Below are 213,420 nucleotides of genomic sequence, written 5' to 3'. Positions count from 1 at the left end.
AGACCAACGAGGATCCCCGGGTGGCTCAGCAGTTTGGTGCCTGCCTTTGGCCCAGGGTGTGATCCTGGGGTCTCGGCATCAAGTCCTGCGTCAGGCTCCCAGCGTGGAGCCTGCTTCTCCTTTTGCCTGTGTCTCTGCCTCTCTCTCTTTGTCTATCATGAATAAATAAATAAATAAATCATAAAAAAAAAAAAAAAAAAAGACCGATCAGGCCAAGGTTGGAGCCTGGTCAGAAAGGTTGGAGCCTGAGTCCTCAGAAAGAGGACTCAGAGGAGCCAATTTAAGTTTGGCCAAGGACAGAGTCTTTGTCAGAATCTGATGGGTTCCTTTTCTGAGTGAGAGCCTCTTGCCACACTGTGTCCCTGGCCTCAGGCATGTCATTGTCTTGGTAGGAATCTTCCTTTCATTCCACTAGCCGGCAAGATCTTTTGTGTTTTGCCCTAACAAGAGAGCTAGGGCCAAAGTTCTGGGTGAATCATAGTTCTTTTCTCTCTGAAAAAGTGGCTGTAGGTCCCAGGTGTATGGAGATTTTCCAGTGTCTTTAGATACTGAACATAAATTCAGAAGGAGCTAAGGGAGCATTTCATAGTGAGAGTGGGGACACATATCTGGCAGGAAAGGATCCAAGCAAGGAGAGTTGCTGGAATTATTTTTGCTTTTGACAGGAGCTGTTTCTCCCACTGCTTAGTGGAGGCAAGTGGGTTTTCAACAATAAATCATAAACTACAATATCAGAGGTGTCAAGGACAGAGGCTTGCCTCTTTATTTTATAAATGAGGAGCCCACCATCCAGAGAGGTTAGTTCATTTGCTGAATATCACAGAACCTGAAAATGCCAAAATACAAGACCTTGACTTATGTCTTCTGCCTTCTGTCATCACAGACAGCTTATTTTTCCCTGGACTGCCACAGCATGGAACTCTGAGAAGGTAAAGGAAACAAGTCGCAGGAACTCTTAAGTGACTGTAACATTAACGCCGATGTATCACTTAAAAATGGTAATAATGACCAACATTTATTGGGAGCCCTTTAAGAGCTGTCAAATTAACTCAGTTCAGGTAATCTTCATAAGAAAACCTTCGCACTTCACTTGTTCTTATGGTTCAACTTGATTTCCCTTGTCTAATTGCACTGGCCTGTATCTCTAGTACAGTGTCAAAGAGTAGTGGAGATAGTGAACATCCTTGCTTTGTTCCTGATCTTAGAGGAAATGCCTCCAATGCTTTCCTATTAAATATTAGCTTTAGGATGATTCCATCATGTTAAGAAAGTACCACAAGTTCTCTAAGTTCTTGGGTGTTTTTTCTTCTTCTTTTTCTTCTTCTGTGAAGAGATATTGAATTATCCTCAGCATTTATGGAGATAATCATGATTTTTTTGGCCATAGGTTTATTAATGTGGACTATGGTTTTAATGGATTTGTAAAAGTGACCCAACACTGCATTCTTGAACAAATACCACTTATTCTTGATGTATTATTTTCTTAATGTGATGTTAGACTCATTGTTGCTAACATTTAGAAATTTTACAGGGATACTTATGAATGATACTGGTCTATATATTTATCTGTATTGCTTCTTGTTTAGCTATCAGTGTTATATCTGTGTCATAGAACAAGAAGTTTTCCTTTCTTTTCAATGCTGTGGAATATTTTAAGAGCATTGAATTATCTGATCTTTGAAGGTGTGGTAGATTTTGTTGTGGAAAGTCTGGTGCTTCTGTGTAGGCTGGTTCCTTAATAAATTTCTCCATTTCTTAAATGGAATTGGTCCATTAAAATTTTCTAACTCTAATGGTGGTCAATTTGGGTAATTTTAATTTTCCTTGGAAATCATCCATTTGACATGTTTTTCCAGATTTATTTGCAAGGGGATCCCTGGGTGGCGCAGTGGTTTGGCGCCTGCCTTTGGCCCAGGGCGCGATCCTGGAGACCCGGGATCGAATCCCACGTCGGGCTCCCGGTGCATGGAGCCTGCTTCTCCCTCTGCCTATGTCTCTGCCTCTCTCTCTCTCTGTGACTATCATAAATAATAAATAAATAAAAATTTAAAAAAAAAAAAAAAAAAAAAAAAAAAAAAAAAAAAAAAAAAAAGAAGTCTTGTGAAGTTGTCTCTTACACTTGTAAATTTTCCTTCTGTTGCAATAGTTATTTCCCTCTTGACATCTTTTATTTTGTGGTATTTGTGTTCTCTCCTATTTATCTTGATCAAGTTAGCTAATGATTTGTTAAGTTTGTTAAGTTTTTTAAAAAACAGAATTTTGCTTGTTAGTTACGTCTATTGTTTCTCTATTCTCTCATTTCTGCTTTTATCTTTATTATTTTTTATGCTTTCTTTTGGTTTACTTTGTTCTTTTTAAAGTGCTTTGAGCTGGAAATTGAATTCATTTTATTATTTTTATTGAGAAATGTATTTAGTACAATGATTTTTCTTTTAAAGATTTTTATTGATTTATTTGGGAGAGAGAGAGAGCACAAGCAAGGGGAGAGACAGAGGGAGAGGGAGAAGCAGACTCCCCACTGAGTGGGGAGCCTGATGCGGGGCTCCATCTCAGGATCCTCAGACCATGACTGGAGCTGAAGGCAGATGCCCACCAACTGAGCCACCCAGGCACCCCTGATTTTTCTTATTTACTACTTTACTTGCATTCTATAGAGTGTGATATATTTTTATTGTGATTAGAGACCTCTCTTAAGGGAAAAGAATACAAAATTAAGAATATGAAACTAGGTACAAGGCCTTGAAAGGGGTACATGTAAGTGAGGGGCCATCACACTTGAATTTTACTACCATCACAGTAAATCCACCTGTTTAAAAATAAGGCTTGAGGGACACCAAAGTGGCTCAGTGGGATAAGCATCTGCCTTCAGCTCAGGTCATGATCCCAGGGTCCTGGGATCAAGTCTCACATCGGGCTCCCTGCTCCATGGGGTTTGCTTCTCCCTCTCCCTCTATTCTCTCTCTCACAAATAAATAAATGAAATCTTTTTATTTTTTTAAAAGATTCTCTCTCTTCCTCTGCCCCTCCCCCACCTCCCTCTCTAAAAGAATAAGTAAATAATAAAAAAATAAAAATAAGGCTTGAGATTCATGAATGATTTTTGTAGTTGGAATTTTGAGATGAGTTAGTAGTCAGGGAAGACTTGCCACGTGAGTAGCAAGAAAAAAGAACGGCAAAGAGAATGAGCTGTAGCAGTATGCAGAGCTTGTGCTGAGCAGTGGGCGGAATTAATCTCTGTAATCTTTACCACATGCCTGATTGCTTTACTGTTACCATTTTATAAGTGATTAAAAGGAGTTTCTGAAATGTTAAAATACTTGCTTCGGATCACACAGTCGGTGAGATTAAATCTCGCCGAGTCCAGCCCAGAAGCCTATATCTCACTACACACACCAACCACATTGTTGGTGCCCAGAAGGGACTGGCCATGTGCTCTTCCCACCTGCTCCAACAGCAGCCAGTTTAGGAACTGGTATCACAGCCACCAATGATACAGCATTACCTATGGCATGGGACTGAGCAAAGCACGCTGACGGACTGTATCAGTCATCTCTTGCTGTGGAACAAATGACCCTCAAACAATACGTAGTAGGGCAGCCCCAGTGGCGCAGCAGTTTAGCGCCACCTGCAGCCCAGGGCGTGATTCTGGAGACCGAGGATCAAGTCCCGCATCGGGCTTCTTGCATGGGGCTTGCTTCTCCCTCTGCCTGTGTCTCTGCCTCTCTCTCTCTCTCTCTCTGAATGAATAAATAAATAAATCTTTAAAAACAAAAACGAAAACAAAAAAACAATACATAGTTACTACATCATAGGCACTGAGCATCAGGAACCTGGGAGCAGCTTGGCTGGATGGTTCCGGCTTTGGGTTGGTCATGAGGTTGCTGTCAAACAGTCAGCTAGAGCGGCAGACTCATCCAGGACCGCAGGATCTGCTTCCAGGCCCACTCACGTGGCTGTGGACAGGCTTCTATTCATCATTGGCTATCACCTGGAGACTTTAGTTGCTTACTGTGTAGACCCATCCATGGGGATGCTCACGGCATGGCAGCCAGCTTCCCCCATAGAGTGTGATCTGAGAGATGGAGAAAAACTACACAGAGACCCCTCAGAGGGAAGCCACAGGCTTCTTCTATCATACCTTGGAGGTGCCATTCCACCACTTCCGTTTGTTAGAAGCCAGTAAGTCCAGCCTGCACCCTCAGGAGGGGAAGTAAGCTGCACCTATTGAAGGGAGGCGTACCCCAAAATATGTGGATGTGTTTTTAAAACCACCACAGTACTGTTGTGTGTATAGGAAGCCTTCAGACTTTAGCTCTGCCACGGGACTTCTCCCAGGGTTATTTTTTCTTTAAATATTATATTTATTCATGAGAGACACACAGAAGCAGAGTCACCGGCAGAGGGACAAGCAGGCTCCCTGTTGGGAGCCCGATGCAGGCCTCAATCCCAGGACCCTGGGATCATGACCTGAGCCATAGGCAGAAGCTCAACCACTGAGCCACCCAGGGCCCCCCTGGGGTTTTTGCTTAGACTGAGATCCTCCTCCAGAATCCACTCCTTGCTCTCCCTGGAGATCTAAGCCTCTCCTCATCCTGTGGGATAGAGAGAAAAGCTCACCTTCATTGATGCATCATTCACTCACTCAGCAAATACTAACCAATGACAACTAGATATTGGGTGCAGCTCCGGGACCTGGGATGGAGCAGTGACCAAACACATGCCATCCTTGTGCTACTGGGGCTTATATTTGAGTGTGAGGAGCCAGATAATAAAGAAATGACTAAAATAACAGCAACAGTAATAAGAACTATGAAGAGAAATAAAGCACAATGAAAGGACAGGAGGTGACAGGTGTTGCTGCTCCAAGCAGAATGAACAGACGAGGCCATGCTGCATTGTATCAGATGTGCTCAGAGAAATCCTCTCTGCTGAGGTGACATTTCAACAGAGACCTGACTGAGAGGAGATGAGCCACGTGGCCACTAGGAGAGGACACAGCAAGGGCAAAGGCCCTGGGGCCAGAGTGGTCTTGGCATGTGTTCCTGAAATATTCTGGCTGCTGGGTGGTGGAGGAGGAAGAGAGAAGAGAGAACAGAGGGCAGGAGGCTGCTGTAGTTACCCACAGAGTGGAAACGGTGGTGGCTTGTTCTAAGGAGGACGCAGGAGAAGTCCTGAGACACGGTCAGATTCAGATGCAGCTCAAGAGGCGGTGTCGCTGACTGAACACAACGGAGCCAACTGGTGACCACTCTGAGCACACTGTGTGCTGTATACCGTGTGCCAGGCCCCATGCTGGGCATGCTGGGTAGACAAGTGAGCAAGCCGGACGCAGTTCCCGCCCACATGGCACGGCCTGCCGGGCAACATGGGTGACAAGTACTGGAGGCCTCACAGGGCAGTGAGCCAGTCATGCGGGGTAGGGCCGCGGAGGACCGTGCGGGATCTGCATGGGCAGGAATGGGGTGGCCGGCGTTACAGGCAGACGACGAAGTCCTGCTGCGGGGCGGGGGGGAGGCTGTGTTTTGAAGGCCGTTGGTTCCAGAAGCAGGGAGGAGCTGCAGGAGATGAGGCAGGATGAGAGTTAGAAGCAGGCTTGTAGAGACCCTGCAATGCCAGGCTGGGTGGTTGGATTTGATGGAAAAAGCCCCGGGAAGAGCCCACAGGCCCCATCCAGCATGGGTTGCAGTGGAAAAAAACTGAAAATGCGGATCCCCCCACCCCGTTGAGATGTTTTTGCTAATACTATCAGGGTAGGAGTTAATAATAAAGATAATGGGACGCCTGGGTGGCTCAGGGTTGAGTGTCTGCCTTTGGCTCAGGTCGTGATTCCCGGTCCGGGGATCGAGTCCCACATCGGGCTCCCCATGGGGAGCCTGCTTCTCCCTCTGCCTGTGTTTCTGCCTCTCTCTCATGAATAAGTAAATAAATCTTAAAAAATAAAACAAAAATTAATGATCGCAGTACAATAGAAAAACAGCGAGGAAAAGTTGAAAGAAGCCTCATGCCCAGCAAACAGAGGAGTTAAATTTTATGTTAAAAGGTTTTCAGGTGGTGTGTGTGATAGAACAATGTGTAGCCAGTAAAGAATGTCTTCAAAGGCATTCTGAATGACACGAGGAGGAGTTTACAATATAATGTCAAGTAAAACAGAAACAAAAAGGATCTAGGAACTATAGCGCAGCACACAATGCACAATGGGCGGAAACGCAGCAAAATGTTCATGATTCTCTCTAGGCACTGAGAATATCTGTGATTGCCCTTTCCCTTTTCCTACTTTTCTAAATTTTTTTGAAAAACCTCACAGGAATATGCAACCCTTTTGTAATCAGAAAAATGGCTTACGTATAAAGATTAAACATGGATTTTTAAAATTTATTTAATTTTTTAAAGATTTTATTTATTTATTCATGAGAGACACCGAGGCAGAGGGAGAAGCAGGCTCCCTGCAGGGAGCCTGATGTGGGACTCGATCCCAGGACCGTGGGATCACACCCTGAGCCGAAGGCAGACACTCAACCACTGAGCCACCCTCCCTAAATATGGATTTTAAATACAGGCTCGCCTAGCACGATTGAGAAGGGCAGCCCTGAGAACCTGCTCTGGAGGACTAAGTTCTTTGGAGACAGGATTGTCAAAACTCTGGGGCTACCTGGATGTGGAAGAGAGAGGCAAGAGTCAAAGATGTGTATTGCTTCCTTGCTCGCTTCTCCTTGGCAGCAGCCAGAGCAATCCTATTAAAACATAAATCGGATCAGTTTCCTCCTCTGCTCAAAACCTTTCGATGGCTGCCACCTGGCTCAGAATAAAAGCCAGAATCCTTTGAGTACCTTACAGCACCCCCATGTACCTACCCTAGGATTACCTCTGACTTGGTGGTCTTACCCTCTCCCTTCCTCCCACCCTCTCCTCCGGCTGCCTCATTGTTTCTGAACATGCCCCAGGGCCTTTGCACCTGCCATCTCCTTGCTTGGAATGCTTTTTGAAATCTCTGTGTTTTGCCCACTCACATGTTTCCTTCTCCGTGAGGCCTTTTCTGGCCATGCTCCCCAAAACTGCAATCCTCTGGCACTCCCATCCTTTCATTGCTTAATATTTATCCCTAGCACACATCCTAACTTAGTGTAACTATGTATTTTTACTTATGTAAGTTGTTTGGTTTTTGTCTCTTCCATTGGACTATAAATTGCAGGAGGGCAGAGGTTTTGTTTTGTTCACTGTGGCCTCCCCGGCCCCTGGCACAGGATTAATACTAAGTGAATGCTTGCTGACTGAATCACCGTAATCTAAATAAAGAACCCAGAAGTTCCACTTACTCTACAAAGATCATCAGATTTGCCATTGTGTAGTCAGAGGCACCGGATGGCTGGACCTCTGACAATGGTAAATTCTCTTGGTTCATTTAACGTCTCCATTTCCACGTGATGTATTTGTTGGTTGGTTTCTTTGTTTTTAGGAACAATGTCACTCTTCGTGGCTTGGAGATTGGGGTGGCAGTGGGTTCCAGAAGCAGGGACTCTGAGAAAGGGGAGGATGGATGGGGTCACCGGTGCTCTGTGGACCGAGGGTGCATGGAAGTATCGTCCACGGAGCGCCTGCTCCAGGGCCGTGCCCTGGCCGCTCCTTCTGGTTGGGGAACTGCAGGCACTGGCCGTGGAGGTTCAGGCGTCAGGATCCAGCATCCACTGAGAAGCTGCCCTTGGGCTGATGTCACCACCTCGCTGGGGTGAGCTGCTCTTGGGGCTCCCTGGGCATCCAGAGCTGTGGAGCAGAGCTGTGGAGTCCCTGAGACATACCACCTCCTGGCCAGATTGGTGGGGACCCCTGGAATCCAGGCCAGTGAGCGCTTCTACACAGGATGGAAGGTTCTGGAATTGGGGTGGCATCAGTGGAGATCCTCTTTCACCTCCAGGCCCCAACTCAATACCTTTTCTCCACCTAATCCACCTTTTTCTGAAAGTCACTTGAGCCAAGCCTCAGAATGGGAAGGGTTTGGTCTCCCCCGACCCTCCCTTACCTACTATACGTAAGCCAAGGTAACATCAACGGGCTATTTTCTTTTTTACTAAAGAGAAATTTGGGGGCTCCGTCGGTGAGGCGTCTGCCTTTGGCTCAGGTCATGATCCTGGGGTCCTGGGATCGAGTCCCGTCTCCGTGGGGAGCGTGCTTCTCCCTCTCCCTCTGCCTGCCGCTCCCCCTGCTTGTGCTCTCTTTCTCTCTCTGTGTCAAATAAATAAACAAAATCTTAAAAAAAAATCTGCGTAACAGAGGCCCTGAACAATCCGTGGGGAGTGACCCTACCCCGGGCCAAGTGCTCAGACGCATTTCCCTGGAAGAGCAGAAACCAGTTTTAAGGCCTTTAAGGCGGAGTCGCTCGGTTCCCATCCCGCCCAGCAGGTGGCTGCACAACATCACACGTGGGCGCACCCGTCAGGCTGGGGAGGCCCCGCGGAGACACACGGTCCCCTTGAGGCAGGGCCTCAGGGTGTCACTCGGGGCCCCCTCAGTGTCCGTTGCTGAGACAACGGCCGCGGCCGTCCCCCACGGAAGCTTCGGCGGCCAGGAGCTGAGCTGAGCACTTCGGCTGCTTTCTCTCCCTCTTCGGAGCACCACCCCCCCCCCCCCCCCCCCCCCCCCCCCGCCCCCCCGCCAAGCTCAGCTAGCGTCGGCGCCTCCACTTTCCAGGTGAGGACAACCAGGAGATGAAGCCGCTTCCCGAACGCCTGGGTGCGGGAGGGGAGTCCGGTGGGGAGGGAGCCGGGGCCCGCGGCAGAGGGCGGCCTGGGCACCCTCGGTCTCCGCACCCCCTCCCCCGCAGGCTGGAGCCAGCAGCTCGGGCGGGGGGCACTGGGGCAGTCCCTAGGGTCCTTCTTCCCGGAAAAGTGAGACGCAGGACAGATGGCCCACTCCTGTGGGCCCCGCGTGCAGCTGACCTTTCCCGGCCAAGGCCAACGGCGCCCCTCGCATCCTGCTCCTGGGCCCCACTCCCAGGTGGCTGCACCCCCCCCCCCCGACCCCCGCAGGTGACATCTTGTGACGAGCATCCTGTTTGGCGTTCCAGGTACCTGGGTGCCTGCGGCCACGCTGCTCCTCCGGGGCCGAGGGAAGGCGCTGCGTCTGCGGGGCAAGCGCCAGGCGGGACCACGGGGACATCACGCTTCTGGTACTTTGGGCAAACTGCTGACGCCTGGGGGCAGTTTGCTTCTCAGTAAAACACAGGTGACCCCCGCCCTGTGACGAACTGTCCAACGTGCCCACAGAACGTCAGTCCCAGGGGGACGGCCAGTGGGCCTGGCTGGTGCCCCCCAGCCCTGGTGAGTGGGGAGGGCCTTGCCTCGGAAAGTCACTAGGAGATGCGGGCTGTGGGGGGCTTCCGGGGGCCACGTCGGGCAGGGCGGTGGATAGAAAGATGGGCCTTGTTGACCGTGAACCGCGTCTGTCCTGGGGTTGCAGGCCTCGGGGAGCCGCGGGAGCCTGATCTGAGCCCCCAGCCCCCCGGGCCAGCGCCGGAGGGACCCTCAGCTGTTGCCCAGATGCATCCCTCCCCTCACCAGAGCCCCCTGTGCCACGACACATACCCCACAAGACTCGTTGACACTTTGACGTGTCTGCTCCCAAATGGGCCACGAGAACACTCTTAATTTTTTAAATAAAGATTTGCAGGCCGGGTCCCCACAAGTGAGCCTGGGGACGGCCCAAGCCGCCTGAAGAACTGGCCCAGAGCAGTGACGCTGGGCAGGGGTCAACCACCAGCTCTCGGGGGGAAGAATGAACCCCCTCCGCACCCCACAAGTACAGTATAAATTAACTTGCATGAGGGATGCGTAGCCCACGATGTGCAGATAATAAATGGCTTGCTCCCACGGACCCCCCCACGCAGGGCCGCCCCTGCAGCCGCAGCGGGGCTCGGTTTCCTGCCAGCTCCCCTCGCCAGGGCTCCCGACTGGGCACCCAGAGCGGGTCGGGCCGAGGCAGGTACGGCCACTGCGCAGTGGGCGGGCGGCCCTCACCTCCGGGCCCGCAGTGCAGCGCTGGCTTCAGTTCGGCTGCCGTTTTCATGTCAAGACAAAAGCGAAATGACCAGAGTGTGTGTCGCAGCGGCCTTGTTGGTGGAAGAGGAGAGTGACTTCTTGGCCAGATCGGCCGCCGGCTGGTTGGCTGTGGCGCTTTCCTCGGTTTCCCTGCGAGGCGCTGGGCAGTGGCTGCAGTCCCCGAAACGTTTCAGGTTTAATTTAGAGTCACGTTTGCTCCGCCACTTGCAGATAATTGACGGGACGAGGAGTCACGTTTGCTCTGGTCCGGGGTGTCAGGTGCTCCCGCCACGGCGCGGGCAGGGGGCAGGCTGGCAGCGCCAGGTCCCCGGGGCCACCGCGGGGACGGGGAGCTGCGGGTCCTCGGGGCGCGGGCGCGGCCGGGTGGACGCAGCGAGGTGGTGGCCGAGGCTCGGGTTACTGGTCACCTTTGTATGGGAGTGAGGCCGTTCATTTTACCCATGACCCTGTGTAACGACAAAAGTCCGAAACTCGGGCCGCGGGTTCTGGAGGGTGAAGGCGAGCTGGCTGCGGCAGGCCCGGCCTGGGGGGCCCCCACCCCGCCCCCGCCGGGAGCCGGGCGCCCCATGTCCTCTGAAGCCCTGCGGCATCCGGGGTCCGATGGAGGTTGGGGACCCTGGAAGTCAGGAGCACCCACGGCTTCCTCGGCAACCCTGTTCCTGACAGGCGAGGAGCTCCAGCCAGTCTGGAGGCAGGGAGGGAGTTTGGGGGTCGTGGGGTGGTCGCCCTATTGGCCCACCCCGGCGGGTGAGGGCGCCCACGTTCCTTCTGGTTTCCTCTTGTGATGAGGCCAGGGCCGGGACACCCCCTGCTATTTCGCCGCTGTGTGTCCTGGGGCCGCGTCTCCACCTGCGCCTCTGAGCCTCACTTGCCCTGGCCGATGGCTGTGAGGACCAGGTGTGTCCGGGGTGGAGGGCGGGAGGTTCACGGCCGTGCCCTCCACGGACCCGGGGCTGGAGCAGCGTGTCTGCGCCCCAGCTCTTCCCGAGAGCAAACTCGTCGTGGAGCTGGACACGCTCTCGTCTACAGACTCCAGGAGTGGGGGTGCACCAGGGGCTGGAGGGGGCTGCAGGGGAAGAGTCGAAGCTGTTTAGCAGGCCTTCCAGAATGTTCTGCAATCAGCCCCAGACGGAGCTGCTTCACTCTTATGTTTCCTTCTCCGTCTGTTCGGGTTTGGTCACCACGAGTGATGTGCCCCAGACACTGTGGGGACCGGACGGCGTGTGGCTTGGGAGCTGCGGAGGGAGCCCAGGGAGGCCTGCGCCTCTGGCTCTGCGGGGCTGCCTGCTGTAAAGGAGAGTGGATGTGAACGGGGGCTGGGGCGGGCAGGGGTGGACGCAGAGTGGCACTGAGTGTGTCACCTGCACTTCCCAGCTCAGTGACGTGGTGACTTGTCAGAGGAGCTGCTGCACACGTACCTGGTCCAGGTCTCAGAAATGGAGATGCTGCTGGATGGTCTGTGCCCCCAGCAGCGCCCAGCTGCTGACTGACCCTCAGCAGGTCTTGGCTGATGTTTCTGTCTGCCGTCCAGATGTCACTCAAACTTCCCTTGTGAACGACCCGAATGTAGAATCTTACAGGAAAGTGAATCTGGAAAACCAGGTTCCGGCTTAGCTAAGTGGACATGGTGGAGAGCCAGCACTCGATGCTTCCGGAGGACCAAGTGCTATTCGATCCTCTCGTCATATTTTTTCAGGTTCCTATTCCTCGGCCTGGAATATGCTTCCCCTGCTGTGGGACCTGGAAAACTCCTACGCTATCTTCAAAACCCCCCAGAGACATCCCTTCCTCTGAGAAGAGTTCCCTAACACTCCAGGACTAGTTCTGGACTTTGCACATCACGACCGCCTCTGTTGTACATGTGAGATGCTTCAAGGGCACGTCTTTCCTCTTAAGGGGGACGAGCTGTGCCTGTGACAGCTGGAGAAGTAGTTGCCCAGGTTGGTTAATTAACTTGCCCAGGATGGCACAGAGAGACTATAACCAATATAATACCTGGTTATACTTTGAATCCCTGTCCGTGACTTTTCTAATTATGAGCTGCCCTGACTAGAAAGCTGAGAAAAATTTGGCCCTTGCTCATCAGAGACTATGAATTGGAGGAGAAAGAGGGCTGCGATGTGGTCAGGCGGCTGGTTAAGATTACCCACAGGAGCAGATCGGGCAGTGGGCTCCGGGTGAGGAGCTCCAGGCGGCAGCAAGGCTGTGCGTCCCACCCGGCGCAGGGCTGCCCTCAGCCCTGCAGCCTAGCAGAAGGCATGGGGAACCAGCAGCTGGCTGTGCTCTTCGGCCCTCGCCAAGACTCTGCAGGTGGCCCAAGGCCAAGGTCACAGCACTCTGCTCCCCAGTGTCTCCAGGCAATCCAGTCCTGGCCAGGGGGGAGACGAGGCCCCCCGTCCCTCCCCCAGCAGCTCCCAGGGAGTGACGACTCACTGTGTGGCTTCTAGCAAGTCCCACTCCTGGTCTGGAGAAGGGCCTGGGAAGTGGCTGAGATTCCTCACTCGCTCACCCGTGTGGTAGCGCAGGTGGTCGCGGGGATTAGTTCGCATGTGATGCCACCAGATGGCGCCAGATGCCAGCCCCTGCCAAGTTGGTTCCCTATTGAAAAGGGGTGGTTTCAGGGAATGAGCGTGAGCTGGGCGTGTGTGTGTGTGTGTGTGTGTGTGTGTGTGTGTGTGTGTGTTTGCAGGGAGCGCCAGAGTGCTAACAACACCCTACATCTGCCGGCGTCACCCTACCTGGCGGAGTTCATCTCCAGCTCGTCGCTAGCCACGCTGGCCTCCTACCCTGCCTCCCGCGCTCCCTGCAAGATCTGGCCTCAGGGCCTTTGTGTGTGCTGTCCCTTCAGCTTGGGACGCTCACCCCTTACACATCCGCCGGGACCTCCCACATTCCCTCGCAGTGAGGCCTTTCCTAGCCATCCCATATAAAAAAAACTCCCATACCCATCCCATGCTTTATTTTTAATAGAAACACTGTGGTAAAATATGCCTAACAAAATTTTACTGCTTTAACCACCTTTCAGTTTAAAGTCCTGTGGCATTAAGTACATTCACGCTGTTGTACAACCCTGTCCACCATCCATCCCCAGGGCTTTTTCCGTCTTCCCAAACTGAAATCATGGATCCACTGAATGATGGATCCCTCTTCTCCCCTCCCCCGGCCCTGGCAGCCAGCGTTCTTTTTTCTCTCTCTGTGATCTGACTGCTCTAGCTTTCTCATTAAAGTCACACAGTAGATGTCCTTTCGAGACTGGTTTATGTCACTTAGCATAACGTCTTCAAACTCCATCCATGTTGTAGCCTGTGACAATTTGCTTCCTTTTCAAGGCTGCATAATATTCCCCCTCTCTCCTATTTTGATTATTCATTCGTCTGTTGGTAGATGCTTGGGTTGCTCCCACTCCTGTGAGGAGGAAAGCTGGTATGAATGTGGGTGCTCTTTTCAAACACACTTTACTTCTCTGACAGCTCTGATCACCATCCAGCTACCCACCCTCTTGCCCCCAGCTAGACAGACGAATGGTTGCCGCTTGGTAGACAAGATAACCCAAGGATTATGGTTGTGGTGCCTTAAAGGACACGGGCCACTTAGAGTCGCTCGCCTGGCCATTTTATTCTAACATTCCTTTTTAAATGTCTGTAGACACTTGGTACCTCAAAATGCTCTTTGGAGCAGCTTTATTATTATTCTCACTTTGTCATAATGAGTTAATAAATCTTTGCTATGTGTTCATTCTGTATTTGTAGGGGAGTCGTATTTTTAACTTTTAAAAATTTATGCATTGACATTCCAGAAGGTTTTTTTTTTGTTGTTGTTGTTGTTTTTTACCAGGAAGTAAAATATGCATTTGTGGGATGAAATAAAATACATCAATTTATAATGCTCTGCCAGCCAAGCTGGAGCTTCAGGGGTCCTCGGGCCACCTGAACTGAGCAGAGACACTGCCAGCATCTCTGGGGAACCTCCTGAGCTGCGGCTGCTGCTCGTGCAGTCCGGGGGTGCATGTTTTTTTTTTCCTAAAGCAAATAACTTTATTTCTATCATTCCTTTTTCAAGAACCAAGGAAATATAGAAAATATAAAACAACACAAACAGCTGCAATTTAATTTGGGGGTCGGGGGAGGCAGGTAAAGAAGGAATGGCACAGCCCTTTAAAGCAACTTCCAGGACAGCCTGAGCCGCATCAGGTGTGTGTGTGGGGGTGGGGGCCTGAGAAGACAGGCTCCTATGTCCCAGCTTAGGCCCCAATACATCAGAATCCTCAGAGGGTGGGACCCTGGAATCTGCCTTTTTAAAACAAGTTTTCCCACTCACGTTCACTTAGCAAGGTCTCGCCCTAAAGCCCAAGGGAACTTTGGTAACATTTCCTCTCTTCCAAAATCCAGGCTGAAACCCAACTAATCCTGAACTAAAACTCAAGAACAGCACACCAGATGCCACCTGTTGTTTTTCAGGGTCTCAAACTCTGGAGGAAATACATCCCGCCTGCCACATCTTTTCCTCTCTAGGGCACCTGTCTGCATTTGGAACTGTGGCTCCACTAGTGTTTCATCAGGCCCAGCCTTATTCTCCACCTGGAGTCCTGCTTTTCTCTGTATGACAACGGGCAGGGAGTAACTCCAAGAAGGTGGCAAGAGGATCCTACGCAACGAGGTGTGCTGGTTCCTGGCAGGTGTCTTCTGCAGGGCCCCAGAGGGCTGGCGATGCCGTGGCAGCACCAGGACAGAGGGATGTATCAGTGGGGGCATTCAGGTGATGGCTGGCAAACAGCCCTCCACAGTGCAACAGAGACAGCCAGTCCCTACACCCTTTGCTGAGCAGCTGTTGGTGCTTGGAAGTCAAACATCTGTACAAACTCCGTGCTCGCAGAAAATGATTTGTACTGGTCCAATGGCTTCACTTTTCCCCTGTCTGGAGTTGCCTTCGTGGGGAAAGGGGACAGGGCACACATGTGGGCAGGCTGCAGGTCAGCATCTCCAGGGCTGCCAAGTCTTAGGTTCACTTGGGGCCGAGGCATTCCACAATCCCATTCCCCTTCATGCCATCAAAAAAGAAGAAGTTGTGAGGAGGGTCCCTTTGAGACAGGGCCTTAAAAGGCGACAGGGGCCAGTACTCCCGTGCCCTGCGTGAGCCGTGCTCGTCCCGAAAGGCTTTGGAGCCTTAGCTGACCCTCACACAGTCCCCGCGAGATGGATGGCAAGCTCGGAGGGGCTCAGTAAGCAGGAGCTCGCCGTGTAAGGGGGAGTTAGAGGACTAGAATGGAGCTGTGTGTGTGGCGGGGTGGGTGCGTGGATTTCTCTAATTCTGCAGTTGCAGGGGCGCTCAAGCAGAGAGGGGATGGCCTGGGGTGCCACCTGGGGGGGCACACACCACCCACAGCACACCCCCGGGGGGTTGCTGAGAGGTGCACGCCCGCCCGCCCACCGCTCCCACCTGGTGCTGGTGACAACAGGGGACCGCTGGGACCTTCCTCCTCGTGTGCTGCAGTATCAGCGGTCACAGGGGACCCAGCCGGTGGGGGTCACGGGACGCACCCCTTCAGAAGACGCCTGGGCTCCAGGCAGCAAGCAGGCCCTAGAGAAGGACCAGGAGGTGGCTTGCGCATGGTTAGGAGTGGGGGGGACAGGTGAGGGACACAATCTTTCCCCTACCCACGGTCCCTCCCGTCCCTTCCCTGAAACGACAGGACACCTGGCCGGGGCCAAGAGGTGATGTTTTTGTTTATTGTGCAGCAACTCTTACAGACATTAGCGTTCAATTAAAGGAAGAAAACAGACCGAATACATCACAACCCCCAAAACAGTACAGCGGGGGGGAGGGGGGACGGGCCGGGGACTCGCAGAGGAGCTACATTCAGTGGGTGTGTGGCGCCAACATTCCAGGCTCACGTGTATATATATTTTATTTATATAATTTATATTTATATAGAGAGATCATTGAGTTTTGTGTATACAAAGAACGATATTGTTACAAATACAATACTCTACTTGTCCCAAGCTTTACAATAAGCTCTATTTCACCCTCTTTACAGAACAATAGTACAAGTTCATACTCTAGGGACTGTGCTGAATATGTACAAGAAATTTCCTTCCCACGTGGTCCTCACGCACTGCCTTGATGGAGGGGGTCGGGGGAGGGTGCCAGGAGTCAGGTCGTGTGCTCCAGTTGGCCCGAACCAGGGAAGGAGCAAATGGACACGAAACTCAAAACCAGCAAGCGGCCTTGGACGTGGGAGAGTAAACATATCTAAAAGGAGGTGGCCCTTGGTTGTAAACATTGGTAACAGCCACACCACTGGGCCGCGGGACCCGAGAAGGGCTCGTGGGTGGGTTTTCAGGGTGCGGATGGTGGGGGGTGTTGAGTGCGAACGGGGGGCGGGGGCCTTGGGGGCGGCAGGGGCGATGGGGGAGGTAGTAGGTTACTCTGGGACTCTCCGAGGCCGGTGTTGGTGGGCAATGTCCAGACGCAGGCCTGCGCGCAGAGGCTCGGAGGCCGGGGTCCCGTGGGGGGCGGGGGGGCGGGTGCTCCAAGCCCCGTGGGGACAGCTCAGGGGAGGGAGCGGACTCCAGGTCTTGGTCTCTGGGGGGCGGGCCTCCTCCTCTCGTGAACCCAAGGCTGATGGTGGCTCCCTGAAATGCTCCCAGGTGAGAAGGCAGAGACAGGATGCGCTCTGGAGCATCCCGGCTGGACCAGGACGGGTAGGCGCACCTGAGAATCTGTCCCCAAAGCTGAGTCACCAGCATGTCCCAGCCAAGCAGCAAGAGTGGCTTTTTGCCTGGGCCCCGTTTGGGAAGGCTGCTCTGTACATGGTCTTCCCCGTTATCGGGGGTATTCAGATATTTACATATATAACTATATATATCGGGGTGTCAGAGGGAAGGAGGCCACCACGTCCCACGGGATTTTCCAAAACGGAGTTACTGACACTTAAGATCCTGCCTCCTTGGTTCACCAAAGGGGGGGGTCACTCCCTCCATCAGATGGGAGCAGGGCAACGAACAGACTCCACAGCCAGGCAAACCTGTAGGAGCTCCGGGCACACGCGCTGTCTGGGTGTGCGCAGCCGCGTTCATTCACAGAAGGTGCGCGGTGGGTAAACCACCTCACTGTGACGCTAAAGGATGCTGGTCTTCGGGGGTGGGGGGAGCTTACACACTGGCTTTTCCGGGACTTGTCAAACGTTCCAAAGTTTTTGTGCCACCTGTGCTCTCTCTCCCGTCCTTTGGGTGAAGATGCTTCATTGCAACGACGTTGGGGGGCGGGGGGCTGCACAGGGACGTGCCAGCGGAGCTCCCGTCTGCTGGACCGTCGTGGACAGGCCTCCGTCCAGGCGCTGGGCAGGCGGCGTGAGCGGCCCCCCGACAGCAGACAGGCCTGCGCCCCCCTCCCATGATTTTCCAAGGCTCCTGATGCCGAAAATACACCAATAATGCTTTGTTCCCACTCTTTTACCCGTTCTTTTTGGCAGAGGAAGGACCGGGGCCTGACTCTTTAGTTCTTTATATTGTCAGACACCCTGTGGTTTGGTAACTGAGATCCAGAGGCCGTGATTCTGGCTGCTGCGGTGGGCTGGCCGTGGGGCTGAGCATCCTTGAAAAGAAAGTCCAGGGGTCCCGGACTGTCCACGCCCCCGCCGCCCCCGAGAGGACATTCGTTCGGGGAGCAGCAACCCCCGTCCCTTAGGGCTTGTTTGGAACATGCGGCTCTCCTGACTCTCAGCGGCAAACAGGAGGCACAGGGATCCCAGGGAGGTGGCCGCAGGCACGGTGCTCGGGCGCGGCCTCCGCTTCCCATCTTCCTACGCTCCCTTTCCTTCTCCCCGGAGTCCCTCCATTCCACACCTACAGACACACTAGCCAACATGTGCTCGCCGAATGCCTATTTCCACAGACACACAACATAAATATCCCCGGTGCAGAGAGCAGGGACTATATTAATATCACAAAATATATTAGTTTCTCTTGCCCCGTCTCTGCTGAGGTCATGAAACGAAACAAAACAAACCAAACCAACCCGTCCCCGCCCACACGAAAACAAAATGCTCTTTGGACCCAGGAGAAGTGAAAAGTGGCTCAGAATAATATCACGAAAACACCTGTGCTGAACCAAGACACAACCTGTGACATGAGGCACCTGATGGAAACACGTAAGGCGCCACGCCACCCAAGCCAGAGCTCGCCCAGACCCGCGAGGCAGCAAGATGACGTCTCCAGGACGCACTCGGGGATTCTTAGGCATAGTGTGAGGTCATTCCTGCCGGCTTAGTTTCGTGGCTTACTCTTCTGGCCTCTCAGATGTCACATCCTGCCTCAGTGACCCTGAGCAGAGAAGAAAGCTGGGCCTGCCTGGGGCCGGGAAGCCCTGACAGCACCTGCACCCTCTTCCTCAAAGGGCACCAGTCCGGCCTTCCCAGACTCCCAGCACGTATGCGGAGTGGGGGGCACGAGGGGAGGCCCCCTGCGCTCCCTGAGCCGCGGCTGCGGTGGTGCCCGCGGAGCCAGGCCTCAGCCCCCGAGGGGGGCATCTCTCTCGGGACGGGGCAGCCCCTGCAGGCCTCACCTGCCGGGGGAGGGCCTCACGGAGAGGCCATGTGGGGTTTCCAGGGGCTCTGTGTGCCTCACCGGTGGTGGGAGGAGGCGAGGGTGAGCTACACGCACAGGAGAGACCGTGTACGTACGTGTGCGGCGGGCAGGGAGGGAGGGAGGACCTGCCCCTGTTTATCTGATGGTGGGTAACCTGGGGGCGGCGGCCCGGGGAGGCCGCCCCGGGAGGCGCTGAGCTCTCTGCCGTGAGACGCTGCCCGGGCCCAGGCAGCTCCCCTTCGACCCATGGGGGAGAAGGCTCACGTTAAAAAACACAATCGTGTCGAAACTAAAACTAGCTATAGAAGAGGCAAAAGGTTGGCTCAGAAATTCTGGGCGGAGATGTGTGGCGCCCCAAGTCGGTGGGCAGGGTAACCCTTAAAGACGCAGCGGGTGTCACCTGCGGAGACACCACCTTCCCACACGGTGACCGAAGGAGCAGCGCCAGGACCAGGGTCGGCACCACTGAGGCAGCTCTGTCCCTGCCCCAAGGGGTGCTTCCTAAGAGGCCGGCTCCTCTTGGGAAGGGGGGGCTCCCTGGGAGCAGTGACGGCCCCCCTGGGGACCCCCGAGGGCCCTTCAGGATGGTCCTGGGCTGGGCAGATACCTAGTGGGGGTGGCTGCTGCCTATCCTCAGGGCACTGCGTAGGAAACTTCCCTGGCATTACAGAAAAAAAAAAAAAAAGCAAACTGGAGAGAGAAAGAGCAAAGAGGTCTGTGGATTCTCTTTCTGTGTCGAACCGGTGCTGGGCGTGAGAGGGAAATGTCTCAGTGGGCACACAGATGCAGCACGAGAAACACACCACGAGTGAGGACAGTCCTCCATGCAAGCCGCCAGGCGGGTCGCGGCCTCAGATGTAAACGGGCTGCTCCTGGGCCGTCAGCAGTCTGTACATGGCAGCCGGCATCGTCTTCATGTGGATCTGAGGGCAGGAGGGCACGTCAGTGGGCCTGGGGCTGGGGTGGGGGCCGTGTGGGCGCTGAGCCCATGGCCCTGGGGGGGCACCGCTTCTAACCAACAGGGGGAGGCCCCCGGTTTGAAGACTTTCCCCACCGGCCACCACCAGGGACCTGACCCCGGTGGCCCCCAGGGACAGAGGAATCCACGGCTTCCTAAAATGTTTGGGGCGGCACAAGGTTTGCAGTGAAAACCAGAGGAGGCTGTTTTCCCAGTCGATGCAATATTCTTGCTCTCACCGGGGCGGGGTGTTTATTTATTTATTTATTTATTTATTTATTTATTTATTTATTTATTTTTTATTTTTTAGGGAGCAAACCCTTTCAAACCTAAGGAGAATGACAGTGGGTTGTGACTGCTCCTGCCTCCTCCGCCCCCTGCAGCTCAGCGGCCCAGGCAGCGGCCCTGGACCAGCCGTCCCGACCGCAGGAGCCCCTGCTGTCCGGGGAGCTGCCCCTGGAGGCCCCTCTGTCGGTTCGATTCCATCTCAGACTGCGGCCTCCTCAGCACGTTAACTGGGAAAACGAGACGGAACTCTGGGCAGCCCCGGAGGGAAGCCGCGCCAAAGAACCCGAGTCCCAAGGAGAAGGAGAGCAAATGATGCCGAAGACACCCGCTCCTGTTTCCCGGAGCTGCCCTCGGACGCGGCTCCCACTGGGGTAAGCCTGGCGGTCCAGTGTTTGGGACCAGACGGGACGCTCCCTGGAAGGCCTGTGCGGGGCTGCCCGAGCACGAGGTGGGGACCCCCCCACCCCAGCCCCGGCCCCGCTCCTACCTCCCCCACGGCATTGGAGAGGATGTGGACGATCTTCTCGTGTGGGGTGGCCACCACGCTCTGCCCGTTGATTTCAATGATCCGATGTCCCACGCGGACGCCGCCTCTCTCGGCTATCCCCCCTCGCATGAGGCTGCAGATCTGTCAAAGCCAGAGGTCACGTCACCCCTCACGGCAGCAGCACACGGTGGGGAGAGGGGCGGGGACGGACCTGTCCTTTCTGGACGCCCCCTCCCCGCCTTCTCATCTCTAAGAAGCTGCCGTGGTGACTCTGGGGACTTGAATCTCTTGGTTTCTTTTCACAACAAATGGGGCTTCGTGGGCCCACAGGGCCTCGCGCCCATCCTGTGCACTTTGCACGGGGTGCTGAGCTCATCCCCGGGTGTCATGGCACAGAGTTCTGACAGCTGTCACCCCGGCTGGGGCTCGGGAGAAAGAGCTGTTTGGGCCTGTCACCAGGCCGCCAGCAGTTTCAGACTCGCAGAATATTATTTCCCACATTCATCCGAGACTCAAACAGCCAACTCCATCGCCTTCGAAGCCTGCCTGCTTTTCCGGGTCACAGTGACACGGGCCAAAGTGGGGCCAGCTGGCCGGGACGCACTCCTTCCTACTTTCTCCATCCAGCAGCCCGTGTTCAAACTCACTCCTCACAGAAAGGACACTGTGGCTGGTGTCCGCTGTGGGACAGCCGGGCACTGTGCACGCGGAGGCTGTGGGCCGCTGGAAATGATCTCCCCAGGGGTGGAGGGCTCTGGGCTCAGCCTTGTAGGGCCTAGCCACCCCTTCCCCCCAAATATATTTTGAACTTACAAAGTTGACTTTTCCCTCCAGATCATGCACCTTTTCAGCCTGTGTTAGACAAGACCTGAGCGTCCTGTGACCATGCGCTGCCTGTTGTCAGAGTGTGTGGACTCTGCGGCCCTTTGGGTGCCCTGGGGTCACACTCCTCGGGTGCTTCCCACACTTCAGACAAAGCTGAGGGACCCGCTGCTGTTATACAACATCCCTTTGTTCACATCCGAACAACTTCTAAAATTATTTGAATATGAACAAAGTGAATAAGGAAAATCAGCAGATAAAAACAGACATGTGCCCCAAACTGTAAGGAGGAAGGCTGGCTCCCGTCCTAGGAGGCGGCCGAGGCCACTGAGATACAAGGGAACAGATGAAGGGGCTGCATGTTTCCACTCCAGCTGGGAGCCTCCAGGATGCCTCTATACCTTGAAACATACGTGAGATAACATTTGAACAACCTACAACTCTTAACGGACACTGATGGGGTAAAAAAATAGGGTTCTTCAGTCCAGAAAGATGAAGGAGACAGAGGGAAGGCACATGCAAAATCAAAAAGTCAAGGTCACAGACCTGAGACCCGGACTGTCATCAAAGCCCAGACTCACTGTGGTGGGTCCAGAACAAGGCAAACCAGGACAAAGAGGGAGTGGTCCTGAATATGGAATTTCTGTTTGGGACGAAGAAAAGGTTCTGGAAAGAAGAGCTAGTGGTGATGATGGTTCGCCAGTCTGTGAAGGTACTCAATGCCACCGAACTGCATGCCTAAGAATGGTTTAGATGGTAAGTTTAATGCTGTGCGTGTTTTACCACAATGAAGAAAAAGAGGAAATATGGTTTCAAGGCAGATATCCAAGGGATGAAAATTCTCTGTATCTCTAAAGTGCTATTTCAGGTTAAAAAGGCAAGGTAGAGACTCTTTGTGCATCAAAGCCCTGGGGCCGGGGCTGCCGCCTGGGCCGTGCCCTGGAATCATAGGGGAGCCCCCCACCCCTGTCCTCAGAGCTGCACAGCCCAGGGGGCAGACAGGTGGAGAGAGGATGGCAGCCCGCCCAGCCTGGGGCCAGAGGGGGACAAAGCCCTACCAGGAGCACATCCCAGACTACCTCAAGGTGGCAGCTGGGAGGGCCATGTGCACTGTCACCGAGACTCCGGGCCCAGGCTGCCTGAAGCACCTTCTCCTCTGGGGGACAGGCACGGAATTCTCCGCCCGGAGGGCATGTGTCCATGGGGGAAGCAGAGCCGGCCTTCACCACTCACCCCTCCCCTCGCTGGCGTCTTTCGGGGGCCTGCCTGGCTCTAACAAAGTTTAAGAACACACACGGGACTTCTAGAAGAACAGGTGGAGCCGTACTTACGATTCCATTCTGGACGCTGAAACCCAGCTGGTAGCGAAGGTCCGGTCTCCGGATCAGCACGGTGGTCACTGGAGGACACCTCACGATGTTCAGCTTCACCCGGGGCTGGTTCTTCAGGCCCTGAAACGGGAATGGAGCACGGTAGACACGGCCAGCAGCGGGGGGCAGCAGACATCAAAGCACAGAGGAGGAGCCCCCAGGAGTCTGCTGTGGGTGCGGGGGGGCTCGCGAAGCAGCCGATGCGGCCCGAGCAGGGACGGTCCACTGCTGACTCTACCTCCCAGGCTCCAGGGAGGTCGTTCACCCCTCACACCTGTGGCTGGTGTGTGCTGAGAGCGGGTCAGCACTGGTCAGCCAGTGGGGGAGCTGCGGCATGATGACCAGCCGGCCACCTCCATGTCGCACCCCACCGTCACCGTCCGTCAGAACCCATCCTGGAGATGAAACCAGCCGAACCGCCTGTCACTGAGCACCGACCCTTGCCCCCCACAGGAGCCGCCTCCCTCAAATCTCCTTGGCAAACTGCGAGGGTAACTATGCCCATTTTACAAAAGGCAAAACTGAGGCTCAGAGATACTAAGCAACTCACCCCTGTGTTCACCGGCAGTGGGGTCCAACCCCACTGCTGTTCTGTTTCCAAATCCAACACCTGTTTCCAAATCCAATCCAATTCGCCTGCACCACCATCCCCCAGACAGACGACGGGAGGGTGTGTGTCATTCTTGATGACGAGGGTTTGCTCAACCAAGAAGCCAGGGTGAGGATCAGAAGGATGAATCTGTGCCACGGAATCTGGGACTCTGGCCTGGCACCAGGGCCCTGGTTTCGGCTGACTTTCCCGCCCGCCGGGAGTCCAGGCCTCCTGCCCTCTGACTTCCCCACTGCCTTGGACGGACGCACGGCACTGTCCTCTCCATGTGCGAGCTCTGGCGGGGCCTGGTTTAACTTCCCACCTGTGGCACCTCTGCCCCTCTCCTGGGTGCTCGGAGCTGCTCTGGGTTCTGCACGACTGAGCCTCTGGGGGCCGCAGTTTGGCTGACGAGGACTTGGTGGGCACGCACCTGCTGGCAGCCTCGCCCGCCGCCCTCTCTGGTCTCTGCAACGTCTCCAGGAAACTTCTCTGGTTCATGAGTGATGATGTCACAGCGGAGCAGCTCTCCCCAGGCAGAGTCCACTGTCTGCACCCACCGTGTGGCCACGGGGCTCGGTGCAGGGACCCTGCTGCTCACAGGGCCTGCGCTCAAGCTGCGTGTCTGCCTCGGCAGTAGGGGGTCCTCGACGCTCTGCCCCAGCCTCCGTCCATCGCAGGCTCCTTGGGGCCCCAACAAGCGGAGGGTGACACCCTGGGGTCCCTTCCAGTTCTAGTTTTGACTTTACTACTTCCTATGCTTTTCCCGTCCTTAGCGTATTTGCCGACAATACCACCTCTTCACTTTTATGCTTAAAATTCACCCCTTTCTACAATGAAAAACAGGCTTCTTTTGGGGGGTGGCACTCAGATATTAATGCACACACGTCTGACCCCTGAACAATGCAGGGGTCAGGGCGCCAACCCCCGGGTGTAGTAGAAAATTCACATATCTAGATGTATCTGGAAACAGCCCACTGCGATCGGAAGCCTCACTGATAGCATTAACGGTTAGCATAGATTTTGTGTATGGATTCTATACTGGGTTCTTACAGGAAAGTCAGCAAGAGGGAACAAAAGGTTGCTAGGAAAATCACAGGGAAGAGAAGAAATGTGTATGGTTCTGTGCTTTCTTCAAAAACACCTGTGAAAGGGCCCCTGGGCAGCTCAGTGGTTGAGCATCTGCCTTGGGCTCAGGGCTTGATCCCAGGGTCCTGAAATCGAGTCCTGCATGGGGCTCCCCACAGGGAGCCTGCTTCTCCCTCTGCCTGTATCTCTGCCTCTCTCTCTGTCTCTCTCTCTGTGTCTCTCATGAATAAATAAATAAAATCTCTCTTTTTTTTTTAAGATAAGAAAACCCCACCTGTGATAAATGAGCCCATGCTACTCATATTTCTTTCTCCCTTGAGGGGCTCCTCCTTCTCAGGCACTGGATTCGTGAGTACTGGCCACTCACAATGTGCCAAGGTGTGTGTCAGGTGCTGGGGAGGGGGCTGCAGGCACACTCGGGGCAACCCCAACCTCCATCCCTCCATGGTCACCCGGAGGCAAACAAGAGGGAAGTATGCCCAAGAAACAAGCAAGCCTCAGACAGAGACACCAGCGAATGTTTACACCTATTAACCACTGGGGTCAGGTAGGTACATTTGTGAGTTATGGGGAAGCCTTCAGAGCACCCTGAAAAGCCAGAGAACGACTCTGTTTTCTCAACTACCTAAAAAAAGTTCACATGGCTCTGGCGGGTTCCTTTTTGAGTGCATGTGTGTGTGTGTGTGTGTGTATTGATTTAAGAGGCCTGATTTGTCCCTCAGTGAAGGAATGTCTGGATTGGGGAAATGTGCTGCAGGATGAGGCTTAAAGACATGGCCATTTGGAAGAGCCCGACCGTGCACTTGCTCTGCCCTTCCTCATCAGCGCTTCGAGCTGGGTCCCATTATGCTGGATTTCTGAGCTGCCATTTTATAGGAGATGACAATTAAGTAAGCGGTCATTCTGTCCCCAGGACAGCAGCAGAATGGTGTAGCAAATTAAGAAATACAGAGGGAGGGGAGGGGAGGGAAGCCGGGAGAAGCCAGAATGGTCTCTATAGTAACAGGGAAGCCAGACCATGATGATCCTGTGGAAGGAAGGGGAAGCAGTGCTCTAGTTTAGAAAAGAAAAAAGAAATCAGAAGGGCAGGACCATGGAGGCAATGAGCAGGCCAACTGCTCACATGCTTTGCCTACCAGTACTTGTGCCTGAGGAATTATGACAAGAGAAATAAGCTCTAGGAAAGAAAGCAATTAAAATGATTCAGTACCTGTAACTATTCTAGAAATGTATTCTATTTACACAGTTTACGCCCTCATTTTTCAAGGCGCATTGGAAGATTGGTGACATCATCACCTGGGAGCTTGTGGACAAAGACTCCCACAGAGGACCTGTGGCATCTGCAGGTCAATGGCCCCAGGAGGTGTTTGTTTTTTCTTTTCTTCTTCTTCTTCTTCTTCTTCTTTTTTTTAAAGACAGAATGAGAGCATGAGCGGGGAGGAACAGAGGGAGACTCCCCATGAGCAGGGAGCCAGATGTGGGGCTTGATCCCAGGACCCCAGGATTATGACCTGAGCCAAAGGCAAACGCTTCACCGACTGAGCCACCCAGGCACCCATCCCCAGGTATTTCAAATCAAAGTTTTTGAAGCAGCGATTTATCAGGATGAGAGGTGTTTGCTAAATTCATTGCAAGGGGCACCAGCACAGCGCTGAAATATGTGATGCTACCCAGAAGCCCCGAGGATGCCCAGCACATTCCCTGGCACTGGCCCAGAGGTGGGGCGGTGTGAATATCTGCTGAGGGTGGGGCGGGGGGCAGGAGGCAAAAGAGAGGTATGTTGTCCAGGGAATTTTAAAATGATATTACAACCCACTGAGAGTCTTCACCTGGTGCTGGCAATTCTGGCTGAAATCTGTGGTCAAATTCTCCCAGCCAGGGAGGGCCAGTCACATGGCTCCCAGGGCACCTCGGACGCTGGGCTGTGTCCTAGCGGGGGCTGCCAGCTCCGTCCTCTGCTGAGGGCGGCCACGGAGGCCGTTGTTCTTGCTCTCCATCTTCAGCAGTCATATCTCTTTCATCACCACATGGCCTTTTAATTCTCTGATTCTACATAGACTCCATTTAGAGACATCAAAGATCAGTTTCTGGCACAAACAAATTTGTTTCTCCTTAAGAAATTGCTTAGATGGTGCTCTGCTCACAGAGCAAGCTGTGTGTCCACCCTGATGCATGGTCCAACAGAGAGAAGATGAGTCCCCGAGTGGCCCTGGGCCTGGCACTGCCAATGTGCTCTCAGCCTCCCACATCTGGTCCGCCTCCTTGGACCTGGATGCGCTTGTCTTCTGGAGAAACCCAAGCAGGTCATCTGCACCCCTGGGGTCTCTGATGGCTCATCTGTAAACCAGGGGCCCATGAGGGATGGGGCTGACTGTTGTGAGAGGGGAGGGAGGTGACCGAGGTGGCCTACAGCTGCCTAGCAGGTGCATGTTGAGCATGGGCATGAGGCCTCTGGAAGCCTTTTTGGGCTCCTCTTCTCCAAACCTTTCTGGCCCGAGATCTGCTCCCTACATGACCTCACTGACCTCCTGCTCTCGGCTCTCTGGATGGATCTCTCTCCCCCACCTTTGAACTTCCGTGCTCCCAAGGTCACCTTTCTCAGCCTCAGCACTTGGGATGGTTCTCTGCTGTGGGGCTGGGCTGCTCCCTGCAGGATGTCTGGCAGCCTCCTCCCATGAGATGCTGGAGCACCCCTCCTCTCTGGCTGTCTCCACCTAAACCATCTCCAGACGTTGCCAAGCATCTCCTGGGGAAGGGGGTGCGAGATCCCTCGGCTGAGCAGCATGGCCTCAGGGGCTGACCACATACCTGAGTGGCATCAGGGTGGCCGAGTGACCTGGCTCCGCTGACAGCTGTGTGACCTTGAACCATCACATCACCTTTCAGTGCCTCAGTTTCATTACTTGTACAGCAGACACAACAATAGTACCTCCCCTCAAAAGGCTGCCAGGAGCAAACATGCACATTCTCAGAATGGTGCCGGGGTACGGCACTCAGCAGCTGTGAGCTGCCCTTCTAAGCGTCCCGTCTCCCCAGAGGGATCAGGCTCCTCCTGAGTGCAGACTGTATGTAACGTGTGTCTGGTCCCCACAGCCCCTCAGGGATTCTTTCGCACACACAGCATTTCATAAGTGACCTGCTCACTAGAATGGATGGGCATCTGGGAACCCTGGCCAATGTGAGCACATGGCCAAATGAGGATGGGATGGTCCTGTGTCCCCAGTCTCAGCCCCCAACCCCCGGCCTCTCAGCATTATCACCAGATCAGCCTTCCCTGGCTGGGCTCCGAGCTGTCTCTGGCGCCTGCAAAGCCAGTGCACTGCCCATCAGTTCGGAAGATGAGTCCCTGTGTGGTCCTGGGCCTGGCACAGAAGGCCACCTTCCTCTGTTTTATCTGTTCACCTATGTCTTACTTCTCTTTCCAAGCCCACCTTAAAAATCAGGTAAAATTCTCCTCCATGCTTGTAGCACTTCACCTCTATGTTGCCTCTGAGGGTTCACTGAACCCTTTTATCTTATTTTTTAAAAAAATTTTATTTATTTGAGAGAGAGAGACTGAGTGAGCATGAGCAGGGGGAGGGGCAGAGGGAGAAGCAGACTCCCCACTGAGCAGGGAGCCCAATGCGGGGCTCGATCCCAGGACCTTGGGATCATGACCTGAGCTGATGGCAGATGCTTCACCCACTGAGCCACCCAGGCCCCAACATGGAACCCCTTTAATTATGAATCATCTTCCTGACATTCTGGCTTCACCATAGTTCAGCTCAGCCTAACAGAGGCCCAACACATGCCTGAATGAATATGAATGTTCAAAGTGGATTCTTCAATCTTTTTTTTTAAGTAACCTCTATACCTGATGTGGGGTTTGAACTCACAACCCCAAGATCAGGAGTCACAACTGACTCTCCCAACTGAGCCTCTAGGTTCTTTAATCTTTAATGTCTATTAAGAAAGGGTAGAAATTATTTCAGTGTAAGATGTAACAAGAAGAAATTAAGTGAAGCCAAAGAGGACTGTTTTTTCTCTGGGTAAGATAATCTTTTGAGGAATCAGAATGTATCTGTTTCATTAAAAACGAAGAGGCACCCAGCCCTGCATCCTCCACACTCACTTTGACTACCCCCCACCCCTTGAACTGCTCAGCCACGGATGTCAGCTTTTGTGACTTTCCTGAGTTTGGGATAACTATTATATGAATCCATTCATTCCCTGTGCTCCCTACACACACACACACCACACACACACACACACACACACACACACACACACACACACAGCTACGTTCTAGCTCATAGGCCTCCAGGAAACCCCAGGGGATGAAAGTGAGTCATGGAACCTGTTTTCCTGTGGGGTCATGGTGCGTGGCACGGAGCTGGGGTCGACAGATCCTGTGGTGAAGGAGCAATGCTCCTACTGGCCATGCAGTCAGCAAGTCCCAATGTGCTCGACAAACTACACATGGGTGCTTTGTTTCTAAGAAGAAAATCTAATTTCTTCCTCACAGATATTCACATTTTAGTTTCACGTGAGGAGCTATTCTCAGCCTTACACAAGAATGTCCGTTCAGGTGGAACGAGAATTAATTATGCTCAGGTGTGAGAGGAAGCATGCAGCCTGTACCAGAAGATTCCCCCTTTCGCACGGCACCCGGCACGTGTGGACTGCATTACGCACGTTCTGGGGAGGACGTGCTCCCTTGGATCACAGCCACGGATGCTGCCAAGGAAACCGTGCTCTCAGACTGGAAGCATTTCCACTATTTGTGTAACAGGAGTGGCCAAGCACCTCGAGTACATCTAGCTGACTGTAGGTGACTGTCTGGGTTACTGAGCGGCAGGAAATTTGATTGAGGCAGAGTCTAGGCTTAGGAAGAGTGCTGCGATTGATTAGTGATGCCTACAAAAGGCGCAGTATAGAGAGTGGTGGTATGTGCGCCAAATATACTACTGTCTGTGATCTAGAGATGATATCCGGGAGGAGTCTGTCTTAGTAACTTGGGGGTTCAGAGCCTGAGTGCAAGCCCATGCCTTTTGTATCCATGTCCTCCTCAGCCCGACACCTGGTGCATGTTCCTAATTTGAATGACTGAAAAGCAGTCACGTGTCAGTCACGGATTCATCCATCTAGGTCAACACCATTAGTCACCTTTTCCCACTTTGCAGGTACCTTAATGATGCTCTGGCAGGTGGACAGAGGCAAGCCCACCAGGCTGGTGCCGTTTATGGACATGATCTGGTCCCCGATATTCAGCTTCCCTGATTTCTCAGCAGGGCCCCCATGCATCATGTTGGCTATGATCACGGTTGGCAGGATGGAACCCCAGCCAGACTCCACGATCACCACGCCTAGGATCTCTCCTTTCTGCTTCTCTATAAATACCTGAAAGGAAAAGACAAAGCCAAAAACCCGAATCAGCATCCTCCCAGGGTACATAAATCGAAGCTTTCCCCCACGTCCTGTCCCACCTAAAGAAGAAAGGCATTGCCTTGATGGCTCTGACCCAGACCAGTGCTGTCTTCTCTCGATTCCATGGCATTTGGTAAGAAATGATGTAACAATAGGTTTCTTATAATTCTTGTTTCACATAAGCAGTCATGCCTTGGCTGTATGAACACAAAGGGCGCGGGGTGCCTTTTTGTATAGTCCCCGGGGAGCAGGGAGAGAGGCTGAGTGGGTGGGGACTTCGCGGGTGTGTTAAGGTTTCTGGAAATAGCTTTTGGATTCTATGCACAGGCTGCCCTACTGCACAGCGCTTCACAAATTCTCTCCAACATTTAAGATTCTGGAGTTAAAAATAAACAAATAGATGTTACAGAAACATTTCTTTGCAGGGAGTAAGCTGAAGAAAAATGAAAAAAAAAAAAAAAAAAAGGATGCTAGGGTTAGTGCAACCAAAAAGGTTGGAAGTGCAAGTAGCAAGACCACGTTCTAGATGGGCTTACTTCTGTGTGGCTTCCTCGGCAGGGCAGAGAAGACAGGAGTCAGTTTTGGCTACTGGCAGTGTGGGAAGGTTTGCAGGGACACCACCAAGGGGCAGGACACCTTTTGAAAGCCTCTGACAAAGAGTGTGTATATGTATTTATTTATTCATATTCACCAATACACGTACACTCAAACACACACCGTGGTGGCGGCTGCTGGGGCCTGACACGGCCCCTCACAGGCTGGTGGCCCTTCTCTCACAGCCAGCCACTCCGCGGGGGAGCTGCCCAGTGGGAGACACTCCCATTATGGGTGGTGGAATTATGTTCCCCTTGAAATTCATACGTTGGAGGCCAAACTCCCAGGACCTCAGGATGGGACCTTGTTTGGATACAGAGTCTTTACAGAGGCAGTGAAAGTAAAGTGAGGTCATTATGGTGGGCCACCACTCAGGTGGCGGGTGTCCTCACAGGAAGGGGGGGGGGTTGGCTGCAGACACATGCACAGAGGGAAGCCCATGTGAAGACACAGGGAGAAGGCCGTTCTCTCCCAGCCAGGGTAAGGGCCTGGAATACACCCTTCCCCCCACAGCCCTCCGAAGGAACCGACCCCTCAGTCTGCAGGACTGTGCTAAGGCAGCCCGAGCACACTGCCCCTGCCCCGTGTAGGTGGTGTCCATGACTGCCTGGCATGGGTTCGAAGGCCTACCGACTCCTCTGCCCAACAGAGGACATTCGTGAGCCAAGAGATCACTTTCTCCTAAAGGTCCTTTTGTCTACTGGATAAAACCCAAGCCCCTCGGCTAGACTTCCAAGCCCCTGGTTCTGACCTGAGCCCTGTGTTGGCCTCTCTGCACCCTCTCCCGCATCCCCAGTGCTCCACTGTGCATGGCTCCCCAGACAGTTCCTGAGCTTTCTGACCTTCAACGCTTCTGTTACTTTGGCCCAGCCCTCTCGAATCCTTCCTGCTTTCTGAAGACTACCTGGACCCCCAGACCACCTTAGATGGCTGCGTTCTCCTCCAAAGTTCTGTCTGAAGCCACAGGGCCACCCCAGGAGCAGCGCAGCACCTGTCACCCGAGCCCTGACACCTGCTCCACTCTGTTCTAACAGCTGTCTCTGACTCGTGCTCATGCCTGGCACTGTCACTTAACTTTTCTGTGCCCTTTCCTAGATAGTGGGCTTGGAAAGGGCGGGCTTTAGGTCCTGTTCACCTCTGGAAGCCACCCCAAACTTAGCTCACGGCTGCTGGGAGCAGAGGATGTTCCATCCTGGGGACGGCCCTCCACAGTGGTGTTTAATGACAGGCCCTTAGGAGAGGGGAGCCAGAGATGAGCCTGAGACCTCACCCAAGTCCTGCCACCTCCCCCCGTTCCCTAGCTGTTCCACCTTCCTTCCATGGTGGGGCTCCCCCGGGGCCTCTGCTCGGCTAACTGAGCTTGAGGTACATACATCTTTGCAGTTCTCCGACTTAGAGAAGTGGATCAGGTCATCGTTGTACATGTCCTGGGTGTTGAGCAGGTCACTATATTCCTTTTGGCTGAGATCTTCAGGATTGATCCCGTTGGCCCTGAGGAATTCCTGGTAGGCCACGCTGAATGCCTGCCCAATGGACTGTGCGATCAGCTGGGCCTGGACAGGAGTCGAAGAGGGAAGACAGAGGTCAATTGGGCGGCCCCGCTGGTGTGCTGCCTGGGTCTCGGCAGGACTGGGAGCCCCAGGAGTTAGCTAGGCCAGTGGGTCTAATCCCTGCCAGAGGCTGCTCTCAGAATTACTAAGGACATGTTATATTATGACAATAAGCACAAGGCAGCACTGGCATTCAGCGGAGTCAGAGACGCCCGTACACATGAGCACCCAGAGCAAACCATCAGAGTCCAGGACTCAACTTCAATTTATATAAAACACGAAGGCATTCATTGCATGGCTCTACTTCACATGGAACATTTCTAGAGTATAGCTTCTGTGTCAAGTGAGAGAAAATAATGATTTGCTTTGTCCAGCACTTTACCAGAAGTAAGCTTCATGACTTTGGAAAATGATTACCATCAATGCTGTTCATGGTGTCTGGGTGGCCAGTAAATCACATCACCATCAACCTACACATTTGCTGCACAGAGAGGCATACTGCATGAGTGTGTGGTCTACATATCTATTTTCTTTTCCTTTAAAAAAGATTTTTATTTATTCATGAAAGACACACAGAGAGAGGCAGAGACACAGGCAGAGGGAGAAGCAGGCACCTTGTGGGTAGCCTGATGTGGGACTTGATCCCAGGACCCCAGGATCACGACCTGAGCCAAAGGCAGACGCTCAACCACTGAGCCACCCAGGTGTCCCTACTTATCTATTTTCTTACTGAGTCCTCAGTTCAAAATGTCAAATACAAGTGTTAATAATATTCAGGTAAATACTATGTTCTCACAACCAAACCTGTTCCTCGAGTCTGTATAAGCACCTGACAGCTCCACTATTCCTTCCAGAATGGCCGGGCCCAAGCATTTACATCCTGTAGTAAGTACAACTTTATTTTAGCTTTCTTTCCTTTTACTTCTCTTCTCTGTTACATTTATGGCCATACATTAGCTTGTGAACAACTTTTGAAAAGGGGAGACTATATAATCTCCAAATTTTATTTCAGAGCAGTAACGGAGCATCATGAAACATCTGTTGTATAAAGTGGGCTTTGGGGCTTCCTTGAGAACCCTGATTGGGTCCAGCCCCACATTTTCCAGGTGAGGAGACTGAGCCCCAGAGACATAAAGGTACCTGCTTGAGGTCACACAGCTCACAGCGAGGCACACTGGTGGTTCTGTGGTTCTTTCTCCAGCACTGGGCTTTGCTAGCCTCTCCCTGCACTAACTCATCCACACTATGGGCGTGGCCAACCAGCAGCCACCTGGTACTTCTCACATGCCTGTGCTGTATTAAACACTATCCGAGGATGGTCACAGAGATCCCGACATCAAGCCTATGGCTGATGCAAGCCAGACAGTGCCACTGGCCCTCTTCCTAGGCTCCTGAGGCCATGTTTCAGAATTTAGAAATTTTTAGGATTTTAGAAAGGTAAAAGATGCATATATCATATATTGTCTAAAAAAACAAAACAAAACATTAGAACCTGGGGAAGTGTCCTATAGACAAACTAATATTCCTGCAAAAAAATGTGTAAGATTCATGGTAAGCTGGACAGATTCTGTAAATTGTCTCAAGGCAGTTCTGGGCAGGTTTATCAGCCAACTGACCACAAAATCCCCTTTGCTTTTCAAAGTTTTTTCTTTTCTTTTTTTTTTTTTTATTTGAGAGAGAGAGAGAGAGAGAGAGCAAGCATGAGCCAGGAGGGGCAGAGGGACAGGGAGAGAGAGACTCTCAAGCAGACTTCATGCTGAGCATAGAGTCCAGTGTGGGGCTTGATCCCACAATCTTGAGATCATGATCTGAGCCAAAATCAAGAGTCGGCTACTTAGCCAATTGTGCCACTGGGGGCCCCTCCCAGAGCTCTTTAGACTTTGGAATTCTAGGTCTGTTTTATGGTCCCCATTGCACAGACAGGAACAGCAGGTGACAGTGAAGGTGTTCACTCCCTGGGAAGGGGGTGACTCCGGGCGCTGAATCCTGGCCGACTGATTCCAGAGCCCACCCCTGCACCATGTGGGATTGCCTCTCCGCAGGAAAACAATAAAAGCCTCCAGAGCCATGTTTTACACACACACACACACACACACACACACACGCACGCACAATGCTAACCTCCACGTCCCTTCCTTCCCTCGCCTTCACTGCGTTTGGCTGAAAGCAGCTAACAGACAGTGAAATCAGAACTTGCTGCATGGCCGTGCTTTACTTTTCCCACTTGGTGACTGGGGATGTCACCAGCCACCACGAAGACCCATCGCCCTGTGTCCTAAGACGCTGCAGGTGTGTGAGGGACATGGATGGAGACAGATGAGGAGCAGTGCGTGGGCTGGGATCACGGAGGAGACACATGCTGGCGTCACTGATGGACACGCGTGAGCAAAATTAGCCAGCAAGGGAGGCGCTGTCATGTCATGCAAGCTCAGTGGCCTCACAGCCTGTACATGGAAGCAGGATCCAGCTCCAGCTCCCCTGGCTCTGGAGCCAATGATCTTCTCTCGTTCTTTGCCTCAGAAGCATAGGGGTAAGAGTCCCAGGCCCACTCTCTCTTGTCCTAACTCAGGCTCCCCGTTCCTCCTTTCTGCCGGGGACTCTGAGGTCAGGCATCCCCTCCTTACAAGCTGCAAGCCAAGTGCAGATGGCAAAGGGTCACAGAGGTGTCTGCGTGCCCGGGGAGCGGAGCTAACTCCACCTTTTTTCATCAGCTTGCAGGACACAGGAGTCTTAAGCTTCTACATTTAATTTTCAAAGCTTCTTGAGAAACTTCTGAAACTCATTCTCTCCCCGTCTGCGAGGCTGGCCTCAAGTTTTAAAGCAAGAGCAGGGGAATGGCTGGGAGAGGCTCTCTGCCTACAAGCTCTCCACCTTCTCAGTGATCTGGTCCCCAGGGGCCTGTGTTCCAGAGAACCGGACCAGGAAAGGATGGTGCAAAAAGTGGGAGCATCTCCACGTCCCCGTGGCTGCAGCCGTGACAGCTCGAATCCCTGGGGAAGAGCAGCTGGCCTCTGCCTCTTGACTTCCTGCAGGCAGGCAATTCACCGCAGCTAGGTGAACACTCCCCTGCAGAAAAACGGCCTCTTGTAAGGAGCCAAGGCACCCACGGGCAATTCTCTTTAAGTAGCGAGGGGCTCTCTGCTCATTATGGGAAACAGAGCTCAGGGTACTGTGGCAGGATAGAAATCAGCATGATCAACGGCACAGACATGGCCCTCTTGTGAGGGAGGGCTCTGTGGCTCCAGACCTTCGTGGGGCTGTGGCCCTGGCCCTTGAGGGAGCTTCCAAGGCCTGCCCTGCTTTAGGGGAAGTTGGCCGCTGATACAGCTTGAAGACTGGAGACCTCTCTGGCCGTTCCAGGGATGAATGGGAAAGAAGCCAAATAGAAGAACGGGCCCTGTCTCTGTTATAAATGAGTTTTCTCTGTTGACCACGTCACCTGGAAAGACGGGGGTCAGGAATCACAGGTTTTGTGACAAGAGCAGCAGCTGGTCTTCATAAGGACAGGAAGTAGGCAGGTGGTGCTCCTGCCACTGGGAGGTAGGAGCAGGAATCCTAACTTTCCTGTGGTCTAGAGGGCAATCCTACATAACCAAGAATTGTCCTCCCCAAATGCCCTCATGCCCAGGTGAGATGAGCTTGGGGCCCCCATGGGTCTGGCCATCTGACCACATTCTGTCTACACTTCTCTCCTTCTAAGCTATCCTCAAACTATACCAGCAGGCTCCTGCCTCAGTGCCTTTGCACTTGCTCTTTCCTCTCTCTCAGTTGATACAGGTCTCTCTTCAAGTATCATCTCCTCAGAGAAGACTGTTGATTACCCCATCTGAAATAGCTCCTATCCCAGTTTTATTTTTCCTTATAGAACTCCTCACTATCCCATTTTATATTAAGTATATTTACCTATTTTATATTCTGTCTCCCTTTAAGCTTCGTGATGAATACCTCATCTATCTATTCAGCCTTGTATCCCCAAAACAGTGCTTGACACATAGCGGGTGCTCAATAAATACTTGTTTCATGTATGACTGATGAGACTGATTCAGGTTCTGAGAAAAAGAAAGAATCTGGCCCACCCGGGGGTCAGCCAAGGCCACCCAGAGGGAGATGAGAGGAGGCACCCTTACATCCTCAGACTCAAAGACGTGGCAAATCATCTTATACTGCCTTTTTCCATCCTGGGATGGGTGGGAGGCTTCCACGTTCTCCTGGGAGTTGGAGCGCGGCATTCGCCTGCGTGCCATCAGGACGACGATGTTCCCGATGTCTGCTATATAGGAGATGGTCCTCAGAGGGTGGTCCATCATCGTCTCCTGGAGGGCACAAGGGAGAGGATGCTAAGTCCAGCACAGCAGCTAATGGCCCACAGGAGAGCCTGCCACCCTACAGCCCAGTCAAGTGCAGTCCACATGCGGGGGGCTCTGGGGTTCCCCGCAAAGACTCAGGCCTGGGGGCAGCTCCCTCGACTGATGATAAATCAGAGCAGAAAGTGGTCTGTGGTACATGGGGGGAAAAATTCAGTCATTTTTACAGCCGGGAGAATCTCTGGTGGAGAAGTTAAAAAAAAAAAAAAAAGATAAAAGGATGCCTGTGCGATGGCTGCATTTTGAGTGTGTGGATGCGTGATTTTAAACAAAATTTCTTAAAAGGCTAATCTGTTCCAGTTAATGAACCTTCTCATAAAAGCTTACAAGATTATTAGCAAACGAGATCCACGGTGTATTTGTTCTTTGATCTTTAAGGGAACAGTCCCAAGAGCAGCACCACCCCCTCTCCGGCAGCAAGTACTGCAGACATGACCTTCCAGCGTGTTCGGGAGCCAGTAGCTGAGTGAGGACAGCTGCTCTCGGGACGAGGGCACAGACGCTGGGCTGCCATGCTGGGCTGGGCACGCCACCCCCGGGGAAGGTGGCAGGCCGGCTAATACCTGTGTGTCGGCATTCAATACTTTGATTCTCTGGGTAGAAATGAAGAGATCCACCTCGGTCATTGGCTGAGATTCACCTTCAGGAGCCTGAGAAGAAAAATGCACCAAGGGGAAGCTTAACACCCTGCCCCGACTCAAGTGCACGGGAGCAAGGTTAGCTCACACACAGAAGCACGGAGACACAGTCACCAGAACAGCCATGCTGACTCCAGATTAGGACTGCCACAGCTGAGGGGACTCACAGACGAGAGTTAGCATCGCCAGGTTATAGGGAGAGGTGGAGTCCCCTCTGCTTCTCCACCTATAGAAGCAGTGGCTCCCTACAGATTTGGCTCTACGAACGATGATCGTGAATGGCCCTTTCTGCAAGGCTTTCAGAGCCCAGCAGGTTGAGGAACAAGGGCAAATGATCCATACCGCAAGGCCTTGGAAAAGTTACTTAGAATCTGCTCCGGATCAAGTGATGCGGGGGAGGGGCGGACATGACAATGTTTATAGCAGGTGCAAACAAAGTCATCTGGATGCAGTTCTGGTAAGAGGGTCTTCATGTTCACACACCACCACGGCAACACAGAAGCAGTCCTCACTCCTAAAGCCACCCCAATACGAAGGAACCCGGAATGCCTCAATGCCCCCTGGAATAGCCCATAAGCACCTAGAAGCTCCATAACCAAAAAAGCCCATCCGTCTGGTTCGTTTGGGGTTTAACTCCGCACAGGGTGGTTATTAGCGAGTTTTCTTTTTTGCATCCAGCAATCTGACAAAATCCACAAGTCAAACATGACTATAATTGAAAAGACCCAAGTCCTTGCCGCATTAATGCTCCTGAAAGGTGGGATTCTCACTACTGTGGGAATCATTTAGCATCTCCAATCTGCTCCCTGTTGTTTCTCTGATGTGAAATGACTCATGAGCAACAGAAAAACAGCCACTTTAGGCAACTCAGTTTTGAGAAACGTTGGCTAATGGGGCGGTTCAAAAAGAAATCTGAACGAAAACTTGCTGGATGCAGAAAACAAAAACACAAAATAATAAAAAGGCAAAACATAAATAAACGAAAAGAACAGGCATAACACCAAGCTGATGAAGTTGTTTGTACTGCACCTTCTTTCTGCTTTTGGCTAATTTCTGGGCCATCTGCTTAGCATGGAACAAACAGAGACAGGAGAACAGTTAGAAAAGAATTTGCAGAGACTCGAAGTCGAAAAGGGAATTGACAAACTAGTATCAATAGTGGCATAAAGCATTTCTGCGTGAGGAAGACTGGCTTTAAAAAATCCTACTCTATAGACAATTTCCTCACTCAAAATTTAGTAGGTGGCAAGGGGACGTAGGAAGAAGGAAATGTAGTGAGGTGCTTCGTATACTCAACTGCAATCGATGCTTTCAAAGAACCAACTTGGATCTGTTGATTTTCTTTACTGTATGCCTGTTTGCTATTTCGTTGATTTCATTATACATCTTAATTTCCTTCTACTTTCTTTGGGTTGAATTTGCTGATTTTCCCCCCCTAGCTTCCGGAGATGAAAATTTAAATTGCAAATATTTAAACTTTTTAAAATAAATAAACTGATGTATTTATTTAAAGCCGTGAATCTCCCTCTAAGCACTGTTAGCTGTATCTGACAAATTTTGATATGTTGAGATTTAATTATCACTTCAAAACATTTTCTAATTTCCAGTGATTTCTCCTTCAAACTTTGGATTATTTAGGATTGTGCTATTAATTTCAATACATTGGGGGATTTTCTAGTAATCTTTTTTTTCCTGATTTCTGAATTAATTGCACTGTGGTCAGAAAAGATATCCTGATTCCAGACCTTTGAATTGTGCTGAGCCTTAGCCCTATGGGATAGAACATGACCAACTGTGGTGAATGTCTGGTGGGCTTCAGAAGATGCATTCTTCAGTTGTTGTGAATAGTATTTTATCAGCTGTTGACAAGGTCAATTAGGTTGGTTAAGGGCACTGGTCAAATCTATGTACTTACTGATTTTTTCTTGCCTGCTTGTTCTAAAATTTACTAAGAGGGCTGTGTTAAAATCTCCTACTGTTACTGCAGATTTTGGTTCTGTCAATCTTTTATTTATTTATATCTATGTTATAAGGTACATATGTATTTAAGGTACTTATGTCTTCCTGTTGATCTTTTAATTTTTCATCTTTAGTAATAATTCTTGCCTTAAATATTAATATGGCCTAGTCCTAACCTGAAATAGATGTAATATTCCTTTTGCTCATAAGTAGAAGCTAGCAGTGTTGATTAAAACAAGAGAGAGAGAGAGACTGCAGCCGGATTGTCTAAAACTGAATCCTCACTCTGCTATCTACTAGTTGTGTGACTTGGAGCCAGCCACTTACTGTCTCTGTGCCTCAATTTCCTCATCTGTAAAATGAGGATAAACACCGTATCTACCTCATAGGGCTATTCTGAAGATAAAATAAATACATGCAAAGCTCTTAGAACAGTGCCTGGTGCATTATAAATAAGCACTATATTTGTGTTTGTTGTTATATGACTATAATTCACCTATGTCAGAATACAATTCTTGGCTTTTGGTAAGGCTTTCTAGGCACACACAGATCTTGTACAAATAACAGTAAATCAATGGCCAAACCATGAACCCTGTTGTGGTGATGGGGGTGGATGGAAGATCGTCTGCTCTCTCACACTACTTGGTACTCACCTGTGGAAAAGCCCTTTTGCTCCCAGCAGCACACCTCTATTTCATTAATGAGTCAAATGTGTTGTCTATCCTAACTCATTGTGGAGAAACTGGATGAGTCAGAGATCCAAACACCAAGTACCTAATCTCTGGGAAACTAGGGCAGCCTTTGCTCCCGCAGAGCCACCCCACAGCTCTTCCTGGTGGTCATGAACTCATGGTGAACAGTCTGCCCTGGAAAAAGTCAGATGGCAGGAAGTGTACAGAGTGTCCTAACTGCTGCATGTGATGGTGGAAATGTGTCTGCGTCCAAAGAGTGACCTGGTGCCAACGCTATGTCACACCACATAGATTCCTGTGTGGGATTCAAGAGTCCTGCTGGGGGCTGTTCTCATCTGCACCAGCTATAATTCTCATGATGAATGACTGCTGCGAGATCCTAATGTGTGTGTGTGTGTGTGTGTGTGTGTGTGTGTTTTCTACCACTGCCCCTGAAATTATCTTCCAGGAATATAAGAATTTCTATTATTTTTGATACCAAAACCTAATAGCTATTAGTCAAAATTCTTCACTCTAAGGAACAGTGATCTGAAAGGGTCCTGTCAAAGGAAAATAAGTCCACTACAATGGAATAACTAAATTTTTTTTTTCTGGAATGGGTGATGAGGAAAGAGAATCCAAAGGGCAATCTGCATTTCATAATGGGCATTCTAAAGTAATTTTTATGAAGTGAAAAGTATTTTACCCACTTCAAGTAATACCATCTTTTCAACCACACAGGATATTCAGGGTGCCCTGAAATAAATTATAATTTAAAATTTACACATGACATCGGGAGGGGGTGGGATCTAGAATGAGAAATTGCAGTAGCAGAGGAGCCAAAGAGAACCATACGGCTAGCATGTGTCATAAAGCAGGGAATGACATTATCCGTTTAAGTCCTCTCGTTTCATGGGATCGATTACGGCTTGTCTCCCCAGCAGGCTGTGGTGTAAAGGACACAGACTGTGGCACTTGTCCACCCACTCACTCCACAATATGTCCTGAACATTCCCTGTTAAGACTCTCTAGGTTACTCATGCTGGGGAAACTCCCGATGGCTCTAGCTTTTCCTTTCCCCGGTTGACATTAGCTGAGCGCTTGCTATATGCCAGTATCCTTCCAAGCAGTTCATGTGTATAGCACTGTGAAAGCTTACAGTAACCCTGTGAGGTAGGCACTACAGTATTCTCGTTTTGCAGAAGTGGAAACTGAGGCACAGAGAGACAAATCAACTTGCTCAAGCTACTGAAGAGAAAGAATAGAGATTCAAACCCTGGATATCTCACTCCAAACCACTGGTTGCGCAATGTAGGCAAGTTTCTCATCTATAAGGTTCTCAGTTTGTCTGTAAATAGAATTAATAATACCTACCTCACAGGATTCCCCAGCCCCTCCACTCTGAGGAATCAATGAGATCATGTATGTGCAGGACCTGCTGTAAGTGTTAATAACCTCTTTATTAATCACAGACTTCTCCGAGTCAGATGGGAAATCATGTGGCTTACACAAAGCTTCAATGACAGAGATTTTAATTCTAGAATTAAGTCCTGATTTTTTGACATTTCAAGAAAGCCTTTCCATGAAAGAAAACTCTGATTTTTTGAGACAAGCTAGTAAAGACAAATATGAGAATGTTTGATAATGGATGCTCCTTACAAAAATGCATAGACCAAAAAACATCCAACACCATTTGTGAGCTAATCACACGAGCTTCACAAATGTAGAAAGAATGGAAGACACATATGCCACACTCTGCGTGGACATGAAGCTGGTTCTGTGGCTCAGGTAGCGCTCAGTAGGTGAGCCCATCTTCGGGCCAAAGAGCAGAAAATGCAGTGGGCATGAGGGTGGAATGAAGCATGGAGGTGCGGTGGAGAGAAAGGAAGACAAGGGATTTAGCTGCCCTGGCTTCAGGTTTGGTACTCCAGGTAGGGTGAAGGCATGGTTCCTCCACTGTAGGAGGAGTGGGGCATCTCTACCTACAGTGTGTAGGTACTGATACCACGTAGGGCAGAAGTTCCTCCCAAAACGTGTTCCAGAGAATCTTAGCAGCAAGACTTTAACAGGCATCACACAGTGACCATGTATTCCGTGTTCAAATAATGATGGGAGTTTCTGGCCAAAGTGAATTGGATCTCTTTAGTACAGGACTCTCAAAACCTTTAATAGGAAAACCTATATGCCAAATATCCAAAAAAGAGATATATTTTGCAGTGTTTCTTGAGTTAATATGCCAATACAATGTCATCAGCAGGAAGCACTAGCTTGACCAGGATGCCCCAGGGTGCGGTGGGAGAAAAGATATCATATCCCATAAGGCTTGCATGGTCTACCCTTCCCTAAATTATAGTGCATACCAGAACTTCTTGGAGGGCTTATGAAAACACAGATTCCTGGGCCCTCACCCCACCATGAGTTTCTGACTGGGGTGGGCCTGAGAATCTGCATTTCTAGCAAGTTCCCAGGTGGTGCTGATGCCGCCAGTGAAAGGGTCTCATTCTGAGAACCATCTCTTTGATGCATTCCTTAGTTGGATGAGGGGCTTTCTAAAAGGGATGGGGGGCTTATTTCTTCTCAGAAATGATGGATAACAAAGGCAGAAAGGGTACATTAGGGAGGGTCCAAAAATGGAAAAAAAAAACTTAAGAAAAATGGCAGATGTCTCCTAATTCTGCTATTGCATTTAGATCCACCTTGTTATATTTTGGTAGATGGAGAAAACTTTAAATTTCTGATTCCTCAACCTGTCTTTTGCTATTGTTAAACTCTCTTCTTGGTTTCCTTTTAGACTGCATGCTTCTCAAGGTCAAGGACTGGGTCTTGGGTAGCATTTATCTCCTGAGATGCCTATCACAAGGGTCTGCAGAGGAACACTTTGCTTTCTGAGCTAAATTCTTTTATTTTCCTCTCATGTTATGTACAAAATTTCTGGTCAAACCACAACTCCAAATTCTCTCTCCATTTGCAAATAAGTCTACAAATCCTTTAAGTTAAGAAAATATGAATTCTTCAGACTCCAAGTGTAAGTCCAATAAGCACCATAACCGACCAACGGAAGAAAAATCAGATATGATTTTGAAACCCAAGCTTCAGGTGCTTGCTGGGAGATAGAGCTGCACAAACAGCCCCGGCCACGCGGGACCCCCGGTGAGAGGGGCCGCTCACCTGCATCCGTCCCCTAGGTCAACTGAACAGTGTCGGCAGAGGAGAGAACAAGGGGTAAGACAGGGATCCCCATGGGGGAGAGAGGAAGCAGGAGGAATTCAAACAGGGGGAGGACACCCTTCTTTCCATCTTTGTTCAGATGAGAGCACCAGGGCGGAAATTACTAATCAGTCTGGGCTGAGGATACTGCTAAACGGATTTCCAAGTAAATCCATAAAGCTTTTTCTGCTTTCCTTCCTTCCTGGACAGACACTGTGAAATCTGTAGCTTCCTTCCTCTCTGCGTCTTTATAGAGGTGGCCTAGAATAACTCATTCCTGAAAGGCCAGCCTCTCTTAGGAGAAAGCCTGGCATCACCTCCCTCAGAGAGAGGTTGTCTTCCAGGTAAGTGCAAGCACCACATGCTCCCAGGAGACCATCCCGACTGATGGGGGGTGGTGGTGTGTGTAAATGCCCCAGGCCCCCTGGGGCCCTCTTCAGGAGGTGAAATGTCAGTGCACATCCGGACACAGTAACACTTTAGGGGGTGCGGAAATACACGGTGGATCTGGACACAGTCTCCACCTAGAATTTGAATATGCGCCAGGCTGGGTGTAAAGTCAAGCAAGCTGACGGGCATTTAAATGGATGTAAAAGGAACAGGAGGCAGGAAATACTTAATGACAGGCAGCAGTTCCTTCAGATGCACAGAAGCACATTGCAAAATGATACTTATAAATGAAACGCAACCGTTTAACTTTACCACTCCATAATGAATTCCTCGCACTACCATAATTTGCTGTAAAAATAAATATATGTTTTCCAGATGCCTACTCTGCTCTAGGCAGGTCTAAAATGGATTTATAATCAGACAGCCTCATCTTGCTGGTTCTGATCAACAAAAGCATCTAATGTTTTGTTGTTGTTGTTGTTCAGATCAACTGTGGAACTTCCAGAGACCAATCCTTTGATGCTTCAAAGTGAACCTTCTGGTTTCTTATCAGGGAAGCTGGACTTGAAGATGAGAAAACTGTGCTCTCAGACCTCACCGTGGAACTCGGAAGCTGTCATTCCCAGCATGCTTGGTCCTGGGTGCCCAGCATGCTTGACACTGGGTGCCACAGCCTACTCTGTGCTGCTTCACGTTCCGGGGATGCACCTGCTCCCTCCTTCGAGGTCACGTGGTGCCATAAACATGCCCAAGGGCAGTGGGAAGACAAACTATCTATGTGCAAGTAAAGGGCTACCACTCAGGAGGTCCATAAACAAAGTGCCTCGAATGAAATCCAAACCTGAACGTGTTTGAAACTCTGACGAACGGAAGCAGAGAGAACTCCTCTTCCAGCCATGCAGTGTTCTGTCTTGGGGATCTTCAGTGCTCCTGTGGGGGCGGACTACTGCTTTGTTCTGGGGGATTCACCTCAATGGACTCTGGCAGTGCCTCTTGACAGGGGCAGAGGGAAGCTCTAGCATTCTGTGGGAGTTAAATCTGCATCCTGTGCCTCATCCTGGACATTACAGGGTGCCAAGCATCCCTGGCCCTGGTTCACTAATGCCATTAAAAATACCCCCAGATACCATGGCACCCCAAAGTGCCCCCGCTTGTTCCTAAAGCCCCTTCCTGAGGGGGTTCCTGTCTATCAGAAAACCACTGAGTGAGGCATGCCAGGTCCTTGCACTCCTGCTGACCCCGGGGAAGTGAGCAGCACCATGAGCCTGCGTCCAGAGGTGAAGCTGCTTTGTGGTGTTGCTGTCTTGGCATCCAAGTGGCCTGCAGCTGACGCTGGCCCCTCATGAGAGTGCAAGCCCTGGACAACAGCCTGCAGAGTCACAGGCAAATTTAAGGTCTCGATATAAATTCCCAACAGCCCGTGCAACAAATAATCTTTGTCCAGTGCCTTCCCCTTGGGTGCCCCCCTTAGATAAGACCCCCATGAAGCTTACCAAAACTTGCTCTTTTTGGTATGAATCGGCCATTTCAAACCCAGGAACCCCAAAGTATTCTACTCTCAGACCCAAATAAAGGCATCGCCCCATGTCCTGCTGCCTGCATTTGCTTGGCCTTGACCCCCACCCTATGGCCCCCGCCCCCAAGGCGTGCTGGCTCCTTCCTTGAGAACCTGTGAGTAATAAACTTCCCTCTTTCAATTTCTCTCGTGCTCTTTTGCTCAACCATCTGGCACCCCAGGGCTCTGTTGAACAAATATTAACTTAACAAAATCATAACATGCTATGTTTGGTAACTGTGGGACAGAAGGAGTCAAATTTATGTCCCTAAAGACTTTGTTTTCAAAAGTTATTTGCCTGAAAAGCACCTTCTTCTCACCTACAGATCTGCGTGTTGTTTTGAACGCAGCACCTAGGACACCCTAAATTCAGGAAGATGCTGGGGAGATCCAGAGGTTTTCATGCCACCTCTTTACAATAAGGGGAGATAGTCAGAAGGAATTAGGTCAACATTGGATGGGCAGCTTGACGAGAACCTGATATTCCATCAGTAACCTTAGAGAGTCTGAAAGACCCAGAAGGTACTCAGGTCAGTTTGATACACTGCCATGGAATCATCCTGCTGGGTGCCACGGGTCTCTGTGGGTAGGGGTGGGACTTCCTGCGAGAGAAGTGCATCTTCCCACTGGCGATCTAATGGACATAGGCTAATTCTGGGAGAAGACATGACCACCACAGCAGTGGGCCTTGTGGCAGCAGGGCCTGTGAGGCACAGAGGGGGTTCGTGTGACCTGAATGAAGTGGTAGAGTGGATCCTAGATACACAGAAGACACGGGCAGGCCCCTGTCAGCAATCATGCCATTGGTCTGGCCTGTCACTGTCGTGATAGTAGCCACCCTAGATGCAGTGGTGAACTGCTCTCTAGTTTATACCTCCTAAGTCCTGATATGCCAGCAAGAGTCACCGCATCAAATACTGCAGTGTGGGCTTGCTGTGCTACGACGGCTAAGGGAAGAACAAGTTCTGAGCTCAGGAGAGAAGTGCCTCTTCCAAGCTGGGAGAGGGGGTAAGAGCAGCCAGCAACTGGTGACCCTCAAAGCCATGGATGGAAGTTTGATGCAGAAGCAATGGCCGGAGACCCGGGGACCTGCGCCAGCACTGGACAGCATGGACTTGGTCATTACGGTTAGGCCATCTTGCTTAAATCTCCAGTGGGTGAATAACATAGGGGAGTCAGCTGGGGCAGGAGGCCAGAAACTCCACCTCTGTGCATCCTCACTCCCTGTTCCCATCAGCCCTGGGGTGCCCCACACTACTGGGCACCTTCCACCTCACACCTGTTCTTCCTGCCCAGTTGCACCCTGCACATTCACTGGCTTGATCCGTCTCTCCCTGGTGCTGTGCAGCTCGAGGGTAAGGCTCTCACCTTATAACTGGCTATTTTCTTTTCATCCCAAGACCCTGAACAGCCTTGCACGTGTATGTGCTCCAGAAATACTTTTTCCCAGATTAAGGACCCTAAGTGACCATCTTGAACTTGTGCCTCTTCCTCCTTCCACACTGCCATACAACACCAGGGAGTACCTGGGGAATAAGTGCACGTAAGACGATATGGAAAAGGAATGGGTCCTTGAGAAGGAATGCGATTATGACCAGCTGAAGCTGGATACATCCACATCTGGTGAGTCTTGACCTGTTCCACCTGTTGCTTGAAATATCTGGTTCTGGGTTTCAGTGGTGCTGCTATGCCTGGGGCTCGGGTGGACTGGCCTTGTGGCCCTAGTAGGGCTACCCAGTGCTTCTGGGTGCTGGTGGCACTTGAATGGCAGGTGATGTGTCCCTGTAGCCCTGTGTCTGTCCCTGATTCCAGGTGGTACTGGCATCGTGGTGGATATTCTAGAGCTCTGCATTTCACTAGGGTCAAACCATTTCTGGCTGGCTCAAACTAATTGTGAATGGTTTACACCAGGCAAAAGTAGTTCTTCTCGGATCAAACAGGCTTGTTCCTTTTAAATCTTGATAAAACAGATTCCAAACAGTTACAACCGGCTCAGACCAGTTTAAGGTGCATTAGCCTTATACTGACTCATTCTGGTTAGATTTGATCCAATAGTTCCTTGTGCCTGGAACAAACCAGTTTGATCTAGCTTGTGCAGGATCAACTAGTTCAAAAGTACGAGACTGAGATGGCATCATGCGGTACCTAGAATGTTCACGTCACTCATCACCATATCCGTGGAAATACAGGGGTAAAGCTCTCCCACTAGAGATGTGATGCTCAGAATGACATCCTTCCTCATCATATCAGCTTTCCAAAGTTTATGTTCACATGTGCTATTTCTTAAGACTGGCTATTAAGAATACCCCAAATATGCAGTTTGATACATAAGGACTCTGCACACTTTTTTTCTGTTTGGAACTGTTGACAGGTGCATCATGCCAGTCCCACACTCCCCTAAACTTGGCACTAGATGCATGAGGTGTGGGGAGACCACTGTGAATGGCTCAGGCCCCGGCATCCATCCCTTGCACCCCCTCACCTTGATCCTGCTCACGGCTTCCTGGGCCTGCATCATGCGCACGTTTTTGGAGGGAGTTTTGTCTGACAGCAGCTGGGTGGAGCCAAGGTAATTGGCAGCAAAAATGATCCCATCGATCAAGTCCTCGGGGTCACAGGGTCCGGGAACTGTAACACACAGAGCCACAGCGGTGAGTGAAGCCACCCTGGGGTGTGTGCCTAACACGGCCCTGACGCGCTGCGCCCTCCCCGCTGTTCGGCACCAGCATAGGTGGCCCGGTGCCCGAGACCCTGCCAGGCTCAGGCTTCTCTCCTTCTGTGTCTGCCTCACTCACCCCTTGCTTTCAAAGGGAAGAAACATTTTCTTCTTAATTCACTTCACCCAGGCCACTGACTGTGAGAAATGATATGTTTATTTAAATATGAAACATAAAATGAGTGACAAAGGATGTTGTTTCTCCTGTTAGACTGTGAGCTCTTTGGGGCAAAGTCCACGTCATGTTCGTCTCGGGCGCTCGTGTCTAATCAGTGTCTGTTGCCTGGTGGGTATCAAATTAATGTGTGGCCAGACAAATGGCTAGGTGACCAGGGAGGCTGCTTTATCAGGAATCCTCATTGTATAACATTTCTTTCACCTGCCACCATCCACATTTTATCCGTAATTCGGGAAAACAAACTATAATTCAGAAAAATGGGTATTTGCTTCAGAATGTCCAGATTCCCGTAACGACCTTTGACCCCAATTCTGTGTAGCAGATGACATTACACCAAAGCCGGAGTCTCTGGCTGCCAACCTCGCTGACTTACAGGCTCTTGTGTCCCCTGGCTGGCATCCACATACAGATCAATTCCAAGGAAAGTCTGAATTTTCTGTTCTCACTGACCGGCCTTTGAAATCAAACCTTAGCTTTAAAATATTTAAGGTGGGGGCAGTGGATTCTAACCATAATCATCTGTAAACCCTACCTGAAATTAAAACATGTCTGGGATTAATATATAACTTCATAACAAAGGCACTAAGAAAGGCTTCTCATTCTGCAATGAAAACATATGTATTTTCTTTGGCTCAAATGCCGTATTTTGGGAGATTAAAATATACGTTTTAACCTACTGTTCAAACCTCAGGCTCTTAAATTAGATAGCTGGAAATGGAAACAATTTGCTTTTTCCTTTTGGAAAGCTAATCTAGAATGATTTTTATTTTTATCCACCAACATCGGGCTCATCTTAAGCTTAACCAGCTGCTTCCCGTGATAAGCTTCTTATCAGGGTACCATCTTAAAATAATCTGATCATTTCTCTAAAGCCAAGGGGGTGGTCGAAACAAAGAAATTAACAGTGTTTTAGGAAAGTTCTTCACAAAGCATCTGTGTAGTAAATAAATAAGGAAACTTCTTATTTGCCTTATTCTAGATCTTTCTGAGAAGGGCTTCTGGACAATGAGGGGTACACAGCCAATCTGCCTCCACTATGGGTCAGTAATTCACCTTCTCAACAGTCACACGCTTCCTGCCTGGAACTTTCCTAGATGTGAGAAGGATTCAGGGTATTTCCAATATACAGTTTTAGTTGTAGGGCAAGGAAGCGCTACTCCAACTAACATGGACAAGTTTGTACCCGCATTATACTTTGTAAAAAATAAAGATTATCAGTTTCCTATCATAAACGCCTGTGATGGGTTTACAGTGTTACTTAAACATAATTGCTTTTGCCCAACCAGGCACTGAGGAAAAAGATCTCATCTGGGTAGTAACTTTTAAAAACCTTCCATTTTTTTTTTTGTAAAAATAATGAATATTAAAAGAAAAATAAGAATGAACTATATACTTCTCTACAGGACTTCCAATATCATATATTCATTTCTGAGCTAGCTCTATTCCTTGAAAAGGGTCTCTCTTCAACCATAATAAGTGTGGATATGCAGATAGGTTTAAAATAAATCCAAATAATATTTAAAGGACTATATAAATGTCAACCAGGGATCCCTGGGTGGCGCAGCGGTTTGGCGCCTGCCTTTGGCCCAGGGCGCGATCCTGGAGACCCGGGATCGAGTTCCACGTCAGGCTCCCGGTGCATAGAGCCTGCTTCTCCCTCTGCCTGTGTCTCTGCGTCATTCTCTCTCTCTCTCTGTGACTATCACAAATAAATAAAAATTAAAAAAAAAATGTCAACCAATCAAGAGACAGAAATATTGGACCCAAATAAATTATACATTTGAGATGCAATCTTACACCATTTATCCTCCAGGGAAATTGATTATCATCAAACGTCACTGCTGCTAGATCATATCTGGAGGAAAAAATCCTAAATTCATAATTTGATTTTAGTGTATTTTTGAAAAGTTCTAAGTCAAAAAACTACAGGTTTCATTTTGGCCTTTTAGAACGTGTTTCTCCTTTTAGTGAGGCCTCTGTGTTGCTCTGTGGGTGAACAAGCACACATGTGACATCGTCACACATGAATGCTGGGCCTGGTGGAAAGATTATGAAGAATGGAGTTTCCAAACTCCCGAAAACTCTGCCAGGAGTACTTGTGGAATTTTGGAACCTTGCAAAAATGGCACAAATAATTTACAGTTCACTCAAGAAAGAAGCCTGAGTTAACTGAATGAAACCTATGAGCTTGGCATGAACTTCAGGACTGTGGTGTCAGGAAGGTCTATGGATCCATTCTTAGGTGGTAGGGACACACCAACTGTTCATTCACAGGACCTAAGGGCCAGACAGAGCCTCAAAGTGGTGTCTGGGTATTCTCGTGTTCCCAGAAAATCCTCTTTCAAGGGAATGACAGTCTAACCTACCTGAAAAAGTATCTACCATCCACCCTGGTAGAGGATCACTGGCACCTCTAGCTAAAGAGTGCCTTTGTGTGGGTGAAAAATAGTCACTCCATTTGTGTGGCCTGATCTCAAGTTAGGGTGTCTCACTTGTGCCAAGTTCTGGCCCTGCTAGACCTCCTGACTGGGTACCCTTGAACAGTGAAAAACCTGCACAACTGTATGTGGCTGCCTTGCACAGGATACCATTTACCAGAGAGCTGTGGAATCAAACTGCCAGCTCACAGTTTGGCTCTGAAACTTGCCAACTGTGTCATCTCAGGAAAGTTACTCGTCTTGCCTTGAGGAAGAATGCCTCAGTTCTCTCCTGTGTAACATGGGGGTAGTAAGCCCATTTCACAAGGCAGATGTGAGGATTCAGTTAGTTATTAAATGGAAAGTGTGTATCTGGCACAGAGTAAAAGCTTGATAAATGTTATTATGCTTAACTCATCTAAGCAAGAGATGGGAATTACTGGGAAAGTCTCTCCCTGCCCCCAAATTAAGAGGACCAAAACATCTTCCTTAAAGTTCATTCCCACTTGAATGGTCCTTTGTGGGTGTAAGAGGTGTCATGGACTGGAGATAAGGAGTCTGGGTTCAGATATAATATGACCGTCTTTAAGCTGGGAATAGCCCTCAGCCTCCTTGCATGCTCAGGTCCTCATGGGCAGCATCAGCAAAGGTGGCAGGAGGATCTTTGACAGGTTCACAGCTATTGCTCTTTTAGTCTAAGATTCTAAGACTGTCAAGACTGTGATTGAGTGACTATGTGGCCTTTCTTCCCCACTAGGGTCGTAGAGCCCCAGGGCTTCAAATACCCCAAATGCTAGGAGATTCATGCATGACTCAATACTCAATTACTTCCTTTTCAGCTCTTACCTTCAACGTAGGTGGGGAATGAAGCCAAGCTTTTTCTTGACTGTAATCAAGACAGAGAGGTTTCAAAAAGGGCAAAGCGTGATAAAAAATGCATTAACACAACTTTATCCATGAAACACGAAAAGTAAATAGATCATCAGTAACAGATATGAACCAGGTGTCAACCATTTCTGGATACAGGAAGAAAAGTGTGAATAAACATACACATTTCTTAATAAAGGTTACCCAAAGCCCAGAACATTTATTCATATTTTAGATAATCTGAAAACCTTACATTCCACCACCAGAGAGATGTCCATCAGCTTAAAAAATATCCCACAAACAAAATCCATAATCAATACAAAGCAATAATACAAAGGGCTCAATTTGTATTCTTAAGAATCTGGGTTTCTGAGTGAAACACTGCTGGATTAGTAAAAGCATCAACAATGTGATTATATGTTGAAATCAAGAATTCCCTTGGAGAATTTTATTTCCCTCGAGGTCTTTGCTTTGTGCTATAAAAATGTTTGCCAGAGATTTCTTCTCCTCCGTTCACTCACCTCTTACTGGTTTAAAAACTCCCTTATGTAAGTAATTGTTAATGTGCTATCTTAAAATAACAAAGAATACAATAAACAAAGGAGTGAACTGAAAACCGTGGAATTTCTTGTACTAAGTAACACCTCATGGCAAGGGTCAGTCTTCCAACAGCACTGTTGGAAGTGGGCATGATCGGCTAGAGACCTTCTAGAACATGACTGGATGGTGGTTTAAATGCTAGCTCTTAGGGGAACAATACTTACCATTTGGTTCCTTCCATAAGTGAATGGCCTAGACATAACTCTGAGAGGTGTCAGAGTAGGGAATTCATTCCTACTTTAGCCAGTCATAGAATTTGTAGTGGGTATGTCCGGAGCAAGGTGGTGTGAACACTGCAGGAGGGTGGAGAGCTAATGCCAAAGACAAGAGTCCTTCAAATGAGCAAAAAGGAAGGGTCTGCGTGGCCAAGGGTTATCCTCAGAAAGCTTACAGATTTTCATTGCTAAGAATCTAGTAGGTTATGTTATCATTTAAGTATACATCTTTTAGGAAAAGGGTATCTAATACAGCACAGCTACTCAATAGGTTGACCTGGGTTGATGGTAAACTCTGGGGCACCTGGCGGCTGGGAGAATTAGGGCCTAAGAGAGGGTTGGAACATCACAGGAACAGTTCCATCTCGCGATATTTTGTACAATGCTCTTCACTTGGAAGATGGGATAGCAAAGGGAGAACCAATCACTTAATCCTTGCGTAATATTCTAAAAATAGTGTTAACCATTATATATATATATATATATATATATATATATATATATATATATATATAAAACTGGAAGCAAAGACACCCCCATTTAAGAATATAATTCAATTTAGGACAATGACAAGAATTCAACACTAATCACACAATATACCATGCTAGGCAACTGTCCGTAAAGCTGCCAGAATGTGCTCGCTGGTATGCAATGGTTTCTTACACCAAGGATGGCGGGTTTCTTATTTCAGAATGGATTACCTTTAAGGAAATGAAAGACACAAGTCCACTGGGAATGAAAGGTCATTGGCTGCTAATGCGTTTATGGAAAAATGCACAATAACTCAAGGCTAAGTTGCATGCCCGGGAGGAAACAGAACTCTAACTTCCATAGGTGCTTTACATTCGTCTTATTTTCCAAGACGGAAGACAGGCCCAGGTGAGTGCTGATGGCCAGGTCTGCCTAATTCTGGTTAAACACCAAACCAAACAAAATCCGTAACTTCATGGTGTGTGAATGGAAGCTAAGTTTCTTCATCAAGATCGGAGGCTTTAAAATGATGATTCCTCAACCACCGATCTTCCTTTTGCATCAAAGGGCCTGGGGAAGTTAAGGTTGTACTGTGTTTCATCAAGATGGGTCAGCCTCCAGGTACACCCAAGAAGCCAGTTCAGATTTTCTTGGGCTATTAGGATACTTTTCTGAATGCTGGTCTCAAAGACAGTCCCCAGATTTTAGCAGAAGCTACAAAATATTACTTTAGTCTATAGTTCTAAAAGCTGCTGTTTTTATTTAGAGCCACAACGGAGGGCATTTGGTACATTTACTTATTCTCTATTGATAAGCTCATGACTGGCTTTCTTTAGTCTCTGGGGTAGTAAGTTTTTTTTAAAAAAGAGTTTGAGAAATGAAAGAATCTCTAATTATTGCACACAAAGAGGATTTTCATCATTATTTCTAAGGATATGCAGAAACATGTGCCAAGTCCGGTAGGAACTGAGAAACCAACAAATTTGCCTTGCTTATTATGTCTGATGAATAATCAAATGCTGAATATTCAGATGTCTGATTAGCCCTTTGTTTTTTTCACATGTGGACAGAGATGAACATCAGTTGATTCTCAACATTCAAGAATTAATAAAGCCACAGTCAAGAAGATGGATGAAAGGCCAAAATCTTTGAGATTTTCTAGGAGGTCACACTAAAGCATGTGCAAGCGTGGAGGTCTGACAATTGGAATAAAGACAAGTTAGCTTGTCTATACAGGGTGTGGCCTGCAGGCACTTTATATCCCGAGGGGAACAGATCCTAGTATGAAAAGCCTGTTTCACTCAGGAGCTCTGGTTTCAAATCCTGGCCTTCCCACTTATGGGCCGTGGACCTTATGTAAGTTACTGAACCTCTCTGCTTCCTCAACAAAAAAGGAACACAGTGATTCCTATCTTACAGAGAAGTATTTAAAGGATTAAATGAGATACTACCTGTGATTTGCTTGGACCACTGCCTAAACACTGTAAATGCTCAAGAAATGGTAACCCTCACTGCTGTTATTATCACTGTGGCCTTGATTCTGCTCTTTTTGGTTCTCACCGATCCCTGTGCTCTGGATAAAGTATGAGGCAAAGCTGTGGGATCTGGGGTCAGCCGAGACAGCGACCTTGTTACTCCTGTTCCCATGACCTAGGGTCTGAGGACAAGACCAGAGGAGGACAAAGTATCTGTCAAATTTAAATTCCAATGTTGGTGTCACTTCAGGGAAGGACTCTGTACGTTTGTTTGGTTTAATATAAACAGATTATTAAAAAATATACTTCCCCCTGCATGAATACTCAATGGCAAATGTACATGTATTCAATGATACTTTAAGGGTATGTTTTAATGAAGACTCTCCCTTCAGAAGTCATCTGCCACTTAGGGTAAAATGCAGATTGCTTTCTTCTGCTGCATTTGATGCAATACTATTACCAAAAGAAATGAGACAATCGTTGTTGGTACAAAGTTTACCTCTTTCACGCACACCCTCAGCATTTATTAGGCAGCTTTATATTTAGACGTAGCTGAACCCACATGTAGACTATGGCACATGCCACAATATGCCTGACACTGGTTCATAAATACGTGGTGGGTGGCATTCGGCTGGGTGTAAAAGGACAACAGTGTGGGAGAAGGCAATGGCTCCCCTGTGGGAAGAACACCTGTCCTCTTACAGCCCCAGAAACCTCAGCAGGAGCAAGCAGCGTTTTCTCACTTAAGTGTTCTCTGCTGGGGTTCAGTCTGGCCTCCATTAGTAGAGTGACCATATGACTTATTGTCCAAGAGGGACACTTCAGGGCTGCACTGTTTAGTAGTCCTTAGCCGTACATGACTATTTATTAAAATGGAGTAAAATGCAAAATTCAGTTCCTTAAGCCCACTAGCCACATTTCCAGATTGTGAGGCACGTGTGGCTGGTGACCACCATATAGGACAGCACAGAAGCAGAACATTTTCATCACTGCAGCTAAGTTCTCTGGGACAGCACTGCTCTAGAAGGGATGTTCTCTAAGTGTACTGTTTGCACAACAGGAGTGAACTGGAACCACCCCCAGTAAACCAGGACAAGTGGTTGCCCTGGTGTCATGAAAGATATTTCACTTGGGCCTGAAATGAATGGATATTTAAGACACCAGCCCGTTTCCCAAAACACACGGCAACTTCATGTCAGAGGCTTGTAATGCCATGAGAAAGGATGTTGCCACACAGAGTTGTTAATATTCAATTTCCAGCACTGTCAGAATTTTCTGGAAAGACTGGAAATGCTCTTGTCATCTCCCCTGTCCAATACAACAGCCACTAGTAACATGTGGCTACTGAGCACCTGGACTGTGGCTCGTGTGAATTTCCATTATACGTATTAATCAAAGTAGACACCTGTGGCCAGTGGCCGTCAGACGGAACAGCGTGGCTTCAGTCATTGAACTCCATGCTCGAGAGGAAAAATTAGAATTTCTCTCCCCAGGTGGTGGTGGTGGTGGGGAGTATGGGGGATTTGAGTGGGAAGTGGAAGAAAGCTGCACGCCAGGAGAACAAAAAAAACAACATAAGCAGGTGGCTTCTGAAACAAAACGGCACCCTACCTCTTTATTTGAGGAGGCCTCCGCGGGGTCGCTGGGGTGGAGGGGTGTGCTTGAAGACTCTGCACCCAGGGGGGAGGAGCTGCCAGGAGACGGAGACTGGAACACAGCAAGGGAAGGACACAGTGAGTGTCTGAGGGCTCGTGAACAGGTGGCAGGGGTGGGAGCAGGAATGAGGCAGGGTGGAGGGGTAGGGGCAGGGGCAGGGGTAGGGCAGGCGCGAGAGGAGAAAGCCCAATACAACTGACAAAACACTTCTATGGTAAGAAAACTTCCTTGCAAGAGGAGCCACCAACAGCACAGGAAAGTCCTGGGTTTTTCAAGTTTTCTTTTAAATTCCCACCATGTTTTCAAAGGAATCCTTGGAAGCTCAGCTGTTCTTTTCCTCCTTAGGCCAAGAGTTTAAATATAGCAAAAGCTGAGTATCAAACTTAAAGCCCTGAATGAATAAAGTGAAGGGGATCACACAGGTGTGTGGTTTGAAAATTTTTTCTCATTGACAAAGACTCTGGGTACTAACTGTCTTATAAAATCACCTGCCTGAGATGACCTGAATGGGAACGTAAAAATGGAAACAGGTATTTTCAGAGAGGTAGCTGGGATTGATGACCAGAAACCACACCATCTGTATTTCTCTAGTCTAGATTTCAAGTATTTTTCCTGATTTAATCCACAGGCCACTGAAACTTCAGAGATATTCTAACATCCAAACAATCTGACCGTGGCTGCTCTTGAAACAGTTCAAAAGTCCCTTATTCAATGATATGTTTGAAGATAAGGGTGAGAGGAACACCCATCGGGTGTGTTCCCGCCTCCGGAGGTGGCCCAGGCAGGCCTGGCTGCAAGAGAGCAGGAAGCCCCAGAGCAAGCCCGACATGGCACGCGGGCCCTGTAAATACCCGCTGCTGAGTGGCCAAAGCAAGCGAGCAGGCAGAGGATGGGTGGGACTCAGCGGGACGCAGGAAACCCTACCAAGTTGCTACCCAAACATTTCTGGATGCTCCTGAAATCCTGAAGATGAAGGGCATCTTTAGGCGAGCCACAGGGATGCTTAAGCACTCTGTAGGGATGGTCCCGAAAGCAAGAGTGCACGGTGAAGTCTGATGGAAGGCCCCAAACCACCTGCAGTAAGGATCTGTTCTCTGAGCAAGTGTGGTGACATGAGGGGAGCTCCGTCCTGGGCAAAGGAAGAGTAACACTGGTGATTGATGAATCTGTTTTTCTTTCTTTTTTTTTTTTAATAGAATTTATTTATTTATTCATGAGAGACACACAGAGAGAGGCAGAGACACAGGCAGAGGGAGAAGCAGGCTCCTCGCAGGGACCCTGACATAAGACTCAATCTTAGGGGGATCCCTGGGTGGCGCAGCAGGTTTGGCGCCTGCCTTTGGTCCAGGGCGCGATCCGGGAGACCCTGGATCAAATCCCACGTCGGGCTCCCAGTGCATGGAGCCTGTTTCTCCCTCTGCCTGTGTCTCTGCCTCTCTCTCTCTCTGTGACTATCATAAATAAATAAAAATTAAAAAAAGAAAAAATAAATAAAGATTAAAAAGAAAAAAGACTCAATCCTAGGACCCCCGGGATCACGACTCGAGCCGAAGGCAGATGCTCAACCGCTGAGCTACCCAGGTGCCCCTGAATCTGTTTCTGAGGCCTTGCAGGTGGTCCCCGTGGGGAGGCTGAGGTAGAAACTTCAGCAGAGCACCTCTGCATGGAAAGGTAGGATGTTCCATGAAGTTAGTCGTGCTGAGTGGGGGTGGGGGCACATTGAATATACAATGGGGCTTCAGTGAGCAGTATGTGAAATCATAAAACAATAATTCTTTTCAGAAAGTCCGAATTACACACAGGAAACAAAGTGCCAAATGGATTGAACGATGAGGTGGTGACATGCAGTTTTACTCACTTTAGATGTTGTACGGTCCCAACCTAATCCTGTTGGGCCTGGAATTGTTTTCCATGAACCCACAGATCTGATCCTGGGCAGGGAGGTGAGGACCAATGAGCTTCTTAATCATTCACATGCAGAAATTGGCCCCTCCACAGAAAAGCCAAGATGATGGGTGCAGGGGTAAGAGCAGATATAAAGGACTCCTGCCTCAAGCCCCACAGCCCCTGGATGCAACAAAACAGCCCTGCATGCCTTTATTTTTTTTAAAAGATTTTATTTTATTTAAGACCTTATTTATTCATGAGAGACACAGACATAGGTAGAGGGAGAAGCAGGCTCCCTGTGGGGAACCCAATGCAAGACTCAATGCCAGAATCCCAGGATCATGACCTGAGCCGAAGGCAGATGCTCAACCCTGAGCCACTCAGGTGCTCCCCAACCCCTTATGCCTTAAAAAAAAAAAATCACACACAGAATTTTTTATTTGGCACTCAAGAGAGCTGGGGGGTACTGGCTGAGTTAGCTTTGTTTGGACTACTCAAAATTAATTTAATGAAGTCCCATGAGATTTCAGTGCCTTTGAATTTTCCTAGTTTTTCAAATTTGAAGAGCTTCCTCAGATATTTTACATCTATCTTTCTCCAAGTAATTTTCTGTGTCAAAAAGATTTTAAAGGTCTGGTCCCAGGGAAGCTAGGACAGCTGTTTTTTTCTTTAATTGTTTGACTTGAGGGCCATGTAAGAAAAAGAAAAGAAAAGAAAAAAAAAACCTTCAAAAGTGTTCCAAAGTTCCTATTTCCTTATCTGACCATTTTCTGTTGCAAATCTTCTAAAAATTGATTCTCTCCAACACTGCAAACATCAGCTCATCTCTCCAGGTGATGTGAGAAGGCAGGTTATCCAGCCAGCAGGCCGTGATGTGGAAGAGGTAGGTCAGACCCCACAGTGAGGCTAAGTGAGCAGTGCTGGGTGCCAGCCAGGGAGCCTGGAGAAGAGAGACGCACATTGCCTTCATCGGGGCCACGTGCCCTCAATGCTCTCTCTGCTTTAGCATTCTGCATGCGCATGAAGCTCATTCACTTTTCCTTCTATTTGCATGTACAGCTGATGACCTCCATCTAGAGAGTTCTCCCGCATTCTTTCTCACCTTCAGTGCTAACTTCGAAAACAGTGCAACTTGCTGAAGCTTTCTCAGACTCTATTCGCAGTACTGTTCTACCCTGATGGCTTGTATTAGGTTTTGTAATGATCTGTTTACGTGTGTATCTCCCCTCCCCCTGGAACTCTTGGACAGGATCTCAACTTAATCAGCTTGGGATCCAAGTGCCTGGCAGTGGATCTTGCCAACAGTAGGCGCCCAGTAAATCTTTGCTGAATAAATGGTATCAGTGTCGTCTCTGGCTTTACCGTGTTTCCCAGCCTGTGAAAGGCAGATCAACCACTGATCTCTTTCGTTAGTGTCTCGTGGTCAGTGGTAAGCCCTTTTCTGATCGCACACTCTATGTGTGCAATGTTCAATCTACATTTTGAATCAGAGAACAGGGTCTTTGCCTGTAAAGATCTAACCTGAGCTCCAGCAAAGCTCTTTGGAAGCTGACAGCTGTCTCCATGTGAGAGGGGACCCTGTCTGGTGGAGGCCTACCACTCCCGACAACGTCGAGGTGGACAAACCTCTTCAGAGCAGACACCAGTCGCCTAAACAAAGTTCTTAGTATCGAATCCTCTCCAATGTCTGCTTTAATGGCCCTTTGTCCCTCTTCTCCAGCATCTGCTCTGCTATATTCTCAAAAGTGGAGAGAAAACCAGAAATTAGAGAACGCATCCTACCTTCAAAGAATGTACTGGAGGCCAAGTCTAACCAATAAAATGATACAAACATTAAGTGATTACCATGTATTTCTCTGGCTGAGGTCCCATGCCTGCTGGATCACTGGCTGGATATTCAATTTTAAGCAAATGAGACTAAGGACAGGAAGCGAATGTACGCTTGGAAATTCCTCAGGTGACACACAGGGTAGCGAGAAGGAGGCATCTAAAATGTCCAAAGATGATGCAGTTATTAACCAGTCCCTGGTCTGGTTAATTACGGGAGGTCTTCTTAAGCTGCCTGTCCTCTGCAGACTGTGTTCTAGCAAATTCTCCACAACTATGGTCTATAATTACTGCCTAAGCTCTGGGGCTCCACAGAGTAGAGTCCTCAGCTATTAAGATGTCAGCTCTTTAACGCCAGGACAAGAGATGGATCGTCCTGTTGTGAGGTGGGAGATAGCCTCAAGATGCCAAAGCATCCAGAGGGAAAGCTAATCACTCATTTTATTTTCAGTTGAACCTCTCCTGGGGCAAATGCTGTACTGCTGGTGGTAGAGGTGAAGCAAACAGCTCAAAGGACTTTTAGGCCATACTTGCAGGGCAGAAAAGCAGTGCAGAAATACCTATCATTCATTTATTCCTTTAACAGACATTTCAGTGACTACCTCTGCTCTTAATATTGGGCTAAGAAATAAAGAGGATATAAAGGACTCCCCCCTCTGATGCTGTGGTCCTGTCCTATCTCCCCTTCCAGATGATGGGAGTAGGCAGGCATGTGGACACAGGGCTGTGGCAGGTGGCAGGGATATGCATCCATATGTGGGATGCAGGGGGGGGGAAGGAGTAGTTTTGCAGGAGGGAAGAGGTGTGTCAGCAATGCTCTGTAGGGAAGGTGATGCTTCTGCTGAACCCTGAAGACTGTAGTATTTATGGAGCAGGATGGAATGGAGAGAAGGAGGAAGGTTCTGTAAACAGAGGCAGGGAGCTGGAGCAGCATAGCTCTGCCAGGAAGCAGGAGATGAGCTGGGAGGCAAGGACAAGGCACTGGAGCTGCACTTGATGACAAGCAGCCAGTGCCTAGTCTCCGCCCAGAAAGTGGGGTTTTCTTGGTGAGTCGTTGGCCTGTTTTCTGTCAGTGGGGAAGCTCTATCTGGGCACTCAGTAACAATTTCCTCAGCTGAAATGAAGATCTAAAGGATGGAGAGGATGAGTTATCACTTCCCCCTCTTCCCTTTCCTTAGTCCTTTCACCCCTGACATCTGCATGAAGAGAAGATTCCATCCTGGAAAAGCTGACCAGATGACAGTGAGAATACCTCAAATTAAAGCCAAATTACTGGCTCTTTCCAAATGAACAGTGTTGCTTTCAGAAAGGCCTAAGCAGTGATCTGGAGAGATGTACAGATATCTTGAAAGACTCCTGGAGAAATGCTGGCCAAAAGACATAAAAAGGGTAGTTCCACCAGGATTGTTCACTCATTTATTTACCATAGAAATTCTGACAGCATCTGAGGAGGCCCAGACTCCCTGCCTGAGCCCCAGGAGCCCCTGGCTTAGCAGGGAGGACAGACATACAAACAAACGCAGGCTGTTCTGTGAAAGTGGTGGCCACTGAGTCCTTGAGGAGAACAGAAGTCACGATGACACAAAAGCAGTCACTACTGAGCTGACCTCTCACGATGCTAGTGTCCACCTTGACAGTCCTACCATTTCAAACCCCAGCATCTTTCAGGACCACATCTCTGTCAGCTGCTCTCTTTGACCACTGAGGACCATCTGGTGTTTCAAGGCCAGAAACGAAATGGAAAACCAGAAATCTGCAAATGCATTAAAGAGTACAAGTGCAAATATTGCAGAAATAAAGAGAAAGCAGGATTTTAGAAAGGTGATGTAGGCCCAGTTGGGAGGACTGCTTGACGCAGCCACAGATAATTGAAGAGTTGGTGGAGTTACGTCAGTTCACAGTTAACCAGACGATGCGATAGAAAGAATGATGATAGTAGAGGTGCTTCGAACAAGTGTGATTAGAATATAAAATCAATGAAGAGAGGCCCTTGAGAAAATTGCATCAGCCCTCCAATGTTCTTGCTCAAACTGTCCTCCTCCTGATTGGAAGGACCCCTTCTGATCAGGCTGCAGAAGTCACAGTGTGAACTGAAGAAGGCTATTCTAGTGTGTGATGTGACAGTTCTTTCTGAAAGAAGTTACGACTCCTCAAATCAATACTTCTCTGTTTTAAGAATTCACATATAGGTGAACTTACAACCTACGTTATTAGCCAAAAGGTAAAACAATTAAGCTTATGTTTATAATTTTTAATATTGTCTTTTAAGATAAGGTTCTAACCAATTCCCCACCCTCCTCTCCATACTTTGAAATTTTGGTCCTCGTTTTAAGCCGATTAATTTGAGGAGGTACACTTCTGCAGGACCCCTTAGAACAGCCCTGCCCGCATGATTAAAACGAGACGTGACAGTTGCCCTAACAGGCATGAGCAGGAGCCCACGAGCACCAGGGAGGAGAGGTGACCTGCAAGGGGTGGTCATGGAACCCTCCAGTGGAGCTAACCCAGATGCCATTCCTGTCACAGTGCTGAGGACTTGGGAGGCCCTGGGGCAAAGCCTGTTAGTCAGTGGAAATAAAAACTGAGTCAATTCCCAAGATACAGAATCTGGTCTTCACACCCAGCGTGATCTGGCCTTTCCAACACTAGGGTATTTCCTAAAGTGCAATGTGATTCCAGGACTACAAGTTACATTGCTCCTTTGAAAAGGGCGGGGATGTTTTCATTTTATAACATTGCAGAACAAGTAAAGCTCCTAAGGTCTCAGGACAGTGAGATGCTCGAGTCTCCAGCCCCACCATCTGGCGGGTGAGCATCTGAAATCTGCTCTTCCGTTCACAGCTCTGCCTCTGGGTTGCTCATCTTCTCTGATCCTCCTGAGAATGGAGGAAAACAGTTACTACCCACCTCCTGGGGCTGACGCGAGGATTAATCGGTGACGATGCACACGGGGCGTCGGCTCAGCGCCTGTGTATGCACAAAGCATTCCACCAGCATCTGACGAGTCTCTTAAGATTCCAACAGTAACAATAATTCTTTCACCCCATGGGGGAGTGTTCACAAGGACAACACATACCCATGGGGATGCTTTCCTTATCTCATCTTCTTGCTTCCTTATTAAAAATTTTACTCAGGGATAAAATTAAACAGCACACAGAAGGCTCTCTAAAAATCATACTAGAAAGACTCTAAATTAATTTATAAGCCCCGAGACTCTTACTGGTATATTGGTAAGAACAGCTCATTCCTGGCTAGGGCTGAGGGGTGCATAAATGACCGTGTACAATTTCTGGCACACTCCCTGTCTCCCATTCAAGACAGCATTTTGCAGTATGGGGGCTGAGAGTGATGCTCCTCTGGTGATAGTTACTAAAGAGAATCAGGTGCATATGCAAGTGTTAATTTACAACATAGCTCACATACAATCATGACACATCAAGATTCTCAACTGTGAAGACCTTGGTTAAAGACTCCGGCTGGCTCAGGCTAACCTTGACAAGTTACAGGCACATGTCGGTCCTTCCCTCCAAAGAAACTCAGTGACACAAATTTCACTGCAATGAAGGGCAGGAAAAAAATAGTACCTTAAAAATGACATTGTTTTAGGGTCACCTGGGTGGCTCAGTCAGGTAAGCGTCCAACGCTTGATTTGGGCTCAGGTCATGATCTCAGGGTTGTGAGATCAAGCCTCGTGTTAGGCTCCGTGCCGGGTGTAGAGCCTGCCTCTTCCCCCTGCACTCTCTCACTCTATAAATAAATAAATAAATTTAAAAAATGACAGTTTTACCGAGTCTATCTTGGACTGGATTATTTAGTAATTTCACCTATGTGGAGTGACTCACAGAACCTGAGAATAAAGTTGTTTAAAAAGCCAACATACTACATGAGACCCAAGCATGAAGTGCTCATGGACTTTCTTCACCAGTGAACTGTGTCTACCTCAACTACATACATCAAAACCCTAGCCTCCAGTGGGACAGTATGAGGCCATGGGGCCTTTGGGTGTTAATGTGGTCAGGAGGGTAGAGCTCTCATGATGTGATTAGTGCCCTTATAAGAAAAGGCATAAGGGAGGCTGCTTCCTCTCTCTGCTCTCCACTGTGTGAGAACATGGCAAGAAGACGGCCATCTGCACCAGGAAGGGCATCTACACCACAAGGTGGTGGTGCTGACACCCTGCTCTCAGACTTCCCAGACTCCAATGTGAGAAGTACATTTCTGTTGTGTAAACCACCCAGTCTCTGTATGGTATCTTTATTACGCAGCAGCCCAAACTGACTAAGAGAACCAGACACCTTTCCCTAAGTTCCTATTGGCTCTCATTTTATTTTTTTGGACTGAAATGACTCTCATTTGAAAATACAATTTTAACAAGCTCTGCACAAGTCACTCTTTAATTCAAAAACTTTAGTGGTTCCTGCTTTGTGTTTAGAATAAATCCTAGGTGCTCCTGGGTGGCTCAGTTGACTAAATGTCCGACTCTTGATTTCAGCTCAGTCATGATCTCAGGGTTGTGGGATCCAGCCCTGCATCAGGCTCTGTACCCAGTATGGAGTCTGCTTGAGATTCTCTCTCTCTCTCCTTCCCTCCTCTTGCTTATGCATGCTCTGTCTCTCTCTAGACCAACAAAATCTTAAAAAAAAAAAAAAAAAGAAGAAATCCTTGGCACTCTTTCTTTACCTTGGCACTTAAGGCATTCCAAGGTTGGCCTTAATTTCTTCACTATTTCCCCCCTCCCAGTTATTCTCTACCATTAAGCCAAACTGAGGTATCTTCTGCTTTGTGTATACAACCTGAGTGTTTGGGGGCAATGCCTTTGTTCATGCTCTTGTCTGAATCACACATGTCCACGAGTCTGCAAAGGCTCATTTTCAATGTTACTTCTTTTGTGAAATCTTTTCTATTCTCTTAGATAAGCAGAAGCCCTCTCCTTTGAGAACTGCTTGTGCTTTATTGGTGCCATTCTTCTGTATGTCATTTTCTCCCTTATTTTTATTGAAATATAAATATAGGATAGTTTAATCACAATACTTTCTTTTAAAAGATTTATTTACTTATTTGAGAGAGAGAGAGAACACAAACTAGGGGGTGAGGCAGAGGGAGAGGGAGAGAGAGAAGCAGACTCCTCACTCAGCGGGGATCCCTAGGACACAGCGCTTGATCCCAGGATCCTGAGACCTTGACCTGAGGCAAAGGCAGATGCTTCACCCACTGAGCCACCCAGGTGTCCCCTACAATACTTCAATAAGCACTATGAAGGCAGGATGTGTGATTCATTAACTTTTTCTTCTCCAAGTGCTTAATACACATTCTCCATAAAATATACAACAAAAGTTCAATAAATGTGTTGAACATATGGAAGGATGTATGGACATCAATCTTTTTGTACCAGAGAACAAAGGAAACACAAAATACGTTTATACTCAAAGTCAGCCTGAACCCATGTAGCATTGCCCTGATGTGCTCACATGGATATTGGTACCCATGTACAGATCACTACCTCAGGGTCAGGGTCTGACTCGTCCCTTGTCAGACACTGCTTGCAAATCAGTGCATCCTCATGTGATTAGAACAGTAATGTGGACACAGCGAGAACAAGTGCTCTCACAGGTAGCATATCCTATAGACTATAATCAAGCCATTGGTCATTCCATTCTTTACCAGCCTGAACATTCTGGTTCTATATGGAATTTCAAAGGTGTGGTTACCTGCAGCCAGGCTATGGCACACATTCTACTTCTTTTGGTAAACTGCTGTTTCAGGAACTGTGTGGGCCTTCTCTATTTCCAGCATCCCTGAATAGGTTTTTTACTATGCATCTTGGTTTTATCCTGCTTTATCCCTTTTCTCAAATAAATGTATGTTGTTTTCCTTACTGATTTAAGTTGTTTTAAATTAACCTTATTCCATGTTAGAGTTATAAAAAAGAAACAAATATATGACTAGGTTTTTCTTGCTCCAAGATATGTCTGTGCTTTTGAAAATTGAAACTGGCTAAGAAATCCATAATTATTCACTCTCAATTCAAACTATATTATCAATGCACATTTCTGTTTCCTTAATGTGGTGAAGTAGGAAAGTTAGCATAGGCATTGTAGGGGCATAATTATGTCATTAAAATGATAATAGCCTGTGCCTAATGAGGTGTTTTATATACACATTTATAATGGATTCAATTAATACCAATGAAACGTTTTGAGATAACTGTCGGTTAAAATATTCTAACCATTTTCACTCTGTTTTCCCACAGGGGATGGAGGTGCTCCCAGCCCCAAGTCCCCAACTTATAGCCACAGTAATGGGAAGATCTGGACCACCGTGGACCTCAGAGAGCCCTGGACTGGAGCAGTCTCCTCAAACAGAGGTGCTTTCACTGTCCCAAATAATTTATTTTATTACTATCAAAAGAACCCTAAGCTTCTGAAGCCAGATCTCAGGGGATTAAAAAAAAGGCCAAGTTAATTATTAACCAGTCACTGCTGTAAGTTGAGATCTCTTACCAGCTAATAAAGTCGGATCTGGAAACACAGGTTATCTGTGTGTTCTCTTTGAAAGGGCCTCACTGTAAGTGTCCGGAATGCACTACACTATGTGATGGACAAATGAGGGACAAGTTTCCCCACCAGTGTCCTGCACCATCCTTCCCAGACCTCCAAACCTGAGTTCCCTAAGAGGACAAACCACAATCACTTTTAGTTGATAATAAGAGATGCAGCTAAGAACACATCATTTGCTATTAATGACACATCACTTACTAAGGACGACCCAGCAGCCGTTTATGGGAGCCTCACTATGTGCCAGGCCCCACACAGGGTACGTGATGCCCATTACCTCATCTAGCAAAGCAGTTCCTCATGTGCAAGACTTTAAGTTCACTCATTGTCATCAGCATAGTGGAAGCAAAAGACACAGCGCAGAGGACAGGACTGGAGGCTACAGAGCCCAAAGTAACTCGTTCATTAGAACCCAGTGCTGACGGAGAGAAAGCAGAGAGCAACATCTTTCCACGTGATCAAACGGCCTTCTCCCTCTACAGCTCATCTTGAACTTCCAAGCAACAGGCCAACCTGACAACATTTCCTCCCACCCTGGGCAATGCCCACTCTCCTCACCTCTCCTGCTCTGCGCCGGTATGCTTAGTATGGGGGGGGGGGGGGGGAAGCGCAGAGGATTTACAGTCTGGCAGCCCTGGGAGAGGAAAATCCGAGAGCCGCGAGCCAAACATTATTCCAAAGCCCTGGGATCCACCTACCTCTTCTTCGTGACACTCAAATTGGTACATCCAAAAATTCTCCATCTTCCCAGGCGCTATCTGGGCGGCAAGGCCAGCTCGGGCACAGCCACTTGTGAGCTGAGGGCTAACTCCTGACCTGAATCCCGTCTGGTGGATTGTTTCCAGTGGTGTTAGATGCCCCAGTCAATAATGCAACTTGTAACGGGAGATGGGAGATGTGCCCACCTCCCAGGGTGTCAGCCACATCCACATTAACCCCTTGGTGCCTGAAGGGCCCCGGCAGTCGGCAGTCGTGCGTCACTGGTGGAGCGGCATCACCTGATGTTTGTGAGAAGGGGCCGGCCTACCCCTTCTGCCAGCAACGCCTACTATTTCTGGGGAAAATAAGACTCGGTTCTGAGGTGCAACCAGAAACTTTCACACACTCCAAACTCTGCTACAGTTTATAGAACCTGTGAAAAAGCATCCAGTTCATGTGCAAGGAAAGGGTGGATGCTGGGAAGAGGAGGCTCTCTCCATGCCTGTGTCAGAACACACCTGGGTGTGTGTGATGAGTTTAGAGGACACGGTGGCCATGTGGGTTGTGCACCTCTGGGGGCTGGGGTGCTGGAGGGCGACCCTCACCACTCTTTATGTTTGCTGCATGCTTCCAACAGCCTTGCACTGCAATCTAGTGAGGGGGGATATGGCAGGCTAGCTGCACAGATACAAAAAAGCAAGCTGGTTTTTTTGAAACCCCAGGGCCAGCATGGTTTCACCCAAACCAACAGGTACTCCCAGACCGGGCTCAAGAGCTGGATCATATCTGCTGGACCTTGGGAGAGGAAGGTCAAGACAAATGCAGGTGGAACAGAACGGGAGGAAGCTCCTATAAACAGGTGGGCAGGGTGGCTCAGAGGGCCAATGACTGGAGACAGACCTCCCAGTGCCAATCTACCTCTGGACAAGCCATGGCAATGGGGATGGACATGGGTGCAAGAGAACTGAAAGGTGCAGAACACCTGAGAGGCTCACCAAAGAGATGGCTTCAGCCTTCCTTCACATCAAACCCTTCATCGCACATGCTTCCAGGTCTCTCACTCTGAGTGCACCTGTTTAGTGAGTGAGTGGTGACGGGGTCAGAAGGTGGAAAACAGAAACAAAGGTCATGAACAATTCACAGCTGAAAACTGCACCCACGCTAGTCGACAGTTTCCTATGCTGAAGACAACCCCGCAGGGCACAGTGGGAAACAAGTATCCCCCTCACTCCCTCTCGCCTGTCCTCGTATTCCTGCCCACTCTTGTGGGCAGTTGGACTGCCACCAGGGTCAGGGGGATGCATTTCCACTACCTCTTGGTCCTCATTCGAGAAAGCCCTTTCCAAAAAAGGGTGAGCCGCTCTCATCTATAGCACTGGGTGTCTCTCAAACACTTTCTTCTTTCTGTTGACTATTAACAAGATAGAAAACCCTTGGGTGTTGATTCTTAAGTCCAGACTGAACCTTCCCTACTTTAGGGCTCTTCCCCAACTCCTGGGAGAAGTCATTCTCTCTACTATCACTCTCAGGAATGGCTTTGATTTGGATCCGTGAATCACTGCGGGCAGGCTGGAGCCATTAGAACCTTCACCGCTGCTGTGGAAAGCTTCTATTATGTTCGGTTATTAACCAGAGGACCACCATCACACATGAGACTCCAAGCCAGACAAACCACGAAGAAATCTGCTGGGCCTTCTGGAAAGTTACAGAGTGTCTACACCTAGTGTCCTGCGGACACCGCAGAATTCAGAATTCTTTCCTTCCCTCAAGGTTCAATCAGCACCTGAGACCTGCTTAATTATTCACCATGGCCTTCTCCATACCTCATCAATAATGGATAACATCTGCCATGGAAAACCACCCGCAGCAAGGTGGGGGTTGAGATGGGGCGCATCAGGAATCGGATCCGCACCTGACAGAGAAGTTGGGGCACCAAGGAGGAGAGCCGTACTCAAGGGCTGATCTCTCCTGTGTGGGTCTCTCAGCCTAACGAGACCTTTCAACTCTGTGCCTCTCAGCCTTTCTTCATCACGGCATACAGAGAGATGATACGTTCATACAACACACCGGCTCAACTGGAGAGGATGCAGAGCCCCCGATGAGGCTGCTGAGATGGAAGGCAACACGCCTGATGGCACCGGTCACCCCCTACCCCAAAGTCCAGTGGGATCATCAGGACACTGGTTGAAAGCTCTGCCCTGACTTATTATATTTTTAAAAGATGTTATTGATTTATTCATGAGAGACAGAGAGATGCAGAGACACAAGCAGAGGGAGAAGCAGCTTGTGGAGAGCCCAATGCAGGACTACATTCCAGGACCCCAGGATCACGCCCTGAGACGAAGGGAGATGCTCAACCACTGAGCCACCCAGGTGCCCCCCTGCCCTAACTTATGAAGAGTCTTTATAGCAAATTCTTTGGACATTAGCAGACCCTCAAGAATAAAGTTAAAGTCCTCTCTGCTTCTGAAGAATCCATATGGGTACACTTGTTCCTTTAGGACAGTCCTTCCAGTGCCTGGTTTCCATAGCACCTCCCCCCCCCCCCCCAAGAATCCCCGCTTCCTCTGACACGGCTGCAGGCCTTGCCTGCGTGCTGGCCTGCACACCCATGCCCTTCTACACCACTTCGGCTTCATGCTCTGTTGGTACTTCAGGATTGATGATATATCTGCCTATTCTCGGCCAGACAACAAAACAGATAGAGCCGAAGAGGTGGGAATGGCCGCTCAGGTCAGTTGAGGGCAGAAAAGCCAGCAATGCTGTGTCCTCATGTGTGAAGCCCACTGTCTCTTTGCTGGCACATAACAGGCAGAAAATCTGGTGAGCAGACTTCTCAGATAGACCTGTGATCCTTGTCTCCTGGTGTTCAGACCCTGTGTGATCCCCTCTCCAGGTAGGGCTGTCACTCTGTGACTGCCTTATAGAAGACTGTGATATCCATCTGCCCTGCTACCAGCCTCTATGGCCTTCTTATCTTGCTTGCTTTCTCAGGCAAGTGCCTGTAGGGCACTGCCAATGGGACAAAGGATCAAGATACCTCTGGCCAGTGGTCAGCTGGGAACTGGGGCCTTCGGTCCCATAGCCCTTGAGGAGCTGAATCCTGCCAATAAGCAATGACCTTGGGAATGGTCTCTCCCCAGTAGAGCCTGGAGGTTACCACAGGCCAGTGACACTTGAGTGCATGTCTGAGAGGCCCAGCAGCAGAGGCCCAGCTAAGCCATGCCAGGTTCCTGACACAGACACTGTGAGATAATTACCATGGTTTGTTTTATGTCACTGCTTTGGGGCGATCTGTGATTTAGCCGTAGATCTAGCTAAGATGCTCCAGAGGTTTTCAGAGGAAAGCCTCAGGAGCTGAGGAGGCTTGGAGGTCTGGCTGAAGGCTCATCAGAGGACAATCCCTGAGTAGATCATACACTCTACACAAGCAGGGTCTGTGTCTATTTCAGGCAGAGTCCATATTTCAGTTGCTGCTATATCCCTGGTGTCTTGCACAGTGCCTGACCCATAGGAGGAACCTGAAAATATTTACTGAATGAGCGGACGAGAAATAATGAGACAGACTTTCTGTCTGTGACCAGGGCCAGCAGTCACAGCTCATTCTGGTTCTCTAACAAAATGAGAACAGTGTAGCTTTGTGGCCAGGCCCTATTTCTTATTGACAGATGATGTCCTGTATGTAGCTGGTGCTTAATTAAACCCAAAGGGGTTAGCAGGGGAACAACTGTAAGAGTTCAACCCAATCCTTTTACGGGACTTTGCATGGCAGATGGTTGGGAACACATTTATTCCTTTGACATCACTCACTGAGAGGAAAGTTTCCTATTGGTGTCTGGGGTCTGGTTGGTGAAACCCACTGGGGCCTCGTTTTGCTCTCCTGGCAGCAGATCCTTTGTTCTAAGGTTTCTATACTGCTGTGTAAGTTTCTGGGATGCTGATGTTTGGGGTCCGCCAGCCCTTTATTGAACATATACAAGAACAAAGCTGGTTTTAACAGCCAGCACTGGGATGTATACTCTTCCACAGGTCAGGAGGACACTCTGAGATAAGGCTTCAAGTCTAGTCCTTTCCAGGCCACAAATGGGGACAGAATAGAGCTACTATTTCAGTACAGTGGTGTTCCCCCACCCCCACCCCCAATTCCTTCCCATCAACCCTCCTTTCTTCCAGTCAGGGACTGATCCACTTGGGGGGGAATCAGACCATCGAAGAACATAAATTCATCCTAAAGTCTGTCTACTTGACTTTGGATCCCATTTCAGCTCCATCCCTTGCTATTCAGATCCTGGAAAACTATCGCTGCCCAGAACTCCCTGAGGAGGTGAGGATCGGCAAGAGGGAACCTCTCAGTTCAAAATACCATACGAAGAACCATACGAGGAACGCTTCAAAAAACAGACTCCCTCAGTAGTGCACCAGTCTTTCCACTTGCCCTTGTTAAGCTAGACTACACAACTGCAAGGTCAACAGGACAAGATGCTAACACGTCTTAATGAATTAGCATGCGCGCTTGACCTTGGTCAATAGTTTCCTAGCAACAGTCAAAAAAAAAAATCCATGAAGGCTGATACTGGTTTCAAGGCAAGGCGAGAGGGAGGGAGGACAAGGAGGAGGCAAAGGCAGTATGCCTCTGCACCCTCATGTCATCTTTCTCAAAATTAAAGAAAAAAAAAAAGGAGCTCAAAAGTGCATATGATCAGGGGAGGTGTTAGTGTCGAGCCCTCACTTCCCAGGGTTTGGGTATTATTTCCTTCTTGGCAGGAGAGTGGCTGGTTTCTTTTTTCTTTTTTTAAAGGTTTATTTATTTATTTATTCAGAGAGAGAGTGAGACACACAGACACAGGCAGATGGAGAAGCAGTCTCTGTGCAGGGAGCCCGACGTGGGACTCGATCCGGGGTCTCCATGATCCCACCCCGGGCTGCAGGCGGCGCTAAACCGCTGCACCACGGGAGTTGCCCAGTGGCTGGTTTCTAAGAAGAGTTAGTGTTCAAATGCCTTCCTGCCTCGAAATACTCCCTAATCGGTCTCTGGAACAGAGGACGCCAAGATGAGGCAAATGTTACTTGAAGGGGGTGGTGAACGCTGCCATCATCATCAATTAGCAGTCTAGTCTGACTTAATCAGCCAGCCCTGGAGAACAAGGCTGAGGCTACCACGACGTGGGTGGAAGCGGAGATCATGGGTCACGGGAGATGCCTGACCAGGGTGAGTGGCCAGCAAGGGCTCTTGTAGGGCTGAACGCTGTGGGAAAGCACAGGGAAGACCAGCCCAGGGAAGGTGAAGAAGGGGTGCTACAGCCAACTCTAACTCACAGTCTGCCAATGGTCAACCCTGAATGGCTAGTGGGTTCTGACCTACTAAGGCAACAAATGCACCATACTTGTGATTCCTTTTTTTTTTTTTAAAGATGTTATTTATTTATTCATGAGAGACACAGAGAGAGGCAGAGACATAGGCAGAGGCAGAAGCAGGCTCCCTGCAGGGAGCCCAACGTGGGACTCGATCCCAGGACCCCAGGATCACGACCTGAGCCAAAGACAGACGCTCAACCACTGAGCCACCCAGGTGTTCCCACACTTGTGATTCTTGTTTCCCATTTCTGTAGAGGACTCCGTGTCCGAGAAACCATGTTTTCTCAGGGGTACTCTGAGGAATAAAACTAACTCGTGCTGATGAGGAAGAAAGCAGATGGCCAACTCAAGGTAACCGTAGCAGGCCAACAGCAGGACAGAGATTTACACATAACGAACACGTACTGGGCATCCACTTTGTGTGACAGGCTGTGATACCAGACAAGGATGCAACACTGGGCCTTCGGTAGGCTGACAGCGATTTAGAGAGACAACGGGCTAATTCGAACAAGACAAGGAGAAAACAAAACAGTCAAGAATTAAGTGTTGGACACCTGGGTAGCTCAGTGGTTGAGCATCTACCTTTGGCTCAGGGCATGATCCTGGGGTCCTGGGATCGAGTTCTGCATCAGGCTCCCCTTAGGGAGCCTGCTTCTCCCTCTGCCTGTATCTCTCATGAATAAATAAAATCTTAAGAAGAAAAAAAAAATAGTGTTAAACTGTAGTCTGCAATTCAAGTTGGTGGTTACCAATTTTGACCGGGCCTCAGAAACACTGATGCCAAGACCCAACCCCCAGAAATTCTCATGAGAAAGCATGGAATCTTGGGAATCATTTGTTTAGAGAATGGTACCTTGGTTCTACTGAACGGGACAGTGATCTGGACAGAAGTGAGAGCCTAAGTAGTAAGGTGTGTGGTGCGGGGGCAAATTTGGGTAAATCAATTTGGAATTTGTAAATATGAGGCTGAGTAAGGTAAGCCCAAGTGATGGGGGTGGGATGGGGATCTCTACATGCCAAAGAAGCCATCTGGTCTCCATTCAGTGGGGTCTGTCCAGTGTGGTCATGCCTGGAATTTACACTAAGAAATTACTTCCTGGAGAGAGGGGGGATCTTTCTGTCTTTACCCAAGATAAAGGGAATCAGATGTGCAGGCTGATTTATCCCCTAAAGCTCTGTGGAATGTGTCAAAGACAGTGTCAGGCTGAGGCTCTTGAGTCACATAACCCAGATATATTCACCTATTCTATCTAGAAAACTGAGGCCAAAAGGTTGAGGCCAGCTCTGAATCTCCTTTGATCCATTACCAGCCTTCTTTAGTTTTTGGTGTCCTAAAGTTGTCAGCTAAGCACGCCAGGCAGGCAGCCCAAGTGGCTACTTTCCCAACATCCTCTCTATGGCAATGCTCAAGCAATTGTGTTTCAAAGAAAGTGGGTTGAGAGACTCCATTCTGTATTAAGAACATGTAGCCAGTTACCCTTGTAATGGGAGAAGGTCTCATTTTGAAGATGATCACGTCTATAGATAAATCACATTTCATAATTCCCCAGGACTACATGGGCCCAGGGTTTAATTGGGTTACAACAGAATTCAATTATCCATGATATACCTGTTTCTCTCCCTGCACCTTCCCTTCCTCCCCTATACAGCCCCAATCCGCTTATCAGAAATTATTGAGAGTGCACAGTTGGGGGAGCGACAATTTTTCTAAAGACTCCTGGGAAGTTTCCCAAGCCCTAATTCATTAAGCCCTGGTGTCAGACACACACAAGCTGTGGCCCTGTACACTGTGTTTCTATCTGGAAAGCGATAGCCAATTTCTCTCTGGCTAAGGCATTCATTCCCTTCCCCAGTGCTCTTCCCTATTTCTCTGCACAGCTTCACATACGCATTGACGAGTGAGACAATCCATTAAGAAGCTGAGAAAGATCCCTCCTGGGAATGGGGTCAGGTGAAGAGAAACAATTGGAGCCTGTGGGTTAAAAAAAAAATCAGTCCTGCCATTACTTACTTCAATTCCACAGGGTACAAAGTTCAACTGGAGACCTTGCCTTCTGCTGTGGGAATCATCAGGCAAGTTTGCCCGGGTGACTCCAACACGGCCGAGGTCTGTGGTCAGCGGGGAGACACCTGCTCAGCCCTGTAAAGAGAGCCTCCCCGTGGCAGGCGAAACTCTAAAGGTGAGTTAAATAATCAGAGGTAATACTTCAAATCCAGGGGGAGAGTGCTGAAGCACACTTTCTTCTACCTCCTTTTGAAAGGGATTTCAGGGTCAATTCGAAGTTATCACAAGACCATTACATTTTTCCAAATAATAATAATAATAATAATAGTAATAATAACAACCTTGGTCAAATCAGGTCCTCACATGCGATGCCTGGGTGGCTCAGCGGTCAGGCACCTGCCTTCGGCTCAGGTCGTGATCTTGGGATCTGGGATCGAGTCCCACATCAGGCTCTTGCGAGGAGTCTGCTTCTCCCTCTGCCTATGTCTCTGCCTCTCTCTCTCAGTCTGTCTCTCATGAATAAATAAGTAAATAAATATTTTTTTGCCTATGTCTCTGCCTCTCTCTCTCAGTCTGTGTCTCTCATGAATAAATAAGTAAATATTTTTTAAAAATTTTTATTTATGATAGTGAGAGAGAGAGAGAGAGAGAGAGAGGCAGAGACACAGGCAGAGGGAGAAGCAGGCTCCATGCACCGGGAGCCCGACGTGGGATTCGATCCCGGGTCTCCAGGATCGCGCCCTGGGCCAAAGGCAGGCGCCAAACTGCTGCACCACCCAGGGATCCCCAATAAATATTAAAAAAAAAATCAGGTCCTCACAGTTCATGGAAAAATGACTCCCTTTCTTGTTACTGACAACTAAGTACTATTACTTAGGGCAATTACTCCCCATCGGCAGGGATAGGACAATATGCCTTCATCTTATAATGCAGGATGGGCCATGGAATGTAGTCTGGTAAAGGAAGGCACCTTGAACACATTTCACTTTTAAGGTAAAAACCATTAACCTAGAGACTCCTGGGTGGTTCCGTCGGTTAAGCGCCTGACTCTTGATTTCAGCTCAGGTCATGATCTCAGGGTCCTGAGATCCGGCATTGTGCTTTGTGCTCAGTGCTCGCAATCGGCTTGGGATTCTCTCTCCCTCAGTTTCTGCTCCTGCCCCCAATAAATAAGTAAAATCTATTAAAAAAAAAAAAAACCCACTAACCTCACTAAGAATACAAACCTGTGGAGGAGTCAGCCCATCCACATTTGACCTCAGCAAGCAGCCTTCCCCCTGCGCCTCTGCTTCCCATATACAATCAGTGGTTTCCAGACTCCAAGCCCACTGCCAAGCCCACAGCTCATGAATTCTTCAGGTTTTTCATTGTCGAGGTGCAAATCCACTTATCAATTAGGGTTCTTCAACCTTAAGTAGTACAGCCTCCGCCTTGACCTACTTTTTCCTTCTTTTACTCTTCTGTGTGTGATGTAAGCCGAATGGAAGTGTGCAAGCTTAATACACACACAGACACAGCATGGAAGTAAAGTGAGAAACTTACAACATGTATCTTACCATACAACCCAGTCATTTTCTGTAAATTGTGCATGTAAGATGTAGAGGTGTTGGCTTTTCTTAAGAAAACAGTAATAATGAGTGAATGATTTCTGAGTGACTCATCTTTTATCATTTTAATTGAAGGCAAAGAAATACATGAATATAGTTTGAAAAGTCAAGCTTTTAGCAAAAACTGAAGTCCATTTCTCTCCTCCTCCTCACTCCATGGTCTCATTGCCAAATCTCTTAGCATTCCTTCTGGTATTTACTTCCACATTCATAAATCATGTATTCACGCTGCCTCACCTTGACTCTTCAACTTTAGCCATTATTTCTTGGTTTCTATAGAAGACTAGGATTTAGGGGCACCTGGGTGGCACAGTTGGTTAAGCATCCAACTCTTGGTTGGGGCTCAGGTTATGATCTCAGGGTCCTGAGACTGAGCCCCACACTGGGCTCTGCACTGTGTGTGAAGTCTGCTTGAGATTCTCTCTCTCTCCCTCTGCTACCCCCACCCCTGGAGCACTCTCTCTTTCAAATAAATTTTTAAAATCCTAAAAAAAGACTAGGATTTACCTCTTTTACATTATACCTTTCTTTATCCTTTCAATATTATATTTTTTGGTTAATCAACGTTCAATGTTTGTGTTCTGAAGACTATGCATATGCTCTTCCCTGCTGAGACACGTCCATTATGTGATTGCATTTCCTGCCCGTGTAACAATTATTTCAGTGAGGCAAATAACTGCACTGTTTTTCTATTTGCTTAGTCTTCTGTGTACTGATCAATAATTTATGTCAAACTCTGCTAAAAACAATCAAAGATTGCTCTTGGTACAAATATATGAGGAGATTTCTCACTCCCACACTTTCTAGAAACCCTCCAGGCTCTGATCCACACTGGATTGACTGATGCCTTGTTCCTCCTTCCACACAGCTGTCATCAGGGATCTCCTTCCTCATCACCCTGGGAGTCCCTCTGTCTCTCTCCCGTGTGGGATTCCCCTGTTTCCTGGAGCTCTCATCTACTTTCTTGATTTATGCTCTCATTTTGGGGAAGCAATCCTCTAGGAGCCGCCTGAGGAAAGGTGCATGGGAGGTAAGTTTTCTGGGCCACTGTGTACTGGAAACATCTTTATTCCACTGGAAGCCAGACCAGTGTAGATGTACCAGTTTCCAGGGATGCTTTTGAGAAGACCAACACCACTCTGATTTCTGATCATTTGTAAACTGTTTCTACCTCTGTGGGCAAGTGAGTGGGCTCCTCTCTTCCTCCCGTCTGTTCTGAAATTTCTTTGGGCCTTTTTATTTCATTGTACTAGGTACCGAGGGGAATCTTTGCACCAGGTAATTCTCCTGTCTTTTGGTTCTAGGAAACCATCTTTCATCATTTCTCCATTTTATCTGGGTTCCTGTTTCCTTTTCATTCTTTTGCCTTCATTGTTCTACTTTCTTAAAGATTCCCTCAACTTGTTTTCTTCCTATGGAAAGATTTAAAACATTTTAAATTTCTGCTGTCATATTTCCTAGTTAAAAAATTGGAAGTGGTGGGGGAGTGCCTGGGTGGCTCAGCAGTTGAGCATCTTGCCTTTGGCTCAGGACGTGAATCCTGGGGTCCTGGGATCGAGTCCTGCATCAGGCTCCCTCTGCCTGTGTCTCTGCTTCTCTCTATATATCTCTCATGAATAAATAAATAAAATATTTTTTAAAAAACGGGGGGTAGGATGTGTTCTTTCCTTTTCTTTTTTTTTAAGATGGTAGCCTATTCTAATTTGATGGCTCCTTCATCTTCTTTCTGAGGATACTGTTTTATAGTTTTCTCTTGCTCTGAGCACTGCCTTTAGTTCTTGAAGTTCGTTTTCCTATTTGCTTTCTTGTGTCTGTATCTTTCATGTTAAGGATGTTCTTCAGATGTCTGGTGATCTGTGGATGTCCAGTCATATTTAACAGCAGGTCCCCAGAAAGCCCATGGAAGCTTCATGAGAGGCAGTAACCTTCACTGAGATGTGATCAGGTGGGGGACCCAGATGTTGGGCTGGGACACCCCCTAACATTGAGTATGCGTGTCTGCTCTTGGGCCTGTTTCCTCAGAAAAGAATCCTCTAACCTTCCGCCAGGAGCCAGGGGGCAGGTGGGTTCTAAGCCTGTCAAGCTCCTCAAAGCCTCACTGCCAAGTAGACCCCGTGTTCCATAAGGCACCTCGTTCCTATTTTCCGCTGTGGCTAGGGTCCCCAGTCCCCAGTTTCAGTCCTTCCTTGCTTTACTCCTTCTTTACAGTAAACCCACTACCTTCTGTGGGGCTAAGGGGGACTGGTAACCTGGGGCCCAGGCTGGGGAAGGAATCAAATGTCTCTGGTGTCAGACTTTCAGATAATCTTTTTTTTTTTTTTTTTCAGCCATACTCCTGCCATCTGAGGTATGCAGTGTCTCAAATTCCTGTACCTTTCTCGGGGATCCACAGCAGAAATCTTCACATACACTTGGCAGGGTAAACAGAAACCTCATCAGTGTTATTGGTCAGCACTGAGCAGGCCAGGCTGTGGTAACAACCACTCCGAATCCCCAAGGCTGAAAACAGCAGACGTAGATTTCTCTCTCACGCTACATGTCTCCAGGGTCATCAGGGAGCCCTGCTCATCATGGGCCCCTTGGGACTTGTGCTGGTAGAGGCCCTGAAGTCTTACTACAGGCTTCAGGGGAAGAAGCTGCCCCCCAAACCCCAAGCAGCATGGCCCATCACTGCTCTCCTTTCAGTGGCCATGGTGATGGGGGAGTGTGGTGTCATCCTTCCCATACGTGAAGGAAGAGGACAAGTGGACATATGGGGAAGCACCGACCTCTACTGCAGCCAATCAGCACTTTGGTGTTCTACAATTGTGGTGTTCCCTTCTGCTGCTGTCTCCTGCTGTCTCTTGGTGCCTGTGGCATTACACACTTTTATTATTTTATTGTCATTTTAGTGTAGCTTTAAGAGGGAGCAGAGATAAACACCACTTCAAGCTGCACAACACACTGCTCGAAAGAGCCCAAACCCTCCAAAACTGACACCGTATGCTCGCTACTACCCATCTCTCTGATTCTACCCTGCGTCTGTTCTCCACTCAGAATGATTTTTGTTGCCTACGGAGAGGCTAGTAGGCTGTGAACTTTTCAGAACTAGTTATTCCTTAACAATATTTTTTACAAAAGTGGGTAGGGAGGTAGTTTGCAAATATATTCGGAATAGTGAAATCTTAAATTTTTTTAATTTTTTATTTATTTATGATAGTCACAGAGAGAGAAAGAGAGAGGGGCAGAGACATAGGCAGAGGGAGAAGCAGGCTCCATGCACCGGAAGCCCGATGTGGGATTCGATCCCAGGTCTCCAGGATCGCGCCCTGGGCCAAAGGCAGGCGCCAAACCGCTGCGCCACCCAGGGATCCCCGGAATAGTGAAATCTTTAGTAGGAGCAAAGCCCTTACAGGCTGTTAGAATTTTCAAAAACCAATTATTTTCAATCAGTGCTGAGCCTCCAGCACATGTTCAAGTTCTGGCTAACGAGCAGTCCTATCTTCACACGCACCCATAAACAAATGCCAGTTTCTTCCAAGTGAAGAGCAAAACACTATAGTTCTAAGGGAATGAAAACGGGCATTAAAAGCAGATTTAACGATCAGCAGTTATCGTCGGCAAGTGGAACTGCAGGTGTTTTTTATTTCCTTCTATGTGCTCACTGTAGCTTCTGATCATGCCATTTGGGTTTTTTTTTTTTTGTTTTGTTTTGTTTTTGGTTTTTTTTGCTTTTCTGTTTTGTTTTTGTTTTTGAGACTGAGAGGAGAGAAAGCTTGCGGGGAGGGAGGAGGGGCAGAGGGAGAGGATCTTAAGCTGACTACATGCTAAGTATGGAGTTCAATGCGGGGCTCCATCTCACGACCCTGAGATCAGCACCTGAGCTGAAATCAAGAGTCAGACGCTTAACTGACGGAGCCACGCAGGCTCTCCGATTATGCCATTTGAAAATGCATTGCTACTGCACCAAGAATTCCAAGGCTGCTTCTCCAGGTCTGCTGACCACAATCATGGGAAGACAGTCCCCTTTGCTAAAACCATACCTGTGCTACTAAAAGATGTAGAGAAGCCTCAAATCCACAGATCGTAGGGCGGGGAAACTGCCCTGATGCATTTTTTCCCCTTTGACTCAGTGGTTCTTAATCTTTTATATGCTGAAGAGTCACAGGGAGAATTTGCAAAATGAAATAAACCAAAGCAAACAAAACAAAAACAGATCGTTGGGCCCCACCTTAGGTATTCTAATTTGGAAAGGAAAGGCAGAAATTTGTATTTTTGACAAGAACCTTCCAGGCAGACCTCAGACCACACTTTAGCAGTCTTTTTTCATTTTCTACAACAGCATACGCAGAAAGGGCATTCAAAAAAATATTTTCTGATGCTAAGATGGAAATCAAGAGAATGTACAGACTTCTATTTTCCCCTCATAATACCATCAAAGAGACAGGAAGTAAAGGTCTTTACTATGAATATGGCAGGACAGATGAAATACAATTCACAGATTCAAAGAGCTTCAAAATGGAATATTTTAAAGCACAGGTTTTGGGTTTTGCTTTGTATTAACTCTATCTAACTTAGTAAACCCCACTCACTAATCTCTCAGCATCAAGCTGAAATTTCTGCCAGCATCATCCAATATCCTATTATCAATTCTGCCTTTTGAATGAAACATCGTGCAAGAACTTTAAGTTGGTCTCCTAGTTCAAATGCATCAAAGCAAGCCTGGGCCCTTATAGTGGCTGCTATACTGTGGGCTCATCGCAAGGCTTCAGGGACAACGGGGTTAAGTCGGCTACGTCAAGGAGCTGGTGCACAGAAGAAAGCTGAAGGAAGGAGCCAGCATCTGGACCTAATACTCTCACAACTTTTTCTCTGATGGCTTTCCAAGTTTCTAAAAAGGATGTAGAACACGGCCTCTTGCCAGCTCCTTACTTTTGAAAACCTGCTCCATTTCCACTGTATTTGCAAAATGTTGCAATACTTCCCTTCTTGCCAGGAGGAACCTAGAGGCAGCTGGAGGTCAGGAAGACGTCTACATGTGAGTGCACCTGTCTTTCCCTGTTCATATGTGAAGCCTGAACAGCAGAGGAGAGACATCACTGAGCTAACTGACCCAATGCTGCCCCCTTGCTGGGGCGGACGCAGATCCTTTCCCCAAGGGTTTTCCACCTTTCCTTAGGGGAGCCAGCGATTTCATTAGCTACCACCAAATGTTGACTGTTACTTAAAGAGGAGGTGAATGATACCTCTGACCTGCGTGGCCCTTCAGGGATAAGTAGGATGAACAAAGAGCTTCCAATAATGGCTTCGCACTCCAAAAGATATACTGAGAGGTAACCTGGTGCAATCACAGAATGCAGAATTAAATGAAATTGAATTGAACCTTCTAACCCTTCGTCTATTCCAAGCTCTCATTTTAAATGAAAGTGCTTAAAAATTATTCAAGAGAATGGGAAAGCGAGAGAGAGCAGAGAGAGAATCTTTAGTGCCAGGTAGTGGGGGCAAAGGTTAGTCTTCTTGATTTATTTTCAATGGACTGTGACACTCAAGCTTGCCACGTTATCAAATTTCTTAGGTATTCCAAGAATGGAAAATAAAATGTTGGCAGAGACAGCAATAGCTTTCTGTACCTCATCCCGAGGAAGCACAATGCAGCTTGACACCGCGAGCAGGTCTTTTGCAGAGAAGGGTGCCCCGGCTCCATCAGAAGTGAAAATTGAGCATTTACTAAAAGCCACAGTGAGATACAGGGTGGATGAAAAGTGCAGAAACTCCTGGCAGAAAAGAGCTCAGGAGGATTTCCTTGATGTCCTCCAAAGATGCCACGATGGTGGATCCAAATTGTTAAGGGATTACTGTAAGGCAGTGGTTCTCAAACTGTAATCCTGCGATCAGCAGCAACAGCACCACCACCTGGGAACCTGTGTTCACAGTGTTGAACTTCACCTGAGCCCTGGGACTCCGGAAAAACAGCGAGAGTTAAGGAAACCTCCTCCTACCCTTTTGTGCTCCGGAAATGGCTTCCTGCAAAGACCACCCCCTCCGCATGTGACTTACAGAAGATTCGTCCCTTTGTTCATCTATGCCAAGGTCAGACACAGGCCCTCCAAATTCACATTCTTTGCCTGACAATGATCAGCCGAACTGCCAATCAGTCGGAACAAAAGGTCTGCTAACCAGCCTTCGCCTAAGTTCTTTCCCCTTCTTTCAGGTCCCTGAACTTTTAACCCTCCTCAACAGTCCTCTGGAGAACAGGCTGACCTCAGGTTTTAAAGCATACTCTCCTCTGCAAGGCATTCAAGCCAGGCTTACGCCCCACTTCCCCACACCTCCTTCTTTCTAGTCCTGTTTACTCCTCCCTAGAAAAGAGACTCTCTTTTTTGCCCAGCCTGAGACCCCTGCAGATTGTATGGGCCGCGGTTCTCCCACGGCGATAGGCAGCGCCCCCTGTTACGAGAGCACCTTCCTACCCTCTGCAGAAAGCCTTCCGGATGACGTAAGTCTCCCCTCGCTCAATCGAGACTTGGTTTTTACTTGGCACGAAAAGGACAGATGCCCAGGCCCCACCCCAGACCTTCTCCGCGAGAAACCAGAGGGTGGCAGGGCGGGTCGTGGTGATGCGCCCCGGAAACCGGTTTCTGAACAGGCGCCCCGGGGAACAGTTTGAGAACCGCTGATTCACAGGCGTCCCTCCAATGGGTGTGATGAACGCGTGTGCCCCACTTGAACCCCGTGCTCCCGCGGGGGCGCTGAGCGCAAGCTACCTCCGAGGCCGGCGCTCGGCATGCGCTCGGCATGCGCTCGGCGGCCCCGGCCAGGGCATTTCCCGGTGTCCCTCCCGCAAGGCCGCGCGTGCAGCCGGGCCCCCCCCCGCCCCCCCCCGCCCCACCCCGCGCGTACTTACATCTCCGTCCACCGGCCTCTGGTCATCGCAGTCCCTGGTGGGACTAATGTCCTGGCGCATGACCCAGATGGGCTCTTTGGGCTCGTCGGGGGTGTAAGGCGAACGGATGGTCCTGGTTTTCACCTCCTCGATGGCCTCTTTGATGTCCTTGATGGCCAGCGAGATGGCGTCCCTCTTCTCCTTGCTGTAGCGCTGCCCCGCCTCGCCCCCCGGGCCCGCCGCGCGCTGCTGCCCGGCCGGAGGCACCTGCGGCTGCCCGGGGCTGTCGGGGCGGCCGCCGCCCGGGCCCGGGGTGGGGGCGCGCTCCAGGTCCTGCTCGGCCTCGGGCATGTCCTCGGCCGCCTTGTCGAGGCTCTGCGAGCTCATGCTCTGCTTGACTTCGGCCACGATCTGGTCGATGTCCTCCTCCTGCTCGTAGCTGTCCATGCGCGGGTAGGGCGCGAACTCGGCCTCCTTCTCGGGGCTGTCGGACTCGCCGTCCGAGCGCTCGTCGTAGTGGTGCAGCCGCGCGCCCAGGGCCTCCTGGCGGTAGGCGGCGGCCGCGGCGCGCTCCTGCTCCAACAGCCGCAGCCCGTCGCGCGCCTCCAGCTCGGGCGCGTCCCCGATCTCCTCGTACACGTGCTCCTGGAGGCCCCCGTAGTCGGCGTAGGGCTCGGCGTAGGGCTCGTCCTCGCCGCGGTGGAACAGCCGGTGCGTGTACACGTAGCCCGAGTAGGCCGCGTTCACCGCCTCCTCGTGCTCCAGCGAGTGGAAGTGCAGGTGGTTGGGCAGCGCGCGGCGGTGCGCGGCCTCGGCGTGCTCGGCCTCCGCCTGCTCCGTGTACTCCTCGGCCTCGGGCCGGTACTGCACGGCGTAGGCGCTCTCGTCCTCGGGGTCCTGGGCGCGCTCGGGGTCGTAGCCGTCGCGGGCCGCGGCGATCACGTCGCCCTCGGCCGTGTCCGTGTGGTTGTGGAAGCCGCTCTCCGTGCTGGCCGAGCGCGCCAGGCACTCCCCGCGCTCCTCCTCCTCCGGCGGGCCCGGCGGGGCGCGGGGGTCCTCGGCGGCGGCGGCGACAGGGCGCCCGCGCACGGGGCGGCCCGCATGGCGCTGCTGCTGCTGCTGCTGCTGCTGCTGCTGCTGCTGCTGCTGCTGGGGCGGCGGGGGGTGCTGCTGCTGCTGCTGCTCCTGCTGCTGCTGCTGCTCCTGCTGCTGCTCCTCCTCCACCTCGGGGTGCTCCAGGTCAGCCTCCACCGACTCGTTCACCTCCCCGCCTGCCGCCTCGTCGGGGACCTCCACCTCCGCGGAGCCCTCCAAGTGGTTCATGGTGGGCGTCGGGCCGGCTGGGAGACAGGCTGGGCCGCCTCACTGCGCTGCTCTCATTTTGCTCCACCCGTCTGGGAAGACAAGAAGGGGAGGGGCTGTTAACGTGGTTCCGAGCTGAGCACCCGGAGAAGCCATAAAAACAGCTGCTATTGAGCCCTCCTGAATCCGGGTCAATCAAAAACATGATCGCAAATTTAAACTCGATCTGACGGCACGTAGTGCATTTTCCTGCGTTGCATGTGTCGTAATTTGTAATTACATATCTGCTTGTCTAATTGCTTGCTGGCTCTTTCCTTCCCCACCCCACCCCTCAGACTGAGGGCCTCATGAGCGTTTTTGTTTTCGCTCCCACCATGCTTACTATTCAGGTTCCATTTCTGATGCACATGAATAAAGAGTAGTACTCAATTGAATGGGCCAATTGACACATTTTCCATCTGCTAAGGGATAAATCTCTCCAAATTAAACTAGGATCCTAGATACTTTAGAAATGGTTCTTTAAATAAATTTCAAGGGAAAAATAGTCTCGACGTGTTTTGAGCTCTCGCAGTCAATATAAACATGCGGCCTTTCGGAGGCAGGCTCTCTACCATCAGAGGGTAGAGATGGCACCTGTCATTACTGGCTCTGTTGCTTTGGACAAGTGGCTTAATTTTCTGGACCTCCACTTTGATATCGGACTCATTTACTAAGGGCTGTTACACAGGGAAAAAGGCTCTGTGGTCAAGTTAATTTTGGGAAATGCTTACTTAGAGTTGACTTTTCATTGTGAGTATTCAAGAGGGAAGGGACAAGAAGTGGGGTTTCCCAAACTTGCGTGGCGAGGAAACCCTTTTCTTCCTTGAGGCCAGTGTTCTGACAGATATACTTAAAACACTGACTACTGTACTTCCCCATACGCCCTGAACCTAGAATTCTCTAGGTCTATGAATTATCATTATAGCTGGTACTACATATATGGAAATCATGGGCTACTTTTTAAAAAATATGGTTATGTCTCTTATTTCCAGAGAAACTAGTAGCTAGAGACACATTTGGTTTCAACCTCTGTCAATTGTTCTTATCACAAAATAGCTTAGAGCATAACGTATCCAGTGGATGGAAATAAATACAAAGGATGTATGGAACAACAAAAACAGGCAGGATCCCTACGATTTCAGGATACCTATGGTATATGGGTTCAACAATAAGCGTAGGTTTTTCTCATGGTGTTCTTTTGGAGAACCCCCATTACGACTGGACAAAATGGATAGGAAGTGAACTCTTTTATGTACTAGCAGAAAGCTCCAAGAGGACCAGGGACACTTGACTCTCTAATATTGCAATAGACTATATTCTACTCAGCTCCCCACAACCACAGCAATTTCCTTCAAGCACAATGACAATCCCAGTAGTAAAGGAGGGCCTTTTGGAGCTACCAAGTCCACCTTCAATCAGAAAGATTATCTTTCCCCCATTCTTTGGTGGATCCACCCCCATCCCCCCACTGCCGACTGACACACTGACACGATTATGGTTTACTAGAGATGGACAATCCTATGGCTTTCCTCCTTGACAAGAGTCCCACTTCATACAAATGAGACCTCGTCTCCTTTGAAAAATTGTGGCCTCCTCTCATTAACCCTTGAGAACAATGACTCTTACTATGCATAAGAAAGTTTTCCAAAAGCAAGTAATGAGGCTCCATTCAGACTTTGATGAATAGTTGATGGTTTGAACAGAAGAGGCAAGTATTGGTGCCAAGGTCCCCCTGGCTAAGTGGCCTCCAGTGGATCATGGAACAAATATTCAATTCAATATAGCACATGGAAGAGAACGGTCTACCCACATTTCCTTTATGAGGCCTCTCTGGAAAAGACAACAAATTAAAAACTAATGTACACATCTCAGTCTGATGGACACAAATCAAATGTTCACAGAGAGGGATACTGAACATACCAAACACTTTTCTGGATACCATTACCCTGAGATACCTCAGCTGTGTGTGGTCAGTGCTAGCAATACAACAATAAGCATCCAAAGCATGGGAATGGCTGACAATTCATGATAAGCATGTGCAGAATTGACCAAAACACTATCTACAGTGAAGGTAGATTTTATTGATGACAATCTCCCAACACATCTAGGAAAAAGTTTTCGTTTAGGGGTGCCTGTGTGGCTCAGTCAGTTAAGTATCTGTTTCTTGATTTCGGTTCAGGTCATGATTTCAGGGGTATGGAGCCTGCTTAACATTCTCTCTCTGCCCCTTCCCCTCACCCCTACCCTCACTCCCTTGCACAGTGGTGCTGGCGTGCACTCTCTCTCTAAAAAAGTTTTATTTATTCTGGGTTAAAATTGCTGTTTGACCAAGAGACAGTGCCCTCTCATCGAATGCCTATTGATTCAAAGGAGATGGGATTTCCGAGCATGTACATACACTTAATCATGGTAAAGGAAGTTATAAGAAGCCCATGAGGACACCTGTGTGCCTCAGTGGTTGAGCATCTGCCTTTGGCTCAGGTTGTGATCCCGGGGTCCTGGGATCAAGTCCCACATCAGGCTCCCTGCAGAGGGAGCCTGCTTCTCCCTCTGCCTGTGTCGCTGCCTCTCTTTCTGTGTGTCTCATGAATAAATAAATAAAATCTTAAAAAAAGAAATCTAAAGGGAAAAACTCAAAATACAAACAAAGACATTTCTTACGGAATTTGCTTTAAAAGCAAAGATTATGAACATGAACTATTAAGCACTGATATTTGTTAAGGACCAGATGTTAAGCGTCTTAGCATCGTATTTGGATGCAGGAGGATGTAGGGGTTTTCTTTCAGGGTGGCTCCACCTGGAGTCAGAGTTCACCCAGCACTCAAACTCAACCTGCCACAAGGGAACAAACCATGCCACCCCGCCCGCCCTCCCCACCCAGCTCCCAAACCTGGCCCCCTCCTGTATTCCCTGTATGGGTCAAGGCATCCCCAGCACCCAGTTGCTTGAGCTCAGACCCAGGAATCATCACTGACTGGTCTCTTTTCCTCACCTCCTTGCCCAAACTGATGACCAAGTCCATTGTCTTAATACCTCCTACATCTCCCTCCTTGCCATTGCCTTGTTTTGGTCTGTCTTGCCTACACAATTGTTTCCTTGACTAATTTCTCAGTCCTCACAAATCCATCCTTCCCACTTCTAGCCAGATAATCTTTCCAAAATACAAATCTGAAGCTGATAGCCCTATTTCTTAAACTCTTCAATGATTCCCCTCTCGTGCATAGTATAAATGCTTAGCTAACCATACCAGACACTACTAGGCATTTTCGACACAGCAATGCATTAAATCCTCATGCTAGCTGATGAAGAGAGTACTCTTCTACTCTCTTCCTGGAGAGAATTATCAGCTCCTTTAAAACTGAGGAAATGGAGGCACAGTTGAGCTGGGTGATCGCGCTGGTCTCACAGGCAATGGAGTTGGTGGGACTCACATCTGACACCTGCTATCCAGCTCTATCTGGGTTCCTAAGTCCTACTCCCTGCAAACAGAGCCCAGGAGCCACATCACTCCACCAGCCCCACTGCCACACTTCCCCTGCACCCCATGTTCTAACACCTCCAGCGCTGACCCAAACTGCCTTCCCTATTCTCAGCATATTTTTCACCTACATTTTGGTGACTCTTTCTTTTCTCCCCCAGAGGAAGTTCACACTTGAGGACTGTCTTACGTGCCAGCCTCCAGGCAATGTTCTATGCACTGCAGCAGAGCAGTGACCAAGGAAGATGGGCTTCTCTGATTCTTGAAGCCTCCATTCTGGTCCATGAGGTGGGGGGAAGGAAAGGGAGGTGAAAAGAAAGGACAGGTGAACAGACAGTGACCAGGTTAATAGACAAACAAGACAGATTCAAATAGTGAAATGTCTTATGAAGAAAATCCAATGGTAAAGGCACAGCAAGTGACCAAGAAGAGGGGATTATGCAGATAGTGGCCAGAGGAGGTGATGTTTGAGCTGGGGTCTGAAGGATAAGGAGTGGCCGCATAAAAATCTGAAGGCAGGCCCATAATGCAATAAGGTACTTGCTCTGCTCAAGGGCAGAAGCCATGTTTGTTAGTGAGAAAGGGATGGTGCGGAGGGAGATATGGATGAGGAAATGGGAAGCACTGGCAAGGCTGGGCCTGGTACATCATGGTGGAATTTGGATTTTATCTCAAGTGCATTGGTAGGCTACTAGGTGGTTTTAATCAGGGGAGTTACAAGGCTTAATTGACTTCTTACTTTGTCCCTACTTCATTATTATATATATATGTATATGTATTAAATATGCATAATTTATATTATAGCACCTGTCACACAAAGCCACAGTTTTTTATAAATATGAAGTACCCAGGAAAAGAGGACCTGTCATTTATCTATGATTCTCCAGTGCCAAAAACAGAGCATGCCCAGTTGGTAGTCAATGAATTTTTAGTAATTAAAAAGGAAAAGAGTCTATTTACCCCTCAACATTTGGGGCCTCCTAGCTGTTCACATGCTCAGCCTTTGGAGAACTCATTTCTTCTTTCCATCTCAAATTTTTGCCACCCTCATCCATCCATGCACCTCCTCCACCTTCTGATGTTTCAAATGCCCAAAGAATGCTAGTGATTCAATATTTTCCTATGTTTGGGTGTATCAATCCAGGTGGCATTTATGAGACATGTACCAGGTACCATGCAAAGGCAAGGGGCATTCAAGAGTGTCTGAAGCATGTTCCCAGCCTTCAAGGGCAGGGCTTGATTATAATACCTGCTGATACATTCAAAATAGAAATAGGTTCAAACTACAAAAGGAGCTTAGAGTTAAACCAGCAACCACAACTGCATCCTCTTTGTGAACCATATGAGTGCTGCTGTTCTAGATTTCATGAGCTCATAAGCATCCTAGGAACTAAGGCCTGGGAGAAGAGGGCCTTCATCCAATCAGTGGCCTTCATTTGGACCTCTGCGCCTCTGGAGTCTGGGGCAAAGGGAGGAGGAGTAGCTGGTTGAAGAAGAAAATCCCTCCCCCTCTACAAAAGTGTTGTGTGAGCTGGAAGACAGAGGCAAGACAGCTTCCACTGCAGGAACTCCTACACGACATGAGGAGCAGGCACTGTGGTGTCCTGGCTGCAGGAGTGAGGGAATCTGGGCTGCCGATAGTGAAGCACAGGTACCTTTCTGGCCCCTAGTTCTAGAATGTTCTACAGCCGGCTGGAAAAGGAACTCCACTGGAATGCACCATGTATAAATAGAGCATCTTACAAATCAGCAGCTGAATCCAGGGATCTCATAATGTTAGCTGAGACTCATGATGGTTTGGGATTAATGGAAGGGGAGGCTGTAAATGACTTTTTGTAAATGACAGAAGCCCCAGCTTCTGTCCTGAAGTAGTCATTGATAAGAAATTCCAATAGATTGTTCCTTTTAACATGTGCAAAAGTAGTCTTAGAAAACAGGTCTAACTGAAGACACAAGGCAATGTGAAAAAGAACAAAAGAAATCTTATCAGGTTGTTAACATGGAAGGTATTTGGGGAGTGATGCTGGTGTGGGGAAAACACATGAAGGTGGAGGGCAGAAAAGTGGCAACAAAATAAGACCGACTGTGCTAGCCATCCGCTCCCCTGAAAACACTAGAAAGAACAATACAATTCCATACATATGTTTTTATATTTATGTGTATATTTAAGAAGTACAAGTAACTCCTGTGGACTTAAGAAATGTTCATTGTCTCCTGCCAAAGTTGGAAGGAAAGTCCTATTTCTTTGGACTATAGCTTGTCCTAATTCATCTGCACACATATATTTCCAGTCAACATGATGTCTGCTGCCAAGCTACTGGAAGGGCTGCCAAAGAGGCATTGGGGTTGCCAAACTGGATTGTGCCCTCAATGCTGCATGCACACACATTTGTGCATGCACATAGACATGCCATCTACACAGGCTGGGAGATTAATGGTTCTCATTTTAAAAAAAAGGTCGCAGAATAAGAATGCCCAGGTATTCTTATCCATCATCCTTACTCTATAAATATGTTTTCTCCTATGAGTGAGAATCCAAAGGACATCAAGGACCCCATGCAAATCATCAGCTTTCTAAACTCAATGTGTCTATCCACAAGGGTAGCAGAAGACAGAAATTAAAAAAAAAAAAAGAGTCCATTTAAGCTCAATTTCCTTTGATTCGCTTGGAAATTAAACATAATGATACTAGGAGCTAAGATGGATATAGAACACACATTTCTCCTTCCTAAAATCATTTCCAGTTTAAATAGGCTCAAATGGTCAGGAAAAGCCTCCTTACACAGAGTGTCTTTCTTCAGTGAAATATTTTATTTCCCTTGTTATCCTTGTGAAATTGTGAATCTGGCCTTGACAGCATTGGTAATGATTTCAGAGTGAGTTGCGTACTTGAACCCAAGGAGTGTTGCTGAATGGCCGGATGTCAGCCACAGTGAGGTCTCTGTGGCTGGAACTCAGGGCTGTGTCCTTGACCCTGTCCTACTTTGAGGAAGACATGTGGGCTGGACATCTTCAGTTTCCCTTGCAGGTCGCCCGACCCAAATGGCTTCCCAAGTTGGCTCCCTTCCTCTTCCCTTTATACTTATGGGTTGTAGGGGTGGCGGGGTCCCTCTATTCAACTCTGCCTCTCTGCATTTATCTAATTTGAGTGCCTATCTATTTCCTGCTGGGACTCTGATACCAAACATGTGATATCCATGTTGGTAGCCGACAAAAAAGAAATTATTTAAAGACTGATGTACAACAATAAATTGTATGGTGATAGTAAACATCATGAAGGTGGTACCCTAATGGGAAATTCTATACCAGGCTCTGCTATGTTTTCTCAGCCCCACTGCATTCCTTCTCCAAAGTCTACATGGGATCAGGGAATTGACATGGGAAATACACAGAGGAAGCAGAAAGGGCATAAAATCCTGCTTGTCTGCCTGCATGCCCATCTGGGTCTTGGCCTCCACCTCTCTCCTTTCCCAAGGACAGAGGCCACTTGACCTTCCCCTATTGCCCTAGTCTGTCAACTGGAGGCTCTGCTTGCTCCCAGTCTCTATCCAATCCTAATTTTAGATCTAGCTTTGCCCCTCACTCAAGAATTAGGATCTGGCCTTGGATATTCCATCCAGTGATTTGGTTTCTTCCCCTGTATATAGACTATCCTAATGTTGGCAGTGGATACCCCATTTTCTAGGTCAAGAATGCCAATGGTGTTATTTAGATGGCCACTTGTTAATGGTTGCTGAGCCCCTTAGGGATGGTGGAATGCCTGCCAGACTAAACTTTCATCCACACATGGAGCTGAACTTGCCTTCCAGCACCTGCCCAACTTACATGGGTGGGTTCTGGTCCTTGGTAGGCTGTATACTTACATGTCTCAAGGCCACTGCCTTTGCTCAAAATACTTTAGCCAACTCCTTTGTTGGAACAGCTTTCAAAGTTAATTTCTGAGATTTGAAACTACCAGCAAATTGTTCGCAATATTCTATTCTAATATTAAGTCATATTTGATTTTTGCAATCAAAGGATTATCCCTCACTTTATTTACAAGAGTTGGCTATGAATGGTTACTTGATATTCTTCAAATATCAAAGTTATCTCTAAGGGATCATTTCATCATCCATACACTTAAGGAGATATTACAGTGGTTAATGGGACAGGTGTGGGTGACAGGCTGCCTCAATGCATCTTGGTTACATCATTTACTAGGGATACATCATGACTTTTTTGGACTTTGGATGATGTACAGCAAATGCTCCAGTTTTATCATTTTTAAATTGGGGATAGTAATAGTACCTACATCACAGGGTTATTGGATGATACAAGTTAATATATATAAAACACAAAAGTGTCTGATACATTGTAAGAGCTACTTGATCTTCATCAGTGCATTTTCTGCACACACCATAATGAGTATTTAAGAGATCAATACATAGTTTTTAAAAAGAAAAGATTAAAACAACTAATGCTGCTATAAATGCCTTGAGCACACGGTACATTTCTTATTACTCTTTCCCAAATAAGTCCACGTAGGAATGGGAAATAAGCATGTAGGCCACTTTTAATCATCTTGAAATAAGGCTGAGCATAAATAAATCCACCAAATAATCACAAACCCTATAGTGTGTAGGCCAATATATGTGGTGCTTTACACACTATGCTTTAATCCTCACAACAGTCCCAGTGGGAATTACTGTCTCCGATTGCTAATTTTTTTTTTTTTTTTTTTTATGATAGTCACAGAGAGAGAGAGAGAGGCAGAGACACAGGCAGAGGGAGAAGCAGGCTCCATGCACCGGGAGCCCGATGTGGGATTCGATCCCGGGTCTCCAGGATCGCGCCCTGGGCCAAAGGCGCCCTGGCGCCAAACCGCTGCGCCACCCAGGGATCCCTCCAATTGCTAATTTTGAAACAGAAACACAGAGAGCTTAAGTAACTTGTCCAAGGTCACTCAGATCTGAAAGGGTTGGAGGGAGATTCATCTGGATCTCACCATTCATGTTTTCCTTATTACATTTCACAGAGCCTATAAAGTGATGTGATTGATTTTTTTAAACAAACATCTAAATTGGTGTAATCCCTTTTAGAACAGTCACCTTGGCAGACTCTATACTTACATGTTCCAAGGGCACTCACTGCCTTTGTTCAAAACACTTTGGCCAGTCCTATATTGGAATTGATTTCAAAGTTAATTTAAGGGTTTTGAAGCTACCAGCAAATCATTTTCAATATTCTATAGTCATATTTAGTTATATTTGATTTCTGACCTCAAAGGGTATCATCCAGATTTATCATCCACCTTATTTACCAGATTTGGCTGTGAATGTCATTTGATGTTCTCCAGACATCAAATCTATCCCTAAAGGATGAAGATATGAAGCAGCCAAGATTATTAAAAAGACTCTGGTTCAAGCTCTGAAGTCAATTCCAAAAGAGGGCTTTAAAAACCGTTTGGCCAATGGCCACACCTTTACCATAAGCTTTTAACTTTGCAGATAACCAGAGGGACAGAGGCTATTTGAATGAATGCATTCTTGTGTGATTACTGCAAAATCAGTTTCATTACTTTCATCTACCTTGAAATCTGTGTAATTGTGGCTAACACTAACTGGGCAGGAAAATTAATTCATCTACTTGGATTGATTCAGTAGTGCCAACCTCAAAGCTCTGATCACAACCCAGCCTTGGATTGAAGAGAAAATTTGGAATTTATGCAGACTTCCTATTGTCTGGCTCTTTGTCTAGCATTTTAACAATCAAATTATAAATTTATCATTCTTATTTCAATAAAAACACATGAACTAAGCTTAAGGCAATCACAGAAATTCAGAGGGGAAATCTAGCAAATTTTATAGAAAACTCAAGGAACATTCTCTGGAAATCAAAGCCAATTAAAAGTCTATCTGAATTTTCGTGAAATGTACCTGGTACAAAATCAAACATATCTGCATAATCCATATGAATTGAAGGCTTAACAGACTTAGAATTTTTTCTGTTACAATCTCCTTTTTTATGCACCAATATAACTTCCTTTCTTTACCTCCCCCCCACTCCATTTATTATCTCTGTCGCAACAATACTTAGTTCAGGGGTATTAAATCACCAGTTATAACCCAATCTGGATCACTGTCCTGATACTTCTGTTATTATACAGAAAGCCATGCATACTCAGCACTATGGTTTTAAAGATAGTAAGTCTCTAAAATCAGTTCAGCTATGTTAGTTTTCAGAGGCCCATTACTTCATACTGCAAAAGGACATGGAAACAGGAATATCAGTCTAAGGATGAACTGAACAGTCATTCAGTAGAATGGAGTCTTCCCTTTGAGATCACATCACCTCAAATGTACTGCAACTTTTACAATTATTTGGCTCATTAGAAAGTCAGTTAACTTGCTTCTCTCTATTCCCTCAAGTTTTCTGTAGCTTCCTCTAGCATTTTCCTTTCCCAAATTCACAACAGAAACGTCAACCATGACCCTAATTATGAAGCTTTGGATTAAGTTATTGTTTCCAAGCTTCTTTTTTATTTTGTTCACAGGTCACAAAAGCAGCCTAGGGTGTGCTGGCCATAGTCTTCAAATATTTTTCTTCAGCTATACCTGAAATCTGATATGCTTGGGCTACAGTAGATGATTAAAAACAGTGTATCCAGAAAGGTTTGCTCTCTGACACTCAGCTTCACAACTCCCAAAGCACAAAATCCATTAAGCAACTATTAGGTAGTAATGCTGGTAATGACTTGAATTTGGATTTGATGAGCCAGAAATTCCATATTGATTCAAAGCCTCCCATGACAATCAACTCTCTCAATCAGTCACGTTAGCAAAAAGTTAACAGGGAAAGAAACAACGTAGGAAAAGAAGAAAGCTATTTTCTCTTCAGGATGATTCATGGATTACCTAGAAACTCTTTGAGTTCATTGGACAAGTTGACTAGAATGTGAAGAGGTAAGGTACCCATTTCCTATACTCTTCTTCTAATCAACTAATTTCATTTAGGCCCCAAATACAGACAGTGAAATTCAAACATGGTTTTCTGGTATCCAGAGCCTTCTGGTCACCTTGAGGGAAGACATGAGCTTCTCCAAAGGAAATTATTTTTTAATTTCCTTTATTAGAAAATGGTGTTGGGGGGCACCTGGGTGGTTCAGTTGGTTAAGCGTCTGACTCGATTTTGGCTTAGGTCATGATCTCAGGGTCATGAGATCAAGCACCACATCAGGCTCCATGTTGAGCATGGAGCCTGCTTAGGATTCTCTCTCCTTCTCTCTCTTTGCTCCTGCCTACCCTTCGTGTGCACACACTCTCTCTCTAAAATAAATAAATAAATAAATAAATAAATAAATAAATAAATAAATAAATAAATAAATAAAAGTATTGATTTTACTGAAGATTTTATAAAGAGGATGGAGGTAAAAGATTATATCACATACTCCACTCCTCACCCTTTCCTCAGAAACTTATTGTTTAACATTCCCACATCTTCCTTTTCAGCCATCAACCTCAGGGCTTCCCTCTTTCACAAACCTTCCTCTGTAGTCCTGAGTCTTTATGGTTCTTGTCCCTGGATCATCAAAGTCCAGTAGAAATATAATGTGAACCACACATGTAATTTAAAAATGTCTACAGTCACATTGAAAAAGGTAAAGAAAGTAAAATTAACTTTAATAATATATCTTATTTTACCTAGCAAACCTGAAATATTATCATTTCAACATATGATCAATATAAACAATTACTACTGAGACATTCTACCTTCTTTTTTCCTACTAAGTCATCAAAATCCAAGGTGAATTCTACACTCACAGCACATCTCGATTAGGACTAGCCACATTTCCATAACCACATGTGGCTGGTGGCTACCGTATTGGGATTCGATCCCGGGTCTCCAGGATCGCGCCCTGGGCCAAAGGCAGGCGCCAAACCGCTGCGCCACCCAGGGATCCCTGATATTGGATAGTATAGTTCTACATTTAACTTCTGAGCTTCCCAAACTCACTCCTTTTCTTTTGCAGAACAATTTAGCCACATTCAAACTCTTCCAAAAGTGTAGACCATCAGTCTCCTCCATCACTCTGTTCTCCAGTTATCAGAATTTTCCTTCCAAAAAACAGGAGGTTATGAGTAACAAATAAATGAATGAGTGAAAAGGCTACTTGTTGCTGTGACCCAGAACTGTGTTCTAGAGTGCCTGGTCATCAGTGTCCCATACTCTTCTCTCTTAATCTTTACCACTGTCCTTTAATCTGAGATTTTTTTTGGCTGCAGGTCCAGTGTGGCTGCACCTGCTCCTTTTCCATCTTCATCACTCCCAGCCTTGCCCTCCCTTGCCCCACTCAGGCTCATGGCCACACTAACCCACTGGCTCCTGCTTTTTAGCACGTGGGGCCCCTGCTTACAGAGAATAGCATAAGTTGCTCAAAGATTCCACAAACAGGCAATGAGGCTCTGGAGAAGCCAGGCAAGGTAAGAACAAAGAGAATCCTTTTCTCTCACCTGGCGGGGGCAGGTGAGAAGGGGAAAGAGAATCCCAGGAGCTGGGGAATCGAGTCAGAGGCAGCAGGGCATACTGGTTAAGAACATACCTTGAGTGAGACAGCCTAGGTTCAAATTCAGTTCCAGCACTCACTAGTTATATGACCTTGAGCAAGTCACTTAACCTTACTCTGCCTCAGTTTCCTCTTCTCTAAATGGGGGGATTAGTAGCATCTACTTCATAAAGTCATTGGAGGATTAAATGAGTTAAGGTAGCATGAAGAATGGAATAAAATACATACTTGTCAATTATGGACTCGGGATGACAATGGTGTGTTGATGTAGCTTCACTGGCTGTAATAAGTGAACCAATCTGGTGTGGAGTATTGAAAGCTGGGGAGACTATGTATGTTTGAAACAGGGGCTATAGGGAAAAATATCTGTACTTTCCACTAAATTTTGCTGGGAACCTAAAACTGCTCTAAAATATACATGAAAAAAAATATATATTCCATTATTTATAAAAATATATATCATATAGGTAAAAGTATCACATAATAAAAAGTATAGATCTATAAATATGTAAATATAATATAAACATATATTACATAAAATATAGAAATATAATGTAAATATATAAAAATAATCTATCAGATATGAATATATAAATATTTCATGACTTAAAATTATCCAGCAGGGCTGCTCCACTTTAACAAAACTAACCCATCACCCCTCACTGAAGCTTAAGTGACATGTGGGTTGGCCACATCTCTGCCACTGTCCCATCACTGTCCTGATTCTAAGACCCAAGAGTCCAGGTGTGGGTGGCAGGAACCTGACTGGCACAAGGAATCACTTCCTGCCTCAAAAGCCACCCTGCGATGTGTGTGTATGGGCTGTTTCTGGAGCCTCTAACCAAGCCTGTATCGCACCCCAGGCTCCTGGCTTGCAAAGTGCCTGCTCAGATGTTGTAGCACTCAGCTCACATCTGCCCTGGTGACTTCCCAGCACCACAGCTAAGCCCCATTCTTTCAGCTTGCACTCCAGTGAGCTGTTGAGTTGTTCTGCTCGCCTACCTCACAGCAGCCCGCTTTAGCTTACAAAACGAAATCTCCCTGACCTTGTGCTACTCACAGCCATCCAGCTCCAACTCAGGAAGAGCACACCTGTGGGCAGGCAAGCTGTTGACAGTCTGTAATCATAAATTCTCACCACCCTTCCTCTTCTATACAGTGGGTCAACGAAGGGTAATTTGAAAGCATCTATCAAAATCACCCCTCTGAGAAATTTACACATTGCATTCATGCACAAGTATGTGAAATGACTTACGTACAATTCTATTTCAATTGCTAAAGCATAGTTTGTGTTCATAAAAGACTGGAAACAACTAAAATGTCCATCATTAGAAAGTTGGTAGAAGAGGGAGGGAATGTCTGGGTGGCTCAGAGGTTGAGCATCTGTCTCTGGCTTATGGCGTGATCTCAAGGTTCTGGGATCGAGTCCTGCATCGGGCTGCACACAGGGAGCCTGCTTCTCCCTCTGCCTGTATCTCTGCCTCTCTCTCTCTGTCTCTCATGAATAAATAAAAAAAATCTTTAAAAAAAAGTTATAGAGAGAATTCTACAAAACACAAAGAGGGCGATCTTTATGCACAGATAATAGAAAGAACCCCCTGATGTTAAATTAAAGCAAGCTCAGAAAGGTGTATGATGAATATCATCATCTATGTAGAGGAGGAAGGAAAAGAATACATATAAAAAAATCTCTGTAATGACAAAAAGGTAGTATCATTAGCTATTTCTTTTGGAGGGAGTAGGGGTGAGGAATGAGAACAGGGCGGATGGGGACTGGGATAGAATAGAAACTTCTCATTGTGTGCCTCTTCATACTTTTTGATGTTTGGACCATGAACCTATTTTTTTTTAATTTTTATTTATTTATGATAGTCACACACACACACACACACAGAGAGAGAGAGAGAGAGGCAGAGACACAGGCAGAGGGAGAAGAAGGCTCCATGCACCGGGAGCCCGACATGGGATTCGATCCCGGGTCTCCAGGATCGCGCCCTGGACCAAAGGCAGGCGCTAAACTGCTGTGCCACCCAGGGATCCCTCATGAACCTATTTTTAAAAGACCTACACATGTAAAGAAAATAACCCGTTTTTCCTACCTTATGGGATGGTGACTGCTTTCTGAACTGTAAGGGCCTGGGAAAACTCATCTCTCTTCCTTGTTGGGGAGGGCTTTGAGGTAGGGCTGGTGAGCTGAGTCCCATAAAACCTTTCTCTTCTGTTACTGATGGAAATTTCTCACCACGTGTCAGGTTTCTTGCTGCCATGCTGGCACTCAACCTCTGTTTTTCTTTGAGCCTCACTATTGTGAGTGATGTCTTTGTGGGTAGATTGCAGGGGTGGGAGTGGTAAAGGGAACTTCCAGAGGTACTATACTTATATGAGAACTTTCAGTGCGGGTCATTGAAGCCTGCATTCCAGAAATCCCACATTATCAGCTCATGGATGAACAGAATTACAAAGTAGCAAAAATTCTGAACTGACAGAATTGGCAAAGCCCAAGCTCCTTATTTTATAGTTCGGGATACCAGGGAGTAGAGAGGTTACATGGCTCCTTCGACGTCACGCGTGTTAAGCTAGCCCTGGAGAGAAGCCCCTTGCTTAGTTTCTCTTCACATGCCATCCAGTTACAAGAGACAGATCTACTAAGTGAAAGAAAATAATTACAAAAAGATGCTTGGCTAAACAGTGTCGGAGCAAGGGAAAAGGATTAAAAATATTCCAACAGCCCAAAGCAAATGTACTCAACACACCATCCTTTCTACCCTCCAATACACTTGGCTTTCCAGTGTCCAGAATCCGCATGTCCTTTCTGAGAGAGCAAGTGGTACCTGCCATTTATACATGGCCACTGAATACCAAGTGTGGCAGAAATGGTGTGTTGCCACCAAAAACTCAAGCTCACTCTCCATCGTGTTGAACTATCGCCAAGAGCCACATTGGTAAGCCCTCCATATAATCTAGATGGGGCCATGACTAGATATATGGAGGTTCTCTCTGAGAGAATGAAGGTGGAAGTGTGGAGGACCTTTCTGGGCCAGCTCACCAAAGACATGAGATTGCCTTTTTCTTTCTTTTTGTTTTTGCCTTAAAGATTTTTTAAATTTATTTGACAGAGAGGGAGAGTGTGAGCACAAGCAGGGGGAAAGGCAGAGGGAGAGGAAGGAGCAGGCTCCCTGCTCAGCAGGGAGCTGAGGGACTCCATCCTAGGACCTGGGATCATGAACTGAGCCAAAGGCAGATGCTTAACCGACCGAGCCACCCAGGTGCCCTGTGAGATTGCCTTTTTCATGCACTCCTTCTTCATCAACTGGTTAAATACAGAAAAGTCTGAGACCTGTTAGGTAACAGAATCACAAGAAGGAAGTGGTCTGAATTCCTGAACTGAGTAGGAAGACACCTGCCTACTGCCCAGAAACAACCTGCATTGGATCGCCACTGTTAGTAAACTAACTTCCAATGTGTTACTACAGTAAAATTTTGGAATTTGCTTATGTTATTCTAATCAACCAGTGCACAGGGCTATTTCAGTGGGGCCTCAAAACAAGTCATTAAATCTCAACTTTAAAAAAGAATTACTGAGTAATGGGAGAAAAAAAATACTATTTCCGGTTTTAGTTCTGTGGGTTACCTCCAGAACTCTGCCTAATATGTCACAATTTACTGACTTAATTTAGGCGATATCTATTGACATCCTGCCATGAAAGATGATGAAAGGGTGAGAATTTAGCTTACTTAATATTTTTTCCTTCTGCTTCCCAACGTTTAATAATTATATTTTTCTTGATTATATTTGTAATTTTAAATATTAGCCTCTTAAAGAAAAGGCCTTTTAAGAGTAGTTTTAGCTCTACAATAAAATTGAGAATGAGGTAATGAGATTCCCCCAAAACTCCCTGCCCCCACATATGACAGCCTCCCTCATTATCCATATCACTCACCAGAATATGGTAAAGTTTTTATATTTTGTATTTTGCCTTGAAGTGCTTTATTTCTGCTCTTTACACTCAACTGATCATTGGACATAGAATTCTAGGGTCCTAATAATTTTTTTCCCTCATATTATGAAGTCATCACCCTTTGCATTCTAGCCTGTTCATGAGATCTTGTTAAAATGCAGATTCTGGGAGCACCTGGGTGGTGCAGTCAGGTAAGCATCTTACCCTTGATTTCAGCTCAGGTCGTGATCTCCGGGTCATGAGATCGGGGCCCTACCTCAGGCTCCATGCTGAGGGGGAGACTGCTTGAGATTGTCTTTCTCCTTTTCCCTTGTTCTCTCAAATAAGTAAATCTTTAAAAAATGCAGATTCTGATTCATGGGTCTCACTGGGATCTGAGGTTCTGCATTTCTAATAAACCCTTGGATGATGATCCTGCTACTAGCCTGAGGACCATGCTCAGCAGTGAGTTTCCAGCATTCAGTGATGCTGATGAGCAGTCTGGTTGGCCTAACTGATACCCTCTTGTCATTTTTTTCCTCTCTGGTATCTTTCAACATATTGTTCTTATTCTTAGTGTTTGGAAATTTTTGGAGGATGAGGCTTTACATTTTTTAAAAAATCACTGTCCTTGGCTCTTAATAGCCCATTTTAATCTGAAGATCTGTGTCTTTCTGAAGCTTTGGGGGAATGCTCTATTATTTCCTTGATAATTTCTTCCCCGTTGCCCCTGCCATTTTCTCTGGTTTTACTTTCTATTGGTCAGATGTTGGTTTTTTTTTTTTTTTTCATTTTCCCAGCTTTATTGATATATAATCAACATATAACGACGTGTAAGTTTAAGGTATGGGATGCGTGATTTGTTACACTTCCACCATTGCAAAATGATCCCGACCATGGTGTTGGTTAATACCTCCATCACATCACATAGTTACTATTTCCGTTTTGTGGTGATAAGATTTCAGATCTACTCCTTTGGTAACTTTCAAGTATATCATGTAGTGTTATGAACTATAATCACTATGCTACACATTAGATCCTCAGAACTTATTCATCTTATAACTGCAAGTTTGTTCCTTCTGAACAACACCTCTCCCCAACACCCCCCACCAGCATCTGGTAACCACTGTTCATTTCTAGGAGTTCAGGTTTTTGTTTTTAGATTCTACATACAAGTGATACCATACAGTATTCGTCTTTCTCTGACTTATTTTACTGAGCATAGTGTCCTCATGGTCCAGCCATGTTGTCACAAATGACTGGATTTCTTTCTTACTCATGGCTGAATAATACTCCACTGTGTGTGTGTGTGTGTGTGTGTGTGTGTGTGTGTGTGTGTGAGACACCTTCTTGATCCATTCATCCACTGACAGACATTAGGTTGTTCCTATGTCTTGGCTACTGTGAATAATGCTGCAATAAGCACGGGGGTGCAGGTGTCTCTACAAGAGCCTGTTTTCATTTCCTTTGGAGAAATACCCAGAAGAGGAATTTTTGAACCGTATGATATTTATATTTTTGATTTTTTGAGGCACCTCCATATTATTTTTTAGAGTGGCTCTATTAGAGTTTTTGGATTGGTCCTCTACTTCTCTTTTTTTTTCCTCTACTATTTCCATTTCTCCTTTTGCTCTATGTTCTATTAATCATCCTCATCAAATTTTTCCCCAGGCCCTTCTACTGAAATTTTGGACAGCCTGTTGTTAATCTCTAAAAGCTTTTTCCTTTTATATTATCTGGTTTTTTAATATTATCTGATTTAATATTTTAAAATGGATATAATGAGCTCTTGGATCTCTCTGAGCATACTAATGAGAGCTGTTTTGTGTTTGAAGTTTTTTGGATTATCTTTGCTTCCTCTACAGTCAGTTTTTCTGTTTATTTTGGCCATCTTTTCTTTTATGCTGCTAGTCCCTCCCCACCCCCCACCCTTCCTCAACTTTTGGTGATTTCTATCTGTTCATATATAAGAATAAAGGATTAGGTAGATGGTGTGAGTTTTCCTTGATGTTGCTTATAATGGTTTCCCTAATTTACTCTGTTTAATAATGTCAACATATACTAATAGTTTACACAACTCACTTCTTATTGATGGCCATTAGGTTATTTCCATATTTTTTCTACACCATGTATTAATAAATAGTCTCATAAATATATATCCATATGGCCTGATACTGTTATTTCTATGGAATAAATTCCCAAAAGTAGATTGCTAGTTGAAAGTAATGCACATTATAAAACAACTTTTTACTATGGAAAATTTTGAACATATGGAAAACTAGAGAGAAGAGCATACTTATTCTCTTAATTTGATAGAGAGGGGGCAAAAACTTGCAGACATAGTAAAGGCCAGTCTTGATGCATTCATACCCCTACCCACTTGTACCTTCTTGGATTATGTTGAAGCAAATGCCAGACACCAAATCATCCAAACTAATACATGTTCAAATTTTAACAGATACTGCCAGGTATCTTCCCCCAAATCTTAGTAATTCCCTTTCAACTCCAAGGAGTTCCTATTTTTTCCACATGCAGCCATGGATTGACTTATTTCTCCTTCCCTTCCTACCTTCCTTCCTTCCTTCTTTCTTTTTTCAGAGGAAGAGAGCAGGCAGGAAACAGTAAACATTCCTCCCTTCCCAAGTTTTGAACCAACAGGAATGTATACATAAGCCACACAAATGGAGATTTAAAAATACCATCTGAAAAGCTGGATTGGATGATCTGCCTTTATATTTTTAGCCCAATTGTCTAATGCTTTACCTCTGCATTAGATATACGGACCCCTCCTAGTCACTAGAACATTGGCAAACCACAGGTGTCCTTCACAGGTGTCAAGCCTACCCAGGAAGCCAACCATAAGACTAGGAGCACAAAGGAATGAATGTTCAGTGCAGGCAGGCAGAGCTGGAAAAGAGGACCAAGAAGATGGTACCAATCCAACATACTCAGATTCCTTTCCCAAATTCATGCAATAGTTCTTCTGGAGAGGAGGGAATGAAGGGTAAGGAGAGCTCCACAGGTGTTGCTCCACAATGAATCATGACACAGGTGAGCTCTCCCAACAGATGTTTTATTTTATTATTTTTTTAAAAGATTTTATTTATTCATGAGAGAGAGAGAGAGAGAGAGAGTGAGAGAGAGGCAGAGACATAGGCAGAGGGAGAAGCAGGCTCCACGCAGGGAGCCCAACGCGTGACTCGATCCCGGGGCCTCCAGGATCACACCCTGGGCTGAAGGCAGTGCTAAACCGCTGAGCCACCCGGGCTGCCCCACAGATGTTTTAATAATATAATAATATATCCCATTTTCACCAATCTCAGGTGATGCTTTGAGTTACCCTGACAACTAATGAGGCGGCCTCTTTTTCATAAGCTTATTAGCCACTACATTTTCTTTTCGGTGAACTGCCCATTTTTCTACCAAATCTTGTTCTTATTCAGAGGAGGTTTTTAAAATATTAATGTTTTGACTGTCACACTGTTGCAAATATTTTCTCCTAGTGTATCACTTGTCTTTTGATTGGATTTATAGTTTCTCTTTCCATAAAGAAACTTCAAAATTTTATTTAGTAATACCACCTAGCAAAGAGGAGGACTGCCTTGTCATGATGAAATACAACAGAAGAATCTTGGGCATTCTAGGTTTATTGAAAATACTGTGAAAGCCCATTGAGAAGGGATGAAGCCTATTATTATTATTATTATTATTATTATTATTATTGCAGTAAAAGGCTATGCTATAATAGTTTTTGCCTTTTTGCCTTGGTTGACAAGGGTAATTTCATTAAAATCTACTAGTAGTTCCCCAGCTATGCGTATGTCATCTGGCCACTTACATGAGCAAAAAATTGAAAAATCAATTTAAATACTTTGGGAAGTGAATGAGGTCACTTCAAAATGATTTTAATCTACTGCACTAATTGCACCTGAAGTGCCTGCACACATTTCTCCAAATTTAAAATTCTAATTAGGGATTGACATCTTTAAAATATCTTGGTGATACACCCTGGAGGAGGTGGGAAATCTGTGCTGACTTTGCCTTCCTCATCAGGAGGTGAAAGGATTTGCTCATATCCCAATTCCTGGAATTTAAGGATAAGAAAGGTGCTTAGAGCTTTCCTGATCCAACCTCCCCCAATTGTTGAAGAGAGCAGACAAACTGAAATAGCTCTTCCACTGCTCTCTGGAGATCACCCCTAACTTCCTGTCCCACCTGCTTGTCTGGGTCAGGGCTCTGTGTTCTTCATCTCCAGAGTCCTTACATAAAATTCAGCAGTCACTTGGTATATTTCATCAAATCCTCCTTTTTTTTAAAAAAGATTTTATGGGGACGCCTGCATGGCTCAGCAGTTAACTATGTGCCTTCGGCTCAGAGCATGATCCTGGAGTCCCAGTATTGAGTCCCACATTGGGTTCCCTGCAGGGAGCCTGCTTCTTCCTCTGCTTATGTCTGTGCCCCTCTCTCTCTCTCTCTCTGTATCTTTCACGAATAAATTAAAGATATTATGTATTTATTCATGAGAGAAAGGCAGAGACATAGGCAGAGGGAGAGGTAGGCTCCCTATGGGGAGCCCGATGCAGGACTCAATCCTAGGATCTCGGGATCACGCCCTGAGCCAAAGGCAGACACTCAACCACTGAGCCACCCAAGTGCCCTGACACTCCACCTCTTTGACCTCTCCCCATGGATAATCTGACAGGCATCTCGAAAGTATGTCTAAAAACAGGTTTCTGATTTCTCCTTTTAGACCTGTTCCTTCCAGTCTTCCTGACTGCCTTTCTTTAAGCTTCTCAGGCAAAACTTTGGTGTCATCCTTGAATACCTTCTCTCTTATCTGATATCAAACTTGTCGGCAACCTTTGTTCTCTCTACCTTCAAAACAGATCAGCAACCAACCAGTGCTTCTTACTCCCGTCACTCCAACTAGCTTCTTTAACTTAGTAATATGCATTGAATTTCCTCCATAGCTTTTCATGGCTTGATAGCTCTTAATTTCTTTTTAAGCACTCAATCATATCCCATGGTCTGGATGTACCAGTTCATTTATTTATTCACCTACTGAAGGATGTCTTGGTTGCTTCCAAGTTTTGGCAATTCTGAATAAAGCTGCTGTAAACATCCATGCTCATGTTTTTGTGTGGACCTAATCTCTTAACTCCTTTTGGTAAATACAAAAAACACCAAAATTGCTGGATCATATGTATGGGAAGAATAGGTTTAGTTTTGTCAAGAAATTGCTAAGCTGCCTTCCAAGAAAATTTACATAATTTTAATTATGCTTAGTGCTTCCTTTCATTCTCAAAAATGTCTAGGTTTGGGTGATAAATTGAACGGTCACTCTACTTATAACAGATAATCTCTCCTGAATTACAGAAAAAAACCATTTCACTCCAGCATTTCTGTAGTTGCATTTCTTTGAACCAAACCAAAAGCAATCACGGATAGCAATTAATCTTCTGAGGACTACCCGGGAGGAGAGAGAGAGAGGGCAAGCAGAGTGGCTCTCATTTTCCTTGCAGGGAAAATAAGCACAGCGAGGGGAAGAAGCATCTGCGGGCCCCAGGCAGAGCAGGAGTGCAACCGGAATCTCTGCAAACTCCATTAAATGCGCCACCCTCTCTACACCAAGCTCTTCTTTTATTGTCCAATTAGTTAGGGTTCCTTAGTTTCTAAGAATGGCACTTGGGGGATTTAAAATGGAAGTGTGTCAGTCCTGAGAGGGGCAGTGGCCCGTAATTGGAGGGAGGTCCCTGACAGTTTTCCCAGCCTGGTTTGGGGGTGTCACTGGGATTTCCCTCGCTGGCCTGTCCTCCACAGCTTGCACCGTGCTCGGGGTTCTGATTTCTGTGTTGGCTCCCCACTCATAGGCAGAGCATATGGAGGTCTGGTAACCCTGAGAAAGTGGAGAATTATGGATCTGAGGAAGTACTTGATGTTGTACCCTGGTGCCTATCCAGGCTGCTCCACTGACTCGGCCAATGGGCTTCCAGAAGTAGCACTGTGCTAACACACACAGGCTCCCATCCAAAGTACCCAGATGGCATTTCCTATGTTCCGGGGGTTCTCCTATGCACTTCATTATTACTTAATTCTCATACTGACTCTATTAAATAGTTGTTATTCATCTTCATTTTATTATTTTTTAAAGATTTTATTTATTTACTTATGAGAGGCACAGAGAGAGAGAGAGGCAGAAACAGGCAGAGGGAGAAGCAGGCTCCTTATAGGGAGCCCAATGTGGACTCAATCCCAAGACCCTGGGGTCACAACCTGACCAAAGGCAGACACTCAACCACTGAGCCACCCAGGCATCCCTCATCTTCATTTTAATTTGCAGAGTCTGTGTTATTTCAGGATCTGGTCTTCATGAGCATTGCTTCAATGCGCCAGCAAGGTCTGACTTTCCCTTATTTAACCTAATGGGTTAATTGAATCTCTGTATTATTTCTTCCATTTGAGGGAGTATTTTACAAACAGTAAAAAAAGCCCATTAGTTTGGAGCCAAATAATTTGACATAAATTGCAGGCCTCTCAAACTCAATTTCCTTCTCTACAAAACAGGGGTAGATACAGTATTGGTATTTGTTGCAACAATAATACCAAAAGATGTTTACAAAGTGTAGAATCCTTGTATTTAGAAACTGCCATAGTGATACTAGCTTCTACTACTATTATTTTATTGTTACTGTTATTTTAAGGCTGAAATGGAACTTTCCCTTTGCGGTATCTATGAAAAGAATTTGTAAAATGGTACAAACAGTAGTGTTAGTATTTAAAGAACCTTTAAGGGTTCTTTTAAAATGCTGTAAAAGCATTTGCTCACATGTCAACAGTCACCATGCAAATTACAAGTCATGCTTAAATATTCCTTATGGCACATTTACAAAGGATCTTTTCTTATCAACCCTTTGTTGGCCAAGTTCCTGTTACTATACAGAATGAAAAGTAATACAGAGTCAGTTAATTTAAATATTTTCTGTCCTTAGAAAAGGCTTTTTACCAGTTTATTATATTTATGTATATAACATACTTCCATGTGGTTAGGTTAAGGTAAATTTGTCTATGACAAATTTTATAAAAGAGGAGACTAATAAAATTAAATTCATGTGGAGAGTTTCCTGTTGAACATCCTGGCCAACACTCCCAGCTCCTGGCCAACCTTCCCAGCCTCCACTATAATTAGTAACCCTCAGGGCACCTTTTATAATGTACATGTGTAGGGAGTTCTCTATAATTTTGCATTTATGAAGATGATTTTTCCATGTCTCGAATCTTACCATTTTAACCCAGATGTGAAATTATTTTCAATGCTTAGAGAAAAAGAATTTGAAAACAGGATATTTAAATCAATTAATGTACCAATAAATGATCTCCACTATAGGGGCTTTTAAATGTCACAGAAGAGCCAGGTCAAAGTCATCACCTCTTCAAGGAAAAGAAAGGTATTTCAAAACTACCTCTGCTCTGGCTGGTGGGAGCCTATTCTTCTTTATTCCTCTTTAGTTAGTGACATTTCTCAAGTATTATGATCTTTGAAATTACACAAGAGCAGTTTACTCCTCAAAATTTACAATTTGGATCAAGAACTCTTCAGTTCTTCAGCTGGAGGAAGCGAGGGTGGCATTTGGATTTGGGGCTCTCATTTGTACTTTATGGCCTTGATTCCATTCATTATCATAAAAATCAGCATTTTTGCCTTTCAGGTTAACCCAGGAGACTTAGAAAATCCAAACTGTCTCTGACAGAGAGTTCACTACTGCAGCAGAGTGAGTTCTTACTCAGGGGTCATTCTCCTTGAGTGCTGTGAAATCACTACTAAAGACAGGTTGTGGGTTGCCTTTCCTGCCAACAATTCTGTTTCTCTAGGAATTGTTCCCACCCAGGGACTCTGGCAAAGGGATGGCCCAAGCTGCCATGGTTGAATGACAGGAGACCAGGAGAGCTGGAGTGAGTCAGAGGACCCAGAGAAGGATGCTCCCCAGTGGCTTCCAAGGTCACAGATCCATTCCCAGGGCCTGGTTGTCCTCATTCTGAGAGGTCTCTCTCTCTCTCTCTCTTTCTCTCTCTCTGGACATGACCAACTCCTCCCTAATCAGAATGAGCTTGGGTGGGTTGCTCATTCCTGGGGGTGGGGGGTGGGGGGGTGGGGGGGTGGGGGGGTGGGTGGGAGGTTTGAAGCCTTGTGAAGGATAATCTTATATAGTTTTTCCATGTTCAAAACACATCATAGGCAAAGAAAAAAACATTTGTACTTTTTTTCATATTATAAATCAGTGGTTCTTTTAAAATATGACATTAAGAAATAAACTGTAAGGAGCAAGAAAGAGCAAATGGCTTCAAATCAAAAACCATAAATCAGGACTTCGGATCTGTAAGGGGCTGCAAATGAAAGCAATCCAGTGTCCACCCACATGCTTTATAGCGTTATTCTGATAATAAAATGAGATAATGTATGTGGAAAAGCTTTTGTGATTTAAAAGTTTTGGACATACATTTATAATTACTTTTTTAAAAAACTACTTATTTTTCAATTCATTTGGTCGTTAAATTTATTATTTAAAAAAGTGATTTTTCACTGCTCATTTCCCACTGCTAGAAGACATTTTGGAATCTTGTGATAGTCTTTAGGTTAAGAACCAATTATTAGAGCACAGAAACCAGTTGAGAAGCTAAATTCAGCTGCTTAGGAGCAGAGGACCCTTCTTCCTCCCCTCTCCAACTCCATCATTGGCATGTTTTTCTCTTGAATAAAAGAAATCCCCAAGTGGGCTGTCCAGGGCAAGTATAAGGATTCTATAATATCTACATTATTGGGGACTTGGCTCTTTCTACCCTCTCAAGCTGCCATCTTTATGCCTTGATTCTCATCCTCATACTTTCAAGATGGCAGTCAAGAGTACCTGCCACCATGTCTATAGTTTGGACAGGCATATGGGGCAAGGCAAGAAGGGGTATATATCAGCCGAGTCAGCTCCTTTTCGAGAGTTTTTCTGAAATTCCTATCCAGTAATTTCCATTTATAGCTCCCTCACTTAAAATGCCTAACAATGACCACCTCTAGCTGTAAGGAAGGCTCAGAACCATAGACTTTGTTGCTATTGCTTGGTTTTTGTGGTGGTTGTTTCTAAGCTAGACATCTTAGCAATATCCTGAGAGAAACAAAGCTCCACAGCCTTGGTCAGGGTCATGATTGCAGGGCTGGAGTGAGATCCAAGTTTTCTTCATCCCTGGTTAAGTGATTTACTCATAGGCTGCCCCGTGGTTTGGTTTCAAATGCAATCACTATGTGAGGTTCCTACCAACCCAAGAGCTGGGATTAGTCATGTGGTTGGCAGAATAATGGCCCCCAAACGTGTCCATGCCCTCCTAATCCCTGGAACTTGTACAGATGCTCCCTTGCATGAAGAGACGTTGCAGATGTGATCAAAGGGGTGGAACTGGAGATGGGAAGATTATCTTGGGTTATTTAGGTGGGCTCAGCCTAATCACATGAGGTCTTAAAAGCAGACCATCTTTCCTAGTTGTGTCACAGAGATGAGATTGAAGAAGGATGAGAGATTTGGAGCATGAGAAGGACTTGACTCTCCTCCCTGTTGCTGACCTAAAAGCTGGTGATGGGGGGTGGACATGAGCCAAGGAATGCAAGTGGCCTCTAAAAGCCAGAATGGCCAGCATGGAAAGTGGGACCTCAGTCCAACAACCCTGATAACTGAATTCTGCTACAACCTGAATAAGCAAAGAAATGGATCCTCCTCTAGGCTGCTAGAAGGGAGCAGAGCCCTGTAGACACCTTGGTTCCAGCTCCGTGGGACCTGCATCTGCTTCTGACTTACTGAATTGTAAGGTGATACATTCTATTGTTTTAAGTCACTAAATTTGTGATAATGTTATGGCAGCAAGAGAAAACTAATGCAAGTGGATGGATAGAGGCTGCGAACTCTTTTATACTATTTTTCATATTTTATAGTGAGCTCAAAAATGACACGTCTCCTTCCCTGCACAGGACAATGTCTGACACATGAGCAGGTGGAAACTATCACAAGGTGAAAGGTGGTTAGGATGCCTGAGATCCCAGGCATTGGAAAAGCCATGTTTTATCAATAATATGGACATAAGATGCAATCTTCCCTTTGCATAACCTCTGAAGTTCATGGGTGGGATCAGGGCTGGGGCTTGGGGGGTTAAATTAAATGAATGCAGCTGTTGGTGTGTGACGGGGGAGGACTGTTGGGGCTGTGGCACGAACTGGACCATGCAAGTCATGTGCAGAGATCTTCAAATGCAACTGGAGTCACAACACACAGCACCAGCCCAGTGATACCTGCCTAACAGGGCCACATTCCACCCCTGCGTGACCACAAGTTTCTGCTAAAGGCCACCAGAGAGAGAAGGAAGCAATGAGAACATGAGGGAAGAAAGGGATAAAATGAGTAAGTCCATGGAATGAGGTAAGAAATAGGGAGAAGGAAGGTATGAGGTAAGAAATCAAACCCCGAGGAGAAAGCACAAGGTCATGTGCTGTTGGAGGCCGCCAAGTGCCACCAGCCTTTGGCCGTCAGTGCCTTCAGGGCCACATAGAACATCCCGCCGGGCATTGGTGCCTCCCCTCCTCCCCTGAAAGCCATTTGGTTCTTCTCTTTGAGGCAAACAAGGTCATTTGCCTTCAGATCTCATCCAGAGTAGAAGTAGCTGACATCTCTTTTTTTACAGCAGCTGCTGAAGCAGCAAGACAGCTGAAGGCCCGGAATGCCCAGGGCGTTGGTAAGCAGACCTCTCACAAGCAGAGCACAGACGGAGACAGGGCTTGTCTTCACAGTGGGCAAGGTGAAAGAGCAGACAGGGAAATCACAGGGACAAAACTCAGATGTCTACAGAAGCCAGCCAGATGGAGGGGAAAGCAAACCCTAACAGTTCCGGGGGCACCAGGGTGGCTCAGCGGTTGAGCATCTGCCTTCAGCTCAGGTCGTGATCCCAGGGTCCTGGGATGGAGTCCCACATCAGGCTCCCCACAGGGAGCCTGCTTCTCCCTCTGCCTATGTCTCTGCCTCTCTCTGTCTCTCATGAATAAATAAATAAAATCTTAAAAATAATAATTATATATTAAAAATAATAATTATATATTAAAAAACCCCTAAGAGTTCTGGAGCAGAGTGAGGACCCACACCCAGGGGTGGCTTTAAACCTCATCTTTAAAGCAACGCGCAGGGGCAGCCCGTTGGCCCAGCAGTTTAGCGCCACCTTCAGCCTGGAGTGTGGTCCTGGAGACTCGGGATCGAGTCCCACGTCGGGCTCCCTGCATGGAGCCTGCTTCTCCCTCTGCCTGTGTCTCTGCCTCTGTGTGTGTGTGTGTGTGTCTGTCTGTCTGTCTGTCATGAATAAATAAATAAAATCTTTAAAAAAAAATAAAGCAATGCGCAGATAAGATTAGTGGGAGCAGGCTGCTGGTCACCCTGCTAGGCAGCGGGGTTCGGGGAGGCCCATGTCTTTCCTGTCATTGTCCAAACACTCAGTGCAGTGCCTGGGACACGGTAGGTGCTTACAATTGTGTTGGCTTAGTTAAGGAAACAATACTGTCAAGGGTAATTGGAACCCAAAGTGGGTCTGCACCTTTTGCCCTCCTGAATCCTGCAATTCCCTCACCTAAGGGTGTCTAAACCCCGCACGATTTCACTTTCTGCCACCTTGGTCCAGTGAGTCATCAACCTCACACCCTGTCAGCGGTCACGACGTCGTCTACAAATCTGAATTCCTGAGTTCTTTTTACAACTTTTCATAAACCTGTTCAGTGCTCTGGGGCCTCACTGGCCTGTAAGTGACCTCTCGTGGTAAAAGAGGGTAACTGCACAGCTAAGTCCCTTTTAAATCCAAACCAAGTCCATTCACATCAAGTCAGCCCATAGTTATAAAGTGAGTGGAAGGAGAGAAAGTCAGGGTAGAGGATTTTTGAAATAAGGCTCTAAGTTTAAAAAAACAAAACAAAAAAAGAATACCTGGAAGTAGTCCAGATGTCAACATGGAAAGGAGACTTAGATTAAGATGTAAAGGATATAATTTTCTATAACTTTCTATATAATTTTTTAAATAACTTGATTCCCAGGATTGCTGCAAAAATTGGAACTGAGTTTTTCCATCACATATTAGGCTTTAGATTCTAAATATCTGGCATCAGATCAGGAATCTGCTATGCGTAAGATGAACTTAAGGCATATCATTTATAAGTCTCTGAGACTCAGTCTCCACATCCAAAAAAATGGGAATAATAATAGTTATACCTGCTGCACTGATTTGGTTGTTATTAAGTTCCAATTAGGTGAGGCATGTACAGTGTTTTCTCTATGGACCTTGGGATCTTCGGTTTATGATATACTCTCATCATTAATCTTCAAATGGTCTGCTTTTATTTATTTAGCCACTTATTTTTAAATGTCATAAGCTGTACCTGTAACCATAAAGTGTCACACAGATATTAATTTCTCAGGGATTAAGGAATAAAAATAAACTCTGTGACCAATGATGGAGCTTTGTCCACCAGCCATCTGTCGATAATATTAAATGGTTCAGATTGATTTCTTCTTCCTTTCCTTTTGAGCACTCTCTGAAATTCTCTTTCTTTTCATGTTTCTCGATTCAACTTGGGATATTCATTTGTTTTATCTTATTTTTATCTTTCTATAGCTGGCTTATTCCCACATTGTTTTATAAACGGCCTTCAATTAATTTATGACTGTAGGTTCTTATTGGGAATTCACGTGCATGGTGGTCAGTCAGATAACCTTTAAGTCATTTGTTGTGCAAATTATGTACTGAGGTCCTGTTATATGTGTGTCATTGTGCTAAACACTAGGAATATAAAGTGAATAAAACAGACAAGATACTTGCCCTTGTGGATTTTATATTGGGGAGTAATTAAATGTATGCTGTGAGCTCTGAGACAGTTGTAAGGGGAAAAAACAAGAGCGAAGATACAGAGAGGATGGGAGAGTGAGCATGCAGTTAGTTACCTAAAGGAAAAACATTCCAGAGTGAGTAGCATATTCAAAGGTCCTGAGGCAGGAGCAAGGAGGTGCATTTTACTGCCCTTCACCGTGTATAAATAATTTATTGGCCATCTCACAGATCTGTAAATATACTCCATCACAATGTATACATATACATTCAGAAATATACAATATAGATATTACATATACATCTATAAATATATATGTGAATATCTTAAAACTTTATTAAGAGTAATGTTAAATCCTTAGCTATGAGAAAAACTAGGATCGATGCATAACATGCAGATAATGTTCATTAAACGTGCTTTTGTGAAAAGAAAAATATTTGAAAAAATAATTCAAAAGACATCTTAGGGATCTGTAACAGCTATTAGGCCTTGGTGACAGATTTCAGGAGGTGAGGTCACAGCTCCTCATAATGCAGCTACATGCTGTGGCTCTCAGCAGATTGTGGGGCTTTTAAACTTAACATTAATATTTTTTTCCCTGAAACTGTTAAACTATTTTGCTCCATAAGGGTCTAGGTGAGCTTTTTCATCCCTGGAACAAATATCTTAATACTCTGTATTATGAGGTTTTGAAGTCAGGAAGAAACCTTTTGAAAGGTTCCATGAAATCTTTATTAGCACGAAACCTGTGTACCATGAAATGGAAAATCATTTTTTCCTTTTAATCTTCACTGTTCAGACAGATGCTGGCATGCTCTTTTTCTACTCCCCTTCATCCTGTAAACTTTCCATGTCTACTCTGTGTGAGGTGCAGTGTTTGTGGTTAATGCAGAGAGAGATGGACAAGCACATGGCAGGGTGGACATGACTTGTGCTGAGAAGCTGAAATGGAGTCGTTCATGGAGTTTTTAAGAAATCACATCATTCATTGCAGGTAGGAAGCTGGGGGGTGGGGGTTCCTGTGGGAAACCAGGGAAACATGTCTAGAAAGATTAACAAAAAAAATCACAAAAGGCTTTGAATGCTATAGTAGAAAAGGGTGTTTACAATTTTTTCATCCATCGTGAAGGTTTTGAAGGAAAAAAGTGAAGGAGTAGAATCAATATTTGCCTTCCAGTTGATCTTCATAAACTAGGTGTTTGTTATATTGAGGCTATGCCTACATAGGTTCCCCCACTTGCTTGATTATTGTGTTTTTCTCTTCAAGTCTTAGAAGAAAGCACACCACAGAGCAAGTGAAGAGTAATCAACTAATGGTTCATTCTTTATGCAGAAAATGAAGATGTCCTGCATGAAAATCAATTTACATTGAGTTGAAACACACACTCACACTTAACTGAGTAATTTATCCTCCTGATGCTCCCGCAGAGGAGTTTAACAAACCCAAGATGGGAGATGAATTTACAACATAACATTTATTTTTTGCTGGACTGAAATATTGATGCATCCATCTAAAGAGGCAGTTAAAATCAACGTAGTTTCTTATATTATTCTGTGTCTGAGCTGAAACTTTCCTTTAAAAAGTTGGGAGCTACTCTGACAAGTTTTATTTAGTTTAAAAATCAGAGTTCAATGGTAAATTCATTTTTATAAAAATAAAACTTATAAAAATGTAAATCTCTAGAAAAATTGATAAATCTTAAGTTAACTCTTTATGCTCTTACCTTCCTCACTTACCCCAAACACAACAGTGCCCTATCTTGGACAGTTTTTTTAAGAATGGAGGTATAACTCACCTACTATACACACACAAATCTCAAGGGTAGAGCTTGATGAATGTGTGTATGTGTGTGTATACATACCTTGTATCTATAGGATAGAAGACACTCCTATTATCCCAGAAAATTCCTTTTTGCCCCTTCCCAGTCAATATTCCCAGAGATAACTGCTATTCTGACTTCTATCATCATAGGCTAGATTTGCCTCTTCTTGAACTTCTCCAAAATGAAATTCTTATAGAATACACTCTTATGTATCTGGTTTCTTTGGCTCCACATAATGTTCCTGAAATTTAACTATGTTGTTGCATCTTTCAATAGCTCAGAAATTTTTTAATAACTCAAAAATGTTTTTTAAAAGATTTTATTTTTTCATGATAGACATAAAGAGGCAGAGGGAGAAGCAAGCTCCCTGCAGGGAGCCCAATGTGGGACTTGATTCCAGGCCCCTGGGATCACAACCTGAGTCAAAGGCAGATGCTCAACCACTGAGCCACTCAGGTGCCCTTAATAACTCAAAATTTTTTATTGTCGAGTAGTATTCCATCATATGTCTATACTGCAGTTTATTCATCTTTTCCTCACTGATGGAAATTTGGGTAGTTACCAGTGTGGACACTGTTTTTTGACAGACCTTGATGGGGTTGAAGACTGGGTCAGAGAGGCACAAGAAATGAACTGAGAATTCCAAGTTATAAGTGCAGTTTTTTTTAAAATTTTTCTGGATACTTTACATTACAAGTTCCCGGCAGAAATAGAATCTATCTTTCTCACACCCTATAAAGTGTCTGAATCAGAATTATTAAGTATCTAGTTAAATATATTTGGTTCAGCCCGGTGCTAATGAATATAAAAGTGTGGACTGAATCTTCTATGAGCTTGCTGGTTTTTCTGGCAATAATTTCTGGCATTCCCAAGTCTCAGAAAAGTGCTTGCCAGTGGGGCATGAAGTCAGTGGAAAGAGTCTGTGTGCATCACCTGGAAAAACCTCTCATCCTGAGCAGAAATGTAACCCAAAGTGTACTGTGGTCAATTTGGGTCAATCATACAGTCATCTGAAAAGCAACTTATTTAAATATCTACTTAGACAAGGTTAATAAGATGCTAAGGAAGTACTAATTAAGACATGTTGATCCTTATTTTTCTTTTAAAGATTTTATTTATTTACTTGACAGAGAGACAATGAGTGCACAAGCAGGGGGAGTTACAGAGGGAGAAAGCTCCCAGTCAGTGGGGAGCCCGATGCGGAGCTCGATCCCAGGACTCTGGGATTGTGACCTGAGCCAAAGGCAGTTGCTCAACTGACTGAGCCACCCAGGTGCCCCACATGTTGATTCTTATATATTACCTATGTTATCTTCAATTTTTACAACTCTACCAAATGAGTGTCATTATTCCTACATTCTGAGTGAAGAAACAAATTCAGAGGCATTAAGTAAATTAAGATCCTGTGGTTAGTATCCAGCAGAGCCAGAACTTGAGCCCACAGTGTCACATTACAAAGCCCACCCATTCTCTTTACACTAAGACATTTTTATAAAATTAGTGGGCACCATAAATTTCATACTTATTGAAGTTAGATATGGATACAACTGGCTCACTTGCAATCTACCCATGGTTCTAATGAGGAGGAATTTAAGCCTCTAATATCTTTGTGCCGAAAGAATTGGCCCCTGGGATGCCTGGCTGACTCAGTTGGTAGACCATGCAACTCTTGATCTTGGAGTTGTGAGTTTGAGCCCCATGTTAGTTGTAGATATTACTTAAAATAAATAAAATGTTAAAAAAAATAGGCTCCCAAGCTTCTACCAGTTGTAAGCTTCCCAAGCTTCCCAGCACTTGTAAGGGGCTTAAATATTATATGTCAAAGACTTCTATCTGATGTGCTTATAAGAACAGCTATCATCACTGCTTCAGTGCCACACCAGTCAAAACATCTCATCATTTCTAATTTTCTTCTACCTTGAAAATAAAATTATTTTGATTGTGAGATTCTGGTACTGCCTCTCAAATAAGGTGCACCCTTTAAAAATAGCAAAGAATGGCAGATATTTTTAGGTTAAAAAACACACAAGGAGATATCTCATATTCCAAAGATACGTCTTCCTGTGAGAGCTTTCTCTGTTCATTTTGATTCAGGAGTAAGGCCACCTACAGAAAGATCGACTCTCTTCACAACACAGTTCCTTAAGAGCCGCCACAGACACAAACAGAAGATAGTAAGCCGAGAGTGCTGAGAATAATGGCTGTTTTACGTGTGCCCTGTGAAGACGACTTCCCCATAATGTTAAGCGTGCAAAACAAAGTGAGATGAGGCATGGCAGACAAGAACATTTCACCATCAGAAGTTCATTTTGCTTGGAGACAATCCAGGACTGTTCTTCCAAACAGTTGTGGATAATTTAACCACAGCAACAAGTTTTGATGTTTGCACAATCATTTTCCAATGTATGGGAGGAAAGGCGCTATACTATAGGATATTTCATTTGAATTTTAAACACTCCTTAGGTTATATTAAGTGGGATAAAGGGAGTGGATAACCACCCTGGTGATGAGCAGGTGCTGGATATCATACACCCTTCATTCTCCCTTAGACGCTGTTTGACTATGTGAAGTGTAGAGGCTGGGGCTGCCCCAAATGTCATTTGACCTTTTCATAAGTGTCTCTTCTGAATTCTAGAAAATCTTCAAAAATATACATTTGATAATGAAAGTATTATATCATACAGTAATTTGTTTATTTGGCAGCATTTTAAAAATGGATCATCTCAGAGGACACGACAGTGCAGAGAGACAGGAATCTTTATACACTGGCCTATTTGGGAGTATAGTTAGCTCAACAATTTAGTAAACATCTTGGGCATATATATAGAAATTTATCAATTCAACACGGTAATGTTAAAGTCTTTGATGCCTTTTTTATAAGAGAAATGTTTAGAAATAGCTTAAGTAACTTACTCTAGTCGAATTTCAAAGATGAGAAATGAGGCTTCATGGTTGTTTTGACATTCCTATAATTACTAGTGAGTTGAACAGTTTTTTAAATGCCTACTGGCCATCTGGATTTTTTCTTTAGTGAATTGTTCATGTCCTCTGCTCACTTATCTATTGTGGCCTTAGTGTGATTCATACAAATTATATAAACTATTTAATGAGGCTACTGTCCATTTAACTATCCAATCTGATTATTCAGGTGCCTGTTTGTTTTAATCTAATCCTAAATGAGGAGCCCAAAATAAGGAAGCAGTTAAGTAGAAAAGCATAAAAAAAAACAAAAACAAAAACAAAAACAAAAAACAAACAAAAAAACCAAAACCAAACAAAAAACAAAAACACAAAACCAAACAAAAAACAAAAACAAAAAAACCCCAAACAAAAAACAAAAAACCCAAACCAAATCACGTTCATATTTATAGCTCAACATGAATTGCTACTTGAGCCTAAATCAGAAAAGCAATTAGATAATTCTCCAAATAGAAACTCACATGCAGTGAATGAAGTCTTTCATAGGAATCTTTATTTTTTATTTTATTTTTTTTTCATAGGAGTCTTTAAAGCAGTGGACAAAGATATAATTCAGAGAAATCTGTCTCTATCACATTGACATGTCCTCCCACTTTATATTGAGAGGCAAATATTGAATCAGTTTAAGTATATCTGGATCTGCACAAAACCAGGTTTTCTTTGTTCAGTAATAACAAACCAATGCATTTTACATCTTTATTGAGTCCACACACTAAAGACTGAAATCTTTGGGGTCGATACGGGAAACCAGAGACATGCTGGATGTGAACACCAAGATGGGAAGCTTGTAGGCACAACTATGCTGGGCAGCCTGTCACATCTGATGCAAATGCAGCCAATGACAACTTCCACTGTGGCAAGAATTCTGATACCCAGGGTGAGCGTGTAACCAGGCACAGTTGCGGTTTATTACTCTTTGCAAAGGGACCAAGAGCTAGTACTTACTTTCTTTTTTCCTCCCCCACTCTTTCTTTTTTAAAAAAAATATTTATTTATTCAAAAGGGGCACAGAGAGAGAGGCAGAGACATAGGCAGAGGGAGAAGCAGGCTCCCTGTGGGGAGCGTGATGCAGGACTTGATCTCAGGATCCGGGGTTCATGCCCTGAGCCGAAGGCAGACACTCAATCACTGAGTCACCCAGGTGCCCCAAAAGCTAGCACTTTCAAAAAAAAAAAAATACAAATCCGAGCAATATTTATTCCTTAGAGGTAGGGAAAATGCCCATCCTCAATAACTACTTTAGTTTTTCAATTACACTGTAAAATTAACTGTAATGTGTTCTTTTATCAACCAAAAACACCCATGAGATACAGAATTTAGTGATCAATTCCTTCACTTAAAAAAAAGTGAAAGATTTTAGGAGATAGACTGATACCCAGTGTGGGAAGGCCGAGCAGAGAAGGAAATTAGCAAACATTCAGCTACAATGTTCTCAAGGGCAGGGATTCATGGTAATAAATGGAATCATTTCAAGCTTGAAGGAGGTCTCCGGTGGGACACTGCACAGATAGTTTCAGGGATCACTGCATTTCATCAGCCTAAAAGTGGAGCTGTCTGTAGAATTTCCAGGTCAACAAAAGATATAGGAGAGCTACTAAAATCTAACAAAATGAGAGGCTGCCAAGATCATTTATAAAGGATTAAAAATGTTCTAGATTAACAAATTAGGAAGACACACACCAAATCTAGTATATTATCACCATGATGCTGAAAAAATGTTATTTGCAAACCATGGAAACAGAAGGTGAGACAATTAGATGTCTAAGTGAAGTCCTACAGTGTGGCTGGTAAATCCTGTGTTTGCCAAATTGACAAAGAGAATCAATGTCCATGTATTCTCAGGTTCACATTGTTCTTCCCACCATGAAAATAGGTGCCTATTGAATGTGTTCAACACATAAAGCCTTAACTGTATCCAGGAAGAAAGTTATTTGACCAATTCTTCAACATCTTCAAGAGAAAGATTCCATACAACCTCTCCTAGGGATGAAATTCAGGGGACCAGAGAGTGGCAACCAATGAGTAACACCCAATTCATTACAGAATCCTTAAACCTAATTTAAGACAGTGGCCCTTCCTCTCCACACACCCCCTCCCCCCTTCTGATGTCCTGTCACCTCATATCAGAAGTGTTTATAACTCCAAAGACAACTGATGGGATTGGGGGGGAGAGGTCCTATCCACTGGCCACACCTTTCTCTTCTTTGAATACAGCTGAGTTGTCTCAAGATCAGAGAGCAAGGAAGAAGACAGAAAGGCAGAAGCAGATGTTGGATGGGCTTAGATAATTTCACAGAAGTGCAGTCACTTAGAAATTTCAAATCGGAGGCTATCCACTGCAGAGTATTTTTGTTTTATTATTGGCTTTGCCTTTAGAAGGCATATTCTCTGCTGCTTGCTGCAAGCCTAGATGCTCCCAGTTGTCCTAGACCTTGTCTGATTTACTCTTTACGGATACTTCTTTTGTGGCTTGATGCATGTTTAACTTTGTAAACGATGTATGTTGTGCCTGGAATGTATATTGCCAAACGGCTGCGGCAGGGGTCTTTCTATGTTCAAAGGATCAAGTTCATTAATAATGCTGTTCAACTTTTCCACATCTTTAGTCATTATTTGCCCGTTTAAGGTAAATTCTGAGGAATGTGTGTTTAAAACCCCCATTATAAGTAGGAATTTGTTTTCTCCTTGTCATTCTATCAAATTTTGCTTTATTTACTTGGAGGGTTCAGGCTCAGGATTTTTATATCTTTTGGATGAATTACTGCAAAAAAATGTGCCTTAGAGTCTGTTTTGCATGATATTTATGTACTTATATCAGCTCTTATTTTAAAAAAATATCTTTCTGGTTTATCATTTTCTCTCTTTGGCATTATGTCATTTGGTTTGGGAGTCAGTCATACAAATACTATGTTAGAATCTGTCTTCTAATATGTTAAAAGTTATATCTGTTAAGAAGTTACATTTATATTATAATTGTTAATATACTTAGACCTATTGCTTCCATTATTTGTTCTTTGCTTCTGTTTTTCTCCTTTTCCCTCTTACCATTAGAGTGAATTTTAATTCTTATTAAAGCTCTTAATTCTTATTTTACAATCAATCAATATGACAGGTATTCTGTTGCTACTGTTTTTGTGACTACCTTAAATTTTAAACATTGAGTCAAAGTTCATCAACATTTCTATCCTCCTGCAGAAAGACAGAAGGATCTTAGCATACTTTCACTCCAATTACCATCTATCATATACACTGGTTGTTACCTAGTGTTTTAATTCCATCTTGGGTTTAACCCTCACATCCCAAAGACCTTATTATTGTTCTTAATCAATGTTTGTTTAAATGAAACCTCTTATTTACCACTTTCTTTTGTCACTGTTCATTATTACAACCCACTCTGATCCTCCGGGTTCTATCTTATTCTTACAAGAAATAAATCTTTAGCAATTCTTTAGCGAGCATTTATAAAAGCAACCTTAAAAAATATTTATTATGCCTTCTCACTTAAAAAAATATGTTTCTTTTTGGAGGGGTGGAGTCAAAATACATAAAGTGAGGTATGTGATGTGCATGCATGCAAAGGTCTTAAAGGCTCAATGAATTTTTGCATCTACACTCAAGCTCACACTCCCCAGATCAAGATTTGGGATATTTTCATCATACCAGAGGCCTCTCTTGGCCCCTTCTTTGTCAGTACTCACTCCTGTTATGCAGACATTTCTCTCCTGATTAAATTAGCCTATTTCTTGAATTTCATATAAATGGAATCATAGAGTAGGTACTCTTTTGTGTCTGGCTTCTTTCACTCAACATAATATTTGTGAGATTATCGTTTTTACCACTGGTTTTCCCTGTCATTGTGGATTCCATGTCATTATCCCTATTAAATGATGGTTTACAGGTATAGAATTCCAGACTGGTACTTATTTTCCCAGCTTTTTGAAGATGTCAATTCACTGTCTTTAAGTCTTTAGTGTTGCTGAAAAAGAAGTTGGTGCCAGCTGAATTGTCTTTCCTTTGATGGCAGTTTGTCCTCTTTCTCAGTTACTTATTTTTTCCCCCTTCTGGTTATGTTTAAAATGTTCCTTTCATCTTTGGTGTTCTAAAATGTCCATGTGTTATGTCAAGAGTGTTTTTGGCAATGCTGAAAGAATGAAAAGAAGTCACAGCGCTTCATCAAGGTGACAGCTTATAACTCTTCAGGTATAGGTAATCTCTCCAGACTTCTGCATTGCTGGGGTAGATCCACACCCCACACCAGGATGTGGAATGAACTTGGCAGATGGGATTTTTCAAGTCCCCTCTTGAAAAAAGGTTAACCTTTGAGGAGCTCAGCCTTGTATGGGGTTTAAGTTTTAGCTTCCTGCATGCACCGGGTCAGTCACATCTGCTGTCCTTGCGTACATGGGAGTTAACACAAGGGTCTATTTCCAGACCCCGATCCCAGGACCCTAACAGCAACTTTCTCATCTGGCTCCTAGGAGCTCCTGCTTCCTTTCTTGCACCTGCTGACTCTTTATCTTTTCTTTTCTTTTCTTTTCTTTTCTTTTCTTTTCTTTTCTTTTCTTTTTTCTTTTCTTTCTTCTGATCTCAATTGTTAGGACATGTTTAAAAAGTGTGCTTTAACCAACTTTTCTACTTATTTGTAGCTAAAGGAGATGATATGAACTCTGCCCCCCATGTTGCCAGAATCAGAAACTCATTCACTCTTTTGTCAGTTATCCGGCTGGCCCTTGGGGGCTTGTGAATGGCTAAGAGCAAGGGCCCTGAGCAAAGCCGACCTACTTTTGAATCACTGCTATAACTACTGATGAGCTGTTTGGTACTAGGTAGGTTATTAATCTCAGTCTCAGTTTCCTTAACTCTAAAAAGAAGATGATAAAAATTCTTACCACAGAGGGTCATAGGGAGGACAAGATATACCAATGAATGCAAAGCACTGGGCATAACACTGTAGTAAGGATTCATCAATAACTATTAATATAAGAAACATTGCAGAATGATATTATTAAATTTATTAATATGCCTAGGAATCAAGTTTATTTATTTATTTTTAAAAGATTTTATTTATTCATGAGAGACACAGAGAAAGGCAGAGACATAGGCAGAGGGAGAAGGCTTCCTGTGGGGAGCTCCATGCAGGACTTGATCCCAGGACCCAGGATCATGACCTGAGCTGAAGGCAGATACTCAACCACTGAGCCACCCAGGTGCCCTAGGAAATCAAGTTTATATACAAGTTCATGCAACACAGAAACATAAAGGTATCTTTCATGAAAAAGAAGTAAACTGAATAATAACTGTGATACTATAAACTCTGTATATGTGGAATATATCATGTTGCTCTTTATAAATAGTGCTCTACAAAAATCCTATGTTCTCTTATTTTATGCATTCTGAGCAGAACTTTCCAAAGTATAGAGAAAATCTGTGCAAGTCAGAAAGAGAACATTAAGACAGAGAACACTGGCACTTTGCTTCCCCCAGAATATAAATCAATGCACTTGCTTTCTTCATTAAGGAAGCTGTTATGATCAACAGATGAGCTGAATTGTGTGTTTAGTGATGTGGTTGGTTTATACTGTAGTGTGAACTCCTTTAATTCACTGCAGATCGGTTATAAAGAGTTCATTGATGGGTCTAAGGATCACTCTTTGAATAGCATGGCTCTGGGGAACATCTTAGCATGACTATAAAAGTGATGTTACTGTTATACAGGAAGGAAAGTACCCTTTCCTCAGAAAAGGATGCTTGGGACTTGGGTAAGCAGAAACCTCAGGTGGAGAACTAATTATGCTACATAATCAAGGAGAGTTCACTACTAGTCTATAATGAATGAATCTACATATGTTATGGAGTCCAGAGTCAGCTGGAGTCTTGACTAAAGCTGGTTTTGGGATCTAGTTGGATCTACCAGTCCTACAACTTATGATTTATGGGTCCAGGGGATCTTTTAAGGTGATTATGATTAGCACGATATCCATTTCTATTATGTCCCCTCTAAGATTTTTTTTTTGGTAGGTGATAATTATCTCAATTAGTGTTTTGATTATTTTTTTTAAAACCAGCATTTGGACTGGCTTGTACTTCCAAAGTAGATCGAATAATATTTCCATGTACGTTAAGAAGGAATTGGATTGCTACTGTAAGGTCAAATCAAACATTAAATGCAATTCAGAGGCAATTTTTATCAAGTCTTGTACTGGGAGAGAAAGAAAATTAAACTTTATAGTGTAAATATTACCGACACTTTCAAAATATCCCAGATTTTGTTGATTCTATTTTGAATTTCTGCTGTTAGTCAAAACTTTTAAAGATCGAGTTAAGGACTACAAAAACTAAACCAAGCCAACCCAAAAAAAAAACAAACAAAACATTGGGAGTCTTTAGTCCATTGCAAGGAGGATATACTAGATTTGTCTAAATAGAAAATTTAATTCTGGGCTTAAAACTATAATGATTTTTTAAAACATTGAGTTACAAATAATGAAGTTAAAAGCAGTCTGATAAAACAGTATTGGTAGACTTGATCATCACACAAAACAATTACTGTAAAATTCATTATCAATGTCAATTCCCAAAGGTGTGGTTTACAAAACTTTCACGGCTATTTTGGAAATAACAGTCTTCTAAGTCTTGCACAGAATTTAAAGTCACCTCATTGTCCTTAAAAGCCTCCAGTGAATCTTTGCTCTAAGCATCTGCAGGTTCCATAGTCTGAGCCAGTCTGCTTACTAACAACACTTTCCACACATACACAAGTCTCAAGTCTATCTTATTCTATACACATAAAGTCACCCGAATTTGGCAAGATAATTAAAATCTGAATTACGTTCTCTGTATTTGTGGTTACATGGCAGGCTTAAATTTATCCAACTTGTCATTTTTTCAGTTAAAAATGATTTGTTTTCCCCATCCACTCAAAATGGACTTTGAAATTAAAAAGATTTTACTATTAAATTTCTCCTCTACTATCACCAGCAAAGGAGATACTGTCAAAATGCCTCTTCTAAAATGATTACAAGTGAAAAGCTGTTTCAGCATTAAAAGAATTTTCATCAAGATCCAATTTAAGGTCTATATTCTATTTTCTGAAATAAAAAACATTCCTGGGGCACCTGGATGGCTCAGTGGTTGAGCATCTGCCTTTGGCTCAGGGAGTGATCCTGGGGACCTGGGATCGAGTCCTCCATAGGGCTCCCCATAGGGTGACTGCTTCTTCCTCTGCCTATGTCTCTGCCCCTCTCTGTATGTGTCTCACGAATAAATAAATAAAATCTTCTAAAAATTCTTAAATTCAAAAGTAGAAAAGGCTATCTGAGTTATGAGTCATGTGATTACAAAATGAGGCACCCAAACAACTCACCTTATCAACTCATATCAACAGAGAATATATTGGCTCATATCATTCCAAGTTTACTGATTATTTGGTTTTTATTTAAAAAAAATATTAGACTTGTCTGTCCATACAATCCATCAAGATGCAGATCACTCTGCAGAAACCAAATCCCTCTAAATGAACCAACTGGGCTTCTGTGGTTCCTGAAGCTCCTATGGACAGCTTTCTCCAAGGTGTTTTGAGAGAAAAGGAAGTCTTGAGTTTTGCCAAAGACGATTCTTTCTATAGCACCCATTGACTTTTGTTAATGTGAAAGTCACTGGGATCAAATGTCAAAAAATACAAACTACCCACTTGGAAAACAAACAGTGTAGCCTCTCCTCAATACCAATTCCCAATAAGGTGTGTATGGTAGCGTTCATGTGGCAGCAAGTTGACAGTTTTCTGGTGGCGGCGTTCTATTCTCAGTAACATTAGCCTCATAAAGTGCACAGAAAATGCACCTCCCTAAACTGAATTCCAAGCATTCGACACTCCTTCTAAGCATTCTTTCCTGACTTCTGTACTTCTAATCACTACCTCTTGGTTTCAGGAGCACAGGTCTGCAAACGAACGATAGAACTCAAACCCGAATGCAGTTAATCTGAAGAGTAGTGGAAGCACAGGGGCAATTGCATCTCTGTGGCAACCCTTTGAAACCCAGTGACAGCGGTAATGGCTTTAATACCTAATGACAGTCTCCTTTCAAGAGCTTTATGAATATTAATACCCTGATCAAAGAGCAATATTTAAAAACAAGGAGTGTGTCTTCAGTTTTGACCGCAATGTCTCCAAGGTGTAAAAGGCTCATAATTTTTACAGTTTACAGGTGTGCATTTCAATGAGGTGGGCTTGACACTGCTACTGCTGCTGGGATAGGAGGTCATGAAATGTTATAATTTTTATGCTCTTTTCCAACTGACAACGGTAAAACTAGTGATTTCAATCTGCCAGTTTTTAGATGAATACAAGCAGGTAACTACCATGTGCTCAGAACAGGGCTAGCATTTTGGTAAGTAAAGAAGCAGGCAACACCATTCCTGTCTTTAAGAAGCTTACACTCCAACTGGGAAAATATAACTAATATAATCAGCCAACTAGAAATCAATATAAAAGACTTTATTTCTACCCTGTGTCAAGGACTCTGCTAGTCCCAAGGATATAAAATAATCAAGATCCTTAACTTAGTCCCTGTCTGGAAGGGGCAAAGAAACATTCAAGTACAATAAAGTAATAGTAGCAAAACAACAATAATAACAGTAAGATTCCATGAGGACTTAGTATAGGGTAGTGTGCCTGGCATTGCATGGACTGTCATGTGAGTTTATACAGACCTCTGCAGGATTAGGAAGGGCCAGTGAAGTCAATTCTTTTTTTTAAATTTTTAAATATTTAATTAATTTATTAATTAGAGACATACAGAGAGAGGCAGAGACATAGGCAGAGGGAGAAGCAGTGGGGATCCTGATGCAGGACTCAATCCCAGGACTCCAGGACCACAACCTGAGCCAAAGGAAGACACTCAACCACTGAGCCACCCAAGTGCCCCTAATATTGTATGAGTTTAAGGTATACAGTGTACTGATGTAATATGTGTCTATCTTGTGAAATGATTACCACCATAAAGTTAGTTAACACATCCATCACCTCCCAAAGTTACAACTTGTGTGTATATGTGTGTGTGTGGTGGGGGGAGGGTGAGCACTTTTAAGATCTACTCTCTTAACTTTCAAATATACAATATTGTTAATTATTGTCACCATGCTATACATTACATCTCTAGAACTTATCCATCTTATAACTGGAAGTTTGTACCCTTTGACCACCTTCCCCCACTCTTCTCACAGCCCTTTCCTCCTTGAAATGCTGCTAGTATAAATTTAGTGGAATGGCTGTAGCTCAAGTCTGTAAGAAAAAAAAAGGCACATCTTCCTTTGTTGCTCCTCATACAGCATGGGCATAAAGCCAAGAGAAGAAAACATTCTAAAATACTCCTTCTAATCCTGAAGTAAGAAACAGAAAACAAGACTATTCACCCGCAGAAGTCTCCAAACAAATGAAATGTGAAAGTGATTGGAAGCACTTGTCAGGTAGAGACCTAAGCTCATTTATTATCTGGGAGGCTCCCATTATAAGGATCCCCTGTTGGCAGGGGTGCCTCACAATGCACACTGGTGCTCAGCATCTCCGGTGCCCATGGTTGATGCTGCCCTAAGACCACGAGAGGTCTGAGATTTAAATACACATCTGATGGGCGTCCTTAGGTGGTCTTATTTTTTTTTTTTAGGTGGTCTTAAATATGGATGTTCCTCGGTTATTTCTCTCTGCATACTGTCTCCCGGCAACCCATCCATTCCCATGACCTTAATTATGGGCACATTAATTCTCCCTTCTTCACGCTTCTCCATGGGGCTCTGGGCCAGAACATGCATGCCTCCTGGATATCTCCCTACAGCTGTCTCACCTGCCCAAAGACCAACTGACCATCTCAGTACTTCCTCCCTAATTTATCAGTTAGCTCAACAGTTCAGACACCTGCCATTTCCACAGCTGTTCATCTGCCGTCCTTCCCCCCCAACTCCCCACAACTCTGCACCCACTGCCAGGTTCTGCTCCATCTCTTACACTGCTTAGACCCTCCAGTTTGCCCCATACCCACAACACTCTTTCTCATCTAGCCTACAGCTTGGCACCTTACTGTCCTCCTCCCTCCAGAACATTCTCAATAGGCAGCCAGACTGCCTTCCTGAAATGTAACTCTAATCATGTCCCTCCTTTCTTTAACATTTTTTTTCCCACCATGGTTCTCCAGGTAATGACCCCAGTGGTGGCTTCAAGGCCTGAGTGCTCAGACCCTACTAACCCATCCGGCTTCCTCTCTCATCATGCTCCTGCCCCTATGCTGGGCATTTATCAGGACTCTACCTTGCCTCTCAGCCTGATTAGCTACTGCTCATCCTTCAGAACTCAGTCTAAAAAAATCCTTTCCACCAAGGTTCTCCCCCTTCCTCCCCCACACTAGGGTAGGTCTTCCTGTTACATATCCCCATAGCAACACAAACTCCTGCTTTTATAGCACAGGTTAGGATGGTCATTAACCAAATTGTCATCTGCAAAATCTCCTCCCCTGCCCTCGTCCTAAGGCTCTTCGCCCTGGGTCCTTAGCCCTCCACCATCCTGACCACACTAACCCAGTGCCCTGTCATCATCCAATTGCATAGTGGTTTCCATACCACACCACATGCTTCTTAAAGTGACCAACTTTGTCTTTTACCTGCCACTCCTCAGGATCTAGGGCAGTGCTAAATGCTAGTGATGAATGCCAGTTGAATGAAGGGTGAAGAAATTGCTCTGAAAGCAACTCCTCAGTACAGAAATCTGATCCTGACACTTTCCTGATCAATGGCTTCCCATCTCACTCAGAATAAAATTCAAGATCCTTTTCACCACCAGTCAAGTTTTGCATGATTTTGCCCTTGTCGACCTATCTGATCTCATGTCCTACACTGTCCTTTTAATTTCTCTCTTTCCCTCTCTCTCTTTTTTAAAGATTTTATTTATTTATTCATGAGAGACACAGAGAGAGGCAGAGACATAGGCAGAGGGAGAAGCAGGGTCCCTGCGGGGAGCCTGATGTGGGACTCAATCCCAGGATTCCAGGATCACACTGTGAGCTGAAAGTAGACACTGAACCACTGAGCCACCCAGGTGCCCCAAGTTTCTCGAACACACCCCACTCATTGTCACATCAGGGCCTTTGCACCTGCTGTTTCCTCTACATGGAGCATCTTCCCCGAAATCCCTGTTGCTGGCTCTCCACCTTCTTCCAGCCCCTGCTCAGCTGTCTGCTCAAACAGTGCCAGGCTTCCCTCATCCATTAGCTTGAATCCCTCCTGCCCTGCTTTATATTGCTTCTTGGTGTGTTATCATCTGATGTTAGATATTTGCTGTTCATTTACTGTCTGCCTTGCTCTATGTGAGTGTCAGGTTTGAGAAGGCTGAAACTCTGTTCCTGTCATTCTACCTGTATTCCCAGCTATCAGAACAATGTCTGGTAACTCAGTAGGTATGCGAGAAATATTTGCTGAGTGAACGATGAATGAATAAAGGCCCCCAAACAAATGGATTATGTACTTCAGTACTGTTTCAATTGTTTTACCATGATTATTTATAATAATAATAAAAAGCATACGTGCTAGTGTGGAATTATTATTATTCATTCATTCACCAAATATTTACTGGATACTGCATACAGCAGGAGAGCACAGAGGGACATGAGCCATTCTACATGGAAGAAACAATACTGCAGTGAGCTCTTGGAAGATGAGCAGACACCTGCCAGATACAGAAGAGTGTTCTCCACAGAGAAAATCGCACTCACAGAGGGGAAGGCCAGGCATATGAAAGCTGCCTCCAATGCTAAGGAAATTCCCGCCAGCCCCATGGACACCCAACATGTAGTCATTCACTTAATTCAAACTGTTCATCTTTGACTTTTTTACATTCCTCATTAACTTTGAACCTTAGGTTTGGACCACATCCTCTTGTGTCTATCTGACTAATGCAGAGATTCCTGGAAGATAGGCCAATCAAGATGAACTGTGGGGCTTTTTCAAATGATGCTAGGGTCCTGGACATCCTGTGTGTGGGATACCCCCACTGCTGACTCTCCACCTTCAGCTTCTTCATCCCACACACCTGAGCACTTGAGGAAGAGAGCTGTCTTCCTCAGTTAGGAGGAGGCAGGAGAATTAATGGAGACCCTGGGGCTTGTGCCGAGAATCCTGGGAAGGGCTGGCCTGCCCTGGCTGTGCCTTGCACTCCTTTCCAGACTTCACCTTCATCAGAAAATCCATCCTCCTGCTTCCCCCACAAAAGACATATCTTTTGCCAAAAGATATGTACTCCACTACACTAAGTAAGAGAACAAGATGTCCAGGCTACTCCACCCATGGGGCGGGCAACCCCGCTGTCCAGCTGGAAGATGATGGAGGAAATGTGTTTCACTAACAGGAGGCAGTGGGAGTCACTGGGATCCCCTGGGAATGTCTCACATGCCCTAAGTGGAAGTTCTCATTTCTCAAAGCTCCTGATCAGAGTCAGCTTGTGATAACACTTCCACAAAGGGAGAAAAAAAACAAAATGAAACTCATAGGAGGTCCTAGGCTTTGGGAGAATCACTCATTTGAAAACTTAAATTTGGGGAGAAATAATCTAGCCACTCTGCAGTTTAGAGTTTTCATGTGTTATTTGAAATTGGAAAAAACCAATTACATCTTCCACTTAATTAATATAAAACCATAGCCGGAATGTATGCATCATATCACATGTAGCCAGCAGGCAAAGGACTGGCCTTCCCCAACCATATTTCTGATCACCTCTAAGAGAATTTTAAGCCTGTTCTCCTCTCTTCTAGCCTCTCTCATTTTCAACCTGCAGTGGATGATATCCTATCAAAAATGTAGAAGTCATTCATCTAAATAGTTCATACTGTAGTCATAGGAGGTTCTTGATAAGCCAGTTCACCAATACTTTGGAAAGTAAGACAGTATAATGGTCAAGAGAGCTCTGCCACTTAACAGCTGTGTGTGTACAATGTTCTGTTTCCTCACAGATGCCTACATTACAGAATTATTGATAAAGGACTAAAGGAAGTAACATGGGCCTGGGGTTTCCCACAGAGTCTGTCATGCAGTAAGCAATACAAGAACTGTACCTCTACTACTTCTAGCTAAGCAAGTTAGAGGTATCTGTGAGGCAGTGGATATGGGCCAGACTTTCCAGGAAGGTCCCATCTCCAATCTGACATATCCCCAAATCTAGCTACAGAAAAGGATGCTGAATCCAAAAGATGGGAAACTGAAAAGAACAAATATTGAACCACTGCCTCACTATAAGTAGCACTTAGCTATGAAACATTCTGTAGTATTTCCATTTCACATCCTGGGGTATCTTCCCTTGGAAAAGGAAAGTTAACTTGGTCACCTTTCCTTGGAGACTAGGTTTTTCATTCAGGTGTGGCTTTTTTTTTTTTTTTAAGATTTTATTTATTCATGAAAGAGAGGCAGAGGCAGAGATATAGGCAGAGGGAGACGTAGGCTCTCTGAAGGGAGCCTGATGTGGGACTTGATCCCAGGACTCCGGGATCATGACCTGAGCCAAAAGCTGATGTTCAACCACTGAGCCACCCAGGTGATCCAAGGTGTCGTTTAATACGCTCCTCCCCACCACACCACATAACACCTCTAAACTGAGAAATATCTCTAAAAGAAGTGATTTTCATATAAGAAATACAAGCCAAGCAGAATATGCCAAGCATTAAGGCTATATGAGAGAGATTATAATAAAGTATTACATGCACGTATTTCTATATATTAGTGTGTGTGTGTGTGTGTGTGTGTGTATCTGTGGCTCTCAACTAGGAATGATTTTGTCGTCCTCCCTTCCCCCATTATATCTCTTATATAAATGTCTCATCTGGAGACATTTTTGATTACAAGTGTGTGCTGGGGTGTGGCTGGCATCTGGTGGATGGAGTTCAGGGATGTTACTAAACATTGGACAATGCACAGGACAGCCTTGCACACAGAGTTAGCCAGCCCAAAGTGTCAATAGTGCTGAGACTGAGAAACCCTAATATATATATGTATTATATATATATATATATTATATATATATTTACATATATTTCTATCATTATGAGGGTGATTGAGATGACCCTATGAATTTTCTACTAAGATGAAGAAACAGAAAGCTTTCTCTGTAAGACTTAACATATAAATAAAACCCTGCTGTAGAGGTGAACGCTAGGTTTTAACTTGAGGAAAAAAGCACAATTATTCTGTTTTCTTCTGGGATAAAACTGAGTCAAATATGGCCAAGAAACCTACTAGAGACTTTTTTCTTCCTAGGCAGATAAGAGCAGCCTGAACCAAGCTCCAGAAATACTTAAATCAACTTGCCAGGCACGCAATCCTCACCTGGATAACATTGTGAATTTCTGTTCCCTTGCTGGGTAGGTTAGACTAGAGGGAGAGGTTTCAGTGTATTTTAAGCTGGAGAATCAGAGAGTATTAATCAGCATTTTTTGAGAAGCTTGAGAAGGCCCTTACCTCATCCCCTTTCCTTCTAGCAAGAAGGGGGCGGTGCAGGTGTCGTTCAGATGAACGGGAGCCCACTCAGGCTTTGGGACTCAAGGCTCCTTTGCACTCCTTTGCACACTTTAATAAGAGAACCTTGTGTTATGAAATGGAAGCACTTGCTTTCATATAAATGTACTGAGTGTCTACTATGTGCCAGGCGGTTAAGGAAATGGTGAGACCCAGCCCCTGAGCTCCAGCGGCTCAGGAGGGGAAAATGCATGATGAATGAATGACAGGGTTTTGCTACAAGAGCAACAGCTCAATGTTCAAAACTCTCAGAGAAATAGAGAATCATTATTTAGGGCAGTCAAAGGAAGGTATCCTGGAAAGGGGGCTATCTTCTTGGGTTTTAAAGGAGGAAGAATGTTTTCCAGATGTAGTGTCAGGGCTGGAGGAAGGGTGTGGCCGTGCAAAGACCACACCCTAAGGTATCAAACGGCCTTGCGTGGTCAGGGGGCTTGGCACACTGGGTTTCTGGAGCTGAGTGCATGGCTATGAGGGGAGGAGACAGGCTGGGGGATGTTGCTGAAACTATGGGCTGGGGCCTGGCAAATTAATACAGCTTTGATGGTATCAAGTAAAGTGTCCTCATCGTCATATAGGATTATTTTTAAGACAGAGTGTAATTTTATAATCTATCCTATTACAGATGCAAAGTGACTTCTGGAAGACATTTTAGTTTCCTCTAAGCATCTCTGTTTTCCTAACATCTAGAGCTTTCTTTACAAATAGATCTATGACGGAACCATTTCCTAAAAGAGGGCTAAGTAAATTCGTTTGGAGTAGGAAAAAAACTACTTTCCAACCAATTTTGGAGCTCTTTCAAGGAACTTTTGGATCTGCTTTAATAGAGCAGTGACCCCTGACCTTTCTCCATCACCTCTCAGCCAATTAACAAATTAAATCCTTGCTGGCACAGGCTGGCTTCTGTATTTCTCTCCCTATATCATGTTGGAGGTGCCACATACAAACCTGAGCAGATTATAAATTAAATGACACTCTACTTGGGACAGTGGAGTGGCTCAGTGGTTGAGTGTCTGCCTTCAGCTCAGAGTGTGATCCTGGGGTTCTGGGATCGAATCCCACATCAGGCTCCCCACAGGGAGCCTGCTTCTCCCTCTGCCTGTATCTCTGCCTCTCTCTGTGTGTCTCTCATGAATAAATAAATAAAATCTTTTTTAAAAAAATAAATGACACTCCACTTTCTGAGGCATGAATCACCAAAGCCTCTGATTAGAATCTCAATTTTCCCTCTTGGCTTGTGACTATGATCTAAAGAAAAAAAATTAGAGTTAATAAATCAACATGAAACAACATCAGCCTCATAAAACAAGTCCCTCCTGGTCTTTATTACTTTTTACATTGACAAAGCAATTCTCCAACTCTCAAGTGGGAGTGGGGTGGTGGGTGCTATCAGAGGCCATCTGCTGGCACCACACACCGCTGGATTTCCCTCCTTCTTGGTCACTGGGTATTTCCTCCAAACCCAGACGCAGGAGTGGATGTCAAACTGAAGCACAATTTTTATCATTCACTGGTAATTCTGTCAGTTGGAAAATGATAAAAAAAATTTTATTGTTGAGTGAACTTACGCCACGGGTTGAAGATTTTTTACAAAGTGACGTCATGAAAGTAACCACATTAGAGAAAAATTGCCCATGACCCTAGCATTATTAATCTGTCTCTTATGCAATTTTACATAGCTATAATCAAAGTCCATTCAACTTTGTGTTCTTATCTTTTATTAATTTAGGTAATTATTTGTCTGTAAAATGGATTGTACCAGCATTAAAATGTATGTTTTCTGAGAATACTTAATGGCATGCATGGGAAAATGCTTTTATTTATTTATTTATTTATAAAAATATTTAATTGATTTATGTATTTGAGAGACACAGAGAGCACATGAGTGGGGGGAGGGGTAGAGACAGGGGGAGAAGCAGACTTCCTACTGAGCAGGGAGTCCGATGTGTGACTTGAATCTAGGACCCTGGGATCATGACCTGAGCCAAAGTCAGACACTTAACTGACTGAGCCACCCAGGAAAAATGCTTAGCATAGTGTCAATTAATAAATACAAAATACAAAACTATATAATTTACAAGCTTAATTTTTGTGTGTATACACACACACACACACACACACACACACACACATATATATAGCCCCACACAGAAAGAAGTACACAAAAATATTAATGGTGGTTATTTTTGGATGGTAGGATTATTTTTTAAAATTGTTTTTCTGAAATTTTCAAAGTTTCTGCAATGGAAATTTAGCATTTTACATTGGAAAAAAGTTCCAAATATTACATTAAAATTTTCCCATGCTTCTCATGTCAATAACTGTCACTTTAATGCTTGCACAAGATGCCATTGGATGGACATAACTTTTTTACTTAATTCTCTTTTGTGGGGGGTATGGGAGCTTTTTCTCACTTTAGGCTATTTTAACTCATGCTCTAAATTTCTGCCTGGTTCCATATCCAAGCTGTTTTATGTAGAAAATGAGGCATGGATGATCAATGAGTCAGGGCAGAGCTCAGAGCACAGGCACTGGCGTTGGCCATTTCTGATCAGAAGCCTGTCCTGCTGCTTCCTAGCATGGCCGTGGCATGTCACAAAATGTGACAAGAGAAACAGAGATCCTGGATACTGGACACTGGGAGATATGCTCTTTGTACCATCTCTCTCACCCTCACCCCTTCTCCAGCCACCTGAATCTCCAGCTGGAATGAATTTTTATAAGCTGCCTAAATACTACCCTCAGCTTCCACTACTTTTCTGTGTATTGCTCATTCTAGAAAGCCCCTTCACTTGGTCTTCACTAGGGCCAACTCCTGCCCACTTGGGTCAAGTGCCTATGCTCTTGTGATCCTTCTGAACCCCCTTATCTGGGTTAGCTGCCCCTCCTTGGGAAGGAGTCCCAGCGCCCATGGTAAGTACCTTCTTCTGAGTATTTGCCGCATCATGTTTGCCTATTTACTTCTCTCTTCCACTACACTGAAAGCTCCTCGGGTCAGAGCTGTCATTTCCATCTGAAGCATTAAGCACAGGGTTTGACACACAGCAGAGACTCAAGATGGTGGCTGCCTGAATGTTTTTTTTTTCCATGTCATTCATCTTCAAAAATGCGATTTTAGCAGTTACATAGTACTTTGTTACATGTTCTATGTATAATCTATTTGTTCTTGACATATAACATTTTAAGGTGTACAGTGGGATTGATACACACACATAGTAGTAAATGTTTGCCACAATAAGGTTAGTTAACACGTCCATCACCTAAGTACACATTCTTCTTGTTATGAGGACATTAGAACTCCACTCCCATAGCAACTTTCAGTATACAACCCAGTATTGCTAACTATAGTCACCACACTGTACATTAGATCTCTGGAACTTAAAAGTTTTTACCCTTTGACCAGTATCTCCCCATTTTCCCCACTCCTCAGCCTCTAGCAACCATCATTCTACTCTCTATTTATATGGGTTCAACTTTTTAAAAAAAATCTCACTTTTAAATGAGATCATACAGTATTTATCTGACTTACTTCACTTAGCATAATGTCTTCTAGGTCCATCCATGTTGTCACAAATGGCAGGACTTCCTTCTTTTTCATGGCTGAATAATATTCCACTATGTGTGTGCTCACTATATATATACACATTGTAAATATACACATAGTTTTTTGATCCATTCATTCATCAATGGACACTTAGATTGTTTTCACATCTTGGTTATGGTGAATAATTCCAGAATGAATATGGGGGTGCAGATATCTCTTCAAGATAACAATTTCATTTCCTTTAGATATATACCCAGAAGGGTGGTTGCTGGATAATACAGTAGTTCTGCTTTTAATTTTTTGAGGAACGTCCACACTGTTTTCTACCATGGCTTCACCAATTTACATTCACCAACAGTACGCAAGGGTTCCCTCTTCTCCATATCCTTGCCAGCACTTAATCTATCTTTATCTCTCTTTTAAATAATAGCCCTTCTAACAAGTGTGAGGTGAAATCTCACTATGATTTTGAGTTGTATTTCCCTGATGACCAGTCACTCAAAATGGTGTTGAGTGCCATTTCATGTACTTGTTGGCTAAACTGTATGTCTTCTTTAAAAAAATGTCTATTCCTATACAAATTTTTTAAAGTTAGTTCTTTTACAAGTGAGAAGAGTTGGGGTTGTGTGGGTGGCTCAATCAGTTAAGCATCTGACTTTGGCTCAGGTCATGATCTAAGGGTCCTGGGATGGAGCCCTGATTCGGGCTCCACATTCAGCGAGGAGTCTACTTTTCCCTCTCCCTCTGCCCTACCTCCTGCTCATGTATACACTCTCTCTCATTCAAATAAATAAATAAAATATAACAAATAAATAAATAAAGTCTATTCAAATCCTTTGCCATTTTCTAAATTGGGCTGTTTGCTTTCTGCTATTGAATTGTAGAAAAGTTCTGAGCTTGTTAATGTTTGTAAACCATTACAAAAATGTAATATAGAGATCGCCTCCCCAACCTTAAATTTTTCCTTTCTTTCAATTTTGGTCAGGAAACTAGACCCAGACTAAGAAACAAAAAATTTAAAAAGCCTTAGTATATAGATAACCTGCTGGAAAGCAAATGACTATATTGATCTCTTATTGAAACTCTGACAAAAGAGATCCTCTGAGGTCCTAGGGAATTAAAGGTTAAACAGTGTAAAAGGTCATGATTAATTCTTTGTATTTGATGTGCTGGTTTTACTCTTATTTTAGGTAACTGAAAAATATTCATAAAAATTTCACAAATAATTTTATTTGAATGAAAAATAAACCCAGTTGATCTGAAGAAAATATCAAATGATTATTAGTAGATTATGGCCCACAGTCATGGCAACAGCTATGAATGTGGCATGAGTGAAGGATGGGAAGCCCTGGGCTGGACCAACCCCCACATTACAACACCCAAGTGGTTATCCATGATGGCACACTCCAGCACAGCCCACATACAACGTGAAGAATTTCCCTTAAGATTGTCACAAAATGAAAGACCAAGGGAGAAGGCTTTGGAAAGGAGATGGGGGCATTTACAATTCAGTACCATGGGGATGAGGTGGCCAAGGAGTCATATTTGGCTTGTGAGTGAAGAAACCGCATGAGAAAAATGTCACTCAAATAAAATGAAAGAAACAATTATCATTATTATGAAAACCTAGTATCACTTCACATAAATAGAATAGACCATGAAAATATCTGATTAGTAAATAAAGAATGCTCATCCGTTAGCCACTTAAAATTATCTAGCTAACAACAGTAGAGGAGACTTTAAGCTCTTCATATTTCAGATGAGAAAAATAAAATCCAGTGAGCTGTCCGAGGTCACACAGTTGGAACACCACATCTCTGGGCTTCTCCACCATGACACCCCCAACATGGTAGCAATCACCAGAACTGGCCCAGCATGAGAAATCCTTTTGTCCCACGTGACTCTGCAAAGGACTCTTTTCTGTGCCTCTTAGCTGATATAAAGTGCCTCAGATTTGCTGTCTGAAGGTAACTGTTAAAGGAGTCTAGAGGCAAATTAGAAAACATTGATTGCACTTTCTTCCTCCAGAGTGAGAAATTAAATCAACCAAGCAAAATTGGAGCATCCCAGCTGCAGTGTCAGGGGAGCCCCTGGCAAGGGCCAACACAGCATGAGAAGCAAGGAACCGGCCCTGTACACTGGGAACACAGAATCCAACCACTACAGCTTTTCTTAGGTCCTGAGACCCTGTGGCTTCAAGCCAGAGTGCACGTGGCCACAGGGGGTTTTCTTTGTGAATATGTGCTGGTTATGTATAGAAGCCCAGGGCATCTAAGGTCAAGATTTTTAAAATCATCTTTTGAAGCTTGAATTCACAGACCATCCCTTGTCTGAGTTCTCTGAGTCTTCTCACCTTTATTGATTTCTCCTTTCTCTAAATTTTGCCCAGGGGCAGCCCTGGTGGCGCAGCGGTTTAGCGCCGCCTGCAGCCCAGGGTGTGATCCTGGAGACCCAGGATCGAGTGCCACATCAGGCTCCCTGCACGGAGCCTGCTTCTCCTTCTGCCTGTATCTCTGCTGCTCTCTCTCTGTGTGTCTCTCATGAATAAATAAAATATTTAGTCCCCCCCATGAATGAATGAATGAATGAATGAATGAATAAATAAATAAATCTTGCCCAGAATTTCAGGATAAAAGGGGCTGTGAGGTAATGATCTGGTTGAGAGTAAGCATATCAATTGTACTTAGTTTATATGCTTTAAATTAAAAAAATCACAAATGAAATAATTTTACTATTCACACTTTACAAAGATTGAGAAATCAATAATCTATAACCGGGGATATCATTAAGTGGGACGGAGGCCAAGGAAGACATGGTAGATTTATGAGAGAAGGGAGCTGTCCCCACTGGCCACCACTGGGATCTCCTCTGTTCTTTCCCCGTCCAGGCTTTAGAATCCAGCTTAGCAATGCACTCTGTCTGCTATGAGAGGATATCTGTACATCAACAAATACAATTTTATCAGAACTTCACAAGAATTATACTGATCCATGAGAATAGAGATTCTGTCCTTGTGTATAAACATGTACTCAGCACCCAGCACCATGTTAGCACATACTAGACACTAAATATTTGTTGACTGCATGGATGGAAGGAAGCAAGGAAAGAAAAAGGGATGGATGAATTGATGTATCAATGAATCAATGAGAAAACTGGGGGTATGAAAACTGCTTTATAGAAAGCCATTCTTTCAATGGGCAAAAGAGGATTAGGGAACAGAGTTCCAGAAATAGCCAAGTCCTAGTTCCTACAGACATTTCAATGAGATTTTTGTAGATAAAAAGGTACAGCCAGGGGAGCACCTGGGTGGCTCAGTTGGTTAAGTGTCTGATTCTTGCTTTTGGCTCAGCTCATGATCTCAGGGTCATGGGATTGAGCCCTACATCAGGCTCTGTGCTCGGCAGGGAGTCTGCTTGAGATTCTCTCCCTCCCTCTCCCGCTGCCCTTCCCCCTGCTCATGTTTTCACTTTCTGTCTCTAAAATAAATAAATAAAAAATTTTAAAAGGTACAGCTAAAAAAAAAAAAAATCCCAAGCATCACCAAGAAAATTCAGTGTTTGTTAACATGCAGCTTGACACTGAGGGCTTCCCCTCCACCCACCACATGGGGACTAATGTCAGCAGAGCATAAGCTTACACATGACGGTGCTAACATGCAAAGGCACCTGAAAAGCACCACTGGGCCCTTGAATCAGTGCTTTTCTTGGAGAAGTGGTTTTTCTAGGGATGGTCCTAATTTCTGAGCAAGTCTGGACCATCAATGACAGAGGACATGTGATGGGCAAAATGATCCCCAGTTGATGGGGTCTATATCCAATTTGCTTTATGATGACTCTGACTGTAGGAGGCATATCCGTATTTTTGTTTCATTCCTATTTTGCCAATATAATTCCTCAAATGGAGTATAAACAGGGGCTATATTTTATGCTCATCTACCTAACAGTGAAATCACTTTTTGTCCTCACAAGAAGGGGAGGCTGGTATTAGCTCCTTGTTACTGCTGCAACTGTAAGGTTCTGAGAAATCAGTTTAGCCAAGGTTACACAACCAGTAAGGGAAGAAAGTAAGGAAGGACCAGATGCAGGAGTCTCACTTTTAAGCCAGTTTTCTTAAGTGTCTTATCAAACCTGCCGCAGTGCGCACAGAAAAGTTGTAGATCTCAGTTAGCGCATGTTACCGGAGTCTCGTAAATATATCATCACTGCAATAAGACGCAAAGGGAGAGGTAAATAAGCGGGTGGGGGAGGAGGAAGGAAAGGAGAGAAAAAACAGAGAAAAGCCAATTTGGTAGTAGATCTAATTTGATTCTTCCTGGTTCCATCCCATTTCTCAAAAGCCAATTAGCCGCAGAGTGGTTTTTATAGCTGTGCAAAGCCAACTGTCTCAGCCAGCCTCTGACCCAGAGCCATGGCTCTCTGCAGCCCCAGTTTTTTCCAACTTCCTTAAAAAAACATAACCACATCTGCCTGAGGTACCATTCTCAAAACACAAGTGCAAATTTAACAAAGGACCTTTATTGGGCAGTGAGCACAGCAAGGCATAAGTGAGGAGATGGGAAGCCTTGCTCTCTGTCTTGGAGAAAATCATTTTTAAATACCTGGATGGCCTATGCATGGGGGCCAAACCCCACTGATTGACTGTGGCTGCCAGGAGCTCTTTCCTGAGGATTTGGAGCCTGAATCCAGGCTGACTGGGTGACTGTTGTTGTCAATTAGCAATGCCTGCCACAGGCATACACTGGGGAAGTTTCTAGCACAATGCCTAGCACTGAGTGTATGCTCAACAAATATTGCTTCTTTTGCTTTGAATTAAATCCTAGAAACCTTCAGCCTGAGCAAAGCACCAGAGAACAACCTTTTCCTCACTGGGCCTGACCTCAGGACAGACAGGTTCTGAGAAAGGAAGACAGACTTTGCATGAAGGGTAAAGGAGACCCAACTCAACCCTACTGGTCTGCGTTAACAAATCCTATTGGTAGTGATTAGTATCCTATTATTCTAGCAAAGCCCTGGATTCCTCTTCACAGTGGGATGACATTATCTAATTGGATAGGACTCTTAGTGAAGTTTGACTACGGCACAGTTATTTTTTGCTCTGGGAAACTTGCTGACAGGCCTCTTTTGAAAAACCAAGAGCATGAAATGCTTTTCACTCCACTGAACGGTGTTCCACATGACACATACTGGTGGGGACTACAGAATCCTGTGGGCTGTATAAAGTACCTTTATCTCCCCACTACATAAACTCCACGGGTCCCTCTCTGTGTCACCTTGGCAGCCTTATGGGCTCTCAAACAGTTAAATAAAATGAAGACCTATGAGGAGCTGAACAGTTGTCCCTAAATTGAAGAGCAGAATTGCTTTCCCAGATTCTGGATGGAGATTCTGACCTGGATCCATCTTTGACATGCCTCTCTGAGCCTCTGAGAGCTTATATAATTGATAGTCACCCACTTCCTGAGCAGCAGGTGACAGAGATCAAAGATGGCCCCAATCAACAGCACCACTGAAATGCCATGCACACGGTGTCATTTCTAGGCACCTTTTTTCCTGGCATTGTAATTTCCTGGTACATCTGACCTGAATCTAATTTAGGCTCATGATAGGCCACATAAATGGTATCAGTCAAAGGAAGAGTGTCAAAATGCATTTCCCCCCTCACCCTGCCCTGCAATTTCCTCACCTCAGGATTATATGTTAGCATGGCCAGAGTTATTCTTTCTGTTGCAAGTAAAAATAAGATCAGCCAGTCAGATTCACTGAGAAAACACCCCTGACATTTACTTTACTGCATCCAGAAGCTTAGCTCACCACACTTCTCTGCGGGCAGGGGGAAAAAAAAAGAGTCCAGACTCCTTCAAAAAGGTGATATGATGCAAGGGGACGTGTTATTTTGCTAGGCAAATAGACTGTCTTCAGGTGGTGTGGTGGGGAGGGACCAGTCCGCATGGAACTGTGGTCCCACACTTCAAGGACTCTCTGGTTTTGCCTTTTGAAATCTGGTTTCAGGACAAAAGGTCGAACAGTTCCTGTCACACGGTAGGCACCCAATAAATATTTAATGAATGGAGGAAGGCCTCTGCAGCTACTCCTTGTTGGCTGTGCCCTAGGGAATATGCAAGGCACAGAGAGGCCCCTGGGGGCAGCAGATGTGAAGGCCAACCCCACTCTTACCTCCCAGCTGTGGGGGCTGTGAGACCTGGTCGTACAATTAGAGGTGATCTGTGAAATGGGGGCTGTGGCTCAGTATGGACCAGGCAGTTGGTAACAGGAGTCCCAGCTTGAGGGCCAACGCAAGTGAAGTGTCTTCACGAGGATACGACAGCTTCTCACAAGCAGATAAAATGTGCTGTGGCTCTATGTGACTCTTAGAAAAGGTCTCTCTTTAGTGATGCTCAAGTATTTACACAAGAGGAAGAGGAGAAACATTTTTAGCCCACAGATACATCTATTCTAAGTGCCCACAGGCATCTACCCCAGTACCCAGTAGATCAAGGAGAGCCACAACTTGTCTTCTGATGTAAAGGATCAGAGTAAGATGATCAGTGGAAGGCCCTTTAATAGCTAAGCTTCCCCTTTGAGATACTGCAAAGGTCCAACCAAAAAAGTCTTCTTGGTTTTTTGGTTAGCAGTGGTAAGAACATTTAACATGCCATTTATCCTCTTGATAAATGTTTAAATGGGGGAACACAGAAGTGAAAACAATTACTTTCTAATCTGCTCTCAGGCCGCTGACACGGTGGCTCCTGTGATCTGGACCTGTTTCTTTCCATGCCTGATAATCAGGCAGTGGGACAGTGATGATGGATCAGCCCATCAAACTGAACTGCAGACGTGGAGATAAAGAACTATGTAAACTGGGTATTTCTGCAGATTTTAGGCAAGCTGCCTGTTATTCTTTCCTCTAGCTTATGTTTGCTTCCCATCCCACCTCCCCAGGCTCCTCTACTCAGTTTCTTCACTAGTAAAATGGGGGAAATGCTACTGATGCACTCTCCTCTGTCCTTTGGAACCCTCTGTCTTTCTGCTTTTCTGGCTTTTTCTTCCTATTTGGGCCATTCCCATTTGGGCCTCACTTTACCAGCCTCATCACTGGGGCTCCTTGTCCTAACTGGGGACTGAGGTGCCCGTCCCTCTAATTTCCTGCCTTCACTTGCACTCCTGGCCTCCTTTGTGATGACAGTGAGTGAAGAGCCATGCAAGCTGGAATCTGTCACGTTCACTTAGACAAGATCCTGCATAGGCTCATGATATCTCTATATACTGAATGAATGAATGACTGAGTGAAGCAAACGAATGAACACATACAATCAGCCCGTATACAAATCCTGGGTGTTAATGGTTTTGACAACTGGGATTTATTTTAAATCTATTACTGTGCTACAAAATTACCCTTCATCAATCAGACACTGTTCTTAAGAATTCTATCTTAAGCTCCTATATCTCAAGTAATTATACTAAAATGGTGTTATTAGAGTTAGCTCAAAAAAATTATCCAGCAAATGAATGAGATTTAAAAGAAAAAAAATCATCTTAAAAGAGATTTCTAATTACATAGTTTAAAAAAATTACCAGGGTTTCCATCCTGACTACGCCCTGCATTTCATAAAAAGCTTTAGATAGCGGCAGACCCACCTCCTCTCACCCAGTGAAGGCTGGAATGTGTGGTATTGCAGAATCATTAAAATCATGGGCTCTGTAGCAAGCACTAGCCAGCTGGGGGACCCTAGGCAAGTACTTGCCTCTCCAGGCTTCCATGGCTTCATCTTCCAAATGTGGATAATAGTACATAATTGGAAGGGATATGGGGAAGATTCGAGGGCATAATCTATTCACAGTGTCCAGCACACGGTGAACACAGTAAATGTCAGCCATTTTCTTCCTACTTGTAAAAACGTTTTTCTATCAGGTCAGTGGAAGAATGGCAAAGATTTGCAGTCTCCCCAGTCATCATACTCCCTTCCTGTCTATTTGCTAATTAAATTTCACCTAATGTCACCGGCTCTTCCCTCCCAACTTCTGTCATTGAAGGAAAATACTGGCCAACCCCAGATAAAAATGTAGATATACAGAAATCACATATATCCGTGCTCTCCATCTCCACAATATCATGAGCATCTAGACGGTGGAGGTGGATGAAAATGGCTCACATTGTGGGCACTCATCATGCGGCAGAGACTGTTTTAAGTACTTAACATGTATCAACTCATTTGATCCTCACAAGAAGCCTATGAGGCCATCAACATGTCTTATTTACCCTCTGTTCACTCAAAAGATGAAGACTTGTGTTATGTTTACTGATGAGCCCTTCCAGGTACATTATAGGCTGTACAGACTAGTGGTTAAGAACACTTCTGGTGGGGCACCTGGGTGGCTCAGTTAGCTAAGCATCTGCCTTCAGCTCAGGTCATGATCTTAGGGTCCTGGGATTGAGCCCTGGCATTGGGCTCCTTGTTCAGTGGGGAGTCTGCTTCTCTCTCTCCCTCTGCCCCTCCTCCCAGCTTGTGTGTGTGTTCTCTCTCAAATTAATAAATAAAATATTTAAAAACAAATAAACAAACAAAAAACCCCAAAAAGTAAAAACAAAAAAGCTCTGGAAAGAACACTTCTGACTCCTCTACCAATTAGCAGTGTGGCTTTAGCCTATTTACTTAACTTCTTCATACCCCAATTTCTCCATATGTAAAATGGGAGCAGTCATCATCATCATCATAATCATCATCATCACAATATATGTAACTATTATAAAAATGAGCTGATAAATGTAAATGGTTTAGAATAGTGCTGGGCACATAGCACATATTCAGTGAATTGTAGCAAACTTTACTATGGGTCCATTTTAAAAAGAAAATAATATCCTTTCTACAAAGTAAAATCGATTTTGTTGCTTATAGATGTATACAAGCAAAGCTCATTTTTGTGTGTGTATGTGTCTTGTAGCAAAGCAAGAAGGAAGGATCAAAGTTTCAATTGATATAAAAACTTGAATTATTCTTGGAGTAGCCAGGAAGACAAGGAATGGTCATTTATTGTCCAGGACGACTTAGTCATCATTTGCCTAGATATCCAGAGTAATCCTTTGATAACTAGTTTAAACCTGTGAATGTCTTATTTGTATATAACATGTCTATAAACAGGATTGAGCTATCCAAGCCTATTACAATGGAATGTTCTCTTCCTTATTCATTTATTCGTATTTGTTCACTTGACAAAACTGTTGAACATCTACTCTGTGACTAATGTTGATCTAGTCGCTGGGGATCAAGCAGTGAAGAAAACAAAGTCCTGGGCAGCCTGGGTGGCTCAGCAGTTTAGCACTGCCTTCAGCCCAGGGCCTGATCCTGGGGACCCAGGATCGAGTCGCATGTCGGGCTCCCTGCATGGAGCCTGCTTCTCCCTCTGCCTGTGTCTCTGCCTCTCTCTCTGTGTGTCTTTCATGACTAAATAAATAAAATCTAAAAAAAAAAAAAAAAAGATCCTGTCCTTGGACACTTTTTTTTATGGTGCCAGCAAATAGATAAGTACATAATAACATGCAAGCTAATAATAACACCATGCCGAACCAGTAGGTTTGCATTTGCAAAATTATCTGCTTCTTAAAATACTAAAAAAAGAAGGGAAAGCTTTAAAGACTAAAATGGTTGCTGGACCATAATAATCTGTTAGGTCAGCTAAGTCAGCTACCTGACTCCAAGCCTGTCAGGATCCTCTGACTGAAAACAGAGGGGATGAAGAGAAGAGCCTGGGACACAAGGAAGGGGTGTGTACCGTTCCTCCATCCCTGCTAGGGCAAGAGGCTGCTGTAGGCTGAAGCACCCTGGAGAGAAGCGGAGCACTCAGAATAGATCCAGCCCTGGCTTTGGTTCCCAGGCTGATGCTACTTCCCTGGGCCCCAGAGATGTCATCTGACCCCAGCTGCAGGTTCAGCTCAGCCAGGTCCCCACAACTCAGTTCTGACTGGCTGGTGGTGGGATTTCTGGAGCACTGATCTGACATCCAAGGCCCAAGATCCAGAACCCTTGACTGTCTGACCTTACTCAATGCTCTAAAAACCAGGCTTCCTCCCTGCTCATGAGACTTAGTTCCCAACTAATGGCCCATTTCTGGGGACAGGATTCCCAGTTTAATCTCTGTACTGAGGCCTGTTCTGGTCACCTGCTGAGCACTCCAATACTCTTTGGACTGGGGACTATGTGCCTTGCTCCTGCTCATCTCATATAGTTTTATACAGCTCTGCAATCAGCCATGCTACCTACAGGCAACCTTTTCCAGCATTTTCAAATTGGGCCTGTTTCTGGATTGTCCATCCATGTATATTCCTGTATTATAGCTTCATGATGGAATCCTACGACAATGGCTGACTGGCCCATGAAGTTTGCTCTGTTGCCATGGGGTTCTTGAACCCTCATTGTAGCTGCTCAACAGGATTTCTGCTGGGACATTTGGAGTCATCATATAATACCCCACCCACATATAACCACTAAAAAGAGAGATAAGTATACTTCTAGAGTTTGGCCATTACCACAGTTAACATCAAGCACTGAGTAGTTATGCCCAGATAGATACCTGGAGTCTTCTTATCCCTTCCTGCACAGAATCAGCTCAGAATCAGATCTCCCTGTATTATGCTCTGAACATGTGCACATCTCTATTATCAAAGTTTCTACTTATATTATGCATCTGATTATTTAATGTCTATGTCCTCTACTCGATTGTAAACCCCATGAGGACAGGAATTGTGTCTGCTTTGCTCACATAGTATCTGCTGAACTAATGGAGGACTGGCACATCAACAGAAGGTGATCTCTGGTTGACTGACATAGGGTCTTCTTTGATTCAGCCCATACCTGAGTTCATATTATGGTAAAATGGGCAGAAGATCTTAAAGCCAACCTCTTGGCTGAACATTCTTTTCTATCTTCTTTTTCTAGCCACAACCTAATAATCTCATGAGGGCACTGCTTCCTCTGTAAGGTTCTCAAGTGGTGGCTGGCCCCCTTTACCACAGTACTTGTTTGTCTGGACCAGGAAGAGCAGCTGGTATCTTCCTTACTTGGCATTGCCTCCAAATCATTCTCTCCTCATTCCTTAAAGTCCTCTCAGCTTTGAAGTTCACCTGATCACACTATAAATCACCCACTCTTGTTTCAATATATCAACAATTTCTGTGACCCTTAGCTTCATTTCTTGGGTTCTGGGTTCCTCTCTGACATCATAATCCTGGATTATTTCAATATACACCATGACATCCTAATAATAGCATGACTACAAGTTCCTCTCCTCTCATGGTATTGTTCTCACCTTATTTCAGCTACTCAGTCTTCTCTCAAACTCATCATGAATATAACTGCATTCTCTGTGAACTCAGCAGAGATGGGGTGATATAAGGGGAGTCCTGGCTGCCCATTACAACTCACATCTAAAAATACTTATTTTGGGGCACCTGGGTATCTCAGTGGTTGAGCATCTATCTGCCTTTGGCTCAGGTTGTGATCCTAGGGTCCTGGGATCAAGTTCTGCACCAGGCTCTCTGCATGGAGCCTGCTTCTCCCTCTGCCCATGTCTCTGCCTCTCTCTGTGTCTCTCATGAATAAATAAACAAAATCTTTAGAAAAAAAAATAAAAATACTTATTCCAAAATTGAATTGAAATTTAAAAAGAATAAAAAATAAAAATAAATGGAAAAAATTTAAAATAAATAAAAAATAAAAATACACATTTCTTAACTGGGATGAAGATACTTAGGTTTATCCTTAACCAACAAAAAGTTTAGGCTAAAGTAAGACAAATCAAATCTTGATCCACTATGGTTCAGCTGCCCCTCTCCCTAGCTCCTAAATCCTCAAATGCAGAACACACATTGCTCTAAGGTCACATTCCCTTGGCTAAAACAATTGTTTATATGATGGGAAGGTGATCCAATGAGACTTCTGAGGCTTCCTGGAAAGACTCTCACTACTACCATAGGTGGCAAGATGTGGAGCCTCTGCATTCATCTTACTTCAGTGAAAGAGAGCCTATCTGAGCATGTAGCCAAACTGGAAGGGAATCCAGAAATGGAGATGGAAAAAAGGACTGTGGTGTCACTGAGTATTTAGATGAAACCATATATTTGGATTCTCAGTTATGTGAGCTACAGCAGTCAATGGCGTGTTTCCACATTGCTTCCTTTCCCTGGGCACACAAGAAAAGTATATTTTTCAGCCTCCTCTTGCAGGTAGGTTGGTCTATTAGACTGAAGTCTGGCTAAAGAATATGCACAGAAGTGATATAAGTCACTTTTAAGCTCTTGCCTAAAAACATCCTATGAGATACTCTGATACTTATTCCCCTTCTATAGCACCTATGAGATGTTCCAGAAGGTACAGAATAGAGTAAGTACTACGATATAAGAAACTGGGTGGGGGGTGAGGCAGCAGACAATGTCAGGGAAGAATGTGGGAATGATATTTGAGCAGAGACCTGCTTTGCCCAGGCAAGCAAGCAATAAAGCTATTAAAGAGAGAAGAGGAAGAAAGAACATCCCTAATAGATGGAATAGCTAGTGTACAAGCTCTGATACAAAAAAAAAAGGGTGTGGCATTTTGGAGGAATAGAAAGGTCATGGTAGGAGAATGAAAGGGTCCAGTAATCCAAGTGTGATAGGCAGGGGCCAGTAGTTGAGGCAAGAGATGATGGTGCCTTGGACCAGAGTGGTAGCAATAAAGATGGAAAAGAAGCAGGTAAGCTCTTTCTATTTTTTAGAAGCAGAACAGACCAAAGTTGGTAGGTGGTTGGAAATAAAGAAAAAAAGAGAGGAAATCAATGTCTCCTAAATCTTTAGTTTGAGCAACTGGTTTGATGGTGACACCATTTAATTGGATGATGAGACAAGAACTATTTGTGGACATGTCAGGTTTGCTGTTCCTGTTAAAGATCTATGCCTAGATGTTAGTGTGGACATCAGATCTTAGATGTCAGAACTTAGCTTCTTGACACCACAATGATAATCATGCAGGAGGCTAAGGCTAATATTTACTGAGCATATAGTATACAGCATGCTTCAGGTGACATGTTTCATTATCCTGTGTAAATTCACCACATCCCTCCCTGTAAGCTAGTACCCCCAATTTACAGAGGAGGAAATGGAAAATCAGATTTGGTAAGGCAATTTGCCAGCAATAACATAACTACCAGACAAATAAGTAGCAGAGTTCTACCTTATAGGGCATGAGACCTTGTCATAACATGTTTTGTATCTCCTGAACTAAAATATAAAAATATAATATGCTTGGGAGAAGAGGTGTATCTTTCTGTTCTTATATCCTCAAAGCACTCAGCACAATGTTTTGTATCTAGAAGATGCTCAGTCAACACTTGTTGCTTGACTTCATTCCTCATGGGAAAGGATGAAATGTGTGAGGTGAGACCCAAACATAGAAGGCTTTCCACTATGCCCTCTGCTCTTCTCTTTCACCTCCATTTAACAAGGAGCTGGTGACACCCTAGCTCACCTTCCTCTTTCACAAGCATTGAGAATACTCTTCAGAGGGGTATGTACAGTACATCATGAGAAGAGTGGGAGCACAGTCACCAGAAACAAGGGGTGGGTGGTCTTAGCACACAGCTTTCCTTCAGTAGCTCATTTAGCCCATGTTTTTTAATCAGACCTTACAGGTTATTGGGGTAGTCTTTTGTACGTTAAATTGTAAGCTCATTCCGTGGCCCATCAAAAACTCAAGTCGCTTCCAAAAACGCTGAAATCAAGAGTAGGAAGACTTGAGATCCTGACTCAATCAGATTCAAGCAGTTCAAACTGGGATTGGTTTTTCTATTTCTCTCTGGCCAAACATTTTAGGTCAACCTTTCACTAGATGAAATAGGAAAAGAATAATTCAAAATACCTGCTATAACCTCCACCTGAATTTTAAGAGAAATGAGGTTACTAGATTCAAAGAGACCAGACTGCTTCTCAATAGAGGGTCCTGAAGAAGTGGTTTGTTAGGAAGCCCTGGGGCGAGGCTCACGTGGCTCCCTCCTCTGGATGGGCCTCCTCCCACCTTTCTTCCTAGGACTCACCCATGCTGGCCTTTGAAGCCTCCAGTCAAATGGAACCTCCTCCAGTGCTCGTGGGATGGCCCACGCTCTTCACTATGTTTCTATACCTGTGCTCATTCTTGCCTTACTTTATAAAAAATGATGAGATATGCTATCAATCTCTTTCTCTCTCTCTCTCTCTCTCTCTCTCTCTCTTTCTCTTTCCCAGACTATGAGTTCCTCATGGAAAGGGACCACATCTTATCCCATCTTAGAAACCCTGGGGTTAAAAAAAAAAAAAAAAAAGAAACCCTGGGGTTTAGCTCAGTTCAGTGAGATGCACTGAAGTTCAATAAGGAGCTGCTGAGCTGAATGGTGGACAGACTGGTGTTGTGTTGCCAGGGGAACAGGAACCTGTGACACAGGAGACTTTGGTACTAGTCCCGACTCCCTGTGAGCTACAGAGTAAGCCCCTTACCCTCTCTGTGTCTGTTTGTTCATCATCCAAAATAATGGGGCTGGACCAGCTCCACTCTGAAGGCCTTGCAGCTCTGGCACTGAGCAATCTAAGCTCACAGATGGGAAAGCAACTGAGGATAATGCATTCATGCAGGCTGGCTCTACAAGGCCTTCATCATTAATCACAATTCTCCAGTCTGACAAAATCCCTCCCCAAACGATCTCAAAAGGATGCTGTACACAATGAAGGAGAAATAATCACCCTCAATTTCCAGACAGAGAATCATGTTCTAATGTCTATTAATTGTGTCAGTCTTGTTCTGGCCAAGTGCATACGCTCTGCTTCTCCTGAGCTTCTCCCCACCCACCCCCTGCCTCACCTCTCCAAGGTGGGCAGGGATACACCTGGGGCCCTGATGAGAGCTAGGTCCTGCTCCCTGCCATGTACTACAGACAGCTTAAAAGTACAAAGAATATTCGGCATATTTTAGTTTCCAGATCTGACTTCAAACTCAACATTAAGACCAAAGTCCTAAGGAAGCACTGGGAACTTTCAGCAGGAAGTGTTTTGCCAAGAGCAGATCTGAATAGACCCATGAAGAAAACCCTCTCTCTCCTATCATTGCCATGACTTCAGGAGGCCCAGAATGTAGGTCTCAAACTGCCAAAGGAGGTAAACAACTGACGTCGAGGCAGGGCTCCAGAGGGACACAACACACTGCCTATTAGGCTCCCTTCTTCAATAGGCTTTCAAAACAGAGCTTCTGACTTCAAGTCCTGATGTTTCCCAGTTAACTACATTTCCCCCTCCCTCTACACGCCTTTCTTCTTCCCTTCACTTCAGTTCTGTGTCTTTTGTGTATTTTGCTCCTGGGGATAAAAATCTCCCAGTGGAAAAACATTTTATGCTTTCAGAAATAGATGTCTCACCAATATTCTTAAATATCTTAATGTGTCAGATGTCCAAACTCTTCCAATTATGTGCACCCCTCAAAACAGAGGACTGTGTCCACCACTTCTTTTGAATGTCCAACACATAAGCCATCACCAGATGTGCCAGGATCAACAAGCCAGATCCTCAATCCATGCTCGTTTCCTGATTTACTTTGATAGGATCCGTGTTTTAATAATAGCGACCAGTCCTCACCTTACTTGATCAGTGCTGAAGTCAATTTTACAGAAGGCATTATGACAGGTATATTTTCTTGCTTGTATGAATGATCCAACTTCCTTCTTCCCTTCCTTCCTAGATATAGTCATCATTTTCAATAATTAGCAATTTACCTAAATTACCTCTATTAGAATGCTAAACAGGAAACTGAAGTCCCTCCACATCCTACTTTCACAGTGTTTGATGATGTCTTTATTGTCAAGGACTCACAATGCTTACAAAGTTTGTGCCAAAGAAAAGTGGCTTCTTATATAAGCTTTTCTTCATACTCTTAAGACTAAAATGGTCAAACCTGAAAACCAAGCAGTAAATATGAGTGTACACTATTACTGGGGCCCCCAGCCTTTTACCTACATAGGAATGGCATATCACTTTACATATTAAATGAAATAAAATGAGAAAGGCTTCTGCAACCAAGAAGTGTTAAAAAAAAAATGCCATATAAGAAATTTAGTCATTCAAATACTGCAGAGTACTTATCACCGTCAGAAGACCCTAACCTTTGGCATAGCAGCATCCATTCCTCATGGTATCAAAGAATTTTCCAAAGGTAATGCATTTAAAATACAAAGGCAAGAGTCTGCATTTCCATTATATTTTAAAAACTTACCCACTGAAAGTCAAGTAACAGATTATATTTCTTTCTTCTTATCACAATATTTGGAGGCTGATATAAATACACTTGATCTTATCTTTGTCTAGTCATTTATAATCTCTGGGAGGCATGACATTTTTTTTCTTTTAGAACGGGTTTTAAGTCAGCAACCACACTATCATGGATACATGATATGAGGTTGCTTTGGGAGGGAAAAAAAAATGCAGTATGTGATAACTCACTTGCTCAGATCCCATCCAATTATAACTGAAAAAAATATTCATGGAATTATAACCATATGAATTATCAGACAACCATCACCAAGGGGCCAAGAAGAATATGAAGGAGGCCTGGAGAGAGTGAGGAGTTGAGGTTCATGTGTAAGCAGAGAACAGATGTACTATGCAGATCAGGAAATTACAGGAGGTTAACACTGCAAGCACAGGCCTGAAGCACAAGCATTATTTTTTATGCACCAGTTTAGAAAACAATGGAGCAGAAAACAAAGGTTTGACCATTTGCTGAAAGGAAATTTCAAATGAGGTCAATTCTTTCACACTCCTATTGGCTCCAATGAAAGCCACAGCAGATAAGAGGGCTAGGGTTTTTAAAAAATCACAACAAAATCCAAAAACATATTAAGCAAATAAACAAAATACAGAATTACTTTCCTAAAAGGAAACCTTTTGTTTTGTCAGCTCTTTTCATCCCTGAAGGACTCATTACTTATGAAAAGAAATTTGTTCAGTGAAGCTCTCTTAAATGACTTTCGTGACCTTGATTACCCAACTCTTATTTAACTCTCTATAATAATTGCCAAGTTGGACTAGATGTGTTTCTATTGCATTTGTGCAATGACAGAGGTGTCAGATACCCTGGGGTCAGAGTCTGCAGATTCCAAAGGTGAGGTGATTCTTATTTCTGTTGAGGAAGCCTTGCTTTCCCCTCCTGCTGGTGTCTCACAGCCCTGAGCTGGACCTTAGGCCTTGGGTCTTCTTCCTGCTGCTTCTCCCCATCCTTTCCCCTGTCAACAACCTCTGGAATGATGCATGCCATATCATGACTGCAACTATGGACGACGGTATTGTTACTCAATCTTTAATGTGCCAAAAATTTCTGGGCAGGAGTTGGGGGTGGGGTGGGGGTCTTTAAAATGCTGAATCTGACCTGGTAGGTTTGCATAGAGTCCCAGAGTTTACATTTCTACTCAGTTCCAGGTGTTGCTGCTGATCCATATACCACACTTGGAGTCACAAGGAATCAAGGGGTATAATCAAGTTCTTGGACCCTCATCTCCTCTGGTGAGCCTATATGTCCAACTGGCCCTTGGACAATCAGCCCTCCTTATCTATCCCAATTACTATTTCCTATGAAAGAGGAGATCAGGTGAAGGGTAAAGGAAGGACTACAAGAGGAATCAGAGTGGGAGAAGGGAAAAGGAATGACCCATAACTATTTGGATGAGATTAGATTATAGAGAGTGGTTGTAGTGAATATAATGCAGTTATGCATAATAATATGACATGATTATGACTATATGATTGGGAACTATAATAATATATAATAATATGTCTAGGGATTCCTGGTGAGCAAAAAAACACTAACGGAAAGGCTCATCTAACTAATGGCCAAAAGAGTTCTGAAATGCTTTCTACCTACCATTTTTAGCACTTTGCTGATAACCAGGTATTGCCCCAAACAACTGCAGAGTGCTCACTTTCTAGTGGGGAGCCAGTGGTTAGGAGCACTGCATTGGAGTCTGTTGAGAGGCCAGAAGCATGCTTTGCTGTTACTAGTAAGGCATGTTACCTCTCTGGACATAAATTTCCTCACCTGTCAAAAGGGATATTAACAACTACAATTTCATTGTAAGAATTAATTGAGAAATGTGATATGAAGTACTTAATACAAAGGCTGGCATGAAGTAAACACTCAATTCATGACAACTATTATAAGTATTATTAATGGTAAAATATATGTTCTACAAGCACATATTGTTGCAGTTCACTCTTGAGGTGATCTGAATGATAAAGAGATGAAAAACTAAGACTCCAATCAACTTTGTCCAAAGGCTGCCCCTGAGTGCCTGGGTCATGTTTATAATATTGCTTTTTGGCCTGAGGTCTAACAGTACACAACAAGCAGGCAGTAAGTCAAAGCAATACTTACCTAATATTTAATATTTTTAATGCATATTTAAATAAATATCTTCAAGAAGTATTTAAATAATTAAATATTTACTATTTTAAGTCTCCTTTTTCTCTTCTACTTTGGTTTCCATGGGAATCTGTACTTATGGGGAACTTCAAAGCATACTAAAGAAAATAAAAATCTACCTAGTTCCCAATGTCTGCCTTCCTAATTAATGACAGTTTGTTACAGAATGGCAAAGACCTCTGAAATTGCCTAGTTCAACCTGTTTTTTGGAGCTTGCGGCTATGGATGTCACTCTTCCAAGAAGTATTTTAGTGGATCTTTAATTCATATGGCATTTCATGTCCTGGCAGTAGTCTGAGAGTCACTCTCTGTTTCCCATGGGTATGGGTGCATGGTAACGGTTTTCCTTCATATTCACAGTTATTTTTTGTTTAGTCATGGGTTCACAGATTATTTCCAAATGGTTCAAGTTGCTAAAAGTTCACCCACCTATGGCTAAATCCAGTCATGTCCACACCGGGTTGGTGGTAAATGATGATCTAAGATGCCTCAGGAGACATCCACATGAGCTCAACAGTTGGGGTGGTCTGAGGAATGGCTCTACTTGGTTCCTAGAATCTAAGCATGGGAAAAGACTTTAAGGGCATGCACACCAGTTTTCAAACTATGTTCTTTAGCAATTCATGATCAGAATTGATTCAGAGCCCTGATAGAGAGGAAGGGAAGCCAGCCAGCTGACTCTGGATATCTCCACGCAATCAGAACCACTTCCTTTTAGTCTATTTATATGTTGGAGTTCTCTTGACAAATTTTTTTTCAGTAGGCTCCATGCCCAGCATGGAGCCCAACTCGGGGCTTGAACTCATGACCTGAGATCAAGAGCTGGACACTTAACCAACTGAGCCACCCATATGCCCCTGCTGACAATTTTTTAAAACCACTGATGTGGAGCATACTTATTCTCCAGGCATCTGAATCCTTTCATCAAATTTATTAATGAGGTTTAGCTACAAGTAACTGAGGCACAAACTAGGAGTGAGTAAACAGGTATAAGTTTATTTCTCCCTCACATAAAAATCCAGATCATGGCTGGGATGATGGCACCAGTTATGTGAGACCTGACAGCTTCAAGCTTTCTGTTCCACCTTCCCAGATGTGTCTGCTTTATCCTCATGGCTCAAGTTGGAGTTACAGCTACCACATCCATGTACCAAGCATGTTAGAAGAAGAACACACTCCATTCTCCAAGAACACCTCCCCAAAGACACATTCTGTTTGCATCTCCTTGGCTAGCACTTAGTCACGCTGGCCACGCACAGCTCAAAGGGAGGCTGGGAAACGTGGTTTTCCCTATTCTCATGGCCATGGGCCTAACCAAACACCTGGAATTCTAAATATCTAGAAGCAGAGAGAGATACTGAAGGGCATAAGTCTCTCTTTTGTCACAATCCTTCTTCAGCCCGGTTAGCTGGTTTTCAAAGCATGGAACATCTGATTCTCTCCTTAGATCTTCCTAGAGCTAGCAGATTAAAAGGGGAATATGAAGACACCTTGAAAGCTGAGAGCCAAAGCAGCAGAGGCTGCTGAATTACATGCTGCAGCTCAGAGCCACTTAGTGGGAGAGCAAATCAATATTTACAGTGCAACACAGACCTAAGTAATGGAGGGAGGTTAAACTATGTTTGCTACATTGTGCTTACAGCATGGAAGGATTGATACTCCATGGAAGGATTCCCAGCAAAATGGTTAAAAGTGTGCAAAGGCATCTCAAGTCACCAGCTTCCTTTGTCACCTGGGAAATGGACATGACACAGTGTATATCTCACTGAGTTTCCAGGCCTCCAGTGGAAGCTTCCGCATAAGAGGCAAAGGTGGAGGGAGAGCATAAGGACTCTGGCTCCCCCTTAGGTCCCTGCACCTGGAAAAAGACTTGGCACCTAGTGGGTGCTGAATGAATACTTGAGAGGATGCAGTTGGGGTTGTCAAGATGACAGAGTTCTTGAAAGACCTAGAAGCAAGATTCACCTGGCAGGAGAGGGAAAGGAGTCCATCCACATCTCCAGAACAGTGCACTAACAGATAGACTTCCAGTCACAGTGGTCAACAAAGGAGGACTCTGCAAAGCCCAAAGATCAAGCTTTTTAACATGACATTCTTTTTCAAGTTCCATTTTAATCTATATTCCATTCATTGCTAGGGGTTTATTACTGCATTTTATAACTATTTCACAATTTCTCCACAAATTATTATTTTTTTAGGAAGAGATTTTCTTCATTTATTTGAGAGAGACAGAGATAGTGACAGAGATAACAAGGGAAAGCATGAGTAGGGGAGAGAGGGAGAACCAGACTCCCCGCTGAGCAGGCAGCCCAATGTGGGGCTCGATCCCAGGACCCTGAGATCACGACCTGAGCCAAAGGCAGATGCTTAACCAACTGAACTACCCAGGCGCCCCTCCACATATTACTCTAAACCATTCACAAAGGAGCAAATATTACATGATTTCACTTTCATGAGGTACCTAGAACAACCAAATTCACAGGGACAGAAAGTAGAATGGTGGTTGCCAGGGGCTGGGGACAAGGAAGGAGAATTGTTTCATGGGTATCAGAGTTTCAGTTTGGCAAGAAGAGAAAGTTCTGGACACGGAATGTGGTGGTGGTTACACAACAACGTGAATGTACTTAACGCCACTGGACTGTACACTTAAAAATGGCTGAAATGGTAAACTTTATGCTGTGTATATTGTACCACAATTAAAAAGTCAGTCTAAGAAAATGAGTCTAAATATGAGTCATATATATCAGAGAACTGCATTTCCTTGCAACTGCCAATATTTTTAAAAGCATTTTAGCCACAGCCTGTAACAGCTTTGCAAATACTACAAACGGTTTTTAGGTAATTCCTTACAAGTCACCCACAGAAGGCAGTGTCTCTTCTATGTCCTCCAGGAGCCATCCCTAATTGACTCACCACACATCCTAGGTGTAGTGCCCTTGCCGCAGGTCCTCACTGACTCACCAAAGCAAATTTAGATCATACAGTGACTTATATCCTTCACGTATTTCCTCCAATACCAAACCACTCACCAGTGCTCACGCCAGCTTGCCAGAGTTCAAGAATTCATAAACTCCCACTTGGCAACTTGGTATCTACCTGAGGAGGGGGTCTAGAGCTTTCACCAAATTCCCTAAGATGATGGTTCTCAAACTGTGGGCCCTGGACCAGCAGCATGAGCATCATCTGGGGCCACAAGAAAGATGCAATCCTCAGGCCCTGCCTAAGATCTCCTGAGTCAGAGACTCCAGGGGTGAGGCCCAGAGGTCTGTGTTTTCTCAAGTCCTCTGCGGGATTCTGAGGTGCATTGCATTTTGAAAAGTGTTGCCCTAACGGGCCTGTCATCACCTCTGAAATGCTAAGAACCAACGTGTTCACTAGAAGGGTGAGCATAGTCAGAACACCAATGTGCTTCTTTTCTGGGGTTTCCTGAGGGGGTTTTTGTTGTTGTTGTTGTAAGAATGACCTAAGACGGGTCAAAAGTTCACTCTGTGGCATTTCTGCAAACACGTAATCTGATTACAGCCTTCATGTCCCCCTAGGAAATGAGACCAAAGATCCCTACACTGACCTGCTGGTGCGTCTCAGGGAAGCAGCTATGTCCCTTTCTTATCTAATCTGTTGACTCTCTCGTAAGGACCAGGGAAAGGGAAAACTTAACAGCTGTGGCTTCCATAAAAATCAGGTCTCCTGTCAACCTGCCTTCTCTGCTTTCTTCATGGAAGCTCACAGAAGGGCAGAAAGGGCACAGGCTGTGATGACCTATGATTTCCACAGACTATGGTTAAGGTGATTCTGTGGAAGGAGCACCAGGTTTTGGGGTCAGAAGACTCTGGTTGGAGTCTGTTTCTGTCTCTCCTTGGCCGTGTGACTCTGAGCCTTAGTTTCTCCATCTATAAGATGGGGGCGGCAGGTGTTCTTGTGGGAGTCTGAGGACATGGGAGTGAAAGCAGCACAGGTCATGTCTGCGTCCTGTTCTGCCACGTCAGCCCTACAAGACATTAAAACTGGGATAGTAACCCAACTTCCACCTCAGAGAGTTGTGTGAATTTAATGAGGCAATAGCAATAAAGGGCCCAGCACACATCCTAAACATGGTACAAAATATATATAAAAGTTTAATGCTAGTACATAATAGTAGTAGTAAAGCTTATAGCTATAGAAATATCAGGTGTCCTTACTATATCTTTAGAGCACAAAAACCAAAGTTGAGAACAATATAACACTATATAGAGCAGTCCTGTAGTTTAATAACAAAAAAGGATAGAAGCCATTGAGCTCATTAGCTTAATGTGAACAAGAAAGACTATTCACCTTTCAGAAAAAGCTTCAAACAGAAAAAGTTAATATATTCCAAACTCAAAGAGACTTAAATTCTTCTTTTGATCAGGGGGTCATTTTCTTCTTTCTCTAAACATAGTTCTTCAGAGAGAATAAAAATGTTACTACTTAACATTCATGGAACAGTAAACACTCTTTAAACTAATTTCCTATCTGCTACCTCAGAGAAAAAAATAATACAAGAAACTGGCCTGAAGTACAGGAATGTATATATACATTTAGAATTTGATATGACTTTGTACTAAAGAGGATACGGAGCCATCCCCACCTCTGTGACCTGCATATGGTGACTGGGATGACCATATAACCACCTGCTGGCAACTTGTAAGTGGCTAAATCGCATGAATTCTGATCAATCCTTCCAGATTAGTTGTCAACATACAGCCAAATGTTTTCGGTGATGGCATTAATCTGTTTTGACAGATTTTGCTCTCTGAAGATTAACAGATTTATAGGAACTTTAAACTGACTTCACTAGAGCAGGAATAAAAGAATCAGAAAGACCTGAGCTGGAACTGCCTCTGATAGAGGTCTCTCTCCTCCAATATTAGGAAAATATTCACAAAGCACCGCACTGCAGTCTTCTTTGGTAGTGCTGGAATCAAACAATCTCAACAGACAGGCACTTATTCTTCTGTCTGACTCACAAACAAACCTACTTTCCCAGAGATGTGACGCTACATTTCCCAAAGTGTGTGGTGATTCCCGCCAATCCCAACTGGTGCTCAGGTGCATGGTAAGCCCCAAACTTCCTGAACTCATATGTTTGCAGCCAGATAACTGCCAAGCCTTACAACTGATCACACACACACACACACACACACACACACACACACACACCATGGTTGGAGAGAAACACTTAGGTTGTTTTGATAGAGAACAATCATTCATTCATCCAAAAGCTGTCTTTATCAGGTACCAATTATGACTATGTCTAAGGCACATCATTCATTCCTTCATTCATTAAAAAAATTTTTTTGAATTAAAAAATTGAGATATAGTTAAAGTTCCATACAATTAATCTCTCTGAAATGTACAAAACAGTGGTTTTAGGATGTTCTCAAGGTTGTACAACCATCATTACTAATTCCAGCACATTCTCATCCCCCCAGAAGAAACCAGGTATCCATTGGCAGTCACTCCTATTTCTTGTTTCCCTACCTGCTAGTATAATCTACTTTCTGTCTCTGTGACATTCACTTGTTCTTATTTTTGAGTACCTCCTTAGCACCAGGCACTGTGTCAGGCATAGAGAGACAGACTGGTGAACAAAACAAGCTATGAATCTCCCCTAATGGAGCTTTTCTTCCAGTGACTACATGCATTTCACTAAATTAAAAACAATATACATTTAGTGAGAAGAAAACATATGTGAGAAAATAGGAAACACTCAAACAAAAACTATAACTCAGCCCCTCCTCCACACACAGAAGAGCCACGGGGGGGGGGAGGGGCGGCAACAGATTCTATCATCTTTTTAATCAAATTTTTTTTTCTAGAAAACTGGAAAGTGGGGATTTGTCCTTCTTTCCTCTTCCTGGTCCTCTGTGAGGGTTATGAGGTTCAAACCTAGGAGTTAAAGGATCAGAGGCAGGGGGTGGGAAGCCCAACCTGGACCACGGTCAAATGGACAGTTAGCTCCAAAATGACCAGAAGGTCTTTCATCTTGTGTCCACATGCTTTATGCCACAAACCACCATCTGAGCCCAATCACTGCCTTAAAACCTCAGCTCTAACCCCCAAATAATAAGCTTCTGACAAAGGCAAGATCATCATCCAAAATAGCAGGTTCCAATCAAAACTTCTGAGTCTTACTCAGGCAATGAGACATTTGTTTTAGGCAAGACATAACGATGCAACTTCATGTTTAATTTTTGAAGGAGGTGAGTGTTTAGATCCTAGCAGCTCACTAAAACAGAATTTGAGGGGCTTGACTTTCCAGAGTGAACAAAGGCACCTCTAACAAGCTGAGACAGCAGACATATCCTGGACAGTGCCAGACAAATGGGGATAGATGCATGGTCATCCTGTGAATGGGTATCACACCAGGTCCCAATAGAGAACTGCCTCTCCAGTCCTGCTGTGGAGCCTAGAATCTGGAAGGGGGAATCACTGTCTCTAAAATACACAGCAGAAAATGGTAATTAATATAAAGAGATAATCTCCTCTGATTTCTCTTGAATGCTCTTCAGATAGGTTCAAGTTACCCTGAATATAGAGAGCTATTTTACAATGAATCTTGCAACCCTATATGAAGAAGTTTATAAAATGAGGACAGGTCTGAAATAAATAAGTGGAAAGTTAGTCAGAAGAGGTTACAGGTCACCATGAGCTAAGTGGAGAGGTGTGGCAAGGAAGAAGGAACGTATAATTTTTTTTTAATCAATGAGAAATACTTAAAAGCATGACAACTCAGTCATAACTACATAAAAGCAATAGCTCACAACCGCAAAACAGAACACAGAGTGATTTTGGAGTAAAAACAAGAGCTGCAATCTTTCCTCATAGTCCTTTTCTTATTTATTCTGATAAATCTAGGATAGAACTAGTTTTGCTAAACTGTTCATATTTCCAAAGTATTTTACCTGTGGAGAAGCTTTCTTTGGAACAATGTCTCTGCACTTAAGTAATGGTACTGACCTCCTTTACAAAAAAAAAAAAAAAAAAAAAAAATGATGTCAGGCCTCCCTCGGGCTAACTAAAACAAAATTATTATGAGGCTATAAATTCCTTATGTTTTCAGTTCTTACAATAGCTATAAAATCAGAACAAATTTATAACTGATACTACAAACAAACCCACAAAGCCAATAAAATCCAAATGAATAGCATTAATTAATCTGACATATAATATATTGTTGAAATTAGATTTCCACACTGTGGCCTGGTTCTTTGGAGTTTGGCCTGCCTATTCTCTTGTATGCTATTTGATGACTCAATTCTCCAACCACTTTTTCCTATTCAGGCTCTCCATGCAGTTTTCATTGTCACAGACACTGCCCCATATTGTCATTTGGACTTGCCTTGCCGGAAGGCATCATTTGTAATTATAGTCACCTCTACCCTTTGAGCTGCTATTAAGAAAAACCATCTGATGCCAGGGCGCTAATAACACACATGTCATCATGGGCACTGGGCCCTCACAGCAGCATTCAGTTTCAAGGTGGTCACACAAGGAGTCTAGAAATGTGCCAACACTGAATTTAGTTTTAGGTTGTCATTTAAATTGTTCATTTAGAGAAACTAAATTTCACTGGAACTGTAAGCTCCATGAGGTCAGAAATTTGGGTCTGCTTTGTTTAACTGCTATTCATAGCACTGAACAGGGTACCTAACAGGTAGTAAGTACTCAATATCTACTTATTCCATGAATGAATGATTGAGTGGATGAATGGAAAATTCTCAAAGAGAATGCATGTAGCTATAAGAAATATATCCATGGTCCCCAGTTTCATGGAAACTGAGATTCCTGCCAACAAGATCAGCAACTGCAAATACACATAAAAAGAATCCACATGTATAATCAGTAGATTTTTATCTCCAACTCACACACACACAAAAATAGCATTGCTATGCAAGCATAAGGACTGGTGTTCCTCTAGAAAATCAGTGCAGCCAAGGGTGGCTCCTTGCCCCTATCTATTAGCAAAGAATTGCTTTTGATTAACAAAATCCCACACCAGCAAATGGTGGTACAAGAGAATAGGGCAGAGAAGAAAGGCAAGAGGAGGGATCTTGAATGCATTATAGTAGAACCTACTGCAGGCCAGGAGGCACTCTGATAGGAACTTGATATCTGTAGTTTGAACTTTACAAAGACTCTGTGGGGTGGGCTTTAAAGTATCACTTATTTGTTTACAGATAAAGAAATCGATGACAGAAAAGTTAAACAAGGTTCACACAGTAAATGAGTGGAAAGTCAGTTTTGGATCCCAAGTCAATCCAATGAAAATCCTTCTTTCCTGGGCCTTGCTGCTGTTTGACCTTGGATACATTTCGCAAACTGGTTAAGCCTCAATTTCTTTATCTACAAAGTGGGGATGTTGCCAGTCGCTCTCTCATCAGGGTCTTTGTGAAGTCATATACATAAGGCACATGGCCCCATGACTGTCACATCTAAGAGATACATGAATCGGTTAGTTATATTAGGTTATGCGTAGAAAATATTAGAGCTAACAAGGTAATGGAGGGTAGAAACAAGCCACACCTACTGTTTTAGATTACCCTGACCACAGTCGAGTATCACTTAATTCATAGTGCATGATACCTGTAAACCACCCTATAATTCACTCTTTTCACATGCACTGGTGTTCCCCCAAGAACACTTAGTACCATATTTGGAAAAGAAATCACAAAATCTTTTTAGTTACAATAGTGAGCACTGTTGGGTGCAAACTCAGCTGTAAAGAAAGAAAAGAAAAGACACAAAATGTTTACCAAGGTGGAAATTGCTACAGTGATGAATTAATGCACCCACACAGGATCAGGTGCATCTTAATTCATCTGGTTTCTTTTATTTTTTAATTGAAAGGAATTTTTGAACCTATACTATCATCAAATTACTCAAAAGGGAAGGAGGGTAGGTGGATCACAGAGCAGAGCTATAACCGATATTCACAGCTAACTTCAAAGTATCAAAAGAGCTAAAAAGAAAACTTCAGAGAGAAAGAATGAGGACAGACTAGGAAGGGAAGATGAACCATTGCTTGGACAAGTCTTACTTAAGGCCCTGGCCCCCATAAAGACAGCATCTCCAACATACACAGGGAAAAGAGGGCACCAAAGGGATATCCAAATTCCATTATCTTCAAGAGGCCTCCTTTGGGTCTTCTCCTGCAAAGCAGTGATAGAAACCCATAGAATAATTATATGCAATTACCTCAAGCAAACTGAATCAAAGAGCACCCACCCCGAGAACATAGGTTTTGGTCATATTCCCATCAAGTATGCTTTCCCAACTTTGGGACCTAATTATCCAATGTTACCATCTCCCACTGTCCTTCCTTCATAGACGTAGCTCTTTTTGACCTGTGTGCCACTGGTTAACTTTAATGTTTTCTAGGCAAATTCATATAACAATCACTAATATTTAATTAGCTCTTCCTATGTGCAAGTAGGTGATACCCACTGTAGGATGGGATCTGCTTTTAAACCCAAAACATCAGGTTAACCTATAACCATGTACTGTGCGTGTGACAGACTAGGCTAGGTGCTGTAATGAACATAAAAACAAATTCAACATCAATTCTATTTCTTCATTCAACCATGTATTCTAGTGCTTATACTTATTTTTTGCTGGGCATTGTATTGGGGAGTGGGATGCAGAAATGATTTGAATAAAATAATAATGACTCATGTCTCATAAGGCTCATATTCTAGTGGTTGACTTATATTCTGTCTGTAGAGAGCCTAATGCCAGTTGGAGGAGGAGGAGACCTATCATAATCAGGATGGCATAGTGTCAAAACCAACCGAGCAATTATACTTACACTGAATAACCAATATTGGAATCTAATCTGGTATGTATATATTCCATCTAGATTTGATCATTACCATCATCAACAAATACTTATTGACTATTCTCTATATATACCATCCCACTTTAAGAACCAGCAACATGGAACATGATCATGACCCATATTCACTGTAGGACTAGGAAACTACTGAGAACACAGGAGCATAATGGAGAAGAAACTAGGATTATACTTCTACTCTCCCTAAAACTCTACCCACCCCTACTGCTTGGCCATGCAACTGTCAACACAACTATTTGGGATTTATACCCTTTCTTTAACTGTGATACAATATACATAACATAAAATTTACCATTTTAACCATTTGGTGGTACACAATTTAGTGGCATTAAGAACAGTCACACTATTGTGCAATTATACTTCCTTTTAAATCCTGCTTTCTTGCTAATGAGAAGATTAAGGCTGGCTGATTACTAATATACTTAAAACAGGCCATGCTGAAACTCTAGTCTCTCAATGTTTTACTATTAAGCTTATACTCTCTCTCTCTCTCTCTCTCTCTCTCACACACACACACACACACACACACACACACACCCCTAAGTAGACCAACACAGGAGCAGAAAATACATTTTCTTAAATGTCAACTTTAATTGCTTGGCAATGTCTGCTAGAATGCTGTGTGGGAGAGGTAAGGGCAGCATGTACACTGCATATTTACCATCCGTGGACTAGTCACTTTAGTACCTGTTCACAGAAATGGAACAGCGCTCAGGCTCTTTGAAAAGCACACAGCCACAGACAGGAGCATCGTGCTGCATCCCTACCATCTCTCAAACTGTTTGCTGGCTGCCGATACAAGCAGCTGGGCTGGCACCAGCTACTTCTCTAGGAACCAGTCAGCTCCTTGTGAATTTAATCCACTCAATATTTAGTGTCTTCTTGCTATGTGCAAGAGCACTGTTCCAGATGCTGCCATGATTAAGTAAGAAGGATAAGTTCCAACCCTCTAAAGCTTACAGGGTAGAAGGAGGGCAAGGCAGGTACTTGAATAACTATTAAGCGAGGAAGGATATGATAGCTTCATGGAAAGAGGCAAAAATGGAGGCATGAAGGAGGTTAAGATCAGTATTTAGATTTGATTTTGGCTGATCAGGGTTAAAAAAGATCAGAGGGTTGGGACAGGTAGAATCAGGCAGGGCTGGGAGGCAGGACAGGCCTGGGTAGAAGAAGTGTAACCCCCGGCTCAGAGCAGAAAAGGACATAGGCTGGAGGGAGACATGCTAACATGAGAAGAGGTTAGGGCTCAGGATGTGTCATAAGAGATTCTTAGCAAATATTTTCAGCCTTGGTTTTTAAAAGACATATTATACAGAGGCAGAGGTACAAAAATATTGGAGCCAGGATAATCTGGTTTCAAATCCTCACCCTGGCATCTATTAGATTTATGTTAGGTAAATCTTTCAACTTCTCCAAACGTCGTATGGACAGGATAGGGATGATAAGGCCTACCTCCCCGAGCTGTGTGAAAATCAACTGAGATGCAGTTTGTAGAGCAGCTAGCACATGGCAGGACCTAATGTTCTGGTTCCCTTTTATCGAAGGGGGTTCTGAGTACTACAATGGGCTACAAAACCACATCAGTCAATGTTTATTGCAACAAGCACAGTATTGGAGACAATTCAAGAGAAATTTAAATCTTAGGTCCCACTCTCAAGGAATTCGAGTGGCAAAGGGGAGAAAATGTATATCTGAAAGAGCCATAGGAACATAAATTACATTCATGGAAAGGAACTCATAACATGAATATGACTTCAGAAACATACTCTGAGTGATTACACAATATTCGTTTGTGAAGGCTGGAAGGACCAGCAAAGAAGCAACAGGAGAGATCTCTATAAATCAAGGAGGGAAATATGAGACTTAGAAATACCACAAACATATTTGCTATTTCAGTCCTGCTTATTTACTAGCTGTGTGACCTTACACAAATTGCTTAACCTCTCTGAATCTCTATTTCTTCAACCATGAAGGGCAGGTTAATCTCTCCTGTCTATCTCACAAGGGTGTTGCGGGACTCAAACAAAATAATGTACATTATTTTGTACATTATTACAGGCCCTGCCAATTGTCAAAAGCCACATAAAGTCATGGCATCATGATTATTATCATCTTAAAGAGCACAACAGAGGGACGCCTGGGTGGTTCAGTGGTTGAGCGTCTGCTTTTGGTTTAGGGCATGATCCCAGGGTCCTGGGATCAAGTCCTACATCAGGCTCCCCACAGGGAGCCTGCTTCTCCCTCTGCCTGTGTCTCTGTCTCTCTCTGTGCATCTCTCATGAGTAAATAAATAAAATCTTTAAAAAAATAAAAAGAGCACAACAGAATCTTTCAGTTAGTAAAACACAGGTCTCCTCATCTCCCCTGTGCTTAAGACAAACAAAAAAGCCACGATGACATTTTACCTGCTTACCAAAGAAATCTGCCTTATGAAAAAGTTTGAGCCTGACACACATTCATACATTAAATTTTAGGTTTTAACGAATATGTTCTGACCTAGTTATTCACATTGACAGCGGGACTTAGGCAGCCCCTACATGGGTATCATACACGTACACACACACACAAACATGCACACACATACACATTATATTCTGCTTAATGATATAAACAGCAATTTTTCCATTCCTTGATTGCACAGCCAGTAAAACTCTGACAACCAACACTAAAAATTCTTCTTCTGGGTTTCTGTATAAAAAGTTGCCTGAAATCTCTAGAATATTAGGAAAACTAAAAAAGACTCCCAACACTCAAAAAAACAAGCAATTGAATACTGAACTGAAAAAAACAGTCTTCCCTTGACATGTTGGTTTCAAAGCCCTATCTGTCTTCTGGAAAAGTAGGCCCTAGTTACTAGGGTTGCTCTCTCTCCCCAAATTAGGTCTGGCAGTTAGTACTGGTGGCTCGTAGCTTCTCCTGGTGATGGTCTAGTGGGTTTTAAAGAAAATTATTCTGTAAGTCAGGGTAAAGACTGGCAGAAATTCTAGCTCACTTTCCCCTGCAAATTGGTATTACCAGGCCTCGGGAAGAAAAAAAATGAGAGGCTGTAAGGTACACACTAAACCAGGAGAATGGGTAACCGAGAGAATATCCCCAGAGGCCATTTGTAAGTGAGATAATGTGCCACCTCTTCCTTCCGTGGCTGGCCTGGAGAAACCCCAAGGGCAGAAAGTGGCCACAGGATCCTGTCCTGGTCCTTTACACCCACTCAATCTGTGTGTGCAAATGCTCAGGTAGGCGGTTAGAGCCTGTAGGCGGGGGCCTGTCTAGCCACACCCAGGAGCTGCACAGATGAACACCAGGGAGGTTCCAGAAAGGGAGAGGTAGACTGAGCCAACAGCCAGGTACAAGTGGCAGATTGAAGCGGTATTGCCCAGGGATTAACGTGTGAGCCAGGATGGAATCTGGGTCCTGCTCTGACTAACTGGGAAAGGTAGGGCGGGGTTCATCACTTCTCAGGGTCAGTTTTCTGATCTGCAAAATGGGGATGGATAGGACTACGTGCAACAATCACTGGGCCCAGAGGAAGCCTTCACCAAATAGTACCACCATCACCGGTCAGGTGAGCTTAAGTAAAGATATGAACCGGTTAAGCCGGTCATCTTGATGCAGGTGAGCTTTTCTTTAAGTATTAACTCCACAGGTATTACTTCCTGGACACCGTTTCATGCAATGTTATCCTGTCATCTGGTACTTCAGCACCTGGAGTTCCTCCCTAGCAGGTTACCGGTGAGGTCCTAATTGCCCGATTTCTAGCACCCCTCTCTCATTTCCCTCTTATTTGTGTACCACTCAACACTGTAGTGTTCTGTAATTTGAGAAAAATCTGTGTTCTTCCAGTTTTCTGAAACTGCAGCCTCCTGGTCCTCGAGTTACTGCTTTGACTGCTCCTTTGCCCTTGACTGGGTGCTTGTCCATCCAGACCAGAAGGGAGGCAGCCTTTATGGTCACCGGCACTCTAGATTTGGTTTTTCCGACACCCTAGATTCTGCTTCTCACTTGTGTCGTCCATATCTGTTCTGGGATTTCTCCACCCTGCTTTTCTAGCCATGTCTCCTCTTCTGAGAATGAGACCCAACTTTTCCCACTGTCCCTGATATAATTTAGGATTGGCCAAGCACAACTTTCCTTGCCAAACTCGTGGTGCTCTGCTGCCCTGTTGTAAGTAATCCCCATCACTCTTCCAGTTAACCAGCCCAGAAACAAATGCAGAGTAAAAGCAGGACAAGCCAGAGACAGGGAGACTGCATAGAATAGTGGCTCAGGGCATTGTTCTGGAGTCAGACCACCTATTAGCTGTAGGACCATAGGAAGTTATCTATTCTCTCTGTAGCTCAGTTTCCACAACTGTAAAATAGGTATAATAGTAGCCCCAAAACACAGAAGGGGTGCGAGGGTGCAAATGAGTTTATATACCTCAAGTGCTTAGAAGAGTACATGGTACACAGCACTAAATGCATATTGGCCATCACTACGACTATTCTTCATGAATGTAATAGGAAAAAGGAGTGAGTCAGGCTCAGCAGGCTTTGTAGGCAAATGTTTTATGATCTTTAATCTACTTTCTACCAGTGAATAAACCATAGTGCTTGGCAGAAACGAAGCAATTAATTGGAACCCAATGTTGGCTGTGATTAGCAACAAACTATGTTCTATTTTCCCAAGTGGCAACCTGATAAATAGGATAGCTGTTGCCTCTTAGTCCATCAGAGCCAGAGAGAGCTTAAAGATCACGTGATATGGTGGCCACTCAATCTGAGAAGCACCCAAAACACCCTGGGGAACTTTTTAAACCATGGATCCCCAAATTCAGATTCTGAGTTTGTGTCTTAGTAGGTCTGGGACAGGTCCCAGGAATCTGGGGGGATGTCATGCACATTTGGGATCCACTGATTCAATCCATTCCCTTCCTGTCAAAGATGATGAAACAAAGGCCCAGCAGAATTAGTCCACTTCCCCCAAGTCTCATAGTGAGTAAGAGGCAGAGCAAGACTCACACATCACAGATGTTTCCTCTAGCAAAACCATCTCTAGAAAGTGAAACAGAGAAATGAATCATATGCCAAAGGCTTAATCTTCAAAAGAGATTAAATATGACCATGTCTGTGTCTAGGTCATTAGAAGAAAAGGTAGGTTCTTCTAGGTTTCGTGGGTTCTTCCATTTGCAGGGATAAATGCCATTGAGAGGTGTTTCTGGCCTGGGAAGTCACTCAGTAACAATAGCATATAAGGCCAGTGCAAATGAAACCGAAGCCTGTTTTTATATCTTTTTTATACCAAGCAGCCCTTTTGAATCTTCTTGTGATGCATTCTTTTGTATGTCCCAGAACAACTTATCCAGAGCTCAGGAACTCAACACTTGCCAAGCAAAAGATTTCTCCATGGAAGTTTCAGTCGGGATGAGAAACATGATTTCTAAGCTGCTCACAACAAACCCCTCTGGTGTTTGGAAAGTAGCTCATGGTCAGCTGTGGTGCTGGCAATCACAGCCCATAGAAACGGCACGTGTTGTCTTTGTGATTAGCACGGGCAACCACAGAATCTGCAATGATGACCTCATGACTCAAGTGTCCACACCCTTGGCAGAGGCTGAGGTCCTCTCCAAACATTCTCCAAGGGGTCCCATGAGAAAGAGGAGGCCAAGCTTTGTCACTAAGGGGCCAGAGTCTGACATGATCCTTGGTTCAAGTAGAAAAGTACTTGAAAAGTCTAGAAAACAGCAAGTTCAATAGAGAGAGGCTCATAGGCACCCCACTCAAAAACCTGTGTGATCAATCTACAGTTATTTTGGAATGTGCATCCTGTATTTGAGCACTGCACCCAGTACTGGGCAAAGACCAAGTTGGGAAAGCTGACAGGGTGGTGATTCTACTCATTCAGAGAGGGTCCTGGTTTCCTTTATTCCCACATGCCTCCTCCACTTCTCTGCAAGATCTTTCCTTTTTCCTTCTTTTCCTCCCTCCCTCCTTTCCTTTCTTTTTCACTTAGGACATGCTCTGTTAAAAGGTAGAAACCCTATGGAGAAGTGGTACTCTTAGTACACCCTCTTTTCAGAGGATATCTGATAAAAAGAATGCAGTCAGCAAGCTTGATATCTTGAATGGAAGAACAAGATTTAGACTGGGAGATAGATGGGTCGCAGATAATCCTCCCCAACCTCACAATTTTGCCAAGGGATGATCCTGACATCTCTGCTAACAGTTCCCAATTTTACTGCATATAAAAATCAGCTGGGGGGGGGTGCTTTGAAAATGTAGATTTCTAGACTCCAAACCTAGATAGCTGATTCATGTTTGGGTGGGGCCCTGGAACCTGCATTCTCAAGGATCTCCTGCCATCTGGATGCACCTGATTGGCTTCAACACTGGGGAACAGAGCCTGACCTACTCCACAATGTGGGAAGCAAAACTGGTTGACAGTTTGTTGTTTCTAGCTTTGTGACCTTGAGTAAGTCACCTTAATGCCTCTAATTCTCCATGTCTTGTAATACCTCTCTCACGTGGATATCTTGAGAATTACATAAGGTGGGTGTGAATGTATTTTTTAGAAAATGTAAAGCAACATAAAATGTAAAACATAAATCATCATAATCCATTTTTTTCTTTCTCACTCATTTATAACCCGTATTTAGAACATGCTGGCAAAGTGCTTCTGAGGGATTCCAGATATGAGAGGGAAAAAAAAATGTTCCTGGAGGCCCAAATTAGGATACTGTGGAGTCCGAGCCAGTTTTCAGTGAAAATCAAATGGTCTCTAAATTTAATAAAGAGCAGCATGAATTTCCAATACACTGAATTTTAAATGAGTAGCCATGCTGCATAAGATCAGCACCAGGATGGATTGGGGTATGGTTGAGATGAAAACATCCCACACACTTACAGAGCAAATAATGTTCATTCTTACTGTACCAAACGATTTGCTCAGACTGAGCCAAGATCCTAAATGAAAAACACATTCAATTGAAACAATTTTTATAGCTCCAATAATTTCTTTAATTCCCTTCTCTTATGAATTATTAAGGAAAACATCTACAAATCAGCATTTTTTCCCCCTGAGAGTGGGAGAGTCCTTGTTGCATACCATTGAATACAGCTGCCCCACCCCCACCTTCAGGGCCCAGGTAAGGGGCCTGGCCTGTCAAAGGATGTCATTGTACACTCTTACCTGCCCTAGACCTTCCTCCCATGAAGGCCAAATGTGTTCTGAATCCCAGAGAACAGCACACCGAGGTCAAATTTCTAAGAAATTACATAGATCTTTGCAAAAATTGAAAATAAATAAATAAATAAATAAATAAATAAATAAATAAATAGGGTGTGACCAAAACTTCCCTCCTGAGCAAGGGTTTTGAAACAAAGCATGATTTACAGTTTCAGTTTTCCTAAGTGCAGAGAAACCCAGATGTGAAGTTGTTTCTACATAGGCATCAACAGTAAATTTAAAAGTGCTTTTTTTTTTAATTGGAGTTCGATTTGCCAACATATAGCATATCACCCAGTGCTCATTCCTCCAGGTGCTCCCCTCAGTGCCCGTCACCCAGTCACCCCATCCCCACTACCCACCTCCCTTTCCACCACCCCTTGTTTGTTTCCCAGAGTTAGGAGTCTCTCATGGTCTGTCACCCTCACTGATATTTCCCACTCATTTTCTCTCCTTTCCCCTTTATTCCCTTTCACTATTCTTTATATTCCCCAAATGAATGAGACCATATAATGTTTGTCCTTCTCCGATTGACTTATTTCACTCAGCATAATAATACCCTCCAGTTCCATTCCGTGGAAGCAAATGGTGGGTATTTGTCGTTTCTAATGGCTGAGGAATATTCCATTGTATACAAAAATGCTTTGAATTCGCCTCCTCCACTGTCAACCGGGGATGTATATATACCTCCAGGTTTCCCTTCCCATCTTTTCAAAGGAAAAAGAGGTCACGAGCTTTGTTACAGATACGTAATTGTCAACAAGCAAACCAAGCAGGCCTCTCACCAGCATATTGCCTTCACGGAGCTTACATTCCAGGGACCTTTGGGTGCTGCCTGTGCTTCATATAAATTCAAACTCTTTTCCCTGACTTCCAAAGCTCTGTACAGTCTGGCCCCAACACTCGGCCACATTTCCCTTCCCCATGCATGGGAACCAGAGGCCCTCCGCCCACCCTGGCCTTAGGCACATCAGGCTTGCACTAGCTGTCTCTTCTGCCTGCAATGCCTTCCCAGGACTGCTTCTTTTTGACGTTGGGATCTCCATCTTCGGTCTCTATTTGTCAGCGAGACCTCCCCCGACCACCCAATCTAAAGCAGCTGTCTGATCACTTTTTTTCACCAGGCAGCTCCTCTGTACTGACCACTGAGGTATCCCCGGCACCTAGAACTGTACACAGTAGGCCCGCAGATACTCACTGGCTGAGTGCATGTGGCAAACAGTGACATTGTCTGATCTGAGGGCTCATGTATTAATGGGACTTAGACAAATGTCACTCACAGATCCAGGGAGTGTACATTACCATTCTTAGCTAGAGCTAATTTAGCTAAAAAAAACAAAACAAAACAACCCAACTCAAATGTTCCATTTGTGCTTTGGAAAACTGAATATTAATCATAGTATTATTATTAGAGAAATGTCCCTCAACTCTGAAACACATCCCAACAACTAACTACAAGAGGTTTTGATCCAATGCATGACCTTGAGCTTGAATACACAAGAGGACAACATATGTCACTGGGCTTGAGTTTCATCACGGCCTAAATTACTCTCTGAAAACAAATTCAGCAGATTAATTCTTAAGCACATTATTGGGGCAGTATCTCCAATGCTACCCTGATCATCTGCAAAGGTTTCCTCTGAGTTATCTGCTAAGGGGGATTAACTGGGGCACTGGGGAAGACTCCAATGTTAGCTACCATTTAAGTGTAATTCTAGGTCTAGGAAAAAGCAATCTGTTAAGTACAGGTGATTTAAAATTTTTGTTTGAGCCTTTAGGTAAGGTCACTGTTTTTCTAGGACCAACTGGTAGAGTCTAAATATAATTCATGTGCTTATAAGGTCAGTGAAGGTCAGCAAGCACACCAGTGATGTATGTGGCTATGAGGATGACAAATTGAGCTTCGGCCATCAGCATCTACCAAAAAGCGAAGAGCAGCTGTGTTGGCTCAGAGTTTGGCCACAGAGGTCTTTCCACTGCATAGGAATAAACTGTATTTTGGCAAATGTACATGAGGAGCTGTACATTTGGTATTCTTAAAGGATGCTATAAAAAGCCCATGGGGGTAATCCAATAAATAAAATTCAAATCAATATTCCTCCATTTTAATGTTATCCCTTTCCCATTAAGGATGAGGAGTCACAATTTTTTTTTCTTTAAAGATTTCATTTATCCATTCATGAGAGACACACAGAGAGAGGCAGAGACAAAGGCAGAGGGAGAAGCCGACTCCCTGCAGGGAGCCCAATGTGGGACTTGATCCTAGGACCCTGGGATCATGCCCTGAGCTAAAGGCAGATGCTCAACCACTGAGCCACCCAGGTGCTCCGAGGAGTCACAAGAGAGTGAGAAAGGGCTACAAGCTAAACTGCATAAGTAAGCACCTCCTCAAAAACAGGGGAAAGGAAACATGAAACATGCTGCCCTCTTTATCTGTCAACTGAGTTCTGGGAAGCCCCTAGCACTGGGCCATTTAAACAAATTTACTCTTTAAGACTTGGCCAGACCTCCTTGAGAGAATGGAATGGGAACATAGCTTTCAATGCCTAGGAAAAGAAAGAAATATGATTTTCTGTTCATATCCTAAGGCATACCAATATCCATCAAAGCCAAAGGGCACCTCTTCTCATATTTATTTACCTACTAATGCCAGCCATTAAGTCCCCAAAGTTTATAATCCTGAGGCCTGTGGGAGAAAAACTGCACTTATAGAAAAGAAAAAACTTGGACAAGTTCAAAATTATTTTAAATAATGCTTTTGCTTTTGCAAATTTCTACCTCAGTAATTCTGGCTGTCAGCACTTACAAGTGCCTTCCAGTCACTATTCAAAACTCTCCATACAATGCTGCACACAGCTGATCTGTTCTTTATTCAGAATAAAACTAATGCACTCTGTGGGCATTTCTTAAAGCACTTCAAAAGCTGGTCATTAGTAAGAACGTAAACAGAAATACAACACATCATAATTTCCAAAAATATGGGTACTCTAAATGTGAGAGAGAATTTTTTTAAATATCTTGAAATTACTATTCTTTTTAAACTGTGAAGGGTCCCTTTCTTTGTTGTGATCAAATAACACCGTCTTTAGGTTCATTATAGTTCAATGCAGTTAGATTGACCCTAGCGTTTTTACTTTTCCTTCTCTCTCAGATTCTGAAAAACAGTTCTGTTAACTAGCTCCCTGGGGAATATATCCTTCCTTAACTGGCCTGCATGGGAGGACAGACTTTCTAATTTTACAGCAAATGCAGAGTATTTGTGGGTGGGATATGCCTGTTGAGTTCATCTGGACCAGCTCCCGCCCTGACTATAGAATTCCTTTGACAGTACGTGTGCCATCTGGGTGTCAATCCATTGTTATAATCCAAACAACTTTCCTGGGTGACATAATGACAAACCAAGTGAAAACCGTGCTAAGGCTACATGAAACACGCATGACAGCTACCCCAAAACTTCAGAACCACATTTCCCCTTCCTCAAGAACAAATCCACTGTTTCCTTTCCATCACCCACAGAGGCTCTCTGCCACCCCCAAACCAAGAGCAATCCCACCATACAGAAAGAGGCTTGAGGGAGGTACAAGATTAGTCCCACAGTTTGCGGATGGGGAGGGGGGGGGAAGGCCCAAATTCCTCCTTTTTGTGTCAATACTCACTTTAGCAAAAGTTGTGACAAGATGGCTGTGACCAGTGAGGGAGCAAGATACCTGAGCACCTCAGACAGACCTTAGGTGGACTCTGATGAGCCTGCCTCCTCCTGTTCATGCCTCTGTGTAATCCCCCACCCCACCCAACCCCTGCTTTGAGTGTGGGCCTGATGTGTGACTTGTTCCAAACTACGAAAACATAGCAAAGTTGACAGGGTATCACTCCCAAGACTCTTAGAGTGAGAGATTCTCCTTGCTGGCTTGGTGCAGGAAGCATTCATGTTAACAAGTCCATGTGGCAAAGAGCCGTGGGTGGACTGCAGTAAGCAACTAGCAAAAATTGGTCCTTCAATCATTCAGGCCAAGGAAATACATTCTACCAATGACCTGAAGAAGCAGATTCTTCAGGGCAGCCCTGGTGGCTCAGCAGTTTAGCGCCGCCTTCAGCCCAGGGCGTGATCCTGGAGACCTGGGATTGAGTCCCATGTCGGGCTCCCTGCATGGAGCCTGCTTCTCCCTCTGCCTGTGTCTGCCTCTCTCTCTCAATCTGTGTCTCTCTTGAATAAATAAATAAAATCTTAAAAAAAAAATAATAAGCAGATTATTCTTCCCTGGTCCAGGCTCCCCATGAGAACACAGCCCAGGGAACACCTTGACTGTGGACAGAGGATGGAACAAAGCTGTGCCCAGACTCCTGACCCACAGAAACTGTGAGATGAGGAATCTGTGCTGTTTTAAGCTGCTAAATTTGTGATAATGTGATATGCAGAAATAGAAAACAAATTTGCTGGGAGAAGAAATGAGGGTCACAAGTCCTTCTCTGCCCACTGTGAAAAGGAACCAGGGTCATTCTAAGTCTGGCTACAGAGTGCTTTGTTGACTTCCCACCTCTGCAGATAATCACAGGAAGAAACATTCTTATAGTGCTGGACAGAGCCAGGTGAGCATGTGTCAACCCCTCCAAAGGATGCCTTTGTAGATGTTCTGGATCCCACGACGGAAAGCTTATTAACCAAAGGAACCTCTTAAGCTGACAATGAAAAATAATGGGCATAGTGACATGTTCTAAAATCTTATTATACTATAAAGGGGACTAAGTAGCTTTACTTAAAATTCCTGGAAATGCAGAACAATGAGACAATCAATTTGTCTTCATCTGCCTATAGCTCATGTTTTTGTAAGTTTAAATCTCTATACCTCTGAGTCCATATCATATTTCTGGCCTGCAAGTGATTAAAAAGAAAGAACTCTTGATGGGTCCTTCCACTTTGAAGGTGTTTTTACAGAGCTATAAAACTTCATGTATTAATCTCTACCTATGTTAACTCTTAATTACATTTCTTAGGCTTTCAATAATTTCTTCATAGCTCTTTTATAGTTTGACAGCTTCAAAAATTAACCACATATGGCTGCTTATATCAAACTATACAAAAGGTAACTTCAGAATATGTTGCCCCTATCATATATGAAGTATAAATGTAAAAACTATGGCCAAAGTCTGAATTAAAACCAATTATAAATCTTAAATGTATGTTCAGGATTTCATCAAGAGTCCTCTCCTCCTATTTAATATCAGTGTCAAGTATTTGGTGAATGGCAAGGTTATTCAGCTAACATTTGGAATATTTAGTTTTTTGTTCAAATTTAACTACATATTATGATTAAATAGCTGAGCTCCTGATATTAACCCATTCCTGATATTAATCATAATACATGCTATATATCTGGATATTCTCTACATTTCCTTCTAGTACTAATCATTCATAATTTATCTTACTTTTTGAGTAATATTTATTAAGCATCTCTAAATCTGTGTTTACAGATATAATATCACCTGTAATATGATGATACCCATTGCATAACACGGAGTCAGAATCCACATTTTGTGTTATTACAGATGTTGGAGTTCCAGAAAATTCAAGAAGGACAAATCATGGCAAAAGTCTGGAAACTGGCAGTCCAGGTTAAGAGTCTTAGATTAACTATGCTCAAGGCAAATTGAAAGTCTCAGGTCTGGAGGTTTAGTCAAGTTAGCAAATGTAATCATCAATTGTTTAACAAATACTTGTTGAGCACCTACTATGTACTAGCACAGTTCTGGTGCTGCTTATTTACAGCAGTAAATAAGCCTGACAAGGTCCCTACTTGCATTCTTGGGGAACAGGGTCAGGAAAACACATAGTTAATGAGCAAGCCAACAACTGGTCATGGTAAGTTCAGATAACAGAAAATTAATTTGAGTGAACATATTAGTGAGGTTCTACTCCTTGCCAGGCAGTGCTATGGCACTAGAGATTCATCGCTAGTGAACAAAATAGACAGAGACTCCCACCCTCATAGAGATCACATTCTAGCAGGGGAAAGACATAATAACATAAGTTATAATATGTAGGTAATTTGTATACTGTGTCATAAGGTGATAGGAGCTATGAGATATATAAAGAGCAGGATAAATGTGATTAGGAGTGCATGTGAGGGGGCAGTGGGTAACAATTCTAAATGGGGCAGTCAGGGAAGACACCAATAAGAAGGTGACTTTTGAGCAGACTTGAAGGAAAAAATTATGCTCTAAAGGAAGCAAACAGGGTCATAGGGGAGTAACTGGGGGGAGCTGCAGGGATTCCTTCAGATGGATTTGCCAGGAAAGTCTTTTCTGAGAAGATAGCACTTTAGCTGAGCCCTTCCATGTCAAGGAAGATCCCAACGTATGGAGACCTAGAAGCAGAGAAAACTGAAAATGCAGGATCCCTAGTGGGACTGAGTTTAGCACAGAGGAACAGAGAGACAAGAGTGACCAGGATGTGGGCAGGGACCAGATCATGCAGGATGAGGTCAGAAAGATCAACTTTCATCTTGACTTGTTCTCCATCTCTACTACATTGTCTGCAATTCTGCTAATCAGTCTCAAACATGTTCTATTGTCACCGATCTTTAAAAAGAACCACCCCATCCTCCTAGTTGCCATTCAATGTCTTTATCCCTCCCAACTAAGTTTCTCCAAGGAAGAGTCCAGATGTGCTGCCTCCTACCACCTGACTCTTCTCCAAGGACGAGTTCAGATGTGCTGCCTCCTACCACCTGACTCTTCAGTTCACTATAATTGGATCCCTCCCCTAACGCTGCTGTTGCTAAAGCCACCAATGATCTCTACATGTCCAAGTCCAGAGGCCACTGGTCCTTAATTTATCTGACTTACTGCTGTCTTTGGCATAGATGACCATGCTCTCTTTCTAGAAACACTCCTCTCTCTCCATGATGCCACAGCCATCTGCATTTTCTCCAGAGTCTCTGGCCTCTCCTCAGCCCCTCTTCTTGAGAATGACCCACCAATAAATGCAAGTGTTCAGGGGAAAAAAATACTTAGGGGCTTTGGTTAAATAAAAGCAGATTCATCAGCCTTGACAGCCTTGGCCCAGGGCAAGTGACAGTGTCTGAGAAACACTATAATGGTAAAGATCGAACCAGAGCAAGTGAGACCTGGGCTTCCAAACTGTGTGACCTTGGGCAAGAAATTGTGTCTCCAGGACTCAGTCTTCTTTCCTATAAAATAGGGATTTTAATAGCTGCCTTGTAGGGCTGGTAATGAAGATCAAATAATTGATCCTTCTCAAATCCTCCAGCTAGTGTCCAACACTTGGTAGATGTTAGTCTGTTGTTACTATCCTTCTGAGGCTCAAAAAGAAAACCTTTTGCCTGAATAGAGGAAAGAAAAATACCATTTAAAGGGGAGAGAGAGGAAAACTATGAGAGAGTTCTAGGCAGAGTCACTGCTAATGACTTACAAACTAACAAACTTTCCCTTAGAAGCCTGAAGTCCTCAAGGGTAGGAAGAGATTTCTAACATATAAAATCTCTTTGCAATTGTCAACTGGAAGCAAGTATTTTTATTTTATTTTTTTATTTTTGGAAGCAAGTATGAATCACTATTGAACACTGCAACCTCCCTCCTCAAATGTATTTTATGTACGTGGATTTGATACAAGTACAGCTCTAGAGCTGCAATCCTGCCTCCCTACTTCCTCAGTGCGGGACCTCAGTCTCCCTGGGCTTCTTTTTCCTCAACTGTAGTATGGAACTAATTACAGTATGTATCCCGTGGGATTGTTTTGAAGACAATGTGAGTTAATATAAAGTTTTCAGAATAGTACCTGGTGCCAAGTAAGCTCCTAAGGAATATTAAGATGAGAACAATAATGACTCTTTTTGGTTCAACTATCTCTGGCCTGCTCCCTTCAAACCCATGAGGTGATCTGAAATCAGATATCTGAAGTACTTGTCCATACTTGTCATTTTCCTCCATAAAAACAATCCACACTTCTATGTCTTGTAGGAAATAGATGTTGTTGGGTACTTTCCATTTGCCTCTCTGGATCTACTCTCCCTCTGTTCTGTGTTCCAGAAGGTTGACCTTCTTCCTCAATGGGCTTCCTTATCCTCTGGCTTCAGCTGGATTCAGCCCATGGGAGGCACCAGGCAGGACACAGAAGACAGGAAGCAAAGTGAGCTCTGGGTGTCAAATCCTCTAGCTCCCTCTCTGCTGGGTCACCGCAGGCGACTGCTCCCAGAGGCCACAGCTCTGGCCAGGCTGCCAGCCACCATCCCCAGGGTTTGATAATTCCCTTTCAGGCCTAGCATGGGTAAAGACTCCCCCCTGTTGCAAGCTCCAGGATGTTTCACCGTCTCTTACTGTTTTCCTTAATCCTGAACATATGGTTTTATTTATTTTTATTATTTTTAAAAGATTTTATTTATTTATTTGACACAGAGAAAGAGAGCACAAGCAGGGGTAGAGAGAGAGCACATGTGTGTGTGGAGGGTGTAGGGAGAGGCAGAGGAAGAGGGAGAAGCAGACTCTCCATTGAGCAGGGAGCCCAATGTGATGCGGGGCTCCATCCCAGGTCCCCAGGATCATGACTGAGCCGAAGGCCAACTAAGCCACCCAGGTGTCCCTGGGTACGGTTTTAAAGAGTCCCTTCATTAAACTTCCCTCAATTACCTGACTGTTTCCAGCTGGGATATAGACTGACACATAGACCGAGTTCAGTAACATACAGCTGTGCAGAACATGCAGGAAAGGGGGTGGCACCCTGAACAGTGTATACAAGCACAAAAAGAACAGTTGAGCCAGAAGGCTGAGACTCTCATCCAGATCAGTCCACTTCCAGCTCCTGTCACCCAAGCTGGTAACTTACACGGAAGACAAAGTGAGGGACTCTCAATCCTCTCGGCATTCACTGTCCTCTCTGACCTTCTATTCAGGTAAATGTTATTCCCTCTGACAATGTGCAGAATAAGAGAACTTTCTGGTACTCCAGTTCTCAAATGATCAAAGTTTCCCCTCCATCCACATTCAATCCACTGAGGCATTTGCGACCATGCCCTTGAGAACAAGTTCAAATACAAGTTTCTCTAGCACTACCTCACCTTTTCCAAGCTGCCCTAGTGGAACAGGAGTTAAAAGATACATCCTGGAGCTCTCCCTATTAACAATCAAGCTGGCAGTCATACAGAATGCCCCAGGGCTGCAGCTCTTAATTATAACCAGAAGCTTCATTTTAGAAGGTGACACCAACAGCAGCTTTCAGTTTCATGATATGAATGAATCATTAATTGCATCTTTAGGTCATACTCTATATGAGAAGATTGCTCAATAAATGTTTGTGGGCTGCTCTGGTCATAAACCATTGGCTCAAGTAAATAAATGGCAAAGCATGGCACCACAGACCCAGGCTAAAGGCAGTTCTGATAAGGACAAATCCTAGTGCAGAAAAGCTGTGTTTGTCTTGTACAACACTCCCTGTCCATTTAATGAGGACCCAAAACACATACAAATGATAAGATCTTCAAAACAGTCATAATATTTTAAAAATCAGAATTCTAAACAATAGTACTGAAATTACATTTTGTTAGGAAAAATGGATAACAGGCCTAAAAATGGAGCCAGAGATGAGGCATTTAACACAGGGAAAAGAGATCCAGGACATAGGGGACAGAGAAAGGAAGAAAATTCTGGAAACTCAGACCACATTGTTCAAGGGTGGCATATGGTTCACAAATCATGACTTTAGCATGAATGGTTCCCTGCAAAATCCACAACCAAGCAGCATTAGCAACTTCTGGAAATGGTGTTTCTTCCAAAACACCATATGACTGATGAGCTGTAATTTTATTTACTCAAGAGATATGCTGAAGAGCTGCGTACAAATCAGATTTTTTTTTGTATAGAGAATTATATTTCCAGTGCACCAGGGAATTAAGCTTTATGGACAAAATGCTCACGTGATTACTCTGTAAAGTGAATAATAAAGCCCTTGCCCCTGGCTCTCTTCATTTCTGTGTATGAGATTAAGCAGTCGGTTTGTGTGTGCGTGCGTGCGGGTATGCATGTTATTAGAAGGTTTAAAGAATCTCAGGTTTCAAGTTAGCAAAAGATTCTAAAGTGATTAAAAGTCACATCAAATGTTTACTAAGAAAAGACAGTCCTGGAGTCAGACTAAGCAAAGACAAAAAAGCTTTATTCAGATGCTTCAGTGCCCATTCAGAAGGTTAATGGAATAAAGATGAAAAAGGTTTAACCTTTAATGAAGTCACAGGGAGTAACATAAAGATTGAGCTTGAGACAGAGCTTCTCCAACAGGTGGGTCTGTGCCCTACCTCCAGGCCCCTAGAACCGTAGGAGAATTTATAGAGGTTTTAATTTCTATGATAGCTGAGTGAAGTAAGTCAGTCGGAGAAGGACAAACATTATATGTTCTCATTCATTTGGGGAATATAAATAATAGTGAAAGGGAATATAAGGGAAGGGAGAAGAAAGGTGTGGGAAATATCAGAAAGGGAGACAGAACGTAAAGACTGCTAACTCTGGGAAACGAACTAGGGGTGGTAGAAGGGGAGGAGGGCGGGGGGTGGGAGTGAATGGGTGACGGGCACTGGGGGTTATTCTGTATGTTAGTAAATTGAACACCAATAAAAAATAAATTTAAAAAATTTCTATGATAATCTAATCTTATGCTCCCAACACATGGACTAAATTATTTTATTAGTTTTAAATGCAAAAAAAAAAAAACAAAAAAAACCACCTCACTTCAAATTCCTCTACTTTGCAGGGACGATTTCCAATGAAAAGATATTTGCAAAAAGAAAAATAAATAAAATAAAAGATATTTGCATTGTATTATTTTCATCTCTCTAATCTTTTTTTTTAAAGATTTTATTTATTTACTTGAGAGAGAGAGAGAGCTTACCAAGGGGGAGGGGGAGAGGAAGAGGCAGAGGGAGAAGCAGACTCCCCACTGAGCAGGGAGCCTGATGTGGGGCTTGATCCCAGGACCCCAAGATCATGACCTGAACTGAAGGTAGACACCTAACCAACTGAGCTACCCAGGCGTCCCTTCATCTCTCTATTCTTAACTGAGGTCTAAAGCTCACTGCAGTTGTATAAAGTTATAACTTTTTCTTTAATGATTTTTTTAATTGAAGTATCAGATTTTTCTCTTCTAAAGGTTAGTTATAATCTTATAGTACTGGACTTGAATAGGAAATACCAGCATAAAATCATGATGTATTTTTTTTCTTTAAAAAAAATAGGTATCTCCAAAAATGAGTGGGAAATATCAGAGAGGGTGACAGATCATGAGAGACTCCTAACTCTGGGAAATGAACAAGGAGTAGTGGAAAGGGAGGTGGGTGGGGGGCTGGGGTGACTGGGTGGCAGGTACTGAGGGGGGCACTGGACGGGATGAGCACTGGGTGTTATACTGTATGTTGGCAAATCGAACTCCAATAAAAAAAAAATAGGTATCTCCAATTCTGCCCATTAAATTGGCCTAAAAATAATGACCACCCTAGTAGCAGTGAGTAGCCCCAAATGGATTGCAGTCTTCACCAATTATCCCTAAATGAAACAAGATTCTTAGGAGAAGTGATTGATTTCTGGTGCAGGAAATATGAAAGAGAAACCTGGAACATTGCATCGCACAAGAAGCAAGAAAGCCATCAAGGAGTACAAGGATTTTGCCAAAAGGATTCAGGAAACAACTTTAATAGGCTCCTACTAGCCAAACTGTAACAGACTAAAACACATCAAAAGTGTTTAAATTCAGGGCATGAAAATCAATAGTCACAATAAAAACTTCTCCTCAGTGGTTACCTATGGAGAATGTGAGCAAACCAACTCCTTATTTCAAAAATTGGTTAAAAGAAAGAAAAAAAAAAACAAGCAATTATCCTGCCTTGCCAGGGTGAACTGTATTAAAAGTAACCAGATAGCTGACATGGAGAAATTTCTCTTTATAGAAGACATCCACCTAATAAATGAGATATAAAATTAGAAAGTTACCATTTTGTAATGTCCAATACATTAACAGATTTAGAAAAAGCATTCATGAATAGTCTTAAAAAATAATTGAACCTAAATCTGATAAAATCTCTAGATCTAACAATTTATATAAAATGCAGAGAACAGACAGCATATTAAATGATACTACAGGGGACAGACCACAAAATATAGACTCTGGTACATCCTATAGGGAAAATCGATCTGTTTGTTTTTTCTACCAATAAATAACAAGGAGAGAAATAACAGAAAATGTTAATAATAGCAAGCTTTATCCAGATTTGATGCCAGTCTATTTTGCATTCTAAATATATGAACAATTTCTAAAACCCTTACACACACACACATCCCCTATATGCACATGTAAACACAAATATTTCTTTTAAAATACTAGAAATAGTTTTCTAGTTTTAGAATACAGTATTTTTGATTGGGAAATCATAAAACAGTGTGAACCCTCACACTTGGGAAATCAAGCAAATGTGAAAAACTTGGGATAGCAATCCTTATTGGAGGTGTAAGTACCCCTTGGGGAAGTTTCGAACTGTTGGATCTATATAATTTGCACAAGTTTGCAAGAAGTCAACATCTGATTTCTTACTTAGTATAAAGCTACAGTAATCGAAACAATGTGGTATTGACATAAGGATAGACATATAGATCAATGAAACACAGAGTCCAGACAGAAAGCGACCTACCATACATGGTAAGCTGATTTCGGACAAAAGTGCTAAGATAATTCAATGGGGGAAATAGTCTTTTTAAAAAATGGTACTGGAACAACTGGATATTTTTTATATAAATATGTACATAAAAGAAGCTCAATCCTTACCTCTTACTATATACAAAAATTAACTTGAAATGGTCACAGATCTAAATGTAAGAGTGAGAGTTCTAAAGCTTCTAGAAGAACACACAGGAGAAAAACCTTTGTGATTTTGGACTAGGAGAGTATTTCTTAAACAGGACATCCCAAAAAACATGAAGTATAAAAGAATAATTTGATAATTTGGGCTTCATCAAAATGAAAAACTTCTATCCATTGAAATACACTGCTAAGACAATAAGAAGTCATAGACTAGAAATAATATCTGTAAAACATATCTGTGCTAAAGGATTTATTACTGAGTTGTAAGAGTTGTTTATATATTCTAGGTATAAGACTAATAATGCACTAAGAATATAAGCAAAAAATGTGAACACTTCAGTAAAGTTGACATATGACTGGCCAATAAGCACATGAAAGGTAGTCAATCTCATTAGTCAGTCATTAAGGAAATGCAATGAATTAGCTCTATAATCAATCCCATTATGATGATTAGAATTAAAAAGACTGGAAGTTCCAAGTGTTGGCAAGGACACAGAGCAAGTGGGACTCTCATACATTGCTGGAGGAAAAATCAAAATGGTACAGCCACTTCGCGAAACAGTTTGGCAGGATGATGGCTAATTTTATGTGTCAAACTGGCTGGGCCATGGAATCTGGGGTAGTTGGTCAAACACTACTCTGGATGTGTCTGTGAACGTGTTTTGTGAATGAGATTAACATTTAAATCAGTTGGACTTGGGGTAAAGCAGATTATCCTTCATGATGGAGGTTAACCTCATCCAACCACTGGAAGGCCTGAATGGTACAAAATCGGACCTTCCCTGAACAGGAAGGAATTCTACCAGTAGATTTCCTTTCAGCCTGAGTTGTAACTCTTCCCTGGGTCTCCAGCCTGCTGGCCTACCTGGCAGATTTTGGACTGAACCAGGACTCCACACTCACATGAGCCAAGTCCTTAAAATAAATATGTCTCTCTCTCTCTCTCTTTATAGATAGATGATAGATAGATAGATAGATAGATAGATAGATAGATAGATAGATAGAACACACACTCCTATGTGTTCTTCTAGAAGTTATATATATATATCCTATCCATTCTATTTCTCTGGAGAACTTGAATATAGGGAGTTTCCTATCAAATTATACATATACTTACATATGATCCAGCAATTCCACTCCCAAGGATTTACTCCACTAAAAATAAAAACAAATGTCTACACAAAGATCTAATGTGAACATTCTCAGTGTTTTTATTCATAATCATAAAAAACGGGAAGAGGTCAAAATGCACATCATGTGGTGAGTAGATAAACAAATTGTGGTATGCCTATATGATGGGATAAAAAATAAAATAGCAATAGGGCACCTGGGGGGCTTAGTTAAGTGTCCAACTCTTGATCTCAGCTAAGGTCGTGATCTCAGGGTTATCAGTTCAAGCACTGTGTTGGGCTCCACATTGGGCATGGAGCCTACTTTAAAATTTTTTTTAAATAAAAAATAAATAAAACAGCAATAAAAAACCCCTATTCATCCATGCAACAATATTGATTAATCTCAAATGTGTTATGCTAAGTAAAAGAAACAAGACATAAAATGTTATATGCTGTATGTTTCCATTTGTACAACAGTCTTCAAAACAACAAAACTAGAGGGACAGAAAACAAATCCGTGGTTGTCAAGGGCTGAGGTTGACAGGAGGGGATTTACTACAAAGGGGTATAAGGGAACTTTTTTGGGGGGACATAAATTATGTATCTTGATTTATGGTGGTTTATAAAACTGCATGTGTTTATCAAAACTCATCAAACTGCACATATTATGAAAATGAATTTTATAGTAGGTATATTATAAATTTTAATTTTTAAGAAAAGGTTAATAGTTGGTTGTGAAGTAAGCATTATGAAAACTGGAATACTTCCCTAGGTGCCAAAAGCTATTGCATTTTTTGAGGCCTGTGACATTCCTTTACCTGCCCAGTCCCAACAACATTGCCTTCCTCAAAGTCAACACAACAGCCCCTCTTCCATATCTCTCTTTAGGCATAAAACAGTGTCTGACTCGATGACCATTGGTTTGAAAGAAACAGGAGCTCACTTAAGCTGGCCTAAGTATACATGAATTTACTAAAAAATGACATGGTTATTTCACAAATTTTGAAAACAAGGAGTATAGCTGGCCTCAGAAAGGTCTGAGACAAGAATTAGTATACCTCTGATCTTCCTCAAGATCCAACGGCTTCTCATATCCATTTCTTTCTTGTCATATCTGCCTCATGCTTCTTTTTTTATGTTCTGCAAACAACAGCCAAATTAGCTGGCTCGGACCTGCCTGGTCTCCTATCACCATATGAAGTCTTACGCTAAAATTCTCAGGAGAAAGAATTAGATTGGTTTATCTTGAAGTCTATTTGACTATGGATTCAGAGCTCATTCCCAAAGACCCAATGTCCAGTGAACAGGGTGGGGCTGGCTTATGTGACAACGCTCTGGGAGGGAGATATGGAGCAAGGTAGAAATGATCAGCCCTCTGGCCAATGCAGCCCTACCTGAGCTGATACTGAGCTCTTAGTATTAGCCCTTAGCTTCTTGTGATTCCCAAGGAATTCAACCATGCTACTGCCTAAGTGTCTTGGCATTTGCTGTTCCCTTGCCTAGAAGGCTCTTCTCATAGCCATTGATAGGGCTGACTCCTGAATTTCATCAGCCTTTGATCAAATGGTCAGGCCTTCCCTGACTGCCCTATTGAAAACCAACACCTATGTCATATTCTTTGTCATTACTCTGCTTTATTTGTCCTTGAAGTATTGTAAGAACCTGACATGAAAAAAAAAAAAAAGAACCTGACATGATGATATATATCTACTTGTTAATCTATTTTTTTCTCCACTAGAATGTAAGCTTCACGAGAATTAGACAGTTACATCCCCTCTGTATTACCAAGACTCTCAGTATCACACACAGAGTAAATGTTCCATAAATATTTGTTAAATAAAATGTTAATTTTCACATACCTGTTTTAATTCAGTGACCACTATCACAGTCCATTTATCCCCAATGATAATATCCCATAGTGGGTATTCTCTACCATGTCTATGGTATTTTGTAGTCTTTCAAGGTTGACACTAGTTTTTTTTTTCTTCCCATTCCCCCAAATTCTGTTGTTCGTTCTCAATAAAAGATTCAACTCAGTTCCTCTTAACTATTTAATTATATTCTGACAGTTTCAGTTTGGCTTTAGGGAAATCCATATGACCCAAATGCTCTTATTAGAGAGCTCTATTTCCAGAGGCCCAGCAATGCTGTTCTTCTCTTTACAATTTGGCCATGTCTCTTTCCAACATGGCACCTCAAGAGTTTAAGCTTCTTTAAATACACCCATAGGACTTTGCACAGGGACTTGAAAACAAAAGATGCTTAACAAGTACTTGTAGACTGAGATTTAATGATTGATCATTTGGTAGATGGGAGTGAAAAATAAACCTTTGTTCCAGACTATTTAATAATAGTGAGCACATAGCATTATTGCATATCCTGGGGGCTGGAGCCAGAAGAGATAAACAATACACAGTTCTTAGACACTGCCAAGGGACAGACCGTTCAGCGCAGGGATTAAAACATCCATACAGTTATTTCTAATAGCCAAATTAGGGAAGCAGCCCAAATGTCCATCAACAGATTAAGGGACAAAGAAGATGTGGGGTGTTTGAACATACATATACAATGGAACATTAGCCATAAAAAGAATGAAATCTTGCCATTTGCAACAACATAGAGGGAGCTAAAAAGTATTATGCTAAGTGAAATAAGTCAGAGAAAGATAAATACCGTATGATTTCACTCATGTGAAATTTAAGTAACAAAACAAATGAGCAAGGGAGAAAATAAAGAGAGACAAACCAAGAAACAGATTTTTAATTATAGAGAATAATCTGATGGTTACCAGAGGGGAGTTGGGTGGGGAGATGGGGGAAATAGGTGATGGGTATTAAAAGCACACTTGTTGGGATACCTGGGTGGCTCAGTGGTTGAGCATCCGCATTCAGCTCAGAGCATGATCCTGAGATCCTGGGATCAAGTCCCATATCAGGCTCCCCAGGGAGCCTGCCTCTCTCTCTATGTCTCTCATGAATAAATAAATAAAATCTTTTTTTTTTTTTTTTTTTTTAAAGAGGGACTCCTGGGTGACTCAGTGGTTGAGTGCCTCCCTTCAGCCTGGGGCGTGATCCTGGAGTCCTGGGATTGAGTCCCACAATGGGCTCCCTGCATGGAGCCTGCTTCTCCCTCTGCCTATGTCTCTGCCTCTCTCTCTGTGTGTCTCTCATGAATAAATAAATAAAATCTTTTTTTTTTAAAGAGTGCACTTGTGATGAGCACTGAGTGATGTATGGAATTGGTGAATAACCATAGTGTACAACTAAAACTAATATAACATTGTATATTAACTATCCTGGAATTAAGATAAAAAAAAATCTTTACAGCTGGAAATTTTTTTTAAAAAAAATCCACGCAGATAACTGATAAGCCAAATTATGAGAGGGTAAGGAAGAAAAAACTCTCAAAGTCAAGGAAAGTAGAATGAGAGATTCTAGATGTGTGATGAAACAGCTCTTGGGAAAGAGGTAGCACATATAAAAGGCCTTGAAGAATGGAGAGAAGAAATATTTAGAACTGAAATTAGAATATGAACATTACATGTGAAAATACGTAGGTGTGGTTAAAACAGTATTTGGATGAAAATTTTGGCTTTAAATATATTTATCATATAACAACGTTTAAAAATAAATGAGCTAAGTATTCCAATTAAAGAGTTAGAAGGGGGGAAAAAATGCAAGCCCAAATTAACCAAAAGCAGGAAATAAGGTAGAAATTAATAAATTAGAAAACTACCAAAACAAAAAAACCTAACAAGCCAAAAGATGATTCTTTCAAAAGGTTTCATAAGATAGACATCTGCCAAGATTGACCAAGAGAAAAATAAATAAAACAGAATGGGAATGGAGAAATTACTACAGATACAACAGAGGTTTAGAATTTAAAAGAGTAGAGGACAAAGGGTGCCTGAGTGGCTCAGTTGGTTGAGCATCTGCCTTCCGCTAAAGTCATGATCTCGGAGTCCTAGGATGGAGCCCCACTTTGGGTTCCCTGCTCAGCAGGGAATCTGCTTCTCCCTCTCCTTCTGCCCCTTCCCCCTCCTCCTTTTCTCTCTCTCCCTCTCTCTGTCTCTCACTCACTCACTGTCTCTCTCAAATAAATAAAAAAAATATTTAAAAATAAAAAAAAGTAGAGGACAATTTGACAGATGGCGATGGGGGAAGGCACCCCAGGAACAGGACACAATAAGAACAGAGCCTGGAGGTGGTCATTTGGGAAACCATACATAATCAGTCTGAGTAGAGGAAGTCAAGGGATGTCTGTTAAGAACTGTAAAATAATGTTGGATAGAGGCCCAGGGTCCTAATGGTAAAGCCTCTTGGAAGCCAACTTATTTCTGTGAGTAGTGGGGAGCCACTGATGGTTTTTGATCTGGGGTAAGTAATAAGTAAGAGCTGTGCTTTAAGAAGATGTCTGGTTGCAATGACTAAAATGCCAGTGACTGTGATTGTTTGGGGTGGAAGATGACAAGGGTCTGAACAGGGCTCTGGAAATGGAGTCCCAGCAAATAACATGGCATGGGCGGGGAGGGGCAGGAATAATCTATATAAACTGGCAAGTGACCAGAAGTCCATGTGAGGATGGAACTACAGCAAGATGGGAATCCTCAAGATAACAGTTTCAGATGGAGGTTAGACTGCAAAGGAAATATAAAGAATTTGGTTGAGGGGTTGAATAGCTTCTATATTCTTCATTATTAACAACACAGCATTTTTCATCTTACTTGATCCTTACTGACCTGTAATATAGGTAGATAAGAAAGCCTTGATTTGTGCCAGCCACATGAACCAACAGGATTGAAGTCAATTTTTCTACCATGATTGGGGTAGGAAGTTGGTCAGTTATCTGGAAACATCAACAATTAAAGGAACGACTCATGACAACATGGCACCTGCAAAACACTTTCCCTCCATTTGGCTCCCTGCTGCCTGAACTTTGCTCTGTGTTTGGTCAGTTCACCATTTCACAGATCAATGTTAGGTGAGGCAAGATTGCCTCCCGCCATAGAGGAGAAAAATTGAGATACCTGCTTGCCCAGTTTTTCCTGCAGCTGAAGAAAAGGCATGTGACCTGGGCTCCTCCAGCCAGGCAAATGTGCACAGAGGAAGACTCAGGAGCTCGCGGTGTGAAAGGAGAAGGGAAGCCCACTGTCTCCACAGTGGTGGCAGAAGAGGCAGGTAGCTGCATGGCTGAGTACCTGGCACAAGGGTCGTTTCAGGGACGGTGGAGTCAGCACCTGTCAGGGTCCTGGTGCAGAAGCCCTACATCATGGAGAGCTCAGAGGAGATGGCATTTTCTCATCAGACTGGTTCTGAGGCTTGGCCTTGGGTGCTGTTCCAGGAAGCTCAGCCTTCATCCCAGCTCCCACTTTTCCCAGCAATTCTGAGAGCTATATCCAGTAACTTTTCTGCTCGGTCAGCCAGCGTCACCTTCTGTTTCTTGTGTCTAAAAATCCTGATGCAGTAACTTTGTTCTAGATTACTTTACATCCTATAGTGTATATTCACTCACTAACCTTACAATCAGTTGAAAGCAAGTCCTGTAACATAGAAGCAAGCTGAAAATAGGAAAAGTTTTGTTTTGGTAGGCTCCCAGATTTATCTGTAAAAGCATTCTAGATTTATTTATTTATTTTTAAAGATTTTATTTATTTATTCATGAGGGACAAAGGGAGAGAGGCAGAGATACAGGCAGAGGGAGAAGCAGCTCCCTATGGGGAGCCCGATGTGGGACTCTATCTGGGGACCCCCAGACCACAACCCGAGCCAAAGGTAGACGCTCAACCACTGAGTCACCCAGCCACCCCTAAACTTTCTAGATTTATTAAAACTTATGATATTGCTGAGTGAAAAGAGGAAGGATATAAAACAGCATGTATAGTGTATTTTTTGTTACACACACAGGAAGAGATTGCACCACCATGTTAACAGTCATTATCTTGGGCTAGTAGGATAACGAGTGCCACTGATTTCCTTCATTTTGCTTACATATAGTTTATACGTTTTCTACCCTCACTCTTGGGTGATAAAAAGTTATCTTAGAACATACAGAAACGTGTCTTTTTGTGCAGATGTGCCTATCATTACCTTCTGTGGCTGTGGGAATGTTTAAAGAACAGCTTCCTTTCCTTGTTCTGATATTCCCATGAGGTATTCGTGGAGAGGAATCTCCTGGCTTTTCTGTCCCCATCCCAACATTCACCCCTCCTCATTCACTCAAGTGTGTGTCTTGAGTGCCCAGAATGCAGGGAGATAAGCCCAGAGCATGACCAACTTCAATCCTTCCTCCCTCTCCCCTCTGCCTGCCCACAGGGGGCTGCACTGTAGTCTGTTCTCTACCCCACAGACGGGCTTCCCAGGCATGCACTGCCCCTGCTGAGCCAGGGCAGAGCACCTGAGTCCATCCTAGGCAGCTGCACACTCAAGGCACAGTTTCTAACTGGCTTTATCAGCAACAAGCTCCACTGGCGTCTCACTGGTTCTGGAGTTGGAAGGGGAATTGAGGGGTGTGATTTAGCAGCTCCAGACACGCCCAGGCACCCAGGGACCCATGAGTGACATTGTTCCTCCTTTTAGTGCCTTCCAAGCCTAAGTCCCTGGTGGCAGGGAAAGAAAGGCTGGTGGAGGGGCTGTCTCAATGGCATGTCACTGGGGAGAAGACATGTGGCCCCCTGATGAGCTGCCAATTGGCCCTGCAGCCTCTCACCCCATTGCTTTGTCAGGAAATGCATCAGTACTTAATATTCAGAACCCCTCAACAGGTTTTCCAGCCTTAGTAACAGCAGTATAAAACCTGTGTCATCATATAAAATATCTGAAGCCGATCCCGGAGGTTTCATTAGCAGCAAGACATTTTAATGGGATTATAGCTCTTTTTATTCAGAAAGCAGGCACTGTTCAAGCTTAGAAAGTTTATCTATTGATCTTAACCTTTTCCTTCACAAAGTAAATGAAAAGGAAGCAAATCACGAAATCTCAAATCTGCAGTTCTGCTTTGGCTATTTTATTATTCCTTGCTGCCCTCAGATAAAGTATCTAAGTTTCATAAATCATTACTCTTAAAAATCCAGTCATAAAAACACACCTCCCCAAGAGTTTATCAGCATTTTGCAAGGTAGCTGGATAGGGCAACAAAGCACAGCAAAATAGCCAGGCAAAATCAAAATATTACACATTATCTCTATCTGACAGGTTTCTGGGTAGAAAATAACCAAAGCCAATTACTCCTTTCTCAGGTTTCCTAACAATATTTTCCTCAAATTTATTCTTAAGTTATAATTCAAGGTCATGAAAGAGACCATTTATGCATGTCATTAAACAGAAAAGCAAACCACAATCAAGCCTTAAAACTTGGCCTCCTTAATGTACCAGAACATGTGCTATGAAAATATAAAGACTTGAGCACACAAAAATACATACAAACAGAATAACAATATTGAGCGTTGAAAAATCGTCAGATAAAAATGTTTCTGACAGCATCGTTTTCTAAGAAATCAAGCCAAAGGTGTTTAATGACCCACGTAGCTCATAGTAAGTCCTGTTCAACAGAATGGTCAGGCTGTGAGCAAGGGTTTGGTGCTGGGCTCTCTGGGAGTAGGTCCATCAGGGTAATGGAGACAGGGCTTGAAGGCCAGACCTGTAGAGCTAGCTGGTGACCTTGGGCTGCTGATGCCAGGCCGGGCCACACTGCCTGAATCTTGCAGCACCTATGTGTACTTGGTCAGAGCTGGATTCGATGTCCTTGTTTACAGTGTCTGGACAGAGGAAAGGCTAGTCACCTGCCAGGAAAGTGAAGTACATGGTTATAAGTCCTTGACACTGGTTTCTCACAGTCCAGCCAGTAGACCCTTGGCCTCACCATTTCTCACCAAGAGCAGTGCTCTTAGGGGAAATGTGAAGAGAGATGTGGATAGGAACAAAATTATATCAGAGACTGGGTCAGAATACATGAACGGATTGAACTTCACAATAAAGTTACAAAGAACACTTGAGGGGTGCCTAGAGGGCTCAGTTAGTTAAGCATCTGCCTTCAGCTCAGGTCATGATCTCAGGGTCCTGGGATCCAGCCCTGCATGGACTCCATGCTCAGCAGAGAGTCTGCTTCTCCCTCTACCCAGCCCTCCTCCAGCTTGTGCTTTCTTTCTCTCACTCACTCTCTCTCTTTCTGTCTCAAATAAATAAAATCGTTAAAAACAACAACAAAGAACACTTGAATAACCTGCCCTAAGACACCTAAAACTCATGACATAAAAGTAACTTCCAATTATTCACCAGTTGGCATTATAGACCTTACTATTAGCCAAATTTTTATGTCAACATGTTTATATACATTTTATACAAACTGCTCCCCTATTTTAAAGACAAAATGATCAAATACTTACAAACTGGTAAACCTACCTGCTTGGCCATTTCTCTTTCCAATTTGTCTTACAGTGGCAAAAAATTATTCTTAAAGCCATAGACATGCTTTCAACTAAAGAAGCATGGACCATTCAAGCTATCACAGAGGTCTATGGTTTTAGGACTCCAAATGTAGTTCAGAGGTCTGAAGCTTTGAGAAAGGACAATTTATCTAGTCTAACTCTTGACCCTCTGCTCTATTGTTTATCCATACTGCCTTTCTAAAGCACCTGATCTACCAAAGCTCAACGCATCCCTATGGATTCATCAATCTAATTTCTAAAGCTCTGATGCTTGATTAGCATTTGCTCCAGTCCAGTCCTTTCCTTCAAGTTCTGGAGTTCTATAACCAAGCACCCATCTTACACCCCTCCTGGAAGGCCTCACAGACACCTTCTGGTCAGTGCCTACTTCACTCCCTGCCCACCCTTCCAACTGAGTCATCTTGCATCTTACAGCCCTCGTTTTGGTGCCTGAAAACCCCATCCTTTCAGCAGCACAAAACACACCCTGGGAGTCAGCCAGGATGCCTGTTATTTCCTCACCTCCCACACCCAATGTGTCCCCAGGTCCTGATGACTTTGCCTGCAAAATACCTCTCCTATCTATCATTTTCTCCCGGCTCTTCCACCAGCGGATTCCAAATTACCGCCTTCCCCTTGGAGCTCTGGAATGTGCTCTAATGGGAATCACCTTCCACTGTGCAAAATGTTTACAAAATAGGCCTTCCCTCTTGGCCTCTTTCCAATCTACTGTCAGAAAAGCACAAATCTGATCATGTCTTTTCTTTATCTGAAACACTGAAATGGCTTCTTATTGTCCTCAGTATAAAGAGCAGCCTGGAGGGATGCCTGGGTGGCTCAGTGGTTGAGCATCTGTCTTTGGCTCAGGTTGTGATCCCGGGGTCCGGGGATCGAGTCCCACATCGGGCTCCCTGCAGGGGAGCCTGCTTCTCCTTCTGCCTATGTATCTGTCTCTCTCTCTGTGTCTTTCATGAATAAATAAATAAAATCTAAAAAAAAAAAAAAAAAAAGAGCAGACTGGAGCTCCTGCCTGACCTGGCCCTGGCCATGTGCCCAGCCAACTGACCCCTTGGGTCTTGCACAGGGTTGGTGTAGCATCCATGTACAGCAAAATGGACCAAGGGTGAACATGGAGAAAGGAGTTGGTGCTCTGATTACAATGGTGAAGGCCTCTCTCGCTCAGGATCATTCTCATGCCATACAAGGGATGGTTTTCTAGGGCCTCAGAGTATCTGTAGGAACATCCAGTCTCCCCCAACAGATCTCCCCAATATGACCTCAGGGCTTAATAAAGGGGGAGGGAGGTAATCTTTGAATGTGATTTTTTAAAAGGACTTATTTATTTATTTGAGAGAGAGAGAGAGAGAAAAAAAAAAAAACAAGTAAAAGGCAGAGGGAGAAGCATACTCTCCACTGAGCAGGGAGTCCAATGCAGGGCTCGATCCCAGGACCCTGATATCATGACCTGAGCGAAAGGCAGATGCTTCACTCACTGAGCCAATCAGGCGCCCTTAATGCGATTTTTTAAGATAGTGACAGCAGGTTGGCATCCTTTTGCATCTGATTATGTGAATCAAAGTAATAATAGAGAGTAACTGCTATAGCTTCAGTCTAAACTGAGAAAATGTGTAGTGATTAAGAAAGCAGGAATGTTCTTTCCTACAGCCTCTAGCCCCATGAATAAACAGAAAGGTGACAGTTAAAAGGCAGTGTGGCTATATTGCATAAGCTCTAGATCCTGGCTATCTACTGGCTGTGTGATCTTAGGTAAGTCTCTTGACCTCTCTGCGCCTCAGTGGCCTTATCTGTAAAATGAGGATAATAATAGTATACCTTCTAGTGTTGATGTAAGGATTCAATTAGTTAATGAATGTTAAGTGCTTTGAACAGTGTCTGATGTTACTTACAGTGAGCAGAACATAAATGTTTGCCATTTTATTATTACTAGGTGTTTTTTGAAGCTGCTTTATAGTATTTTAGCTAGAATAGATATATTTTGGTTAGAATGAGACTCAACTAATGCTTAAAACAAGATGTTAAAAATTAAAATATGCACTGGCCTGTTTTGTTGTACATAAAACTAGTTTTATTGAAAAATATTCCGAATGCATAACCTTGTTGATTCAGATAAAACAAGAAAAATGCCTGTTAGTAGATGGCTGTTGGCTTCTTAACAGAGTGTGACAAAAACATTCCTCAAATATGCATGAATAACCTGTTCAGTATCCAGTGAATTCACAAGCATATGCCTCATTTACCTTTGATATAAAAAGTAACAAAATCACATCCAGTGAACTGAGCTCAACAATAAAATTAATCCGAAAAAAAGTCAATAAAACAAATTGCTGCATTAAAACAGAGCATGTATACCCACATCCATACTTGAGTTGTGAAGAGGAGCTGTTAAAACTACATCAAACAGAAAGGCACTTATTATTAAAGGTCAATTAAGATGTTTCTGACTAGACATATACCTATCCCTATGGTCATGGAATTCCACTCTTACATATACCAAAGAAATATGAATGAAGACAGAAAGACATATATAAGCCCACAGCAGCTTAGTTTATGATAGCCAAAAACTGTAAATAATCCAGATGTCTATAAACTGAATGGATAAAAAAATAAAAAATAAAAAAATAAACTGAATGGATACACAAATTGTTGTGCATTTATGCTACTGAATACTATTCAGCAACAAGAACTACCAATGTATATAATAACATGGATATATCTCACAGATATCATGCCAAGTGAAAGAATCTAAATTTAAAAAGTAGGTATGTGATTTTCTTTTTGTTGTTGTTGTTAAGATTTTATTTATTTATTTGAGAGAGAAAGAGAGAGACCATGAGTTGGGGGTGGGGCCAGGGGCAGAAGGAGATGGAGAAGCAGACTCCCTGCTGAGTAGGGAACTGGCTATGGGGCTTGATCACAGGACTCTTAGATCATGACCTGAGCCGAAGGTAGATGCTTAACTGACTGAGCCACCCAGGGGCCCTTGTGATTTTCTTTATATGAAGTTCAAGAATGATCAAACTGGATAAATGAGCATGGAAGCCATAATAGTGGTTACTCCTGGGGAGGGAGTAACAAATAAAGCCTGTGAAGGAGTTTTCTGAAATCTAAGGGGTGCTGACAATGTTCTACAACCTGATTTGGGTGGTCAAGCTGTGCACTGAAAATGTATTTTATGCTCTCTATTGCATATGTTTACTTTTATTACGAAAAAAAAGTATCTTCCCAACTAGTATTTTAAATCATGACTGATAATGCTTTGATTTGACAAAATTCACTGGCACTGTGGTAGTTCATGTGCTGCTGGAGGACTGGCAGGGTCCTCTCCCTACAAACACACAAACCAAGAGTAATAGACAGAACTTTAACACCCATGCTCCACCCCCAACCAATTCAAAGGTTGAAACCCTAATCCTTCTGTAACGGTATTTGGAGACAGGGTCTTTAAAGAGGGAATTAAGGTTAAATGAAGTGGGACTCTAATCCAATATGACTGATGCTCTTGTGAGGACAGGAAGAGATGTTAAAATGTGCTCTGACAAGAAAAGACCATGTGAGGACACAGCCAGAAGGTAGGCATCTGCACATCAAGGAGAGAGGTCTCAGAAGAAACCAAACCTGCTGACACCTTGCTCTTGGACCGTCCAGCCTGCAGAACTGTGAGAAAATACATTTCTGTTGGTTAAGCTCCTCAGTCTGTGGTATTTAGTCATGGCAGTCCCAGCTGACTAATCCACCAAGCAAAGGCTTCAAGAGAAACTCCAGGAGCTTGGCACAGGCTCTCCAGAGTCTGTGGGAGCCAGGTGTCAGGGTCTGGCTCTTGCTGTGTGAAATCTAAAGCTAGTCAGAGCTAGCAGGGCAAAGAGAGAAGGGATTGTGTTTAGAGCAAAAGGCACTTCTACTGCAAGGGGAATGGGGTGGGAGGGGTGTTTCCTGTGGTCATAATGTGGGCTCTGCAGAAGCAGCCTGTTTGAGTGGGAGAGGTGAGGTTTAAACCTAGACACATTGAACATCACTACACACTTCCTAGAATGGCTAAAGCTGATCCAATGGTATGCTGCAGGTGCAGGTGAGGAACAACTACAACTCCCATAAACCATCACTGGGAGAAGACATTGGTACAACCACTGTGGAAAACTGTTTGATGACATCTCTAAACCTAAACACACACCTGTCCTATGATATGGCAGCTCCACACCTACAGAAACGAGTACACACGTGCAACCAAATAAATACATAAGAATGTTCACTGTGAAACTACGCAACTGTCCTTCAACAGAAGAATGGACATGTGAGCTCAGTATATTCACACGATGTATTACTCATGACCAGCAAAAAGGAACAGGATATGGACACATACAGCAATATGGATAAATCTCTACTATTGTGCAAAGCAGTCAGACACAAGAGGTTCCACAGTGTATGATTTCATTATATGAAGTTAATAAAAGGTGAAGTTGCTTTATGGTGCTAGAGGTCAGAGTAGTGGTTACCTTGAGGTGCTGGTTAATATTGACTGGGGAGGGACATGAAGGGGTTTAGTGGTAGGGGTGGAAGGCAGGAGGGACAGGTGATGTTCTGTGTCTTGATCCAGTTTTCAGATATATGAAAATCAAACATACTACACTTGAGATTTCTGTTCTTCACTCATGTTCAATTTATTATAGTGCAACTTTTAAAAATCAAAAGTTAGGTAGGAGTTTAGAGTTTTTATTATTACACAGGACTGTATCATGTGATTAAGGAAACTGGATTTAGCTTTTCACCACTTAAGAGTACTTGGAAAATCTAAGGGACCTAAGATTTTCCTCCAATGAGGAAGAAAAGACAAGTCTGTTCGGTGCATAGACAGGAGTCACGCAAGAAGAACTGGAGAGATGGCTGTTATCTGCACAGTACTGAGATGCCTGCCAATAAACCTGTTACACACAGAGGGCAGTTGCTTTAATTCAAGATTCCTTGAACAACAAGATGGTGTTTCTGGAGACTGTCGAAGTTATTACTTAGGTTTAGTGATTGCTAAGATTAACTCTGATGTGATAAGGGAAGCATGGTTCATGCTGACATCAGTTTACTGATCTGTGTTTATCCAAAAATGCTGGGGAAAACAGACATCCCCAACCTTATCCCAAAGATATCAAAATGGCCACTGGCTCACATTATTCAGCTAATGGTTAAAATTGATTATAATTACTGCTTTTAGCTAATATGGCACTTTGCTAGATAATACTTAGATTGGCTAATTCCCAACAATTAGCCTATTTCCAAGAAGTTGCAATAATGTAAATGTTTAAGCATGTGAGTACACACGCGCATCTGCTTCATTCAAAGATTCTACTTTAGGGCAGCCCGGGTAGCTCAGTGGTTTAGTGCCGCCTTCAGCCCAGGACCTCATCCTGGAGACCCAGGACCAAGTCCCATGTTGGGCTCCCTGCATGGAGCCTGCTTCTCTCTCTGCCTATGTCTCTGCCTCTCTCTCTCTCTCGGTGTGTCTCTCATGAATAAATAAATAAAAAATCTTTAAAAAATAAAAAAAGATTCTACTTTAGCTTTTACTTTCAGTGGCTTCTGGTTAAAGGTGGCAGCTTGACCACATAATTTTTATCCCTTTCCTCTTAGGATCCCACTTACAGAGCCAGAAATAAGGTATAAATCCACAAAGAGAATGTAAGTGAGAAGATCCACAAACAAGAGAGTTCAACACATTTCTTTGGAGACCAGATGATAGAATCCTAGCAAAAGATGGGGGTGGAGAAGGATCTAGAAACAGGAGATTCACTGTAACAAACACTTACATCCCAGACCTCTGTTCCATATCACACACATATTACCAGGAGCCAGGAGCTACCCCCCAGGAAAAAGACTGGCATTTGGAGACTCCCTCTTCTCAGTGTCTGCTCTAGGGAGCCCAACCTAAGACCTCTACAAACCCTACCAACTAACACAGACCTCTGGCCAGCTTCAGTGTCATAGCCTGCATATGAAAGGACGATCAATGATAACCAGACATTGCTGGAAACCTCCAGTGGAGAAGGGAGCTGTCCACATAAGCCATGAGATGTAAACAGGCCCACTATAATTGCTCAAGTGGAAGAAAGAGGAAGGGGTGTCTAAGAAAAATTATACTCAGAAAGAAGAAAAGGTAAGATTCACTATGCAAATAACATAACAAACAACACTGCCATCCTCTGCCTTCATACACACAGTCTCTTGACTTCATCAATGAGAGCCTCATTCTCGACAAGAAACTACAGACAGATGGGTCACTACCTCTCCACCACCTCGCGGCTCTCTGCTTAAGCCACCCTGCTACCTGCTGCCACTCACAGCCCCCTTTGCCTCCATCCACTAAGGGTCATTGGGAAAACAGTCTTTGTACTGCCAGTGAGTAGCATGTTGTGTCTCATTCGGGGCAACTCAGACATAACAGGGAATGAAATTCTGAGCCCCTCAGCCTTCACTCTTCCCCAAACAGGCGTCAAATACCTCACATGACTTAGATGTGATGTACACTTCTAACACCAGCTTAACATTCTGTATTCGAGGCTAGAAAGCATCTACCAGAGCAGGAACAGTCTATGTCAACCTAAAAGCACACTTTATGATTTATTTTACACTGGCCATGGATCTCTTACCCAGGTTACAGAAAATTAATATATTTTGGCACACTAAATAAATGCTTATGAGAAAGCTGGCCTCACAGCTCCTTTCCTTAACAAATCTTATGAAAGGGTACATACTATTAATAATTTTGGTTCTGGGGCAGCCTGGGTGGCTCAGCAGTTTGGCGCAGCCTTTGGCCCAGGGCGTGATCCTGGAGACCCGGGATCAAGTCCCACATCGGGCTCCCTGCATGGAGCCTGCTTCTCCCTCTGCCTGTGTCCCTGCCTCTCTCTCTCTGTCTCTCATGACTGAATAAAAAAAAATTAAAAATAATTTTGGTTCCAATTTTCTAAACTATTCTTTTCTTCCTACCCCTTACACACTTACACACACACACACACACACACATAATTTCTTCACGATAGAACACAGAGTAACATATTCATCATAGAATGCTTGGAAAAATAACACACATGCCCAGGCTGCTATAATTCCACCATCCAGTTTCTGTCCACCTCATTTTAAGAAGAAAATTTTTATTTATATATTTCCTAATTCTTCCACTTTTGGGTCTGTACTTATCAAGAAATAAAATGGGAGCCACGTTCAAGGCTTTGCTGTTCAAAGATGTGCACCATTCCTTGGTACGCATTGGGGACATACAGATGAAAAGATAAAGCACATTCTTTGCAGCTAGATGCAGAGTTCTGGCCCTCGAGTTAAATTTTTGAGAAAGCACAGCAAAAAGCAGGGCTGCTGGCAGCTGGAGGCATAGAAGCTCTTCAGCCTCCAGAGCTCCTAGAGTGATAGAAAGCCCCAGGGACTAAAGCTAAATGTTTGGCCACTCTAGTTATTCTCCAATAAGCCCTTATTATGCTGAAATGTTGATTTTGTCTTGACTGTTTCCCCCTCCTTTCTTCCATGACATTTTTTTTCCTTTTATGGTTAATAGCAGGGGGGAAGAAAAACTTCAAGGCATGAAGTTTAAAGCCCCTGAAATTTAATTACAAAAGTTGACTTAGTTATTCCCAAAAGTTTATTAGAGAATAGGTGGAATTTCTCTTAAAGATAGAAAAATAAGATACATGGAAAAGCAAGGAGATTTTCTCCTTCCCATTTATTCAACAAATATGTACTCAGCATATAGTCCATGTGTGTGTGTATGTGCATACTATCTACCTGCCATTATCCTTGCCAGTGAGAAAGGAGGTAGAAAAAATATAGGTGGGTGGATATATATTTTGGAAGGGCAAAAGAGTGATGGAATAAAGTAGTCTACACTATGGACTACATTGCTGTAGTCCATAGTGAGCTGTGGTTGCTTGTTAACAAGGGGAACATGTTGTGAGCATTTATGTCAGGAGTCAGCAAACTAGGTTCTGTGGGACAAAGCCAGCCCACCACCTGTTTTTGTACTGCCTAGGAGATGGGAGTGGTTTTTTACATTATTTATTTATTTTTAAAGATTTTATTTATTTATTCATGAGCGACACACAGAGAGAGGCAGAGACACAGGCAGAGGGAGAAGCAGGCTCCTCACGGGGAGCCCAATGAGGAACTCATTGGGAACTCAATCCCAGGACCCCAGGATCATGACCTGAGCCAAACGCAGATGCTCAACCACTGAGCCACCCAGGTGTCCCTGGTTTTTACATTTTTAGATGGTCAAAAAAAAAATCAAGAAAGGAATCAAAACTTTGTGACATGTGAAAGTGATATAAAATTCAAATTTTGGCAAACATGAATAAAGTTTTATTGGAATACAGCCACACACGTTGGTTTACACATTATCTATGGCTGCTTTTGCACTGCAACAGCTGAGCTGAGAAGCTGCAACAGAGACCTGTATGGTTCGCAGAACCTATTTACTGTCTGGCGCTATACTGAAAATGCTTGCCAGCCCCTTGTTTAGAGGAGGGAGACATTACTTCTGCTCAAGAGCACGAAGAAGGAAGTGACACATGTACCTTACTTTTCTGTAGCCCTTTATAGCTCATTCGACCCTTCCAGCAGCCCTATGTAGGAAGAGATAAGAAAGGCAGGTTTCATCATTCATTCCCCCTTTTACAGCTGGGGAAACTGAGGCTCAGCCCAATCTAGAGACTTGTTCAATATTGGCAGTTAATCGTTCGAGCCTTTCCATCCCATGGTGCTGAGCCTGGAGAGACCTCATTGGAAGAGCAACACACACACACACACACACACACACACACACACACAGCAAGAGCATCATAAAGAAGGGAGACCAGTTGGATGAGGAAGGTGGGGAGGCTACCGCTGGGCCCCAGGACAAATAAGACCAAGAGCAGGAGCTATCTGGGCCCAGGAGTCAGCAAACTAAGTTTCAGGGGACAAATCCAGCCTACTGCCTGGGAGATGGGAATGGTTTTTTATTTTTAGGTGGGAAAAAAAAAGAAAGAAAGAGAGAGAGAGAGAGAGAGAGAGAGGGAGGGAGGGAGGGAGGAAGGAAAAGGAAGAAAGAAATCAAAATTTTGTGACATGTAAAAGAGATATGAAATTCTAATTTCAGTCTCTATAAAGAAAGTTTTATCAGAATACAGCCATGCTCATTGGTTTACACATCGCTATAGGGTAAAAGCAGCCTCAGATGGTGTGTGTCCCTGGATCTGAGGCCAGTGCGCCTGTCCTGCCCCCTAGTCGCTGACAGAACCTCTAGGAGCCTGAGTCCTATCTGCTGCAAAAATCCCCTCCTGATGAGGTTGTAAAGAGTAAATGAGATCATTATGAGAAGCAAATGAGTTAACTGTGTGTATTACTCAGCACAATGCTTGGCACTTTTCAGTTGTGATGTTACCTGATTGTTGTCATTCACTGGCTGGGGAAGCTGCTGAGCATTTAAAACAGCGGTTGGTACGTACTCATACTAGACAGAGAGCCATATAGGATGCATTCATACCTGAGTGTAACATTAGGTTAGACTTTCATACTATCTAATGCTATGGAAACATTCTATCTGTGAAACAAATTTTAGCTCCTTTAGGACAAGACTTCCCTAGGTATTAGCTCAGGGGGAAAAAAAATTCTTATACGCTCAAGTTATTTGGAAGAGAATTGGGTGTAAAAACTATTTTCACATCAGGGAAGAAAATATATTAGGTTGCAGTTGAGAATGAAATCATTGAACTCCCGGGGCCTAGGGGCTGTAGCTTGGAAAAGAGGCAGGAAGGGAGAAGGGGAGGAAAGAATTGTAGGGAGAGATTAGGCAGGCTAGTGAGTAATGGGTCCAACGGTGAGGTCAGCACCCAGCAACTGGGCGTGGTCTGCACAGTCCAGGAAAGCCACTAGATTTAAGAATGGATCCATTCATCTGACTCTGCTTTCCATTTTCCACACTAATAATTTCCACTTTCAGAAATAAAATATTTACTGAACAATAAAGTTTCCCTTTAGGACTATTGTGACATTATACACAAACATACCACCCAAGATCCAAATATTCTAACGACCTGAAATATATTTAAAAAACCTCAAACTTCCGACATGAAATTATTTCACACCATAAGAAAATAAGCACTCTTGTTGATGGATGCGATACAACAGAACAGTGTTTTTTGAATTGTATGTCAGAGCCCATTAGTGCTGAAATCAGTTTAATGGGCTGCCAACCATATGGAATAGAATAGAACAAAACAGAAAATATCTGAGTGTATTACACATAATAAAGGACAAGTGCTGTTGAGTGTAACTTCTGTTCCAGTGATATGTTTGTTTGTGTGTATGTGTGTGTGTGTGTGTTTACATTCACTCATCTATATTGCTGAGTTATGGTGTAAACTGTATTCTCACTAGAGGCCACGTCCAAACAATTTTAAAGGCACCAAAGCAGAGTGTGATCCACTTTAGGAAAGCCAGGTATAGGGACACCTGGGTGGCTCAGTGATTGGGTGTCTGTGTTCGGCTCAGGTCATGATCCCAGGGTCCTGGGATCGATTCCTGCATCGGGCTCCCTGCAGGGAGCCTGCTTCTCCCTCTGCCTATGTCTCTGCCTCTGTGTGTCCTCATGAATAAATAAATAAAATCTTAAAAAAAAAAGAGAGGGAGAGAGAGAAGTCCAATATAAGAATCCTAATTCACTGGACAGCCACATGAAGGGTTTAATTATTTCTGTGGAGTGGGATTTCTTTCAGTGAAAAACTCTTCCCCTGCATTTAAAACATGCTACAATTTACAGGGAAAAAATGTATGCAGAGCTTGTCAAGTACGCCTCATCTTTAAAATGAGGTGTACCTGTTAATGAACACCGAACTGATCTCAAGATACAGAATTTATAAGAAATCAGAAACGAAAAAAAAAAAAAGAAATCAGAAACGTAAATGATTACATTGTTCAGAATGATAACGGATCAACTCCTTTATAAAATTAATAGTTACTATATTTTTCACACTAGGTAATTCATCATGAAGCAGAAGAGAAGGGGGCTAGAGAGAAAATTTAGTGGATGGGGATGGTTTTACCACCACCAAAAATTAGATTTTGGAAAAGGAAAGTCACCTTATGTTTGACTCCACAGAAAGCTCCCACCTTTTGATGTATTCTCTCAATTCCTTTCTTGTGAATGCCCCAAAGTAAAGAGCCCATTATCTCCAAGATAATAGGAGCTAAAATCAAGCAATTCATTAATACTGGATGTGATGGCAACCGATTTTAAAGGGAGAGACCATATCAAAAACATTTTATCCCATAAGCCTGAAAATTCCATGAAAAGGAAGTGGAGGGGTTCAGAAGTTACTTGACAACTATCTGGGGGAGATAGCCTGAAATTACTGCCATCGAAACTAGGTAAGGATGCTTCTGGAGGTCATATGATTGAAAAAAGGATGGATGGATGGATGCACGCATGCATCCAAAAGGAGGCCAAGATTTTAATACAAATTTAAATAAATATTACTTCACAGTTGCCTGTATTGGAAGTCCTTATACAAGTCACTCAGAGGGGCTGGGTTGTAGAGATCATGAATATACACCTACCTATAGGAAGAAAGGAAAAAACAACTGTTCTTATGTTATCTAAGTGGGCACACAGGGCTTCTGATAAAGCTTGTAATGGCAGCATCACTTGAGAAGTACTATATTTCAAACCAGTTAGATAGAAATTAATATGCCAAATGTCTTATGATGAAAAAAAACTCTAAAGAAGCATGTGAAACATTTGAATAAATGATTTTATACAATGTGAGAATAGAAGGATGTTGTATTTCCTAAATTATCAATTTTATATAATGTGGTTTTATTTATTTTTTTTTAATTTTTATTTATTTATGATAGCCACAGAGAGAGAAAGAGAGAGAGGCAGAGACATAGGCAGAGGGAGAAGCAGGCTCCATGCACCGGGAGCCTGATGTGGGATTCGATCCCGGGTCTCCAGGATCGCGCCCTGGGCCAAAGGCAGGCGCCAAACCGCTGCGCCACCCAGGGATCCCTATAATGTGGTTTTAAATATATGCAAATAAGTTAATAGATTGAATACAAGTAGACATTCCACTCTCTATTCGTATCCCTAAAATGTGTGTTTTCAAGTTGAGATAAGGCCTTTTTTAAAACCATCTCATGGAAAAAAAAAAAAAAAAACCATCTCATGGAACATTAGGGACTACCTTATAATCGAGGGTACCTTATACTTGGGCATATAGGGTAAACTGCATCCCAGATAACTGAGGCTCTTCATTGCCGGCTCCGGAACGAACTAGACTGCAGACAGGTATGCAATACATTAAAATCCCTCAATTAAACACTAATAACTGCTATCAAACCAATTTTTATCTGTTAAAAATTATTTATGGTACTATGCTCCATGTGGAATGGAGGATGTGATGCCCTTTCTTGCATCCCCTCAGCGTACTTTGGGGTTCCCGCACAGCTCTGATGGACACTTCCCATGCACACTGACAGATTCCCGCATCCAGCCCACTCTTCCTTCTGCTTATCTACCCAAGGGCTTTATCTCGTGCCTCCGGAGCTTGCCCAGGCTATTAATGGCAGCCCTGAAGTGCTGGGGATTTAGTGCCTCTGGTATTAAATGATGACTAAACATCCCAATTTCCCCACCACTTGGTAGACAACCATAAAGTGCATCTGACACTGTACCAGCAGCACCAAGCCTCTACTGCTCACAATGGTAAGCTGCTCATCAGCCCACCTCATTGTACTGGCTTGCTTTGCTTCCTGGTATCATTTTCTCTACTCTCACTTATGCTTCTTGGGATCACCTTCCCTCAAAAAACTACCTGTACCCAAATCATTGTCTCAGGCCCTGCATGCATGTACTTCAGCTCCTGGTGGTAATTCTGTGCCCTCTTTGAAAACCAGCTGTCTGCAAGAGTCAAGGTGAAAGAGCTTTACTTTCATTCTTTATACCGGGACTACTTACATCTTTGGCAATGTCTCATCCATTCCTTTCCATAAGCACTTGATCCCTTACTCACGCACAAGAGTTTTGTTGTGTGCTATAGGGTATGCCCAGGTGAACAAAACATAGTTCAAGCCTCAAGGACTATAGACGTGAGAATGGGACATGAAATATGCAGGAAGAAAAGAAACCCTAGATTCAGACTGTGGAAGAGCCACATGGCAGTTCCCAGAGAGGAACAACTTTCAGCTGACTAGAATTTTTTTTTAAGATTTTATTTATTTATTCATGAGAGACACAGAGAGACTGGTAGAGACATAGGCAGAGAGAGAAGCGGGACTCAATCCCAGGATCCTGGGATCAGGACCTGAGCCAAAGGCATATGCTCAACCACTGAGTCACCCAGGTGCCCCTAGCTGATGAGAATTTCATCCCTACCCCGATAGAGCCTGTTCTCTCAAGTTTTCTAACATCAATGTTTGCTTGAGGACATTCATCCTTCTACAAACTCAGCATTGATTGACACACAGATCAGCCCAAACATGGAACCTAGTGACACGGCCTTATGGGTAACTGATGAAATGTTGAAAAGCAAGGCATCACATTCTCCATAAGTGTCCATGAAGGATCCCCAAGTGACCGCTCCATCTATGGGGAACGACAGGACATGGCCTGATGAAGGACGGAGACCCATGAGGCTTCCCTGCTGTTCCTTCATCATGCCAAGCACATTCCCACCTCACACCTTTAGCTCTTGATATTCTGCCTACAAGGCCCTTCCCCTAAATATCTGTGTGGGATATTCCTTCACCTCATTAAACTCTCCTTGCTCAAGGCCTTCCGTGAACACCCTTTATAAAAATAATAGCACCCTCTACTTTGTCTCACTCTATTGTCTTCCCTGCTCTATTCTTCATGGCCCTTACCACCCCCTGACATATTATATATTTATTTATTTCTTAATCTCCTCCCACTAAAAGGTCAGTGACAAGTAGGAAGTTGTCTCCTTTGCTGGATCCCTTGCACCTGGAATAGTGTCTGGTCTAGAGGAGGCACTTAGTGAAGGTCTGCTGAAGGTTCATCATAAGAACCTCAAAATCATCACTCACCACGCTTGAAGTGCTATAAACTCGTCTGGAATCGTGACAGCCCCATAATTCAAGGGTCTAAAGGATACATGATTATTTTATTAAAAAAGAAAGTTTTATAAAAACAATTTTTTTTAGAACTTCAACATATTTAGCAGGTATGAGTAAATAAAATTGTTTTAATTCTATCATAAACATGTATAGGTCATGGAATGCAACTCGTTCAATGTCTATGGTGTAAATAAGAAAGAAATCCTGATATTTTAAACCTTGGAACTAGGGATCCCTGGGTGGCGCAGTGGTTTAGCGCCTGCCTTTGGCCCAGGGCGCGATCCTGGAGACCCGGGATCGAATCTCACGTCAGGCTCCCGGTGCATGGAGCCTGCTTCTCCCTCTGCCTGTGTCTCTGCCTCTCTCTCTCTCTCTCTCTGTGACTATCATAAAATAAATAAAAATTAAAAAAAAAAAATTTAAACCTTGGAACTATAGCTAGCTTACTAAAAAATAAATTTATTCATATATTCATGTGACAAATATTTATTGAGTGCTTATGATGAGTATGGTGTTGGATGAGGTGCTATATTTGATTTTTCTTTTGAAAAATCGACTTCACACTTCTCTGTAAAGCCATATCCTGCTGTTATAGACAGAGAAAACTCATCTTTCTGAAAACGCTTATGTTTTTTTTTCATTATTTTACTATATGCTTTATTGATTTAAGTCAGCAATCCCTCAGAGAGAATAGTCACAGAAAATACTTTGGGTGGAGGTTTTTATTCAGCTAATTTTAAAGGTAAACATTTTTCTCTTTTCATTGAGTTTAAGGGAAAGAGGAACCACTGTATTAAACAACATTAAATGTTCACTATTAAAAAATTATATAAGTAGTTTTCGAACTCTGCTTATATAGGGCTAATTGGTTCCACTATAAATTCATGCTCTCCAAATGCAGCAGGCCTTCAAGTTGAATGGTAATCTTTTATTCGTCCCTAACTGACTCAATTGTTACATTTCCACAAGGCATACCCAAGTCATTATTCTATTGGTGGTTTCAACCTACCCACTTGTCCTTTGACTTTATTTAGAAGATGATGGTCAAATTATTCTCTCTACCTCAAAATCCCCATGCTTTTGTCTCAAGAGTCCTTCCCACGCCTTCTTGAAGATTGATTCTATCAGTTAAGATTCTTTCTTACTTTCTCAATCTCTTCCTTTCTATGGATTCTTCTCCCGTGATAAGTGGGCTTGAGTCTTATGCTAAAAAGATGACTTTATAGTATGCCATTTCTTTGATGCATCAAACTCTTTCCTCCTTTGCCACCCAATTTACTTAAAAGGAAATCTATCTTCATTGCTTTCCACGTGCATCATCCCTGACTCTTTAACCCCTCCCTAGCAGCCTGGCCACCACTTCCACTTACCTCAAAGATAATTAAGGAAAGCCAGGAATCAAGTCCAGTGGCTTTTCCCTTGTTGTATCCTCAGCCCTATGGGATGTACTATATGAATGATGTGTTAATGGTGGTGGCTCTCTCACCTTTCCCAGCTGCCAGGACACCACACGACTTCCACCATTTTGCTCCAGCTTCCCCTGGTTTAATTTTGTGTTTATCCTCTTCTTTCTCTTCTCCCCTCCAACATATAGACATGCCCTGAGGATCTTTACCCTTACCTTTTGCTTTGTTTCGCTCTGTTTTCTCCATTGGCCGTTTCTGAGACAACAAAATCACTCCCAAGTAGAGGACTCACAAATCTCTTTTTGTAGCTTTAACTTCTCTCTGGAAAAGTTAGCCTTGTATTCTAGTCCCTTTTTTTGGACCAATCTGTCATGCCCAGAATGAAACCTATTTTTTTTTCTCCTCTTCCTCATCCTGCTCTGAACCTCCTCTCTGACAAGGACCCAAATAGTGTCTCAGCTGAGCCCAACAGGGACATCTTTTTTTTAAGATTTTATTTATTTATTTAAGGGGGAAGTAGGGGAGTATGAGTCTGGGGGAGGGGCAGAGGAAGAGGAGAAGCAGTCTCCTCACTGAGCAGGAAGCCTGACACGGGGCTTGATCCCAGGACCCGGGGACCATGACCTGAGCTGAAGGCAGATGGTTAACCTACTGGGCCACCCAGGTGCCCCAGCAGGGACTTTCTCTGCTCAGCATTTAAATTATGCCTATCTCAGTCCCTGAGTCTGTCTCTTCCCCTCATTCTCACTGTCTCATTTCCTCTTACCCCTAATTTGATGATGGACTCTACCTGGTCTCCCTATAACCAGTCTTTTCTCATTGTACTATGTCCAGCAAAACGCTACAAGATTATTGCCCTAAAGCACAATTCTGATCCTGTCAACCGTCTTCCTCAGAAACCTAACATAACTCCCTGGTACTTACTGAATGAGATCTGTATACAAGGTGCTCCATAACCTTGAACCTCTCTTTCTCACTTTACCCCTTATCATTATAGCCCTTGGCATTTCCTGTGGAATTCCAAAGCACACCATTCTTTCTGCAAGCACACATCTTCCCATCACCAAGTCTCTGCTACTCACTCCTTTTCACAGATGCCTTTCCTTCCCTGCCAGCCCAAATGCCACCTGTATAAATCCCAGCTCAAATGCGACCTCTTCCATGTAACCTTCCCCAACTCTTTTACTGGCAGCCATTGTTTTATCTTATGAACACCTACAGGAATGAAGGAACACAGTTTTTTGGGCAATGAAGCCATTTTGCACCATTTTTATAGTCAGCTACCTGTACGCCCTGTCTTTCCTTCCAGGACATGAATTTCCTCTAGGCAGGATCTAAGTCTCCTTATTCTTCACATCTCTGGTCCTCCCAATCTCCCAAACTCCATCCAAAGGTACACAGAGACCAAGATGTCGTAGGTCAATTAAATATTTGTAAGTTAATGATTATAACCCTAAGGGTTAACTTTGGCCTCTAGTCCTTACAATTCTCTCAGTTTTAGCAACAATTACTTTTTCCTTGTAGGATACAAGTCCTATCTCCCCATAGTACCACAGTATATTCCTTTTGGCTCCACAGGCCAATTTTCAAATGTCTTTTACTTCCAAGTTTTCTGAAAAACTAACTTCTCTAACAGACCCAATAATGGAAAAGCATTAATGGCGCTTTAACTGAAGAACATGCATCCACACAAAACAAACGGTTTGCTGTCGGCTACAGCAAAAGGTACAACTGCTTACCAGAGTGAATTATAGGAGTCAAGCTTGTATTATGAAACTTACCAGTCCAATCTCTGGAAAAGCCAGGCACTGTATTTTTTAAATCATCACATTTACAATGGAAATGAAATCACTAATTCCTGAGTCATCAACTGTGTTGTATAATTACTCTTCTTCTAAACAATGTATTTACCTTGTCAATTTCTAATATTCTTAAACTTTCCTGTAAGACATTTACATCTCTGGATTTTACTTACAAATATAAAGACAACTTAAAGAAAAAAAAACACAGAACCTCTTTGAATGCTTTTTAAATTCCATAAGCACTTTTCTCAGAAAGACATTGGCAGAAATAATATGGAGTAAAGAACTGAGATTCAAAATTCATTTTTATAAATCTATCCTTAAATCTTGGAGGAGATCCAACAACCTCACATTAAAATTTTAGAAGGCTTGACTGAAGGACGTGGGGAAATTTAACGTTCACAGTTTCAAGAGCACCTGGTCTATATATCACCATTAATTAAGAGAAGATAAACAGGAAGAAAAAAAAACATATGTGCACAGCACTAGTTTCATTATTTTCAATGTAACAACAATATCATGCAACCTTTGACAAAACAAAACAAATTTTTTTACGATAGAAAAAGAGAAAGAACCGTCTGAGGCCAACGTGTTACATATTTACTTGAATAGCCATGACTGCTTACAGGCTTTTCAAAGAGGATCGGAGCAGCCAGTTTGGATTCTGACAGCAATGCAGCAGAATTTAAGGTGTGATTTAAATATGTTCTAAGCAGGTTAATCTAGTCACACAACATGTTAATAAAGAAGTATCAGGATATTAAAGTGTAGAGGAGCATTCCTTCTTACAAATACCGCAGGAGAAATACAGTCGATGGGGAGTCAAACTGCAGTGGACACACACACATACACACACACACACACACACACACACACGAATATGCTCTCTCTCTATCTTTACCCAACCCCACATAAGCCTATCTTTATCACGCAGAGACAGTTAAACAGCTATAGACTCTGGATGCAATTCTGTGTCCTGGCTCCCACTGGATGACTTATTGCCAGCCTGACATTTTTCAAATTCTCTATTATCAGGCTACATTGGCTAGGAAAGCAGACTTCACCAACCCAGGACCCCATCTCCGATGGGTCTTAGGAGATTTCAGTTCGTGAATGATATATGGCACCACCTAGCCATTGTGAGAACTGGAAGAGCGGATGACACCAGCAGTTGAAATAAAGTATCCCTTTTCCTTAGGAAAACGCCCTGCCTGTGCGTGACGCTGACCAAGGGGGTACGAAACATCTGCCAGAACGATCTTTTTCTTCTTCTTCTTCAGTACTCCCCCTGACCCCATCTTTCTATAGACAGTTCCGGAGTTCATTCTACAAGAACCAACATAAGGATCAGCCATTCTTCAGCCGTAAGGTTTTCAGTGTTGGAATGTGGAAGGAGAAGGTCTAGTTGACATTCAAAGTTGTGGGGACGGAGAGATGAATGTGGCCATTAAGGTCAGACAAGAGATAAACAATAGAAACTGCAGAGTCAGAGCATCTGAGACCCTTACGGGGCCGAGGAGAGAAGTGTCACAGGATAGAAGCTCCTTTCAAATCCAGGGAGGCTCGCGAGCCCAGAAGGGGTAACCATCGTCCTATTTCCCTGCCTTGCGCCCAAAACCACATGCACACTTCCACGTCCCCATGTCGAGAAGCCAGAGAAAGGGGAAGCGAGAATCCCACCCTCACACAAGAGCAGAACAGACTGTACTCAGAGTTGCAGGGTCAGAACAACAAACACTGTCCCACAGTCAGCGGGTGGCAGCAAGTCAGGGCACCTGCACATCTCTGGGTTGGGAGCGCAGTTAGGGGGAGCGTGGAGGCAATCACACGAGTACACACACACACACACACACACACACACTCACACGCATGGGATCTTACAAATCGGCACCTACCCCACCGCCTGTCTGCACACACATACCAAGTGCATCCTGCCCACCCCATCGTTGCCATCACCACACTCTTCCTCCGGGAGAGTCAGCCAAGGGATGAGAGATCCTAGCGGGGATTCCTGGAAATGTCATTCTCCAGCACCTACGGTCCGCCACCCCCACCCCCTGGGCCGTACCTTTTACACACACACACACACACACACACGCACACGCACACAGGCGCGCGCTGCTTCCAGGACCGCCGTCAGGCACGCCCGCCGCCTCCCGAGCCCCGCATCTCCGCGCGCACCGGACCCCGGCGTCCCCGCTTCGGCGCCCCTTCCCCCGCCGGGCTGGCTCCAGGCTCGAGGCGCTGCCCCCGGACGCCGCCGGCTGTCCCCGTCATCCGCACTATTGTTCCCGCAGCCCCTCTGCGGCCGGGGCACCCCCACTCACGCACCCCTCGGCGGCGGCACCTTGCCTGACAGCTGGGTCCGCGGGCCCGCGGGAGCAGGCGGCGCTAGTGACAGCGCGGGGGCCAAGCCTGGGAATGACGCTCCGCTCCAGCCGCTCCGACCTCCAGCGCCACCATCTTCTCCCGCCGCCGCCGCCGCCGCCGCCGCCGGCCCGCAGCCGCCCGCGCCCAGCTCCGGCTCCGGCTCCGGCTCCGGCTCGGGCTCGGGCTCGGCAGCGCCGCTCGGGCCCCTCCGGTCGGCGGCCCCACCCCCTGCCGCCCGCCCGCCAGCCCCTCCCTCGTGACGCGCGCCGGGGCCGAGCCGAGCCGGGCCGGCCTGCGCGGGAGGGCGCCCGGGGGAGCGCGCGCGCACAGCCGCCGCTAGTAGCGCCCCGGCCTCCCACGCCCACCCGCGCACGCGCCGCGCGAGCCCGGGGCGGGGGGCGGCGGGCGGCGGGCGGCGGCCCCGGCGTGGGTGGCTCGGGCGGGCGTGCGCCGCGGGGGCGCCTCCCGCCGCCGGTCCAGCTCCGCCAGCGCGCGGGCCGGGCGCACGGGGCCTGCCGGGGACGCGCCCCCCACCCCGGCGGCCGCCTCGGGGCCCGCTGCGGCGGGTGCTCTTTGCTTAGTTACTCCGGAGCTTTCCCGCGTCCCGGCCCGGGCTCGCCGCCTGCGCTTCTCGGCCCGCCGGGGCTGCGGGGCGCGCGGCAGGGCCGCGTCTGCGCCGCTAGGGGGCGAGCCTGTCGGCTTCGCGGGGGGCTAACTGCCCGGTGCTGGGGCCCGGCGACAAGCCCCCGCCTGACGCTGCCGGCAA

The 213,420-nt window shown here is 44.5% G+C and overlaps 2 protein-coding genes and 1 long non-coding RNA gene across 11 annotated transcripts; 1 reads left to right on the top strand and 2 right to left on the bottom strand.

Moving 5' to 3' along the window:
- Positions 1 to 2,963: 2,963 nt before the first annotated feature.
- Positions 2,964 to 8,558, bottom strand: LOC102155525. The gene is made up of 3 exons (XM_038527136.1): positions 7,314 to 8,558; positions 6,650 to 6,731; positions 2,964 to 5,555 (listed from the first exon to the last, which is right to left on the bottom strand). Exons 1-3 carry the CDS (start codon positions 7,397 to 7,399, stop codon positions 4,983 to 4,985), a joined length of 741 nt encoding a protein of 246 aa, XP_038383064.1. The 5' UTR covers positions 7,400 to 8,558; the 3' UTR covers positions 2,964 to 4,982.
- Positions 8,559 to 15,753: 7,195 nt separating this feature from the next.
- On the bottom strand, positions 15,754 to 212,776 carry APBA1 (amyloid beta precursor protein binding family A member 1). Of its 4 annotated transcripts, none has more exons than XM_038527133.1 (13): positions 212,637 to 212,776; positions 81,984 to 83,356; positions 55,122 to 55,217; positions 50,729 to 50,768; positions 47,054 to 47,199; positions 37,819 to 37,851; positions 36,715 to 36,801; positions 35,915 to 36,100; positions 31,611 to 31,790; positions 29,404 to 29,616; positions 22,521 to 22,640; positions 20,368 to 20,508; positions 15,754 to 19,557 (listed from the first exon to the last, which is right to left on the bottom strand). In XM_038527133.1, the coding sequence occupies exons 2-13, from the start codon at positions 83,283 to 83,285 to the stop codon at positions 19,486 to 19,488; spliced, it is 2,616 nt and encodes an 871-aa protein (XP_038383061.1). In that variant the 5' UTR covers positions 83,286 to 83,356; positions 212,637 to 212,776; the 3' UTR covers positions 15,754 to 19,485. The 4 variants fall into 4 exon arrangements, with proteins under 4 accessions (XP_038383061.1, XP_038383059.1, XP_038383060.1 ...); XM_038527131.1 differs by having other exon boundaries at positions 212,616 to 212,774; XM_038527132.1 differs by having other exon boundaries at positions 212,632 to 212,774.
- Positions 99,414 to 127,951, top strand: LOC106559460. 6 transcript variants are annotated; one of them, XR_005354202.1, is made up of 7 exons: positions 99,414 to 99,473; positions 102,093 to 102,312; positions 112,950 to 113,144; positions 121,599 to 121,778; positions 124,881 to 124,999; positions 126,280 to 126,417; positions 126,615 to 127,951. It is a non-coding gene; the product is annotated as an uncharacterized LOC106559460 (long non-coding RNA). The 6 variants fall into 6 exon arrangements; XR_005354201.1 differs by having other exon boundaries at positions 124,881 to 125,156; positions 127,616 to 127,902; XR_005354200.1 differs by having other exon boundaries at positions 127,616 to 127,881.
- Positions 212,777 to 213,420: the final 644 nt, after the last annotated feature.

This window comes from Canis lupus, chromosome 1, assembly GCF_011100685.1.
Source record: "Canis lupus familiaris isolate Mischka breed German Shepherd chromosome 1, alternate assembly UU_Cfam_GSD_1.0, whole genome shotgun sequence".
NCBI classification, from domain to species: Eukaryota; Metazoa; Chordata; class Mammalia; order Carnivora; family Canidae; genus Canis; species Canis lupus.
This window is presented reverse-complemented; position numbering and strand designations above follow the sequence as displayed.

Coding starts and splice junctions, on each gene's coding strand:
- LOC102155525 (XM_038527136.1), bottom strand. CDS start 7,399: ATGAACCAAGAGAATTTACCATTGTCAGAGGTCCAGCCATCCGGTGCC. Junction 6,732..7,313: donor AATCTGATGATCTTTGTAGA/GTAAGTGGAACT, acceptor ATGTTTTAATAG/GATTGCTCTGGCTGCTGCCA. Junction 5,556..6,649: donor CCTCTCTCTTCCACATCCAG/GTAGCCCCAGAG, acceptor CATCTCCTGCAG/CTCCTCCCTGCTTCTGGAAC.
- APBA1 (XM_038527133.1), bottom strand. CDS start 83,285: ATGAACCACTTGGAGGGCTCCGCGGAGGTGGAGGTCCCCGACGAGGCG. Junction 47,200..50,728: donor ATTCCCCACCTACGTTGAAG/GTAAGAGCTGAA, acceptor TGTGTGTTACAG/TTCCCGGACCCTGTGACCCC. Junction 19,558..20,367: donor TCTCCAATGCCGTGGGGGAG/GTAGGAGCGGGG, acceptor TCCTGCCCTCAG/ATCCACATGAAGACGATGCC.